At 46.9% G+C, this 285,290-nt stretch overlaps 7 protein-coding genes, 1 long non-coding RNA gene, 2 other non-coding genes and 1 pseudogene across 12 annotated transcripts; 9 read left to right on the top strand and 2 right to left on the bottom strand.

Annotated features, from left to right (window-relative positions):
- Nucleotides 1–30,208: 30,208 nt before the first annotated feature.
- CCR8 (C-C motif chemokine receptor 8) lies at nt 30,209–31,279 on the top strand. Its single transcript, XM_016196211.2, has one exon. It carries the CDS (start codon nt 30,218–30,220, stop codon nt 31,277–31,279), a length of 1,062 nt encoding a protein of 353 aa, XP_016051697.2. The 5' UTR covers nt 30,209–30,217.
- A 3,489-nt stretch (nt 31,280–34,768) lies between these two features.
- On the top strand, nt 34,769–43,476 carry SLC25A38 (solute carrier family 25 member 38). 3 transcript variants are annotated; one of them, XM_016196159.2, is made up of 7 exons: nt 34,772–35,115; nt 38,783–38,904; nt 39,465–39,549; nt 40,017–40,196; nt 40,460–40,628; nt 41,385–41,551; nt 42,982–43,476. In XM_016196159.2, the coding sequence occupies exons 1-7, from the start codon at nt 35,047–35,049 to the stop codon at nt 43,102–43,104; spliced, it is 915 nt and encodes a 304-aa protein (XP_016051645.1). In that variant the 5' UTR covers nt 34,772–35,046; the 3' UTR covers nt 43,105–43,476. The 3 variants fall into 3 exon arrangements, with proteins under 3 accessions (XP_016051647.1, XP_087680719.1, XP_016051645.1); XM_016196161.2 differs by lacking the exon at nt 40,017–40,196 and having other exon boundaries at nt 34,769–35,115; XM_087824593.1 differs by lacking the exon at nt 41,385–41,551 and having other exon boundaries at nt 34,769–35,115.
- LOC148091407 (cytochrome c oxidase subunit 6C pseudogene) lies at nt 37,604–37,953 on the bottom strand (annotated as a pseudogene).
- A 3,469-nt stretch (nt 43,477–46,945) lies between the features above and the next one.
- LOC107524295 (caspase-14-like) lies at nt 46,946–61,239 on the top strand. Its single transcript, XM_087824848.1, has 7 exons — nt 46,946–47,288; nt 48,863–48,915; nt 50,444–50,593; nt 54,005–54,230; nt 54,675–54,791; nt 57,276–57,385; nt 59,239–61,239. The coding sequence occupies exons 1-7, from the start codon at nt 47,012–47,014 to the stop codon at nt 59,338–59,340; spliced, it is 1,035 nt and encodes a 344-aa protein (XP_087680974.1). The 5' UTR covers nt 46,946–47,011; the 3' UTR covers nt 59,341–61,239.
- Nucleotides 61,240–64,453: 3,214 nt separating this feature from the next.
- Nucleotides 64,454–70,448, top strand: RPSA (ribosomal protein SA). Its single transcript, XM_087824847.1, has 7 exons — nt 64,454–64,501; nt 65,339–65,503; nt 66,437–66,555; nt 67,919–68,164; nt 68,902–69,030; nt 69,148–69,313; nt 70,290–70,448. Exons 2-7 carry the CDS (start codon nt 65,371–65,373, stop codon nt 70,382–70,384), a joined length of 888 nt encoding a protein of 295 aa, XP_087680973.1. The 5' UTR covers nt 64,454–64,501; nt 65,339–65,370; the 3' UTR covers nt 70,385–70,448.
- LOC148091406 (small nucleolar RNA SNORA62/SNORA6 family) lies at nt 66,221–66,371 on the top strand. Its single transcript, XR_015715736.1, has one exon. It is a non-coding gene; the product is annotated as a small nucleolar RNA SNORA62/SNORA6 family (small nucleolar RNA).
- On the top strand, nt 68,228–68,380 carry LOC148091405 (small nucleolar RNA SNORA62/SNORA6 family). Its single transcript, XR_015715735.1, has one exon. It is a non-coding gene; the product is annotated as a small nucleolar RNA SNORA62/SNORA6 family (small nucleolar RNA).
- A 7,627-nt stretch (nt 70,449–78,075) lies between the features above and the next one.
- Nucleotides 78,076–99,034, top strand: MOBP (myelin associated oligodendrocyte basic protein). The gene is made up of 6 exons (XM_016196156.2): nt 78,076–78,602; nt 85,076–85,285; nt 85,574–85,843; nt 91,070–91,277; nt 98,372–98,454; nt 98,572–99,034. The coding sequence occupies exons 2-4, from the start codon at nt 85,080–85,082 to the stop codon at nt 91,107–91,109; spliced, it is 516 nt and encodes a 171-aa protein (XP_016051642.1). The 5' UTR covers nt 78,076–78,602; nt 85,076–85,079; the 3' UTR covers nt 91,110–91,277; nt 98,372–98,454; nt 98,572–99,034.
- A 47,321-nt stretch (nt 99,035–146,355) lies between these two features.
- Nucleotides 146,356–266,964, top strand: MYRIP (myosin VIIA and Rab interacting protein). The gene is made up of 17 exons (XM_087824591.1): nt 146,356–146,386; nt 166,952–167,090; nt 194,801–195,022; nt 229,614–229,750; nt 232,851–232,931; nt 233,478–233,575; nt 233,792–233,872; nt 235,810–235,947; nt 242,528–242,681; nt 245,053–245,690; nt 250,487–250,726; nt 253,663–253,857; nt 259,555–259,716; nt 263,173–263,277; nt 263,389–263,449; nt 265,395–265,513; nt 266,932–266,964. Exons 2-17 carry the CDS (start codon nt 166,981–166,983, stop codon nt 266,962–266,964), a joined length of 2,574 nt encoding a protein of 857 aa, XP_087680717.1. The 5' UTR covers nt 146,356–146,386; nt 166,952–166,980.
- A 7,493-nt stretch (nt 266,965–274,457) lies between these two features.
- On the bottom strand, nt 274,458–279,062 carry LOC107524334 (uncharacterized). The gene is made up of 3 exons (XR_001601963.2): nt 277,937–279,062; nt 276,587–276,657; nt 274,458–274,602 (listed from the first exon to the last, which is right to left on the bottom strand). It is a non-coding gene; the product is annotated as an uncharacterized LOC107524334 (long non-coding RNA).
- Nucleotides 279,063–280,496: 1,434 nt separating this feature from the next.
- Nucleotides 280,497–284,204, top strand: EIF1B (eukaryotic translation initiation factor 1B). The gene is made up of 4 exons (XM_087824846.1): nt 280,497–280,659; nt 281,545–281,708; nt 282,119–282,220; nt 282,485–284,204. Exons 1-4 carry the CDS (start codon nt 280,629–280,631, stop codon nt 282,527–282,529), a joined length of 342 nt encoding a protein of 113 aa, XP_087680972.1. The 5' UTR covers nt 280,497–280,628; the 3' UTR covers nt 282,530–284,204.
- Nucleotides 284,205–285,290: the final 1,086 nt, after the last annotated feature.

The raw sequence follows: 285,290 nt of genomic DNA, 5'->3' as shown, positions 1-285,290 counted from the left end.
AGCCAGTGCTCACTGCTCATCACTCCAGAGGCTGCAAGAATAAGTCTCTGGGGCCTCGGGCTCTTACTTGTGATACCACAGACAGAAACTCCAACCTCCTGGCTGTCACTGCCTCCCTCCCCACCTCAACTAAAAGCAAAGCTCACACTTCTTTAACCAAGGGAGTTTCCACACCTCACTGCTTCCTTTTCATGCTGGTTTCACTGAGATGGTGTCTCTACCAGGGCGAGGGCCCATCCAGCCTCTGCTTGTGTCCCGGCCCATCTCTGCATCTGACCTGGACCCTGCCAGGACGAAGCAGGCCAAGGCTCTGACCCGGGACATCTCAGGCTGGGATGGGGATCTCAGCCCCAGGGAAAGTCTACACTCTTTGCTTTAGGCTGCAGTGCCCTTTTCTCAGAAAGGAACCTCTGGCTGTGACCTTAATCAATAACGTTTAAGTTGAACCATATAAAACGGCTGATATGCAACCATTTTTGAACCACACAAATGTCAGTTTCAAATGGTGCAAGCTGACATAGGGGGATACAGAGGAATTGCTACTGGGTGCTGGTGGCTTGTCGTAGATTCGCATCTTCCCAGACATGCAAACAGTGGACTAATCGGCAAACCCTTGTGGTCATAATTAGGGACCCTGGGGCTAGCTATCATCTCCCTCCCTCCCTCCCCAGTGAAAGGAGCTGGCCTGCTGACCTTGAGAGGGAGGTCAATACAAATCATTTTGCAGCTTTTCGTGTGCCTGTGCTAAGTCCTGCAGCCCAGGACCTTCGTGCTTTTGGGTTGGCTTGATTTTGTCAAATCTGCACGAGGTGGGTTTGATTCCCACTCTTGGCACCGTGCCTTACACACAGGGACCACCTACAAATGTCCAGGCAGGTACCCCTTGGTCACTGAGGCAGGAGAGCAGGGAGATGGGCAGGAAGGATGAGGGCTGCAGACTTGAGCTCTCCTGAGATTGCATCCCATGCCTGCCCTCTCTGGCCCAGCGACCTTGGGTGAACTTGGAACCTCTGGGCCTCACATTCCTCACCTGCAACATTGGGTTCATTCTCATGCCTGCCCACAGAGCTGTTTTGAAGCAAGCACCTGGCACAGTGCATTGCATACAGCAGACACTTAATAAGTGCACTAGGTGAGGAAGTAGAAACACCTTGGACCTTTGGAATCATCCAGGCTGCCTGTGGGCTCACGTTTCACCCCCACCCTAGGTGTTGTGGAAATTTGATCTGTAAAGGTTGTTCTCTTTTTTTTTCCTAAAATTAAAAAAAAAAAAATTTTATTTTCAGATTTTTTTGGGGTGGGGCCGGACCGAGGAAGAGGGAGTGAAGCCAGCTTTACTGAGCTTTCACTGAGTTTGCCAGCTCGTTGTTAAACACTCTGCGTATCTATTTAATCCTCTGTGATTCTGAAGGGAAAGGCCTATGTTTAATTCACTGCCCTGTTGAATGGCTCCAGGGACATTTGTGATGAGAGGAAGGGGAAGGCTGGGACAAGAGCCTGGAGAAGGTAGAGATAAACAACTGGCTCCCAGCTCCTCACCTTGCCAGGCACCCTGGCTCAGGGCTGCCACATGCACAGGGATCCTTTATCTAATTGGCACCAAGATGCCAAATAAGCCAGGGGTGGTCCTGGTTGGAAGGGCTCAACATCCACTCAGCAAACACATATGAAGTCGCACAGGCATTGGGCTCAGCATGGCAGGGGGCACATGGGGACATCAGCCAAACACAGCGTCAGCCCTGAGAGTTCAGTTAGACCAAGGCTTCCATGCGGCCAGGGTGCGGGCGGCTGTCGCTTTATCCCCGGCGTGAGCCGAAGCGGCAGCTGAGCTCTGCGTGCCGCCTGGGGCCGCGGGAATGAGTTTTGCAGGGCCTGCTGGGGGGCGCCCCGCCGCCTCCCTGCCCAGCTCTTCTGCTTCCGCTCATCCACTTCCTTTTCTCAAGCCCACTCTTTTTTTTTTTTAAACTTTTTTTTTGGTTTTGGTTATCATTACCCACCGTTTCCAATCAGCTTCCCTTTTCTAGACTTCCTCCCTTATTGGGTGGCCCAAACCATCTTCTTCTGTCCAAAGTCCTGTTCAGTTGCGTCCGTCTTTCTGTGGGTTCAGTCCCCTCGCTGTTTGCTAGCTCCACGCATCTTCTTTTGGGTGTTTTTCGTTTGTTTTTACCCTCCTTCGTCTCCGTTTATGGCTTTTGAGGCTCTTGAGTGAAGGCTGGGTTTGAGGTGCAGTCTAATGTTAAACAAAAATGGTGAAGTTTATGCCTGGCTGGTGTGGCTCAGCGGTTGAGCATCAACCTGGGATCCAGGAGATCGTGGTTCGATTCCCGGTCAGGAGGTGAACCCAGAGGCGTTTCTCTGCGCTCCCTGCACTGCACAAGGCTCTTCCTCTCGGAGGGGAAGCACAGCTGGCTTATTGCAGCCCCTTCTCTAGAACTAGAACTGAAAAGCAGCAGAGCTAGCGCCCTGCGAAGAAGGTGACCCGTGGTGCCAGCCTGAACACTCTACCTGGGTTTTCCCTTCTGGACTCAGAACCTGGTATCTGACCCCCTGCGAATCCATGGGCTGGAAAGGGAGGTGGAGGGGGGGTTATTAATCACCTTTCCAGCCACAACTAGGTGGTCCTTGCTGGCAGGCCTGACCCCCAGAATCTAGCTCTCATCAATGCTGGTGAGGAAATCGGGGTCCTTTTCTCTGGAGAGGAAACGGCTGAAGGCTGAGGGGCTGCCTTATGTTCTGCCTTCAAATGTATGGTGATGCTTTTCAGAGCAGTGGACTTCAGAGGGGCCCACACACCCCTTGGATGCCTGAGAGACCCTGGGCCTCTCCCAGCTCTGCCTCAATTTCTTGATGTGCGAAAGGAAAGCCTCGGAGCAGACTGTCTCGAAGGGCAGGGCCATGCTCAACTCTCAACAAGATCCCAACAGGAGGAAATATCTTTAAAGAGCAACATGAGTCCTGGGTCAGTGAAAGTGTGACTGGGTGACAACAGAGTGGCTGCCCGGCAGCCTGCCCAGGGGACACGAAGCTTCTGGGCTTGTGGACTGCCAGCCAGTGTTCGGATGGGGCTGTGTTTATTTTCTATTTATTTATTTATTTATTTATTTATTTATTTATCCCTACCCGAGGATATTTTTCCTATTGCTTTTCAGAGAGAGTGGGAGAGAGAGAGAGGGAAGAACATTGACGTGAGAGAGACACATCGGTTGGTTGCCTCCGGTACGTGCCCCAACCAGGGCCAGGGATCGAGCCTGCAACCGAGGCACCTGCCCTTGGCCGGAATCAAACCCGGGACCCTTCAGTCCGAGGGCCGACGCTCTAACCACTGAGCCAAAGCAGCCAGGGCCCGATGGGGTTGTGTTCAGAGGCAGGAAGCTAGATCAGTTGATTTCACGTCCTGACAAGTCTTGAACTTCACTTTGTTCTTGATAGGAAGGTTCTCTGTCTGGCCCCCAGCCCACACCCCCAGCTGTTTCGGCCCCTGACTTTTACCAGGTGGAGTCAGAAGAGGCCGGCTTATCCCCAGAGCATTCTGGAAAGTCTGGTTTCGTTTGAGCGTAGGGCTCCAGTAAGGACTCAGAGAGAGCATAAACCAAGAAGGCAGAAAAGGGGTAGGCAGAGTAGTCTCAAATTCCACGCTAAGGAACTATAAGGAGAAATTATAAATGACTTTGAAAAGGCCAAAAAAAAAATTACTGGTGTCTTACCAAGCACCCCCTCTGGGACCACCTCCCCGTTTCATTGTCTGAGCTAATTCACTTCTCTAAGCTCTAACCCCCTGAGAGCAATGCCGTGATTCTTGCTCATGGGACTGGAAATTGTGCCTAGTGAGGTGCATGTGGTAACTGCCTTGCAGATAGAGACCGATTTTGTGTTATCTGCGAGTTCATCTCAGCATTTCTGGAGGTGCCTCGTCACCCAGAGGCTGAGGCTGTGGGCTGTCGTTCTCACTGCTGCGCCGGGTGCCACCGTGTGAGTGCTCCACTCCGTGGGCGCACGCAGGGCGCTCAGCGTGAGGCCACCGTGAACAACGCTGCCATCAGCATTTCTGCCCGGGCATCCACACCTCCAACACGGGTGCAGTTTAAAACACAGACCGAAAGGCAGACCACTACATGAATCCGCACATAGAGGGGAGGGGGCAGCCAAACGCCCTGGGTCCCAGTGGTAACCCACATTGGTTAGGGATGCCCATCTGGGGAGTAAAAGTATAAGAGCAAGTAATGAGCATAAAAGTCAGGGTCGCGGTGGCTTCTGGGAGGCTGGGCATGGGGGTCAGGAAGAGAGCGAGGGAGGCTGCTGGGGCCGGCCCAGTTCTCTCCCACTGCCTGGGGATCAATTTGTAATAATTTGTTAACCTGCACACTGTTCTTTGGGTGTATGTTTCACAATAAACATAGGATTAAGGAAATGGCCCAAAAGGGTCTAGGAAGATATTTGAAGAGGCGTGATATAGCTTTTCTTCCTACCAAGACTCACAATCCAAAAATAGCTGCTCTTTGGCCTGGCTGGCGTGGCTCAGTGGTTGAGCATCGACCTAGGATCCAGGAGATCGCTGTTCGATTCCTGGTCAGGGCACATGCCCTGGTTTCAGGCTTGATCCCCAGCAGGGGGCGCGCAGGAGGCAGCCGATCAATAACTCCCATCATTGATGTTTCTCTCTCTCTCTCCCTCTCCCTTCCTCGCTCTGAAATCAATAAAGATATATTTTAAAAAAAATAACTGACCCAGAGATGAGGTGGTCGAAGCGCCCACTGTGTCCAGAGAGCCATGAGAATTCCAGCCCTTTGTGGTCTGAGCCCCCAAGGCAGGCAGGCGGGCTCAGGATGGGGCTAGAAGTCCCAGGCTTCCCTTGGTGCTCCCGGGCTGACTCAGTGACTCAGAGAGTGCAAGCACTGGGGATCCTGGTCTGTGCTGCTGGGAATCGGAACAAGTCCTTGGAAAATCAGCCAAGACCTGGCCTGTGCCACCTGGCTCATAACTGCGACCTGCTATGGGACAGCAGGCATTCCGCTCCCTGTCCAGCTCGTGCTGGTTCTGAACACTGACCAGGGGGCAAAAGTTTGAGCCGGATGAAAATGGGTAGCTAGGACTCTGTTCCAGGTCAGAGGTGGGGCTGGGGAGGGGACAGCCGAATGTCCCAGATCTCGGGAAGTCTGTTCTTTGAGGCCAGGGTCTCTGACACTGCTCCCCTTCCGAAGCCCCGCCAGAGTGGGATGGGGTGCTTTCTGGAGGGTGGGGGTGAGGGGGAGGAGGGTGGGGAAGGGGACGGAAGGTGGTCCTGTACTGCGTCAGCTCTGGCATGTCCCTTCCTCTCCTGCCCCTCACAACCTCTTTTGAAAGTAGCCAGTGATCTTGAAGCACACAGACTCCCTGCCCCATCTGTGAAGAGGGGAGAGCGACAGTTGTCAAGCGGGGGTGGGGATGGATGTGGGGGGGATGACTGGCATGTGGCTGACACACAGTAGGTGCTTCTTTTCCAAGGGTGTGGGGAAGAGCCAGGCCAGCCTGAGAACTAGGAGGCATCTAACTGTGCCCACTCATAATTTCTTTCCAAAGACCGTTTTCCAACGACGCAAACCTTCTGAGCCTGAGTGTCCTCACAATGGCTATAACGTGCACATCAATACTGAACATCAAACTTGCGCCAGCAATTTGTTAATTAAAATTGTTTTCATCATAAATGTAATAGGCGCTCTTCATAAAATGTAATAGGCGCTCTTCAATCTTCATAAAAATGTAGATGTTACCAAAAGCATGAAAATAAAAGTAAAAAACAAAACTATCTACAATTTAACTTCCCAGATTCAACCTCAGCTAGCTTTTAGCTTTTTAAATCCAATCTTTATGCATATTTTTATATTCATATATTCATGCTAAGTATATTTATATTTAAAATGCAGGTGCTATTTTTATTATAAAAATGTCAAGCTTTCATAAAAGCAGAGAGATCCCCCATAAGCTCATCACTCAGCATCAGCAACGAGCATCTCATGGTTAATATTTCATCTATTGCCCACTTCGTGCCCTGCTGGATTGTTTATAAATAAATCCAGGCATCATAGCATTTCACCCACACACGGTTAAGTGTGCGTCTCCAGACGGATAAAGACGCCTCTAAAAAAAAACACTTTAATACAGTTTCTCACCTTAAAAAGTTAACAATAATTCTACAATATCATTCAGATGCACTTTTTTTTTTTAAATGTCAAATCAAGAGCATTTTCCCAAGCCCTCAGTAATGCTTCCAATCATATTCTATCATGTTAGATAGATCATAAGTGATGTACTCAGTCACTGCCCCCTGCTCCTCAAGCCCCTTGGACATTTGGGCTGGAGCATCCTTAGCTAAATGGTCTCCCTTGTTGGTTTGTAAAGAAAACCAGCATCATTACCCCATCCTGACTTCTGACCACAGTGCCCGCCCCACCTGCCCACAGGGCTGAGGAGTCCTCTGCTCCTACCTGGGCTGGGCTTGGGGAGGAAGCTTCTGGACCTGCCAATCGGACACAGCGTCTCCCGCAGACTGCCAGAGAGCATTTCCCTTCCCTCCCTCTGAGGGTATCTTTATTTGCAAAGTTAGCCAATCATGTCTGGCTTCCTGTGAGGTAGGTTATCTTGAGATGTTGCTGCAGGCAGGCTCAGGACAGACCGAGGAGACCCGGGCCTGGGGCAGACCAAGAGGAGGCTGGGGGGAGTGAGGATCTGAGGTTATTTTTCAGCCAGCCCTGTGGGCAGGTGGGGCGGGCACTGTGGTCAGAAGTCAGAGTGGGGTAATGATGCTGGTTTTCTTTACAAACCAATAAGGGAGACCATTTATCTAAGGATGCTCCAGCCTAAATGTCCAAGGGGCTTGAGGAGCAGGGGGCAGTGACTGAGTACATCACTTATGACCTATCTAACATGATAGAATATGATCTGAAGCATTACTGAGGGCTTGGGAAAATGCCCAAACCCGGGTGGAGGGCAGGGAACCGTGCACCTCTCTTTAATGGCATGCCTTCAGGCAAGAGAGAAAACCCACAAAACATCAGTTTTCCTGTTTGTGAAAGGGAGCCCATTATACTCACCGGACAGCATTGGGGTGCAGATTAAATGAGCTACAGCTTTTCTGCTCACAGTGTGGTCCCAGCGGGGAGCTTATTAGAAACCTCACCCCAGACCTACTGAATCTGACTATGTACCTTGATGATATTCTTCAGAGATTGGGAAAAGCACAGAGTTGGAGAAGGCTTGGCACAGAAAGCACCTAGTGAGTGCCGGGCACCTGGTCGATGCTTAATTATTATGTTTTTCCGCCCCTCCTTCCTTCAAGGCATTTAGAGGCTCCCTATACCCTTCTGTCAAGTTACCCCAAGTTACATACAGGACAGGCGCACTGGCCAGGCTCCTTTACACGTTACCTCACTGCCACCGCTGCTCCAGCTGGACGGGTGTCGGGCTGGGACTCCACTCCTCCAGGGCACATTCCTGCCCCCTGCCCCAGCCAGCTTGCTCCGGGGACAATGCAAATCTAAGGACCAGGACCTCGCTGCCTTCCCATCACTTGCCTGGCTTATGCTCAAGGCAAACTCTTCTGGTCCCTCCCTATGCACGACCTAGCCAGGGTCCGGCCCTGGGAGACCCTCAGTACACGCTGATTAAATGCCGTGATTCCTCCCAAGCCTTCCCTGGGTCCTCCCTGCCAACCTCGCGGCCTGCACCCCAGCATGGCCTTAGCTCTGGCCGCTGCGGTCTCCTGAGGTCGGGGAGTACAGTGCGTTCCCCTCCCTGCCTCCTCCTCAGCCCTGCCATGGCCTGGCCAGGACAAGGCTGCAGGCTGGGACTGCGGCACCACAGGCCCGGTGACCTGCTGGCCTTTGGGGACGCCCGCCACTGGTTTCCTTTCTTTGTCTGTCCCTGGTCTCAGAGTTAGGCCCCCTTTCCCTGCCTTCGATCCAACGCCTACTTCCCGAGCACTCCTTCCTGGGTTCTGGCCAAGACCCTTTCCCTCCCTGGACAATCTCATCTACTCCAGGTCAGTGACCACCTCTGGGATCTGACTCCCTTGTCTCTGTGTCCAGGGGACCTGCATGACCTCCGATGCCCATCTGTGTCCTTCATACCTCTTGTGACTTACCCCATCGACCCTTCTCCACCTCGAAGTTCTTTCTAGAACCCAAACTGCTGACTCAAACCCTCCAAGGGTTCTGCTCACTGGAGCTCAAGTCCCCAGCTTGTGAGCATGGCCTTGGTGTGATCCCACCACCTGGAGCTCCCCACTCTGCTCTAAGCACCCCATCTCCTCCGGTGGACATCTCCCTTCCTACCTCAGCGGGCTGGCGGGGCTGGGGTTCAAGTTTACCCTCCTTAGAAGCTAACAAGTAAGGCTTTCCTGTTCTACAGATGCAGGCAGAAGAGAGGACTTTATGACTCGCGGCCCAGCCAGCAGCCTATTTGTGTCGGTTCCCTTTTCTCCCAAGTCCCACAGGGTGACGTGGGGGCCCAGGCGGATACCTGCACAGGGAGGAGGTTGAGTGATGAGAGGAACTCAGAGCTGGGGGACCGTGGCATTTTATAACAAGCAGTGAACAAGCCCGGTCTTTGGCGCCGAGGGAGACATGACCTCAACCCTCAGGCTGCAAATGCCACCCTGAGCAATGGCCAAGGAAAGAGTGGCTGGGGCTTGGCTTTCTGGGCTCACTCCGCCAGACAGGAGAGCCTTAGCTGCCTTCCCACTCCCGCCACGCCTCCCTGGGCCTCGGTAAAGCAAAGTGGCTCTGGCTCTGCCCTGGGGACCTTTTCTTCCCTGGGCCCCTGTCTGCCCCTCCCCAGTCTTCTGGCTCTGGGTGTTGCCCACTATTCATCCCCTTTTCCCCAGCCCCCCTGGCCTTACCCTTTGTCTGAGCTGTTCCTTACAAAGGGTAGCAGAACACATCGCCCCCCAAATATCCCACTTCGACACACTGATGATTTTGAGCTCGAGGCACTTAAAAAACAGCAAATGCAGGGAGAGGCTTTCTCTGACCTCCTCCTATCTGCCTAAAGGCAGCTCCTCCAAAAGGAATTTGAGTGTCATAAATCTCCCAGGAGTTTCATCATCCAGGAAGATGAGTCTTGTCACAAGAGAGACCAGAAGTCAACACCACACCCAGACAAACTATCAACCTTCCCATCTTCTTCTAAGGGCCCATTCATCTTCCCTAAAAATATTTGACTCTCCCCCTGCCCTTTCCCCATTAAGCTGGTATTTAAGCCTGAATTCTAAGCCACCTCAAGGAGTAACTCATTTCCCCCTGGGCACCTCCCATGTATACAGGAGGTCTCGATGTTAATAACCTTTTGTTTTGCTCTTTTTAATCTGCCTTTTATGATGGGGTCTCAGCCAAGAACTAAGAAGAGAGAAAATATTTCCTCCCCTACAGTTTTTGGCAACTCGGGGAAGCTCTAAGACACCTCACTTGCTCAGAGCCTGTAGATGGGATCCTGGGAACACTGGCAAGAGCCAGGGAAGGGGAAGTTACTTTCCCTCCCTTACATGTGTTTACAAATTCTTCGCCATCCCCAGTTTCTCTTCCCACTGAAGCAGTAACTGCCGATGCGGGCTGGTTTCTGTTGGGTGGAGGGATGAGGGCGTGTTGGTGGAGAGGCTGTGAGGATGGTGGGACCAGCCGGGCACAGACCCACAAGGCAGGGGAAGACTGGGCACTTGGTTTGGGTGCAGCTTTGTGAGAGAGACACGGCAAAGGGTAAGGGTAGGATTAGGCCCTGAATGCCAGGCTAAGATATTCCCACTATGTGCTACAAGGCTGGGCGGGGAGGGGGAGCTCTGGGGGGATGACCACAGAGAACCCTTAGGCCGCATGGCTGTGTGCTCCGGGATGTCTGAGTTCTCAATTCACATGAACTCAGTGACGCTATGACCCCAGAAACATTGTTCTCCTCATTTCACAGGTGAGGGAACAGGCGAGAAGAGGTTCTACAATTTGCTCAAGACCATACAGCTCATATGTGGCAGAGGCAGGATTTGAATTTAGCATTTAGGTCTCGTGGTCTACGCCACACACTCAGTGGGGGCAACATTGCCTCCAAGGGGGATAAAAAGTGGTTCTTGTGCTTTTACATCTAAAGCACAGATAAGCATACAGAACATGAGCAAACAGGCAGCACGGCCATGGTGTTGAAATTTCAGAAGAGGCGATTAAGAACGCAATGTCGAAAAAGACTTACTGACCAAGATGGCAGCAGAGTAGGTAGATGTTACACTGACCTTCTCCCACGACGAAGCTGGAATTACAATTAAAATATAGAAAAATCATCCTGAATAACCAACTGAAGACTAGCCAGAGAGAAGCCTTATAACCAAGTGTGGTAGGTAGGTAGATAGACATGAGCAGAGCAAGGACAATGGGCCACGTACAGAAGGTCACCAGGATGGAAAGCCCTGGGTGCCTAGCAAAGGACAATGTAGGGTGGGACCTCGCCCCGAGGGTGACTTTTACCTCCCTAGAATATCGCTGGTCATTTGGTTTGGACCCCCTGACCTTTCCTCCCTGGAGATAACATCTAGGCCTCAGTTGTATTTCAGCTCTAGGCCCAGAAGAGCAACAAAACCAGCCAAGGCTGACCTCAGGACCAACTGCATTGAATAATGACCCCCTGCCCTGGCGCCGACCAATCAATCAGTGGAGACCCCGACCCTGAAAGGACACACATGGAAAGCTGAATATTCTATTGAGATCTTCTCCTGGGACCTTCCCTAAAATTTCCACCCTTAAAACATTTAGGACAGAGGACCCAGCATGCTAGAGGGGTAGCAAGCCCTAGCCTTTCCTTTCCCCCTTCCATACCCCAGGCGCATTACTATTACCTTCCTCACTCCCAAGATCCAGGGGCCCTTCCTTTGCCTCTATAATTTGTTTCCTAAGCCCATTTCTTCTACAAATTACTTCTTCTAGCTCGGTGATTTTACAAATAAATGTTCTCTTATAGCTTGAGTCTTGACTCTGAATTCTTTCCTGGCCAGAACTCAAGTACCGAGGTTGCTGAACCCAGGTCTAATCTGACCTCACTGGTAGGACACCTGGTGCCATTCCCACCACCCGTAACACAAGGACTTAAAGAGGAGCCCACATTGAGACTGATATAAAGTGCGGAGATGTGAGAGGGCTGGCCAGGCTCCTACAGGCAGCAGCTGAAGTTCCAAAGGGCTATCTCATCTGTAGGGGATTCCCCTGAGAAGTGTGGGGTCTAAACCCCTAGCCAGGCTCCCCAGCCCAGAGCACAGAATTAGGAAAGGCACCCACATACTATCTGGCTGTGAAAAGCAGTGGGGTTTCTGACCATCAGGGAGAGACGGCTAGAAATGCAGGCACCCTCTTAAAGGGCCAACACACAAAATTGCATTTGCAGCCACTCACCTTGGGCTCCAGCAGAGGGAGGGTAGAGAGGACTAGAGCTGCATGAGGAGTCTGTGGTTGGTGGCTCTGGAGAGAGAGCTGAGAGGTCCACAGCCAGGATCTTTGTGCTCAATCATTCCCCCATACGAAGAAGCCATCTTTCTCAGGCAGACCTTTCCCTTCCATCCAGCATTAGCCTGAGGGTAAGCAATAGCTCCACCCATTGGAATCCTTCTTGCACCACCCTGTGGAGTTTACACCCTGCTGAGGACTACAGCTGGAGGCTCATTAGGTGACTGAGAGTAATAGAGAGCCTACAGGCAAAGGCACATCTGTGGGTGTTTTGAATCTTTGCCTGACCGGCTCCTGGGCCTGGGGCTAGTAAAAGCAGACATTGGCACACAGTCAGGTCCTTTCTACATGCACCCAGGACCAGCAGAAGGATCCACAAGCTGTGGATCACTAATAGCTCCAAATAGGTTGCTCAGGACCAGGCACAGACAGCCTCTGACATTGGTTTGCACCCAGTCCCTCCAAAGAGGCCCAGAACCAATACACCCAGTGGCCAGCTTCAGACAACAACAGAGCAGGACCCAATAAGCTTCACAAGCAGCATGTCCACAGGGAGATATTGGCAGGTACCAAATCTGCTGAGGCGAATTCCACTTCATGTGATCAGCACCCACACAGCAGTCTGCACACTGTTTGGGGATTGAAGCTCACTGTCAGCCAGCCTGAGGCTTGGGCATGAACCGGCCAATAGCATCAAGACTCAATTACGATGGGAGGATCCACACAATGCACACAAGGGACATTCTTAGAGTACTCAGTTCTGGTGATCAAGGAGACTATGCCACTGGGTCCCACAGGCCACCCCACCAAGACTGGGAAGCAACCATACAAGAAGAAGAAGAAATAAAAGGCATCCAAATAGGAAAGGAATACATAAAACTGTCATTAGTTGCAGATGACATGATACTGTATGTAGAGAACCCTAAAGATTCCACTCATAAAACTCATAAATGAATTTAGTAAAGTAGCAGGATACAAAATAAATATTCAGAAATTGGTTGCACTTTTATACCCCAATAGTGAACTATCAAAAAGGGAAATGAAGAATACAATCCATTTACAATCCATTTAATTATCAAGAAAAATTAAAGTACCTAGGAATAAATTTATCCAAGGAGGTAAAAGACATGTGCTCAGAAAATTATAAGACATAAAGGAAAGAAATTGAAGAGACACAAATAAATGGAAGCGTATACCGTGTTCATGGATAGGGAGAATTACCACCATTAAAATGTCCATAGTACCCAAAGCAAGCTATAGATTCAACGTAATTCTTATTAAAATACCAATGGCATCTTTGACAGAACTAGAGCAACTAATCCAAAAATTTATATGGAAACACAAAAGATTCAGAGTAGTCTCAGCAATCTTGAGAAAGAAGAACAAAGTTGGAGGTATCATGCTATCTGATATCAAACTATACTACAAAGCCATAGTAATTAAAATAGCATGACTCGGGCATAAAAACAGACTATCAAAATACCAGGGGGAACACTTTGTAAAGTGTATGATTGTCTAACCACTATGCTATATACCTGAAACTAATACAAAATCATATTGAATGCAAGTGGTAATTAAATTTTTTTAAATTAAAAATAAATAATAAAATAAACTCTTCCCTCCCCCCCCAAATATGGTGTGTGTTCCCACTAAGAGAAATTACTAATGGAAAATAGTGGAGCATGAATAAAGTAACCACAAACCTGAATTATAAAAATGTTTCCATTTTAATACTTTGAACTACATTCAAATTATGTAGTTCAATAAATTACTTTTTACTTTGGGTAATTCAAATGAATTTCTGGACTATCTTTATGTTACTTTCTGATGTTCTGGAGAGTCTGCTTTAAGGAAAAAGAAACAATGTCCTCAAAGAAGCTTTTTCTATTGTCACTGTCCAGATGATAATGCTCAGTGCCCAGAGACAATAGCATATCACAGCTCCTAGTCCCTGTCATTGGCCAGCTACTGAAAATAAATTGTCAGTTCAGCCAGCTGCCTGGGGTATGAGTGCACCTACAGGATAACCTTATGTGTGGCACTTGTGACTATGAAGTGACAGATCTCCTCAACTCACATTCCCAACAGGATCGTCTTTATTTCAAACACTGTTATTTATACAATAATTTAAAAAGGGCTTTGTAATGAAGTACAAAGGTGGATGGATGAATCCAGTAGCAGCCTTGCATTTGCACAAGTGCACGGGGCTCACTTGACCCCAAGGAATTAACACCAGGTAATATTATAGGCCCTTATTGTGCTGTGGGGACGGAAGAGGACACTGTTTAATGTAAGACTGTCATTGGACCACACAACAGAGGATGTGGCTGAGGGTCCAGTGCAGACAAATTAGCTCTTGATCAACTTCTTCAGTTGAATGAACTTGAACCAAGACTTTAGACACCTCAGCTACACTTTTGAATCCTTCAGAACCAATCATTTCACCTGACATGACTGACGCTTGTTTCAAAAGTACATTTAAGTCGCAAAGACAGCAAAGGCTGTGAAAGAAACATTTGACCGTCTGATTTCTCGGCGTCCAGAATATCTGAAATTCTCAGTTGTTTGACCGCTTTTGTCATTGAAAACTTGGACAATATGAAATTGTAGCTGTAGCTGCAGGTGAAGACTGGGAAACCTGAGTGAAGGACAGTCATCCTCTTGTAACAGCAATTAAGGTACTTAAATAGGCTTCTCTTTTATAGAAAAAAAAAATAGAACAATCTATATTTTATTCAGAGCCAGCTTCTAATGTACTCAACTCTAAAACAGAATGTCAATATTTCTTTCTGCTTGAGCCAGCTGCTCAGAGAATCTGTGCTGAGTAAATCACAGTCCCATTTCTACCCATGTTTGAAGGCAATGATCTGGGTCCATACGAGGTTGTAGAAGACAGTTATCTGACCGTTCACTGTCCTGCAGACATAGTTGACCAAGTGATAGGTCCTCCAGTGACACATGAGCAAGAAGGGAGTGTTTGGCACCCAGGGAGCAGTGCGAAGTCATTTTACTCAGTCCACACACTTACGGGTGCTGGGAGCAGCAGGAACATCTCAGCTTTGAAGGAGCCACATGCTGACGCCAGGCTTCCTTCAAAGTTTCCAACACTCCATGTGGTAAACAGGCCTTGGGTTATTTCAGCACTGTTGGAGCTTTCCCTTCAGCCAAAATTCGGAATATTCTCGAATCTGAATTGGGCGCAAGGAGGCATATCTTTCCATATTTCCAAAAGCTTAAGGGGAACACTTACTTAAAATGCCCTTTTCAAAAGTGGTTTAGATTAATGATCCAGAGTTTGTAAATCGACAATGTCCAGTCGATTGAACCTGCTTGCAAAAGAAGTTGAAAGGGTCTATTTCCCTGAAGCCAGAATATATCCTGTAGCTTAAGTGTATGTCTGGGTTCCACAAAGGAGCCAACATTTGTTGAAGTTATATATTGAGCAATATGGCCATAATCCCTGAATTGCGACATGTTTTCATATGAAGCATTTAGGATGCGAATTAGGCAGCATATGTCACATTCCAAAGCTCACGTGTGTGTTCATTAGCGTGTTTTTTTAAATGTAGATGAAATCCATCTGTGATTCAAACGCGAAATGTGGGAAGGACAAGCACTGTATGATCTCACTTCTATGTGGAACCTAAAAACGCGGAACTCGGAGGAACAGCAGAATGGTGGCTGTCGGGTGGGAGGGGGAGAAATGGGCAGGTGAGCGGGAAAGTGCGTGCGTGCCTCAGACCGCGGTTTCCCCGCACTCCCCAGGGACGTCAGAAGAGCAGCTGGAGGCCAGCCAGCTGGGAGGGTTGGCGGGTGGGCAAGGAGTCCCCTCCAGGTCAGAAATGCACCTGCCTGGAGCGTCCGCTGCTTCCCTCCAGGTTACCCAGCCTAGAGCAGGTGCCCTCGGGGCAGACTCAGGGTGGGCACCGCGCTGGGTCCTAAAGGGTTTTCTCCAGCCCTGGTTGAGCAGCAGGCAGGCAAAGATGTTCAATGGAAGCCTTGGGGCGCCCCTGTGTGGTGCTCACATGAACTGCTGGCCCAGACGGGCTGAGACGGGCGGGCAGCGAGGTCCAGGCCTTACCAGACGGGCTCTAGTCAGGGGCCCATTTGACCTTCGGGCCATGGGCCTGTGGGCCGGGTGCTCTCAGCTTGTGCTGGAGGAGAGAAAACGGAGCTGAAGTCAGGGTTTAGCCATGAAAAGAATGTTGAAGCTGGGCTCTTAGGCTTCATCCAGTGAGCCTCGAGTTTGTAGGCTTTGGAACTGAGGAGTCACTTTTAGACTTTATAAAAGGCTTCCCAATTTTATTAAACCCTAGGCTTCCAAAATATTATCAAATCAACATTTAATTAGTACAAAATTATTAATGAGACATCACATTGCTTTTTTCATACTCATGTTTTTAAAGTCTGGTAAATATTTTGCACTTACATGACACTGCCATTGAGACTAGCCATGTTTCAAGCGCTTGGTGACCACATGTGGCCAGGGGCCACTATTTTGGACAGGGCAGCTCTAGACTTTGTCCTATTGAAACCTTGGCTCCGAGAGAGACCTGCCCACTTGCACAGGTTTCGGTCACCTGCCAGGGGTGCTCACACCTGAGCATGGTTTCATTAGTTCCTCTCCACAGAGGCGACCACACTTCATCACCACCTTCTTGTGTGTGGAGTGTGTCTAATGCCTGCCTTGCCACCAGACTGAAGCATCTTGAGGGTGGGGACTGCATGCATCCACCGCCATACCCGGGTGCCAACACCATCAATTCCCAGCAGGGATTTGTCGCCGACTGCCTGCACAATGAGGGGAGAGTGGCTGTTTGCTCTGCACCCTCCCCGAGCTAGGCACTTAGTTGCTTTATCAGCACTCCCCATCGCAGCCCCCAGAGGGCCCCACGGTCACACATACGTTATGGAGCATAACACCAGCTTGGGAGGGGAAGCCACTTGCCCAAGGTCACCCAAGTGGTGAGTGCCCAAGTGCCACTAGAAGCCAGGCCTGGTCAGTTCCACCTCTGGCCTTCCACCTCCCCAAGGGCGGCTTTGTGTTCGGTTTCCATCTCAGAGGGACTGTGGTCATCAAGTAAAACTCCGCTCTTTGGGGACAAGAAACAGCTATATTTTATTATAAACGTTTACCGCTGTTTAATTTTTTGCATATATTACTGGGATAAAAATTAAAAATTATAATTTTAAAATCCCCTATATGCCACCTTCCTTCCCCGAGGAAAAGCACATGAATTAACCTTTATGTGTGTCATAGGTCAGGTAACTATTTTTATTTCTGCTCTGACGTTATTGGAAATAAAACTATTTTGATGTTCTCAGTGAACACTCTGACTCATACCTGGAGAGGTGTTAGCGTTTATGACAGTAGAGATTTCTGTCTCTCTCTTGCTCATGTGAAGGACTTTGTAATCCTTGCTTTATTTAACTTCCCACCTCCTGGCAGTTATCAGAGCTGCAGAGAATGCCCATTCTGCACCAGGTAGTGGGCATGGTGTCTTGGTAAGAGTGTTGAGATATGACTTAGTTATAAAATGATTGGTTAGGATGAGGGTTCTGTTGAAAAGGAAACAGCAGGCCCAAGGTGGAGTCTCTTGCCTCCAGCACAGCAAACCAAGACTTAATTTCAACTTCAGCTCCTTCCAGGAAGGGGACCTTGAACCAGTTTTTGTTCATTAACATTCCTGATCTGTAGCAGGCCCCCCAGGATCCCTTGAAACCTAACACTTCCATAGAGTTTTGCTTCTCAGACAGCTGCGTTTGAGCTGATCTTGCCACTTATTAGCTCTGTGACCTTGGACAAGTTCTTTAACTGATTTAAACTTCTGCTTCCTCACTCACAAAATGGAGATAATCATAATGTCTCCATTTTTAGAGTTTTGGTGAGCATTAAACGGGCAATGTATGTAGTATTTACTTGGGTTGGTTAATAAATTAGCTAAGGTCAGTATTATTATTTATAAGGGCAATGTTGATCCTATGCAAATCACCTGTATATGCAGTTAACATATTTGGTATTGAAAATAATATAACACACTAAAAAAAATATTATTTCATTGGGTTGGTATTAGATAGACTGTGGTTCAGATCTGAGCTCAGTTACTTGCCTTCTCTAGGATTCAGGTGGGGAGATTTAGCGAAGTTGAGGTGGCCAGTGCATCCCATTGGGGCTTATGTGCTTGGAGACCTCATATACCTGTGTTTAGGTTGATGAGACAGAATGCACTAGCTGAGATTTTGGGAATCTGATGAATAGAATTTGAAAATCAGTTCTTTTCTCAGGGCCATATAAATAGCACATACAATGCAATAATGTCCATGATCTAGAGTTCCTCTATGTCAATAAGAAAAAGACAACTGGAGAGAGGAAAAAGCACATCGATTTGTTGTTCCATTTTTTAATGCATTCATCGGTTGATTCTTGTATGTGCCCCGACCAGGGATCAAACCCACAGCCTTGGCATATTGGGGAGGACACTCCAGCCAACTGAGCTGCGCAGTCAGGGCTTTGGTTCTTTTAGTGTCTTAAAGAACCTAAAAGCTGGGACCAGTAAAATCAACAGAAATTCATTCTGGCTTTTAAGAACTTTTGAAAACTGTTTTTCAAAAACCCAACAGGGCAGGAACCTAAATCCTGAGACCAAATGTAAAAGTCAGATTTGGTGGTTCTGAGAGGCAATGGGGGATTTCCTGGAGGGGGGCAGGAGTGGCGTGGTCAGAGGTGGCTCCTCTTGTTGGCTTTTACGTCTCACTGATTTCCATCTTCCACATCCTGCAGCGCTTTCTTGTGCCCTTTACCATCCTCGGCTTGCGTGTCTGAAGTCCAGAGCCTCAGATTATCAGCAACAACTAACTGCGTGTGCGTAGAGTCCTTACACCTTTCTTCACTCAGGGCCCCCAGTTCTGCAGCTGCACCATCGAGAGCTCGTTTGTCAGCCTGCAGGCCAGGCCAGGGGAATAGAGAATTTCACGGCGGGACACAGGAAAGTGCCGAGCGAGACCTGGGCCCATGCGGTGCAAGTTCTGGCCTTGCCAAAGCACGAGCAGCTTTGTAAGCCGCTGGGCTGCTCTCTGCAGCCTTCCTGTCCTTTCCTGTGGCCAATTCAGCCACGTACCTGTGGCAGTTCCCTTTCACTTCCCGTGTCGGGTGTGCAACTGAAACCCGTGGACAGAAGCAGCAGTGGGGTGGCTGCCAGAGGGACGAGGGGGCTGCAGGGGGTCCTGATACACAGTCACGGGAAAGATTTCTCTTTGGGAGGTGGGCACGCGGTGCAATATACAGATCTTGTAACAGAAACCCACACCTGCAACCTGTATGATCCTATTAACCGACGTCACCCCAATAAAGTTAATTAAAGAAGAAATAAAGAAAACCTTGGACTCGCCCGTGTGAGCTGCTGGAGTGAGGTGTTTGTCGTTACATCCAGAAGGTCACGAACTGCAGTTAACTCAATTCCCGGGTCACTTTTAGTTTGTCTTCCCCTCCCTTGTTTTCCTCTTTCTGTTCAACGCTGCTGAATCTTCTCCAGAAAGCTCTTCCAGCTCCAACCAATTTTTTCCTTTTAAATCCTCACCTGAGGATATTTTTTCCACTGCTTTTCAGAGAGAGTGGAAGAGAGAGAGAGGGAGAGAGAGGGAGACATTAAGAGAGAGAGAAACATCAACGTGAGCAAGACATACTGGGTGCCTCTGGAGAGGCCCTGACTGGGCCCGGGCATCGAGCCTGCAACCAGGTACGTGCCCTGGACCAGAATCAAACCCGAGACCGTTAGTCCGCAGGCCGGCGCTCTGACTACTGAGCCGCACCGGCTGGGCTGGGCGTGCACACTTAACGTGCACACGTCACTCAGGCTCTTGTCCAAGTGCAGCCAGCCCCACGGCCCGTATGCTTCTGACAGGCTCCTACGTGGGGTCAACGCGCTGGTCCACGGAGCGCATTTCTGGCAGCAAAGATCGGAACAGTGGCCTCGGTCATGAGTGCAAATCGCGCGGGGCACTGGCGAAGAGCTCAGGGTTCCAATTTCATCGGTCTGGAGGGCGACCGTGACACTGGTATTTTGTAAACTCCCCCATCATTCTGTAAGCTGCTAAGCCTGGGAAATGCTGATTTAGAATGCGTGAGAGTCGCAGCTGTCATTTACTGATTTTGGAACTTATTTATGGGACACAAACGTGGTTGAGGCGGTGATGACTGCATGGGGATCACTCTCAGTCTCTCCGCTGGCCACTTCCTAGGCTGGGATGCAAGAAGGCTCCTGGAGGCCGGCTCAGCTGGCCGGGGAATGTCTCTGTCCTGGGTTCAGCCCCAGAGTGGCCCTGAGTCACCTGCTCCACCCCACCACCTGCCCTCGCCGTCACTGGGCTGTGTTCAAAGCTCCCTGTGGGGCTGCCAGGGGTTAACTGGTTTCTAGCCTTTAAAGAAAATCAGAAACTAGCAGCAGAGCCCTCCTCTGGGTTTGGACATCTGTGCCTGCATTTCCTTGCTCTCTTGCAAGACTTCCTGCTTCTGCAGAGAGTCACCCCCCACCACCTTAGCTCTACCAGCTGGTGGGCGCCCCACAAGTCTGCCAGCAACCACAAAACATCCTTGCTTTCTTTTCCTCTCCAGCAGTCTCTCCACCGAGAGCTGTTTTCCTGGCACAGGTGATATTGCTGACGGGCTCAGCTGCCATATCTGCTGGGTGTGGCCATTTCTTCAACATTGAGCAGTGGAGATACAGGGGGTCCCACTCCCAGTTCATCAGACAAGCCCTGGAACACCCCGTCTCCACAATAATAACAATCCATTCCGTTTTTCAGGAGCACCAGATTCTCCCAGGCACCTGCACACGTACTAACTCATCAAGTCACGATGTCCTTGGGGAGGCTTTATGCCCATTTGACATGTGAAGATCCTAAGCCCTTGTCAGCATGATTTCTGCAGACAGCAGTGTCGGCATTGCCTGGGAGACTGTTAGACACGCAGAACTGGGGGCCCAGCCCTGCTGAGGCACGGCCTGCCCTTTAAGAAGATCCCCAGGTGTTTTGTGTGCAGAGTAAAGCATGGGAGCACTGGGCTAAAACTCAGAAAGGTTCGGTGACTTTCCAAGATTTGCACACCCTTAAGGGGAAGAAGTGGTACCAGCCCAGGATATAACATCCAGTTGGACACCGATGCCCCTTCTCTCCCCTCTATCAATCCTCGCCAGAAATGGAGTGAGCTACCTAAAGCTACCCAAAGCCACCAGGGCAGCCAGAATTAACTTCTTCCAGCATCCATTCGAAAGCTGATGGATGTTTTTCTCTCACATCTTCTCCCTCACATTGATGTCTCTCTCTCTCCCTCTCCCTTCCTCTCTCTCTAAAAAAAATTTTTAAAAAGCGTATTTTTAAAATTTATTATTGAAAAGACAACATGTCACCATTAAAGAAAACTTGAAGAGTAATGAGGAATAATCTAATACATGTTTTAATTTCTGCTATTTCATTTTCTAATGTGGTCACATGCACCCATGTCTCATTACAGATAAGCAGAAGCATCCATGCCAACTTAATCTGCTCTTTTCATCTTAAAGATTTTTCAGGGTTTCTACATAGTTTTTGTAATGATTTTTTTTCCTTTCATTATTTATCATTCTTCAGAGACCCATTACCTCCTGGGACTCCTGTGATGAAAGTGCCTTTGATTGCTAAACTCCGTAAGGGAGGAACCATATCATTTCAACTTTTCGTCCCTTCTAAGGACTAGAGCAGGGTGGGAGCATGCTAGTCCTCAGTAAGTGTTTGCGGCCTTGAAAAAAAAACATGTTAAAAAAACAACAACACACATTAGTAGAAGGTAAGTTCTGGAAATAAATGACCATCAAAGTGCGAAGAGATCTAATCAGTCCTTCTTGCACACAGTGTAGAATAAGCTTCCTGAAAATGCAACTAAAAATATAAACACTATGCTATTAACCACACACCGTTCTTCATTTCAGACTTTCAAAAGAATATTGTGATCATGCCTTTGATTACAAGCAGGCAATGCTTCTGCCTTCTCCTGCGAAGAAAATAAAAATTTAGTAATAAGAAAAAAAATCTGTTTTTGTAGCTTTACCTTTTTTCGGTAATCTTTGTGAAGAATTAAATTATATAGAGGAATTTTTTTCTGATAAACTAGATTTATATTACTAACACACATGCTCTTATTAAACTCAAACATTGGTCTACCACTTTTTATTAAATAAATGCTTTTGTACACTAAAAATAATTAGTGGACTTATGGAAAATGTAGAAAACCCCAAAAGATTTCTCCTAGTCTTTTCCACATTATACTGTAGATAGAGAACACTAGAGATTCCACCAGAAACTAATAGAACTCATAAATGAATTCAATAAAGTAGCAGGATACAAAATTAATGTTCAGAAATCGGTTGCATTTTTATACAGAAATAATGAAGCAGCAGAAAGGGAAATTAAGAAAATGATCCATTCACAACTGCATCAAAAAAAGTCCTAGGAATAAATTTAACCAAGGAGGTAAAAGACCTGTAGACAGAAAATTATAAGACATTAAGAAAAGAAATTGAAGATAAAAATAAATAGAAGCACATGCCATGTTCATGGATAGAAAGAATTAACATCATTAAAATGTCCATATACCCAAAGAAATCTATAGATTCAACACAATTTCTATCAAAATACCAATGGCGCATTTCATAGAGCTAGAATAAATAATCCAAAAATTTATATGGAACCACGAAAGATCACAAATAGCTTCAGTAATCTTGAGAAAGATGTATCATGCTACCTGATATTAAACATATTGAAAGGACATAGTAATCAAAACAGCATGGTGCTGGCATAAAAACAGACATATAGATCAATGGAACAGAGTAGGGAGCCCAGAAATAAACCTGTGCCTTTATGGTCAATTAATATTGGACAAAGGAGGCGAAAACAAACAACAGGGTAAAGAGAGTCTATTCAATAAATGGTGCTGGGAAATTTGGACAGATACATGCGAAAAATGAAACTAGATCACCTTAATACACCATATACAAGACAAAAACTCAAAATGAATTAAAGACTTAAATGTAAAGCTCAAAACCATGAAACTCCTAGAAGAAAACATAGGCAGTAAAATCTTGGACATTTCTCTTAGCAATATTTTTTGTGATTTATCTCTTTGGGAAAGGGAAACAAAAGAAAATAAACAAATGGGACTACACCAAACTAAAAAGTTTTTGCGTAGCAAAGGAAACCACCAACACAATAAAAAGGCTACCTGCCGAATGGGAGATGATATTCCCTAGTGATATCTCTGATAAAGGGTTAATATCCAAAATTTATAAAGAACTCAGATAACTTAACAGCAGAAAAACAAACAGCCCAATAAAAAAGTATGGGCTAAGACCTGAATACACACTTCTCCAAGGAAGTAGGACAGAGATTTGGCCAACAGACATATGAAAAGTTGGACAACATTACTAATCCTGAGATAAATGCAAATCAAAACCACAATGAGAGATCACCTCAAACCTGTCTGAATGGCTTATCATCAATCAACAAGCAAGAAGTGCTGCTGAAGATGTGGAAAAAAGAGAATGTAGATTGGTGCAACCACTGTGGAAACACTGTGTAGGGTCGTCAAAATTTTTTAAATAGAATTGCTTTATCACCCAGTGATTTCACTTCCGGAACTATATCTGAACAAACCCGAAACACTAATTCGAAAGAATGTATGCACCCCTGTGTTCACTGTAGCATTATTTACAGTAGCCAAGATATGGAAGCAGCCCAGGTGCCCATCAATAGATGAGTGGATTAAAGAAACTGTGGTACATATATACACAATGGAATATTATTTGGCCATAAAAAAGAAGAAATCTTACCTTTTTCGACAGCATGCATGGACCTAGCAGGTATTGTGCTAAGTGAAATAAATCAGACAGAGCAAGACAAATACCGTATGATTTCACTTATATGTAAAAATCTAAAGAACAAAATAAACAAACCAAAAAAATAGAAACAGACTCATAGATACAGAAAACAGACTGACAGTTGTCAGAAATGAGGGGTCAGGGGGCCAGGTGAGAAAGGTGAAGGGATTAAGCCGTACAAATTGGTAGTTACAGACTAGCCACCGAGATCTAGATTACAGCATAGGGCAATAGTCAGTAATATCGTGATAGCTGTGTATGGGGCCGGGTGGGCACTTGAAGCAGCGGGGGGACCACTCTGTAAAGCGCAGGATTTTCTAACCACTTTGCTCTGCATCTGAAACTAATACATGATAATACTGAGTGTAAAGTGTAATTGGAAAAAAAAAATTAAGAATAGGGGGCTATTCTTAGTCAGAGGACGTGGAGCTGCTTGTGACAGCAAAGGAGGCTCGGGGGCATCTAATGTGGAAGGTTCTGGGAAGTTTGGTACACAACTCGCACTGCAGTGTTTAGTATGGCAATGGATTTCCATTAAGATCTTCCCAAGGCTTGGGAGAGTATCAATGATAGAAGTCGGAAATTATTTTTTTAAAAACACAGTCTAGACTTTCAACAATAAAGATAAATTTAAAAAAATACATTTTTAAACATGCCTGCTCCCGAGGGTATTATCCCTTCCAGAACCCACTGAATTTGCCGGCGCAGCAGAAGGCGGGCTCGGAGCAGCCCCTGACTCGGGGGGCGGCCTTGACTTTGGCGGCGGGGCTCGGTTTCGGCTGCCTTCCCCCGGCCCCGGGATCCTTGCCATCCGTGCAAAGGCAGGGAAGCGGGGCTGCTCGTCAGTCACATCTCAGCCCGCCTGTCTTCAGAATCAGAGCGTAAAAGGCAAAATAAAGGCACCCAAAGGCATCAGGCCCCGACCCTGGAATTTACAAATGGAGCTTCGTTTGGAAAAGGGGGCTTTGCAGATGTGCTTGAGTCATGAATCTTGAGGGGGGGAGATTACCATGGACTATCCAGGTGGACCCTAAATGCAATCGCAGGGGTCCTCATAAGGCAGACGCAGGGGGGAAGCCCCCATAGCACACAGGGGCCGGCGACGCGAAGGTAGAGGCCGAGGCTGGTGTAACGTGACCGAAAGCCTAGGACTGCTGGGGCAGCCACCAGGAACTGGACGAGGCAAGACGGGATTGTCCCTTAGAGGCCCCGGGGGGAGCTCAGCTCTGCTTGATTTCAGCGTCGGGACTCCGGGACTAAGAATACGTGGACTTCCTGTGACTTTAAACCATCAAGGTCCTGGAAATGTTTTACTGCAGCCTCGGGCAACTGCTACCAGGCAAAGGGCAGGTGGGGGCCGGCCCATGAGAGCCTGCAGCCGCAGCAGAGGGCTTGCTTTTCAGGCCTGGCCCTGCAGTCCTGTCCCCACCTGCCTCCTACTTCATTCCACAGTTTATTGAGAAGTTGCAGTGCGCCAGGCGCTGTGCCGAGTATGGAGGAGCAGCAGATAAAAGGATCTCAAGAATCTCACAATAAAGACTCCTAGGGGTGTAAATGGGGCCCAGAATCCCCTCTCCTGACTGGGCTTGTCCAAGTTAAATTTTAGTAAAATCAGGTGGCCCAGTTTCCTGGAAATGGGGGTGGAAGCCAGTCCACTTCTGCTGACTCCCCTCAGCCTCCACTCAGTTACCTGGCACAAAGCACCCCTCCTGGCCCAGGTGCTGTGTGTAATTCTGGACCAACCTGGAAAGTGGGCTTCGGGGTTGCCACCTTAGTCCCTCAGGCTGCTGCTTGGCCTGGCTGGAGATGGCAACGTGGCAAATTCCCCTCTCTGCGGGTGAAACAGGTGTCGTAGTTTCCACCATTGAGACTTGAGTCAGCAAATACAGATCAGCTTTGGGTATCACTGTGAACTATCAAGCTTTGATTATCACAGACAAAACTCTCATCAAAGATCTAGGGTTTTCCCCCACTATGTCAGAGGTTTATCGGGGAAATTGGGGTGTCCCTTTCCCCACTGAGTGCTGGGGGTGGAATCCTTACGATATCGTGAGAAAAAGAATTTTGTGAGACTCTCACGAGAGGATGAGTGATATTTACTTGTGTGGAATTACATCTCTCTGTTTGTAAAATCCCATTTTCTTGAGTCCAGTCATGGGAGAAGTGTAGCTGGGGTTTCAGTCGAGCTAGAAGCAAAGCCAGTGTCCAGAGCTTCCGTTGCCTGTTGCAGCCGGGTCCAGTTCGGCATCAGGCGAGTTGCAGTTCATTAGTCCACTGTGTGGGGGCAAATGTAGGGGAGCCAAAAGAGCGTGCCTCCTGCAACGAAGTCCCAAGACAGCCAAGAGAGAAAATTTATTTGTTTAGGTGATGAAATATCACAAATTTCAAGCCTTTGCAGTGGCCATGCCTGTTCTGGCCAAGGACCTGTTCCCAGGTGTGACTGACAGGCAAGTACCTTCCTGACATGACTCCAACTTTATTGGGCATGTGTCTATCTCCCCTCCATTGGACCCCTGGGGGAGGTAAAGTTGTAGCTTCCCGTTGAGGCTGCCCAAGTGACATGCCTATAATATTGACTTCCCTTTGCTCCTTTCTTGTTGTTAATAACTAGCTAATTACAACCGTATCAAGGGTATGAATGATGTTGCTGAGAAGAGTTATCCAGGTATGAACTCAGGCATCAGCAGATAGATATTTCAAAGAGATGGAATTGTTGGGCAGAAAAGATTGGATTCAGGAGTCATGAAACAAGACTGAGAGGAATACATAGCCACTCTAAATGCCATCTAAAGAAAGAAGTTGAGACCTACGCTCGTGTGGCTCAGTTGGTTCAGTGCAGTCCCATGCACCAAAAGGATCCCGGTTGGATTCTGGTCTGGGCACATGCCCAGGTTGTGCCATCCCCTAACCCTTTCTCCTGAAATAGGGTATGTGGCAAAACAGTTGCAATCAATAAAAGCTACAGCCCTGGCCGGTGTGGCTCGGTTGGTTGGAGCATCTCCATGTACACCAAAAAAGGTTGTGGGTTTGATCCCTGGTCAGGGCGTGTGCAGGAGGCAGTTGATCGATGTTTCTAACATGGATGTTTCTCTCTCTCTCTCTCTAAAAAAAAAAAAAAAAAAAATCAATGAGCATATCCTCCAGTGAGGATTAAAAATAAATAAATAAAATAAAAGCTAGAGGAATGGTCGAGAAGAGAGTAAGGCCACCCCCCCACTGGATTTGTGGCTTAAAACCCGCAGAGACCAGCTCGATCCAACACTGCGACTAATTTCACTGAAGGGTAACCCCTGGCTCATTATGTGCTCCTTGTAACACATTCACATGCTAAATGACACAACTCAAGTTGCCATGATTGGAGATGAAAACCCCATATGACACAAAATGGCTGGGGAAGCTCCTCTGAGAAATCTCCGCCCCTTTCCAGGGAAAATCCTGAATATTCTACCCCCTTATTGAATACCCTATGCATTAAATAAACCTCAATAAAGGAAGCAAGTTCTGCTGAAGGGGGGCTGCCCTGCCTGTGGAGTAGCCTACTCACTGCTTCACTAATAAACTGGCTTTCACTTTAAACTCTCTGCTGCTCACGTTTGAATTCTTTCCTGTGAGGAGCCAAGAACTCACAATGGGTGGGGACCCTTGCCCAGAATGCCTGCATCACTCCCACTGGTAACCACCAGTCTATTTCCTATATCTATTAATCTGTTTCTGTTTTGTTTAGTTTGTTCATTTGTTTTTTGGGGGTTTTTCTTAGATTCCACATATAAGTGAAATCACTCAATATTTGTCTTTATTCTGCCTGATTTATTTCACTTAGCATAATACTCTCTAGATCCATCCCTGTTTGCACAAATGGCCAGATTTCATTTTTTGTGGCTGAGTAATATTCCATTGTATATATACAGCACATCTCCTTATCTATTTATCTGTTGATGGACACTTGGGCTGCTTCCATATCTTGGCTATTGTAAATAGTGCTGCAATGAACATAGGGGTGCATATATCTCTTTGAATTAGTGTTTTCATTTTCTTTCATAAATCCCTGTCAGTGGAATTGCCTGATTGTGTAGTAGCTCTATTTTTAATTTTTTGAAGGACCTCCATACGATTTGCCACAGTGACTGCATTGACACTTGCTATGTTTTGTCTTTTTGGTAATAGCCATTCTGATAGGTGTGAGGTGATATCTCATTGTGGGTTTGACCTGCATTTCCTTAATGATTAGTGATATTAAGCACCTTTTCATGTGACTGTTCGCCCTCTGTATGTCTTCTTTTATAAAATGTCTATTCAAGTCCACTGCCCCCCCCCCCCTTTTCTTAGAGAGAGAGGAAGGGAGAGGGAAAAGGAGAGGAAGAGAAACATCATTGATGAGAGAGTCATTGATCAGCTGCCCCCTGCACCGCAACCTCCTGGGTCCTAGGCCCCGATGCTCAACCACTGAGCCACGCCCAGCTGGGCTTTTTTAACTTTTAAAATACAGGATGCTTCGTAGGCCCAGCCCTATTCAGCCTCTTACCACAGAGGTGCTACTACACATGCACCTGAGTGCAGACTGTGAGAGGAAGAAATTAGCAACGGAAAGAAAGGCTTGAATTAAGGTATGTATGACTGACCTTTCGGGGGAAGAGACCATGAGCCGGCAGGGACACTTTTATGTCCTTCTGAAAGAGGCAAAGGGGAGACTCATACTTCTAAGGTCTGCCACAAGAGGTCATTTTTTAAAATCTTTGCATGTCCCAGAGTATGCAAACCCTGCATGTCTTAGTGGCTTCCCGTGGCTCCGGCTGAGGGAATTGTGTTTTTTAAATATATTTGGCTAACTTGCTTAGAGTTTCAAATTAGAGAAAGGTGGCACAGTGAATAGGGATTTCTGGGTGCCCAGCGATCAAATGCCTCGAAAAATAGTAAGTCTACATTGAAATTGCCTTGAATGTATATGTCAACTTGAGAAAAATTGGCATTTCTTTCTAATGAATTTACTGGAGTTGCATTAGTCAGTAAAAGTATAGTATAGATATCAAGCGTACAGTTCTACAACACATCACCTGCACATGGCATTGAGCGCTCCCCATCCGAAGACTGGTCTTCTTCTGTCATTATTTATCCCGTTTACTCTCCTCCGTCTGCCCCTGTCCCCACCCCCTTTCCCCTGGTAATGATCATACTCTTCTCTGTGCCCATGAGCCTTTTTTTCTTAATTCCTTCTCCTATTTCACCCAGCCTCCCAGCCCCTCTTCCCTCTGGCAGCTGTCAGTCTCTTCTCTTCATCTATGAGCCTGTTTCTATTTTGTTTCTTTATTTTGTTCATTAGATTCCACATCTGAGTGAAACCATACGGTATTTGCCTTTCTCTGGCTGGCTTATTTCACGTAGCATAATACTCTCTCGGCTCTTCTATGCTGTTGCAAAAGGGAAGAGCTCCTTCTTTTTTACGACTGAGTAGTATTCCGTTGTGTGAACGTCCCACAGCTTTTTTGTCCACTCGTCTGCTGATGGGCGCTTGGGCTGCTTCCAAATCTTGGCTATTTGTAAATAGTGCTGCGATGGACGTAGGGGTGCATATAGTCTTTCTAATCAGTGTGTCGGGTTTCTTTGGATATAGTCCCAGAAGAGGAATCACTGGGTCAAGGCAGTTCCATTTTTAACTTTTCGAGGCACCTCCACACCGTTTTCCACAGTGCCTGCGCCAGTCTGCGTTCCCGCCAACAGTGCGCGAGGGCTCCCTTTTCTCCGAGTCCTCGCCAGCACTTGTTGTTTGTGGATTTTTTAATCGTAGCCGTTCTGACAGGGGTGAGGCAACAGCCCATTGTGGTTTTAATTTGCACTTCTCTGATAGTTAAGAGTATTGAGCATCTTTTCATATGTCTATTGGCCATTTGTCGAGTTGCGTTCTTTATAAATTTAGGATATTAACCCCTTTTCGATGTGTCATTGGCAAATGTGCTCTCCCATTCAATGGGTCGTCCTCTCATTTTGCTGATGGTTTCCTTTGCTGTGCAAAACCTTTTTAGTTTGGTGTAGTCCCATTGGTTTATTTTTTATTTTGTTTCCCTTGCCAAGGAGATATATCACAAAAAACTTTGCTATGAGAAAGGTGCAGTGAGAGACAGAGGGGGGGCTTTGGTATGCTCACCCCTTTCTTATACAAACGCCGGTCCAACCGGATCAGGGCCATACCCTCATGACCCCTTTAACCTGAATTACCTCGCTCAGGCACCACATTGGGGATCAGGGCTTCAATATCTGACAGGTGGGGGGTGGACACACTTCAGTCCATAGCATTCTGCCTTCTGGCCCCCCCGAAACTCATGTCCCTCTCACACGCAAAGTGCATTCGCTCCATTTCAGTGCTCTCCACGGCCTTAACTCGTCTAGATAGCATCTATATCGGGTACGTGTGAAACTCGGGCTGTGATTCATTTTGAATTCTTTGTTTTGTTTTTAAATCCTCACCTGGAAATATATTTTTTTCCATTGTTTTTCAGAGAGAGTGGAAGGGGGGGAGAGAGAGAGAGAGAAACATCGATGTGAGAGAGACACATGGATCGGTTGCCTCCCGCACGAACCCCGGCCAGGGCCTGGGATCCAGCCTGCAACCGAGGCCCCTGCCCCTTGGCTGGACTCGAACCTGGGACCCTTCAGTCCGTGGGCCGACATTCTAACCCCCGGGCCAAACCAGCCAGGGCTCACTTTGAATTCTTGGGAGAGGAGTGAGAACATTTAGTCTGTAAGAGGCTTTAGGACTTCAACATATGAATGGGGGTTTGGGGGATACCTTCAGCCTGGGCTTCTTAGTTAAAATATTTTTAAAGCATGACTGTCTCCTAGGTGCCTCGGTGACCAGGTCCTCCTGCCCTGATGGATTATACACCCGAGCCCAACGTGACAACGGCTGACTACTACTACCCTGATATCCTCTCAAGCCCCTGCAACGGGGAAGTTATCCAGAGAGAGAGCAAGTTGCTGCTGGCCATCTTCTACTGCCTCCTGTTTGTACTCGGTCTTCTGGGGAACGGCCTGGTCATCCTGGTCCTTGTCCTCTGCAAGAAGCTGCGGAGCATCACAGACATATACCTTTTGAACCTGGCCCTGTCTGATCTGCTTTTTGTCTTTTCCTTCCCCTTTCAGACTCACTATCAGCTCCACCAGTGGGTGTTTGGCACTGTGATGTGCAAGGTGGTCTCTGGCTTTTATTACATTGGCTTCTTCAGCAGCATGTTCTTTATCACGCTCATGAGCGTGGACAGGTACCTGGCAATCGTCCACGCCGTGTACGCCATGAACGTGAGGACAGCCAGGGTGGGCGCCGCCCTGAGCCTGACAGTGTGGCTGGTCGCGATCATGGCCACCAGCCCACTGCTAGTGTTTTACCAAGTGGCCTCTGAGGACGGCATCCTCCAGTGTTATTCGTCTTACAATCACCAGACCTTAAAGTGGAAGCTCTTCACCCACTTTGAGATGAACATCTTAGGCCTGTTGGTCCCATTCACCATCCTCATGTTCTGCTACGTCAGCATCCTGCACCAGCTGCAGAACTGCCAGAACCAGCACAAGGGCAAGGCCATCAAGTTGGTGCTCATTGTGGTCGTCGCATCTTTGCTCTTCTGGGTCCCGTTCAACGTGGTCCTCTTCCTCACATCCCTGCACAACCTGCACGTCTTGGACGGATGTGTCATAAGCCAGCAGCTGACTTACGCCACCCATGTCACAGAAATCATTTCCTTCACTCACTGCTGTGTGAACCCTGTTATCTACGCTTTCATGGGTGAGAAGTTCAAGAGACACCTCTCAGAAATATTTCAGCAAAGTTGCAGCTACATCTCCCTCTTCTTGGGGAGGTCAGTCCCCAAGGAAGCCAGGGAGAAGCCATTCTCCTATCAGCACTCCTTCCGTACGTCCACCACCGACTACATTCTGTGAGGCCGGGGCCTCAAGGCGGGGGGGCCTTTGCTTTCCCCGCCACCGCTCTTCCCAATGACAGGAATGGTTTATGTTGGACTCCGAGCATCCCTTTACTCCTGGAAATTTGGTTACAGACCTGAGGTATATTTCACATTAAATAATTTCCTTTAAAAAAAAAAAATTCTAAATAATTACCTGCTATTGCAAGTGAATCATCTCAACTTTCAAAGACTTTGTGGAGATAGTATATATGTTACACTATAAAGTATAATGTTTGTTTGGGGTTCTTTTTTTCTAGTTTCCTGAGTGTCTTTATCATATACGAATTTAGATTTTATCAAATGCTTTTTTTCGTATCTCGAGGTGATAATAGATCTTTCTTCCATTATCCTGTTTATCTGGTGAACTACATTGATTGAGTCTTATCTTAAATCAAACTATTTTCCCTGGGGAAAAACGACCTCTTGGTCATGGTCATTTTAATAAGTAATTGTATTCTTTTAGGATTTTTTAAAAATCTGTGTTCACGAGAGATATTGTTCTGAAATTTCCTCTTTTTATGAGGTCCTGGTTAAGTTTGGCCTCCCAAAATGCATTGAAGCATTCCCTTTTCTACAACTGAGTTTTTATAAAAAATTTGGTGTTATTTCTCCCTTAAATGTTTGATGAAATTCATTAGCAAGCCACGGGGGCTTTCTCTGTAGGAAGATTTGAAATTATGCATTCAATTTTTTTGGCAGATAGAGATTATTCAGATTTTCTATTTTTGCCTGTCTCACTTTTAGAAAGCTGTGATTTTTCAGGAATTTCCCCACTTTATCTAACTTGTCAAACATATCATAAAATTCTTCCTAGTGTCCTTTCATGGTCTGTTTTAATGCAGGTGGCTTTGAAGTAATGTTCCTTTTCTTTCCTGATATTGGTCATTTATGGTTTCTCCCTCTTTTTTTTTTTTCTTTTTTTCCTGATCAGCTTTATGGGGTTTATTAATTTTACGAATCTTTTCAAAGAACCAGCTTCTGACTTTGTTGATTTTCTGGTTTTGTCTTTTCATCGATTCCTGCTCTTATCTTTATCTTACCCGCTTTCTTTGGGTTTCATTTGCAGTTTTATTCTAGCTTTTAGAAATGGAATCTTAGATTATTGTCAACAACAAACAAAAAGCTCTTCAACAGGCCTTAGAACGCTGCAGAGCCGGCCTCGTCCACCTCTCCCCACCTGCCCCACTCCTCCCTCCACTGTGCCTTTCCAGCCTCTCTGGCCTTCCTTGAACCAGAGGTTGGTCTCTGTTATTTATTCAGATGGTCCTCCTCTCAATTTTTATGTGTGTGCCTCTATTTCCCCCGGCCTCTAGTTATTTGAGTGTTAGCACTTCCGCTTTTCTTACTCATCTCTTGTAGCTTTATTATATATATATATGCTCTTAATGTGCTCTTAATTTCAGCTATTCTATTTTTTCACACTGGCACAGTGAACCACTTAGTCAACACTTGCTGAGTTGAAATGATGAGGGCTGGAGGGACACGGGGAAGGGGGCAGAGGGACATTCACATTTACTCTGAGCTGGGCACTTAAACCAGCATTTTCCCATGGATCTTTAAAGAGTCTTTCAGATGATTGTTGTTAACCTAAGGGGCCGCCAAACTGGAATTCCAGAGCTTGACATCTCCAAAGCAATGGGAGTTCCACCCCACCTCCTGCATTCTCACATGTGCCCTGTGCTCCTCGGCTGGGCTGCCTCACTGCCTGGCCTGGAGCAGGCTGAGTTCTGGAGGACAGGACTCTGAGTGGCGCCAGCCACCTGGAAGGGGCCACTCTGCTGGGCACCGATGGATGGACCAGCTCTGTGGTTGGTGTGTGCCTTGGGGAGTGGTCTCCTCTGCCTGCTGCCAGGCTGCTGCCTGCCAGGGCTTTTCTCTCTCCAACCCAGCAAAGACCATTTGGAGCAGCCAACACTTGTGAAGCAGGATGTACCTCCGGATCTTGAACGATGCCAGGCCTTCCTGAGGGGACATGGCAACAGATACGTTGGCAAGCTCTCTGAGCATCAAGGAAGTCATCTGTAGGACAAGGATGCTGATGGATGATGGTGACAACACTGCCATCTATCCTGCCTGCTTCACAGAACTGCCTGATGTCCAACCTGTAACCTGTAAACAGCTTTGTATGCATAAAAGGTTAATTTCTGTTACTATCATGAAAATGCACAACATATAGGCTTGTGCTAGCTGTGTGATTTTGGGCAACTTTATTTTTTTCCTACAACTTCATTTATTGTGCTATATTTTCACAGCAGGATGAAGGAAATAAAATGTCTTATTGAAGTTTTATCTGGAAAACACTTTCTCACAAACACTTTCAAATGCTGTTATAATTCTGATTTCAATGTTTTTGCATACAAAATAAAAGCATTTTAAAAAATATATTTTTATTGATTTCAGAGAGGGGAAGTGAGAGAGTGAGAGAGAGAAACATCAATGATGAGAGAGTCATTGGTCACCTACCTCCTGCACGCCCCCCACTGGGGATCGAGCCTGCAACCCGGGCATGTGCCCTGACTGGGAACTCAACTGTGACCACCTGGATCCCAGGTCAACGCTCAACTGCTGAGCCACACTGGCCGGGGCAAAAAGCATTTTGTTTTGAGCAAATGAAGTTTCCGAGGTAAAATGACTGGGTTTGTAGAGCAGGGCTCCAATGGGGGGTAAAAGCAGCAAGGGCAAATTTCGTTTATTGATTTTCTAGCTGTGGAACTTTGGGCAAATTACAGTAAAATGTCCCGTGCTTCAGTTTCCTTGTCGGTAAAATGCACAACTCTGCTCTCCGTGAGAGGGCCGGGCGGGGTTATGAAGCGGTGCTCTGATGCCACCTGCCTGCCACTCATCAGTGGCTGACACTGAGAGGGCCGCCTGCAGGAGAAGAGCTGGCCTTGAGCTCTGTGTGTGTCCCCTTGCGTGTGTCACACGTTCAGAACATGCTTGTCAGGGGAAGGCTGCAGAACTGGCCCAGGCTGAAGGGGACCAGACTAGAGCGACATGCCCACCAACAGAAGTATATGATCCTAAACCGGATTCTGGACACGGGGGAAATGCTATGAAGGACAGTTTGGGTACAGCGAGTAAAATCTGAACTTGAGCTAAATAGGAGACAACCTAAGTGTTAAATTAAGTATTAGAAGACAGAAAACAGAGAGACACTTAGAACAGCGCCTGGGCTATGGCAATACAACAGCTGATGCTGCCTGTCACTGCCCACTAGGAAGCCAGCCCCCTGAGGGCACGGCTCCCTCCGTTTTAGCCGCTGCTGTACCCCCAGAGCCTGGAACAGTCCCCAGGACAGAATTCCCCCAGGTGCTAACCAAGCTCCTCGGGGGGCAGGGAGACGAGGGCCCTGCAGTTCCTGCTGTCCCCACCAGGTGGCACCACGGAGCACACCGCCGGCGCCCCGGCCCCGTGGCCGACCCCGGAAGTTCAATCCCGCCGGTCGGAGCAGTTCCTCCCGCCCGGTACGTTCAGCCGCGCCGGCCGCAGTCCCGGGGTCTGGGCAGAATGTGCCGGGGGGCGGAGCCGCTGTGTCCGCTGAGCGAGTGAAGAGCCGCAGGTGGTTCCCGGGCGCAGGCTCGCGCGGCAGCCCGGGACCGCGGAGGTGTAGACGGTAGAGAGCCCCGGCCTTGGAGCGCGTCGCCCGGCTGCCTCCATCGCGTCACCTCCTCCGACGCCGCGAGGGCCGGGCCAGAGCTCCCGCCGACGGGGCCCCGTGCCCGGGGCACGCACGGGCCTCGCTCCATGATTCAGAAGGCACGCCCGGCGCTGCTGCAGCCTCAAGATGTCGGAGACAGGATGGAGACGCTCATGGTAAACCGCGGGGAGGGGGCGGCAGGGCAGGCGGGGGGCCGGGGCTGCGGCCCTCGCCGACCCTCTCCGGCGCCTCGGGTGCGCGCGGAGTTGGGGGCTTGGCGGGGAAGGAGGAGGGGGGAGAGGGTTGCAGCCCGGCGCTGGGGACCGACGGGCCAAGGTCGCGCTGCCGCGGTCCGTGGCGTCTGGGTGGGGGTGGGCGGCATCGCCGGGGCCTGGGCGGGCGGGAGGCGGGAGGCGCCCGTGAGCCCCGAACCCGGTGCCAGCTCCACGCTTAGAGTTGGACGCCTGCAGTGACAGGTGGGGGACACCCGGGCAGTTATGTGGACCTTCTCGAGGCCCAGTAAGAGCGCTAAGCCCGAGGCGTTGGGAACCATGCGGCGGGGAGAGGGGCCACCTTTGGGTCTCCAGCTCCCTGCGTGCGGGGAATAGGTGCGTGCGCGGAATAGGTGCGTGCGCGGAGCCGGCGCCGCGAGGCCACGCCCCCAGGCGTCCGGATTGGCTGCCGCGGTCGGGCCGCCGAGCCGCTATTGGTGGAGGCGGAGGCGCGGCTGGGCGGGTGCGTCCCGGGGGCTCGGGCGGAGCGGCGTTGGTAGTGGGCGGAGGCGGGGGCGCGGCTTGGCCTTGCCCCGGGCGGTCCCGGGCCCGCAGCCCCTCTCCCTGCGAAGCCTCTTCCGAGCCACTTTCGCTGGGTGCGGGGTGTACATATTTTTGTTTTTGTTGTTGTTGTTTTAATCCTTACATCTTTGAAAAAACGTGTTTACCGATTTCTCTTTCTGGGCCCCCCATCCCTCACCCCGAGATGTATTGGATTTACGATTGAATTGGATTTAGGATTTATTTTTTTTAAAGGGATGTAGAAATGGCTTTGAGACCCGGCCAATAGCTTGAAACCCTGGGACTTAGGACACATTTGTAACCTGTGTGAGCTCTAGTTTCAGTTGTAAAATGGGTTTAAATACCTAGCTCTCAAGAGCGTTGTGAGATTCTTGAGGTGGTGGGTATAGGTGCCTTGCCCAGTGCTGTTCTGGGAGCCCAGTGGAGGGTGGGTTGGCACAGTTAGGGCTGGAGACCACCGAGGAGGCCACTAGGATGGGTCGATGGGGGCAGACTCTGGCGAGGGGCCATCCGCAGGACTTGGCCATGAAGCAGGAGGTAGACTGAGGAGTCACGCGTCTCCCAAATTTCCCGTGGCTGCGCCAGTGCATTGGAGAGGAGGCAAGAGTGTGGGAACCGTTGACTGAGTTTCGCTGTGGAGTGTTGAGTCTGAGATGCCCGTGTGCCAGTGGGAGGTGGAGGAGGCTGGGAATAGCGGCTGTCCCGGGCAGGAGGGGTGGGCGTTGCCCGCCTGTGGGCGAGGTGGGTGTGGGCTGAGAGGCTGCAGCTGGAGGAGATAAGCGAAACGGCACCATCTGCAGGCAGACCCAGGGCAAGGAGACCTAGCCGGGCCGCAGGGAGAGGAGAGAGAACCCAAACCTGAGAAGGGAGGCCGTCAGCTGGCCCAGATGCACCAGAGAGGCCAAGTAAGAGAGCGATAAAGACGGGAAAGGGGTCCTGGGATGCAGCTGGGCCTTGGCCATCACGAGGGCCGCTTGGTGGGGAAGCCAACCTGGATGGCAAGTGATGCTGGGGTCCTGAGGAGTGAAGATCACAGAGGGGTAGGAGAAGGCCTGCCCTTGGGCTGGAAGCTGGGGCAAAGGCAGGGTGCCACTGGAAGAGAGAGGCCGAGTGCAGTAAAGAAGGGCTCACTGGTGCTAGGAAGTCTCCAGGAGTCCGAGAAAAACAACACTTGTGGGGATATGTGTTAGCAGAAGGAGAAGGACACCTCTCCTTGGGTAGGGGCTTTGTGCACCGACCCACACCTGTGGAAGTACACATTTTGCTCAGTTTCACTTGCTGTCTTACCAATTCTACCACCCTTTGATACTTTTACAAGCTACCTGAACATGGTTATAAGAGCTGGTATTTATTACCTGAACCTATCTAGTCCTTTCCCCAGCAGAAATTCCAGTTATAACGAGACTTGCTCTTTTGGTGGAATGTAGAAAGCTTTCTTCTCTGGGAAACAAATATCACAGGTTACAATCATTTTGGTTACATGACATGTATAAAGGCAACTTTATATTCATCTTAATAGTGTTTTAGAACCAGAGTATGTCCTTTATTTTAAATTAATGAGGGGAGTTCGGCTGGTGTGGCTCAATGGATTGAGCACCATCCCATACACAAAGAAGTCACCAGTTCGATTCCAGGTCAGGGCATAGGTGGGCTCTATCCCCATTGGAGGCGTGCAGGAGGCAGCTAATTGATGTTTCTCTCATCCAATGTTTCTATCTCTCTCTCTCCCTCTCTAAAAATAAATATATATTTTTTAAAAAGGAGGAGAGAGGTCTTTTTGAGTAGAACTTGCCAAGTGTCTGCCTTTGGAGAAGACTTTCTTCCTTGATTGGAATCCCGCCCCCCCACAATATTTCTTAATTGTTCTTTCATCAAGAGAAGCTATTCCTTAGCTGGAATGTGCATGTTTCAAAGTTCAGGAACACAGGTCAGTGACAAACTTCCATGGAACACAGCCCAAAGGAATCCTTGACATTCCAAAGTCACTTTACACCCTGAAAGATGTCAGCTTTCCTCATCTCCTCAGAGTCTTTCATGGAATCATAATTCCTATAGAAATCTGCACATATGCCTTCTTTCTTGGTGCAGCCACAGCAAACTTACAGAAAACTGCAACACCAGGGATACAAAGATTGCTCCAACAATATGAAATCGCAGATGGTTGGCCAGAAGGCCACTCATCTGAGGTTTTCTCAAAGCTCTGGAAGGTATGGTAGTCATATTTGCCTTAACACCAGCATCCTTCCTGATGGAGAAACAAATGGATGATCCCTGGGTGGATTTTTTAAAGTGCCTTTCACACCATGTGTGATCAGATCCAGGCTGGATTAGTAGTGTTAAAGCTAGATGGGCATGCTGTGAGGGCTCTGGAGCTTGCCTGGGGGAGAACATTAATTTTTGATGGAGTCCTGCCCTTCTGAGTGGTGCCTCTGAATTCACCGGTGTGAGTGCCTGTCCTGGCTTACAGGAGAGCCAGCAAAACAGGAAAGGCCACTGGTCCACAGCACCTTCTGCAAGCTGCTTAGGCCTCAGAGAGATGGGTGGGTGTATGAGAGGGGGAAAGTTTTAAATTAAGGAAATTCATAGGTTTCACAGGAAGTTGCCCATGTCTTACATCGTGGTGCAGCTTAAGGTTTCATTTCCTTTGTCTTGTTCCTATAAATATCTACTGGTCCTATCACCAAGGGAGCCTGGAAACCAGCCATTCAGAGTCCAAATACTGTGTTCAGTTGGTTTTGCTTTTGTGACTATAAGGAGATGGGCAATAACTTTTATTGTGGCCTAGAGAGGCGTGGTTGGTGGCATAATTCACAGGTGAAATAGACGTGTTGCTCAGTAGGAACAAAGTTATAATCAATACCGAGACCAGAGAGCTCCCCCTGAAGTGCATTGTGCTCTCAGAGACCTTGCAGCCCTGTTCACTCCAGCTGTGCTTTTCCCTCCTCCAAAGTCTGAAGCTTATACAGGGCACTGCCAGGTGAGCTTCTAGACGATCTTTCACCGGTGAGGCCTGTGGCGGTGCTGCTCACCGCGTTCTCTTGTCCTGCAGCTGCACCCGGTGATCAAGGCTTTCCTGTGTGGCTCCATCAGTGGCACCTGCTCTACCCTTCTTTTCCAGCCCCTGGATCTCCTCAAAACACGCCTGCAGACTCTGCAGCCCTCAGCCCATGGGTAAGGCCTGCTGCCCCCATTTCCTTGAGGAGCTGGTCTCAGCAACTTCTCTCCCACATAGGAGGTTCTGTATGGTGGTGTCAGCCTCCATTCTGTTCGCTGCTCACCAGGACACAGGCCAGGCCCAACTTTCCTGGGTTTACATTAGTTAGTGTAATTAATGTAATTTAATGTTAATTGGATGGGGTCCTTCCCTGAGCAGCTTCCTGGGATCTCCCTCGGTGACATTTGCATTTTTTGTGCTAGTCCATAATGTCATACCTGTGCTGCGAGTATTGTCTTTTTTGTGTTCCCCATGCTGGGTTCGGCACTGTGGGAAATATACAAAACATATGTAAAATGGAAGGCTATAAAACAGGTTATCCCATTGCTTGTAGTATAAATGGACAGATAAACATGTAAGTGTCAAACCATGACACATAAGAACTCCATTGCGATGCACATTGTGAATTCTTAAGTGTTCCGGGAAGAGTCCACACGGAGTCTTTGAGCGGGCAGTTTCCTTATGAGGACGCCGGCTGAGTGACTTCCCTCCCTGCCTCCCTGTTGTCTGCCCTCAGGTCCAGACGCGTGGGGATGCTGGCTCTGCTCCTGCAGGTGGTCCGCACTGAGAGTCTTTTGGGCCTGTGGAAAGGGATGTCCCCTGTAAGCTGCCCTTTGGCTCTTCTCTTGCACCCTCTCCTGTAACTAGCCATTTCTCATCTACCCCAGTATCCCCTCAGCAAACGTGAGCGTAGGAAGTGGCGGGAGGGCCTGTGTGGTCTTGCTGCCTGTCTCATGCTGTTGCTGACTCCTGGGGGGGGGATAGCTGGACACTAACGCGGCCTGACTTGTTAGTGCATCTTACACCTTGCTCCCCTTCGCAGGTGGCGGGATAGCTCTCAGGCACACCCTCCACCCTTGTGCAGAGTTCCCCAAAGGGATTAGGTTGCCCACGGGAGTGACTGATTGGATCACACCCCCTGCTGGCCGCCTTCCTGTCCCCTGTTGGTGTTCCCCCCCAACTACTTGCATGCAAATGCTGGGTCCTTTGGGAAAACCCAGCTAAGACAATATCTTATAATGCGGGTCTTTGATTTCTCTCCTCCAACTCTGCACCCCCTTCGCCGCAGTCCATTGTGAGGTGTGTCCCTGGCGTTGGCATCTACTTTGGCACTCTGTACTCTCTGAAGCAGTACTTCCTGCGAGGCCATCCTCCCACTGCCATGGAGTCGGTCATGCTGGGGGTGGGCTCTCGTTCAGTTGCAGGGGTCTGCATGTTGCCCATCACTGTGATCAAGACACGGTACGAGGTGAGTTTGACTACTCTAGGCCCTCGGGGTGGGTAAACAGAGGCGTTGGGCTCTTGAATCAAGTGGCCACTGATGTCACCTCCCAATTTATAATCTAACATAAAGGCTGATGTGGCCAGAGTACCCATTTGTGTGTGCAGGCCAAGCCACGTGTGAACCACAGCCCAGTGCCCTGGTAACGCCACCCACCCTGAAGTTGGCTTGCTTCACTGCTCAAACCCAGGGTGGCCCTGCGAACCCCTGGTTCTGTGCTTCCTTTGCAGAGTGGAAGGTATGGCTATGAGAGCATCTACGCAGCCCTGAGGAGCATCTATCGCAGTGAAGGGCACCGGGGCCTCTTCAGTGGCCTGACAGCGACACTCCTTCGTGATGCTCCCTTTTCTGGAATCTACCTAATGTTTTACAACCAGACCAAAACCATCGTGCCCCATGGTATGGATGAAGAAAGGTGTGGTGGGGAAGAGATCTCCCGAGACGCATTCTCAGCACTTCTCTGTGACTATTTGTTTCTCTTAGCAGCCCCAGATCCTTAGCAGAGTTTTAGGAACCGACCTGGGCATTGTGGTGGGTAAGGGCCGGGCATTGGGCTGCAGTGGGCATCACAGACATGGCCCGTCTTTTAAGTGTAGCCTTTGGAAAGGGATGTACTGTGATTCTTGAGTGGGGGGCGGGGGAGGGTGAAATTAAGCACTTTTACATAGGTCCTGCAGGAATACTTCCTAAATTTGCCTGATTCTAAGATTGCAGGAGGACCACATAAGTGACAGTGTGTCCCCAGTGTCTTACATCAGGAAGTTCATGACATCAGTCTGACTCATTGTAGGTGATGTTAACTTTATCATGTGGATATGAAAACTCAATTTCTGTTTTCTTTTGTAATTTGTAAGTATCTCTGTGGGGAGATACTTTGAATCTACGTAAACCCATATAAAACTTCCTGTTCCTTTCATCCATATGTTTCAGCATCAGTCATTGGTTCTTGCTTGAATCAATTATCTGATGGTTATAAAAAGGTGAAATTTTCAGTCCATTATTCCATCTACATTTATTAATTATACCTTTAAAATTTTAAGCTCTTAACTCTTCCCCTTCTGGCTTTGGGGAAGAACTAGTAGGCAACTTGGCATTGATATCTGTCTGATGAGTGAGATTCAATTATAACTGAGCGTTACCTGCATCCTGTTTCAGACCAGTTGGACGCAGCCCTCGTCCCTGTTGTACATTTCAGCTGTGGGATATTTGCTGGTATTCTGGCCTCACTGGTGACGCAGCCCGCAGATGTTATCAAAACCCATATGCAGCTCTCCCCAATGAAATTTCGGTGGATTGGCCAGGCTGTGACAGTCATCTTCAAGGTAAGGCAACAGAATAAATATTTATTCTTACTGTGGTAAGGCTCTCCCTCTAAGTAGTGGTAGCTCTTAGCCTTTACACCAGGGATGGGGAAACTTTTTTCTGCCAAGGGCCATTTGGATATTTATAACATCATTCGCAGGCCATACAAAATTATCAACTTAAAAATTAGCTGTGAAAAAAGCTCCTAGATTTAATGAATTTCATGTCCCTCCTGTGGTTGCCTTAGCAGGGCTAGACAAAGTGATTTCACGGGCTGGATGTTGCCTACCCCTGCTTTACACAATAGAATCACCTGGGAGCTTTAAAAAATCCCCATTCCTAGGTCACAACCCAGGTATAAGCATTTTAAGTTCCCGAGTGGTTCCATTGTGTTCCCAAGTTTGAGAACCACTGCTGAAAAGCAGCGGTTGGGTTTTTTGGGGTGGGAGACCTACAATAGGACAACCTGTAGTATTTGTTAGGCATATAGATTGTTGGGTTCTACCCCGGATCTGTTGAATTGGGCCATCTGGGGGACCCAAGGATCTGATCAAGGATGCAAGACAAAGAAAAAACCCACAAACACATTGGTTTCTAGCAGTTTGCTCTCATACAAAGGGTGTTACTGAAGATAAACACAGTAGATGTAAAGTGCACTGAGGGACTACTTAAAAGCCACTGAGTTGGCCCTTGGGAAACGTGCTGTTATCACCCAACAGTTACTCTTGTTCACAGTAAATTTGCCACCTATATCTTTAGATTTTCCCGTACTTCTCAATTTTTCTTGCAGTAGCAGAAACATGTAAGCATATGCATCAAGTACTGTTCCACTGAGATATAAGCGGATATTTATGAATCTCATCATGTCCTCGCACTGCTTAGGTTGCTTGCTTTCTTTTCTGTACCTAAAATCATAAAGTTTGAAACATTCTTCAGTATATGTGAAAATGGCAGGTATGAACAATCAGAATGAACCAATCAATCTAGATTATGAGGGAGGAAAAAGAGGTGTTTTGTCTTTAATTCTTATATAGGGTCACCAAGAATATACAGTGAATTACCAAAAAAAAAAAAAAAGGAAGAAAAAAATTCCTCCCTAGGCAGAGAAATTGCCAAAAAGGCACCTTTTCCTTTAACCTGGAGCAAGGGCCCTAAGCTGGGCCAGCAGACCTTGGTCTGGATTTCAGCTGCCACTTGGGGCCTGGTGCGTCTGTGCTCTGCACAAGCTGTCCACCTGTACAGCTGAGAAATAAATCCCCCTGCATAGAGCAGCTTAGAAAGATCCAGTTTAGCAACTGTGCAAAATTGTTTTTAAAGTTTATAGTCTTGGACCCATTAGTCATAGTTTTGACATTATTTATAAATGTCTAAAAACTAAGACTCAAAAATGGAGTAGCACGGTATATAATTATATTGCTACTTAGAGTTTTGACATTTGTTTCCCTCCTAGGACTATGGGCTGCGTGGCTTCTTCCAAGGCGGTGTCCCCCGGGCCCTCCGCAGGACGCTGATGGCTGCCATGGCATGGACAGTCTATGAAGAGATGATGGCCAGGATGGGCCTGAAGTCCTGACCCAGAGGGGCACTGGGAAAAGATGGGATCTGTTGCCCTGCCTGGTTTCAGCCCAGGGCTGCTGCATCTCACTATCCCGGAGTGAGGTGAAGTCCCATCTAGAAAGCCAGGCAGATATGTCACCTTGGTACCCAGTTCAAGTAGAGAATAGATGGGCCTGACTCTGCCTTCAGAATCTCCCTAAAGAGGAGTCACTGAGACATACAGCATGTTGGGGAGTTAGGAGAAGGGTTTGCACACCCTGCCAGGCTACTTGAAAGTATTTCCCAGGAGAGAGCTCTGTCGGGGGTCTCTGCTCCAGCCACCCACCTACACCATGGTGCCTCTTTGGGTCTGTTCTTGGGCAAGGAATCCAAAGCCACAGAAATTGTGGGCTGCAGTGGCTGAGGAGCTCCAGCGGGGGGGGGGAGGCGGTTAGGGAGGCTGGTTCTGCAGAAAGAGGAGTCACTGTCACCAGGCCAAAGTCTACGGCTGCGGAAGAAAAGGTGTCATGACTGTATTGGTTCCTCGTCAACCTCGCAGAGGCTCTGCAGAATGGGGGACAGTGACTTCCTAGCCTCTAAGTGTCTAAAGTTTTGTGGGTTTTTTTTTTAAATCTTGGCCCAGCACTGTTTCAACTCTGAGTTCTGGCATTTTTCTGCAGCTAAAGTTCAGATAAATAAAATGAAGCACTTTGTCATTGAAAACTGGAAAGCCTAAATAGTGCCATCACTCTGTTTTAAGACCTAAAACTTTTAAACAACTTTATGTTACTTGTCATTAATTTCATATATACAAGTCAGTGATTTTTAGCAACTTTACTGAATGGTACAACCATCGCCATAAACCAGTTTTAGACACATTTATCTGGCCCTAAGACCTCATTTACAATTAATACATGTTCCAAACCCCAGCCCCAGGCAGCCACTGATCTGCTTTGTCTGTAAATTTGCCTTTTCCCTATACCTCATAATGGAGCCATACAGTATGTAGGCTCTTGTGTCTGGCTTCTTTCACTTTGCAGAATGTGTTTGAGGTTCATTCACCTGTGATGTGGCATATTCAACACTCCTTTTTTTTTTTATGGCAGAATACTATTGAATGGTATGCCTCTACCCTGTGTTATTTATCCATTCATCGGTGGACTAATATTTGAATTGTTTCCACTTTGGGGCTTGTGAATGATGCCACTATGAACATTCATGTACACTTGTTAGTGTAGACATGCATTTTCACTTCTCCTGCATATACAGGGGTGGGCAAAAATAGATTTACATAATGCAAATAAAAAAATACAAGAATAAATTCTCCCGTACTCACAACCATAAACCCACTTTGGCCTTTTCTATCACTTTCAAGCTTAGGAAAGGGCCATTACTAAGCAGCAGGAAGGGGAAGTTTGGTTTCCTGGTTACTAACATGGCCTGATCCAGGTGGCCCAGGTTGAAAGCCTGGCTCTCCGCCTACTAGACACACCTGAAATTGTGTAAGAGATGGGGATGGTGATATTTCCTAACCCAGCGTGGAGGTGAGGGTTGCGTGAGCAATGTGTATTCGTTTCCTAGGGCCCCCCCAACAAATTAGCACAAACTGGGTGGCTTCTAACAACAGAAATGTATTCTCTCACAGTTCTCCATCCTACAGCCTGAAAGCACGGTGTCAGCAGGGCCATTCTCGGAAGGCTCTAGTTCCTTGTCTCCTCCAGCTTCTGGTGGCTACTGACAATTCTTAGCACTCATCACTCCAGTATCTGCCTCTGTGTCTGTCCAAATTTGTCTTCTCTTAAGGACACCAGTCATTGGGTTGGGCCCACCTACTCCAGAGTGACCCCATCTTAACTTGATTGTATCCGCAAAGGCCCTCTTTCCAAATAAGGTCACATAAGAACTGGGGGTTAGGACTCCAACATATCTTTTTTGGGGACACAAGTCAATGCATAACACATTAAGTTCAATGATTTATAAGTTTAAGTTTATACTTTAGGTTTTAGGTTAAAATGCACTATTCAAAAAAAATTTTTTTTACATGGGGAGGAGTATAGGAGAGAACATAGTGGCACCCAGGCCCCAGTGCTTGGTGTCATGTGAGGCCTTGTGCTGGGGAAAGCAGGGGGCACTTAGGACTGGGGATGGTGTGCTGTGACAGGAATGAAGGAAGGCAGGTTAACACAAATGCTGGACAGAGTGGCTGCCTCCTAAGAACTCAGACTCTGCCAGGGCAGTCAGGTCTTTTCTCAGGGCCTCTTCAGTCTCCTTTGATTCTCCTCTTGAGCCTTTGGAGCCTAAAGTCAATGAGGCCCAGATGTGTGGGCTTCATCCCAGTGCAGATTTGCCCACCTTATACTTGGCTGGTGAATTTCAGTCACCAGAGACCACATTCCATGCTCGTTATTTGTTGTTCTTGGGCCAAATAATCAGAAGATTGGAGAAATAGTCTAATTTTCTCTAAACCTGGGGTAAAGCTGAAATTTGCCTTTGTGAACCTTGATTCCAGAGGAGGTGACTTGGGTCTGCATATCCCAGGCCCCAAGAATTTCGTTTTTTCCTGTCCAGTCTCCCAAAAGTATTAAACTTGAGAAAGGAAATGGCTGGTAAGCTTTAGAAGACTCTGTAAACATTGCTTACTGTCCCTCCTCCCCCCTTTAAAAAAAAAAATTCTTCTTTGGCTGCCTCAGACTTAAATTGTTTAGAGGTGGGGCTTTGTGGGAGGAAACAGTTATCTGGAAACTAGAGAGAGAAGGCCTGGTAAGGAAGAGCCAAAAGACTACAGATGCAAACTTTCAAGCTGCTGTTATACTCGGTTTCCGAAATTATGTTGTGAAATATTCCAAACAATCACAAGAGTGGAGCCAGTGGTACATTGGCCTTTCTCTCACATCAGCCAGATGGGACAATATCAGGATTTTGCCACTCTTGCTGTCATTCATTCCACTCTTCCCCCACTTTTTTCCTTTTTGAAGCTTTTAAAAGCAGATCCTAGACATCACACCTTTCCTTTCCACACTTCAATGTGCTTCCCAAGAAACTATGGACATTTTTCTTATATCACTGCAATGTTGTTATCCCACCTGGAAAAAGTTAAACTTTTTTGCGTATCATTCAATATGCAGCCTATATTCACGTTTCTTTGCCTCAAAAATGTTTACAGTTGGTTTATTTGAAGCAGGATTCAAATAAGGTCCCGAGATTCTTTCACCAGCTGTTCAAAAGGGTAAGTAATTTGGAGGAAAACCATGATCAGAGTCAGTTCCTGGGGCCTAACCAAGCCAGGGAACCAGGCAATAATGACTGGGGGTTGGGAAGCCGAGGTCTGCTCACCAAGGCAATGCCCCTGCCACACCCCCAGGCTCAGTGGTGTGCCCGTGTAACTTCTTGCTGACATCACATTCTCAAATCTCAGCTTGGTCACCATGCTGTCTCCCAAAAAAGTTGGTTCAGTCCAACAGCCTCTGGGTGTTATTTCAGCTTCCGAGTTGTGGCTCCTTGGGAACCACTGGCTTAGGTGGCTGATGAATACTCTGGAGGAACCCTGGCTGTCCATTGAAATCATCTGGAGAGCTTGGTGATCCTAACGCGCAGCCCAAGGCAGAGAACCGAGGAGCGCTGCAGGGCCCGACTCACCGGGCAGGTCCCCCAGCCGGAGCTCCAAGGGTTAACTATGCTGGTCGGGGTGGCCGGGCGCGGGGCGGCGCGGGGCGGGGCGGGGCGGGGCGGGGCGGGCGGCCTCGGCCCCGCTCTGCATTCTGGCGGAAACGCCTCCTTTTTTCAAAACAAAGACCAGAGGCGTGAGCGGCGCGCGGGGCCGAGTCCCGCTCGGATTGGTCCGGCCTCCGGGCTTCGGGGGGGTTGGGCTCCGAGGTTGGGGAGCTTGGCGGGTGGCGGTCTCTGCGGTCCAGCGGCCCCCGGCCCGTCCGGAGAGCAGGCCGGCCATGGAGGAGCTGCAGAGCCGCTTTCAGGAGACCCTGGACTGGCTGTCCCCGCTGGAGCTGCGTAATTTCCGCGCCCTGCTCAGGAGGGTGGACGAGGAGCCCCGCGTGAGCCCGCTGCAGCTGGAGCTGGAGGGCGGCAGCACCTCGGGGCTGGCGCGGCTCCTGGCCAAGCACTACCAGCCCCGGGCCGCGCCGCGCGTGCTCATCAAGGTGCTGCAGCAGCTGCCCCGCGTCGACCTGGTGCGGCGCTGGCAGGGCGACCCCGCCGACGGCCAGGGTGAGCGCGCGGGCGGCCCGCGGGGATTCCCCGGCTGGGCCACTGGCTGGGGGGGGGGTCCTGGCCGCGCGCGCGCCTTGGCCCCGCCGCCCGGGGATTCCCGGGCCTGTCCCGAGGGGCGGCTCCGCGCCCGGAAGAGCGGCGGGAAGGGGGTGCGGATCGGAGCCCGGAGGGCGCGTGCATTGAGGCACCGGTTGAACTTGCGGCGGGAGGTGGGAGGCCGGGGATGCGCGGGCCGGATGGTCCCCATTTGCAGGCTGTGCCTCCGAGTGTCCGGGGGAAGAGCAGCCGCTTTGGGGTGGGCTCCGATCACGTCGGTTGCGCAGGCCCCAGGTGCATGTTTCACAGGTGGCTGTGCCGTGGGGGGTGTTTAGATGGTACGATGAGCCAGCAGGCCAGAGCTGGAGTCCCTTCTGCCGTGTCCCCAGCGGGTGTTCGGGGGAGGGGTCCTCTGCGCCCTGCACGCCGTTGGCCCATTTGCCATAAAGCTGGACGACGTGGTTTTAGGATCAAGAAACGCAGTAGGTGCCCAGCCGGGCGTGGCGCAGTGGCGGAGCGTCGACCTAGGATCCAGGAGATCTGGGTTCGATTCCGGTCAGGGCACATGCCCGGGTTGCGGGCTCCATCCCCAGTCGGGGGTGCGCAGGAGCCACCCGATCAGTGACTCTCATCATTGATGTTTGTCTCCCTCTCCCCCTCTCCTTTCCTCTCTCTGAAGTCAATAAAGACATTAAAAAAAGAAAAAAGAAATGCAGTGGGTAACAGGTTGAGGGAGGTTAGCTCCCCCCCAAGTGTATGTGTATAGTCTATGAATGAATGGAGAGAGAGGAGACAGCACTTATATTGGAGGCTTTGAGGTGGACACAAAAGTGTACTGCGGTGGCCTGTCCCCTCAGCCTGCTTACGATCTGGCTGAGTTCCAGGTATGTGGCTGTTGCTGATTTTTGTAGGTTGGCCTGGATGCGAGCTAACTGCCCACAGACAAGGCCCCCTGACTGTTGGTTCTCCCCTTCTTTCCTGCACCTGCACCGCACTTACTGTTCCTCCCAGTTAGCTGTTTACCAATCACTCGTTAATCGCCCCTTTAGACTGTGAGTCACCTGCTGTTGGCAAAGTGTTGTGTTTTCTTTCTTTCTGACAATCATCCAAACTACAGCGTCATGGCTACTACACACTAGCCAGTCCATATTTGAATTGAATGCTGAGATATTATGTTAAATAAAAAATAAAGTCGGGCCTAGTTCCTTTACATTATCTTCTCATTGATGCCCTGGTCTCCTTACTCAAGCAGTGCGTGTGCGTGATGTCACTTGGTCGTCCTTTACTCGCTGGCTTGGGTCTTTCTGCCCTGAACCTGACTGGGTCTAAGGAAGTTCTGTTTTAGGTTTCCAGCCTCATCACTTGGGGGTGGGGGTGTTCCTCATCCAAGGATCCTGTTCTAAAATGAGATGAAGGCCTGCTGGACTCAAAAACATAAGAGGCAATTTTAAGTCGGGGAAGGGGAGGGGGGAGCTTGATTAAAAAGAAATATATATCGCTCTTTTTCTCTTCTCTCCCCATGAAAATTCATTCAGTGATTCCAAGAGAAATTCTGAAGAGAAGCTGTGACTGTGTGGATGGTGACTTGGTAAGTATGTTGATTCTTACTCCTGACTGCACATAGGTTAGTGAAGTTAGTATTTAGCCGCCGCCCGAACATTTTGGGTGCTGTTCCTGTTGGGTTAGATATGAGGTCAGATTTCACTTTCTGTTCTAACGGTAAAAGCTAAACATTAGCCAGTTCAAACCACAGTGCACGCATTAACCTAAATAGGCACCGTTACTCTCTCCATTTTACAAGTCAAAGAAGGTGAACCACTGCAGATAAAACTGTTTGCGTGGCCTTAGGGTTTTTTGTTGGTGGTGTTGTTTAAGTTTTATTGTGGATATTTTAAACGTATGCTAAGGTAGAGAGACTGGGAGTGGGGGGGTGGAGAGTGAGGGGGTGGGGAGGTGCACCCTCCAAACCTCAGCCCAGCAGACTTATTCTGCTTCAATAATTAGCAACATAATGGCCAGGCTTGTTTTTATTTTAAGGCAAATCCAGATATCTTATCACTTCATCTACTTATGCTTTATTTTAATATGTATCTCTGAGAAAGACTTTTTTCAAAACAGAACGATTATACCCTTATTTTACCTAAAAACAAACTCCTTAAGCTTGGCAAAGATGCAGTCAGCATTCAGATTTACTCGACTGGATCCTGTCTTTTACAGTTGGTTGGTTTGAATCAGAACTCTGGTCTGCAGAACTGCATTTGACTGGTTTGTCTGTTAAGACTCTTGATTTACCGTACTTTAAAATTTTTTTTAATGAAATATCTTTTTAAAAAAATATTTTTTATTGATTTTTTTTTTTTTTTTTTTTTAGAGAGAGAGAGGAGAGGGGGAGAGAGAGAAATGTTCACGCCCCCTCCTGGGAATGGAGCCCACAACCTGGGCATGTGCCCTGACTGGAAATAGAACCCTCAACCTCTCTCCTGAGCCACACTGGCCAGGGCAATACATCCTTCTTTGACCTTTTTCTAGGAGTGTATTTGCTGAAGAAACCAGATTATTTGTCCTGTAAAATGTCCTATATTCTGGATTTTGCTGACTGCAACCCTGTGTTGTCATTTACCACTTTCCTCTATCTGCCCTATTTCCTTAAACTGGTAGTTAAGGTTGTATACAGGCGTTTTCTGAGATTGGCCTATAGGTCCAGGTCTGAGAAAGGTATTTGAAAGAATTCTAAATCAAGCCATGCCTCCCCCAAGAACTGCTAATAGAGGCCGTCAGCGTTGTGGGCCTGATCTGAGCTCACCATTAATCCCAGAAGCAACTCATTGTTTCATATACATTTGACCCTGAACAACGTGGGTCGGAACTGCGTGGGTCCGCTGATTCAGGGGGTTTTCAGTTGACCATCGCAGTTCCAACCCGCGTTGTTTGGGGGGAGAGATGGCCACTGGGAACCCAGCTACGCAGGTGGCTGACTAGTTACAGGTGGACTTTGCACTGCGCACAGGGTGGGTGCCCCTGACCCACGTTGTTCGAGGGTCAGCTGGACACGGAGCCTTTGGCTTTCCGAGTGTGGTTTGGCCTAAATACCGTTTCTCGTCTTTGCTGGAAAACAGGACCGCTACGACCTGAGCGGCAGGAGGAAGGCTTTCGTCATGTGCGTCAAGGAGGACAGGCCTGGGGCCGACAAGGACATCCTGTTCATGAATTGGTGGCTGGGCCAGTGCCGTTTCGAATGTACTTTGTGCACCGACCCTGACAGAATGGTAACAAATCAAAAACAAAAATGAAAACTCATGGCGCAGATTTTATAACCTTCCTTTTCTTAGGAAAAAAATTGGGTTTTAGTACCTGACAAGACCCAGGACCTGCTGAGCAGTGACCTGTATCTCCTGATTGAAATTGTTGATACTTTTGTGATAGGACGTGTGTGATACCCCAGCGCCCCTCCCAGTCAAGCAGGACCTCTTGGGTTTTAGTCCTAGCTGGGGCTGAGGGGACTCAGGAAGGTGTCCCAGGCATAGTCTACAAGGAGGCCCAAGGATGAGCTGTGAGTCCAGAGTGGGCAGGGTCCAGGGCATCTGGGAGAAGGGCAGACCAAGGAGACCCTCTGAGAGTCAGCAGGAGGTGAGGCTGGAGGGATCCTAGCAACACTGGAGCCCATGGGCTATGAAAAGTCCTTGTGGGACTTGGAACCATGTGAGGGGTGGGGAGAGGGGTCATTGAGAGTCCTGGGTAGAACTGCATTGTGACTTAACTAGATGACACAGAAAAGATAAGATTGATGAGCAGTGGGGGCTGAGTGGGAACTCCATTTTTTTTAAAAAAGATTTTTTTATTGATTTCAGAGAGAGGAAGGGAGAGGGAGAGGGAGATAGAAGCATCAATGATGAGAGAGTCATTGATCGGCTGCCTCCTGCACGCCCCCCGACTAGGGATGGAGCCCGCAACCCGGGCCTGTGCCCTGACCGGGAATCGAACCTCGGTCTCCTGTATCATAGGTTGATGCTCAACCCCTGAGCCATGCCGGCTGGGCGGTTAACTCCATTTTGATCTCTCTGGCCCTAGCGCGGTCGTGCCTAGATCTGCCCATATTTTGGGTCAAAGACTTAGGAAAGCCCTTCAAGACCCCGGGAGTCACCGCTAATGAACATCTGGGAACAGCACAGCGGGAGGGCTGTGAAGGCAGTGTGGGTGCCAGAGCTGGAATCCTGTCTCTTACTAGTTGTGTTACCATAAATGTGGTTCTCAGCTGAAGGTGATTTTGTCCCCCAGAGGACATTTGGCAATATCTGGAGACATGTTTGGTTGTCACAACGGGAGGTGCTAATGGGGCCCAGGATGCTGCTAAACATCCCACGATGCCCAGGACACTCCCCAACAGCAAAGAATTTTCTGTCCCCTGATGTCAATAATAAATAGTTTTAGACACCTTGCCTTAAATTAATTGACTACTTTCTTATCTGTACAGCGGGGGTGGGAGATGATAGTAAATTATCTTGTTAGGGTGGTTGTGAGGATGAGATGAGCTGCTATGTGTGAAAGTTCTCAGAATAGTACCTGGTTTATGGTTAAGTGCTCAGTTTCGATTTTATTATTATTTCAAAGCTAAAAACAGACTCTTTCATTTTCCCTAAGGATTGTACCAGAGTCTCTGCCACATTACATGGTTTTTAACCAGGTTCCTTCCATTCAGACGGCAGATGCTGCTAATGTTCTTTTGGTTTATTGTCTCAAAGGTCGGGAAGTAGACTCTTTCTCTACATCCTGTCAACATTCATTTATAAATGTTTAATAATCTTACTGGTAAAAGTATTTCCCTGTTTTAAATTTCACTTTCCAGGCCATCAGTTTGGTTGAGTATCTTTTGGCCATTTTTTCCCCTCCTGTAAATGATCTGTTTGTATCCTTTGGCCTTTTTCCTACTGGAATTTCTTTTTCTTATTCTGTAGTTATTTTCCTGAACATTATTCATCTACAAAATATAGTGCAAATGTTTTTCTCCTACCCTGTTACTTGCCTTTTGACTTTTTGTCGTCTTAAGCCATACTAGGCTTTTAACGTTTGTGAGTAAACTGGTCAGTCTTTCTGTTGGTTGGCTCTTGGTTTTCATGTCTTGATCAAACCATGTGTCTTCCCAATTTAAAAATATTTAAATCATTTTTCTGTGACTTTTAAAAAAAATTATCTTTATTGTTGAAAGTATTACAATTACAGATGTCTGTGCCTTTTTTTTTTTAAATAGTTTAAGGTTTACCTTCTCTCTGTAATTTTATTTTTGTAACAGTGTGGTGTAGGAGGTCTAACTTTATTTCCAAATGGATAGTCAGTCATGTCAACATTTACTGATTGATACATCCTTCCCTCACATATTTGAAATTCCACCTTTATCATGAACTAAATTCCTATGTATAGTAATTGAATTGATTTCTGGATTCTAAAATATTTCATTCATATATTTGTTTATAGTTATGCCAGTATGCCACTATTTTTTTCACCATGATTTAAAAAAAATACCAAGCCTGCAACCAGGGCATGTGCCCCAAATAAAACTGGCAACCTTTTGGTGCATGGGATGATGCCCAGCCAACTGAGCCACTGGCCAGGGCTTTTCACCATGATTTTGCAGTACATTTTGATGTCTGCGATAGGACCTATTCCCACTCACTGTTTTTTTTCTTCCTCTGAATGTTCTTGGTGTTCTTGAGAATGATCTGTTCTCTATGACCTTGAGAATCATCTGGTTAAGTTCTCCAGATAACCTTTGGGATTTTGATTGACTTGACATTGAATTGAGATTAACTTGGGGTGAATTAGCAAGTTAATGGTATTGCATCACCTCAGCCAGAAGCATGGGCACGTCATGGTTTGTTTATGTTGCCTCTTCTCTGAAGTTTTTTTAAGCTTTCCTTCACTTAGGTACAGCACATTCCTTGTTGGGATTTGTTGTGACCGTGAATGGGATCCCCTTTTCCATGATGTGGCTTAAATGATTATTGCTGGGTAATTGGGGAAATATAGACTCTGTAAATTAATCTTGTACCCATCTAGTCAACTTGATGATCTCTGATTCTAATTGTTTTTTAGTTGATTTATTTTATATTTCTAGATAGTCATATTGTCTGTAAATGATGAGTTTTGGCTCTTTGTTTCCAATACTTAGACTTCATTTAATTTTCACTTCATTGAGATGGGTAGGGTCTTTATTACAACATGTATGAAAGTAAGGATGTGGAATGGGTATTGATGACATCTGCTGATAGACTCTGTCTGGCAGGTGTATATTATTGGCTGCACTCCTCCATTCCCTTCCATTTCTACCTTATTGTATTAACTTTATAAAATAATTTTTATATATTAAAATAAGTTAAGAATTAAAAACATTAACCCTTTGGGGAGCTATAATTCTTTTGTATTTTGGGGTAGACAATCAGGAATGTCCTAATTTTTTCAAACAAGAACTGTAGCACAAGAAGAAATCAGACGAATTCTGAGAGCAACAAAAAGGGAGAAACAAGAAACGAATATTTGCCTCATGCTAACTCAGTTAGAGATGTAGGTATTTTCATACCTATCATCTCGTTGGATCACCTCATAGTAAAAAGGGGCCACCTCTAGCGTTTCTGATTTGTTTTCCCACCTTTGCTACTTTTTTACTACATTACCCTATTTTACAGGAGTTACTTGAAAAACTAACATCATTCCGTGATGGATTAAATGAAGTTAAAGATGAAATTAGCTGTTGCCTCATCACTCTCATGTCCCATGGAGAAAACGGCTTTATTAAAATAAAAGGCGATCACAGAGTCAGCCTGGAAGACGTTTTTGAAATGTTTAATAATAAAAATTGTCCGGCACTTCATGAGAAACCAAAGATCTTTATAATCCAGGCCTGCAGGGGAGGTAAGTGGACACTCCTTTGCAGTGGTCATGTTGCAGGGAATTCTCATGATAGAGAAAAGGGAAAGAAATACGTTTAAAAATATATGTGTGTAAATAGGACATTTTAGATGAGGGCCCTTAGATGTAACTTCAGTCGTGTAGTATACTAGGGACTTTGAGCTGGGAGGAAGGGCTGGATGAAAATCTTACCTGCGCTGAGAAATGGTCCAAGTCACTGCCTTTATGAGGTAGATCAGGGAGCCTCAAATCCTGAGAGGGGTGTGCAGTTTCCCAGTGACGTTCCACCATCCAGGGGTTCCAGGTGGCTTATGGGACTGGCATCGACGTAGCTTTTTGTGGGTATTTCTCTCTCTTGGAGATACAAGCTTGTGGTGGCGTTTATTAAGGGTTACTGGTGTCAGCGATGCATTATTGTACTTCGTCTCTTCATTGCTCAAAAATCAGAGAGAAGAGATAATGGTGTTGAAACGGATGATGAACCCATGGACCTGGATGACATATCGGACAGGAAGAGGCTGCCCACGTTCAGTGATTATTTCATCATCTATCCTACCCAGCCCGGTAAGACTGAAACTAGGTGATCGTGAGATATAATTGGCGTAATAAATATCAAAAAATTAGGTGCTGCTATTAGTAACATATTATGCTAATAATATCGTTATTACTACTAATACTGTTAATAATAAGTTAAAGTTTAAAAGAATCTTATATGCTGAAGGGGTGGACTTGACGGAAATGTAGAGAAGATAGAAGTAAGTAGTCAGAGACATTTATTTAGCTGTTTTTATCTTGACCTTCAAAAAGGATTAAGGTAGTTTGCAAATATATATATAATTCAAGATAAAATGCTAGTGAGGAAATGGAAGCGAAGGAAATAAGGGCAGTAAGCTAAAATGAAACATACTGTACCGGAGACACTAAAAATGTCCCCGTTCAAGTTAGATGTAAGATTCCACTCCTTGGTTATTTACCCAGAAAAGATGAAAGCATATGCTCTCATGGTCATTTGCACACGAATGTTCGTGGCAGCTTTATTTGAAATAGTAAAAATCTCTAAATGACCCAAATGACCATCAACAGATGAATGGATAAGCAAATCATAGTGTATCACACATCAAACACTACTCAGCATTAAAAAGAAATGAGCTCCTGGTCCACGCTACAGCACAGATGAAGCTCAAAATAATTACGCTAACGAGGAAACCAGATAAAGTGCACACTGTAGGATTCCATGTTGATGAAATTGTAGAAGATGCAAACCAGTCTATACCTAGTGACAGGCAAATGAGTGGTGTTGGGGCGTGGGGATAGAGTGGGAGAGGCTTGATTACAGAAGGACACGAGTACACGGGTGGGGGGATTGGTATGTTCTTTATTGTGGTTTCACGGAAGTTTATATATGTCAAAACCTATTAAATTGTATACTTAAAATATGTACCCATGATTGTCAATTATCAATTACACTTTAATGAAGCTGTAAGATTTTTTCAAAGTGAGGTGCACGACAGGCATGCCCACTGTGACCACGACTGTCTAACGTGGCTGGGTGATCCTGGCTAGTGCAGTAAGGTAAGAAAAGGAGCTACGAGGGTCAGGGTTCTGGACATCAGTAGTTTTGAACACAGCACAAGAATAAAGTAGAACAGCCCTGGCCGGTTTGGCTCAGTGGTTAGAATGTCAGCCCTCGGACTGAAGGATCCCAGGTTCGATCCTGGCCAAGGGCACGTACTTGGGTTCCAGGCTCCATCCCCAGCCCTGGTCCTCACGCGAGCAGGAGGTGACCATTCAATGTTTTTCTCTCTTTTCCCCCTTGAAAAACAATGGGAAAAATATCCTCAGGTGAGGATTAAAAAAATAATAGTAAAAAATAAGAATTTTTAGACAGTCTAATGGGTGTATAATAGTATCACCATGTGGTTTTAATTTGCATTTCCTGGAAGAATAATGATGATTATTTATGTGCCAATTGATTATTCATGTACAGTGGTAGGCAAAAATAGGTTTACAGTTTTGAGTATGTGAAAGTTTATTCTTGTAATAAACTTTTAATTATTGTATTTTTCATACAAACAACTGTAAACCTACTTTTGCCCCCCCGTATCTTTTGTTTCCCAGTGTCATTCTATAAGTCAAAGCTTTACATTTTGATTAAGTCCAATTTACCAGTTTCTTTATTTTATGGTTTATGCTGCTTGTGTTCTAAGAAACCTTTGCCTGCCCTGAGGTTGCAAAGATGTTCTGTTTTTTTTTTTCATTTGCAACCCAGATTTACTATGAGAAGGTGCAATTTTGATATTCCCATTTTGTTTCGATATTGAACAGACGTGTTTTATGTTTTTTAATCTAATAATAAAATAGTTTCAGTAAATTTTTGAGGACCCCAAAATCAATTCCATATGGATATATTTAGGGGTACTTAGCTTAAAATGCTATAGCAGCCCGGCCGGGCGTGGCTCAGCGGTTGAGCATTAATCTAGGATCCAGGAGATCGCAGTTCGATTCCTGGTCAGGGCACAGGCCCGGGTTGCGGGCTCTATCCCCAATGAGGGGCATGCAGGAGGCAGCCAACCAATGACTCTCTCATCGATGTTTTTCTCTCTCTTCCCCTCTCCCTGAAATCAATAAAGATTTATTTAAAAAAAAATGCTGTAGCAAAAAGTCAGCAATAAAAAAACCCAAAGAGGCATAAAATGAAGCAAATGGCAAAATGCTGATGATACCCGTGAATCTGAGGGATGATTGTGTGGGGGCTGTTAAACTTGGCTTTCTGCTTCTGTGCATATTTGAAAGCTGTTTGTAAAGAACACCCTGTTGGGAGGCTTTGAGCTGCTGGTCACGAGTGTGCTGGGAGGCCCAGGTGTGCGCCGGGAGGCCCAGGTGTGCGCCGGGAGGCCAGGTGTGCACAGGATCTCTTATGGCCCCAGGCACGCCGCCCCTCGGATGCGAGGCCTTTGCCTTTTCAGTTCAGGTTTAGCTGGGGGCACGAGGTCAGCTGGCTCGAGTGGAGGAGGAAACTGGGTGAACTGTTCTTGTTTTAACTTGTAGATCACGTTGCTTTACGGCACCCCTCTACTGGCTCTGTGATGATCGAAGCAATGACTGACATTTTTAAAAAGTACGGAAATAAGTGGCACATCGCTGACTTTTTCACCCAAGTAAGTAAATTCCAAGGGACCACGTGCTCATGACAAGACTGACCTTCGCCGCCATGCACACAAGATCGATACTGAAAAGTTGCTCGGAATCAGTGGGCTGGTTGGGAGTATAGAGGACCGGGGCAGCATTGTTCAGAAGACATGGCTGAGCCAGGTGCCAAGGAAAACTGATAGTGACCCTTTCTGTTCATTGGTAGTATGAGTGAGCGGGCTCTTAGGTGAGCTTTGCAGTGCTCGCCTGCTCTGAAGTCCTGCCCTTGCAGTCGGCTTTGGCCTGACTCAGCTCCCCTAGGAGAAGGGAGGACCTAAGGGCTTCTTTAAAGACCAACACTGGCGCCCGGCCAGCGTGGCTCAGCGGTTGAGCGTTGACCAATGATCCAGGAGATCGTGGTTCGATCCCCGGTCAGGGCACATGCCCGGGTTGCGGGCTCCATCCCCAGTAGGGGGCGTGCAGGAGGCAGCCGATCAGTGACTCTCATCATTAATTCTTTCTTTCTCCCTCTCCCTGTCCCTGAAATCAATAAAGACATATTTTAAAAAGAAAGAAAAAGAATTGTAGCAGATTTGCACACGAACCATAGTTTGGAGAATGGCCGGATTATATCATCAGGTTTGAAGAGTGATTTTCTTAATCTGGGATTTTTATACTCAAAGAGAGTTAATTAGCAAACCTTGTAAATGAGCACCGTGATAACAATACGAACACTGATTGCGTGGCTCACTGTGCCAGTTCCTGTCTGCTGTGCTTTACAGATATTAATCCACTTAAATCTCCAGCAGCCCTCAGGCAGGCACCATGACTGGCTTCCTCTCTCCCAGATGGAGAGCCAGTAAGTGGCAGAGTTGGCACTCCAGCCCAGGCAGACTTCATGCCCTAATCACAGTCCTCGCCTCCCCAAGGGATGGCAACTATTTTTTTTTTTTTTAAACTGTCTTTTTAAAAAAAATTTTACTGATTGATTTTAGAGAGAGAGAGGAATGGAGGGGGGGGGAGAGAGAAATGTCTATTTGTTGCTCCACTTATTTATCATTCACTAGTTGATTCCTTTATGTGCCCTGACTGGGGATCGAACCTGCAACCTTGGCATATTGGGACATGATGCTCTAACCAACTGAGCTACTCGGCCAGGGCAAAAAACTATTGTTGGTACTTTACATGTGATCCTTAAAAGCTTTCAAAACTTTATTTTAATAATTTTTTACCTCATTAAGGTAAGCTTGTGGGGGAAATGTTAAAAAGACAGGGACTACAGATAATTTTGACTCCAGCCATGTTCCCAAATATCTCTTATTGCTCAATTTCTCTCTTTGAGAGTTCCTCAGGAATGTGATAATACAGACAGATTTAACCAACTGTATATAGCTTAAAGCTGACTGAAAAACTGTTTTGCTGAGTAATGTGTAAGTCTTTATTGAACACCCTTCATTTTTAAAGCTCTTGCTAAGTAGACGCTGGTGAGAAGATGTCTAGAAATCAGCATGGGGTGGCCTTTGCAGGTGACAGGTGTGCTCACAGCCACCCCTGGAGTTGCACAGCTGCTGGATGCTTTGGACATGGTGTACTCCCATGTTCGCATTTTACCACGACTGCCAGGGCTCACAAAGGGTTGCTGCCTGGCCTGATATTCCCGGCGGCAGCTCCAGAGTGAACCCAGGGCCGTGGACTCTTCAGTCCAGCTCTCTTGCCATCTCCCAGTGCTGCGCTCCGAGCACTTGTTGGGACATCTCCTTGCAGTGATGTGTGTGTTGTGTTCCTGGAGGTCGGAATTCTGCCACCTCCTGTGGGGTTTCCCGAAAGGCTTTCTGCGCAGGGCTTTGCAGGCTTGTGGACAGTCTGTGCTTTTCTCTTGCAGGTTAATAACAAGGTGGTGCACACGGACTATTTTCGACGTGGGGAACCGATAAAAGTATCGCTTGTAATGGAATCTACTCTGACTAGATCCGTGTACTTTTGACAGCAGGAGGATTTGGAAATAAGGACTGCTTTGTACTAGACTTTGTGAAGAACTGTGAGGCTTTGTAGCATAGTACAAATGGCTATCACTTTGCATTATTTCTGCCACTAGTTGTGTTTCTCCAATTTGTTTTGTACATGTGTATGGTTTTTCTAAGATTTAACTCTGCATATTTGGAACTTGTAAACAATTTGACTATTTTTACTGATTCCCCCACCCCCCCCAGAACTGTTATCAAAACATGGAAGTCCAGCTCGATGTGTGTACTGTTCTATCAGGTGCTTCTCTTGCAGATCTGATCACCCCACCCCCATCCTCTCCACTGTTTGGTGCTGGTGTTAAGTCTCATCTTCTTGGCTTAGAAGGCTTAGTGTTCAAGAACTGCCTTTGTGTGGTCTTCCTGTGATTCACCTATTTCCCCATATTGTTGTCTGCAGCCTGATTGATCTCCTTCTGGACTCCCTAAGCCATCCTCAAGTCGTACCTGGGTATCTTTGCTTGTCCTTTGTGCCCATGATGCCTTCACATTTTCACCCCCTCTCCCCCCATCTTCCAGCTTCTTCCTTGCTGCCTCTGTGCTTTTGAACTGCTGGTTTCTGCCTGGAACACTCTGTTCCACCCCATGTAGGTAAGTCCCTTCCTTCCTTCAGAGTTTGGTTCAAGCATCACTTGCACAGGAAAGCTTTCCGTAGCCCCTCATGCTAGGTCAGCCCTCTTTCGGTGCTCAGAGACCTGCTGCTTTTCTTCTGTAGCACTTAACACTACTGTACTTACGTGACTGTGTAGTGGCCTCTTAGTCTCTCTCCGTTCAGCTATAAGCTCCGAGAGGCCGAGGCCACGTGTCTTATTTGTAACTGTATTCCAGCTTCCGTCCATGCCCTAAGACGGAGAAGCCCTGAGATAAATGTTTAGTGAATGACTGATCCTGTCTTTTCATTATTTTATCCATTCCTCAGACCTCACCTTATTGCCTCTGTGCCTGTCTAGCCACGTGCTAGTCATCCCCCCCATGTGGGTGTCCCATGACCACTTTTATTGATAAGCTGGAATTTAGCCTGTTTCCCCTAAACCTCCCATAAACCCACCCCATTGTTAATAATCCTGTGACCCCTCACTGCCTGCAGAATATACTCCAGATCTCCTTAGGATATTCCGAATCCTTCTCTGTCAGGCCCTACCTGTGCACCGCCGTTTGTCCTGGGTTTGGCCACTCCAGGTGATCTGCTGGTCCCTCAGTCATCCCCTCCCAGAATTGGGCTTGTGGGTTAATGATGGCTGACTTGACACTCTCAGATGTTTTATATCGTAGTTCACTCTCTCCTTTCTGCCTGAGACGCCCTTTGTTCTGTGTGCTTCCTCTATACTATGCAGCCTTCAGGGTGCAACGTGGGTCCCAACCCACTATAAGGAAAACCTGAATGTGGACCAGTGTTTTTAGAGTAACAACCTGTGGACTGAGCATGAGTTTTCATTGTAATTATGTTCTCACTTCCTATGGACTCTGTTTGAACGTCGGTTTTCCCACCTGTAGAAAAGGAGATGACTCAGCACTCATCCCAGTGGACCTCAGTGAACTTGGACTTCTTAGGGAACTTCATGAACGTCCTGCAGAGGTGACTGTTTGCTAACCCTCGAGGTTCAAGGTGGCAGTTGCATAAGACTGTTGGGCCTGCGTGAGAACGCAGGCGTGTGGTGAGAATGCTGTGAAGATTGACTGAAGCAATTCAGGATTTCCAGGCCTATCTCCATTTCAGGGATAATCGTGTCCTTTTTGTTTAATGTGATTTCTTAAGTATATATACATGTGATTTAATTTTTAAACGTTTTGACTTTTGATATTTGATATGTAACTGATTTTTTGTATAAAACATTAAAATGTCTCTTTGGTTCCTAAAAGAACATCAGGTGGGTCTTTGCATTCACTTGCATCTACAGGATTTCCAGGCACCGGGGCTCCTTCCAGGGAGGTGGCAGCAGCCGAATTATCAACAGCTCTTATTTCCTGGGAGAGGTTAAGTGACTTGTTCATGGTCACAGTTAGCATGTGGTGCAGCTGCGATTCTAAAGCATGACATACAAGAGACAGCCTGCAAAGTGATCGATAAAAGTATGGATAGAATGCTTTTGGTGGACAGAAGGGACCATACCATTTAACTGAGGGAATGAGAGCTTTGGAACAAAGGAGGGAAAAGTGATTTTGGAACATTGCTCAGGCCACTACAGGAAAGGTTCATGGAGAGGCCTGTAGGACAGCTGGATATCAGGCAAACCGGTGTCAAGGAGCAAGGAGGAGTCTGGTTAGAAAGGGAGGTGGGAAGATGCCCAAGATAAATTTGATGCCTGGGGCCAGTTAGGAGCCCCATTATCTCAGCTTCAAATCCAAACAGGACTTTCTTAGCCACCCAATGCTATGTGTAGTCCAAAGAACTACAGTCCCTAGTACAATTTTATATTTGGAAAAAAAAAAAAATTAAGCCCAGTTTTTATTTATTTAGTTTCTAAATATAAACTCCAGAAACCAAATTTTGAAGAGGAAGGCTCTGAGTTTTGTTCATCAGAAATGGACATTAAAAAAAAAAAGATGGAGACAGTTGTGCAGAGGCTGTGAGATGGGAGGAGAACATGCGCTGGGAGCCACAGCCATTCTCTGACAAGTGCCTCTTAGGCCAGGGCTCCTCGCTGGGACCTCCTATCACCACAGTACCGTTTCCAGCTTTGACTTCTTTCCTTGCCAAGAATTTTCACAGTGCAGATTAGTTGTCAATGACAAAGTTGTTTTGGGGGGAAAAAAGATCTTAGCATCTTGTGGAGAAACAAACACCTAAACATATTTTACAGTACAGCGTCCTGGCAGTTACAGTAACGGAAGGCTTTCTTCAGACCAAGGTGCGCAGGGAAGGGAGCTGCTGAGATGGTTTGGGAGTGCCCCAGAAGGCCCTCCCCAGCTGTCCTGCAGTGACAGAACTGTCCTTAAACACCAGCCATTCAGTTTTCATATAACTTTTTTTTTTTTTAATCCTCGCCTGAGGACATTTTTCCCCCCACTGAATTTTTTTTGGGTGGGGGGGAGAAACATCGACATGAGAGAGACAGATCCATTGGTTGCCTCCTGCCCTTGATTGGGAATCAAACCCGCCACCCATGGGCAGATGATCTAACCACTAAGCCAAACCGGTGAGGGTGTCAAATAGCTATTAAGTCTCCCTTTTGTGAGAGCCCAAATGTCTCCAGATGTTTTTTAGCAGTTTCTAAAGCCATACCCCTAAGTTTACTTTTCTTCTATGTCAGCTTTGTTTCAGAGCAGTGGTGTTTTGTCTCAATTTAAGAATAACCTGTGTTCCTCATATAATATTTCAGAAATACTGAAAACAGAGTGACAAACCCACCCATATCTGTACTTGTATATCAGTGGTTCTCACCCTGGCTGCATATTAAAATGATCTCAGGAGCTATTTTTTAAAATCGGATTTTCTTGGTTTGGGGTTGGGTATGTTGAAAGCTCTGCAAGTGATTCTGAGCGCAGTTAGGGTTGAAACCTACTGTATATGTAATTATTAATGATCTGGCTATTTAAAATCACCTTTTAGTGTATAGGGTTTCAATCTTTTTAAAAAGAATCGCCCTCATCCTCTTAATTCTCTTTTGTACCATAGAACTTTATTTTTTTAATGGTTGTACAGTTTTGTATTGACAGAATAAATATTTATAAACCTACTGATGGATATTACAATATTTTATACCAAGAAAAAAAATTCTCATGCATCTGTGTAGTCTTGTCCTTTTAATTTTTTTCAGGAAAACTTCCCGTAAGTGAACTTTTTGTTAGATGGGCCAGGTACAGAAACTAGGGTACAGAAACTCACCAGGGCAGGAGGCCCTGCATGCCTAGCAAGGGGAAAACCTGGGAAAACAAGAACCTTGTCCCCAGGGTGACCTACCCTCCCCCAGCAGATCGCTGGTCACGTGCTTTAGACCTCTCTGGACTTTTCCTCCCTAAAGATAACAACTAGGCCTCAGTTGTTTTTCAGCTCCAGGCCCAGAAAAGCTGCAAAACCAGACAAGTGGCTCTGTGGCAGCCTCAGCACCTACATTGACTAATGACCAGGGACCAATCAGTGGAGCCCCTGACAGCACACACCCGGAAAGCTGATGACTATTCTACTGAGACACTCCCCCGACACTTCCCCGAAGATATCCACCTGCAAGAAAGGTAAATACACTCAGGACAAAGGACCCAGAGCTAGCTCCCCATTAGGGGAGCAAGCCAGCGCCATCTCCTCCCTTCTTTCCTCCGAGGGGACCCCCACACACTGGCAACCAGGGGCGCAATGGGCAGGAGCACCTCCTCCCGGGCTTACCCCTGAACGTGCCTCCAAGGTCCCGGGAGCAGCCCTGCCTGGGCTCTCCGGGTCCTTCTTCCACGCACCTGCCTTATCTCACCAGCCCAAGTGTATTTCTGCTGCCACACGGACCCAGCACCTTGGCCTCGGCGCCGTGCAGCCCTCCCCCTGGACATCCCCCCCCCCCCCCCCCCCCCGCCATCCCCTTTCCTCAAACAAACGCACTTTTCCTTAATCCGCCCTCTGTTCAGCCTGCCCGCGCACCACCGACCTCAGCCTTTCGCTTTTAGAATCTTAACTGCACTGCTAAACTGTCCTCCAAAAAACTGAAAATAACGTCCGCAGCTGCTGTGCCTCAAACACGGCGACTTGTGGGTTCCACACTCCGAGCCCCCACGTAGGGACACTGCAGCTTAGGTGGGGGACGCGCTCGAGTTCACGTCCGGACAAACGCCTGGGGAAGAGCTCGAGTCCTGGCTGGGTCGCTGCAGCCTCGCGTCGGGACCCGGGTTACAGCACGAGCCCCGAGAGGCGGGCCCCGCGGCTTCCGGGGGGGTGGGGGTGGGGGGGGTGCCCCAAGTTGTTCTCCGCACCGCTGGGACCAGGGCGCCCCCTACCGTCCGCTCCGCGAGTCCGCGCCTGCGCCGTCAGCCAGCCTCCCGGAAGGAGAAGGCCCGCCCCCAACGCTCCCCTCGGGCTCCGCCCTTCTTCCGCCCGGCTTTTGTTGTCATTGGCTGGCGGCGGAGTATATAAGTACGTCATTTCCGCCTGCCAGGCCTTTCCGCGCTACCCAGAGAGGGGTCCATACGGCGTTGTTCTCGGTGAGTCGTCCCTGTTGTCCCCTGCGTCCCCCGGGGCCACCTGAACCACTTTCCCGCGCACACGAGGGGTGCGAGGGCCCGGGAAGAGCTCCTGCGGGTAAAGCGGGCCTGGCTGGGCTCGGCGCGCTGCGCGCCCGCCCGCGGCCCGCACGTGGCCGGGCTGGGCCCGCGGGCTCCCACAATGCCCCTGGCGCGCTCGGCTCCGAGTGGCGCTGGAGCCCGGCCTCGGGGCTGCGCGCGGGCTCGGGAGCGGGGGCGGGGCGCCGCGCTGCGTGTCTCGGGGACCCCGACGCGTAGGCCGTGAACCCGGAGGCCCAGGCGCCGCCTCACAGCTGCCACCTGGGCCCGTCGGTGTTTTTCCTTTTGGTGTTAAGGTTCCTGGCAGGGCTTAGAGGAAAAGTAGCTGTTGTCGCGGGAGAAGTTAATTAAAACGTGCCCCCCTACAATCTGTTTGAATATAAACCCGTTCGCATCGCTTACCTTCGCTCAACCTGTGTTCTCGAACATGGCTGCTCTTCCCACGTGTGGGGGTTATCTCGGCTCATCTAATAACTTGAACTCCTGGGTACCTTGGGAAGTGTTAAGTCTTAAGTCACTGTTTTTACTTCAGTTACCTGGTGGTTTGCCCACCTCCACACCACTCAGCAAGATTTGCTGCAGTGGTGAGTGTAACAGAGCCTGCTCAGTTGTGTCTCATCCCACCGACCAGGCGCAGTCTACAGGGTGTGCTAGGTTGCAGTTCAGTGCGCGGCTGCTCCACTCGAGAGTGATGAGAATGTTCCTGCTCCCCTGCACCGTGGGAATGAAAGGACTGGGTTGTTAACTCTTGTTTTGCAGGTTCCCACGTAACTTAAAGGGAGACTTTCACAATGTCCGGAGCCCTCGATGTCCTGCAGATGAAGGAGGAGGATGTCCTCAAGTTCCTTGCAGCGGGAACCCACTTGGGTGGCACCAACCTCGACTTCCAGATGGAACAGTACATCTACAAAAGGAAGAGTGACGGTCAGTCATTGCCTTAGCTGCCTTTGGTTTGTTGTTTTGTGGTTTTGGGGTTTTTTTTGCCTTTCTCGTTTAAAGGGCAGGTTGTGACCCCGCTCTTCTGATGGGTAGTGCTGGGTGAAGTAATTTCTGAGTCTGTCTTGGAGGGCTCTCTATTAAGTAATAAGTAAAACCAGCTCCTAGATTGGAAACAGACTTTAAAACAAAGTGTTTCGGTGGTTGTAAGGAAGGGTTCCTGGGCTCCCATGGGAGAATAGGGCACATGCTAGGCTATGGGACTTGAGCTGGGCCATGAAGGGGGAGGTGTGAGATAAGATGAGGAAGCCCGTTTAGCCGAGTTCCCCCTCCAGTAGTGCCTTGTATTTCATAGGTGCTGATACAGGTTTGTTTAGCTGAATTCTGAGGAAAGCAGAGCAAGAGATGGAGAAGCAGTGTGGCTTGGGAGGTATTAGAAGAGGGAACATAGGTTGTGGTGAGTGTGGAAGGCATTGTGGTGGGTAAAGCAGTTATTCAGCTTGGAGATGGAGCCACTGAGGGATTTCGGCCTGGGAGTGGCATGCTGTGAAGGAGTTTTAGGTTGAATTTGCTGTCAAGGCAGGTAAGAGGAAAGAGTGGTGAGAGGCCAGGAAGTGGGCAACAATTTTCAGGAGTCTGAATGGGGGCCTGATGGAAGGTTAGTGCAGGGAGAGAGAAGATGGCACCTTGGCCTACTGAATCAAGGCTGCACACTATTAAAGCTCAGGGTGGAGGCCAGTCTTGGCCAATGAACTTTTGAGTGTCGGAAGTGTGCTATATTAATGGCAGGGATTTCGCTGACACCAGTAGAGCTTGCCTCTGTGACTGGGGTTTGATAGTACTCTCTGCCACACACGACTGTTCAGAAGAATATCCATTTGCAAAGCTAGGTCAGGTGCTTAACGCCTTCGCTGTCCCTAGGCATCTACATCATAAATCTGAAGAGAACCTGGGAGAAGCTTCTGCTGGCAGCTCGTGCCATTGTTGCCATTGAAAACCCTGCTGATGTCAGTGTCATATCATCCAGGAATACTGGCCAGGTTTGTGGGACAATATGCTTGGTTTTCGTTATGAAAAATAAAACTTGTAGATATTTTGGGTTGTATAGAAGAATATGGGAATAACCCAGGATTTCACTGTACAGAAATGTTGAGTTGTCAGTATTCAGCGTTTTCAGCATATATACCACTTGACACCTGATGATATGTTGACCTTCATTTTCCATGTCATGTATTTTCTTGTACCACTAAATATTGAGAAATGACCACATTAAAATGACTTGCCACATTTTACGGTAAAGTACTGGATCAAACAACTTTGATAGCTGCAAAGTTTTTCAGAAAGATTTCTAAGTATGGAACTAGCCCTTGTCCAAGTTTCATAAGCAAGAGTAAGAACTTTTACGAACTTAAATAAAAAATGCCCCCCTCACCCCCCATGGCCAGTGAGATAAAATTTGTCTTTTTTGCCCTGTTTCTCTTTTGGAAAGTCTTTGTTCTTTTTCTGTTGAGAAAGCTCAGATTGCGTAAGAATTTATTTATAAGAGTTCCAACAAGGATTTTATTCACTCCATTTCTAATTTTTAAAAAATGTTTGACTTGGATTTGAACAGCTTTTAAAGTCATGTGGATAGAATCCGTTTGTATTTCATTGATTAGATTGCCAGTAAAATTAGTTCCTATTAACTTAACTGTGTGTTTTGTGGAGTTAGGGGAGTGGTTATCCCCCAGAGGCTGGCTTGGGACTGGACCCCTCCAGTTGGGTGCATGGTAGAAGACAGACACTGCTGTAGAACGAACTTGGGGACCACTCTTGCTTCCCTCAGCAAAAATTTCTAAGCATCTGCATTGATCTAGGCTGTGTTGCTAGGTGCTTGGGATATAGCAGGAAAACAGCCAGTCTGCCTTCTGGAAGGGAAACAGGAAATAATAAGCCCTGTGGAAGAAAAGGGTGAGGGAGGGGAGCTGTGAGTTAACTTGACCAGAGCTGAAGTGCTTACTGATTACCAGGCACTGTTGTGTATATTAACTTAATTGTATAACCCTGTGAGGAACTTGGAGGCACATGAGTAAGCTGCCTGTCGTGCACAAAGTGGCCCATGTGGGTACTAGGAATTGGGAGGCTGTGGCTCTGTCCTCCAGGAGCAAGGAAGCCAGAGGGAAGTGGGGGCAGGGGTATGAGTGGCATGTTTCTTTGGCTCTAGTTTTGTATTTGTCAGGTAACATGGAGGACAAGAATTACTGGAATTTGCTGCGCTCATTTTTGAGGAAGGGGTACGTGAGGGTTCTGGCTGTTGATACTCTACTTCATGTGGTTAAAGAACTGGTTGTCACACATTTGCCCTCAGAGAGTTCTTGTGACTTGTCTCAAGAGCACTGCTAACTCTTAATGTTCATTCTTCAGCGAGCTGTGCTGAAGTTTGCTGCTGCCACTGGAGCCACTCCTATTGCCGGTCGCTTCACTCCTGGAACCTTCACCAACCAGATCCAGGCCGCCTTCCGGGAGCCGAGACTCCTGGTGGTCACTGATCCCCGGGCTGACCACCAGCCTCTTACAGAGGCATCTTATGTGAACCTGCCCACCATCGCTCTGTGCAACACAGACTCTCCTCTGCGCTACGTGGACATTGCCATCCCTTGCAACAACAAGGTAACTGCTTTTCCATCTAACCTAGTTCTTAAGAATGAGTGCTCCAGAAACGCTGGGCATTCCTCTGCACATTGTTAGAGCTTGGAGTTGAGGCCACCAGTGGCCGATGGACTCACAAGTGTAGGTAGTGTGCTACACGAGGGGCAAGTTTTTCGCTAACACCACAAGGGTCTCTGGCCCAATGAGTGGAGTTTGATAGTAATTCTTGCTACAAGTGTGAGTGAGTGTATGAGAGCTTTAAGGAAAGATGAAAACATTTGAAAAATGGTCTGTTTTCTTCTGCTTTTCTCCATATTTCTTGGTTTACTTGGGCCTCTCAGGTATTACTTGGCCTTTCTGTTTTCAGACCAACTTGATGAATCCTGCTGTACGATCCTAAAAGGTGGGTTGTGTATGGTTCAGGTTGGTCCGGTTTGTCACTGGTCGCAAAACCCTGAACCACCTAGAGGTATTTTTTTAAATAACGAATGTCTAGGCAGTAATCTTGGGGTGTTTAATTTTGTTGCCTCCGGTGGGGGCTTAACAGTAGTACTTTCTAAAATCTCAACCAATCAAGGTTGAGACCCATTGATTTACTAAACAATCTTCCTTGTTATAAACACTTTTATACTAAGGCATGTCTGTTCCCTTAGTACCAAGGACCTAGATGATGTGGGTGCAGGTTACGTGGAATGGGGAGGTACGTGCTGTTTGGAGTTGACCAAGTTTCGCTTTCTAATATCCTGGCACTCTTGCAGGGGGCTCACTCAGTGGGTCTGATGTGGTGGATGCTGGCCCGAGAAGTACTACGCATGCGTGGCACCATCTCCCGTGAACACCCATGGGAGGTCATGCCTGATCTTTACTTCTACAGGGATCCTGAAGAGGTAAGCTTCCTCCATGAAGGCTTATGGTCACAAGCAAATTGGACACCTTGGTCTGTGCTTCTTGCAAGTAAACTTTATCAGTCCTTATGAACTTTTTTTTTTTTTTTTTTTAATCAGATTGAAAAGGAAGAGCAGGCCGCTGCTGAAAAGGCTGTGACCAAAGAGGAATTTCAGGGTGAATGGACTGCTCCAGCTCCTGAGTTCACTGCTGCTCAGCCTGAGGTCGCAGACTGGTCCGAAGGCGTGCAGGTGCCTTCTGTGCCCATTCAGCAGTTTCCTACTGGTATGTGCAGTAAGTCCTCAGTATAATGGACTAATTCGGGCAAGGGCGTGTCTGTTAAAGCCAAACGCCTATGATATAATAAAGTAGGTTTTCCAAATGCGTATGTTAAAAAATTGACAAGTTAGTTCACGTGTTTTTACTTAGGTAGACAAGTTTGTGTAATTAAAATTAGGTATGTATAAAAAGTTTAACTTCACAGAAGTTTTCTGTATGTATTACAGTAAATTTAAATTTATACTGAGTAGGTCTAGTAAATGTGTGCGTTCACCAGTCACTGCAGGTAAACATGCACACGGCTGGGGCGTGGCTTAGCACGTGGGAACAGCTACTGAAAGTCATGACCCACATGTGTGATCACAATGTGATCATGTGCTAATCATTCTCAAACACTGTTTATGAGCAGTGACTCTTGGATTTAAATATGTAGACTATAGTTATACATGTGCAATATTTATATGTTGGCAATAGTTTTTCCCAACAAATGGCCTGTCTGCTAAAATTTGTTAAAATAACAGTATGAATTAATAACAACCCCCCCCCCCCCCCCCCCCCCCCCGTTAATTGTAAGCAAGTCTTGGTTAAAAGCATTTTAAAATTAACAGGGTGTTAATTTTCACATGACATATGGACTGGAAATTTTGTCCATTAAATATTAAATCCAAAGTCCGTTAAATCAAGGTCTGCAGAGTTGAGGGTTTACTCTATTATGATACAAGTGCGTCAGGCTGGTGGTTTGGAACGTCTGCTTTTAATAAAACTTGAATGATCTCCATGGCCACATTAAAAGGTTCGTCCTAATATATTGTATCTCTGCTAATAACTTGAGAGGTTGAATTCAGGTGCATTTGGATTAATCTGGCCTTGGTGTCCTTGAAATGTGTGTCTGATAGAATGCAAGGCAGATTGCTGGTGGCAGGGAGGTGACAAAAATACTATGGGAACAGAGCTGATGGCTTTTCTGGTGTTTTCTTAACAGAAGACTGGAGTGCTCAGCCTGCCACTGAAGACTGGTCTGCAGCCCCCACTGCTCAGGCCACCGAATGGGTAGGAACAACCACTGAGTGGTCCTAAGCTGTTCTTCCACAAACTTAACAGAATGGAAATAAGGTTGATGGAAAATAAACAATTTCTAAAATTTGTGTCCATTTATTTCAGTTTTTGTATTCCAGATCTAGATGCCTGGGATTACTTTAGGTGTCCTGACAAGTGGTTTGCTTTTCACTTGGGAGTTTTCCTGAGCTTCCTTTTTGTGGAAGGATCATATGTGTTCCAAAAATGGTTATGAATAGCTGCACATAAGTCTTAACCCTAGAAATATTTTTCCAAGGTCCTGATGCTCTTGACTTACACTGATATCTGTATTGGTAAATTCTGTAGAACCTTGAGTTTAAAATTAATTGGTTTTCATTGACAGCCTTCCTATTTGCCAGTTCTGTGGCTAATGTATGAGTAACATCTGGCATTGAAGACCCATGTTGGGCATCTATTTCCTGTCACCTGGTCAGCATGTGTAGTTCCTCGGAGGGTTATACAAGTGTGTAAAAATTCCATGGAATATTACATAGTGCTCTCCATATTTGCCTTTTTCTGTGCATGTCAATTGTATTAAAAATGTGGCTCTACTGATGTCACAGTACCACTCAGCCAGGTGAAAACCATTGCCTTGAATGGGAATGGAGCAATTAAGTAGGGTAGATCCAGGTGTTGAGGAGCTTTGATGATTTACATAGATTCATTGTACCCTTGGGAAATTTACAAAATGTCCCTGTGACTACATTCTCAGGGCCCTTCCAGTGGTGCAGAGGCAGTGAGGGGATCCCACAGCTCAAGCATCATTAACTTTGTAGAAAGTCTGCCACTGGCTGTGTAGGAGCAAGTTTGGAGCATCTGCCATGTCCATCAAAGCTCCAAAGTGCTTGGAGCTCAAACCCATGACGCAAGTGGTCAGCAGCACCTTTGGTGATTCTGGGATCAGGATGGCTGAAAACGGATAGGTGGAGTGAAGGGAGGCTGGGTGTAAGGAGTGAGGGTTGCAAAGCTCATTCATCAGCATGTTTCGGGCTAGAGGAGGCTGTTCAGGGAACAAGGAATAGGAAAGGTCCTGTCACAGACTAACTCCTGCCTGCAACAGCTGAACCCTCCCGGACTACCCAGCCCCACCCGGTGCTATACCTCAAATCCCCAGCCCTGTGTCTCAGTGCCCGATATCTCCTACCTAGAAACCTTGCATTCCTCTTGTGCTTGCTCCCTGGCATTGCCACAGTAGTACCAAACAGGCTTTTATCCCCCATAGAACCTAATTTTAGGGATAAGATGTCTGACAAGGTTATTGCGCACTACAGCTGAAACCAGGTGGTCCTAGACAGAATTTCTTCTTACCTGGCTGGGCTTAACTTGCTCAGGGCATTACTCTCTTCACAGCCTCCATGAGAATTAGATCCTGCTCATGTCAACAGCTAACAGATTCTGCCACAACTCAGGACCACAAGCTGGCCCATACCTGAGGTGATCCCACTCTGGGACCCAGTTGGTAGCTCATGGCTGCAGAGCCAGTGCCCTCAAGCTCACACAGATGAGCCAGCCCCAGCCTAGTAGCCTGGTGCCTACCTGAAGGCAGGTGCAGAAGCACTGCCACATCTAGGATAGATCAGTCTCCAGGCGTTTACCCTGCAACCTGCCACGGGCAACTTCCCTCACTGGTTTTAGCAGCGAGGGTGATTCCCTCTCCCTCCCTCCCTCTGCACTGGACTTGATTTGGCCCGATGAGCCACCTTTCCCCACCACCTCTTTATTTCTGTCCACTTGGAAAAAGTTTTCTAGGAAATAGAAACTTACTCAGTGCCCTTGTCTTGGAAACTCAACTTGCTGTTTTTAAACAATGTGTTAATATAAGAAACGTTCAAACCTGTGGAGAACTTTGATGCGTTTATTTGAGCCAAACTGACAACTGCTGGGAAGCAAAACCCAATGGATTGAGCACTGGCAGGTGTGGCACGGTTCTTATGTGATTAAGTCCACTAGTTAGGATCTTTCCCCGAGGGTTTTGTTTGTTCTCACTATCCTTTTCTTTTTAATTTATCTCTAGTGTTGAAAGGCTTACAGATTTGCCCTGGGTTTCGCATGCAAGAGTATGGACTGTATACTAGAAGGCCAGTCTCTCATTTGAAAGCACGCTTGAGTGCGTTGGCTAGTAAGGCCCCTCAGTAGGATGGTGGTGGTTGTATCCTTGAACTTGTGTTTGCTTTACAAGTTTCTGCAACGAAGCAGCCCTTCACCTTTAGAGAGGAGGAACATACAAAGCCTGAATCCGAAGCTCATGGAGTCGGAAAGCAGCCCAAATAAGGAAGAGGTCTTTATTTAAAAGTTGCCGGGTGTTTGTTTTTTTAGAAAGAGACTCCATAATACATCTGAGTAGTGCATCACTTTTTTCCTGAGTCTCAGTTCCCCGGGGGACCACGTGTCCGCCACCTCAGTGAGCAGCATGAACATACTCTTAAAACTGCAGAATTCTAATGCTTGGGAATTCACACAACAGCATAAACGTTTTAAAATGAGGGATAGGAGAAACTTTTTACATACTACCCACCCCCAAACATTTCTAAATGGAGCAGCTCCTTGTTTTTTTCCTAAAATTCACTGAATATGCAGAAAAAGTAAGGTGAATTTGAAAGGTAAGAAAATCCTGTGACCATTTGTATTTTTGCAATAACAAACTTACCAGCTCCATTCTTCCCTGTGATGCCAATTTTAATTATTAAACATCAATAATTATTAATGAATTAATGTCAACTATAGAATTATTGTTAAATTGTTAGGTGTGAAAATAGCATTGTGGTCACTATTACATACAGTATGTAGTATAATTTGCATATGAAATAATATAGCTGAGATGATTTTTTGAAATTTTCAGAGGAAGGGAAAGAGAAACATCCATGTGACAGCGAAACATCAATCGGTTGCCTCCTGCATGCCCTCTACCAGGGATCCAGCCTGATCAGCAAGAATCCTGTCAAGTGGGTTTAGCCAGAAATCCATCCTTACCCCTGATACTTCCTGAGCAATTTTCCATTCACTGACTCCCTCAGCCTGCGTCTGGGCTGTAAATCCCCACTTGTCCATATTGGATTTGGAATTGAGTCAGTGTTATATTGAAGTCTCTTCTCTCTATTGCAATAGCTCCTGAATAAAATCTGTTCTTAACACTTTAATTCCTGTTCAGCTCTGGTTTTCTTTTAACAGCATACTGATCCATTCTTGTTCTGAGCCTCTTTTTTGCTGGAATCCTTGCGTCTTGCTTCCCTGTGTCCCCCCTTTCCTTCCCTGATAGTAGTATTACAAAGGGTAAAATCCCTGAATTGGGCCCAGAATGTTGAACAGGAGAAGCATGTCACCTGCAGAGTGAATTTTAACACAGCTGGTTGGATAAAATCCAGTCCCTTACATAAGGAACATAACATACATTATTCTACAGGTCACCACCGGCCAGAACACAGTTGTGACGGCACAGGCATAGCGGGGGGAGAGAGCGGAGAGGCTGGGTGTGGAGCTTGGGGACAGAGAGGCCTTGTCCTAGCCGCTGGCAGCTCGGTGTATTCCTCTGTTTACCAAACTTGGGGACTGTACGATCAAGGTCAAAGTTCGGAGGAGACAGACTTGCTGAGAAAGTGAGGACTGAAGGAAAAACGAAGAACCATTTAGGTTTGTTTCAGAAATAGCTTTCATCTTTCAAATCATTAATATGTAGTTGTACCTATATAAAATGAAATGTAGCAGGAGCACTGGGTTGTAGGACCCATGAAATTTAATGCAGGTCCAGAGTTATAAGGCTCAATGGTGTGACCCCCAAATTCTAGGGAAATGATAAAAGGCATGTCTAGGACTGGAGCCAGCATTGTCATGTTAATTGAATGAGATTCATGATTTACAGAAACCATCTACCATAAGGGATAGTTTTTCAAAGTTTTCATGAACTTGAATATAGATGGTAATTGCCATAGAATTGTCCAGATCTAATCTCAGTTGTACCTAGACCGAGGTGCTCTTGCTAAACTGCGTGAGGGCACGTGTGCGTGGAGGCTGGTCTTGGGCGTGTGCGTGTGTGAGCATGTGTATGGAGCGTGAGGGAGGATGGGTCTTTGCGTGGAGTATGGAAAGGATCCCAAAGGCAGCAATTGGTCGGTGTGACTCCAACTCTGTTCTTGGCCTGTGGGTTTGGCTTGTGGCATGTGGCGCAGTATGGTGGGGTGGGGTGGGGTGGGGTGGGGTGGGGTGGGGTGGGGTGGGGTGGGGTGGTTGCGGCGGGTGCCGCACCGGCAGAACCGTGTGTGGTTTGCTGGGGTGTGGTTGGCCCGGCATGTGGTTTGATGTAGGGTAGAGGTGGTGTGGAGAGAGCCTTGGTAAGGGGGTTGTTGGGGTGTTAATTATGTGGGATGTGAGGTGGGAAACTGGAATGTATGAAGGTGGGGACGCAGTGTAGATACGGTTTGTGCCTGTGGGTGAGTGTGTATGTGTGTGTGTAATGTGGTTGTAACTTAGCTTTTGTTTAGATTCTCTTTTGCCCTTTGTTTCTGTCTTTGTTTTTTTCTTTCTTTGGCCTTTGTTTTGTCTTTGTTTCACGCTTTGTTTAAACTTTCTTTGGCTTTTGTTTGGCCTTTCTTTAGCCTTTTGTTCAAACTTTGTGTGGCCTTTTTGTCATCTTTGTGTAGCTTTTGTTTTTAAGTGAATCTTGGCTGAGAACCCATTACACCCACCTTGTGTAATGAAAACCCGGGATATATAATCTCTCCCTATATATTCTGCGTGCATTGAGTAGCCTCAACCTCCCCAGGCCTGGTACAGACGTGGACCTGTTTCACACAACTGCCACTTGAAGGTAAGGGGGTTGCGCTGGTTTTCATCTTCACGTTGTACTTCATCTCTCATGAGTGGCAAGTGTACACTTTCATATGGTTCATTTCATTATATCCCAGGGGAGATCTGCTGTGACAGCCACCAAAATCGGTAGGACAGAAAAGAATGGAGAAAACAAGAATGGAGGACACCAGGGTTATTCTGATGTTCGCAGAGGGTCCTTCTGGAATGTTCTGGCAAATGTCTGGAAGTTGTCTGAGCCTGGGAAAGGGCTCGGAACCCTAACTCGTATTCCAGTCGAAAGCCCCTGGTTCCTGGAGCTAGGTCAACAGCTCTATTGGCTTCTTTTTCTCTCTCTCCTTTTAGTATCATGATTTGAAAATGAGTTTTTCTTATTTAGGAACACCACCTTCCTTCCTCTAGCTGGGTTTATGTGTGGGGGACACTAATGTAACAACAAAGCCGCAATCTTGGAAGAATTTTTGCTTTCTAGAAACCTTAAATGGAAAGACATTCATGCTTTGTCTTGAACAGAATTTCAGAAATCACAGATTTATTTTTTTATTTTTAGTTTTGTGGTTGATAGAAAAAGGAAAGAAGATTATGTGTCGGGGGAATAAAGTCATGAACTTGGCTAAAGTTCTAGGAAGAACACGGGGAAAATAATTTTTAATGCTTTGTGAGTGAATCTGTGAGGCAGAAAACACTATTGTCAGATGTGCAGCTATGCTATTTTATGTTTATTTAGAAGAGCAGGAGAACGCCCTGGTGAGTGGATTTTAAAAATTATTTCATATTTACAGAAAAATCGCAGATAGTGCAAGAATTCCAGATGTGTCGATTCCTTACACACTGACACCTGACTACATTTGCTTTAGCACCCTTTCTCTCTTGGTTTCCTGAGCCGTTTGAAATTAAATTACAGACTTGATCAAAATCAGATAAGTAACATGGAGAACGTGTTATTATCTAATCTATAGACAACTGGATTTCACCAGTTATCCCAGAAATCAATCCAGGATCATGCACCCGTCCCCTTTGGTGGTCATGTCCTTTAGTCTCTGCTACTTTGAACAGCACCCAGGACAGTCTCTTTCATGCCTTGACATGTTTTTGAGGAGTTATTTTGTTAAATGCCCCTCAGTTGGGGTTTGGTCTGATGTTTTCTCATGATTTGGTCCAGATTATGCAGTTTTGAAAGGACTGTGCTTGCATTTTTGATCATACATATCCAAACTCACACTTGAATCTGATTGTCCAAACTTTTAATTCAGGGTGTTGTTTATCTAATGGTAACCAGGATTTTAAATGAGTACCTAACATCTTAGAAGAAAATACAAAAGTTAAAAGCCCAGGGCTCTTTGCTGATAATTCCCAAATAGTCACCAAAAGTGTGTAAATACTGTCCTTTATTTATAAACGGTAATTACAATGGCATATACATGAACTTGATAGGTGTATGGTGAGGTATTTAATCTAGACTCTGTGTGTGTTGGATTCATGTCTTCCACTCTATGGATATGAGTATTTGTGTCATAAATGTGGTTATTTCTTTCTAAGCAAAACCATCTCCTGAAAACAGACATGGTTCCATAAGGAGCTGTCCTGAGCAGCCACTGCAGGCTTGCTGGTCACCTGTAGCAAGTTGACAGCGTGCCTGGTAGAAGGAACTTTCATTTTGTTTGCTTGTAAATGGGAAAACTTCTGTTTGGAGGTGGCTGGCAGTTTTATTATTACTCTTAAAATGGATTCTTTAGATATGCAAATAAAAAGCATCTTTTCTTTTTCTCTCAGAGGAAACTCTGAAGTCATCATAAATCTAAATGACTTTGTTATATGACCTTTGTAGTTAAGTGAATGTATCATGTCTTTAACAGGACTGTTCCCTGGATGAGGTAGATAAATAATTCCTTTCCTAAATATAAAATTAGAACTTCGGGGTTCTGCACATGGTGCTATTTAATGTTGAGGAACTGAACTTTTGAGAAAATGTAGCATTAGCTGTTATGATCACCTTACCTGGTTCATAGAAGTCACCTGGAGTTTGAGAAAGTGTTTTCTACTTGAAGGATTATGTGTTCCTGTGATGAGCCATCCTGGGGTGGAAAACAAGGGCCTTCTCTCATTCGAAAGAATTGGGGGTCAGGACATGGAAGGCTTGGCAGGCCAGGAGGGTTTTGTGAATGGGAGTTGAGTTGCTTCCACAACCTGAAGTCCGCTAACCTAGGATTAGGTTGCACGGCATGGACTCCAGGAGTGACCTCTCGTATGGGCTGTGAAGGCCACTCTGGATTCTGGTGCTTCTGTTATAATGCACTAGGTAAAACCTGGTGTTAGCTATGCTCTGGGTGGTTAAGGGACCGATATGTTTAAAATGTACCTAGGATTTTGATTTTGTAGGTATGGTGAGGCCAGCAGATCAGGAGACTGCCATTGAAAAGATAGTTTGTTGCCATGGCTGGTGTGGCTCAGTTTGTTGGGCACCGTCCTGTGCACCTGTGCACTGAAAGTTTGCCTGTTGGATTCCGGGTCAGGGCACATGCCCAGGTTGTGGGCTCAATCCTTGGTAGGGGGCATGCTGGGGGCAGCTGATCCATGTTTCCCTTTCACATTGATGCTTCTCTGAACTCTCTCTCCCTCTTCCCTCCTCCCCCTCTCTTTAAAAAATGTTAAGAAGCAAATACAGTTTGTTGCTCACAGTTCCCAAGAGGAGAGGGCATGCCAGATCATGCAGGGTCAGATGGAGAAGCACTAGAGTCCGCCAGGAGCCAGAGGAGCTAGGAAGGCATGGGCAAGAGACTTGATTGTGTCGCTGTGCAGGGACTGATGAGCCAGGCAGGATAAGCAGGGTAGGCAGGTTCGGGATGGGTGAGTTTAAACAAGTTCAGGCTCTGGGATGTAGGGCTGTCCTAAGTCACCTGATACTTGGCTCTGGAATGATTAGGATAGAGGAACATTGGCTCAATCTGTGAGAGCTTGATAAAAAAGGTAGTTGGTGCATTTAGGCTCTGGATTGGTTGGTTTGCATTTAAAAGGCACACGGGAGTCATTTGCCATTTCTAGGAATTAATTAGCCTTGGGAGGGGCAGTCTCTCCAGGATCAGCAAGACCCCAGATGTTAAGAGCATCAAGAATACAGGAAATTAAAAAATACTGTTAATCTATAGTCAGTGTCCACATGTGGAATGAATGAGCATAGGGAAAGGAGAGCAGCATTTTCTCTGGAGCAATAGCATTTAAAAGTCAGGACATCTGATATAAACCGTGAGAGTGAAGCTCTGTGTAGAACACACTTGAATTAACTACAACCTATATAACCAAAACATTAACCAGAACACATTCTGCTGCTTCACTTTTAGGGGGAATAAAGAAGCAAATGCTACCAAGACAAGCTCATAACAGAGACCTTATCACCAGATGTGTACGGATGAAAGTACAGGTACAAACGAACCTCTCATACTCTTTGGGACCTGCATCTAGATGATTGTACAGTGGTTACTAGCTAAGAAATTTCCGCAGAATGCAGAATCGACAAAAGACTGAGCAATCGACTTTTAATAAGAGTTAAACAGTTTTTAAAAGCATTGCAGGTGCTCCATAGTATTCTAGGTTTGGGGAGTAGAAATTTGGAAAAACAAACAAAAGCATGTCTGTGCATCAGAGACACTATGACCTAAGTCACCATTTGTCCATCTTTGTCAAACCCATGTAGTAGACACTGCCTCATCCATCCATTGTCACACTGTGGAACTTGCCGATACTTGACACTACCTCCTCTCTAATTCGAGTGGTGCAAGCATCTAGGGTCTCATTCATGACCTTCCTTTCGTTCATCTTGCTTTGTTAAGCAGCCCACTACAACTCTGGAAACCATTTATGCCTCTAGCTTCCACAGCTCTCCTCCCCTTCATCATCCAACAGGGAAGTCTACAAATATAACTGCCATTGGGTGACTCAGATGGTGGCCTTGGATACAAAATTTATGAAAAGGGTAGTCAACAATCCAGTGCTTATTTTAGCTTTTCTTGGGCCTGGTCTCTTCATCTCCCTGAGACTGATGCCCTTGTAGAACCAAGGCAGTGTAGCAGGTCCCACCTTCCCAGCTGCCATGGAACCATAAGCCAGCCCATCAGGTAATGTAGGTTCTCTCCCTAAGCCCCCTGCTAAGACCGTAGCCACCTGACACTTGGGTGTTTCTGTAAGCAAATGCAGACCTGGAAGACTGGTCGCCTTCTCCTTTATCCAGGGAAAAATTACGAGAGAGGATTTGTTGTACTCACATATGTACATTCAAAATCCCATCATTTTCATAGAGAAGAAGAAACAATTCTTATTTTCTAAATCACAAACATTAAGAAAGGCAAATAATTATAAAACTAAGCACACCTTGAAAAAATAATATTTTCTACAGAGAGACCACTTTATGTTAAAACCTTAATGCTTAAAATAACTGTGCTGGGAATCCGACAAAAGCCACCTGAGTCCTACATAACACCCCAGGGAACAGAAGCACCTGGGGATTTTAAGGACACTCAATTCAATCATGGTGGAGGGCACAGCAGAACCCTGGGGCTTCAGACAGAAGCCCTTCTCTCAAAGAGTTCAAGCTGGGGTCCCAGACATACAGCCCCGCTTTTGCAGCATGGTGGGTCCAGACGTCCTATTGGGCTTCCTTTCAGTTCTGGTAGCTTATAGGGGCTCATAGTTCTAAGTTTTTGGTTTTGTTTTATTTATTTTTGTATTGGTTAGGAATGGTGGTAACGATGGACTCCTTGGGGTGTCTGATTTGAGTGGAGTGTTGCAGGAGTCTTTGGCCACTAGAGGTTTACCCCCAGATGTTCGCGCCTGTGTGAAATGCTGGCGCACCGCCTGGCGCTCCGGACCGGGCCTCGGCGGGTGGGCAGGACGGGGAGCTTGCTGTGCCCTGCGGAAGGAAGCGCTGCCGGTGCAAAAGCAACGGCGGGAAGGACGCGGCCGACGCGCGGCGACACATGGCGACGCACACCAACATGCCGGCACATACCAACATGCTGGCACACACCAACATGCTGACACACCCACACACACACGGCGACACATAGCGACACACACCAACATGCTGACACACTGCGACACACAACACACTGCGACACACACCAACACATGGCGACACACACCAACACACGGCGACACTCTGACACACTAACACATGGTGACACACCAACACACGGCGACATGCCGACACACAGAGTGGGGCAAAACAGCTTTATATGGTGAGTTCACAAAACAGACCTTATCCTTACGCCCTTATTCATTAATTGCATTATGTCCCGTGCGCACCTGCAGCCGGCCCGCGCCCTGGCAGAGGGGAGCTGCTGCCCGCAGGAGGGGACGGACAGTAAGCGATGAGAGTGCGCAGTGGAGTTCTCAGGGACGAGATAGGTATTATCGGATGCACCCACGCGGCCTCTGTTTCTCTTCTGTTCATTTCCTCCGTGTTTTTCATTCAGAAGTATGTTTTTGAGAGGATTCCGGTCCACGTGGAGAGAGCTGGTTGATTCTTTTAAACCGCCGCACGGAATCCCACTGTGTGAGTTTACCCCGTTGTCCTTCCTCTAAGGACACCCGTGTGCTTCGTGACCTCTGATTGTTTCCAGGGCGCTGCAGCCCGCGCCGCAGCCGCCCCCCGCAGGTGCACGGGGCCTCTAGGACGTGTCCTCTAGGACATGTCCTCTAGGACGTGTCCTCGGGCCCCGGCTGCCCCCCTGCAGGTGCGCGGGGCCTCTAGGACGTGTCCTCTAGGACGTGTCCTCGGGCCCCGGCTGCCCCCCTGCAGGTGCGCGGGGCCCCTAGGACGTGTCCTCTAGGACGTGTCCTCGGGCCCCGGCTGCCCCCCTGCAGGTGCGCGGGGCCCCTAGGACGTGTCCTCTAGGACGTGTCCTCGGGCCCCGGCTGCCCCCCTGCAGGTGCGCGGGGTCTCTAGGACGTGTCCTCTAGGACGTGTCCTCGGGCGCGCACTCCTGCCCCGCACGCCCGCAGCCTGACTGCGCGCTGCGGGCTTGCTCCAGGCCTCCTGTTAGAGCCCCCGGCGTGCGTGACCCGTCCCGTTTGCCGCGCCGCATCCTCAGCTCATTTCACGCCCGGCTGTCTAACTGTCGCCAAGCTGCTGTTCCTGCGGGATGATTACCCGACTTTTCATTTGTGTCTTTCTGATTGATGAGTTTGAATGGGTTTTCACATGCTTATGGGTCGTCCACAGCTCCCTCTTCTGTAGGCTTCCTGTTCACACCATTTGCCTAATTTTCTGTCGGGTTGTCTCTTTCTTACTGGTTTGTGGGAGTTCTCGGAAGCTTCTGGATAGTCATTCTTTCATGTTCCATGTGTCGTATTCTCCCAGTGTTGCTAACTTTTTTGACCATGCTTATGGTTCTTTGGATGTACAGTAGTTTTTAATTTTGAGGTAGGCAATGATATCATCTGGAAAGGTAATTGTAGCAACATCATTTGTAGACAAATCCACCTCCTCCCCACTGGTTTGTACTAACATCCCTATCGTGTGTCCAGTTCTCTTGTATAGTTGGGTTTGTTTCTTCTTCAGGAATCCTGCCCCAGCCCCTCAGAAATCTAAATGTATGCCACCGTCACACTCTCTCCCAGCGCCCAGGAGCCTAATCACACTTCAGCTGGCATGATCTGTCAGAGTCCCCTTCACTGTACCCTAAGCTCCGTGAGTTCAGGCACCTTCTCTGTCTCGCTCACCACTGGCACATAGTAGGTATTTGAATGAATGGCTGAGTGTTACTGTTTTATTTGGCTGTATTTACCTTCCATCTTTTTCTGTGTATATCTTTTGCGTATGTCACCTGGGGTCCACTCCTCTATCAGTGGGGTCCACTGTGGTCACAAACCGTCTTAATAGCTCCCACCAGCAGTTCAGAGAGTCCTCGCCAGTCTGAAAATTAGCCCTGAGATTGATTGCTGGAAGTCTCCAGGATATCAGCTTCTCATCCACTCAAGGCAGGGTCTGAGTGTGTGTCTCTCTCCCGCCCGGGCCACCCTGGCTCCTGTCCCAGACCCCTGCTGAGAGGGCTCCCCCTGGAGGGGTCTGAGGGGACCTGGGGAAGCTGTGAGCCCTCTTATTGGCCTGTCCCTCCGACTCTCAGCTGGCTGAGCTGGGGTGGCTGGCTACCTGGGATGATGCCGTACAAGAGACAGTCCAGCTTCCTGCTGCCTTCACTTGATATCACAGAAATATTTTCTTATGTTAGTACAATCTCTTCATAAGCACCTTTTAAAATGGCTGCCTAATGTTCAGTCGTTCTTCGCATAGCTGCCTAATATTTCCATGATTCATTAAGTATAAGAACATGAGTAATGAAATAAAATCAAAGCCTTACTGCTTACATTGTATTTTTATAAAAAGGCTAGGATTCCCTTGCCCATAGTCTTGCCTTTAATCAGCTAGTCTGGTTTTAGGAAATGAATAGAATTATGAATGCTTCCCTTTTTCTGTTCTGGCAATTTCCTGAAAGACCATCCCTCGATTCTGGGAAATATGCAAAATTAAGTTTGAGATTTTCCTATCACTTACCCCACCTGCCCCTCTATCCCTACCAGCAAGTAAAATTCCATTTACTATTTTCATCTGTATTCACGCATTATTACTGAAACTATATTTTATTTCTGTCTCCTCTCATAGGAGGAAAGGTTAACAGATTTTATTGCTCTCAAGGGCTTTGATTTTCAGAGAATAAATATTACATTGTGAGATGGAGACAAGGTCTTACAGAAATTCATCCAAAATTTATAAATATTTTAAGTACTTGAAGCTAATTCTTCATGTTTCGAAATAATAGTGTTTTAAAAGCTAGACATTTTACCTTGTTCTCAAAACCATCCTGCTCTATGAAAATTACAATTTCCGGTTGCTTCCATCTTTTCCTTACAATTGTGTGTGTGTGTGAGGGGTGGCAGGTCGTACGGACACACTTCAACAGGAATAGTGGGGACAGATGGCAAGCCCTTGGGGAAGCCTGCCCACATCCAGTGTGGCCCACGAGTGAGCGCACAGCTTTGGTTGAGGAGCTGCCTAGGCCAGTGGTCCCAAGAAAGGGCCCTTGATTGCCCACATATAGTGCATGGCACGCGTGGGAACCCAGGTTCCCTGGAAAGGACGTGGAGGAGCTGAGAGGTCAGCTGGGTCGGAATAGGAGGCTGCTGAGTAGGGACCAGTGGCTTTGGCGGGGTCACCTGGTCGGCAGTAACATGCATCATTCATGCCAGGGTGAGACCACACGAGGCTCCCCGTGGCAGAGTCCAGCAGGAGAGGACACGACCCAGACCAGCCACCGCTTCCCTCCACGCTGTGAGGACCTTCAGGTTCCGTATACACTTGTCCACTTTGAGAAGGAACTGGAAGAGGTGAAGAAGAGCCCTGCTAGAGAACTGGACTCTCACTGCTTGTTAGGAAGAGAGTTTACGCCAGAAGTGATCACACATCCACTTTCTCTGCCCAGAATGCATTAGAAGTCAGTATAACAAAAATAACTTCATATACTTGGAAATTTTACAACAGATTTTTAAAAAGAACTGATGTGTCAGGGAAGAACTCATCCATATTTAAAATGAAGTGAAAATGATTTATGCTAATACTGTGCCATGCAGCTAAAGCTATACTTAATGGATAAGTTACAGCCATAGATGTGTATGTGAGAAGCATTTGACTCAGGAACAGAGAAACAACAGAACAAGAACATAAATGTAAGGAAAACTGAAGAAAAGAAATAATAAATGCAGGCAGAAATGAACCAACTAGGGGAAATGAGCAAAGACAAGTAAGAGAACCAAGGGCTTATTTTTGAAAAGGTTATAAAGTAGATGACTTCTGGGCAAGATTAATCAAGAAAAATGAGAGATGTAAATAAACTATAAAGGGGGCAGTAATTAAAAATTTATTACAGATTTAAAACTATAAGAGAATAGTAGAAATAACATGTCTATATCTATAAAACTTTAAAAATAATGATTTTCCAGGTATAAAAATATAAACAGTTCGTAAAGTATGATCTTTCTTTTTATTAAGTATATATTTATATGTAAAGCTCAAAAATGTGCAAATATTTTACAGGCGGTTAACTATGGGATAAGAACTTAGGAATTTTTATTACTTCCATTCATCCAAAATTGTTTATTTTCATAAGTGAACGTACATTTTAAAACCTGCTAAGGCCAGGTGGGGGACCCCTCTCTGAGCTTACATTCTAGTCCCCCTGTGAGCTTGCTTGCTAGGTAGTCTCCAAACGCCATTCTCTCCCTTTCCTTCTTCAGCGAGCTCTTTCCTCGACTTTCAGTCTTTTTCACCCTCAGACATAGGCCCATGAACATCTATGCAGACTTATCCCTTCACTGGGCCCATCTCCAGTCCCCCAAAGTCCAGCCTGGGCCCAGCACCTGGCCCCCTGCTCCCGGGAGGAGGGCACAGATAGTGTTGGCCCTGGTCAACGGGGTCATGCAGACGGCTTCAAATCCTCTGCCTGCCTCTTGGAGACTATGAACTTGGCCCTGTTTCTTGGCTTGTCTCCTCCTTAGCTGGTTGATAATGCCACATGTTATAAAACGAGGTGAAGCATATGGGGCAACCGCCATGCGCTAGGTGCTCAGTAATGTTTGGCTTTGTAATGTCTTTTTCTATCTTAAACGGATCACTGAACATAAGGGGAAAAGGCGTTTTTTCCCTATTTCCGGAAAACATTAAAAAATACACAGAAATCAGCCAACCCCTAATTTAGTTGTTTTCCGTAGCTGGGCAGGGACGGGCTGTTGCGGGGTTTCGTTCTGCGAGAGCGGGGCCGCGGGGCAGTGCGTCCCGCGAGCAGAAAGCCTCACCTGACTTGCCGTTTGTGTCTCCCGCCGCCCCGCCCGGGCGGTTTCCAGCGAGATGAGCCAGAGAGCGAGTAAGGAGGGTCCCCGGCTCTCCAAGAACCAGAAGTTTTCCGAGCACTTCGTCATACGTTGCTGCCCGCCGTTCACCTTCCTCAACTCCAAGCGCGAGACGGTGGATCGGAAGTACAGCATCTGCAAGAGTGGCTGCTTCTACCAGAAGAAGGAAGAGGACTGGATCTGCTGCGCCTGCCAGAGGACCAGGTGAGGGCCGCGCCCGGCTGGGTGCTGGCCGGCGTCTCCGCTCCGAGCACCCCCGCCCCACTTTCTGCTCGCCTGTGTGGTGCTGGGCTTGGGGCTCAGCAAGCTGCTCGCTCCCAGTCCCCGCACAGTCGGCTCCCTGCTAGGTTCTGCCACTGGAAGGTGCTAGAGCGAGACTGGACGGGGGGAGGGGGAGCAGGGCCTGCCTCCCTGTCTCCAGCTCCTGCCAGCATCCCTTAAGCAGTGAGGAGAGCCATGGCTGCAGCCTCCAGCTTCTTTTGGCCCTCTCAGAACCAGACGCCGTCCAACGTCCCCTCAGAGGCCCAAGCTCCAGCCAGCTGCACCCCCCGCGGTGGTCAGAGCACCAGCCAAGCCACGGTCCCCTCCGAGGCCCGAGCCACGGTCCCCTCCGAGGTCAGAGCGTCAGCCACGACCCCGCCCAGAGGCCCGACCACCACCAGCCAAGCAGCGCCCCCCTCAGAAGTCCAAGCAGCAGCCGCGCAGCAGCCCCCACAGAGGGCCGGGCACCAGCCGTGGGGGGTCCCCCATCAAAGCTTCTAGGTTCTGGTAACACCATCTCTTCCCTATTCCCCCAGCCCTAAGGTTAGTAGCTGCTTCCTGTGTTTGCTAACATCTGGGTTATCTAAGGGCCCTCTTTCAGCCTCGCCAAACTCGTGTCGTCAATCCGCTGCATTAAATCCCCTCTGTTTGAAATACCTAGTGTGGCTTCTGCTTTCCTCATACATGCCATTGGCACAGTACTTGAGATGGCAGTTTCCGTGGTTTCCTTTGTCTAGTAGGACCGAAAGTGGTTGATTTATCAATTCAGAGCATCGGCTGTAGTAACAGATAATAAATGAGGATCTCGGTTCCTAGGCCTTGGAGAAAAGAGGAGTGGTCATTTTAGGGAATATCTGTGTCTGTAAAAGCAGAGGCTCAGCCATTTTGTCCATCCACCCTCCCAACACACTTCATCTAGTGTTAGTCTCACTCATTCGATCATCTAACAAACTCGACTGCACACCTAAAGAGTGCCAGACACTGTGCCTGCCATAGGAAGGAGCATGGCAGTGAACAAGCCAGTATTTTTTTTTCTCTTTTCAATAGATCTTTATTGATTTTGGAGAGAGGAAGGGAGTGGGAAAGAGAGAGAGAAACATCGATGAGAGAGTCATTGATCTGCTGCCTCCTGCACGCCCCCAACTGGGGATCAAGCCCTAACCTGGGACTGTGCTCTGACGGGGAATCGAACCTCAATCTCCTGGATCCTAGGTCGATGCTCAACTGCTGAGTCACGCCAGCTGGGCAACAAGCCAGTACTTTTTTTGGTCATTCACTAGGACCAAACGAGAATATCTGGTCACAGTATAGGGTGTAAATGTCCTCATAGTGTCGCAGTCAGTATGTATTTGGGCTCTGGGACCTGGAGCAGGGCTCTGCTTCACCGAGGCCTCACAGAGGTGGTTAGGCTGAGATGAGTAGAGAATAAAAGGCGGGGGACCCATGTAGAGAGGAAAGGTGAGCCAGAGAGGCACATTTCGTTCCCCTCATCTTAGGCAGGTCAAGTTTTTAAAAAAATAGTTTTTATTTTTTAAAGCTATTTTTGGTTCCCAGCAAAATTGAGCAGAAGCCACAGAGACGTCCCATATACTCCCTGCCCACACACATGGCAGGCCAACTTTTAGTACTTTTCATATTTGGAAATGAGCCTGTTTTATAAGTTAATAGTGGGTGCTAATTGTATTGGAGAATCTCATACCGACTCAGATACCCAGCACCTGCAGAGCACAGCACCATGTGTGCATGTCACGTGGTATTTACAGAGTTAGTGTGCAGAAGAGTCAGCTGGGGGGCATGTCACAGATTCCTTGGGTCACTGGTGAGGTCTGGGGAATCTGCATTTTCAACAAGCAGTCTCCCCTCCCCGTATAGCGACATCGGTGGTACACAGACCACACTTTGAGAAACTGACCTTACATCTTCCATAAATCAGTGATCCGCATTCTGTGATGTGTGGTAAGGAAATGTGGAAGTGACACATGGTTCTAAAAGCGAAAGCATTAAAGGGTTTCCTGGGCTGAGCTGCTTTTGGCTCTTCTGTGCCCCACTTTTGAGAGCTGGGGATCTGTGGTTTCCTGAAAACCACTGTGGCTCTGAGTGACTGATGTGGGGCCAGTCACACATACTTGGGCAATGCTGTGTGTCTTCCTTTGATTCATTTTTTTGCAGCGTATCTTGTACCAAATTGAACCTGGCACACCAGAAGCCTGGAGGACCAATTTATTTCTACATGTATGTTCAATCTATTGATCAGGGCCATGTGTATGGTACTGAGCGAGGCTCTGGGAGATGATTCTCAGATGGTATTTATGAGGGGCCCCCTCCCTTGGTGATGCTGCTGTTCCCTCCAGGAACAACCCTGAGCTCAGTGGTCCCACCTGCCCGATCCCTCTCCTCCACTCCCTTGTCTCCAACAGATGTGATAAAGTCAAAGTCAAGGAAAGATAACTGATTGTTAGAAGGTAAAGGTTCTAAGGTGGTTTCAAGTTGTCCACAGCCTTTTGTCTTTAGGAGACAGAGAAGTCTCTGGCCTTGAGTCTGAAACTGAAGCAAGCCAGGTGTGTTTTATTGACCACCCACTGCCCTGGGCTAGGCATGGCGGCATGTGGCTTCGAGGGTTTCGGAAACAACCAGCTGAATGACTGCATGCCGGCTGCATTGGTAACAGAGTAAAGACACTTTCCCTTGTAACTGTAGAAGAAGATTCATATTTGTATATTGTTTTTGGAGTTATCTGGACTGCCCAAGAATAATGCAATATAAACACATACTTGACAAGCTAGGATCTACTTCCGAAGCACCCTGACCCATGAGCAATTACTATAAAGGGGCTGCTTTTGTGAATTTTGGTGAAACCTTGAATCTCGCTCTCAATAAATCATAAATTCCTTCCCATTCAGGAGCAGGCCTCTGCACACCACGGTGATCCCTAGAGCACAGCACCTGCGCAGAGGCCTGGGTTAGTCAGAGAGGCCTCCAGTCCTACGAGCTGTATGTGTTTTCCCAGCCTGACAGCTCCTCCCCGGTCGAATGTCCTTAACCTAGACCACATGGTTATCTAGTCTCTCTCTAATAGCCTTAATCCCATTGTCTCCCATCTTCCTGTTATCCTCATCTCACAAATCCCTGATCCTTCATCAAGCTGATGACTCACCTGCACTACTGCAGTTTCCCAACTGCTGAGGCCATGGATGCTGAGCATGGTTAGGAAAAAGCCTTACAGCCTTAAGGGCCGGAGCCACCACAAAGGGATGAGCCTCAGCCCCTCTCCAGACTAGCCTGCCCCACCAGCCCTCCCATGTTTATCAGGATATACGCCTGTCTTTAAATCCTTCCCCTCCACCTCAGAGGACAAAGCATGTTTTTATGAGCAGGTCACCACACCTGTGATCTTCCTTCCTCCACTCCTGTCTCCTCCAAGGTCTTGCATGTACATGTGTGTGTAATACACACCACCCCTCCTCACACACACATGCACAAACATATCCCACATATGTCAGATATATTAAGATACAATTTGCATGAAGTAAAATTCAGCCTTTTCAGCAAATAGCTCTATGCACACAACCACCCCCACAATCATGACAGAATATTTTCATCTCCCTCAAATTTCTCTCATACTTCTCCTTTGCAGTCAGCCCCCAAGCTCCTGAAAACCACTGATCTTTTCCTGTCCCTATAGTTTTGTCTTATCCAGAATGTTGTATGAATAGAACCATGTAGTATGGATCCTTTTGAGTCTGGTTTCTTTCACTTAGCATAATGCATTCGAGATTGCACGAATAAGTAGTTTTTTCAGTTTTATTGCTGAGTAGTATTCCTTTGCATGGATGTACCTATCACAATTTTCCATTCACCAGCTGAAGGAGATTTAGGGTTTTTCCAGTTTGGGGTGATGATGAATAAACATTTATATGAGCATAAGTGTTCTTTTCTCTTAAGTAAATAACAAGGACTGGTATGACTAGGACATAAGGCAGTTGTATATTTAAACATAAGAAAATGCTAAATTGTTTCCCAAGTGGTTGTATCATTTTGTACTCTGACCAGCAATGTGTGACGCTATGCATTCTTGTCAACACTTGGTATTGTCAGCTTTTACAATTTTATCCATTCTAATAGGTGTGTAATAATATCTCATGTAGTTTTACTTTTGCATTTTTCTAATGACTAATGATGTTGAAAATTTGTTTTTAATATATCTTTATTGATTTCAGAGAGAGGAAAGGAGACGGAGAGAGAGAGAGAAACATCAATGATGAGTCATTGATCGGCTGCCTCCTGCATGCCCCCTGCTGGGGATCGAGGCCACAACCCAGACATGTGCCCTGACTGGGAATCGAACCGTGATCTACTGGATCCTAGGTCGATGCTCAACCCCTGAGCCACACCGGCAGGGCTGTTGAGAATCTTTTAATGAGCTTGTATATCTCCACCAAAGACATTTATTGGTGAAGTGTGTGCTCAATTTTTTGCCCATTTAAAAAAGTGGGTTATTTTCTTTTTATTGTATTTTGAGAGTTTATAAAATGTATCTGGCTACAAATACCTGTTTTGCAGAGACTGTCTCCCAGCCTGTGACTTGCTTCCTCATTTTCCTTAGTGCCTTACGTTGAACCAGTTTCAAATTTTGACAAAGTCCAATTTATAGTTTTTTATGGGTTATGCTTTTTGTAGTGCATGTAAGAATTCTTTGCCTAATCCAAGGTCGCAAAGATTTTCTCTGTGTTTTCTCTTAGAAATTTTAAAATTTAGGTTTTACATTTACATTATTATCCATTTTGAGTTAATTTTTTCTAAATGGTGTGAGGCATGAGCTGAGGTTCATTTTTTTATACTCATTTTCAATTGTATCAGCACCATTTGTTGAAAAGATTCTCCATTGAATTAGTTTTGCAATTTTGTCAAAGATCTGTTAAACATAACATGTGAGTTTATTTCTGGACTTTCTATTTTGTTTTGTTAATTTATACATTTTTCCTTTCAACAACACAACACTTAATTACTGTAGCCTTAAAGTAAGTATTAAAATCAATTAGTGGGAATTATCTGACATTGTCCTTCATTTTTGAAATTGTTTTTGGCTATTCAAGTTTCTCTATTTTCCACACACATTTTAGTGTCAGTTTATTGATTTCTACAATATATCCTGGTAGGAATTGGAATGAGATTGTGTCTAAATAAGTTGCAGTTGATATAATGTGGAGAAAAGCTTGCACGCAATGCTTGTCTGGGGCCACATGTTCATAATATCTTTCCTGGGTGTTTATTTCCTTCCTGAATATAGTCTGCTCCCCATTAATATGGGAACATGTCAGCATAGTCACGATTTTATAATGTGAGTGCATATGCTCTATATGAATATGTGTGTACACTCACATCTTTATGTTTATGGGCAGTGTGACTAGTTGTTTTCTTAAGAGTGGGGTGGTACTTTGATTTCTTTTGTTTTTCTGTGTTTAAAAATTATCTGCTGTGATTAAATAGAAAAGCAATAATTATTGCACATAAAAATAGAAGGACTTTGAAAGAATATCTTTTCTAGGTTCAGGCCAGGAAAAAAATATTATATTATTTTGGCCAGATACTACCAGAATTGAGACATTACGGAGAGGGAATCTAAGGACTTTCCAGAAGACGAGCATCCTCCAGGGTGGTCTACAAACTCAGTCAGTCACTGAGAGCACTTACCAGTGTCCTGGGTTTGTGTCTCCCTTTGTGAACCAGACTGAGAAGGAGAAGCAAGCCCGCCCCCAGGAAGAAGTAGCCAAAGAGGAGCTTCAGGTGGACGCATGGCCTCAGCTCCTGGACTCGCTGCTTCCTGACCCACGTGCCCTTGGGCCAGCTCTCTGGTTTCGAGTGTGATGCAGAGGCGGACACCTGCTGATGCCCGACGTCTCCATGGCAGGGGGGCCACCGGGCAGCCTGCCTGGAGGTGAGAGGGACATCTCTGTGTTATGCTCAAGTTGGTGGGTCCCAGCAGCGCCCCGCGGGCTCCAGAGCTCAGGACATGGCGCTCTTTTGGCCTCATCTGCAGCCCTTTCTCCCCCAGGATGTGCGCAGGGCCCCAGGGTCTTTGGATCAGGATGGCTCAAGTGCCAGTGTCCTCCAACCTCTATTCCTTTCCGTACATGGCATCCTGTTTAGATCCTTGACCTCTTCTTTGTAACGAGTTCCCTGTGCTAGCCCACAGTCAGAGGCACAGTTGGCTCTGGGGAAGATCCATGTTCTTTTCTGAGTAAGATAATAGGCTCTCAAATAATCCAAAGGTGCAAAGATATCCCCAGGGAGGGTCAGAGTTGTCTAAATCCACATGTCAGATGTGGCCAAAGTACTGTGTCAGAAGCTAGGAGAAAAGGCATGAACAAGCAGCCCCCTGTGCCTCAACTCCCCAGGCCCCTGTCTCCAGCCTCACACAGGGGTTGGTAAATGTCATCTGATCCCAGCCTGAGTGAGAGCAAATCCTCTAAAGCACTGCTTTTGAGCTTGTCCAACCCATTTGGATGGTCTCAACCCTGGAACTCATTGCTCTGCAAATTGTGTAGCTTTGGGCAGGTTACAGGCCTCAATCCTGGAAACAGGGCTGCTAAAATGGGCCGTCCACGAAGCGGGAGGCATTGCGTCCCCACCTCCTCACTCACTCAGCGGGCAGATGGCCCTGGGCGCTTTCGCAGGACCAGAGATGTGCTCAGAGAGTTGCTGCTGCCAGGCCACAGTGCCCAGTGCCTGGGAGGACTGAGGCCTGGCCCCTCCAAGCTCTCCCTGGCCGGACTCCACATTTTCCTCTGATACCATATTGGGATCAGGAAGAAGAGGAGGAACGTGGCCTTGGGAGAGGAGAGCTAAGTGGGTGGGAGGGGTGAGCTGGGGGAGGTTGAGCAGTCCAAGACCCCTCTCTCTGTAGGATGCCACTTGAGGGTGTGGGGCCTGATTCCAATCATAATGGAGTGGGACTGGGGACTGACTTCCCATCTCTGCTCTGTTTTACTCCCACTACCTGTAGCCCTAGGCTCTTGGGAAGGACTTTGGGCTCAGTATCACTGCCATAGGAACTAACACCCCCCCACACACACTCTACCCTGGTTCCACCTGCACACATACCCATGCAGCAGGGAGGGAGTTTGCTCACAGGTTAAATGGAGGACCCCCAAGTCATCTTGCGGATTGGTGTGTGTGTGTTAGGTTAGGGAACTTGACTTTGGGATAACATCTTTGGGCTCTTATTTTTCCTCCCACACACAAATACTGGAGAGTCCCTCCAAGCCCACATTGGATCCATGCCCCCTGAGGACCCTGACCACTTAAGCTGATCACCAGAAAAAACTGAAGTCTAATTAATACACTCCCTTCTGGGCCTGTCCTTGACTTAGGGTTCCATTGCATGCCACGCAGTAGCCTTTTAGGAGCCCCTCTTGGGCCACTTTCCTTACTCAGCTCAGAGTTGGGGGATGGAAGGAGAGGGTGGGAGTGGATCGATCTTTCTTTAGGTTCCAGCAGGGTTCGTTCCAGACGCCATCCCAGTTTATTTGAAGCTCAAGCTTGGCTGATTTGTTTTTTGGCTGACTTGTTTGTCGGGATTGAAGGGTAAAAGATGCAAGCAGTAGATGCTTCCCTTCACCCGCCCCACCTCCTCCAACAATTTCCTACTTAGGGCTGGAGGGGATGTGGAGCAGGCCCCAGACCATAAGGGTTAAAGGCTCATGGTTCTTCCCGGCTTGATTCGCTCTGCTTGGAACTCAGAAGCCCTTTCCCCACCCAGCAAGACCACACTTTCTTGCCTTCTTTCTGATGTCTCCTTTTGTACTTGTAAACAAAATATTGTCATGTCTACTCAGTGCTTGTGCCCACCTTGGGGCTCTGTTGTTCATTCTGCCTGCGATGCTCTGGCCTAAGGTCTTTGCACTGGTGCCTTCAGCTCAGATATCATCTCAGAGTGGTTGCCATGGTTACTCTCGAGCCTATCACTCTAGTTTGTTTGTCTTCACAGCACTTACCACCCTCTGGAATTATCTTGTTGATTTTTTCACTTGTTTATTGCTTGGCTCCCTTCCCCTCCAGGATTGCCAACACCTATTTACTGCTGCATGCTCAGTTCCCAGCACTAGTAAGAACTCAATAAATTCTCGTTGACTGAATGGATGTTTGTTTGTTGTTTTTAATAGGAACATTTAAAAAAAAAAAATTTAGAGATTTTTGAGGAGTCAAAGGTGTCTATTGTATTTAGTAATAAGGAGCTTTTGGTGACTTTGTAGGGCACCCTCTGCTTGGAGCAAACGGAAAGTAAGGAACAGGAGTTCGTGAAGGTAGATGCAAGCCCCTCAGCTAGGCTTGACCATGAAGGGAAGCGGAGGGTAGGGCAAGAGCTTGGAGCTTCCCACGAACTCAGGGGACACTAAGCCTGGTGAGTGCTGCTGGGAAGAAGGCCCTGGGGGGGCCCTGAGGAGGAGGAGGTTAATTGATGGAGTCCAGACTGAGGATGTGGAAGGGGGAGTCTGGGGCACAGGTGAGGGGATTAGGCATGGATTGCGGGGGGTCCCTTTTCATTGGAAAAAAATGGAAAAAGCAAGGGAGAGTAACTCAGGTGGGTTTGCAGTCAGTGGCAGGAGCTTGAGTCAGTTTCCACCTGTGGCTTTGATTTTCTCCTGGAGGGGGAGGGGAAGTGGCCTGCTCACGGGGGGGGGGGGGGGGGGGGGGCTGGTGTTGGGGTCAGAGGTGAGAGCGGTGGAGAGGGTGAGGAAGTTGCTTCATCCCAGGTCTTTGAAATCTTTTTTTTTTTTTAAATATATCTTTACTGATTTCAGAGAGAGAGATAGAAACATCAATGATGAGAGAGTCATTGATCAGCTGCCTCCTGCACACCCCCTACTGGGGATCGAGCCTGCAACCCCGGGCATGTGCCCTGACCGGGAATCCAACCAAGATCTCCTGGATCCTAGGTCGATGCTCAACCACTGAGCCATGTTGGCCAGGCTGAAATCTTAAAAAGCTATCCCCGGATGAATTTAATCAATTAGCTAATTCATTTACAGTTCAAGGCAATATTTTGCCCCTAAGCCCTTGCCTACAACTTCATAGTTAGATGCAGATCCCCAATCTAACTTGAAGCCCATATGGTCTCAGATGGAAGACTATCTAGTTGAACAAAGAAAGTCGGAGTCTAATCTCCCCGAGGATAAAGCTTTCACCATGGGAAGCACAACATTCCTGACAGCTCCCAGTGAGCAGGGCTGTGCTGAGACACTGAGCTCTAAGTGTCATCTGGGCTGCTGTTCTCACAATCGGAAAAATGTGGAAACTCACGCCTGGAAGGGTCCTCGGAGGGCTTCTTGCCCGACTCCATAGCACATGTCTCAGTCCCATTAATAACACCATTAACAGGTACTTATTACCTCTGCTTAAATGAAATGAAGTGTTCTTAATGGACAAAGATGATCGTCAACCCAACAGAAGGGTGTATGGTTGTGATTGGGACAGAGTTTTCATACTCTTCTTATTTGTATGACAGGTACACACTGGCAGGAATATTGGGTAAGAATAGTGATAAAAATAGCTGCTTTTTAAATTAAGCATAAATTATGTGTACGTCCTATACCATAGAGTGTTTTGCATTTGCAAATGGGAGAGGTTGTTCATGGCCCTCATGGCCATGGAAACCATGACCTTGACCTTGCTGCCATAATGCTGCAACCTAGAAATTTGCAATCTGAGCTGGTGGAGCCCTGGAACTTTAGTGTGTGGCCACACCTCCACATCATCTAAGGCAGTTTTGGGGTCTATGTTGATTTCTAATTTTATATAGATAAACGGTTCCACCGGGGTAAAAAAATCTGACCATCTCCACTTTCATGACTGAAAGCAAATACTTATGTTAGTGATTTTCTGAATGATTTATTGAATTGGAGAGCATACTATTTGGCATTACCTCACAGGTCTGGGTGTAGTTGACTGGTACTCCAGTGACTACTTATTTCCTCTTAGAAAACAGTTCACCTACCGTAAAGTTGAGTGCTTTGACTTTTGATTAACTGGCTACATTTATCCAAAGTATGGCTGAGCAAAAAAGCATAGATTAACAAACATTCCTGATAATTATATTTCTACTTTTACTTTTAAACAAATTTATGTAGAAGTATTACACTCAACATGGTACTAAAAATCCATTTCTATTGTACATACTACATTAACTATATAAACTGCATTAATAATGCATAAAATAGGTTTGAGGAAAGTGGAGAAAATGGGCGACTACAGCTTAAGTGGTATCCTTCATAGCAAATCAAATATCTAGTAGATTTGAATCATTTCGCTCAAAAAAGATCTCAACAATGAAACTAAGTTCTAAAAAAGTTAAATCTAATTACAAAAGTAACATTCACATTGGATTTTGAAGCACATAAACTGTCCGCACAGTTTCTTATAACTTGAGGCCGGAAGCCTGTGGGACCCAAGGTTGGCACCTGGAGAGGCTGGTGGCCTTCTCTCTAGACCCCAAACACTGGAAGTAATTTGTAGAGAGAAAGATAGATAATCTCAACTCATTAGGGTCCAGAAAGAAGGTACTGTCTTATGGCAAGAGGGTCTAAGTTTCCAAAGGTTCCTTTAGATAGGAGATGTAAGCTCACCAGGAAGAAAGGGTGAAGGTGCCTGGGTCCGCGTTTGAGAATGTGGCTGATAGCAGTGGGAGTCTTTTCTGGGGTGTTAATGACAGGTATTCATAATAAAATAGGAAGGTGCTTGCATCAGCATTAGCCAAACCAGCCCTTGCTGCAGAAAGTGCAAGCTTTTGGGTCCACTCTTTATTAATGATACCATACAAGGGCCAATATTAGAGGCAGATATTTTTATCAGATACTGAAAAAGTCCCTTGGCCCAGGTAGTGGTCCATGAACAGCCCTATGTTAACCTCCAGACAAATCTATTTGATTAATGATGAAATGGAGATATCCCTCTTGTGTCTGCCATCAAGGAGGGTTGGGTAGTCTGTCATCAGAGGGTATGGGACCCAATAATTAATTTTCATTAATTAAATCATGTTTACATGCAGATTAGAGGGTAAGGTTTTTCCTGACACCTCATATGTCTCTGTACCCCTGTGCAAGCCCACTCACAACTAATTCACTTCTGGGCATGCCTCTTCCATAGCAAAGAAATGTGAAATGTACCGTGGGGAGTACAGTGTCCCTGCACTCACCAGAGTGTCCTGTGGGAGCCAATCTGGCTTCCAGAACCCCTTATTGTTGAGAGTTATTTAGTAGACCTTCCTGGATTTGGGTTTATGTCTGAGATCTCTGGAGTACAACAAACTTTGGGCTTGCTACCTGCAATTTCTGTCTCAGGAAGGCAGCATCTCTTCTCTATAGGAAGAAGTCTTGGTGCATCAAAAGGAAAAAAGCCTGGTGTCCTGGGCTTTGTTTGTTTTCAGCATGGTGATCCAACAGAGTTTTACATAATCAGTTTTCACTATAATCCACCCTTCGTGAGCATCCCTCCTGCAGCCAACAGCTTCTGTTCTTTCTCTTCTGCCTTGTAAGCTTTCTGAGTCAGGCGCTTGAACAGTCTTAGTTTTCTACTGATGGAGATCGTTAAGAATCTCTGCTGCCAGCTGCAAGATTTTGCATTTATTTTCAACCAGAGTTTGGTTGCAAATAGGAGAAAAAGGAATCGTTTTCCAAACTTTTTCCCCCAGCTGAAGTCTTGCTGACACCTCATTATTGGGGTTGGAATGTTACTGACGCTGTCTTCAACTCTTGGTAATGTGGATTTCACTACCATCTAACTTCCCTGACATTTCATCTTCTTACTATGGTAATCTGCCAACTAACATTTTATTTTTAAAATAATCCTGTCCATTTCTTTCCTGAGGTTTTTCTCCTCTGATGCAAAGATCAAGATCAAGTCATTTTCAGCTGCATAATGTATTTATTCAGAATGTCAACTCTATTATTTTTCTAAGCCACAGCTTCTGAGACGTGAGATCCTTTCTGATTTGCTCACTAATCTCAGTAGGTAGTGCTGGGAGGGCAGGAACAGAAGGAAACCATAGCCTTCTCTTCACTCCAGGCTCCTGTGTGCCCTCCAACTGCCACCCTTCTTTCAGCTCCTTCCATCTCTTTCCCTCACTCACCTGTGTTTTTACAACTTAAATTCACAAAAGATCTTGGTTTTCAGATTTGTGGCAGAGCTTCTATCAAACTTTCTACACTTTTATTGCTTTGGGCTTCATACCTTCTTCCCTGCCTTCTCCAGATCTTGTTCCAGGTGCTAACAGATTCTGCCCAAACCAACACCACTTGGACTCATTTAGGTTCTCACTGTCAGGTGACTATGAATGGCCCCTGATAGGGCTGCTGACCCACAGCCAGGTGCATTCTGACCCCAGGTCTCTCCGATCCTGGTTTTCTTCACTTCCCCCAGTGGCCTGGTGCCAAGGTGCCATTATGCCCTGCAGGCGTGTTCAGCTGCATTAGGATGGTTGTATCATTGTGGAACCTACCTCCTGAACTTGTTTTCACCTACATTTTTAATTTTCTGTTACTTGCATTGCCTCAAATCTCCAAAGTTCTTAGTCAAATTCTCGAACCCAGTGTCTCGTGATACCTTCTGTTTTGTCTGGTGTAAGTTTCCTTGTGGAGAGCTCTTGGGGTCCTAATAATAGAATAACTGGAGTTCAAAGGAAGAGCTGGTAGCATTGATCACCAAAGTTTTTCTTTCTTCCTTGAAAAGCTTCCTCTCTGGACTCTCAGGTGTAAGGGGCCAAAACAAAGAAAATGCATATTCAAAGCATGGAGATGAAAGGGCTGAGAGTGTCCAGAGCTCTTTCTTTGTTTATGTACCTACTCTTGCCAATCATGTGACCAGAAGGCACGAAGTCCTAGGATTTGCCCAGCTTCAGATGCTCACCTGCCCCTTTTGTCAAGGGACAGTATCTATATCTGAAGAAGGTGGGGAGCCCAGTGGAGAATTTGCAGGTAAAGGCACTGAGAAGATGATATAGAATTCTAGTTTGACTGGTTTTATTACCCCCAACAGCATTTTGAAGATGTCACCCCATTGTTTCCTGACCTCTTTAATTGCCAGTGAGAAATCTGCCTTCATTCTACTTGCCTTCCATTGTAAGTAAATTGTATTTTCCCTTTGGTTGTTTAAAATTTTTTTTCTTTGGCTTTGCTATTCTAAAATGTAACTATGATGTTACTAAGTATGGACTTACCTTTATTTATTTTGCTTAGGACTCAAGTTTCTTCAATATGAAGATATATATCTTTCTTCAGGGATGTGCAAAAAAAGATATTGTACAACCACTATAATGGCAAAAGTTAAAAATTTTCAAGTGTTGGCAAGGATGTGGGAAAAATTATCATAAGCTACCAATGAGGATTTATAAATGACTGCAACACCTTTCGGGTAAAGTCTGTGGATACTAGCAAAGCAGGATATTGTATAACCTATGATCAAGCAAATATGATTTTAAACACCCATCCTAGGGAAAACGTGCATTTATAGAAAAAGGAGATACATATAAATGTGTTCAATGAAGTATGGTTTGCCATTGGGAAAAAAGAGAGAGAGAGGAAGAAATTAATCAAAATGTCCACCAATAAGAGAATGAGTGAATCAATAATAGTATAAATAAATAAAATCCTAAACAGTAGTTAAAACAAGTGAATCAGATATGCCCATACCAAATAGATAATTTGGAAAACAAAATGAAAAGTATAAAAGCAAGTAGTAGATGGTAAGTGCAATGTGAAGCCCTATGCAAAAATTTGAACAACCCACAATACTATAATTTCCAAATAAGTGGAAACCATAAGATCTCACACTTTCTGTACAATGCAGTACAATTTAAAAAATGACAACAAAGTAAAGGGTTATCCAAGAAATATCTATCCTCTTGGAAATCAAAAAGAGGATTTGAAATAATTCCTGGTTTGTAGAAATAATAGAAATTAAAAGCTATGTAGAAATGGTCAACAATATTAGCCAGACACAAATGTTTTTGGAGAGAGAAGTGGGTGACTAATGATAAACCCAGGGTCTCTCCAAGGTTCCAAGTCTTAGAAAACAAACACATCTGTCCTGAGTCAATTTTAGATCTGGATTATATTGTAACTCCTGCGGGTTTCTGACATGGGGAAAAGGGGGAATAATTAGAATACTCCCTCCCTCCCAACCTTCCTTTAGTAATAAGTAGAAAAACACAGTAGAAGATAATAGAATGTTGTAGAATGTGGAGGGATGTTAGGTAGAGCAAAAGGGGGCATCCAGAGCAGTCTTCTGCTGGGAGCCGGGGCAGCCAAGCACTGGCAGATGCCTGAAGCTCTACCAAGGCATGGCTCGGTGCCCTTGAGTGAGCACAGCCAGGTCCAGCCAAGTTTAAGGGGCAAGAATATGGGGGCAATGCCAGAGGAAGTCCTGTTCAAGGTGTGGGACTGGGGTAAGAAGTGACAGAGTAGGAAGGAAGCGTAGTAGACTCACATGAGATAAAGCTCAGAACCCCCACCACCCTGGAGAGAGGAATCATGCCAAGTTCTGTCTCAAGGCAGCTGGAGGGTGAAGCCTGAGTGTTTGGCTTCCTCATTCAGGGAGAGACCATCATTCTCTGTGGAAGTAGCAATAAAAAGGCAGGGGAATTCAACTCCACAGAGCCTTCAGGTAGAAATGGTTCTCCTGCCTAAATTAAGGTGCTAAATGAACAACAAAATGAGAACCTCTATTATGAACATTTTCCAATAATGAGTTATCTGAGGCCATTACATTCCTGGGTTAACACCAGGGGTGCCATGACAGACCACTAGAAAGAAGAAATTAGTGGGACAGCCCCACTTAGACCCAATAGGAAACTTAATATTTCTTCAGTCCATTTTAGATTTTGGCAAAGCCAGACCCCATACCCAGGCTTGCTAGGTTCTGTCCTCCATAGCATCTAGAAGGTGCACAGTCACTACAAAATTGGGGAGGAGAGAGCATAGTATATAATAATTCCTGTTAAAAAATTGGATGTCAGCACACAAATGTTAATAACTAGAAATTACTGAATTCTCTCTGTCTGTTGTGGAAATAAAACCCTCTGGAAACTGGTAGATAACTAAATGTAATGTGCCTTGGATATTATAACGAAAATGTACTACAATCTAATTGTATTTTTTTTCTTTTAAGGGTTAGTTCTGGGGAGCATTATACAGTGACTATTGCAGAAATTATATCAAGCTCCAAAAGCTATTCTTTGTAGACTTCTTGAGTGGGCACTCTCAACCATAATGTTTGGCATATTACTCTGATAATTCTGGATGTTATGTTCTGACATTTTGACTCGTTTTTGGGAAAACTGAGGTGTGTGCCCAGAGTTGTTCTGTAAATGTTTAACAACTGGCTCTCTGGGTGACGAGTCCTGATTTATAGTGTTTGCCAATTTCCATGGTGTAAATACTTCCACTGTGGCTGACAGCAAGCTCTGAATGTGATGTCACTGAATGCAGAATTGGGAAGAGATGTTCATAGTCGATTCTTTTTGAGTTAGCATAGGTCACTCTATGGGCCACTGTGAAACTACAGTTTTCCATTAAAAGTTCTGTTCCATAAATAAAAAAAGTTCTGTTCCAAAGGCACCAGTGAAAGAAAAAATATGAAAGGAAAATAAAATAAATTCAAACCGGAGTGTTCAAATGGAGAAAACTGACAGATTTTTTTGAAACTTTGAGAAGTGGTATGTCATACTACCTTCAGATTTAAAGATTTCTTGGCTTGAATTTCATTAATAAAACTTGTCAAATTAATTATTGGAAATTCATAGGGTGGGATAATATATATAATATTGGAAAACTGAATAAAAGCTTTGTTTGTTGTTATGGAATCATCTCCGAGGCATGTAAATGAAGAAAGCAAGTTCCAGAGAAACTAAAAAGACATAGAAGCCTAGGTCAAGGAGCAAGTCCAGGTTTATATTCGCAGTGACCCCTGCTCATTTGCAGATGAAGAGAAATGGTAAGACTAGTAAATGTGGATCATTTTCACTCTCTTCCCAAAGATAAAGCTAACACTTTTCTGAGAGCCGAATAATTGGATTTCCATTTAGGAACTTCTGGGAAAGAAGTTTAAAAAGAAGTTTAAAGAAGTTAAATAAATCACTTTGAAGAAACATTCACCTGGAATTCCAATATGAACTTGTTTGTGTGAGATGGTAATCTTTGTCTCTTGTGTACCATAGAAAGCACCAAATGAGGGAGAAATCTATTAAATATCATTTAAACAAAACTAAAGACAGATCTAAGTTTCAAAAAATTGGGGCTCAGAAGCTGCTTAGCGGAAGTGAATAAAAATGTGGCCCTATCACAGTGGATTTAGAAAATATACTTCCTGCAGATAAAGACACACGGGGAAGTGACAGACACATCTCTTGCACATATCAGGAGCTGAAGGATCTGGGTGGATGGGATGGAGATTGAATGGAAAGTAGATGGGGGTGGGGGAGGAAGGGCAATGAGAATGCACTATGAATAGCAAGCAGTGGCAGATCTCAGAAAACATCTCCTCAAACCATTAAAACTCCCAAAGCAAAAAAACACCCACCTTCTGCAAACAGACAGGAAAATAAAATTAACTCATCGCTGAGACAAATAAAAAGTAGCTGATCCAGCATCAGTGGGAAGATATAATTAAAAAAGCAAAACTTGGCCCTGGCCGGTGTGACTCGGTGGTAGAGTGTCGGCCCCCCCACTGAAGGGTCGTGAGTTCAACTCCCAGTCAAGGGCAGGGACCTGGGTGGCAGGTTCCATCCCCCCCCAGGTTGGGGCGTGTGAGGGGGGTAACCAATTGTCTTTCTCACATCGATGTCTCGCTCTCTCTCCCCCCCTTCCTCCCTCCATAAGAATATCATGGATTTCTATAAGCTATAGACTGAAAATGGGCTACAAGTGATCTAGTTGCAAAGGCAAATAATGACTCATTAAACAACAATAGAAAAGTCCCCAGTTCTAAAAGAACAGGGTGTTTCATTTCCCCGAGAATTTGCTGTCCGAATAAACAGCCATCAGAGGGAGCTCTGGCTGCAGCTTGGACACAGCTATGCTGCAGGAATTGATCATGTGAACTGGGAACTCCAAGTTCCTCTCTCAAACTAAACTCAAAAAATAAGTATCCTTGAAGATCACCGTTTGGTATTTCTGAACTAGTGAGACCAGACTTGCTTCACGGGGCGTAGGAGCGGTGCCGACAGAGACGAAGCTGGGGCCAGGGAGAGGCGCTGGGTTCGAGCTCCAGCCACGTCCTGAGCGCAGCCGCCGCGTGCCCGCCGCTCAGGGCCGCCCTCGCGCCCAGCCTGGCTCTTCTGGACGGTGGGGAAGGTGACAGATCAGCGTGTATCACACGTGGGTGTCTGTGGATGGGAGAATTCTAGAATTTAAATATTTTTCTTTTTTCTAAAAGACCACCTCCCTGAAAGTGTGTTCTCGAAAGCGGATGGTCTTAAAAGGGTTGTTTTAACCGTGTCCTCAGTCGTGTGGGTGAGACGCACACCCGTCAGCCTCTGCCGTGCAGTTTCTGAGCGGTGCTGACCATGACGCGGGTGCTGAGCGGCCCCATCCTCACACGACAGCCTGAACTTTAAACGCGAGGCTAAGCCCCTCTGGATGACTGTAGGTGGTGGCGTCAAAATGGCAAAATGGTAGTTGGCTCATCACTACCATTGCACTCGGGCTGTGAAGACACAGTCTCTTCAGATAACATGCATTCGAGAGCGCTGTCATAGGAGGAGGCTTTGTAGAGCCGTAAGTCATTTTGCAAACTGAGGTTCTGATTTGACGCCCTAAAAATCATCGCCAAGCAGGAGTGTACTTGCTGCTTCCATTCCACTTCTTTCACTTCATAGGCTAACGAGAAGCGAGCAGAGCAGTGTTGCGTAACCAGTGCGTCACACCAGTGACGCTGGTGAATTAGCCACATGCAATAGCGTGCGGTGCTGCAAAGGGAGAAAAGACATAGGAGAACAGAGCCCTCACTCAACACCCCTGTGATAGACAAGCGGAAGCCAAAGACCTCGGACCCCAGGCAGAAGTATACTCACGGAAAGTCAATGCCTCGTGCAGATCTCGTTTCTGTGCTATCAACCCAAAATGGTTTGGTCGCAGTAGCTGTGAAGATTTTCAGTTCATTCTCATTATTTGGACTGCACAGCTTGATTGATTGGTTCCTTATAATAACGGGTCATTGTCAAATGAAAAAATAGCAATGACTCAGCGTGCTCGAAAAGAAAACTAAAGTAGACCAACAAATAAAAAAACCCTAAACAACATCCGAATCAATTTTTCTATTATTAAGCCAACATAAATGTTTTCGTTTAGCAAAACAGCACCATCCATTACATTAAGCATGTTAATTTGAATGAAATCAGTTTTGCAGTTTTGCTCCTGGACTAGGATCCAGAAACTGTGTTGTGTCAAAAGGAGAGTGTGAATCAGGTCTTTACTTCCATATGTTTACATATCAAGTCTCCTTGTTGCCCGTCAAGAGTCCATGAGGCATCGCCTGGCTGGTGTGGCTCAGTGGTTGAGCACCGACCCATGAACCTAGAGATCACTGGTTCGATTCCCAGTCAGGGCACATGCCGGGTTCAGGCTCGATCCCCAGCAGAGGGTGTGCAGGAGGCAGCCGATCGACGTTTCTCATTTATTGATGTTTCTGCCCCTCTGTCCCTCTCCCTTCCTCTCTCTCTAAAAAATCAATAAAAACATATATTTTTAGAAACAGAGTCCATGAGGCATGGTCCCCGGGAGCCTGCTCTCTGGTCTTAGCACTCTTCCTGCTACTGCAAGTCCTAGACCCAGACTAGAGGAAGGAAAAGAGGAAGCCCCGGGCTCGGCAGGAAAGCGCTGCCCAGCGGCCCATCCGTTCACCGATCCCCGGGAATGGGCGGTGTCACGCTAAGTGGGCGTTCTGGTGTCCCCTGCTGGAGCACTGGGCTCCAGGGATGACAGCCGGAGGTGTTTGCTGGCAGCCAGAGCGCTGAGCTCCTTTTGCGAGCTTGGCCCTAATTCAACCAAGTCTTGACTCACAGAAAGATGCCGAGAGGAAGATACTGAGGAAGGCGTTCAGCAAACCGTGCAACTGAAGAAGAGTCGTGCGTACCACATTCCTAACTGTGTTAACGGTTTGGGCCTAAAAAGGGAGACACGTCCAGGGGCCACCTTTTGCTGGGACTTCCCATGGGCCGTGTCATTTACATTTTAGGAGAAGGGAACTTGCTTTCACTTTTCACTCCCCCTGCTGAGAACTCTGATAGGGAACTTTTGAGAAGAGAGGCAGCCAGTCTTGTCAAGAGGGTTTCTGTTTGTCGCAGAGCATCTCGACTCTACTTCTCACGGAAAGAAGCTGAGATTGGGTCTTCCCAGCCCTCACCAAGAACTGCGGCAAGATGGAGCAGGGGCGGCTGGGTAGTGACATAGAAAAGTAAGAGGAACCCAAGAAGAGGCTTTGGGCGCCCGCCTGCGACAAGCACTGGATGGACTCGACGTGGCCCAGAGAGAACAGCGGAGATCGCTGACTCCATCGTCTGGACTTTAGGGTATCCCTGGGAGGCTGAAGCTCTTTGGGACGCATACGTGGGTGTTTCCCAAGTCTGTCTGCTGAGCCCAGCTTTCTTTTCCGACTCCCAGACCTAATATTTAACGAGTGTCTTTCATCTGCTGTCTCACAGGGACATCAAACTCAAAGCGACCCAACCTGAACTTCCCATGTCCCCTACTCAAGCTGCTCCTCTTGCAGGGCCCCTACCTCTGTGTTTGGTACCATCACCTACCCCTTTGCTCGAGTCAGAAAATGGGACTTACCCTTGATTTTTATCACCTCTCTTACCAACATCCCCCTCGTGTATCCAGAATATTTTGTTCTGTTACTTCGACTTCCCAAATATCAGTAGAATCAGTGTATTTCTCTTCATTCCTGCTGCCATGACCTCAGGGCATCTTCCGTCTTGCCTGAATTATAGAAATCACATCCTTTGGAGTCTTCCTGCCTTCAGATTTGCCCCGGGCGCCTAGAGAGTGTCTGGCATGCAGCAGGCTGGGTGAGTAAGCCAGTGACTATACGTAGATGAGTGAGTGTGCGACTCAGCCCTGTCCAGAGGAGCCTCGTCTGTCTGACTTTTCCCTTCCTCTCTCCCCCTGCTCTCCTCCCCATCTCCCACCATCCTGGTCCAAGGATGCAGGAAATGACTCTAGGGCTTTTCCCTTTGAACTCGAGACTGGAATAATTTCCTTAATAGGTGCAGCACCAATGGCTTCCAACGCACTTGCGTATCAGTGAGGTCAGCTGAGCCTCACATTCCCCCAGATGGACACCTTTGAGAGCTTCCTTTCGGCGGCCGAGTCTCTTTTTTGCAGACTTGGGGAAGCTACGTAACTTTCCCAGGCTTGCCGAGGTGGTCAGGGGCAAAGGCAGGGCGCAGGCAGGAGAATGTGGGCTCCGAAGTCCACAAGGCGCAGTTTGGCTCAGTTCGGCCTCGTGCCCAGGGGAACAGGCTTGGTGCCCTGGCTCCGGGGAATGCTCGCCCCTCAGAGAGGAGCTCCGGCTCCAGCACGCTGAGGGCCAGGCGGCCTCTGCTCAGAGGCCCCACACCTCACGCTCAGCCTGGGGGCCTGGGGAAGGGGAGAGGGAAGGGGAGCCGGGAACTTGAGGGGTGAGGCTCCCCCCAGCCTCACCCTGTCCACGATAATCACCAATAACAGAGGGGTGCCCGTCCGGGATGCTGCTGGGGATGCTGGGGACACGAAGCACTTGTCTGCTCTGTCCTTAGTTTGCTTTCTGGAACCCAAACTGCTAGAAATGTAGAAATGCGGTTGATGCAATTTCCTCGGTGGGGGCAGAACATCCGGAATGATGAGCAGTCGCGGAGGCGGGAGGAATTGCTACGGTCGGCGGTGCTGCCAGGCCCGGGCTGCCGCGGGAGGGGGGCGAGTGAGGAGAGCCCAGTGCGTCCCGCGAGGCTGGGGACAGGCCCGCAGCGTCCCCATGCGACCACGTGCAGTGCCGACGGGGCAGGGAGGCTTCTCTCAGGTGACTCTCAGGCGGTGCTCGGCCCGTGCCAGGCGCTGGGCAGGGCGCTGACGCAGCACCGCTCCGCTCCCAGCCGCTTAGCCCAGCCAGGCAGCCGAGACACGGACGCAAAGAGCACGAGGCAAAGTACAGAGTCGGATGCTTCACAGGGGAGATTTTGACAAGGTCCTGGGGCATCTTTGACCTGTCATCTCATTTAACTCGACCTTACAGACCACTTTGGGAAATCGTTTGATACCTTTAAAAAAAAAAAAGTCTTTATTGATTTCAGAGAGAGGAAGGGAGAGGGGGAGAGAGAAACATCAATGATGAGAGAATATCATCGACTGGCTGCCTCCTGCACGCCCCTCACCAGGGATCAAACTGTGATCTCCTGGGTCATAGGCTGATGCTCAACCACTGAGCCACCCCGGCTGGGCTTGTTTAATACCTTTTACAGTTGAGGAAACTGAGACACACGTGTCCACAGTTGTACCGCATGATAATAGTAAAACCAGAATCCTAGGCTCTCCCGCACCACCGAGGCTCTTTCCCCCCCAGAGGAGCTTGAAACCCATTAAATGCTGTGCCACTTGCAGTAAGTATTGGCATCCAGTCCCATATGAATCTCATTAACATTATAAACACCATGCATCTATTTTAAGGTGCTTCAAGGTAACAGTCTGTCCACATGCATTATTTTCTCTTAGGTACTTCAATCATTCATAAGATCTAGTCGATACCTATTTCATTAGAAATGGATTAGTGAGCATATTAAAATCATTACTACCTGTGGTTACCACCCTTAAGAATCCTTGATTCTTGACCCTTTTAGTAACAATTTCAAAACTCCTAACATAATGTCAATTAAATCAAATTGTTAAAAGTGGTTTCTGTGGTGTTACAATAGCCCTAGGTTGCAAACGTATTTTTATTATTCATAAGCCCTTTGCATGCTACTATATATTGGCAATAAAAGGTACTTATAAATATATCATTAACCCAGCCTTGAAATCCAGGATTACCAGTCAATTGACACTGCATAAATTCATGAAGCAATATTACCCTCTAACTCAGAGATGAAGCGACTTGAAATCTACTGACAGATACACACAAATACTCTTGCACTGATTTTAACATCTCCCACGGGAGAAAACACTACAAGAATAGGAAAGAAACCTATAGATTTTTCTTTTATCTACCTTCAGACAAGCATAAAAAGTATTCCCAACAGCCAAAGGATGTAATTTAGTTCAGTCCTACTTGGCTTCTCACTTGTGCTTCTGTCAGGCAACAATGAGAAGAGAGCACAGTCAATGCCTACAGCCTAAAACATTTCAATGCAATGCTGCGATGTTTCCCTACCAACCTGTCGAAAAAAGACAAAATCTTTCTGCAAAGTAACAAATTATTTATGGGAATCAGAAAGATATGTGACTTTGGTCAATATTTCTGGATGATAAAATGTCATTATTTAATAAATGCATGGACACAGTGAGAAAATCGAAGGAAAAGCATATATGAAATTAAAGTTCAGTTGAACATTAAGATTCCCTGAAACTAATATTTTTCTTTTACTCTGTGATATTGTAATACATTTTAAAATTAGGCTTTAAATTAATTTTTTACTTCATGTTATTGCTGATAATCTTTCTTGTTTTAAAATCTACTTTGTCTGAAATCAATAAAATTACTCCAGCTTTCTTTTGTAAGTACAAAAAAGGTATATCTTTCTTCACCCTTTTACTTTTAATCTATTTATGTCAAACATAATGTCATTTTTATATTTAAAGTGGGGTTTCTTATAGAGAGCATATAGTTGAGTTTCGCTTTTTTATTCAGTGTGATAATCTCTGTCTTTCAACTGGCATATTTAGACCAATCCTTGAAGTGAATGGAAATGAAAATACAACATCAAACTTTGTGAGAAATAGCTAATGCAGTGCTTAGAGGAAAATGTATAGCATGAAAAATCTTATAATAGAAAAGAAGAAGAGTCTGAAAGCAGCAATCGAATATTCTACCTGAAGGAATTAGGAGACAAAGAGCAAAATGAAATCAAGTAAAAAGAATGAGAAAAATAATAAAGATAAAAGCTCAAATCAATAACATTGGAAACAGGTAAACAATAAAAAAAAAACACACAGAAAAATCGATGAAACCAAAAGCTGGTTCTTTGAAAAGATCAATAAAATTGATAAACCTCTAGGAAAACCGAAGATTTCATTAAAGATCCCACAGTCATAAAAATAATGGAAAGGAAATATTATGAAAAACTTCATGCACATAAATTTGACAACCTAGATGAAAATGAACCCTTACTCAAAGGCTACGAATTGTCAAAACTCAACCAAGAGGAGGAAACAATTTCCGATTCATTCTATGAGGTGCAGCATTACTCTGGAACCAAAACCGAAAAAATAGTATAAGAAAAACATCTATAGACCAATATTTCTCATGATCATAGATGCAAAAATTCTTAATAAAACATCAACAAATCAGGTTGGGCTTTCCAGCCTGAGCCAATAGGAACTCATCCCTAGGTGTTACCCTCATCTCACCTGCACTTTCCTCTCTCTCCAGTCTGTCCAGGCTGCTGCTGTGGGGAGGTGAGAGGAAGAGAGTAACGGAGAAAGGGGGGTGGGGAAGGTTAAAGGAGAGCCAAGGCATGGACCCCGGGGCAGTGGGCGCTCGGTCTGAAGTGAAGAGATAAACAGAATACTTGTGACCTCCCTTCATCTTTGCTCCATATGTTCATTAAATCTGACAAGACAACCATGACGAAGTGGAAATTTCTGAGCATCTGGTTCTTGTACTGAGCTTGCACTGCAGATGGTGTGTCTCATGTATTAAACTCGAACAGCCACAGAGCCTTTGACGTTGAAGGTCTGCAGAGCTACGTGAAATCCTTTGCGTTCGTGATCGTTGTTAGCCTTTGTAGATAAACAGGTGGCTGAAATACAAGTTGCCTATGGTTTTCTTCTTGGTTGGGGGCAATTCTGTTCTGCACAGCTTGATGGTTCTTATTATTACTGTATCTTATCTAATAAGATTCCATCAATTGTAAGTCAGACCATTATTTTATGGGCAACTAAAAGTGGAAACAAAAACAAAAACATTGCCAATCCCGGTAGCACACAGTCTGAACAATGTTCCTGCTCACTGCATGGATTGGGGGCGCCAGCTTCTCAGTTCTTTGAAACGCCTTTCATCTGTGCTGAGGGATTTGGCAGTTTCTCCTGCCTTCAGCTGCGTTGTGTTGGTGGGTGACAAGCCATTCCTGTGAATGTATTTCAGTAACAAATGTAGATAACTCCTTCCACCTGTGCGTTTCTAAAGCACTTGGTTATCACTGTGAAAGAAATATGAGATTGCAATCACTCCTTCAACAACAAATATTTGCTTCATTAATATAAAACACATACTCCCCTCTTCCATGCTCATACCTTTCTGCAAACACAATGACTTTGCTGTTTAATTGCCAAATCACAGTGAAATATTTCTGAAGGTATTTTCAGTGGTGAGCTCAACATCTGAAGCTCTGACAGAGCATATAACTCAGCTGAAGTGACAATACTGTGAGCAGCAGTGGCTGAGTTTGCTTATGAAACTGCAGGGGTTCTAGCTGGTGCAGTGATTGTGAGATACATCCTGATTTCACAAATGGTGGACCACAAAGAAAAACAGGTATGTTTTAGAATAAAATACAGTTGACCCTTAAACCATGAAAGGGTGAGGGGCTCAGATCCCCTGTGCAGTGGAAAATTTGCATATAATTTATGACTTTCCCAAAATTTAACTACTGTTGATTGAAGTGTTTAGATCAGTTCAGAAAACTCTCTCTTATATCCCCTCTCTTGGGGATTTACAATGGATAAAAATTTATTAAAATTTTTGCTGAATCCTATAACAGGTGGTCCACGTGAGCCACGATTCCCCACGTGGACGTGGCCACAGAGCTTATTTTCAGTGACGCCCACTGACGCGCAGAGAAGCACGCTCTGGGAAACTGATCCGGACCTTTCCACTCTGAAAGGGCTGTCACAGTGGCACTTCGGTGAAAGATGACAGCCACAGCAAGAGCCCTGGGAGGACAGGAGGGAGCAGCGTGTGTCCGCACGAGAGAGCAGAAGAGCAGCTGGGACGGGGCGGGCTGGCAGGTAAGCGGAGGGAGGAGGGAGGAGGGAGGAGGGAGGGGCAGCCGCAGCCTCGAACCCCAGGCCAAGGGGCTGGGCTCAGGAGTGGCGGCGTCTGCTCGCAGTGGGCCTCCTGAGAGCCTGCCCGTGACCCTCGGTGAGCACACCAGCGTCCCTTCGCTGTCTCCATTTCCCAGACAGGAGACTATCACAGGAGGGTCGTGTTGTTTCCAGCCTTTGCTTAGACCAGTGGTTCTCGAACTTCAGCAGGCGTCTGAATAACCCACAGAGCTGGCTAAACACAGGCTGCTGGGCTCTGCTCGGTGTTTCTGATTCAGGGGGACTCAGGGGCCCGGGACTCTGCATTTCTGACAAGTGTAAGGCGATGCTGAGGGTCTGGGGCCCACCCCCCCAGGATTACTTTTCTCTTCTGCCCACCAACAGTTCCTGCTTCGTGGACACACAGGGGGCACAGATGATGAAGTATTTCAAAGCAGGACTTGAGAAGCGGACGGCCCCAGCCAGCTCCCTTACTCATCAGGGCCTCCTCAGTTTCCCCACCGAAACGGTAAGTGACTCTGTGCGTGGGCCAGGTCGGGGCTTGCAAACTCAAACTCTAGAAGTGTCAGGTGGCCAGTGAAGACTAGTGAAGCATCTCGAGAGCCCACGCTGAGACCCAGCTCACGTCGGCTGGTGCCAAGCAAAGGTGTGGGGCTGCTGGCGCCGAGTAGGCCTCATTGCCGCCTTCTATAGGCAGAGAAACAGCCTCAGTGAGGGCAGACGAGTTCAAGGTAATCGATCAGTTAAGTGAAAGAGCCCAGGTTCCGATGTAAAGGTTTTAATTCTAAAATCTAAGTTCGTTCCCTTACGCAATGTTGTTTCTGAACACGTCTCACCTCCGGTCGTGGCACGGGCATTTATGAAGGGGGTGTGAGCTGGGGAGGAGTGAGAGACATGCAGAGCCCTCCCAGAGATCTGGACAATTTATAGTTGCGATTTTTTTTCTAATTGCTACTCTGAGGCAGAGCCACAGGCACAGGGCAAACTCAGACGAAGGATGGCCAGTTTGCTAAATGGTCTCAGTTATGCGCCACCAGGTGTCATCCCCCTGCTCTCTGTCACCATCTTTTCACGTAGGTTTCTTGCCTAGGAGCTCATCAAGCCTTAATTGGAAACAGAAATGCAGCCTCTTGTCTGAGTCACAGGGTAACAACAGACCGAGATAAATGAGCGCCAGGCCCAGGGGCTTGGGCTGCTGCTAACGAAGCGAGCGAAGGCTGCGAATTGCCCGCTGATGGAGAGCCGGTCCCTGCGACCGCCGCAGACCGGGGCTGGGCCGCCGCTTCTATATTTGCGCCAGCTGTGCGCTCCCAAGGCTCTATTTCAGATCCCTCATCCATTCTTTTCAAAATTTGACGTCACAATAACCGTCCCACCAAATATCTGCCATGTCACGTCGTGCAGAGTAGAAGGAAGCGGCAGAGCTGCAGCCCCCGCGCGGAGGGTGACGAAGCAGGCGCTGATGCCCCCGGGTCGGCCCCTTCCCCCCCTCCCCTCTCTTTCTGGCAGCCACTCCCGTCTGGCTGCCGCCCTCTCTCCGCCTTTTCTTGACTCCTGACAGTGTCATGATCAGCTTCCTTATACATATGGAAAACCTCACAAAAACAGTCAACTGGAAGGTGCTCGGGTATCTTCTTTTCAGATTCTGAGTGGGACAGGAAATTCCCAGTGAGCACCGGTCCCACTGAAACGGGAAACGGGCCACTGACCGTAAGACCAGCACCGAAGACTCCTGGCAACTTCAATTAGTCAGCGAAGACTAAAACTGTCACCACCCTGCACCACCCATACACCCATTGTCCTTGCCAAATGAGCAAGAGACCCATACGTGGCTTAGGGGTTGAATCACAGCCAGACACCGTGGTGATATTCGTAGGAGAAGCTCCTTTGGAGCCCAGGGCAGGCCACCCCAAAATGTCCCGCAAGAGCACATTGATTACTCTGAGTTAAAGTTAGCTGACAAGCAGCAGGTGCGAGAAGGGCATGTTGACCCTCCCGTCTCCTTGACTATAGGAAATAAACCTCCCCTGTGAAAGGTGCCCTCCTTGCTCCAGGGGGCGCCTCACAGAAACCCCTTTATTGCTCACGCTAAGAAATCCACAGCCAAAAATCTTACATAAACAAACCTCCCTACTCCTTTACTAGACTTTGTTTAGATACCTCACCAAGGAGCACCCAAACCTAAGTGTCTCTGTCCTGTCAATTCTTCACAAATTTATTGTTTCTTTGTTTAAAAAGTAGAAAAATCTGGCTGGTTCATCATTTCTGAGAACCTCATTTACAATCTCCCGCATACATGCATTATATTGGCTTTTCTTCTGTAAATCTGGTCTTGCGTCAGTTTTATTATCTGTCCAGCCATAGAAACTCAAGGAAAGTAGAGGAGGGACCTACGCCTCCCCAGCACTGCAAAACCACTAACCAGCTCAGGGAAGCAGGAAAACCTCTTAGGCGACTTTCGCTGAGCGACATGCTAAGACCTAACGAGCGTGTGCTATGAAATCCGGCTGACCTGGACTTAGACTGAATTTTGCTTCTTACTACCTGTGTGAAGATGGACAAGTTACTTAACCTCCCTGAGCATGGATTTGCTTAAACGTAAACAGACATATTTGCATCTGTATTTGTGCATAAAAAGCCTAGTATATTTCCCCAGGCGGGGAAAATGCTGAACAAACCCGACGCCAGGTGAATGCTTGAGAGCTGGGAGCTGCTGCTGGCGCCCCCGTGTAGGATGAGAGTGGTAAGAACGCTTCCAAGGAAGGTGATTCAGAAGTGGGGGAAAGGCGAATGTAGAAGCACTAGATCTTTTCTAGAAATTTGCTTCCTTAAACATTTCTGCTCCTCCCAAGGCCGGGGCCAGACACCCTCCGAGGCCTTACCCAGCCTCCTTGGAACGCCCTTTCCCGCACCGCTCAGCAGCCACCATTCCGCGTTAAACAGCCGCACTGATTTTCCTTCCCTTTACCAGCAGAATCCTCCAGGCCCTGCTGAGAGCCAGGGCGCTCTGCTGCTTGCAGGGGCTCCCCCGACGCCCTGTGCTGCAGGCCCGGGGCTGGGGGGGAAGCAGTGGGAGGTGCTGCGGGCCCTGGGCGGGTTACCTGCCCGTTCCTGCCCATGTGGGCAAAGAGTCCTGCGAGTCAGGGAAGCTGCCCTGACCTGGAGTCGGGGCTTGAGGAGGTGTGTGCGCTGTTTTCTTCCTTTGATGGTAAATAAAGGGACTCAGACGGAATTCCAGAGCTCTGGCTCCCTCGTCTTTTCCCTTCAGATGTGCCTTGTGTTTCACGCACTCTCTCTGACAGCTGCCACCAGGCCTTGTGAGATTGTGAGGTTCTGAAGCCCTGCCAGTCCACACCCAGCGGGCCTCGCTACTGAAATATCAACTCTGATTTCAGTTCATTTCCAAGGAAATAAATCCTGAAGCCAGAGGGAAGAAGCAGCTTCCGCTTGAACTCTGTCCCATGAAGGTTTAGACAATTTCCTTGGGACAACATAGAGCACGGCCTCCTGAGAAGAGCGTGGATTCATGGTCATGTGACACAAGTTCAAATCCCGGCCCTGACACTCGCCAGCAAGTATCACCTTGAGCAAGGGCCTGAACAGCTCTGAATATTGGTTTTCTTACTTGTAAAACAGAATGACAACACTTCCTTCCCTGTTCTTTAAAAAATGAGCTAATATAAAAATGTCTAAAAGATGGTGGATCGTGCCAACATCTCTATCACGTGCCTTCGAAATGGGAGACCATTTCACTGTGAGACCAGTGGGCGTAGGATGTGTTCTCACCATCTCAGCTTACCCCTGGCATGCCAGCTACATGGTAGACACCAAAGAAATACTGAATGAATAAGTGATACATGAATTTGGGGCCCAACCAATTGCGAGCTTTTAAAACGCAGACACAAAATCTTGCCTCACTGTGTTCATGTATTAAACTTGCAAACTGTTTTATGATAGATTATCAATGCTTGAAATTCAAAAGAGAAGGGTTTGTTCATAAACAATTCAAGCTTCGGATATTGATTACTTTATAAAAACGTGAAACTATTAGATATTCCTTTTCTGCGTCATTCCTCTTCGTGTGTCAGAGATTAAAATCACATTTAATAGCTTTTTGTTTTGTTCACACCATCCAGCCACATTTTCAGTTCAATAATTTACCCACTATCGAAGTCATTACATCTCACTTGAAAAATTCTGTTTCACTCAGAGGGCACGTTGGTCTATTTTACGCCCTTCAACATCACCGATAGAATAATTTCTGATTTTCTATTTTTCTTCTTAATGTGACCTTTCCCGGTAATGAATAAAAATGTGTTCATCAACTAATCGCAGTGAATTTTCTTTCTGAAAATGAATCCATGACTCTACGAAGAGACCTCCTCATTGTATTAACAAAGGGACAAGGCTGAGTCACCAGTGGCTTATGATTCATTGACTTACAAGGACAGTGAGTCAGTTGGGCCCTGACTGGAGATTGTCAGTATGTCAAGGGAGCCAGGTAGAGCTCTGCTTCTCCAGTTGCCAGTAGGAAACAAGGGAGCAGGCCTATCAAGGGGATCAGAGAAAGGAGGCTCTGTTGGTTAAGGAGGTAGCTGAACTTCCAGAGAGCAGCCAGTGAAGGCAAGAGGGCTTCCCCCGGAAAGACCAAAGGGCTGAGGCGGAGGCACGTGGAATTTTACAGAGACACAAAAGCCACGAATCAGTCACATGTGGCCTAGTCGGTGAAGTCTGGAAATCAAAGCAGCTCTCGCCCTGGGAAAAGATTGCAGTGGTATGGTAAGACAGACCTTTTCAACACGGCGCTTAGTAAACACGGAAATACCCATTCCGAAGGGACTGGAAGTCGAGAAACACAACTGAGTTCAAGAAACTTAGAGGGACAAGAAACATTTGGCAAGCACCTGCTAGGTGGGGTTCCGCATGTATCATTCTATTTGATCTTCAGCCCTCTCGAGGACTATGGTGAAGCGCGTGTTGGGCAGGATGCGATGCCACCCTGCTCAATGATGGTGCTCAGGAAAGTGCCATCTTACCTTTAACAAGGGACCCACTTCTGAGTAGGAAGGAACTGGAACTCTGCTGTCTTCCATACACAGCTAGTGGGAGTGAAAATGGGTACAGCTTTCTTGGAGCAAATTCCAGCAATATTTTGCAAATTTGCCTTTGGTGGTTACACAATGTGGTTACGCACAAAAAAACAAAAATACAGCAACAAGGATGTTCTTTATGATGCTCATCACATAGAAAACATAGAGATGACTTGGTTTTATATAATAAGAGATTAGGTAAACAAAGCCCAGGAAGTATAATGAATATAATGAAATACTATGCAATCATTTAAAAGGGTTGGTGATACAAAACAAAAATTAATGATGTGGTGAAAGAATGATTGGAACACACTGTCACATGAGAAAAGGGACAAGAGAGTGGACAGTATGCAGCAAAGGGCCCGCGGCACCTCCGCTGCTTCCTCCCCAGCCCCGGGCCTGCAGCGCAGGGTCGGGGGAGCCCCTGGAAGCAGCAGAGCCGCCTGGCTCAGCAGGGCCTGAAGGATTCTGCTGGTAAAGGGAAGGAAAATCAATGCGGCTGTTTAATCGGAATGGTGCTGCTGGAAAGGGCGTTCCAAGGAGGAGGGTAAGGCCTTAGGGAAGGAGCGGGGACAGCTGCAGTGACGTGCCTGAGCTTCGACTTCCCTCCTCGGCCCATCTCCCGGTGGCCGGGCCTGAAGCTTCCCTGCTCTCACGTCTCGCCCAGAAATAGTAGCAGCTGCCCTTTCTCGGGTCCCAGCCTATCCCCGGGGCTCGCCCTCATGGTGATATTAACCCCCCCGAAAGAGAAAGATTTTTTCCATCAGTAACACAACTCCTAGGTTATTTCAAAGTTTTGTCCCTGCATTTTTGGAAAAGACTTCTAGAAATGGAATCGCGGTGACAGATAATAATAGAATAGCCAAGCAGGGTTGATAAAGCAGTGCCAGTGTGGCCTCTGCAATGCCACACACCAAGCCATCTCCAGGGGCGGCCTGGGGGCACCTGTCCACGCGTGTGTCCTCGCTCTGATCCCGTCGGGTCAGGTCCTATCAGGAAGAAGTGCTAAGCCAAGACCAAAAGTGTCGTCTTCCGTCCTTCCCAAATATATAAAAACATAGAAAATACTTATAAGAGTTTGGGGGAAAAATGAGTGATTATATATTTAGAGCACAAATACTACATTTAAAAATTCTCACATGTTAGGGAAGGCAAGATAGGAAAAAATTAACCCAAATGTCGAGAGTAGTCACTTATAACTGTGTGGAAAGAACCATGGATTCCCCACCCCACCCCCATTTTTCTATTTTTAAAGTTATATTTAATACATATTATTTTTCTATAAAGAAAATATATTACATTTATGGGAAGGGATAATGGGGGTCAGAATAATCCTTTCCAAATGCAAAAATTTGCTCAGAGTGTAGTAAGTATATTGGTTTGTTTTGTAAACAAGCCATTATTTGTGGCTTTAATTTACTTTTCTGAAAAATGAGCGAAATCTGTTTGGTGTTTTCTGCTATTCTCACCTTGAAGGCAAAAAAACAAGTAGCAGCGAGTTCAGAGTGGGTGGAAAAGGGGAGATTCTGAAACAGGAGCATTGATTTTCATGTCTGGGCTTTAATTCATTTTCTCAATCAAATACTGCCTGCAGTTTCCCCTTTCCCTTCCTGGTGAAAACAGTAAATCTCTCCTATTTCTAAGCAACACGCTTACATGAGCCACACTCTCTCACTCATCAAATCTATGACAATATGCGCAATAAAAGAAGCTGCACCGGCCCAGCTCAGTTTCCATAGCTCTAGCCAGCAGAAAGCTATGTGGTGGCCAGGCCTACGAAGTGGCCCTTCTGTGTCCTCACAGAGGCCTCGGTGATACCTCCAAGTCCCGGGGGAGAAATTCCAACGTTCCCTGTCAAACCTCACAGGGCCACAGTGACGCTGCTGTGCCTGTGGGACGACAGGAGGGTTTCAGCTGCGCAGGAAACAAGGGCGTCATCCTAAGTATTTTGAAAGATCTTTTCTTGACTTTGGGTGGTGAACACACAATGTAATATACAGGTGATGTGTTATAGAATTGTACGCTTGAAACCTGTAGAATTTTATTAACCAATCTCGCTCCAATACATTTAATAAAATTTAAAAAACAGATCATTTTCTTTGAGTCAGTATGTGTCCTGTGCCCCAGCGAGGGAGAGACCTCAGGGCGAGTCTGACATCACCAGTCAGGAGGTGGCAGGGCTATCAGTCAGCTAGACCTGAGGCTGCCTCTGGCTTCTACCTCAAATTGATGGTAACAAATAGTTTTTAAATTTCTTTGAGCCCCAATATCCTCATACATAGCAAGGGGGAGAATAAGGCCTATCTTTGAAAATTATGAGATGCCTGGTATATAATAAGCACTTAATAAGATGTTGTTTCTTTTCCATAGCAGTTCAGGATGTTTTGTGAAAAATCATAAAAGAGACTAGCCGATTGTTCTAGAGAGAACAACAGGTGTGTGTGTGTGTGTGTGTGTGTGTGTGTGTGCGCGCGCGCGCGCGCGCGTGCGTGTACCCATGTGCACGCACGTGTGTTAGGAGGAACGGTCAGAAAGAATTGTGTGTGATGGTTTGGATGTATAATGAGAGGTGGAGACTGAAACCTGCAAGACCTAGAGAGGCTTCTAGATTCCTGGTGGACAAGTTCTGCGGAAAGAGAAACAATTAGCCCATTTTAAAAGGCCCACCGAACCTAATTATAGGCTTATGGTATATTCTAGTTGAAAGACATTTTCCAATTGATTGTGTCCAATTTTCCAAGCAGAAAACAAAACAAATTATGGGAAGGTTCAGAGAAGGGAAGGGACTTTCATAAGGTGGCAGGACATGGAAAGGCAGGACTCCCCTTGCCTCCGAGCGGCTGCTGAGCCTTCTTGGAAAGGCCTGTGTAGACAGGCCCTGTGCCAGACGCCGGGCTAGGTGCTGAGAGAATAAAGTGGCCAACTTAGAACTACATATCTATCACAAGCATCTTTTAAAAACAAAGATGAAATACATACTTTTTAGATCAACAAAAGCTGAGGGAATCGAGCGCCAGCAGATCTGCACTAAAGGAAGTCCTTCAGGCTGAAGGGGAAAATGAAATATTAGAAACTTGAATTAGACAAAGAAACAAAGATTTCTAGAAACGGTAAATATGTGGGAAAACAGAAGATTTTTCTCATTCATATTTAAAAGGCAAACTGATATAATGTATTGTGGGACGTATACCTTATGTAGAAAGAAAATGGGTGACTGATGAGATAAACTGAAACATTTTGTCTTAAGAGTCTTAGATCAGATCTGAGGAATTATAATCTCAAAGCAAGGTGGAGTGTGAGCGGGTACAGCTCAGCAAACACCAGCCATAAGAAAGAGAGAGTCTCGATGTTAATTTAAAGCTCACTTCAGCACAAGAGGGACCTTTCCATTTAAAAAGGCTCAACAATCCTCAATCATTATGCACCTATTAACAGCAATTCAAAATACAAGAAGCAAACACTGACAGAACTAAGGAAGGAAATAGATGAATCCATAATTACAGTTGGTGACTTTATGACTCCTACCTAGTCATTGTTAGAACACATTATAATAAGTAATACCTAGAGGATTTGCAACACTATGAAATAATTTAACCCATTTGATATTTAGAGAAAAATTCACCCAACAACTGAAGAATACATAGTCCTTGAAGCGCACAGGGACGGTGGATGGTCCACCAAGACACACCATATGCCGAGACCAAGAGAAGTTGCAATAAATTTAAAGGGACTGAGTCATACAGAATATGTTTTCCAACCGTGATGAAATTAAATAAAATATTAACAATAAAATGATACCTGGGAAACATCCAGGTGTTTAGAAATTAAACAACTTACTTCTATATGATCCACAGGTCAAAGGAAAAAAATATGAAAGGAAATTGCAAAAGATTTAAACTAATGACAATTAAAACCTGATTGACAAAGGAAGGATGGCATCAAACAAGTTTCAAAAGTGCACAGAAGCCAATTATACCACGGCTTCCAGCCGTGTTGACAGGTAGGGATTTTTAAGTGTAATCGGCCGTGAGCAGTCATATAATCTAAGGATTTCCCCAAGAGTTTGCTTAATACATACCAAGGTCTGCCCACTGAACTCGAGAAATTAAATGACATCCCGATGTAGCTGGGTTTAAAGGGAAACTAGGATCACTTTATCTTTGGGAATGCTATTCCAGGGAAATAATTGAAATTAAAATATATATGTATAAATATACAGACAGTCCCTGACTTAAGATGGGTCAGCTTACAATTTTTCTACTTTACAAAGATGCAGAAGCAGTATGTAGCCAGCGGAAACCGCGATTCCGATTTTGAACGCTGATGATGTTCTGAGTGATGCCCCCACGAGGCTGGGCCGCGGCAATGAGCCGCAGGTCCCACCAGGCCCGCGGCCGCGTGGCCGACAGCCGCCCCTGAGTGCCCTGCGCTGCCAGCGCTTTGGGACACTGTGCCCTGAGCACGTTTAAGGCAGGAGACGCTAAGCCGTGATGCTCAGCAGGTTAGGTGTATTACGTGAATTTTCGACTTAGGATATTTTCAATTTACGATGGGTTTATCGGGATGTAATCCCATAGCAAATTGAGGAATATAAATATATATATATATGTATATATGTGTGTGTATATATATATAATGTTGTTTCTGTGTAGTTGTTGCAGGGTGAGGGATGGCAGAAAAAGAATAAATATCTTAAGATAAACAAATGGGTTTCTACTGTCTTTATCCTTTTGGGGGTTTTGCCTGCATTAGACAGAAGTTTCAAAATAATTTGGCAGCGTTGGAATAAATTTGGCCAACATAGGCCACCAGAATCAGAACGAACTTGGCCAACATATGCCACCAGTTGAAGCCAGACTCCCCGATCATTTTAAGGCTGTACGAGGCTGGCTGGAGAAAAGGGTGGCGGGGCTGAGTTACTAACCTCTCCGGGGCTCCCTTTGCCCCGGGTGTCGTCTCCTGACTTCTCTTCGGCTCCGAGTCCCTGTGCGTGACAGCTGGAGTAAATAGGAAGTCCTTCCCGCCTCTCAGGCCTGCTGTCCAAACTCCCCTTGGGCTCCCGGGCCCGGGTCCTCGCTGCTGGCTGATCTCTCCGGGCTTTGCACAACCGTCCTTCACACCGGAGGCCTCCGACCTCGTTTGGCTCGCTTCGCCGAGCAGGCCTCCCCGCCGGGGTCCGGAGGGAAGAGCATGCGGGGGAGCAAGGCCTGAAGCCTGACCTCACACTTCAGAGAGTGTCATAAATGAGTTTTTCTTCTCAGTGGCCAAAGCACAAAGGCACAGAGGGACAGGTTTGTTTGAAGCTTGTAATTCAGACATCCATCTTGGTGAATCTGTGCTCTGAATTTTCTCAGAAACCACAGAATAAACTAAACTTCTTCGGAAGCCCCCCAATTTTTTCCAACAGCGCAAGCTAGGTCAGAAACGGAGGTTCCAAGATGCAGCCTCCCTAGAGCGACCTGCTCCCCTCAGTGCCCTGACTCATCCTGTAAGAATATTTTTAAGCTCTTAAAAAAAATCTCTCCTTTCTCTTCCTACATGTCAGCGAGGGCTCTGAGCTCTGAAACACTTGGAACAAATGTGGGTGGCGAGCTGGAGATCACAGTACAGTTGAAAAGTACAGGTGGTTTTTTTATTTCCCACTCCAGGGTCCCATCGCCGATGTTCAGTCAGCACAGTCCTGCTCCTGCTTGTGAATCAGGGCGCAACTTTAGTTCTACGGCAATTACAGTTCTGCTTGAAAACTTCCCCAAATCGCCATCAACCTTCGCAGCAAGTCCGCGAGGTACGTGTAACTTCTCCTAACCTAAGATTCCCCGGGCGGATGACTTATCCCCACGTCTCAGGTGAGAAGCAGGCCCGTAGAAGGGCCAGGGTTTCACTGCAAAACAAGTTCTATGAAATTAAAAGATGCGGGACAAAGGAAGACAAACGTTTCCTAGACAGTATGAGAGGGGGAAAATGCAGTCTTGGTTGTTAAATGCCAGACTGCAAAGGTTTCTTTCCATTTGCCAAAAAGGAAACTACAAAAAAGGAGACTATGTCTTTATATTCTCAGTGGGAAGAAATACCTTCCTGTCAATAACATAAAAAATACAGGACTTCCAGTTATAAAATTAATGTCGTGAGAATGTAATGGACAGCATGGTGACTATAGTTAATAATATCGTATTGTGTATTTGAAAGTTGCCACAAGAGTAGATTTTCAAAGTTCTCATTACGAGAAAAAGTTTCTGTAGCTATGTACGGAGATGAGTGGTATGTAGGCTTATTGCGATCATTTCGCAGGATATACAAATACCGAATCATTCATTACGTTGTGCACATGAAACTAATCCAGTGTTGTCGATTATATCTCAATTTTTAAAAAAGGAATAAAAATCATTATTTAAAAAGTGAAGGAAAACACGAGGTGAAATGTTTGTCACATTTCTAAGTTAAACGGAGTTTCTTCCCCTCATCTGACCTTTTGGTACAACGATTATAAAAAGCATTACACCTTTAAGTCAATAGGTTCTTTTTCTCTGCCCTCCTTCCAGGTCCCTCACTCCCTTTAATTACCTTTGTTTTTAAACCGGCTCGTCTGATACTTATGCGTATTTGTTTTAAAGGGACTTGGGAAGGTCTCTCCAGACGCAGTGGGGAGGGGCTCTGAATTCTTGGGCTGCACAGGAGGTGCCCTCAGAATACTTAGAATGCAGTCGTTTGTGCCCCATTCTATAGACTTTCAGTCGTCCAGGAAAACTGGCCTCTGTAGCAGAGAAAAAAGCCGTGTTTACTCACGTCCGCAAAACCACTGGGAGGACTGTCAGTGGATCAAATGCTCTTGTTTCTGAGTATAAAGATTTTTGTTTGAACTGAGTGAGCCAATGATTCCTCTTCATCAGTGACTAGCCAACCATTTTAAAGACGGTGGGATATTGTAAATATTTAATGCAGGAGCAAGCAAGGCGATCAGGGCCCACTGAAACCCGCCTTGCTCAGGATAGAGGAGGCGGTTAGGTTTCTCCAAGAGCCACTCCTCAAATATTTAGAATGAACATGCCTTTTGTTCTCGTTTGTTCCCAAAGAGGCCTCCTCACCTGCCAAATGAGGAGGTTGGGGAAGGTTTTCTTTGACAAATCATTTATCTGCCTCAGGCCAGCATAGGGACCAGTGGGCCAGAATTCACAGGCACAGTCCCAGAGACCCGGTGGGAGGGTCAGACCTCCCCGGGAGAGATGCCAAGCCTGGCCCACAGTTGGGTGTAAAGGCCAGCGTTGCATTTGCTTCCAAACTAGTTGTTAAGGAGTTAAGACTTTAGTCTAGCAGAGACATATGATAATGGCAGAGCAGGGACAGTGTGGGCCAAAGTCAAAGAACTCCACCTACGTAGGCACATATTTTGTGTCTTTTTCTCTTTGCCAACACTCTCATGCCACGCCTCTGTGGGGGACAGGGGGCCTTTTCTGAGGCTTTGCACCAAACTACAGTGAGTGCAGTGTGCTTCCTACCGCCTGCTGCCTCCCTCCACGGCCTCTCCTAGCCCCCCCCCCCCCCCCCCCCCCCCCCCCCCCCCCCCCCCCCGCAAGCATCAGCGCTTTCCTCCTTGGCCTGAACGAATTACAGAGGAGGCTAAGTCTCCTGGCTGGGATGGTTCAAGATTCAGTATTTGTAACAGAGAAGCAACCACAGGGGCGGAATGTGTTGGCTTCCAGGCATTCTACGTCCCAAGACTATATTACTCACTAACTCCTGTCGCTAATTTTTATGCAGTTAAAATTGGACAACCACCCTGATCCTGAGAAAGGTTATGGGTGGAAGGTAACATAGGAGGATGTCTTGGGAAGGGTGAGGGGATAGTGTTGGCATGTGTGAGCCAGGGATGGCAGTCTGGATGCCTCTTAAGTACTGAGAAAGTTAACAAGCAGCTTTTGGTGGTTCCTCCGGCACTTTCCTATCCCTCATTCCCCTCAACCTTAGTTCTGCATCGACGTACTCTCGGCTGGCCGCAAAGCAGGCCTGTTACTGGCCCCTGTCACCCTCTTTCCCCTAGACGCAGAGCTGCTGAGAGGAGCAGTGATGACATCTGCGAGAACACCTGCCCATTTGCTTCCAGGTGCAGCCTGGGTGGCCTCCTTTGAGCGGAGGCTGACTACTTGTGGCCTCCTAATTATCCCCCGCACCTGCCTGTCGCTGTCCCGGAGTCCCGGGGGCCTCCTCCAGGCCCCACAGGTTCCCTGCCCATCTGGCAGCCTGTCCATCCTCTCTCTCGACAGTGGGGCTCAGCTGTGGCCAGAGCACAGAGGTCAGGGCTCCAGGTGGCCTTCGCCTCCTCGGCAATTGTGACAGAAATGGGGGATGATGTCTTGAGCGTGCTTCCGCCCGGCTTTGCTAATGTTTACTGAGGCTCCCCACCTAGACGCTGAGGCCTTTTCCCTGGGAAGAAGAAAGGGGGGACAGCGAAGGGAGCTGATGGACTCCTCAGGACGGGGCTGCGCGGCTCCCGCCGGGCCACCGAGAGCTCAGGGCGGGCTTGGTGGCTGTGGGGCACGGGCGCCTCGACCTCTGCTCCAGGGCTTTCTCCTGCCTCAACTTCGTATCGCCTTCTTTTAAGCTGAAGTGGGGCAGTCCTTGGGCAGCCTTTGGGGACATATTCTGCATAGCCTTCTACTCGGGTGTCTGTCCCCTCAGGGGAGAAGAAAGCATGTGATAACCATTTAGGAACAGGGCCAGGCTCTTTGAGCAGATTCGATTATTCCCAAGACCTGAGACCCAAGGAGAAGCTTCTCCAATCCCTAATAGAATTCATGAAAGACTGACAGACGTAGGCCAAGGGGAAGGGAGGTAATAAACCGAGGGGGCTTAGCCTCTTGGTCACACGGGATAACGCCCAACCAATTGAGCCACGTCGGCCAGGGCTACCATCCTCCGTTTTCAAATCTTGTTTGTCACTGCAACAAACTAAACAGGATCATTTTGTTTTGTGGCCAAAAGATGGCTTCTCTGCTCTCCTTTCACGTAGCCCGAAGGCCTGTTATAAGCTACAGGCCAGAAACTAGGGCTCCTGAAAGTAACAACAAAGGACAGCCTCGGAGCACTGGTCGAAAGGATGGTTCCAGATCCTCTAATTATTGATACGGCAACGTGCTCGCGGCTGCAGGTTCCCCAGGGAAGCGAACCTGCCACTGTGAGGGGAGACCTGTCAGGCTGTATCAGGGGTGTCAGCTGGAACTTCCAAGTCTCTTGCGACCCAGAAGTCAACGACTTTATGGAAGAAGGCAAGCAATCCAAGGTTTGAAAAACAAGAATTGCTTATGTGGATAGAATGAAAGGAGGAGGGAAATGTTATTGTATCTGCCAACATTCTCTCTGATGCTCTATTTTTGAAGAGTATAAGAGAAGCTTTTTTTCCTGTACCCTCAGGACATCTCTAACCCTCAGCTTGGCTGGCTACAGTTGTGCAAACTGAAATAAAACACTGTTTGAATGGTGCCGTATTCCAATGGACCCCTCAGAAATCATGAAAGACATCCTAAGGGAAATCTTAATGAGCTAATGGATCACAGAGGAATCTGAGGACAGTGGTGGCCCTAGTACCTGAAAAGCAGATGTATTATTATAAAAACCAAGAATGTGCTTGGTTATAATAATAGGACCTGCCTTATAGAAATCTTGTGAGGATTAAACTACTAATCAGTGACTACAGGGCCTGGTTGAGGTAATTGCTCAGTAAATATCTTAAGATTATTGTCACAAACGTAATTGCATTTGTGCATAATTGCATTTGGTATGTCCACAATTGTACAACGGCATCTGTGAGGTAGGACTGTAAACATGAGGAGACAGTCGGCAGGCCTGAGTAAGAAGGGCTGTTTCTCCCAGAAGCAGGCATGACTGCCGGCTGTAGCTTAGTTACTTGTTGCTGCTGGACCACAAGCGGAAAGGCACCTTCTGCACTCACGCGAGGCACGGCAACACAACTGTACAAGGTGGCATTTGGGTAAATATCTAAAGGTGATAAAGTGGCAAGCTTTGCGGATATTTTGGAGAGGAGCATCCCAGGCAGAGCGAACAGCATGAGGAAAGACTTCAGACAGAAACATGTCTGGTAAGACTGAGGAGTGGCCAGGAGACCAGTATGTAAAGGGACTTAAGTGACTCCACCAAACCCCCCCCCAAAAAAAAAACCTGTTAGAACGAATAAATTTACATGCTTTACTAGAATGCTAATAAAATTATTGTAGCCTGAAATAAGAAGCACTGTTTTAAAAGCGAAGATGGATTGGAGTGTTAGGGACTCAAGCAGCTCTGCCACCTGTTTCATCCATCATCATCACCATGGGTCGCTACCACATGTCATCAAGTGGCTTGGAATAAAAACAGTTTGGCAACAATTTCCAGTAAATTTACTTCTCTGTACTTTTCCCGACCATTTTCTCATCAAAGCTCATGCAATGGAAAATGGCTAATATAATCTAATTTTTTAGTGCTCTCCTACTGTGTGCTTGACTCAGTGATAACAATCAGCAAAGGGAAGCCAAGAGGTGTGTGCAATACAGATTTTCTCCTCAGTTACTAAAAAGAGGATTATACGTTTGTATCCACTCGGTATCTTGTAATAGTTTGCCATTTGCAGGAGCATCCGAAAGCTGGGCTAGCAAGGCTGGAACCCGCAGTCCGCCTTTGCACTGGCAGCTTAGCCGCACGCCCGAAGCATCCATTTTTCAGTTGCTAGACAACTACTGTGTCTAGCTACAGTGTGACAATGAAAAGAAAATTAATAATGTTGACCATTTTGCCCCAAGCCTAATGGTTTGTTTAATTCATCGGTTACCAGGCACAGCAAATACTATTCTGATGTCCTAAGACATTTAGAATGGGGACAGCAATCTCTAATGGATTCAGAACCCGAGAGTTAATGGGACTCTCTCCGAGAGCAGCCCGAACTACAATAACAGAATTATAACTAAAACATGAAGACATATAACCATATGGCGAGTAATTTGGCGACAGTGATTTATAGTTTAAGATCGGAATGGCTCCAGGAAATCTCAACATCAGGTTGTCCTAGCTAAAATGCGCAGGAGGGCCTTTCTCTCTTCCTGACGAAGTCGGGCATGAGCACTCCCAGCGTCCAAGGCATCCTCCCGACCAACAAAAAGCAGAAGGGCAGGGAACTGGTTGGGGTCCCCTTCTGCCTTCTTGAGGAATCAGGAAGGGGCTGTTGGCCTGGGACCAATGGAAGAAAAACCGTAAAAAGCTTGCATAGTGCCAGGATCCATGGAACTGGAAAAATTAGCAACTGTGGCAAAGAATGAGACAGACACAGGGAGAAAAGACGGTGACAAAAGCCATCTGATCACAGGGAGGAGGAAACTGAGTGAGATGGTAGAATCCTGTGCCCACGGGCACGTAAGGAGCTGAATGGAGCCCCAGGTGGGGGAATGTGTTTTACAAACTTTCGTCACCCATAAATTCCCAGGGGCTTTTTTTCAAGCTACATGCTTAATATGTGTGTGTATAAAATAACATGTGATATATATAATATATAAATTATATAAAATGTGGTATTTTCTGTTATTTACATGGTGCTTGTCCAATGTTTCAAATAACCTTTGAACTGTTGGGAAAGGGGGTGTGGTAGCTGGTAATAGTCTGTAAAAATTATTAACTGTTTTCTCTCTCATTCCCTCCTTTTTTAGAGTAACATCAAATTTATTCTTTTTTAAAATATAGTACAATTCTGCCCACACACCCCAAGTCCCCAAGTCTCCCCTCTCTCCCTAAGGCAGATCCATTCCCTAAGTGGAAGTTTAGAAATAGCCATTGTTGTAACTGCTGTATGTACCATTGAGTTATATAACTTCCCACAAATGAAACAGAAATATTCAGAGTTCTCCTTAATGGGGGAGAGCAAGGCATGCATCAGGCTGCTGTAGTCGATGTCGGAGTTGGCTATCCCGGATCCCCTTCGCGGAGCCACTGAGCCCAGCCCCCAGCTGCTGCTCATGGCTCTCAGCTGTCCCCTTCTCTGGAAAAGAATTGTTTTTGGCCAAGGGGACCTCGCTCTGGAAATGCCTGGGAGACTGTGTCCACTCCCACCCCCATGCCGGATTGATATGTGGTCAAACTACTGAGTTGTTGAAACTAGAGAACTCTGAGCAGGAGGATTCTTGTTTCTTTCCCAGAGGCCGTCCTTCACAGCTTCACTGAACGGCCCACCTGGGGTCATTCTGCCCGGAGGAGCGAAGCGTAACGTCCACACCAGCTCCCACCTCTACTACAAGAGAAGGTGAGCAGCTGGCTGAGCGGGAGGCATAGACTCTAAACGCTAAAAACCAAAACCACAACTAAAAAATGGCAAGAAAAGTCATTTCTGGGGGGACTCAATAACTGGCAGCAAGAACTTTGAAGACAGCGTGAAGGACACAGTGCTCCAGAGGAAGAGCAGGGATGGAGGTTAATACTTAAGAATGCATTTGGAACAACTGTAGAGGCAGAGCTAAAATTAGCTGCAATTGGTAAGAAGAAACCTCGCATAAAAACAAGTCATAAAAAGTAACAATAGCGATTGTTGGGCGAGCACCTGCCAAGTGTGAGGCTTGGTGCCAGTTCTTTACATTTATTCACCATAATCGCGGCAACAAATCTCTTAAGGCTGGAATGAGACCAACACCCAGCTCTTTCCATAATTCCATATTGCCCCCTTTTCCATCACAAGCTCACATAGGAATGAGTAGTGTGGACCAGGCAGAAAAAGAGACGTAGAACCCTTAATATCATCTCCTCCTCAGCACACAGCACCGTGCCTGGCATGTAGCAGTCGCTCAATAAATATTTGTGGAATAAACTTGTGGAAGAATGGAAATTTATGTGCCAAAGTTTTAATAATGGTTACCTTTGGGTGGTGGGGCCAGGTGCTGCATTTTTCTTTGTTTTTCCCCAAGCTTTCTGCATTACATTTGTACTTTCATGAACTGGAAAATTATGAGCATATGTAATGTTTAACTATTTTGAAAATTATGATCAATTTAGTTCCTAAGTTAAGAGGGGTTTTTGTGTACGTAAGAGCTCATTTATTTTCCCCATCTATCACTTTAGGCTTTAATTTATTATTGCAAGTAAGTCCAAGGTTGCATAAAAGCCTCTTTAATAGGCTTTAAGCACCAAGGACAGCGCCGCAGAAGGCTGTTATGACCATGGCTCTCAATCCCAAACTGAGGGCTGCAGCAGCTTCCCCCTGGGGAAGGGGCCCCTTTTCTCCTGCTCTCTGAAAAGCGAACTTCTGCTTTCACCCATGGTCATGCAGATGTCTTTTGAAAAAAGAGAGAAAATCCTAAACATGTTCCTTAAGTCAACGGCCTGTGCTTCATGACAGCCAGCAGTGGACAAAGGCAATCCCAGCAAGTGCAATGGCCATCAGATCCAAAAATTAGGACACTAAGAACTATACTTAGATTAAAATATGCCTGGGTGCTGGGGCTCGGTTTCTGGAGTTATCCCCTAAAATTCTGTCCTTAGGGGGGACAAATGAAAATGCTCTGGAATGTCACTTTCCTTTCTCCAGTGAACCGCTTTCTGACAAGCAATTGGTCCTCTGACAGGGGACCTTGACCCACAAACTGAACTGCAGTCCCATTTTATAGATGAAGAAACTGAGGTTCACAGAACTTGAACAAGCTGTCCAGGAACATGTCTAGTTGAAAGCAAGACTGAAACAAGAGACAGGGCTTCCTAATCATCCTCTGCAATCAATGTCTGAGCTACTCACTGCAGAGGAGAGTGTCCTGGCTCTTCTGGACCCTCCACAGTCCTGAAGTTACTCCCCCCTCCCCTCTTATTCAGGCCCTCTGCAGCCACACCATCACCACCTGCTTCCTAGGAGAACTCAGCGTCTGGCTCACCTTGCCTTGTAGCCCTTTCCCATCCTCAGCTTACATTGCTCCGGCCCCCAGCCTGTATCCCAAGGGTCACTATTCCACCAGCTCCATGGACAGGCCCAGCCCTCTGAATGCCCCTTTCCTCTGACCCGTCTGTGTAAGTGGCCCCTTGTTCTGATGCTGCTCCTTGCAGGATGGATGCTTTCTTTCAGCTGTAATCTAATAAAGCTCAAATTAGGTTCTGGCCAAGCAGCCTAGGTCAGGAGCTTAGAAACAAAGCAGCTACCTACACTTCCTGCTTACCTGTTCCCAGCCCAGCTTTTCTGACAAAACAGCATTTTATTTTATATTTTTTGCCCAGTCTGTAGTTGTGGGGTCCTGTCCTCTTACCCTATCCATGAGATCCTGCCTCTGTAATCTACCAGCTTCCCCATTTCCGCTGAGCTTGAGGCCCTCACTTGCTGGGCTTCCTAAAGAAGGGTTCCTGCCTCTTAACTCCACCCTGCCGGTGTTGATCATGTATTAGGTCAATCCATATTATCCATATATTTTACCTATAAAAATGTTGATTTCATTGGGTTTAACTAAATACAGAAAAGTCTTCCATGAGCGCCAAGACACCAGATATTGTTGAATTGTAACTGGGTGAACTTTGAAAGGAAGGTTCTCTTCCAGGTCGTGTACTTTCATTTTTAGGGGACATGACCTCTCTAGTCACATGCATGCTATGTAGTCATACATCCTCAGGTATACATGTGACCGTGTGTGTATATAAACACATATGTCTTGGTATCTCTTTCTTATTTTTACTGACCACCCTTTAACATGGGAACATATTGTTTGTCATGAAAAACAAAGCCGAGGCCCTCGGTCCTGCACCCTCAGCAGACACAGAGGGCTCCTGCTTACAGCTGTGTCCTCAGTGGGCAGATCCTAGCAGGGACCACAATCTTCAGCTGCTCTGAAATGGGCATGGCAATGTCATTCCACCATATGCTTGGTTTCCTGCCAAGAGAGCAGCCGAGCTCCAGAAGAGAGGAGCCAGCACATCTGTCTGCTTGGGAGGAAATTTGGCTCAGTCACCGCAGAAGGTCTCAAAGTGGAGCTGGGACAATTTGCATTTAGACATCCTCATTTGCATTTTCCTTACTAACAGCTATTTAGAGAAGAGCTTTGGAGATGCTGGCTGATGATCATGGGAACTGGGTCTGCTTCTATCCACAGACCTGCGGGCAGAAGGGCTTTTAGCAAAGTTATCACTTAAATACTTAAGGGAAAATACTTAAAAAGCAGGTACTCCATCTCTCTTTTGTGTTAGTAACATTTTATCTTCTCAGGACTGTTTGGTAGAGCAAATATTAGATTCCTCCACATGTCTGGGAGATCTTAGACAAAGCATTCAGCCTTTCTAAATCCCAGTTTCCTCATCTGTAAATGGAATAAGAATATATTTCTCATAGGATTGTTGTGAGGACAATGTGAGGCAATGCTTACATTTTGGTGGGGCAGGCAGGCAGAAAGCAATGATGGAGCTAGTAAGCGTCTGGTTGTTTTGTGATGAGTGACGAAGAAGGAAATATTCAGGGCACCGTGAGAGTGACGGATGGAGAGCTGGGTCGGTCGGGGAACCAGGGGCAGCTGCCTGTCTTGGGGCGGGTGTATGGAAGAGTGACGTCAATGTTGCACCTCGTTAGGAAAAGGCAAAGTGAGCATCTTGAGATTATGACTAAAGTTTAGGTTGGAATGCATGGCTTTGGGTCAAAGAAGCGGGTGAGTGGCTGGATCTACACATGCTTTCTCACTCTCTTAGTATTTCTACATGTGCTTGATTAAGCAAGATAAAAGGACTGACTGAATTAGAAGTAGGCTCTTACTTCTGGTGTGGGGTTCTCAACAGTGGCACTCTTGATATTTTGGGTGGGATAATTCTTTGTTGTGGGGTCTTGTCCTGTGCATTGTAAAATGTTTAGCAGCATCCCTGGCTTCTACTCACCCCCTCGTCACGAGATCCAAAAACGTCTCCAGACATTGCCAAATGTCCCCTGGTGGGCAAAATCATCACTGAGAATCACTGTTCTGGTGAGTTCATCTTAGAATCACATAGCATTTGAAGTAAACCAGTAACAAATAGCTCCCCATCTTTGAGGACAGAGGATAATATATAAAAACAAACAAGTGAAGACAAAAACAAAGTCATCCCGAGCCTTGGTCGGAGTCTGGGCGGGTCACCTGGCATGACCAGTTCTGCCCAAGGCCTGATTGCTGTCAACTTCGTAAGCTGGAACTGGGTTGCCCAGAGGCGCCATCCCTAAGTGGGTCTAGAGAGGGCGGGTCAGAGAAGAACCTGCACAACATCTGGGAGGAGGTGGAGCACAGCTGTCACTCTCAGAAGGACAGCAGGGTCTGCTAGGGAGATGGACAGAGGCACGGCCCCCTTCAGCTTGTCTTTCTCTTCCACTCTTCGTCCAGTTCTTCCCAGCAGCCGGTCCTGCTGAGCACCAGCAAGCCCAGCTCACCACCAGAAGCATGACCATGGCACGCGGAGCGGGTGCCCGCACAGAGATAACAGCTTCCTCTCCATGACGGCCCTGCTTTCCTGCTGGGGTAACCGGACATGCTGGGCTTCTCAGAGATCCCTGCAAGCTCTCACTTGTCCACCTGACTTGGGCTCCAGGAGGTCTAATTAGGGCTATTTCTCGAACCTCGTGGTCCCTCTTCCAGAACTTCACTTCCCCAGCTCCTCCTGCAACTGGAAAATGTCCAATTTCTATAATAAGTCCAGCCTCTTGTTCCATAACATCACAGTATTTTAGTGATTGAACTTCGATGATATCTCTCTATCCCTTAGCCTTCCTCGGAACAAGAACTACAGCAGCCACTGCTGTCTAAGCCATTGTCATCACATCTGTCCCAAGGGAGGAAGCTCAGGGCCTGAATCATCACCCAGAACGGAGGCTGAGAGAAGCGAGGCAAGCAACCACTTCCTTCCTAATTCAATGGGCGCTAATACATTTATCTCAACTATGCCTGTTCCAAGAGCTCAGTTGGCGTTCTCTGCCCTGGAAGACTGTAGGCTAGAAGAAAGTTAGCTCTTTGTAGATTGAAAGAGTCAGGCTTTCCCATGAGCAGTCCCAGGTTTAGGATTTAAACTGTAGTGATACGTTCAGCAGAGTTGGGCCCACCACATCCCGGCTGAAAGTGGTGACCACAGTGCGACCTTGGGATGCCCTGGGCCTTAGTCCAGGTTCCCCAGAAGCAGACCCAGAGACAAAGAGAGATTCGAGGCAAATTGTTCATTTAACAGGTGATGCGAGGAGACACTGACAGAGGCAGGGCAGGGCAGGCAGCCAATAAAGGGTTTGCTATCAAGCTAGTGACCGCATGGGTGACTGGCGCTCGGTTCCATTGGAGAGCTCTGGACTGCAGTTATTTCCCTTGGGGTTGGTGACTCTAGGGAAGGAAGGGGGTCATGTTAATCCTTGATGTACACTCTGGCCTGCTCTGCACGCAGGCAGAAGACCCCAGCCGCCACAGGTACAGATGCTGGCAGCAGGACATCTGGGTTGGGGACCACAATTCTGTATTTCTAACAAGTCCCCAAGTGACACTGATGCTGCTGGTCTGGGGGCCTCAGTTTAGGACAACTTTGAGGATGGTATTCTAGTCATCCCCACTTTACACACCAATCAGCCGAGGCTTGGTGATGACCAAGCCAGAGCTTGCCCTCAGCTCTGTGATCCGTGCCCTTGAAATCTATGCTCTGTTCGGCTCACCTTGTGCAGAAGTGATCAGGCCTGACTTTGCCACTGCTTTACTGAAAAGCAGCTACAGCTGAATTCTGACATTGTGCAAAAGTCTGCCGGTGGGCTGCACCGAGCCGGTTCCCAGTGCTTGCCTGCTAGCAAGAAGGAAGACACGCTGGAGATTACAAGACAATTTAGCTTCATTAATCAAGATAACATGAATTGCTCCAATCTTCTTAATGAAGGACTGCTAATGCATACAAAAACACTTCATCCAACACCATTTCCAAGTGCCTCCTCCAGGGCCTGTGCTTAGAGACTGAAAGCTCTTCAGGAGAGATGTTCTCTCTTGAAGAGGCTCAGCTCTCTGTCCTGCCCACCTAGGCAGCTGGGATGTCCCCTAGAAGCACAGCCCTGGTTCCCGGTAAGCCCTGGGGCAAGCCTTGCTCAGGTGCTCCAATGACAGAGGGCCTTGGCTTACGTGGAACTCAGGGATTCCGATCCTTTGTAAATGTCAGAAGCTAAAGCCAAAGAACACCATGAGCAAATTCATTACAAATTCAATTTCTCCCAGCATTCCTATTTTTTTAATTGCTACAGAAGAGAATTTCAAGACCTTAAGAACCCAACTGATTGTACTTTCAATTTTAATTTTCTACTTAACTTACTAACACAGGCTAAGAGCTTCGAGGTTCTTGGAGGAGGCCAGCCTTCTGTGCATGTTCGCTCACTTCCATGCCCTTCCTCCATTCAGGCTTTCTCCTTGGAAAAGTGCTCCTTTCCTTCAGAAGAGGGGTATGGAGCGGAGACGTGCCATGGTAAGGTTATTTCCTGCCTCCACTCTCCCTTCCATCTTCCCCTGATCCATGATCTTTTTTTCTCTCCCTCTCTCTCTCTTTTTTTTTCCCCCCCTTCTGGAGAGCCATTCAACCAACAAGCTGATAGGAAACAAACAAACAAAAAAGTCTTGTATAGATTCTCTAAAATCAGTCTGAGATGAATTGTACAAATTATTGGGGGGGGGGGGTGCTTTCAGTTCCCCTGAGAGTAAGGAAATGAAGCAGGACAGGGAAAGGACCTGGGCAACTTCCACCAATTAGGATATTGGAAAGGCACAGGCAAAAATATTACTATAGGTAGATGATATAATTTTATATCCGAGAATATCAGAATCCGTTGTATTTTACAATTCAATGGCGATTTTTTTTTTTTTCTTGAAAGCTTTTTTTCCTAGTCTAGATTTTCCTTGATTTTAACTTTACATTTACTGTTGCTTTATGTTGTTATCTGAGGGTCTTTGGGGCTGAGCAGTGACCACAGCAGTGAGCTCTCAGCTAAAGAGCTGCCCGGCAAGAAAGCCGCTCACCGTGCTGAGGGGTGGGCGCCCCCAGGTCTGGACTTGTCTGAGCCACTCTCCTCTTTCAAACTGCTTCTGTGAATGATGCACACTGGAGATGAATTTGCGTATTAGTAAAATACAGTGTTGATACATGTGTCCTTTCCTGTAAATAGGGCCAAAATATACTTTCCCCCGAAGCGTCAAAAGGAACAAGACGCAAAGCCTGTGTGACAGCCACAGTGGCTGTGACGCTGGTGTCACGTCAACCCTCTAACACGTGAAACTGGAAAGAGCTTGAGGGCAAATGCGTTTCAGCCGGGAGGCCTGAAGTAGCAATAAGCAGAAGGCGTGTGGGACGGCGGGGAAGCAAATAATCTTGCAGGGTATTTTCAACTCTCAGAAAAATCCATTTGCAAGGAAACTTTGCCGCAACTGGAAGTATCGGAGTGACTCCACACGCTCGTTAGACATCACCGACCTGTCGGGACGGAGCGAGGGTGCTTGCTGGGAAGCAGTGCTATCTCCAGAGCACAAAAATGTCAGCAGCCTTTTTGCCTGTTAACGCCGACACTGAGAATTACAAACCAAACAGAAAAGATTGTAAGAAAAATAGGAAGGGTCAAGGTGCAAGTGTATTTTCGTCATCCTTCCACCTATTGGCTTTGTGAGCTTGAGAGGCTACTTAACTTCTCTGAGCTCATGCTTTTGCATTTTATAATAGAATTATCACCAATAATGTAGGGACAGAATATTGTTAAAGTGAGAAATGCAAAGGAAGCAGAGAGTATTTACATATAATATGCTACTTTTGTGTAAGAGAAATAATGAAGTAGGACACTATACATGTATCTGTTTATTTTTGCAAAAGGAAACACAGGAAGGATAAACCAAAAACTAATGAGATACCTAAAGGAGATGGGTGGTTATGGGGTAGAAGGGTTGGGGGACGCAAACATGACCCCTTATGATTCTCTGCTATCCACCTAGGATCTCTCTTCATCCAGAGTTTTCTTAACCCTTAGGTCATCAGAACAATCTAACAATATCTTGAGGACATAATGAACCAAACATCCAATACAAGAAAAGCCCCCCGATCATAGGAGGCCGTCCCTCTACACGCACAGCTGCTAATGCACCGAGAGTGACCACGCACAGAGCGCAGCTCCTGGGTAGCTTAGTCCCGAGCGTCGTGGAGGCTCAGAGGGCCGCTCGTTTGGCAGCCCTACCAGGAGTAGACTCGGGGGGCTCTGAGAGGACGGGGTGTTGAGGTGGAGCCGCGAAGGAAGCCTTCACGCGCTGAGACCGCGGGAGGTCTTGGCGCCGCTGGTGCTTGCGGCCTAACTCGAGAGCCCCAGGAGAAGGTCCCAGGGAGGGTGGACTGAGAATGGCGCACCGCCCTTCCGCTCGCTCTTCCATCTTCCGCAGTAGCTCGGGTTCCAAGCCCGGTGCCTAACAAAATCACCCGTGTGTGTGCCAGAGGAGTACGTGACCTGCTGGACCAAGAACTGCCTGTTTTATTAGATCTCCACGCTCACATCCTCCTGGGCAAAGACGACAAGACCCGCCACGGCTCCATGCTGCTTCTGTCCTAACCCTGACGAGCAAGGAGAGGACATTTCCTGCTAGTGTCAGCTGCCAGGAGACCCGAGAGGGACTGTGCCTCCTGCTGCCTTGTCTGTCCAAAGAGAAGTGGAACTAGAAAGTCTCTTCTACAAATGGGAGTGCTTTAAACTATGTCTGAAAGGAGCGCAGACACCGTGGGGTCGCTCTACAGGAGGCAGATTAGCAGGGACGCTTGTCCAGACTCTCTGAGAGGATTAGCACTTAGAAAATAATCTTATTATAGTTGGCATCAGCAGACAAAGGAACTCAATGGCAACATTATTTAAAGGTAAATTGGAGCTGATTTGCAGATCCAAGGCTGACTTTTCTTCTCTCCCGTGAATCAACTTGCCACCAATTCGTTGAACAGAATGCCCTCTTTCCCCAGGGTCCTCGATCTCACTAGATGGCAACTTCATTCCCATAATTCTGTCTTTTCCTTACACCCCCTTTCCACTCCATCAGCAAGCCTGATCACTCTGCTTCCAAAACATATCCAAAATATTGCCACTGCTCTGCTGCAGCTCTGACCAGGCCACCACCAGCCCACTTGGACTGCTATATAGCCCCCTGACAGGTCTCCTGTCTATTTGTTTATTGCCCATCTCCTCACTAAAATGGAATTTCCCTAAAATGTAATTTCCACAGATAGTATGAAATTTGTCTGTCTTAAAAAAAATTACCGTATGCCCAGCACCTAGACCAGTGCCTGGGGAGAGCAGACATTCAAAAAATACTTATTGAACATATGAACTAAAGTATTGCAAATTATTAACTTTGTTTAATAACAACCCAAATTGTCCCTATAATTATGCCACTGTCACTGACTTGCATTCTTAAGTGTTTTCTTAACTAAAATTACAGCTGAGAACTGAGCCCCCCGGGTATCACAGCAGGACAGTGTCATGCCCTTGAATATGGTCCATTGTATGTGCAACACAGGAGAAAAGTTGCTCTGGACAGAGAGCAATCGCTCTAAAACACAACTTCTAGCCTCACTGTGCAGGTATTTTCTTCTGGAGGCATTTGGTGACAAGGCAGGGAGCATGGCTTCGAGAAGCTGACCACTGACCTCCTTTGGAAGGAGCTGGGACAATGCCGCTGCGCACACTCGGTGAGGAATCACCGCTGACACCTTCTCTGCAGCAGAGTGAAGACATGGGCCTCGAGCGGGGCTTTGCATCAGATGATGCTCTTCAACCTCGGAGGGTGCGGTCCCTTCTACAATGACACTGGTTGTTAACCCTGACTGCATTTTCCAGTCACATGTGAGCTTTTAAGAAATAGCAGGTACAGCCATGCCCTCCAGAGATTCTGATTTGTTTTAGGTGAGTCCAGGAGTTGGTATTTTTTTAAATATGTTTTAAGTATACTTATTTAAACAATAATTTATAATATTGGGGCTCACAAATAAGTAAGCAAAATTTTTAAAAGAAAAACACTTCAGTTATCATGTGATAACCCATCACAAATCCTTTGCAGTGAAAGTTTTTTTGAGACGGATTAAAGGGAAGGCACAAGTAGTTCAATGGAAAGCCTTGTGCATTTGTTCTGGGTCATTTCAGCATGTGATAGATAAACTCAGTGAAAAATGTGTTCTTTCCGGGATTTTCCCACCAAACAAGAAATAAGCATAAAAGGCTGACTCTTAAATGTTAAGGCTGTTACCCACTGACTCAATGTCTCCTTGTTCTCCGACTGGCGGTAGGGCAATGGGGAGGGGGTTGGGAGGGTGGCAGGATCCTGGCTGCACATTAACAGGACCATTAAAAAATAAATAAATAAAAATATTTATAGTGATAAAAAAAAAGCTTGTGTGAGTTTTGTTCTGGTTTGTTTTGCTTTGCCTGTTGCTTTTTTTTAAAATGAACTAGGCAAGGTGCTTAAAGGAAATATCATTTTTAAAATGTGATCTAAAATTTTCTTGGAAATAAAGTCTGGGTTTATTGCGATGGTTTGTTAAGTAGTGAATATATACGTGGTAATAATTAAAATAAAATTTGGAAACCTGCCTAATTGGATTGAAATTCTTTTTTGTGTCTATAATTTGATGATTATAATGTGACCTTGATTGAAAGTTAATCCAAAATTAACTCACAACACAATTGGTTAATTTAATTCAATAGGGCTGAGTTTAAAGAATGTGTAGTAACAATAACGAACATAAACTAAGGAGGAGAGTGAACATCCGAGAAGCTTGATAGTGAAGGGTAAGTAGGATGGGAGATACCAGTTACACTGGCCTTTGTGTTCGCTAAAGGGGTAGACAGTTAATGAAATATTTGAGTAGCAAAGATAAGAGGCAAAGATGCTTTATAAAATGCTGCTGATGAAACTCTTCTTTTAAAAGGGCAGCTGCTCAACTTGGTTGATGTCTATTAAAGACCAAATTAGCCTGTTTTTTAAAAACAGAAGCCCTGCGGAGTGATTCTTTTTCGAGGCTCACATCCTCTTTGTCTAGCAGGATGTGTAGTATGAATGTAAATGAACTTTTCAGGCTTAGTTATGAAGTGATCCTTGGAGCATCACTGAGCCTTTCGGTCCTCTGGTAGCTGGATGTCCTGGGGTCTGTGCCCCGTGCCCCATGCCCCATCCAGTCATCCCTGCCACTAGGGCCTCTGGGGGCCAGGGCCCCTACCTATTCTTAGCTAAGGCTCTGCTCTAAACCCTTCCCTGTTTCCTAACCCTGGTGAGTGGGGCTATACTTCTAGGACCCCTACTTTCATCCTTCTGGACAAAGACTTACAGCAGGAATAGCTCCACAGGCACCGCCATGACTAGCCAGCAAAAAAAAATCTAGAGCGATACAATTTTCTATCACTACTTGTGACAATGAGTTGAGACTGGTCTGTATTTCATCTAGAGTGGAGATGGTATTGCTAATAACTTCTTCCAGAATTAATAATAAATTTCTTACAGTACTTTCTGCTTGTAAGACTCCCACTGTTGGGAATGCTCTGATTATTCACATAAACAACTAGTAATTTCCCCAGCTGGAGCGCCTGAGAACTTGCGTCTTAGTTGGGATTACCTAAGTTGGTGATTTCCAGAGTCGGGGTTCCTGTGTACAGATAAATCTTAGAATACTGTTCTTCAAGTGAGGAGGTATTAGACTCAGGCAAACAAGACCAGCCATCCTGGCTGCAAAAGAAGTAGTGTCGAGGAGGGGGCACATGGAGATTCAGGAAAAAAGGAATGGTTGACCAGCAGAGGTCAGAAGAAAGGCCTTCCGTGAGCCTCCTCACGTATCTGGATCTCTATTAGTCTCTTCCAGGTGGCAAGGAATTGGCCCACCACTCCTTGAAGGTTGTTGAATTCAAAGGTAGAACCAGCTACAAGTGGCTCTTTTCCTGGGAGAGAAGGTCACTACCAAATGCATATGTTGATTTACTTAAGGTCATTTGTCTTTGTAGATGCAAATGCCATCAGCTGCAATTCCCCATGATGTTGTTTGGTAAGACTGGAATTGGCCAGAAGTGTTTTTTGTGTGTGTGTTTTTTTTTTTATCATGATGATCTGATGCTGGGTGGCATATACAGCGGAGTGGCTACTGTTTGGGATAATCCAAGAATGGTGTTAGAAAGTATGTTCTGACCTAATGATTATAATAAAGAGGAAAGAGAAAAAGCGCCACTATGGGTGGACAATAACCAGGGGTCTTGGGGAGAGGAATGGTTTTAAGCAAGCAGATGAACAAAATAGGAATGAGTCTGGGAAAACAGTACCACGTCCTGGGCAGCAGCTGTCTGCTATCCTAAGTTATCTGCACGTCCCAAAGATCTTGGGTCAGCTGTCCACTTGCAAAGAGTCACTGCCACTAGCGGGTCTCCGAGAATCCTATGTTTGGGGTCTCTTATTGGGGCAGCCTGACAACTGTGTGGAAGCCTGAATTCCTGCTTCAGTTGTGAAACATGAACCCAAGGATTAACTCCCTGGCGTTTCACCCCTCTATCTGCTGTTCACAGTGCCTGATAAGCTCCCTTCCAACAAAGTTCAAGAGCAGCTTTTCTCTGATGTCTTGTCCGCTAGATGAAATCTCCTGGTTTGAGATCAGGAGGAGGCGGAGGCTGTTTAAGAAGATGTCGTGGGAAGGCAGCCTTGACCCGTTGATGATAGAATTGAGTCCACGAGTCCCTTGCAGTATTTTGCCATCTCCGCACGTGGCAGGGCAGAATATCAGAGGTGAGGGCCCTAAACGCACGGGTCTTCCAGTTACCAGATGGCAGGGGGATAACCGTGTGCCCCTGAGGGAGTGGCCTGGATGGCCGTAATCTCCTGTAGATTCATCTTTCCTCTGTGTGCGTGATTGAATTGTGGTTTAACCAAATTTTATTGGAATTGTTTCAGGTGTAGCTTTTAGTGGACTAAATTTGGGGTGTCTCAGGGGCTCAACTCTCTGGCCCCCTCTGTATTCGGGGTCTGCCACAAATGCTATATTCTTTCCATCTTCTCACCATCCTCCCCAGGGGACCACGATAGATTCAGTCCTGGATCTTTGGGAGTACGAAATAGTGTTTTATTAGCTGCTCACATTTATTCCAAATGACTCTCTTGCTCTCCTGGGAGAGAGTGCATCTTCTTTTTTCCTTCCTAGAGCAGGAGGTTCCTCTACATTATATTCCCTTTCTTCCCCACCTTAAGATCTCTATCTTCCAGTGGGATCCACTTTTCTGTCTCCTGGAGCCATAAATAAGCCTCTCGTCTGTGTCTTAAAGGTAGTGGTGATCATGGTGGAGGGGGGCTGCTAGGAGGAGGAATATCCTCAGAGAACTGGTAATACCATTGCCACCAGTGTAGAGATTCCTCCCCTCTCAGAGGAACTTTAAAATATAGGAAAATTCAGGCCACCTGATGGAACAAACACCAGTGTGGACACAGCATGCATGGAAGCTTCTGAACACCTTTGAATTGTAAATGTTGGTGGATGAGCATTTTCTCCAGCATCTTCCTTCATTCAATGTTTGCCCAGCACTTCCTTTGTGCCAGGCTCTGTCCAAGCCTCTTGGAGATACCAGTGAACAAAACAAAATCTCTGCTCTCCTGCAGGTTTCATTCCAGGGTAGGGGTAGGGATGGGGTGGGGGGTGGAGAGAAAAACAATTAGCACTGAGCAGAATAAGACAGTTAATAGTTGTCACCACAAGTGCTGTGGAAGAAAGAAAATGCCCAGCAGGGCAAGGAGGGTCAGGCTCCGAGGAAAAAGGGCAGGTTCATGTGTCTCCTTGTCTTTGGTGATGCCTGACTTCGCCATTTCAGCAGTAACCTTCTTGCTAAGCCTCAGTGAATTAGATCAGAACAATTAAACATTCCCTGGGGCTTTGAGGATTGTTATGAAGGAGATGCACACTCACACACAGGGCTGTGGCTTAGTTTCCAAGGATTATTGCTAATTTTATTAATCTTCAGCACAGCTGCAGGCTGAGTCAGCTGCCACGCATCTCAACTGGTTCCGGATTCAGAAAAGCAGTGTATCTGATTTGGCTCTAGAGGTTATAAACGAATCTGGGCTTTACTGTAGGGACATGATTTTCAGTTTAAAAAAAAACAACCTGGAAAAGGAGAGAGTCACAAATCAAGAGGCTGTAAGTCAGTAATCACATATACTTCTGTAAAATAATATTGTTATTATCAGCATCTCTCACCAGCATCGGGATCCCTCATTGGATGCCCTCGTCAGTGAAGGATGAGATTCTATTATTGTCTACTTTGCCCTTCCAAGATAGAATCAACTTTTTAAAAGCCAATATTTAGTATGGAACAAAGAGCTGTCTGATAAAATATTAATTGTTCTAAAGGATATCTCGGAGAAAAATACTGTATTTACCAGAAACAATAAGCTCTTTTCTCTGCATTTCTATTTTTATGTGGGCCAGCATGATCTGTTTCGCCACCTCAAGATACACATGTGGTCACGCGTCTTTTGTTTTTTAAATTCATCACTGCGGAAGAGTAGAAAAATCCAGAATTTCCATTTTGAAGCTTCCCGCCCACCTTGAGTTGTCCAAAAACATGAGCAGGCTCGTAGCCCAACAGGGTGCATCCTGTGTCCTCACAGCAGGCAGTGTGGGTGCGCCGTGGCCCTCTGCCTTCTGCTGTCTGACGGTGGGGCTGCTGAGGCCTGGTTCTGTGTGGCTTCATTTGTACCAGCTTTCACGTGCATGCAAGTTTTCATTTCTCTAGAATAAGTGCCTAAGGTGAAATTGCTGGGTTGTATGGTAGGTCCGATTTTAGTTTTAAAAGAAAGAGCCAAATTATTTTCCAGAGTGATTTCACCATTTCACGTTCCCGCCAGTAATGGGTTTTTTTTTATAGAACAAATGTGAGTTTTTTATTTTGATAAGGTCCCACTTATCAATTAACTTTTCCTTTTGCTCACTTACTTTTCATTCATCAAATAATTATTGTATGTCTACAATTTATAAAGATAATGTTCTAGGCACCTGTAGGAATCAAAGATGTGACATGGTGCCAGTTTCAAGGCACTGCCAGTCTAGGTGGGATATTGGAGATGTACCCAAATAACAATGTTACATAACAGGGGCTAAGTGCCATGGAAGAGGAAGATATATATATATATATATATATATATTTTTTTTTTTTTCTTCAGAAAATCAGGTATTATATTTTGGTTGATAGGGAAGTAGTAGGTGAAGGTTTCACCACTTCTATGCCAGAGAATGCCACAAAATGGCATAGAAACTTTCATTATAAACTCATTTGCCAGGTTAAAATTATAATTTTTAGATAATCAACATATTAAATCTCATTCTGTGCAAACTAATTCCATATACATTGTATCGGTTAATAATAATCTTGCAGGGCCCTAGCTGGTTTTGCTCAGTGGTTAGAGCATCAGCCTGGGGACTGAAGGGTCTCAGGTTTGATTCTGGTCAAGGGCACATACCTCGATTGCAGGCTTGGTCTCCGGCCCTGACCTGGCATATGCAGGGAGGCAACCAAGTGATGTGTCTCTCTCACATCGATGTTTCTCTCTCTCCCTCTCACCCTCTTTCTCTTTCTCTCTCCCCCTTCCACTTTTAATGAAAAAAAAAAAAAAAAATCCTCGGGTTAGAATTAGAAAAAAAAAACACACAAAAAACCCACACAATCCTTCAGGGAAATGGAGAGGATTGCACCATATATTTTACTTAGGGACTCTCCGAGTCAATGAAGTTAAGTGGCTTGTCCAAGGTCACACACACAGGAAGCGGGAAGGTGAGACCAGCACTCGGATCTTGTGATTAATGCTCTTTTACTTCTCACCAGAATCCTCCTGAAACAATGTCCTGTCAGTACAAACTCATCAATCTTTTGGGTAAGAAATGGACTGTCTGATTCACATTTTAAAAGAATACATGATACATTTCCTTGGTGCACAAAAGTCAACGGGCTCTTCTTGATAAAGGGGTGGAAATGCAGTGCAATTTTGCTGGATGACAGCTCAGGATGGAGTAATCAAAGAGGTAGCATTTTAGGTCATCTTCTTGCCGCCTCATTGTTACCCAAGTCATCTCCCACTGCCAAACCTTTCATGGGAAATGATTTTTAGAAAATCAATAATAGCTCTGGTGAAGGATTAAGGTGCATCTGCGTCTGACCTGAAAGACTACACAAATTGAGAACCGGGGCTCTTTCTCATTCGTAACGTCTCTAGGTTTCCATCTGTACTTTCTTCCTCTATTACTTGTGACCTTGCCCAAATCATTGTGCTATTCTGTATTTATTTGTCTTTCTTTTAAAATGTTTATAACCTAGGCAAGATGTTAGGACCTTGAAAAGAGGTGAATTTATGTACTAGGTCCGTTTTACAAACACCTGCCTGATGTCAAACAACCTTTGAACCCACCCAGCCCTCATTCAGGCAGACACTGGTGGGCCACACGTGGAGAGCAATCCTTTCACACTCTACGCACAAACCTTTACCCTGATGGCCTGGGATCCAGCTGCAGAAGCACAGGTCCTCACAACATCTGGACAGAAAGGAATCCAAGTGTTTACATGCGGCTTCCTGTTGACCAGCAGGAGGCGCCTGGAAAGTGCTCATGAACTCCCTGCAAACGTGGGGGCCAGCGGACTTATTCCCACTGCTGAGTTCATCTCAGGGGCCTTGTGCACCCACAAACAATCAGAATGCCCCAGGCCTGCCATCAGAATACCCAAGTCCTAGACAGCTCAAGGGGTAGAGTGCGCCTAGAGGTCTCCTGGGCGCCCTGGGAAAGAGAAAACTCTCCTCATTGTTGGATCCTGACCACTGAGGAGAAGATCAGCTTGGAGCTGCCAGTTGTCATCATTTGAAGTAAGTCAGCTTAACGATGAAGCCCAAGGAGGAAAGCAGAGGAGGGAGAGAGAAGGGAGGGCGGGGTGGAGGGGGGAGGCTGAGACTCTAGTTCTACTTGGGACCTCACTTGAACCCCCGAATCCACATGTGCCTGAAGTTAGCCCTACCGTTTTGTATAACAAAAGGTCAAAGTAAGAACATCAGACAAATACAGTTTCTCTAGGAGACTACACAGACCGGGATAGTCGTGGTTGCCTCCAGGGAGAGGCATTGGGAGGCTGGGAGACAAGGGTGGGGACTGGGTACCCATTTGCACTTTTTGAATTTCTTACCACGCCGCTGATGCCAATCAGGCATAGATAAACAAAGCTTAAACTGAAGAAATAAAATAGAAACAAAACACAAACTTTCTTCCGCTTTAACCAGTTTGTAGATTATAAAATCCCTTGAAGAGAGGAAGCCAGATCTTTGGAGAAATCAACTTCTTTCTCTCCCCAGTGCTCTTCTTAGAGAAGGTTTTTTGTTGGTTTGTGGGTGTTTTTTCTGCTGCGCACCGATCCACAAACGGGCAAACCATCCTTTTCCGCTGCGCGCATTGACACGGAGAGGGCAGCCGCAGCCCACCGTCCTGGCGGACGCCAGGGCTTTAGGAATGCCCAGTGTAGCCCCGCAAGCGTTTCATTCGGGTGGAGAGACCTCCATCCTGCACCAACACTGACAGTGTTTTCACCGCCGAGGACTCGGAGCGGAGGCCGCCCGTCTTAGGGAGATTCCGGGCCTTGTGCCTGCTGGATGCAAACGCGCCGTGAAGTCCGGGCCTGGAGCCGGACCTCTCATCTCCCAGCCGCTCTTCCAGGACCTGGAGCTGCGGTCCAGGCCACCCGCCGCCATCCTGGGGCGCCCTCCCGCCAGCGCGGGCTCACTAACCCGGCGGAGCGCCTTCGGGGGGCGCCTGGGGCGCGCAGTGGCCCCGGGACAGCTCCCCGAGCCCAGCGCGAACCCCGTCCGTGTGTGGAGCGCATGAGTGTCGCCGGCACAGTAAATTCTAGCGAGTGAAAGGAATCCAGACCAGGGGCGGGTGACCCCGGTGACTCTGTATACCCAGGGGCTGACCGTGAGCGAGGGCGAGCTCTCCGGGAGGCTCGGGCGGGAGGGCGCCCACGCTCCGGCCGCAGGGAGAGCCAGGCCAGCCCGGGACCCGGTGACCCGTCGCTCGTCGGTCAGGCAAGGCCGGGCCCCGGTGCTCAGAGGCAGGGGACGGGAAAAGCCTTACTTCAAAGCTGGGGACGACCTGAGGTCGCGCTTGGGGGGCTCCGGGGCCGCGGGCCGCGCTCCGCACCGCACCGCGAGGGAGCGCCCAGGAGGGGACGCGGATCCCAGGCCCGGGCGCGCGCAGCCCCGGCCCCGCCTCCTCCGGGGGCGCCCCGCCCTCCCGGCGCGTGCCGCCCGCGCGCCCGGGGAGCTCGGGAGGCCCCCGCGGGCTGGCCACCCCTGCCCCGCGCAGGCGTCGGCGCGCGCCGCCCCGCTCGCCCGCGCCCCGCACGCGCCCCCGCCCCGGGCGCCTCTGATTGGCCCGCAGCTGGGCCAGCGGGTGTCAGGGGCGGCTGCGGCCGGGCGGGCTCCGGGTGCCTGCGGCGCGGGCGCCTCCCTCGCAGCCGCCGCCGCCGCGCTCCCGCCGCCAGCCCGCTCCCGGACTCCCGCTGCGGCTGCGGTTCGGCGGCCGAGCCCCGCGGCTCGCAGCTCGGATCTGTGGCGCCGACCCGCCCGCGCCCCCGCCGCCCAGCTCGCAGCCTCCGAATCCACGCGCCGCGCTGCGGCAGGTGCCCCGGGTACCCTGAGGCGCGGTGGCCTGAGCGCGGCCACCATCGGCGACCCGGGTCACGGATCCGCTCCGGCCGGCTTCCCCGAGTGAGTACCGTCCCCTCCCTCCCCTCCCGCGGCTTTGCGCCGCTGCCCCTCTCTCGTTGCGGCAACTTCGGGGTGGGCGTGTGGCGGTGCCCCTCAGGTGCGTGTCCTCGCACCCCGTGCGGGTCCCGAGCCAGGGTCCCCGCGAGGCCGGCGCGCCCCTGCGGAGGGGCGGACTTGCCGGGCGTCGCCGCAGAGCGCGAGCCTCGCCTCCCCCGCGGCCCGGCCGGCGCTCCCTCCGCGCGCCCCGGCGTTTCCGAGCCCGCGGGCCGCGCGGCTCTCGGGCTGCGGCTCCCCGCGCTCCCACCTCGCCGCGGGCGCACGGGCGCGGCGCCTCTGACCCGCGGGAAGCGTCCGAGCCGGCCCGCGCGGCTGGCTTGGCTCTTTCGGACTCTTAGTTTCTGTAAAATGGGCTAATCCGGGGACTCGCTCAAGGTCACGGGAGGTGCGCGGAGTGAGAACCTGACTCGACTGCGTCTGGTCGGGTCCCTGGGCCGCCTGGAGAGGGGCGCGCTGTTGCAGGGAGGGGGGCGCTCACCTCGGCTCCATCCCAGCCTCTCCCTCTTACTGCCTTCCCCCAACTCCGCCTTGTTGGGAGAGGTCGGCGGCTGATCCCAAGGGACCCCGCGGGGACCCCCCGGGGTGGGCGCGCGGAGGAGCGGCTGGGCGGTGGGAACCCCCGACCTGCGGCGTTTGCAGCATCCCCGCCATTCCCGGTAGGTTCGCCGCCGTCTCGGCAGGGTTGGGAGAATCTGCCAGGTGCCCGCTCCGTGTCCGTCTCCCAAAGGAGCCCTGCCCCGGGAGGCGCGGGGGGTGAGAGGCCCGCCCGCGCGCAGCCGCTGGGCCCGGGGCTCCCGAGGAGCCGCGGCCGCGCCCTGGGGTGGCTTCCCCGACGCTCCCACCGGCTTTTAGGAAACGCCGGAGTGGGGCTTCCCGGCCGCCGGCGCGCCCTGCCCTCGATGCGGATGTTCCGCACTTTCCCAGGGGAGGCGGACCCCGTCCCAGGGCGCGGAACAGTTTCACATGGGAATCTTTTTCTCCAGATCCTTTGAGGCAGCTCCTGGGGGGCTGTGAGCGGCCCTCAGAGCCTTGGGGCTCGGGGAGAGGGTCGCCCCCCCTCCCTTGAGGTCATCACCCCGTTTCTCCACCGAGTCGTGCCCCCCGCCCCACCTCAGTGATGAGATGACGACTTCCAGAGTTATGGGGAGTCTGACAAACATCGTTGAGCCTCAACTTTTTAATCTATAAAATGGAACAACTCCTGCCTTGTAGTGTTTTCCCAAGGCAGTTGGTGTTCAGCGGATGTGGTAGCTGTAGAAGTGGAAGGAAGATGAGATTGCCCAGGAGGAACCGCACTGTGGGCAGACATGGAGGCAGTTGAAAATTTTTTACAGCAGCCTCCAGGACCCGATTCACAGATCTGAAAGTCCTTCCTTCTAGAGGAATTGGGTTGGGTAGACTGAAATTACGACTTCCATCTTCCTGCTGTTCCTCTCCTGGCCATGGCAATTTAAGCTAACTGGCCCACACCGTGTCCTGTCTCCTTTCGCCTTGCCCAGGGGCACAGAAAGAGGTTCCCTGTGGCCTTGGCCTTCAGTGCCATGGATTCACACAGGCTGAGACACCTCATCGAGAACTGAGCACCCCCCCCCCTTTAGCCTCCCTGGTTATTATTGTGTTTGCACAGACTTTTGTCTCAAAGGCCAGTTGAGGACGGAAGACTGGCCAGGCCTTGGTGAGTGTGTTCTAACATATCCAAATGTGTGTTCGATGGATTTTCACGAACTGAACACACCTGTGGAACCAGTGCCCAGATTAAGACCTAGACTATTCCCAGTCTCCCCGTTACCCCTGCAGGCACTCTATCCCAAGGGTAATCACCACCCTGCTTCGTTTTGACAGGAGAGTTTTATTTTTATGACTGTTATTATTTATGTTATCATAGTTTCAAAGCGAAAATAAAACTGCTCGATGATTTTCTACCTTCTGTTTTAAATGTAGACAAACCAAAAGCAGTTATACCTAAGCCGGTCCAGAAAGCGAGAGGAAGAATTTGGCCTTGAGATCTGGGTGGTCGCTGAACTGGGTTTCCCCCCAACACGCTGATCATTGGGCCCTGGGTGGTGTAACCAGCTGGACCCCAGATGTCACAGTGCCGACACTGATAAATGGAGGCTGACTTATTCATAGAGTTCATTTAAGTAACGCACATCTCAAATAGCGTGATAATAAAATGTGAATGAAGAAAATGTATGAGTGAATTCTCACTTGAAACATAAAAATGGGAATAATTTGAATTCCCCTCAGTTAAAAATCGGTGAAAAATCACAGAATTTCAAGGCTGTGATTTAGGAGCTGTCTGTGCTGTGGCCACGTGGTGGCGCCCCGTCGGCGGGAGAACTGGAATGCCCACCGCCCTTCCCCAAGCCCTCCCACAGGAACCTCAGGAGTAAAATCCAACCCTTCAGGGTCTCCAAAAGTGATTTCCAAACTCTGTGGTTTCCCCCCGTGTCTGGCCTGCAGGCCTCCCCCACGGTGCCTGCTAAGTCCATGGATAGAACGCTCTCCCAGCATTTTAGGGGGGTGGCCTGTGGGCTGGGGCAGCTGGAGCTGACGCTATTGCCTTCTCTTTAGTCCTACGGAGCTGCGGTATGTCCTTGGAACGTTAACGAGGGCTCAGCTGAGAAGCTGGCTTAGGTGCGTTATGACCCTTTTGGTTTAATTTCGCGCCAGAGTTCCCCAAAGGTGTGCGAGAAGGGGCTCTCTTTCCTGGGACTGGTGGCTCTTTTCACAGAGCACTGTCCGTGGTGAACTTGGAAGAATAAATAGGCCTGGGCGCAGCTAAACTGTTGCTGGAAGAAATGCCCTATGCCTTCCACAGCGTGGGGTCCAAGTCACCAGGGGGAACCCTCAGGGGGGTGGGGATGCCATATCCAGCTGTGGACACCTCCTCCCGTGCATCACCTTCTCCCGCCAGGATGACTGAGACGCTGTTTACATGACTGTATTCGCGTGATGGCTGCCACGCCTGTTTGCTAAGAGTGTTCGGTAGAACTAGGTACATACATACTCATTTGATCTTCACAATAGGAGGAGGGTGGCCTTCCCATTTTATAGATGAAGGAACTGGGCCTTGAAAATCAGGCACTCTTCCTAAGTTTGCACACTGTGTGACCCGGAGCGAGCATGGAGCCAGGCCTCTCCGACAGCTTCCCTGGCTGAATCGTACCCTTCTGCAGGGTGCAAGGGGTCTTGCATATTTCCTCTGTTCTCCCCGGCACCTAGCATAGTACTTTGCATTTAGTAGCTACTTAGTCTAAGTCCGGGATTGACATAAATTGGAAATTCTCTCCTGAGCAAGAGGGAAATTCAGACACTGAGGGATGACAATTTGGGGTTGAGTCCATACAACCTATAACATTGGGACTGAGTGTATGCCCGTCCTATGTAGTTTTTTGTGTTTAAAATTTTATGTAAATGGAGGCCTGTCATTTATTTTTGTGGTTTTCTCTTTTTCACCCAGTATTGCTTTTTGACATGTGTTGATGACGTATGTTGATAATTATAGATGTGATTTTTCTTTGATATTGCAGAGTTTAAATATTCTCTGTTGATGGTCGAAAAGATGGTTTTTGCCTTTCGCTGTTGTAAACAGTATTGCAGGGGATATCCTTGATAAGCTCTTGTAGAAACGTACAGGAGGAGTATGCCAAGGTGGTATTCCCCCAGAAGCTGAGTATCTGGTTCGTAGGATGCTCTTGCATCGACATCTGTCTGTCACTTCAACCCTACTAGGTTTTGCAAATTGCCCTCTAGGTAGTTGTGGCACTTAGCACTCCCACTAGCACTCTGTTGGAGTTCCTTGGATCCCTGTATCCTCGTATTGTGTGCCTGCTACTAATCAGATGCTCTAATTTTCGTTAAGCTGATAAGCATAGAATGAATTTCACTGCTCTTTTACTTTCTGTTTCTTTTAAAGGTCTTAAAAAATATATATACCTTGGTTTTCAAGTTTTTTCCTTTCCTGTGCATTACCATTTTTTTTAGTAGGTCAAACTTTTAGATCTTTAAACTCATCTGAAATCTATATGTCTGTGTAGTGTGAGGCAGGGATCGCATTGTTTTCCATATTAAAAACTATCTCAATATCGTTTAATAAATCCTTAACTATTTCTTATTTATTTTGTTGCTATTTCTGTGCTATACCAACTTCGGTTATATTTTTGGATCCGTCTCTTCACTCTGTTCTTTTCTCTTCTTTTTGTGTGATTCCTGAGCTAATGCCATTTTTATTTAATCATTAAAGCTTTATAATAAATCTCCCCCTCTTAGCCTTTTTCTTCAGAATTGCCTTGGCTGTTCTTGACCATCTAGGCTTTGGCATGAATTTTAGGATCTAGCCTAAATATCCCTTTGCCGTGAAAAATGCGGTTATCAAAATTTGGTAAAATATAAAATAAAATTATTTTCTTGTTTCTTTTTCCCCCCCAAATATAGAGCTAATCAAACCTCTTAATTTCCCATTCTTTACTGTGAAATTATGGTCCCCGTTTTACTTGGAATTCACTTTAAGTGACTCTATGCTGGCACCAGATGCCCTTGAATAGTAAGGGCCGCATGAATATGATTTTTAAGCACAAATAAGATCATTTTTTAATTCAAAATTATATGAACAGTATTAGTGTCAATAATTATTCTTCCCTGTCATTGTTTTGTTTTGTTTTTAAATCCTCACCCAAGGATATGTTTTTATTGATTTGTTTTTTTTAGAGAGAGAAAGAGAGAGAGAGTGAAATATGGATGTGAGAGAGAAACATCAATCAGTCACCTCTCGTAGGCACCCCGACTGGGGATGGAACCTGAAACCTAGGTATGTGCCCTGACTTGGAATCCAACCCACAACCTTTTTTCTGATGTATGAGACAACGCTCCAACCAACTGAGCCACCTGCCCGGGGCTCTGTCATTGTTTTTTACCCTATTAATATTGCATTTCATCTCTGTACCATAATTTATTCAACAAAATCGTTCTTTTACAACATTAAGCGGGTACTTTTTATTGTGACGTCATCTTTGTATACATCTTTATTTTCTTAGGATGAATTACTTTGTCAAAATTTGTTTACTTTCAAGAAATTTTCAATCCGTACCTGCCAAATACTCCTTCAGGAGAGTTTGTAAATGTATTTTGCTGCTGGTCGTGCCTGAGTGTGCCAGATCCCCGGGCCTTGCCAACGATCAGTATAATTATTCATCAGCGTTGCCAGTTTCATAGGCAGAGGGAAAAACCCAGAATCTTGTTTTTTCACTTGGCTTTTTTTTTTTTTCTAGTAAGGCAGAAACATAGCTTCATCTTTACTGGCTCACGGCGGACTTCACTATAGCATTTTCCAAGAAACTTACGGCATCACTTGGTGTTTTTGAGAGAACTGTCAGATTGTTTTATATAGTTATGTTCGGATGTTAACTGTTAAATATCATTCCATTATATGAAAATACCATATTTCATTCATCTGCTCCTCTGTGATGGATACTTGATGGCTTCTGCATTTTTTAGCTATTATATAGATATGTGTAGTAAACATCTTTGAACTATATTTAAGCACATGCAGAAGAAATTCTTGAGGATATATGCCCAGAAGTGGAATTGCAGGGTCATAGTTTGTGTAAACGTACAATGTGACCACTTGGTGCCAAATCACTTCCCAAGGTGTCTATGCTCTCTAATTGCCTGAGCAGTGTATACGTATAGTCTCTGTACATTAAGGAAACCATAATGCCAGAGAAGGGGAACAAAGGTGTTAAAGTAAAAAGTATAATGTGTGTATGTTTGTGTATATGTACATACCCGAAAGTTCACTTAGAAAGCTCAGAGGGTTTTGACCTTTCCTTTTAGAATCTTGCATCATGTGATTATATGTAAGTATATACATCAGAAACATCATATAAATATTGACTTAGCTTAGGAGAATTGGTAAGAGCTTAAGTAAAAGGTCAGCTATCTTGTGCCTGTAATCAGGGCAGCCTGCAGGAGGAGGTGAGCACCTGTTTTGTAGCTTTTTGTGATTCACAGTGTGATGCCGCCGGTGCGACGGATACCCGATCTGCAGCGGAGATGCCCAGATCCATTCTGTGGGCAGAACTGAATCTCACTGGGCAGACACTTGGGCGAAGAACATAAGACACACGAAGAAGGGCGGGTGCCTGGAAGAGGCGCCCACGGCCCCAGGATCTAATGTGGCTCTTTGCCAAAGTCCCCAAAGTTCTGACACTGACTGGTGGCTCAGATAACTATGTCATCATACATGGGTCTCCCTGTTGGGTATGAAAGGTAACCACCGCTGAGGGTGCGGGGTTGTCTCGGTGGGGGAGCCTAGACACCACTGGAGGAAAGAAAACACTGTAACTTAAGCCTCTTTACTTTAAGTTTTTCCTGAAGGTTCCCCAGTCTGCACAAGCAGTTGCCTCCAGTCCCCGACCCCGTCCTGACCGCTTCTTGAAAACCCGTGTCTCAAGCCTCATGTCACTTTATCTGTGTAGCTCCATCCTCAGGAAGCAGGGCAGGGGCTGTCTTTGTGTCTTTGTGTCTCTGTGTCTCTGTGTATATGAATCTGGTTTCTTAGTTCTGCTTCTTTTGAAAAGCAATGTATTGATCATTAGGGACTTTGAGTTCCTAGAATGACAATGTAACCAGAGTATTTGAGATTGGTCTTTTTCTCTTACGGCTAATTAGGAGAAAAATTTAAAATGCTGTTTTCACTCATCGTTGTTTAAAGTCTTTTAGAAATTCTCCGGTCAGTTTTCTGGCCCCGTGGTCCCAGGGGATGGCAGGTGCTCTCCCAGGACTGCGGACCCCTTGCCGTCGGTGCCCGCGCCTGAGATCCCCCAGCCGGCCCGGCGCGCTCCCAGCTCTGAACCCTCCCTCCCGCCTGAATCCAAGCTCTCAGGTGCCTGATGCTTGCTCTTCCCACTCCCACCGGCCTCACTTTCTGCCTCAGTTTCCCTGCCCTCAGACTGCTGCTGGCGGTGGATGGCGATAGAACGCTGAATCTCCCCTTCTATACGTGATCCAAAAGGGACAAGGCAAATGGGAACCAAAACACCATTTTTGACAAATCTGGGAGTTGGTTCAAATTCCTTCCCAAAAAAGGTGGAAGGGCTGTGGGCAGAATCAAGGTCAAGGGGAGGGTTCGTGGGAGGAGGCTCGGCGTGTTCAATCCAGGCCTTTCTCTGGGTGGCAAGGGCTCTCGGTGGGGCACAAAACCTCTCTCTAGCTGCTCTTTGTCTTCTGTTTGACGTGTCCATGTTGGAGTGACCACAGCTGAGTCTTTGATTCTCTTTGCCATTTATTTATATTTCCTCCCTACAGACATCATCTTATTTCATGGTTTTAAATCCCACCTATCCAGTGATCCCCAAATATCTCTCCCTAGGCTGGACCCGTCTCCCTCACCCCTCGAGAAACCACTCGACATCTTCTCCTACATGTGCAATAATTATCTCCCCCCAAACCTGCTCCACCTGCCTTTTTCTCGTTTTAGGTGCTCAGATCCCAATCAATATAATCAATATGAAAATTATTAACGTGTTATTTTATCTTCTATTTATATGAATCTTTGAAACGCGGTGTATATTTTTCAATCATGGCACATCTCGATTTGGGTGCTATACTTTAATCAGAATTACTTGATTTGTACTTAGATTTGAAATATACAGTTCAAAAGTACATCCAACACGCCCAAGTTGTTCTAAGTAAATTTAAATGTTTTGCAAGAGCTGAATTAAATATCACTTAATGGGAAAAGTTAGCGTTCTTTTGCATAGCAGCTGTGCACGCTTTGGGTCAGAAGGAAGTTGAGAATTTTCTCTGGAAGACTCTCATTTCTGCGGAGTTGGGAGAGGGAGAAATGCTGGAGTGCAGGAAAGAATAAGCAGATCTAGCCCCACCCATGTGGCTCAGTTGGTTGAGTGTCGTCCCCAAGCCCCTTGGCCAAGCACCAAGAGGTCCCCCGGTAGCGTCCTGGTCAGGGCACGTGCCCGGGTTGGGGGCTCGATCCCCAGTAGGGAGCGTGCAGGAGGCAGCCAATTGATGTTTCTCATCAATGTTTCTGTCTCCTCCTTTCCCTTCCTCTCTCTCTCTAGAAATCAATAAAAAACATATTAAAAAAAAAAAAGCAGATCCCCGAGCATGCTCTCTCACTGCCCCTGAATCCCCACCCTCTCGCCCGTGTTCATTTCTCTGTATCGTTGGTGTGCGGCTTTGTGTTTTTGCTTGTGTTTTGGAAATAGTTTCAGAGCCGCTCTGAATAGAGAAGAATCCTGGGTTACCACCCAGAACACAGCTGTACCCTTCATTTTCTTCAAGTGACTCCTCTCTGGCTTCATGGAAGAACTCCTCCAGTCATGGCCTTCCTGCGGGAGCCGATGTCCTGGCCGTGTTTCCGCTCTTCCTCTTAGAAACATGTGAGAAATACGCTTAATTGCGAGACGCAGGCCCAGAGGCTGAGATCTTATGTTTTTCCCCTTTTAGGCTTATTATTCTAAAGGTCTTGGAGAAAAGCTCTTGAGACTTGGGAGGACTGGCATTCAGTACTTAATACTCACATCAGATAAATCCGATACGATGAAAGAATTTGAAGAAAATGCCATCAGTGTGTCGCACGGGCATGGAGCACACAGAGCTCATTCCTCAGGGAGGGGCTTACTGAAAATCTAGCTAGCAGCAAAAACAGGGTTTAAAAAAATACTTTATAAAATTATTCTGGTTAAAACAGTGCCCCTGGCTAGTCTGCACAAATAAGACAGGTCAACAGTAGGCATGTTGTCGTCTGTGTCAGTTTTGCTCATTCAGGTGGCTTCACTGGGTAGCTGTTGCCCTTCAACGGATGCATGAAAATGTGTCTCAGGGGCCTTACTGTTCTTCACCAGAGACCCAGTCATTTTATTTCTGGGAATCTAGCCCAAGGGAAAAATCGTTAGTGTGGAAAACCCTGTGTGCACAAAGGTGTTCACCATAGTTCTCTATGAAATAGTATGAAATTGGAATCGACCCAGATGTGCAGCCTGACCAGCAGGTCAGTAAGTACATCCACTTGGTAGAATATAATGTAGCCATGAGGAGTGATACTTAAAAGTGATCTAACATACACATAGACTGGAAATAAAGTGCCCAGTGAAGAAAAGCTGCTACTGCAGCCCTGGCCGGTGTGGCCCAGCTGGGCGGGCACTGTCCCATGCACCAAAAGGTTGCTAGTTTGATTCCTGGTAGGGGGCGTGCAGGAGGCAGCCGATCGATGTTCGGCTCGCACATCAATGCTTCTCTCTCTGTCTCTCTCCCTTCCTCTCTCTCTTTAAAAAAAATCAATAAAAATATTTTTTAAGAAGATGCTACATCTGTGTATCATAGGACAAAAACAACACTTCACCTACAAAGGGTGGGGGAAATGGACTGAAATGAACCAGTGTGTTAGCACTGGTTGTGTTTGTTTGATGGTGTCAGGTGATTAATTTTCTTTTATGGCCTTGTCATATATTTTTTTTGGGGGGGGGTACTAAAAACCACACAAAAACTCTAAAGGAAAACATCAGAAGAATGCGAAGGGGCAGAGACCTGTGAGAGGCTCCCCATGACGAGCACCGGGGCGGGTTGTTCCCCTTTGACAACTGTTTTTGCAGAATTGAGAATCCAAGAGAAGGAGATGGCAAAGAGGTGGCACAGGAAAAGTGCCCCAGCCAGGCCAGGTAGGGGTACATGTTGTTGGGAGGTTGCCCCAGCCCTCTCTGTGGTAACTCAGAGCAGGGCTGTGTGCTTTATTTCGGGGTTCTCCTTTGTCTGGTGTATCTCTGGGTACAAGTGGGCACTCAAGTTGTGTTTGTCAACTTTAGGGTCAATGGGCACAGGCTATGGCAAATTCCACTGACCACGTATTACCTTTGGACTTTAAGGGGGGAAAAATGAAGAAAAATTTGGTTTTCATTTCTATGCAGTTTGAATTAAATATCCATGGGCATTACTACTCAACACCAAACTGCCTCACCAGCCTTCTGCAGTTCCTCTCAAATTCCCGAACCACTTAAAAAAAAAAAAATAAAGCTACAGCAGTTTTGGTTAGCTTATGCTTAAGAGTTCTGTAAGGTTGTCTATAGAATTCAGTGGCACACCTGTAACTGTCCTGGAAGCAGCTGACGTTAATTACAGTATGTGTCTCTGCACCTCCCGCCAATGGGAAATGCATTGCTGAACACCCCCCTCGCCCCCCGTGGATCAGGCTGCCCTTAAAGATCATTAAACCATTTCCCTCCTGCCATGGTCCTGAATTGGAGATTTCTTTTTTATTGCCCAGGATGCTCCACTCTCCTCTTTGTTATCTATTCAATAGCATATTACCTAGGATCATATCTCTATAATGTTGTTGCTTATATATTTTTGAGCATAAGCACAGTTGCAAGGCCTAGCTGAGCACAATATCTCATTGTAAGCTTTTCTATTTGAAACTGTTTTGCTTTTGAAAATGTATACTCCAGTCTAGTTCAGACATTTATTTCAACTCGCACTCTATTGAGACCTCAAAAAAAAAGAAAGAAACCTATTTACTGCACTCAGGCCTTGGATCATTGAAGAAACCTCAGCATGAGAAAGGGCTGGCTGCTCCTTGATAGATAAGGTCCGGACACCAACCCGGCCCCCTGGAGCCAGAGGCCACCTTAGGAAGGAGAAGGGAGAGGGAAGGAGCGGCCCCATTGGGGACTTGAACTCTGAACTGCCTGGACATTTTCCAGGAGGAAAGAGTTTTAATCAGAGAGTAAATAGGCGGGGTTGAGTTCATTTTTCTCTGCTTGTTTCTCCGCTTAGGGCTCTCACGTGGACGACACAGTGGCTCCCACTTCCCTGTCTCTGTCCCTGTCCACCTCACCGTCTTACCCACAGCTACCTGCTGTGCCCCCAGTTGCTCACCTGTTTAGGGCCCTGCCGTGGCTCCCAGGGCCCTCAGGTGAAGCCCAAGCTCTTTAACGTGGTTTTATAGCCTCCCTCCGCAACCCTGCAGCAGACATACTGAGCGATGCGCACGTCCCTGAGGGATGCCTCTGTTTGCAGTCTTCCCTCAGCCCGGACCCCTGGCCCACCTTGCCTCTCCTTAGGGCCCTGGCCTGGGCACCACCAACTCCTGGGAACCTCCCCGTCTCTCCTCGGGGCAGCGGCTCACAGCCCATTCTGCAGGTAGCCCTAAGCATGCTGTGCCTGACTGTCCCTGATGGCAAGCTGTCCCAGCCTCTACCCAGGGAAGGGGTGTGTGCAGAACCCTCTGAGGTTTGCGTACTGAAAACCCAGGCTCTGCAGCTGTTATTTGCTTCTACTGCAATTGTGGCGTTTACATATACATCAAGGCTCCTAAATGAGTACCTGATCATGAGTGGCTCTCTTTGGAAGGTAAACATTCTCCTTTTCTCATCTACGATACGTTGTCTTAACCCCTTTATTTTGAGGACAAATAGAACAGTAAATTTTAGCCCACCGTGTTTGATCACAATTTCAGAAGCAATGAAGTCTGAATTCGTGTTTTAATGCATGTATTTTTGTAGTCCTGTGATCTCCCCTCTAATTATGTGGTCTAGTTCCAAATACAGCCAGCTGCCAACTCTTATCTGGATGCACTTTTATTACAGAGAGAAGAGATGTACCAGACTTTTATATAGTAGAGGGAGCAAAAAGCATCATTATCTGGGTGAAACTGAAGAGGAAATTCGCAGTAGGCTGAAGAATTGTGTATTTTTATCGAGTGTTCATTAGGCTGTTCTCTGTGCAGGGGATCAAAGTGACATCACCCAAAGGATGGGAAGCAGATAGGGAGGCAGCCCAGGGCTTCCGCTGTGTCCAGAGCCTCAGAAAACAAAAGTAGGGGGTGGGAGGCATGATTCTAACTCAAGAGGGCAGAGAAATGCAGTATCAAATGCAGATACTGGGCTTTTGTTTCCTGTAAATACAGTCATTGCAGAGAAAGTTAGAAAATGTAATCAAGGTTCATAAAGCAGGTCATTTATTGGCCAATAATGTGTAGTATGTGTATGTATGTATTTGTCAGAGTTCTCCAGAAAAACAGAGCCAATAGGATATGTGTATAAATACATATGTAGGCATAAAATAAAGATATTTATTGTAAGGAATTGGCTCACATGGTTATGTAGGCTGACACATCCCAAGCTCTGAAGCTAGAGAACCAGGAGAGCCAATGGTGTAGGTCCAGTCCAAAGGCCAGCAAGCTTGAGACCCAGGAAGAGCTGATATTTAATTTGAGTCCAGAGGCAGGAAAAAGCCAATGTCCCAATTTGAACACATCAGACAGAAAGAATTCTCTCTTACTTGGGGGAGGGTCAGTCTTTTTGTTCTATTCAGGCCTTCAACTCATTGCATGAGGCCCACCCGCATTAAGGAGAGCAATCTGATTTATTCAGTCTACCAACTCATATGTTAATCTCATCCATTGATTTTTTTCCTTTGGGCGGGGGGGGGGGGGGGGGGGGGGGGAGGAGAAACTCTGATGTGAAAGAGACACACCCACCGGTTGCCTCCCGAACAAGCCCGACCTGCAACGCAGGTACATGCCCTTGACCGGAAATTGAACTGAGACCCCCTTGGTCCCCAAGCTGACGCTCTAACCACGAGCCAAACCAGCCAGGGTTCCTTTGAAGTCTTTTTCATCAACTTGTTATCTCCAGCTAGTAATTCTTCTGGGTGCCCCTTCTGGGCCCCTTGCTGTTCTTTGCACTAACTTGTTGAACCCTGTGCACTTCCCAGACTGGCACGGCTCACTCTCTGTGAGATCGCATTTGCTGACTTGCGAGTCTCTCCTACTAAGTTATGATGCCCATGGAAAACAGCGATTGATGTTTTTTCCTTTTATATCTGAACATGTTTCATTTACTTCCAGATGTCTGTAGAACAAATGAGTATTTATGGACTCTGTAACAAGGAAAATTCCTCATTTGTAGGGTGTGTGGAGTTTACCACGTTGCATTTAAGGTTCTTGCTTGGCACTTAGAACAGTAATTCTTTCTGGTTGAACCTTTCTTTGCAGCCTCCACCTATCAGGCTTGCACTTGAAGGATGGGAGTTATTTATGTTCTTGAAATGTGCTGAGCATCCTGCAGTTCCTGATGCTGGTTTGACAAGGCTGCTGGCTCTGAGTTCAGGGGACCTGACCTTTTCAAACCAAGCTATATCTTCTGCTAAAAGCTCGATACCACTTACTGGGAGGTAAAGATTTGTTTATTGGGACATTTGGCAGAAGGCAATCTGCTTTACATTCCTCAGTGTAGCCCACCAAGTAGATATGATATGAAATGGACATTTGCTTTTGGAAATAAAGATTATATTTTTATAATTATAAGATACGGTTTAGATGATGCTTGAGTCTTTTGGGTTGATTGAAATGAATGATGCTACTTGGAGAGTAGCAGCATGAGATGTGCCAAAGCAGAGGGGTGGGGAGTAGAAAACGGGGGCACCTAGACCGGTCAGGGAAGCTTTTCTAGAGTAGAGGTGGATCCTGAACTGAGGGAGCTGCGTCGGTGACACGACTAGAAGGGAGACCTGAAGCACACAGTGCTCAGGGGGACTGCAGGTGGTTTGGCATGCCTGGCATATAGCCATGCCCAGGGTAAGCATAGGGGCACTGCTAGAGAGCTAGCCCCTGTCACTCAGATAGGAAGGACTTAGGATCTCAAGCCAGGAAGTTTTGTCTTTTCCTGTTCCTAGAAAACCTCTTTAGCAAAGTGCAGTTCTTCCATATATCTTTACTTTGTCCCGAAAGAGGGAGGGAGGGGACACGTGGTGCAGACTGAGTAATGTGCAGGGATGTGGACGCCAGGAGGGGCTCAGTCAGGTTGCATCTGGCATCATAATTACCTTCTAAGTTAACAGCTGACATGGCACAGGACCTTCACCTGATGCAGACGGACTGTTTGCATTCAGCCAGAGCTAAGCCCGGGCTTCATGTTGGATGTTTCCTCCTGGCTTTAGGATTGCTGTCAGGTTAGCAAAGATTTTTGTTGTTGTTATAGTTTTTAATTTTCTATCCATTTTCAGGAATACTTATTTAAAAGGGTATCTTAATCAGTATTCTTGTCCTTTTGCCAGATCCTATAAATGAAGGAAGCCAAAGGAAACTAAAACAAACTTGAATGCAAATTCTAAGTAGTTGAAAAAAAGCGATGTTTCTCATCCGCCTTACCCCTAGTTAGCTTGCATTTTCTCCATTGAAAATTCCAAGTGTAAGCAGCCTTTATTTATGAGCTTAATTTCAGCAGACATTTTATCAGCTCCTTTGAGCAACAGCAAATGTGATAACGGGAGTTTCTTTGGGTCTCAGCAGAAGCGGACACGATAATTGGGTGATATACTGACGGATAGGTCTTTTAATGGGAAATGAACCGTGTCCTATCTTCAGGTTTTCTGATCTTGATTCCTGCCACAGAAATGATGATGTTGATATTCTAGCTGAGGGTTTCGTTCTGTCCAGTCTCCTTTCTTGTGTGGTGCGCTGTCAGACCTGCTGGAGATTTACTGGGATTTAATGGCACATGCCCCGGAGACCTTCCAGTGCTCTGAAGCTACATCCTGCTCTGGAAGCCAGTGAAGGTTAATCTAATCTAAGAAGCTGATGACTTTGGGGCAGGCAGAATGTAGCTGAGAAGCCCCACGGAGGAAGATTCTAGGGCCTATGCTTGAATATGTGCCAATCACGTTAGATCTTTTGGGTTAGCGAAGGATTAAAATTGTTTGCAGGTTGGAATATCAGTCACTTAAAATGTAAATAGATGTGGGTTTGTGATTCAAATTCAAACTTGAAAGCAGCGTGGACTTCGCGCTATCCTTTAAAAATTGTTTCATACCCATGGAGGGGAAGGTTTGATCCCTGCGATTGCTTCTTATGATGACCCTCTGAGCAACAAGGTAGGATGGAAGACAGGTTGGGAACATAGATTCGGGAGCCAAGGACCCTTTGTTAGCGAGGTAAAGAAACAAAAAGCAAAATGGAAGATTTATGGCAGAGATGAAAGGGCATTTGGCGGCCTTCTCAGGCAGTGTTGCAGCAGGCCACCAAGATCAACAAGCTGAACGTTCGTGTCATTCCCAGGAGAGCGACTCTAACATCTAGTATCGGCCCAGTCAGTGGTGCAGCCACAGCTGCTCTGGGCCATTCCTGTGAAACACCCTTGAAGGGGAAGGAATGAAGGTCAGCGAGCACCACTTGCTGTAAAGTGAAAGCATATTTCATATGTTGTTTTTTTTCCTTCCCAGGCCAAGGGCTCCCCACCCCAGCCGCATACCAAGTGCCTTTACTGGGAGAGCCCTAATGTTTAGATTCCTTTGTAGGGATAAGCAATTTCTCTTCAGTTCTAGTCAAGATCTAGCCATGGTCAAAGAGGGAAGCCCCTTTATCACTTTTAGGACTTTGGATGTTCCTAGTTAATCTTTTTGCTTTTCTCTCTACATCAAGCATCATCATCATCATCATCATCTCTCTCTCTCTCTCTCTCTCACACACACACACACACACACACACACACTTACTGTGGATTTATAAATATCCCATCCAATCTTTTGTCCTTGAACCTTCTGTCCTAGGTACCTTTTCCAGAAAGTTGCTTGTGTAGACATTGACCTTTCAGGACGCACCTTCACGTATGTATTTAATATCCTCGGAATTCTGGTTTTTTTCATTTGCAAGATTTGTGCTAACCAGTTTCCTGAAAGACTGTCCCTATGCTTCCTCATGTTAGTGACGCCAGCCAGGAACAGTGTGGACAGTCCTACCTTTGTTTTGGTTTTCGGAACTTTAAAGTTGTACGCATTTGGTTTCTTTATTTAAGTCAACCACCTTCTAAAGCTCATCTAACTCTGTCGCTTCTTATGATAATTACTTTAAAACAGAGCTAAAGCAGCTCAGTAATCATATTAGAGTAGCTGCTAGAGTTTGTCATCTTGGACTTACCGCAGTAGTTCCCAGAGGGTCATTTTTTGGATGTGAACAGGTAGCTGTTATTCAAAGAACGAGGCATCTGTAGACAAACACTTTTGGGAAATACAGGGTTCAGCGAAATCAAACTGGTCCTTCAGTGACAGACTCTTCAAAGGCTCCGATACGCTTATATGCATAGTGCATCCCCAAGAGAGCAATACAGTTTGGAGCATTTCTCAAATTCATTTAATCGCAGAGCTCCCCTTTCTCCGACTGCTTATGGGAACAGTAACCTGAGAAACACACATTGGAGAAATAGTGATATAATTAAATCTTGAAGTTGTATTAATTTTCTCATTACTGATTTTTAAAACGCATCCTCTCTGCAACCATCTTAGTTGGGTGTAAACCGGAGCAACCCCGAGGCAGGAGCACTGAACCGGGGTCTGTCTGGAAAATCCCCTCCTCTCCTGGGCTTGTCTTTCAACAAAAGCATCGCACCCAGGTGACCTCTGGCTCACGGACACCGAGGCTCCGCCAGACCCAGGTGACCTCTGGCTCACGGACACCGAGGCTCCGCCAGCTCTAAGATGCTGTTTCTCTTGCACAAGGAACCTGATTGTGTTTATTGTAGAAAAAGGAAGAAGCTGTCACCGTTTCCCAAAAAGAGGTTTCCTCTTTCCCCTGACTTGTCCGTGTCGAGCACTGTATTTGTTTCTCCACAACTATCTCTCTCTCTGCTTCCGATTACCCTTCTTGGATTTGATGCGACCAGGGCCGCTCACCGGGCATCTCAGGGTCTCATCCAGAATTCTCCAAAGCCACACGCCAGTGAAGTAAAGTGAAGGGAACAGACATGCCACCTTCTGGGAAACTCCAAAGTGCCATTATCCATCCCTTCCATGGGGTGTTTTAAAGGAAGGAGCCAGCCTGCATTTTCACTGTGTCTTCTCATCTGTTTCTTCAGAGACAAGAAGCTTCCTTCTGACTTACTCCTGGGGACCAGCAGGTGCCCGAGGTTCTCTCCCCCCCCCCCCCATTACTTGGGCAAAGTGGACTAAAGAAATGCTTTTGACAGACAGCATTACTGGCTTGGAAAAAAATTGTAATAGTTGACATTTTTGTTGTGATTTGTTGGTTAAATCTTGAGATTAGTTCGCATCATACAGTCATGAGGTTTTTAATTACTTAGCGAAAGACTTTTGAGGACTGAGACTGTTCTGTTCCCTGTGATTGGTGCCATTATTTGGAGACTAAAAGGGCAGATCGCCCCCATCTGAACAGCAGCCAAAGCATGGGATCCCCTGTTCTTAGCTGCCACACGCTAGAAAGAGCCAGGCGTGGACCTCTGGACCTCAACTGTGAGAATCTGGGGCCCAGAGTCTCCCTGTGCAGCTCGCAGAAGGCGTGTGCGTGGAGCGAAGGTGTGGCCTCGGGGCCAGGTCAGGATGCAGTCAGACTCTAGCTGTCATTTGTCATTTGTCTTAGTCAGAAATGTAACTATGAGCCCTCGTTTTCTCATATGTAAGTGGTGGTGATGGTAGTGATTGCCTATAGGATTTTGTGGGAGTTAAGAATGTTAAGTGTTATATATATATATATATATGAACAGCTAAAACATTTGGAGCATAGTAGTTCAATCAATAATGGTGAATCAAAATCATCATCATCATTTTATTACAATTCTCAGATATTCCTTGAACGACGTTTCGTATTTTTGCTTTAATCTTGTTTCCTCTATGGTGCGTGATGTCAAATATTTGCTTTAATTATAATGAAATTAGATGATTTTTATTTAGTGTTAGGTTCGTTTTACTTTATATGCTTATGAAAGATACCTTATAGACCAAAGTGCATGTAACTTGAAACTTTTTTTGTTTTTGTTTTGTTTTTTGTTAATCCTTAACTAAGGCTATGTTTCCCATTATTTTTAAAGAGTAGAAGGGGGAGAGGGGAGAGAGGAAGAGAGAAACATCGACGTGAGAGACACGTTGGTTGTCTCCCACCTGCAACCCAGGTACGTGCCCTTGACCAGGAATCAAACCGAGACCCTTCAGCGCCCGGGCCGACGCTCTAACCATTGGCAACACCGGCCGGGGCGTAACTTGAAACTTTTAATGATGATGATGGTGATAATAATAATAATTATTATAATAAAACAGCAGCAGCAGTACCACTGCCTCTCTGATGAGACAGAACTTCACTGGTAGCTCTGAAGCCCATACACGATTATCCCCAATCAAACCCTCTCTCCTCTCAGAGGACCCATTTTGCTCTCTGCAGTCGTACCGCCTTTTTTCGTAAAAATGTATATTCTTTGGCTTTGTACGCTTTCGAGCTTCCTATGGAAGGAATCATACCGCACGCCTACTGTACGTGTCGGCCCGTGTGGCCTGCTCCTCTGCCTCAACATTATGTTTTAAAGACTCACCCGTGATGGCGCATAAGCCGACAGTGTGTTGTTCTTTTTCACTGCACTAGACTATTCCATCTTATGAAACAAATAACACCGTGTGCTCATCCTTCCTCCTGTTTATGGATGTCTGAGGTCATTTCTAGGTTTTATTTATGATGTTTTCATGTATTTGGTGCTATTTTGAATGTGACCGCTATCAATATTCTTGTGTTAGGTTGAACTATGTAAAGCAGGCATTTTTGCAGGTGAAAATAGTACACACTCAGAAATTTCATACGATTCAACCCAATTGGTGCATATCTGCAAGATTGTATCTGAGGAATGCACCTAGGTGTGGCAGAAACGCTAGTTCATAGGGGACATGCATCTTTAGCTTTGAAAATGGCACCTCCTTGTGTTATGAAGACATTGTACCAATTTATACCCACTGTATGAAAGTTGCCGTTGTCCCACCTCCTGTCAGCGCTGGATGAAGACTCTTTCTTTTGGTGGGTGTGAAATGTGGTTTTAATTTGCAGTTGTGTAACTACCAATGAAATTAAGCATCTTTTCCTAAGGAAACATTGGCCATTTTTGTTTCCTCTGTACAAAAAATGTGAAAAGTGGACCTGGGTAATAGGTAGAGCCTGGATAGCTTTGAGGAACATGCTGGAAAAAGCCTAGATATCCTTGAAGGACCTATGGACGTTAAAAGTGATTATGCTGAGGGCTCAGGAAGAAAAGGAGAGCTATAGAGAAAGGGTCTATCATCTTAGAGAAAACATCTGTCATCATGCACAGAACGCTGGTGAAAATATGAATGTGAAAGCTGGGCCTGCTGAGATCTCAGACAGAAATGAGGAACATGTTACTGGAATTGGGAGGAAAGGCAGTCCTCGCATAAAGTGGCAAAGAACTTGGCTGAATTGTGGTCTAGTGTTTCGTGGAAGGGAGAACCTGTGAGATGAAATTGAATATTTCACTAAGGGGATTTCTAAGTGAAGTGTTGAAGGCATGGTCTGGCTTCTCCTTGCTGCCTCCAGTAAAATGTGAGAGCAAAGAGATAAATCGAAAGAGGAATTGTTAAGCAAAAGCAGCCAGAACATGAAGATTTGGAGAATTCTCAGTCTGTCCATAGTGCAAAAATGAGAAAGCCTGTCTGGAGAGAACCTCAGGGGTGTGGCTGGACAGCCACTTGCTAAAGAGATGACACGTGTCACCCAGGGATCCAATCAACCGTTTCTGCAGAAACCAGGAGTAGAGATTTAGTCATCCAGGAAAGATCTGCAGATGGCCCTCTTGTCTGGTGGTTTGGCCCCCTGCGAACTGCTTTTTCTGCACCTATTGAACCGATTATATGATTTTGCCCTTTTATCCTGTTAAGGTGCTGAATTACACTGATGGATTTTTGAACGCTGAGCCAACCTTGCATCACTTAACCAAAGCCCACTTGGTCAGGCTGTATCATAATGCTTTTGAAGTCTTGCTGGACTGGTTCCACTGCTGTTTTGCCGAGGACGGTTGCATTGCTGTTTACGCCTTCAGTTCTGGGCGATTTGCTAGGATTACTTATTTGATTTCATCCCTAGGTGCAGCCATTCATTAAAAATGATTTTTAGAAATATAGTTTCCCGTAATTATCAGCTATGCACTGCTGGGAAGTGTTTCTTTGAAATACTATCGTTTCTACTGCTGAAAATGGCTAAGTAAGATTATTTTAGTATATTTTTTTTCCCTTTTGCAAAAGAGAGTTTATCGACTTCTAGTTAATATTTTATAGTCGTGACGAAAAGCTCGAGGCTATACAGTGTATATAGGATATTTTTAAAGTATTATATTTATTTCATTTTGCAATTACATATAGTACTTAGGATGTAAAACTTCAAACCATAGAAATTTAGGAATTTTGGATATTGCCTTTCGGTGTTTCATGGAAACCCACACTGGGTCTCACGTATCTTCATTTTGTTGAAGAGCATGACGTATTTATTCCTAATTAAGTTAGGACGAGGGAAGTGGCAGACGGGACGGCTTTCTTTCTTTCTCCCTGCGCCTTGCTGAAGTCACCTGTAAGTGTCCGCTGAGCAGGCGAGCACAGCCCCCTATTGCCTATGGAAACACTGCGTTTCATTTTGTTTAATCACAAAACTGGTTGACTTTCTCCGTCGACGGCTTTTCTTTGCCCTCAATCTGTGGCCTCTCCTTGGTCTCTCAGGTCTCGCCTCGCCTGTCTGGCTCTAAATCATGGGGAGGAAGCTGGACCTGTCGGGCCTGACGGATGATGAAACGGAGCACGTCCTCCAGGTGGTTCAGCGAGACTTCAGCCTTCGGAAGAAAGAGGAGGAGCGGCTGAGGTGAGGTGCTCCCGCGGCCCCCCGGGCGGCGCCCCTTAAGTGCATCAGGGAAAGCAGGTTGCCCCAGAATGTTCCCCGCTGCGGGCTCCGAGTTCGGAAGTCTTTATGTCACGCGAACACACACTCACCTGCGTTCAAGAAGTCCGCCCTTCCCTTTGTGGGAAGGGGTCCCAGCCTCATGCCGGGCATCACAGTGTCAGTTAGTGTGACTGTCACACTGCCAGGCAAGGCTTCCTTGGGGCTGCCCGCCTGTCAGTTATGAGCTGCAGGGTGCGTGCAGTTTGTGATGACAATGGCTGCTTTGAGCTGGCTCCTGGCTTTAGTTTCCCTGTTGGCAGGTACTATTAAAACACACCCAGTGTTACGTGAGCAATTCTCAGGAGAGTGGCGCTCAGACCTACACAGCCTTCGTTAGAGCGGCCCCTCCCAGGGGCAGGAGAAGAGCTCTGGAAGGGACGGTGCTGAGGACAGGGAGCAGAAGGTCAGGTAGCAGAAGACACCTGCGGAAAGATCTTCAGACTTATTCTAGAATCATGGTTTATATCCCGTGATTTTATGCTTCAGGCACGTTTACAAAAGTGGTTTTTAAAATGACTGTTAATTGCACAGTAGTCTGGTGTTCAAATTGCGTCTCAGAGACATTTAATGAGATAGCCACAGACTTTTAAATCCCTCATTTGCCATATGCCTGCAAGAAGCTAGTTAGCGTCTGGATAACTCCCAAAGATTTGCTGATGTTCTAATGGACTTGGTCTGAGGGGGGGAGCAGAGGTTAGATTTGATGAACTTGGTTCCCGTAACTGTGACTGGCCATTAATTGTCAGGGTTTGCTGAACGGACAGTGTACTTATGCCTGCCAAGGACCGCTGGGCCCGGGCGAGGCCGGGGCCAGGGGAAGGAAGGGAGGGCCGGGGCCGGGGCCAGGGCCGGGGCATGAGACGGTGGCAGAGAGCTTCCTGCCGGGTGTTTTCCTGAGAGCCTTGGCTGCTACAGTCCTCAGCTGTAGCGTGTACACTTCTTTCCCCTGTTAAGGAACAAGATGTACTTGGAGACCCATTTCTGGTGCTATAATGGTTTCAATTCCTCACTTGCTGACACTGCCTGAGGGGGGCAATCTTCCATCCCCCAAGAGTCAAGTCTCATTGCTGTAAGGAAATAAACAAGACCTGCCAGGGGGTGTGAAAGAGCCACCGTAGGCAAGCAAATTCTCTCTCAAGGCCAGAAATAATTTGCGTGTCTAGCCTGTTCTACGGAAACTCCTTCGAGGATTAATCAAAGAGGAAAGAACACATTTCCTTTTAAACAAATTACAGTTGTATTATAAGAACTTAATTTTTCAATAAGTTTCTTTTTCAAAAAGTAAGATGCCTTTGTCCTCAGTGTTCTTTGGCCAATTAAATTGATCTAATATGAATTAACAAACATTCCTGGCTATATCCTTCTGGAAAGCTGGAAACCGGACTGCCTTGTCTTTACTCAGTTGGGATAAACATGCCCTATGGCTTCTGAAATAACTGTGTGTGCGCAGGGCGCACCTGGCCAGCATCTCTGCGCTGGCCCCCTGGGGCTCTGGAGATGCCACACTGACACCGTGGCATTAACCTACCCAGTTAATGCATCCGCTGTCTCAGAGGGGAGATGCTGCAAGGCTGGCGTTCCTTCCTCTGCCCTGGAGAGCAGGTCAGCCAGCCAGTCACCTGGCCGGACCTTGCAATAGCAGAGCCCAGAGCAGTGTGTTTTGTGGAGGAGTGGAGGCTCTGACACAGCTCCATTTGCAAGACACTTTGTGATGGCCGGGGGGGAGGGGGGGGCAGTAGGAGTCAGAACTGGGAGATACAGGGGGAGAACCTGGACACTTATGGAGGGCCAGTGTGGGGCCCTCTGAAGTGGGGAGGAGTGTGGGGTACAGAGTACCAATCTCAAAGCTAGAGGGGACCTCACAAGATTTTTTTAAAGTCTCCTTTCTCTCTCTTTTTTTTTAAATATATCTTTATTGATTTCAGAGAGAGGAAAGGAGAGGGAGAGAGAGAGACAGAAACATCAGTGATGAGAGAGTCATTGATCAAGCCCACAACCCAGGCATGTGCCCCGACCGGGAATCGAACCCCGATCGCCTGGATCCTAGGTCAACGCTCAACCGCTGAGCCACGCCCGGCCGGGCTCTTCTTTAATTTTGTTTGGAGCCGGTCCTTTTCTCTCCGAGGTTCTTAGGCATCTGAAGGATCCAGCCAAAGTCTTAGTTACCTAATTGTGTACTGATCTTTGCCATAGTGTTGTCCTCTCTGTCGTGGGAAGGTGGTCTCGGGATAACGCGCTGGTATTGGCTTTAATGTACAATTTAGGCAGGAGAACACAGTGTGCCGTGCCATGTTCACCACGGAGGTTACGTGCGTCTCAGGACAGAATCGACCCTTTGATGTTTCTCTGAAGTCAATGGTTGATCAAGTATGTCATGGCCTTTGAAATAATACGTGACTTTAGAATCACCTATTTATAATTTTTTAAGAAATGTTTTTATTGATTTTTTTAGAGAGAGAGAGAAAGGGAGAGGGAGAGAGAGAGAAACATCGATGAGAGAGAACCATTGATCGGCTGCCTCCTGCGCACCCCCTACTGGGTACTGAGCTTACAACCCCGGCATGTGCCCTGACCGGGAATCAAACCAGTGACCTCTGGGTGCATGGTACCGTGCTCAACCAACTGAGCCACCAGGGCATATTTATAATTTTTATACTGTCTCTGGCACCATAAAATTGTAAGTTATCACCTATTTGCCTGTGGGGCTCTGCCTTTACAAATGGCCAGGAGAGTTTGATGCTGCAGATGAGCTCTGATGTAGAGAAAAGGGACTCATGGTAATTCTCTCCATTTGTAAACCTGTAGCTACTCATTTGCAGATTCTGGATACATTCTCCCCATTATCCCATATTCTTTTGTAAAAATTTTCTACTAGGTTGCCTTTGTGGTTCAAAGCTCCTGATCTTGTTTATTTTTCCATTGCCAATGCCAGAGGTTCAACCCTGCTGGGCCCTGATAAAACTTCTGTGGCGCAAATTCTTGGCATGACCTCCGTGTCTCAGACCTCTGGCAGAGGAAGGCATTTCTTGGCATGAGGCATGCACAGAACTCAGGACTTGAAAGAAAATAAAGAGGAAAGTTTCTGCAGTCATCATAAAAGCAGCTTTCTCCAACCACAGTAATTCAGGCACGTACAGAACCATTTAGCCAGAACTGACCTGAAGCAGTGTGATGAACACACGTGGACAGTGTGGAAATCAGTCTCACTTTTTCCTTGCCCTGCTGTTGGAATGACACCTTCCTTGTTCCCATGAAACTCCCCAGGTTTTGGAAACAGGTCCCTGCCTTAGTGGTCAGAAGCCAACAGACCCTCCTCCTGGTCCAGCCTCCGAGCTGATACCTTCATGCAGAGATTCATCAACAGCCTCTCTGGTTCTCGGGGTGACTCATAACAAGCTCCTTCTCCCACATGGGAGATTCTTGCTCCAGCTTAGAGATTCCTTTTGAGGAAGCCATACTGAGGCCTTGAACCCCCAGGAAAGCTGGGCTCCTACTGTGCCCCGACTCCCAGCCCTCAGCAGTTCTGTCCCTTGTGGGCTCCCGTTCTGTATTAGCTATTAGCATGTGTGGGTCCAGGACACCTTCAGTGGCTGATTCTTGTCCCCATGCCAGAGTGCCCAGCACCTGTGTGTCTAGCTGGATTTAGGGTTCCAACTTGCAGTGACCTGCCTAGTAGGTTGGCAGGATCTTTGGTTCCTACCACCTCTGGAACTAGCCCTGGAATAGCATATCTACTTCTCCTCTACTCAGCCAGCCTCTGTGGACCCCCCTGTCAAAAATTTTACTTTATATTTTATTTTATTATTTTTTTAATGTCTTTATTGATTTCAGAGAGAGGAAGGGAGAGGGAAAGAGAGAGACAGAAATATCAATGATGAGAGAGTCATCATTGATCGACTGCCTCGTGCACGCCCCCAACTGGGGATTGAGCCCGCAACCCGGGCATGTGCCCTGACTGAGAATCAAACCCAGATCTCCTGGATCAAAGGTCAATGCTCAACTGCTGAGCCATGCTGGCTGGGGCCCCCTGTCAGATATTTTAACAAAATCTCATACATCAGCCATTCAGTCGTCGAACCAATTCAAAAATGTAATTTCTGGACCTAGGGAAGCTGCAGGCTGCCCCCAAATCTCACACTGGCTTCAGATGTCAAATTTGAAATCCCACAAATAAATTTCCTAATGAGCCACAAAATCAGCCCACTCTGGGCTCATCTCTTTGGCTTCTCTGGCCAGCCTCTGAGGGAAGAGCCCAGTTCCGTCAACGGGGAAGAAGAAAAGCTGCCAGCTCACTGCAGAGCCTCCAGCAGGGCCCCAGCCAGGGCGGATACCATGCCGGCCCGGCCCTGTCCTTCCTGCAGCGCTCATGGCATATGGAGCTGCACCGGGAGATGGGCAAGGAGGAGTTAAAACGACAAAGCCAGCCCGGCTGGCTTGGCTCAGCGGTTGAGCGTCGACCTAGATCCAGGCGATCGGGGTTCGATTCCCGGCCAGGGCACATGCCCGGGTTGCAGGCTCGATCCCCAGTTGGGGGCATGCAGGAGGCAGCCGATCAATGACTCTCTCATCATGGATGTTTCTCTCTTTCTCCCTCTCCTTTCCTCTCTCTGAAATCAATAAAGATATATTTAAAACAACAACAACAATAAAGCAATGTATGAAATGTTATGGTTCCTGAAATTGCATCTAAAACCACCCACGTGTACCTGAACATGTGCCTGGAAAGTAGAAAGGAAAAGCAAAAGGTCCCGGGGGTCCCTTTCCCCCACATCCTCGCCAACGCACGGTATTCGTTGACTTCTTGATAGTAGTTTTTCTGACTGGTGGGAAGTTGTATCTCACTGTGGCTTGATTTGCATTTCCCTGATGATTAGTGATGTTAAGCGTCTTCCCATATGCCGGAGGGGAGGGGAGTGGAAGCTGGCTGAAAAAGAGAGCAAGCGGATATAGTCAATAGTATTGTGACAACCTTCTGCGGTGACAGATGATTACTAGAATTAGTGGGGCCGTCACATTGTAAGGTATAAAAATGTCGAGTCACTATATTATACACCTGAAGCTAATATAACTAATATAATACTTTATACAAACTATACTTCAATTTGAAAAGAAAAAGTCTATGGTGATTTCTTGGGCTGTAGGAGACGCACTACCCAGCTGGTTTCCAGAGGGTAGCGACAGCCACCCACCCAGCGTTTGCTCGCCGGGGACATTTGATACCTGCTCCTTCTGAAGCTTGCAGGCAGCATCCAGGTGAACACGCCCTGTGTTGAGTTCTTTATGGCAAGTGCTGCTGGCAGGGGCTCTGTTTGTCATCAATTAAGCAAATAGACCTGAGTTCCACGTACAGCGTAACAATGTTAGCAGCCCAGTGGACTTAGTACCTCTCTGTGCGTTCAGAATAGGAAATGTGAATTAAGCATAGGTCAGAGTAAGAAGAGAGAGCCACGTCACTGGATTTTTTTTAAAAAACATTTTTAAAGTTACAGTTGACATACAATATTATATTAGTTTCAGGTATATAACCCAGTGATCACCGATCATTGTGTGTCAGGCATGGAAGGCAGAAAGGACCACCACTAACCAGAAACAATAAGCTCTTGACATGCTGACTATTAGAATAGAAATTTTGTTATATGAACCCTACTGAAACCTTTGTGTTTTACCTGTCTCCTAGGAATTAGGGGTGATCATTTAGGCCTGACTGCAGATTTGCAGATTTTCTAGATGCAGGAATGAGCAAATTTCCCCTTGCATTTGAGATATATTGATTTAATCATCAAAGATAAATGATTTTTTGAAAAATAAATGAAATACTAGTTTGCTCTGGAACAGCTCTGTGAACATGATGAAGTGCTCATATGAGCACACTTTTGGTTCTGAGGACTTTGACTCTTGCGTTCTCTAGACTCGCCCAGGGCACCATGACTGCGACCATGTCTAGGCATGTGAAGCTATCTTAATGCTCTATGAATTTTCTCTAGAAAATTTGGATGAGCGCTATCTCATTAAACTTTTGGGCATTAGTTGTTCTGATGGCTCACCCTAACTTATGACAACATTCTCATTTGTTTTACATTTTTATAAACCCTACCCTTTAGTGTAATATTAAAGCTTGATGGTGGCCCCATCCAGTGAGGAAAAACAAGTGGCAGACACCTCACCCTTGTTCCAGGTCCTTTTTGCCAAGCAGAGGTCCTGTTTTCAGAGCTGGTCCTTAGGCTGGAAGTGAGAGTCCCTTCTGCGCTGGGAGAAAGCTCTCAGCTGACGGCAGCGGACCCGGGGTGGCCTGGGGGCAGCATGGCTCTTCACGTTGCAGGGCCCTGCCTAGTGCTTGGGGTTCAACAACTCTTCTTTTGTTAAGTTATCCGGTAGAAGACCACTGCCCTATGAGATCGGTACATTCCCCTGGAATTACCTCTTAATTAACTTTTCTGGTGCTTAATCATCATAAGCCTTATTTAATATCTAGGCAGTGTAGGAAAGTGCCAAAGGGATTTCTTGTATTAGCAATAAGATAAAGTCCGTTTGAGCCTATTTAATCAATTCTCATTAACATTGACTTATAGCACCAAGAGTTTACTAGCTGTCTGCTGCTATGTGGCAGGTTAGCATTTAGATGGGCTTCGCAGAGACACTCAGGTTTAACGGACTCTAGACTCTGATCGTTTCAGTATGTCCTGAATTTGTGAAGCTTTGTAGCAAATGTGTGTGTTTTGTGTTTTAGGGAAAAGACAGAGGAACCAGGATTGGTTAGGGCGTAAGCCAAGGGCCCATCTGACTATTCCCACTCCCATCCCAAACAGTCCCGCAAAACCAGACGAAAAAGAAATTGGGGACAGGGATTTGAAAGTACCATGTAGTGGGCTTTGGAACTATTAAAAAGTATGCTGTAGTAGGCTCATACATTACTGGGTGGGAGTATAAATTATTTCCTTTATGGAGAGCAGTGTGTCTATAACTATGAAAATTGCAAATGTGTGTAGCCTATAACCTGGCAATTTCCTTATCTCTAAGAGTTATCCTACCAATATCCTTCACTCATTTGAAATGAAATGTGTTTGAGGTTATAACTGTAGCAGTGTTTAAAATGCACAGCAATAAGTTGTTGGGAAAATAAACTGTAGCCCATCTGGACAATGGAATGCTATGCTGTTATGAAAAGGAATGAAGAAGCATTCTACACTGCTGTGCAAAGATCTCCAAGATGCGCCACGTAAAAAAAATACAATGGGATGTCCGGACAATTTTATTAAAAAGGGACACAAATTAAGTGTGTGTGTGTGTACGCGCGTGCGCACACATGTGTGTAGAGAGGGGAGGGCGAGGGGGGGGAAGGCAGAAAGAGTCTTTATATGTGTGAACTCTCTCTGGATGGATACATGTGAAACCCATAACTTTGACTGCGGGGAGGGGAACTAAGTAGCCAAAGGACAGGATGAAGGGGGAGACCTTTCATTGTAAACCTTCTGTACTTTCTAAATTTTGAACCATGCCATTATAAAACCTAATCAAATCATTTGTAAATGGAGCCGAAAAAAACATTCATAAGTGTCTTAATTGCTTGTGTGTTATTGTTGGATAAATACTGAGGGTTCGGCTAAAGGTTATTTCCTTTCCCCTGGACTTTAAAATAAATGCGATTGTACATACGCTTGGGAGATGTATTGTTTGCGAGTGTCTCCTTTTTCTCTTAAACAGGGAGAGAAATACTCATTTTTATATGGATTGTCCATCACCATGCGCCCCTGAACTTGTAACACATTTAAGTAGACTTTGTTAACATTTTACTGGAACTTAATTCTTTTCATTTTAGGAGGTATTTTTGTTAGCTTTATAAAGTCTTGATGGAAGAGTCTTCAAGGTGGTTTGGTCAAGCCCCATTTTACCTCTGAGGAAAGGCAGCTCGGAGAAATTCAGGGATGCAAGTGAGGCCCACGGCTCGTCACAAAAATATAAACAGAAGAAGCTCGCCCCTGAATGCTGTGCAGCTACACACTCACTGCTTGGAAAATGTTGTTCAAGGCAGTGCTCTGTGGCAGGCAGCCAGGCCTGTAGCAGGAAGAGTCTTTCATTTCAATTTTTTCATCACTAGACAAGTAAGCATAGATATAATTAAACTAACAATTCAAACTCCAGGGGGAAAAAGAGTAACAAACTCAGTGTAATAAGAAAAAGGGATGAATAAAAATAAAAGCAGAAATGAATGATTTGTAAGACAGGAGGAAAGAGTAGGACTGGCAAATTAAAATGAAATCCAGCTTGCTTGTTTCCTGAAAAAAATAAATAAAATGCCCCCCAAATATTTCTGGCAAGACTATTCAAAGAAAGAAAGAGAAAAGAGCTATAGACCATCAGGAGTGAGAAGGGGAATGTAATCCTAGGTGCAAAGGAGATCAAATTTACAAGAGAAAACTCATCGAAACCCTCGGGTCTCAGTGTGACCCATGGACCAGCAGCAGTTTCAACCCGGGAGCTTACTGGAAATTGACACTCTCAGGCCCCACCCCAGACCTACTGGATTAGAATCTGTGTTTTTACAAGATCCCCAGGTGATTCACATGCACATTAAAATTTGGATGACATTGCTATAAATCAGTGATTCTCAACCTTGGTGACACACAATAATCACTTTCAGAACTACAAAAAAAATACTCCCAGAGATTCTGATTTCACTGGCCTAGGCATCAGGATTTTTCAGACTTGCCCAGGTGACACTAATGTGAAGCCAGAGCTGAGAATCACTGCTCTAAATTATTCTATGCTAATAAGTGTTAAAAATCTCGATATAATGGATGACCTTCCAGAAAAAATATAAATTGGGGGGGGGGGTAAAATTAACTAAAAATGTGATACATCATCTGAATACTTCACCAGTCTTCCAATAACATAAATATATGTCAAATGACAACCTCCCAAAAGGCAAGGGATTTCTATAGCCTGGTAGACAAAAGGCCATGCCAAGGGTGCTTTCAATATAGGGCATCTAATAAAGCTTAGACCCTCTGGGTAAGGATGTATTAGAAGCCTCTCCCCCACCAAATTGCAAAGAATATAATTTGCCAACAATCTTGGATCTTAGGGGAAAGTGAAAAAAGATCCTTCTCTGGTCTCCCCTAAGAATTTCTAACCATAAGGTAGCCACCCTTGTATTTGCTGCCCAAGTTTTAATCACCTATGTGGCATCCACACCCACAAAGGTGAATATTTAAAGGGGCCCCAAGCTGGTAGTGCTCCCAAGGGCCTAAAAGAAGCCAATACAAATTCTTTCTGGAAGGAAACTACCTTCATTCTAGGATTTAACAAATTTCTGCAGAGAAAGTTTTTAATATGAGCAATAAATAGTTTAAAATCACTAATCACTTAAGGAAACAAAGCGATGTAAGCCAGGGGAAACAGACTGGGTTTGTAAAACATATAGACACAGGAACTAACAGTACAAGGTATAAAATAATACTTTGAAATCAGGCAAATATCAAAACATGAATGAATGAATGAACAAAAATTTAAAGATGAAAAGAACTCATTAGGATGAAATACATAATGATTTATATTAAAACCCTAACCAATGTATTACATAGCAAATTAAACACAACTGAAGAGAGAATTAGTACAATGTAAGATGAATTTTTTAAGTCTAGAGTGCAATAGAGAGAAACAGATGAAAATAAGAAAGAGAGGTTAAGAGTCAAAGAGAAGATGGAATGAGGAGGACTCACCAGAGTTCCAGAAGGCGAAAGAGAGAAAGAATAGGACAGAGACAATATCTGAAGAGATATTGGCTAGAAATTTTCAACAGTTGAAAGACTCCAATCAAGATTTTCATGAAGCACACAATTTCCAACCAGGATAAATAAATCTACATCTGGACTCATCTTAGTGAAGCGGTAGAGCACCAAAGACAAACAGAAGATCTCAAAAGCAGCCAGAGGTAAGAGAGATACTTCCAAAGAGTAACAACCAGACTGACATTTGATTGTCAACAGCGGGGGAATAATATCTTAAATGTGCTGAGAGCGATTTCAGAGTAAAATTGATAGGCTTTGGTGATGGATTGAACATGGGAGCTTGGAGGAAACGTTTCAAGAGTATCTGTCAAGTTTCTGGAATACACAAGATACCTTCACTGAGATAAGGAATACTTAAAGAGAGCCAGGTTTGAGGGAGAAGTTCATGCATTTGCTTTGGACAAGTTGAATTTGAGATGCTTTGAGACATCCAAAAGAAGATGAGATTCCTTTTCCATCCTGTTTTCTGCCTCACAGATTTCTATCTTATCTAAAAACATTACAAGGAACTTGGTCAGATGTCTTGCTGAAATTGACTTACAATACAGGGGTGGGTAAAGGTAGGTTTATAGTTGTGAGTATGCAAAACAGAGTTTATTCCTGTATTATTATTTATTATTTATTTGTATTGCAACTGTAAACTTACTTTTGCCCACCCCTCAATGTTTAGGAACCTCAATTTCTTCATCTCTATCATGGCAACAACAGAATATAACTCCCAGAGGTGTTGTGAGGACTAAAAGATATGTTATATCTGAAAACCCTTTGCTATATAAAACCCACACATTTTAGTTAGTGATTCCTGACTCCTCAGAATCAGCTTTTTTCCCAAGTGCTTATTAGCCATCTGTTTCATTAACTGCCTGTCTAGAATATTATCAGGCACTGATTTCAAGTATATTTAAACAGAACCTACCTTTCTCTCTCTTTTGAAACATGGAATACCATTGATCTGAATCAGAGCTCTTGGTGCCTAGCCTCAGAGACTATTGACAGTGGTTTGTATTCACATTTCCAAGTTCTTTCTGGGCTTTGGGATGTGATTTGGCTCAGGTGGGCAACCTGAAATCAGCATCAGGCCACCTGTGTGCTCTTTTGTTTTAACTAATTTTATCTCTTGTCTTGGGTTCCAGGTTCTTATTTTAACTGGAAAAATAGTCTCTTAGGTGGAGAAGATGGAAGAAAAAAATATGTTGAAGAGTTCTGAATTTCCCACTAGCATCTGTTAACTAGCATTATACCATCTGCCCCTAGCATCACTTTGTTTCTTAATTCTATTGCCCCGGAAAATAATTTCAGACACGATTTATTTTTGTCTTAGCTCATCCTGAGCTTTTCTGTAAATATTCTTACCGATCTCTGCCATTTATTTTATTTTTTAAAATGTTTTTATTTATTTCAGAGGGAGGAAGGGAGAGGGAGATAGGAACATCAATAATGAGAGAGAGTGTTATTGATCGGCTGCCTCCTGCACACCCTCTACTGGGGATCGAGCCCGCAACCCGGGCATGTGCCCTGACCTGGAATCAAACTGTAATCCCCTGGATCATAGGTCGATGCTCAACCACTGAGCTACACCGTCTGGGCTCTGCCATTTATTTTTTATGTTCTTTTCTCTTTAGTATGTATTTTTCAAAAATGTGAGTTCTTCCATCTTTAGTTTGTGCTTTTGAAAGCATGACCTTAAAAGTATGGCCTTAGTGGAGCACAGCATGTTGCACATGGTTGGTGTTCCGTGTTTGTGTGAATTAATGAATGGATAAATCAGATAATTTTCCACAGCCACATTGATTACTTAAGATTTCTTCCCTTTGCTTTCTTATCAAGAACATTCAATTCTATTAACAATTTTCGTTTGTAGATTCTATTCTTTTTTGGGTTGTGTTCCATCATGGGCTTGAACTTTTGATAATACATATATTTTTCACGTGTTTTAGAAAAATACACTTTTTTTGAGGTCCTTTTCTGCATTTGATTATGCCCAGCTTTCCATTTCTTCACTGTTCTATATTCCAAGATGACATGATCACTTTCAGGTTGCTAATGAGGGAATCAAGACAGAGGCAGACGTTGCCTTAAACGGGAACTTGCATAAGCCACTGTAGTCAGTGCTGGTTTTACAGGAAGCAAGTTGTCCACTGGATCTTCCTTCTGAAAAGCATTGCCTTGCCCCTTGTGAAGGCTACACTGTGCAGGCAGGAACCTCAGGGTGAGGAGAAGTGTCACTCTGATCATTGCTGTGCTTTTAATGTCACGCTAAATGGAACAGCACTGTGCAATCTCTCAACCACAGCAGTTTCCTCTTCTCATTCAAACCTAAGCATACAAACGTTTCCCTAACTACTGTTTGAATCCAAAATGTTTATCTGGCAGGCCTGCTCAAGTTGAATTCTGGAAGGAAATCTAGCTTTGAGAAAACATCTTAGAACATCGTGTCCGGAGTTGCAACCAAGGACCTTGTTTCTCACACCTTTTATTTTCCAGGCAATTTTTCTTGATTTTTTTTTTTTTTTTGCTGAAGAGGTTAGACTGGTGCTTGTCAGTGGAGACGAATGGTAGCAGGAGATGCAGAGAGCCCAGGGACCCACACACATTTCCCTGATGATATTAACTTTATTCATTTATACCCCAGTCTTACTTCAGAAAGGTTTTGAAGTGAGTTGTAACTAATTCAACTTGAAGAGTCAGGCAAAGGGAAATAGTGGAGAAACAAGAAGAGCTGACCGACATGAATGACTCGGGAGTGAATCGTTGGGGATTCCTGTCACTCAGCGCCCATTTTCCTCCAGTGTTTTGGGAGTCCACTCAGGAAAGGAAAGTGTTGAATCTGGACGGTTGGCCTAGGTGGGTGAGGCACTGGATTTTTAGAACAAGATCAGCCATGACACTCTGGATCAATGTAATTCACCACATTAACAAAACAAAGGCTAAAAATCACATGATCTTATCAACAGAAGCAAAAAAAGCATTTTGATAAGATACAACATCGTTTATGATTAAAACGCTCAATAAAATAGGTGTAGAAGGAAAGTACCTCAATCTAGTAAAGGCCATATGCGACAGCCCCCCCGGCCAATACTAATAAAGGCCATATATGACACACTACCGGTGCAAAACTGAAAGCTTTTCCTCTAAAATCAGAAACAAGGCAAGGATGTCCACTCTCCCTACTCCTATCTGACATAGTTCTGGAAGTCCTAGCCAGATGCTCAGTGTTTATTGCTTATTTTACCAATAATCTGTATATTTATATTTTGTAGGAGAAATCTACATCTTCGACAATGAGTTATTTTAGGTTTCTAGAGAATAAGGCTAAGAATAGCTCTGTAAGGTTAATATGTCTCGTTAGTTGCGTGCCAGTCTTTATTTTAAAACTCGGTATTCACATGACGTACTGTCTTCTGTTTCCTGCGTCCTAGCTGGAGCAGCGCATGGTGCGGAGCAATTCTTGTTCTTTCCGGCTTTCTCCGTAGCTGCACATTTAAACTGCTTTCTCGTGTCTGTGACTCGCATTTCACCCGAGAGTACCACCCGGTGCGCTCCAAGTGGCAAAATATTTCCACCCTTCTCTAGCTTGCTTCCCCTGATTAATTTTCAGCTCTTAATTACTGTTAAGAGCAATGTGGGTTCTATTCTGTTCGTTTCACTTCAGAAAAACCCTTTTTTCAAAACTGCTTGCAAAGTATTTCCAGCAGTATGAAGAGTTTGTTGGTGGTGAAATGGTAACACAGCAGGTAAGAACTTCCTGACTCCTTTAAGGCTCGGACTGTCTATCCTCAGGGCACATCACAGTGAATAGCGCAGGTAGTTGTTTATTTATTTTTCATTAAGTTTATTGGGGTGACATTGGTTAATAGGATTATATAGGTTTCAAGTGTACAGTTCTGTGATGCATCATCTGTATGTTGCATTGTGTGCCCGCCACCCAAAGTCAGATCTTCCGTCACCATGTATTTAATCCCTTACCCTTTCCTACCCCCCACCCCCTTCCCTCTGTAACCATCATACTATTGTCTGTGTCTGTGAGTTTTTGCTCGGTTTTCTCGTTTGTTCCTTTGTTGTTTTCAGTTTTTTATCCCATATATGGGTGAAATCATGTGGTTCTTAACTTCGTCGGACTTGTCTCGCTTAGCGCAATATTCTCAGGCTCCATCCCTGTTGTTGCAAGTGGCAGGATTTCATCTTTTCCTTGTGGCTGAGTGGTGTTCCGTTGCAGATACATACCACGCACGTCATCTTTGTCCAGTCCTCTATCGAAGGGCACTTCGGTCGTTCCGTACCTTGGCCACTGTGAGTAATGCCACAGAAATGCAGGGACGCATTTAGACCTCAGCAGGAAACAGTGTACTCAAAGTAGGGTAATTCCAGGAGGGGCTAACAAATAGGCCCCTTTATAAAGATGTGGACTCTAGGGAAACCCCAAATGATATGTAGCCCCCTATAGTCATAATCATCGCCGGTTGCGGGGGTTGGGGAAGGGGAGGTCACTGAAAGTCTGAAGGCAAAGCCTGGGATAGAGGGATGCTGCTGTGGTCCCTCCAGGTCCGTCGTCTGGTGGGCGCAGTGAGAGTGGATCTGGAGGGACAAACAGGAGGTGGTAAGCCCTCCATTCATGCTATAAACAGCTCCAAGTATGTGAACTCAAACAAGCCGTGTAACTTCTCTGAGCCTCAGCTTTCTCATTTTAAAATGGAGTAGTCATAGTTACCTGGCTAGGTTAGCTTAAGGGCAGATAGTATAGATAACTTACTTTTAACAATAGGTGGCATTTACTATGATAGCTGCTGCTGTTGTTATTATAATTGTCACCACCATTGCTATATTAGCTAACTCCTAACACAGACATGAGGTTCACATGCCAGTAAAGAGGGAAGACATTCAAGAAGCATTTTAAACTGTTTCTGAATAACCATGCCAGCTTAAAAGATATATTTATATTTACACTTTTAACCTAAATTCTGATCATAAATAAGGCCAAACTCCCAACTCCTCTAGGTGCTCCTAGCGACCATACATTTTCACATTTCCCTACCTCCTTGCCACAGAGAAATAAGAAAACTAGTAAGCTCCCCCAATTTGAATGCCATGTCCCTCCTACTTACCTCATGACGGAAAATGTAAGGAACAGAGAAAATGGCCAAAAGATTTAGGATCAGCAGAGAGAAACTGAGACTAATGCGCATTGCCTGACTTCGCTCTTAACTACAGTTTGATGTGATTGTATAACAACTGTGAGTATGAGGCAGGTAATAGCACTGTGATGTAATAAATGTGCCCACACCTGTCATTTCTCTCCTCTATAGTTTTTAGGATTATAAAGGAGAATTTACAGATAAAATAGTCTATAGAAAAGAATGTATGAAGATAGTACCTACTACTACTGCTTTATTTATAAGTATGATTCAGATTGTAAGTCAAATAGAAAGTCCAATGGAGACATCTCTAGAATTCATCTCGGAAAGGATTCAAAGGGGTTCTGTTGTCTTTGCGAGAAAGAAATCTGTGCCTTCAGGGTCCTGGGGACACTAGCCCAAAAGCATGCTGATTTTGAAAGACATCCTTATGACAAGCGCCCTGTGCCGGCTGCATGGATGAGCCTCCTGGCTGCAAATAAAACCGGGTCAGAGGCTTTGCTGCAGTTTATCATTTTACACCTATGAATAATGCAGGAGCCATCTGTTGACCATGAAGCCAGTTAAGGAATTCTAACAAATATAACTGTCAGTTATATTTTTGCAGCAGCAGCACTGGCATTTGCAACCCTCCCCAGCAATCAAATGCCCGCAAAAACATAACTGTCAGTTATAGGCCTTTGCTGTTTCTCAGCATTAATCACCTCACAGCACAGTATCAGGTATCTTCACTTCTAGGACTGTTAGCAACAAAATGTTGGCAACAAGTTAAACTTCAATTACTCCTCATAATATTGTACATTCATTCGAGCAAGACTCGGTGATTCACAAAGACAATTTGGGATAAATAGGGATATTCACCCTGGAATTTTCTCTTTCGGTGGCAGTAATTATTAACAACACTGGTTTCGTCTCCGAGGTAGTAATTTTTGGCAGTTTAGTTCTTATTGAGAATGTACTGGAGACGTGATTATTCTTAGTGCCGCTCTCTTTCCCAGCGTGTAATTATTCACGTATTAGCTTCTTTTTCATTGGGCGAAAAAGCACCGTATCCGCAGAGGGGCGTGCTTTTGAAGTATCGCTGACACAAAAGGACTTTAATGTGGGGTTAAACTGATAGGATTCAGAGTTGCTTTCAAAAGTCATAAATGGTGGCATTTAGGACTTAAGGCAATAAATAGATTTTTAAAAGTATCAAATTCCTTTGGTTAATCTCTTCCTGCCAAAGACCGTAAATGCACATATGCGTAACCCATGGACACGGACATAGTGTGGTGAAGGCCTGGGGAGGGGGCTGGAGCAGGGTGGAGGGGGGCAATGGGGGAGAAAAGGGGACGTCTGTAATACTTTCAACAATAAAGATACATTTTAAAAAATGCAAAAAAATAAATAAATAGGAGATTACCAAGGTGGGGAAAAAATAAAAAGTGTCTAATTCCAATCAGATTTTGATATTTTTGGTTCGTACATTCTCTCTCCTCATTTTTCAACATAGAGAAATGTTCTGTGTTTGCCCAGGAATTCATTCACCCCATCAGTATCTGCGGAGTGCCTATTGTATGTGTCCTAGGGCCTGGGCAGGGTAGATGTCTTTAGGGACCCCCAAAGTGACCTCTATTTGTTAATTAAAAGGCTCTCCAGCCCTCATCTCAGCAGGACCCCTTAGAGATGAGTTCACTGTGTAGTTACCATTCGTCCTCCAGGAGTGGTTCTAGAGCCAGGTTTGGTACCATGTTGCCACTGATGAAGGCTGGTACTGATTGATGCCCTTGAATGGAGACCTGGGGTAGCAAACAATGCATCTGTGAGATTATCAATATCTATCACAGACTTCAAGTATAAAAAAAATTCAGACAAGCTGTATTTTGTGCACTGGTATACATCAGACCTGTGCGATACTGGAGGTTTTATTTTGCCTGGGTAAGGTACTGGTATAAAGTCACTCAGTTGGAGACATTAAGGTTAGCAGTGATTGATAAGCACTGCAAATATTGGGGCATCTGCCCTGTGGAGCTTGGCTGATGTCTCCCACAGAAGTCTGTTCTATCTGCCCATCATTAGGTGGCCTTGGGGCTGTGCAAAGTGAGTTTACAGCCTCTCCCTGATTAAACGCATCTTGTCCCTCTTACATTGTAAAAATACCTGTGGGCGCTATGTTCTACCTCGGATTATGATTTCTCAATGCCATGTGTGTGTTGACATAAACAGTCTTCCTAGAAATTTGGCACAAGCCTGGCCACATGCTGATTGGGAGCAGGACTTCTTAGAGCTCACCAAGAAATCATTTCCAACTAGAGCCTTGATCAGGTCACTGAATTTGAGTTTAATGCTCTAATCTTTTTTTATTACTAAATTTATTGGGGGTGACATTGGTTAATAAAAGTATACAAGTTTCAAGCGTACATTTCTATGATAGGTGATCCGCATTGCGTGCCCACCACCCAAAGTCAAATCATGTTCAGTCACCATACCTTGGATCCCCTTTACTTTCATTATGCGCCCCCACTTCCCTTCCCTCTGGTAACCACTGTGCTGAGCGTAAGTGAGATATAAAACTGAGAGCACCAAATGAGTAAACAAACAAACAAAACCTTAATGCTCTAATCTTTAAGTGGATATGGATTATGGAAAGCTCCATAATCTTGTCAAAGACATTTGTTTGAAAGGAAAGTGCTTTACAACGTATCTTTGTGCTTTATTGAACTCTGCATTGTTTTTTTATTTCATTTATCAGGGCAACACTGGTTAATAAAACCATACAGGCTTCAAGTGCGCATCTCAATAAAACATCATCTGCACACTGCGCCGTGCGCCCACCTCCCAAAGTCAAGTCTCTCTTCATTCCCATTCCTCCCTCCTTTGCCCATTTCCGAATCTCCCCGCACCCCCCTCCCCTCTGACAGCTGTCAGTCTATTCTATGTATCTATGCTTCTGTGTCTATTTTGTTTGTTAAATTATTTTGTTGATTAGATTCCACATATATTGTTTTTTCAGCATTATCAGAATCCTCGTGCATGTCGCCTAGATCCCCAGCCTCTCTATGTCCTAGGCTGTAGTGTTTTCCCGCTTTCAAAATAACGTTTGGTACAGAGTTTGCTTATTACCTCGCTTTTGGAAAATGGCATAAAATAGGAAAGTACACAGAGGGAGGAGGCCCCTGTGGGTTCATTGCACACGAGTGCTGACCACTGAATGAAAACAAACTCGCTAACTATGGCATGCTGGAGCCTGAAGATTTTCAGGTGCTAGCGTTTTGTGGAGCACGCAACCCAGATTTTTAATGAGTTTGTCCCTCTTGGGATTTGCAGTGTTATTAAAACGGAGCAGCTTGCTTGCCAGATATGCGCAGGTGGACAACCTTTCGTCCATCCGGCCGGAGGATTTCACGGTTGACTTTTAAATGGCAAGTAAATTGGCAATTGATTAGATTTTCAAATGAGCACAGCCACCACAAAAGTACTTTGTCCCCTTTAATTAGGACCCACATGATACTTTTGCCATGAAAATTAACATCAGCGGTGAAAAGATTTTTACAAGATCTGTTTAAAGTATTCAGGGAATGTGGGCTCCGTGGTTGGTGCCGAGGAAACAGGGGAGCCGGAGGTTCGCACTCTGGTGGGGAGGCAGGAATTAGCCAAAGGACCCTGGAAGGAAGCGGAAGATGACAGCTGTGCCACCGGTTATGAGGGACAAGGCTCATGATGCTGCATGGGACGGGTTTTCTAGAAGCAGAGCCTGAGGCCGGGAATCAGGTGCCGGTGGTTCGCCGGGGAGCGCTTGCTCTTAGGAGAAGGGGTGAGCGAGTGCAGTGAGGCTGAGGCGGGAAGGGTGGGGGTCTCTGTGGACTCAGCTTCAGTCTGTCCCAAGGGGAGCTCTGGATCCTGAGTTGCACCAGAGTGTCCCACCTGAAGGCAGGGCCTGGCCTTCTGTGGTCTCCCCAACCCTGCCCTAGTCTGACCTGGGCAGGGGGGTGGGCATGGCCCTGGGGAGGGGGCTTCTGTAAGTTCAAGAACAACTTCCCAGGGAAGGAGGGAAGGCTTGAGAGAACGGGTGCATGGAGCCCCGAGGGCCCTGGGTGCAGCACCGACCGTGTCCGCTACAGAGCAGCTAATAAATACAACGTTCTGCTTCGTCCCCACCCTCACGGCCCCCCATGTGACTCAGGAAAAGAGCCAGCTTTCCGAGAGGGACCGCAAGGCCTGTGGGGCCCGGGGCGCACTCTGACCTTATCTCTTGGATGTCTTTGGGTGTGTGCTCCCTTGTTCCGTGTGATACATAGTGTTACTCTAGTTCACTTGTCCTGGCTGGACTTTCAGTTATCTTTTCTATTTAAACAGCAGTGGATATTTTGGACGTTATTTCGTGTTTCATCCGCATGCATTGAGGCACCAGTTTTGTCTTACGTGCTTATTGCGAAGGTCTATAACACTCCAGAATTTGGCTTTAAATTAAAACTTGACATATGGCACGGCTTTTCTGGCTCTAGAGAAATTGTCTTTCCTTCACCAAACATGATCAGAATTACTGTCTCCATTTGAAATTGGCTCATGGTTGAAGATAGAAAAAAAGAGTCTTTGAGATCAAAATCTTTTATTTTATTTTTTAAATTAATTTCACACGAAAGGGCAGGAAGGGCAGGAAGGCTTCCTTATCTGGGCCGTCTCCTGACCTGTCACATCTGCCCTTCCTGCCACGTGTAGGTTTGTCTCTTAGATCCTTGCTGGCTGGGCTCTTTACACAACTGTTTTCAATATTAATACTTCTCCGTTATTTGGTGTCTGTTACTTTTTTCCTCCTTGCATTCTTCACCTTTCTGAGCTGTATTTTAGCTCTCAGTCTCCATTATATAGCAAATCAAGGGAGGTTATTGAAATCTGGTTTTTATATCCAAAGGATATGCTGCCTCCGACCTTAATCTCTATTCCTGTGGCTGGGGTCTCGGTGCAGAGAGACCCTCTGGTGGTAACACTGTGACCCTTTCTCTGAGATGTTCTGAGTCATTTTCTTTGTCAGCCCAGCCGCTAGATCTGAAACACTGCCAGGTTCCCAGAGAGACGATTTTATCTGACAAGTTTCTTCCAGTTGCCGGAACGTATCTTCCTTACAAGTCATGCATCTAAGGACCAACTTCACGTTGGAGGTTAGAACACAACAGCAAATGTATACGGAGGGCCCCACTGTGTGCTAGCCAGGGGCCAGGGTTGGGGGGGACTTTGGGCACACCGGGGGGACTCGGGAAAACTATGCGGGTTGAATGACACTGAACCGGTTGGGTTGGACAATGCAAAGATAAACAAAACCTGGTTTCGAAAAACATGCACACACCTGATTATAATATATATCATTATATACCGTAACATGCCTCAGTTTCCTCATCGGTAAACTGGGGTCAAGCTCTGTCTTCCGAGAGTGTTAAATGAAATGATGCATGTCAACAGAACGGCAGACCTAGTGTTGGAGTGATATTTAGCACGGGGAGGAAGCGATCGATTCTGCAGAGAGGGGTGGGTGGGTAAGTTCATCCAGCAACACCTATCAGACCTGGGGCCTGAGCGTTAAACAAGAGTTCATGGGTCTGCCGTCCACTCATGGTCTGTGTTGGCAGCAATACCCACATCTGTTCGTGGCACCATTACGTTTATGTGGGATGAGAGACTGGACTCCCCTAGACGGGTTTGATCCCCTACTATTGCTGAACGTTTTTGTTAATGGAATTGCCAGTTTCATCGCCAAAGGAAATTACCAAAGGAACCACTTACAACTGCAGTTAAACATTATTTACAAATACTCAATGGCTGTGATTGTGGGAAACAATAATTGCTAAGCATTGTGTTTCAGAGCCTGCCAAGTCTCGGGAATGACACAAAATATTTTCGTAACAAATTTAGTCATTTCAACATTATAACAATTATATAGGAAAACCTAACCAGTAAATATTATTACTCTAAAAAATATTTTTAAAGGAGGGGTGTCTTTTTAGTATCTGCTTTATATTCACTTTTTTTCCCCTTGTTGTTGCTTGAATCATGATCCTAAATACTAAGCCTTGTTTCCCCTGAAAATGGAATCTGGTTTCTGAGGCAAAAATATATTCTTGTGCGTCAGCAAAGACTCCTCCCGCATTGTTTGCCCAGCAGTGTCGAACTCATAGATAAAGAGATACGTCAACTTCATTTTCCATAAGTTGGAGTTGTCTAGAATAATATGGAAAAGCATCTGTTGGGATGATGGATGGGTACTAAGAGTTTAACCAAAGTTTAGAAATGTTTCAAACCTAAGGCAATCACAGAAACGTATTTCTTTAGAAATCTTTTTGAAATTTTACTTTTGACAAGGCTTAATCCATAACCAAATACCATTGCTAAATATAAACCTGAAATACAGGTTTCTGCTGTTTGAAAAGGGGGCCTGGATCGCAGTTTAGCCTTTCCGTGATCCAGGTGTTTTTAACCCCCGCCAGTACGGTGCCGTACGTGGGGCACTGAGTTAGACATCGTCAGGAAAATGGGACATAGTACTGCAAGAGAAGAAAATCGAAAACAAAATAAAGGGTAGCATTAGTTTCCTGGGTCAAAACTGTCTCCTTAGGATGTCAGGCGTATGTGTGTATATTTATACCTCTTTGCTGTATAACATAACTTTTAACCCTAAAATTTGAGTAATAGGAGTCACTGATTGTAAATATTCTGTAGCACAGATTATTCGGCGGCTTCGATTGTTGTGCTCGGCTGTTTGCCCTGTTGATTTTAGCTCCTGGAGGTCCCCTGCTGCGCTGCACCACCCTCCTGCGTGACCCGTTCCACTTACTATTCAACAATAGGCGACAGCCCGAGCCTGGGCCCCGAGGGAGGGCTGGGCTCCCGGTGGTGAGTCACCCACGCAAGGCCCTGCCCTCCTGGGGCTCCAGTGGAGGAGCCAACTCACAAGTAAACAAACGAATGGATGTGTAACGTCATTAATTACGCCTTGTGATAAGGGCCGGGACAGAAAGAACTGAAGCCCTAGGACACACATGAGTAGGGATGCGTTCTGTACAAAGCATTTGAAAATATGAACCTTGATGTCACTTGATGACCTCATATAAACACCACAGGAGAAATTTAATGTAGAATTAGGTTCCAGGAAATGTTCCTGTTGTGAGAAAATGGTGAACTCCCTTTTTTGTGAAACTGAAAATTCTATAATTTACCTTTTTTGCTGTGATTTTCAGGAAGCTTGGAGAGAACTTTGATGCCCAATGAAGGCATTCACGTATGTTTAATGGTGTATTTGTGCAGCAGATGAACTAAACACCCCAGCCCCTGCACCCCCACACCAAGGATGTGCTTGTAAAACAGCAGGTGGTTCTGGGGCAGCCCAGGGCCAGCCCGGACAGACCACGGAAAATACTTTTCCAGGCCAGAGCACACACATTTGAAGGGGCATGTGTATAAAAGGACATTTTTCAGCACGTTGAGCCACGTCCCTCACACCTCCACTTCTACACAAAACTCCCAATAAAATCGACATTGCTCTCGAGCATCTGGTAGGAACTGGATTTGTGTTTTGGGGATGCGTCCACATGTTGAGGCCTGAACTTGGACAAGATGCACAGTAGTGGGTGCTTCAGTGTCCTGCCCAGGTCCCCTTTAGCCGTCCAGGGCATCCATAGCCCAGTGTCCCCAAGTCTTGGCTGCCGATGGCTCCCAGCTGCTCCCGGCTCAGGAGGATTTTTCTCCCTAGTGATTACGTCCTGTTTGGATCAGGGGCGGAGTGGCTTCGCATGGACAGGACTGACTAATACAGGGGTACAAAGGCTATCTTTTCCCAGAGTGGGAGCCACCCCACCGTACAACCCATGCTGCAGAGCTCCCTGCAGGATCCGAACCCACCTCCGCTCGCCTCTGTCCTCTGTCCTGTTCTGTTCCTTTTCCTTCCCTTATTTCAAGAGCACTCCTACAATCAATCACGTGCACGAGATTCCCTGTTCGTTGGGCTCTGCTCTCTCTGTTGCTCACTTGTTCCCAGCTACCTCTCCTCCAACTGTTTTCTCCAGCACAACAGGCTTTCTTATCTGTAAAGTGAAGAAAGACTTAAACACAGGCATGTTGAGATGTTAGGCCGCACCTCAGGACTAAAGAAATGTTGACGCGCTGAAACCTCCCGGAAAGATTTCAGAGTGTCTTGTCATTCATTCTGATTGTGCTGGTCATGGTGGCCCAGCAGATGACACGCTGTCTGCTACGCGATCATCTTTTTTGCCGCATTTCTAAGTGCAGGGCTGCCCTCTAGTGGACTCCGAATAAATGTTAATTGAGGGTAATAGGCTCTGAAGCAGAACCCTTGCAGCTACACAGTAAACGGTGTGAAGATCAGTCTGTCTAACCTTCCATCTCAATAAGCTTCCAGCAGCCTCTAGTATCACTGGCAGCTGTACTTTCCAGTGGGGGAAACCTGAGTGCCCGAGAAGAAAATCTCTCCATATGGGATGATGCCGTTGTCTCTTGTTTTATGGAACTTTCTCCAGAAATTTCTTTGCCATTTAAGAGACTGATGGGCTCTGCCCATGAACACATCCCTCTCTCCTTGTGAGTGTGTAGACAACCACTTTCAAAATTTTCACCAGATGTTTGTATCAGCTTTGTTACTGTTTACTTAATATTTTTCTTTTAAACATCTCACTCAAAAATATTAAATAGCATTTTGACTAACTAAGCATTTACATCCATGAAATATCAGGCTAAATATGTTTGTTAAATTTTTTCCTAATACGTATTCAAACAAAAAACATAGCTGTTAATATAAAATATGTTTAGTCCTGTACCACCCACATTCGTCTGGTCCACCAGCAGTGGTCCACATGCCACACTGTGGGAAACTCTACCAAAGGAATGCATGAAAATTAAAACTGACGTGCAGAAGCTTCCAGTGTTTTCCAGGTATTCAGACCCAGGGTAGGAGAAAGGAGAAGGTAACCTGCTGTGTTTCTAATCTCATAGCATCGTTAGGAAAAATGAACAAGGGTGTATGTATAATTTTTGCCTGTAAAACCTCTCAGGAGACCAGCATCACAGTTGTGGGCTGCCCAGGGCTGTCTGTGGGGACGACCAGCCACACTGGGAAGTCTTTCGTGGAGAATGGAGGAGGGTGAATGGACTTAGGCTGAGCTTTCCAGAAGAGAGATCCTGTAGGAAAACCTCCAAGAAGGAAGAACATGGCATTTCCAAAGCACAGCAGGAAATGGAACAGGCTGTGTGGTTCAAGCATCATAAGAGGAGGGGGTGAGTTTGGAGGCAAACAGGCCATGTGGGCTCCTGTTACATCTTGAAAAAACACACTGGAATCTGTGAAAGCATGTTGAGCAGGTGGGGGGCCCAGTCAGATTTTCCTGCTCTAAAGGTCTTTCTTGCTGTAGCTTAGAGCAGAGATTGGAGACGAAGAAGAAGGGTCCTCAGTTTAGAAAGAAGCTGTTGCCCTGGTCTCAGGAAGAGATGAGGCCAGGTCGGACTGGGTTGGAGGGGTGGTAAGGCAAAGATGGAGACAAGTAAATGAATGCCAGATATTTTATATTTGGAAGATACAATGTATAGAACATGAATTGACTATGATGTGTAAGGGGAGACAAGACCAAGAAAACGTCCCGTGTTTGGCTGTAGCAGTTAGGGGAATGGAGAGTCCACTCACTGAGCCCAGGAAGCTCAGGGAAGGAGATGTTTGCAGGACCTGATCAAAATTGCTGTTTGCAGTCCTGTGCATCAGGAAACAGAACTCATGAAGCTCAAGGGATTCTGTACAATGAGTTGGCAGAGCTTTTGCTCCCCAATGACTTTCCTTCCTGGATGTTTTAGTCCATTTAATTTAGTGTCTCTGACATATCAATAGGAGCTGGTCAATTGCTGAGGCTGTTCTTGTGTAGTTTACAGATGTCAGAGCCCCCGATGACTTAGCTCTTGTCTTGCTCTAAATCTGAGGGACCGGATACTGACATCTTCATGCCTTAAGACAAAACCCTGTCCTGTTTCCCTGTAAACGTTTTGTTCAGCAAAGTGTATGCATATAATATTTTACCTCATAGAATTATTGGCTGACCTGATGTCATCCCCTCTTTTAATACTGGAGCCGGCCTTCCTCTGTTACCCAGTGCGCAAGCCACAGATCAGTGTTGGAGACGGCTGTGCAGAGCAGCCAGCCCAGGGCACCCAAAAGCTAAAACTGCAAACGCTTCATGAATTGTCATGGAAAGATGTTTATGATATGTTGTTGTTAAGTGAAAAGTGAGGTTATAATACCATATGTAGATTTCCAATTCTAATAGGAGGCTGGGATGAGCTGGTGTGACCCTTCTTTGTACTAAAAATACATGAAAATACTAATAAAGTATAAGGTTTACTATAAGGAAGAGAAAATACTTGCAAATCATAAAACTGAAAAGGGATTTGTATCTGGATACATAAAGAACCCTTCCAACACAACAATAAAATGACAAATAATCTACTTTTAAAATGGGCAAAAGATTTGAATAGATTTTTCTTCAAAGAAGGTGTACAAATGGCCAATAAGTTTATGAAAAGATGCTCAGCATTATTTGTCATTAGGGAAATTCAAATCAACACCACAATTAGACACCACTTCGTACTCGCTGGGGTGGCTATAATAGAAAAGGGAGACAATAGCAAGTGTTGGTGAGGCGGTGGAGAAATTGGAGCCCTCATATATTGCCATCGGGGGTGTTAAAATGATGCAGCCATTTGGAAAACAGCCTGTCAGTCTCTTAAAAATCAAAACATAGCCCAGCTGGCGTGGCTCAGCAGTTGAGCATCGACCTAGGATCCAGGAGATCGTGGTTCAATTCCCAGCCGGGTTGCGGGCGCGATCCCCAGTCGGGGGTGTGCAGGAAGCAGCCTATCAGTGACTCTCTCATCATTGATGTTTCTCTCTCTTTCCCTGTCCCTTCCTCTCTCTTAAATCAATAAAGATATATTTTTTTAAAATTTAAACATAGCATTACCATACAACCCAGTGATTTTACTCCTGGAATTGAAAAGATATATCCACCCAAAAAACATATACATGAGTGTTTATAGTAGCATTATTTATAATAGCCAAAACGTAGAAACAACCCAGATGTCCATCAGTTGATGAGTGGGCAAATGAAATATGGTATATCCGTAAAGGGAATATTATTTGGCAATAAAAAGGAATGAATTCTGATTCATGCTACAGCATGGATGAACCTTGGACACATGCAAAGAAAGAAGCCAGACCCAACAGGCCACATGGGGTACGAGTCCATTTATAGATCATGTTCAGAATAGGCAAAGTCATAGAGCCAGAAAGGAGATGGGTGCTTGGCAGGGACTGAGGGGGGCCGGCAATGAGGAGTGACTGCATGAGTGTGGGCTTCCTTTTTGGCTTGATGAAAATGTTCTGGAATCAGACGCTGATGATGCTTAACACAACTTTGCGAATATACTAAAATCCACTGAACTGTATAATTTAAAGGATAAATTTTATGGCCTATGGATTATATCTCAATTTTTTTTTAAGTAAGAGGGGGAAGTAAGAAAAGGAAATTCCCAGGTGGTAGAAGCGAAGAGGGAATTGAAAACCAGAGCGATTCTGCCCAGCCACATGGAAAACACAGGGGCTGTGGGCTCTGCGGCCTGCGGCGTTCACTTGGGCAAGGGGGCAGGAGACGTGGCCCAGAGTCTTCGGAGGAGAAGCAGCTGAAAAAATGAGATATGTGCATAAAGTTCAGGGGGAAAACGCTTGGGCTCAAATAAGCAATATTTAGAAAGAAAAGGGGACATAATTACAAATAATGAGGGAAAAAGCCATAAGAGAAACCTGTGAACCACTTTATGCCAACACGCTTGAAAATCTAAACAAAAATAGACAATTTTCTAGGCTTCAAAATTAAAACAGTATATATAATATCATCGCACTTTAAAATACGAGGGTGAGGGGGATGTATACATTAATAGCTGAGAGTAGCAGAACACAGGTGATCCTAACGTTTTTATTTTTGGCTTACCCGCGTCTGGCAAACTGACTCCCGTGCCTCATGTGTCAGGCAAGGGTGACTCCTGCCTGCCCACCCCTGCTTACCATTTAGGTCGTGGATTTGGGGACTTCTCCTCTGGTCAGCGGGCCCGAAGAGGGGGCCGTCTTTTATCCAGTGACTCTGAATCGCCGCCGCTCGGGGTTTGCCCGTCACCCAGAGGCTCTTTATCCACTCGCACTGATCTGAAAGCTTTTAAAATCCCTGGGCGCTTCCACTTCTAGAGATGTTAACCGGGGCCAGCGCTGCATCGATCGTATTCCCAGCAGGGCCGTTGTGAGGGTTAATGTTTTAACACAGCCACGTAATAATAACACGATCTCCTGCTCCTTTTAAAAAGGTGCTAATTAAGTCACAGGTTTTTTTGTTTTTTTTTGAGGATGTGCTTCGTTTTATAATCATACTGTGCATCTCAGCCCTAGCGTCTGAAATGTACCTAGGAAGGTTTTCGGGCTTTCTCATAGAGAATGGGCCCGACATTAATGCACCTTTGGGGTTCCCCTCTGGCTAGCGTGTCAGGCCACCGATCTCCGTGAGTTTTATTGCTGCACAGGAAGATCCCGCCTGTGGCTCGGCTTGTGCACGGGCTGGGGGCTGGGGGGTGGGGGGGATGCTCTGGGGAGAGAGCCCCCTGACCTGGTCTGCTCTTTCCTTCTCCGCCCCGGTCGCAGCGAGATGAAGCAGAAGCTGGACGACGAAGGCAGCAGGTGCAGCATCCTGTCCAAGCACCAGAAGTTCGTGGAGCACTGCTGCATGCGCTGCTGCTCGCCCTTCACCTTCCTGGTCAACAGCAAGCGCCGCTGCGGGGACTGCGCCTTCAACGTCTGCAAGAGCTGCTGCTCCTACCAGAAGCGCGAGAGGGCCTGGGTCTGCTGCGTCTGCCAGCAAGCCAGGTGAGCGGCCCGCGCCACCCGCCGGTCCCCCGCGCTTAGTGGGTCTGGCGTAGGTGGAGCGCACCCAGCGTGGCTGAGATCAGAAGGAGGTGGCCGAGGAGAAGCCGGGCATTTTGCTGTTTTCATCTTGAATGATGTCTCACGGGCGCATCTCAGGAGTCTTGGGGTGGTTATTGTCTGAAATCAAAAGAGATGGAAAAGTCGAGCTCATTTCTGGGTGGTTTTTTTTTTTTTCTTTTCATATTATTTAAGTTCATCATAAGAACCTGTCCAGGAAAGAAATCCATGGTCCATGGGGCAGATTTTTTGCTGCTTGAGATGGATAGAGAGGTATGTGTGGGTCAGAGCACCTCGGGCGTATGGCTCGTGGCCTGGCCAGTCTTGCATTTTGCAGGCGATCTCAGAAGAGTCTATTTTATGTGAGTAGTAACAAGCTGTATAAACCTTCAGCATTACACAGGAGACACAGCCAACGTCGTCATGTGAAGCATTTAAGGTCTATTTTGACTTGAATCGAGTACAGAAAATTTCAGATAAATAACAACTTTAAAAACCTGCCCAGTTTCTTGAAACGAAAAAAAACCACACCACAAAACAAAACAATAACAACAGTTTATAACAGGTTGTTTAGACTTAGAAATACAGGTTTTATGTAGCAAAAGCCGGTGTCATGCTGGGGGCGGCGTTGTGGGGCTCTCTGTCCGGCTGTCCGCTCGGTCTGTCCGCTTCTCTGCGGCCCATGGCGATCTGAAATTCACCTCTTGGTTTAGAAGCGGTTTACTTTAGGTGTTGGTCTTCGGGTGGATGTTCTCTCAGCTTATTTGTATTCAAGCAATTGGCTTTACAACACGTATATGTCAGATCCCACGAAGGCGCCATCGCGCGTGTGCCCGTGAAATCTCGGTGGGTAGCCGCTCTGTGAAGCTGCAGAGCTGACCGCTCTCGTGAGGCCGCGTCAGACCCACATGTCCCTCCTCACTGCCCATGATGTGCTTTTCCTTTCCCGTGAGAATCAATCCCCTTCTGGCTGCGTTGGCTTCATTTCTAGCTGTTTATCCAGTGGCTATCATATGCATGGTTTTTTGAGATACTATGGAGCCATGAATAATTACAATAATAAATATGTTTGCTTCCCCCTCCCTCCAAAAAAAAATTGAGCTAGGAGTTGAGGGTAGACATTCATGAGAAAATATTAACAAATTGCATCAGAAGTAAATAACTGTTTCAAGCACCCTGGCCTGTCTCCGGTGTAGTTCTAAATGAGTGACTTGCGTTAGAAATGTAGGGTTCCTCAGGGAGGGCCCAGATGGCCTAGTCGCTGTAAAAATGGTGGTATCTCTCCCTGCAGCTTTCTTTTCTTTCATCTCAATGAAAAGGAGCCCACACGTCTTAGTGTTCTGTTTGGCGACTTATTAGAGTAAAGCATTCTTGTTTCAAATGAAAATGCCCTTCTCACGGTCATTGCTGTCATTATGATCCGATGGTTAGCTCTTCATTAGTTCTTTTGCATTAAAATGGGTTTCTGTTGTTAGTGTTGGCTTAAAATGTTTAACTTTGGGAGATTAACCAACAGGTGAATTCATATGGAATGAATGGTGGGTTACTTATTTTGGAAGCGATGTAGCCAGTGGGATACTCCTGAGGCATTCCCTTTGTCATTTTTTAATTATACACAAATTTATGTTCTTGACAACGTATTATACATAGTCACTCAAACATTATCAATAAGGGCATACAGTGGTTGCATTTTAAGGTCTTCTGTAGGAAATGAAACTTTCAGAGTGAGCCCAGCCCATACATATCAACCATGATCATGTCGGGCCAAATTGATTCAAGAACAGTGTTTCTACTTTCCTTGGGAACAGATTGGCTTCCCAGTTCTTTGCTTTATTATAAAAATTGTTATCTCTGATTTTTGTCATTTTGTCCTATTACCTTTAACACAGGCCAGTTTGGGAGATTGTTTTCAGGGAATGAGAGAGGAGAAAAAAAATTATGCTTGGAACTGAAATCAAAACACATCTCCTCATTATGCCGGTGGCATTTGCTTTGGTTTTCCTGAGACAACTTAAGGCTTTATTTCTTTCCACTTGGAGTTGAAATCTTGGCTATCTGATCACTTATCTCTTGGCATTCACACAGCCCACAGGATTCATAAATTAGCACACTGCCCTTTTGGCATAAACTCCACAGCGTGTTCCAGAGATACCCAGTGGGTGTGCAATATCCCTAAAAAATATAACGTTTAAAAATGATCACTATAGAATAAGGACATTTACAGGTTAACAAATATATAGGGAAATACTGAACCTCACCAGAATGCAAGGGAATAGAGTTTGTGCTTCACGGCGCTATTTTTTTCCCCATTAGTGATTTTTTCCCCATCATTTTACTCTGTTGACAAGGGTGGACTGGAAAAGGGACTGTCACTGCTGGTGCAGTCTAAATGGGCATCACCTTTACCAACATGTACCAAGAGCCTGTAGCATGTCCCTTTTAGTCTATAATTTCATTTTGGGAAACTTATGTCTAAAGAAGAAATGGATTCTTTGTTTAAATGTCCTACAGAAATGAGGTGTACTGAATTATTTGTAATGTAAAAAAGAGACATAGTCAAAATGCCCAACAACAGAACAGTAGAAGTAAAGTAGGGCACATTCAACTTGACAGGATATGATGAGACGTTTAGAATGAGGTGTGTATTGGATTAACATGGGTGAACTTTTACATTAAAATGTTAGATTTAGCCCAGCCAGCGTGGCTCAGCGGTTGAGCATCGACCTAGGATCCAGGCGATTGCTGTTCGATTCCTGGTCAGGGCACGTGCCTGGGTTGCAGGCTCGATCCTCAGCAGGGGGCATGCAGGAGGCAGCCGATCAATGAGGACTCTCTTATCATTGATGTTTCTCTTTCTCTCTCCCTCTCCCTTCCTCTCTCTGATATCAATAAAGATATATTTTTAAAAAATAGTTAGATTTAAAACTGCAATGCAAAATGCACATGTTATAATCACTATGTAATCAAGAAAATATAGGAAAAGAGCTGAAAGGAAATAACAATCAGTGCTGTTTACAGTCATTGTTCTTTGGGAGCTAGGCTTGTGGATAATACTTTTCTTACGTCTCTATTTTCCATTTTGTTTTTCACATTTTGCACATGTGCTTTTATAACCTGGTATTAAAAAGAAAAAGACATCTAGAACTTGCTCCTTTCCTCCGCATTCTAAAGTCCCCTCCTGCATCACCCAGTGTTGCTGTCCCCCAGCAGCCCCCCTGCTTGACACCAGAGTTAAAACCACCCAGTTTCCATGAGGGGAAATGGAGTCATTGAGGGGACTTGCACTTTGAAGAGACAGGGAATGGGCAATTTCCATTATAGATCTGTCTATAACAGATCTCCATAGAGACTGTGACCGCAGTACTCAGTGTGACCACTGTCAGAGTGACCTGGATCAAGAGGCAGACGGGGATTCTTCAAAACCGAAATTGCCCCCAGTGAGAGCTGAGCATCTATTTTCTGTTCACCAATTCTTCACTATCAATAGATTAAATAACAAATGAGTGTATCAGGAGTTCCTGCTATGAACATGGAATTGAATTTGCCTTTTCAGGCAAGTTATTTCATCTAATCCTTATTAAAACTCTGCAAGGGGCAAGAGATTAGCTCCATTTTTGAGCCAGGCAAGTCTGAAACACCGATCGACTATGTGGCTAGCCAAGGTCACCTTGTCAGTCCCAAGTTCAGGAGTTGCCTTATAATCAGGCTCCCCAGGAATCAGCCTGGGGGGCCTCTGGGCCTCTGACCTTCAGCTGCCCCACAGGCCTCCTCACTCAGCCACCTATCTCGACCCTGTTTTCAGGTCTGTAGAGCAGTGGACAGCCTGTGTTCCTAAACGGGCTCAAAAGGATAGTGGAGATGTCTTTTCCGTTTGAAAATACTGTGTATCCACAGGCAGTTCACTGTCCACTTGCATTCCCTGTGCAGCCACAGCAGTGAGGGCAGACTGAGACACAGGAGAGACCATCCGGGAGGGAGGGCAGGGTATGGTGGCTTCACAGGCCATGCCACCATGTCACCCATTGACACTCCCCTCCCCTCGGCACTCTGGGCTCCTCACAGTCCATCCAATGAGAGGCCTTTTAGCTCTAACATTTATCCTGTCTGGACCACGGGGATGAGCGGTGCTGTATCGATGGAAAGACTGAATCCCTATAATTCTGAATTTTTAGGGAAACTATAGACTTATTATTGCTTCTTAGAAGCATGAATTAAATCTTTGAGACATTTAGGTAAACCGTTGGCCTCTTGACACATCTTTTACTAGGGTCACAAGAAAAAGAATGCTTTCCTTGGACATACAAAGTTGAGCAGGCTCCTGATTAAATCCGCAGTGTTCACTCGGCAGTCAGAGCTGGAAGACCGAACACTCAGACCAAGTGGTGGAGAGGCAGGTGCCCACCCTGATAGGGGACGAAGGAGGGGCTGCTGGGATTTCTTCCACACTTTCTAACCTCCCACTTAAATGCGGTCCTGAAATTGGCAGGCCTACCCAATAATTAAGTGTACCCTGCAAGAGAGAGTTCAAGAGTTTCCAGTTCTCTAAAATCCCCGGCGTGTAGCAGACAGAAAGGGCTTGGGCTACAGCATTAGTTAAAGGAGTGCCGCAGAGCGAAGAGTGGCCTCTGGGAAGGAAAGGGGCGAGGGGAACGTGAGCGAGGCCTGCGGGAGGGTCAGGCGCAGCACGAACTCGCCCGGGTGCCCTCCCGGCTGGGAAATGACTCCTCTGTAGCCCAGGTGATCTCTGCGTATTTACTTTCAACCAGATTGAAGCAGGACCTACATGGCCACTAAGAATAATGTTGGATCGCCCTGGCCAGGGTGGCCCAGATGGCTGGGCGTTGTCCCGTGTGCCAAGAGGTTGCTGGTTCGATTCCTGGTCAGGACACATGCCTGGGTTGCGGGCTCAAACCCAGTAGAGGTGCTTGCAGGAGGCAGCCGATGGATGCTGTGCTCTCACATCGATGTTTCTCTCTCTCCCTCTCCCTTTCTCTCTCTCTAAAAATCAATAAAAAAATCTTAAAAAATAATAATAACATTGGATCATAGATTGCTATATGATTTTTGGCATAAGACTCAGGTGGAGTTCAAAGTCGAAGGATATTGCTATTAAAACGGCTTCTATTCCCATCATAGGAACAAATTTCCTCAGGGCTTACTTTTTTTTTTTTTTAAAGGGATAAAACTAGTGCTGGACACTAACTCATTCAAGTAATAATATTCCTCTGTGCAGAAAAGAAACTAATAAAAAAGCCATTTCATTGTAAGATATATTTTCAATAAATGTATATGTTCTCTTAAACTGTTTATCAGAATTTTAATATATTTCTGTTTTTGATCAATTGTGTTTCAGTCAAAATGGATAACCCAAGGCAAGATAAATATTTTGACACTTTGAACTTCGTGGCTCAAGAAATTATTAAATTCAATTTATTACACATATTTCTGTGACAAAGAATGATAACATCGTGATAACTTTATGACATTAAAATAAAATTCTGCAAGGGAAGTAGAATAGGAAAGAAATATCTGTTTAAGGAGAAAACTGGAAAATGTTAATTTTTTCAACTGTTAATGGAGTCAGCAAACCAAATCTGGCCCATCCCCTGTTTTATAAAAAGTTTTATTGGCAGCACACAGCCGTGTCCGTGGGTTTGTACATTGTCTATGGCTGCATTCAACCCCAAACAGGTCTCTGAATAACTATAACAGAGACCTCGTAGCCCACACACTCGAAAATAGCTACTATCTGGCCATTTACAGAAAAAGTTTGCCAACCCCCTGCTTAGACCAGTCAGGGCCCACCACCTGGATTTCAGCACACTTCCATCCTGGGTACCCTGGGACACTTAAGATGTTAACTAGAGGTGATGGCAACCACGAATGTCGGCCACGATGCACAGCACAGAATATCTGCAGATTTTAATAGCTGCCGAGACATCACACAGGCTAGTGGCAGCTTTCCATTAGTTGACTGCAGACTTGTGGACCAAAAAATCCCACTGAGAGAGCCGTGCTTTCTGACCTTGAAATAATGAGCGAGCTTAAAAAAAGAATGGATTCTTTAGCATCATTTTCTTTTAACAGGGACCAGTCTAAAGATGCCATCATCATCAAAATGCCAATTTTTTTTTAACCAGTTTAGACTGGTATTTACATTTTTATACCCAGTCTTTATGCCATTAGGTATCTCCCAGCATCACCTTTTTAGCATATAATTAACCTAGTACATACCCATCAACTGCATCAGTGCTTGATATGTTTCAATGACATTAAGATGAAAATAGCTCCTGAAAATATAAGCAGCTTCTGGGCTAGATGTGCCACAAATAGCTTTAAGGCTTCAGGGAAAGAAATAAAGAGGAGGACTTTTTATCTTTTGGGCAAATACTGAAATAAAGGAAGCTGTTAAATAGGAAACAAACTGCTGTCAGAGAGCATGGTTTTCATTTAGCCCCTAATTGATGCAATGTTCCTATTAAAGAGAAAATCAATAGAAAATGGACCCAGCAGTCAAACAGCTTTTCATCGTTTGAGAGAGGGAAAAAAAGCCAAAAATGTAAAAAAGCACCTGAGCCTCAGATGTTCGATGACTTTCTGGGGGCGGAACAAGCTCACGCCTTTGCCTCCCATTATCAGCCACAGTCTCCCACAGACAAGAAGCCTCACAACAGACAATCCCCATTAGACTAATGCTTCTCCCCTCCACTGTTCCCAACCGTCTCTGCTTCTGGTTCTTTTCTTAAGGAAATCTCTAGAAGTAGGATTCTTGGCTCCGAAGCTGTGCGTGGATCTCTGACTCTCCTTAAAGAGCCCGTGTTTTTTCTCACGGAATCGTGCACAACTTACTCCGCCACGAGCGGTAAACACCGAGTTCAGCACAGGCCCCGATGTCAGGTTCTCTCGTTTTTAAAAGCTTTTCTGCTTTGCTGAGAATACAGCTGCCTTGCGGTAGGAGAGAGAGAGAGAGATCGGTGATTTTTGAATGTTTTCCTCCGGCTTCTTGGAAAGAGTCTATTAAACCTCTCCAGATGCCTGGGGATGTAGTGGCAGATTGGTGACGCTGAAGCCAGGGCCGCTGCTGAGGACGTATGGTATCAAGTCTTCCTCCCTGCAAGTTTATTTAGCCTTGAAAGCCAAACAGCGGCTCTGCACTAAATGCCATATTCATTAACCCTTTCACCGCCTTGGGGAGATATGAAGTGGAATCAGCACATATTGATCAAGGGCATTCAAGTTACTCATACGACAAAGGGTCAGAGCCCCCCAGTCTTTGCCCCCTTGGGTGGCAGTGACTCACTGAGGCCAGGGGTAAACAAAAGGAAAAAATACATCATATCTGGCTTTAGTTCCAAACCCTTTGCTGGATTTTTCATTAATGTTTCAGCGCGTGGGGTGACACTTGCACGTGCAGTGGGCCGCTGAGACTTGTACCGCCCGCGGAAGGTGGCGTGTTTGCCACCGCCGGACGCTGTCAGGAAGCCGGCAGGTGCATGAAGCCTTGGCAGATGCCCCGTTTGCAAACACTGCATTTGCTGTCACCAGCTGCAAAACCCGGGCACAGTCCATTTTCACCCACCCCCTTGTTATATTAAAACAAAGCAAAGCTGAGAAGCAAAGCCTGGCTTGTCCATTATATCTAAATTTATAGTAATTTAGTCCTGCCTTTCTAAATAAAGTGAGCATATTGGTGGTTGATACTCACAGGGCAAATGACTAAAGAGGACAAGTGGGTTGCATAACACTGCTCCTTTTTGGAAGAGCCAAAGGTTGTCACTCATTTTAGGGGTGCACCTGGATACCTCTTCTTCCCCCATATTCTGGCAGTGGCTGCACAGAGGCCAGACACACCACCCACGTTGTATCCTTACTGCCGTTACATGTGTTTCGTTTGCTCATTCCATCAAAGAAAAAATTCATAACCCATTTTATGAATCCAGGCCAAATCTCACAAGATATATATATATATTTTTTACTTTTAAAAATTGCGGTAAAATATACATAACATAAAACTTACCATTTTAACTATTATAAATATATAGTTCTGTGGCATTAAGTGCACTCATGTTGTGTCACCATCACCATCCATCTCTAGAACTTCATCATCCCAAACTGAAACTCTTTACCCATTACATAGAAAAAGAAATAAAACATCTAAAAATTAAGTAGATAAGGCAAAGCCCTCATTATTTCAGGTGATGTAATTGTGAAACTTGGGGGTGGGACTCCTGAAGCCCAATCACAATCATTAAGAGTAGGTAAATGACTACCATGCTCAGATACAAAACCCAAAAGCTTCCTTACACAGAAACAGTTAAAAATATCATGAAAAAGAACATTCCATCTGTAACAGCAAAAACAGCAAAAAAGGATAAGACACCTCAAAATAACTTAACAGGAAATCCATAGACTCCATTTGTGTGTGTTTGGGGGGTGGGGGGGAGTTAACGTTGTAAAGAGCTCAGTTGTCAAAATCAGTCTGTAAGTTTAATTTGATCCCAATGAAATTTTCAACAGGCTGTTTCTTAAAGCTCTATGAGCTAAATGTAAAAGTTCATATGGAAAAATAATACAAGAGGAACTCTGAAACCTCAGGCTAAAAATAGAAGAAAATTACACAGCATTTTTATCCTAGACATTGAACATGCAATAAGCGTAACAGCTCCGTTGGGGCACTGAATAGATGAGCTGTGTGGAACAGAGAGCTAAGACGAAGGCCCCGGGAGAGGACTGAGACAGATGAGTTCAGTTTGTGAAGCCTATGGCATTCCCATTCAGTGGAGAAAGGTTCAATAATAGTATTTGGTTTAACTAGCTGGCCAGCTTGGGCGGGGAGAGGAGGCTGTATCCTTTAGTGGTTTCTTACATCAAAATAAATTCTAGATCAGTCAAATATATATATATATTTTAAATATATCTTTATTGATTTTAGAGTGAGGAAAGGAGAGGGAGAGAGAGAGACAGAAACATCAGTGATGAGAGAGTCATTGATCGAGCCTGCAACCCAGGCATGTGCCCTGACCGGGAATCGAACCCCGATTGCCTGGATCCTACGTTGACGCTCAACCGCTGAGCCACGCCCGGCCGGGCTAGATCAGTCAAATATTTAAATATTAGAACTGAACCTTGTGAGAAGTTGATAACATAAGAAAATATAATCTCAGAGGGAGTCGAGCCCTAAACCCCAAAATTCTAACATAAAATATATCTTAAGTTTGACCACATAGAAATTAGAAAATTTTGTATGATTAAAATTACTGTTGACAGCCAACTATCAAAAAATAACACACTGGGGGCGGGGGGGGACTATCTGCAACATAAATGCAAAGGGCTAATGTCCTCAAATTATAAAATTAATACAAAACAAAAAAGGTACTGAAATAGAAAAAAAGACATGCAAACAGGCAGTTTACAGAAAAAGAAATAGCTATGACTCATGGCAAAAGAATTCATTTCAGTTATAATTGAAACAATGGAAATCATAATGGAAAGTAATTTTTTACCTATCAAATTAGCAAAACATATTAAAGTTTAACAATATCCAGGACTGGTATATATACGAGAAACAGGCATTTTATTACCCAAGTAGTGGGAGTATAATCCAGTACAAACTTTTAGAGGGCAGTTTACACATACTTTCTGATTCAAAAAATGCACTCAACAATTTACCCAAAAAAAGGCAAAGATATAAATATGGAGATAGCATCTCATCAACTGATCCAGTGATGCAATACTACAGCCACCGTGAGGGTGGTTGTATTAATATTGAGGTCTCTTTTCCACGGCATGTCACAGTTTACCATGCACAGTTGTTTGACTTTCTCATTTCACTTAAAGGTGAAACAAAACCATGAGCCTTTTGTATAGTGATTTTTGTGCCACATTTTCAAATGCATTTTTGAAATTTAAATGGTGCATATCCCAAAACACTGCTGAATCCAGGACCCTCTTCTTCCTCTTGAAGTTTCTATATGGACAAGCCTCCCAGAGGCACCTGGCTGCTGGTAGGAAAGAGTCCGGCGGTCTCCTCTCCCTTCCTCGCCCCCAGGCCTTCCAGATTTGCCTTTGTGACATTGCTGCTTGTGCTTCGGCAGGCAGGCTGTTCTGCCAAGAATTGGCTGTGCTCTGGAGAAAAGAGCCCTATTTTAAGAGATACTACAGACCTTCAGTTCTGCTGAAGGAGACGGAGGCGGTGGTGCTAGGACTTCCACCTGTCAAAACAGGATTTGGAGTTGCTTTGGAAAGCAGGCGCTCAGAGACCTCAGGCCCCTCCTCCCTCCATCACTTCTTGGTTCTTCAGTTTTACTTAATTCCCACACCACTTGGAACTCTTTAACCCCAGGATGAGGGCAAACAACGTGAAAGGATCTGAGGAGAAGGGGCTAGATTTTCTAATTTAGTGGTGAATACCCATAAAGAGTAGATAGAAGCTATCAGGAGAACTCGCTCAAGTGATATTTGTCAGTAGAGATAAAGGGATTTAAAACGTTGTATCTAGAATTCAATTACGCATAAGATCACATAACTTGCCACAAAAGCCTTCTGGGACAATTTTGAGTGTAAAAGGGAATGTCCTTAATTACACTAGAACCTGAAATAAACTAGAACTATTTTGAGCAAACTAGACTACACGATGTCCCTAATTGGATGTCTCCCCTTGCATTCACAGAAAGCCTTTCTTGGTGGGTATTTCTACCTTTTCAGTGGCCAGTGGTTCTATAACCCTGGATCAGGGGAGCCCTACACAATTGTACTGAGTCAGGGAAATTCAGCTCCATCAGGGCACAGTTGCCACAAAACCCACCTGAAGAGTCCTTTTGGTAGCTCACACCCCTGTCACAGACAGCCCAGATCCTGACCTTCAAGCACTCAGCTTTCAGATCACACACTTGTGCGAACACAGTTAGGACTCATTCTGATTGTATGTAAGATAGAGCAGCAGGTGCCCGAGCACAATGCATCTGCTAGACACACTCTCCTTTTGCGGGATTCTAGAGCCTTGCATCCCAAGAGCCTTTGCAAACCAACACAGGATTCTGCATGCATGTGTGCTGGCCAACCTGAGGAGTGGATTCATCTTAGTTAGGCTTTTCTTTCTTCATACTTATTGAATCTAGTTATGGTCCTTCTAATGTCTGAGGTGTTAAGCTGGTCTGATTCTTTTATCTGTTGTTTCCTTTGACTCTCCTTCAAGATTATTCAGATTTAGCAGATATACTCAGCCTTAGTTTTTTTCTTTTATTTTTTTTGACCAATAGAGGTAATGAGAATTCAGGTTAAAAGTCCAAGAAAGGTTTGTAGTTATAACTTGAGGTGATAAGTTTTCAGAGGCGATTTTTAACGCATCATTTTCAAATAATGTTTATTCCATTCATCACCAAATGTTCTTTTTGCTGCCCCATTCTACATGATGGGTTTATTCTAGGTGATTCTTATATTAAAAGTATAACCTGATGGGATCCAAGCCTTATATGAAGGGTCTCTTTTTAGATTTCTCCACATTGGTGGGAGCCCTAAAGTTTGTTTCTTATGCTTTGCACCTAGCAGAGCTGTCAAAAGAGAAGCTTCAGGTTATCTGGATTCAGCTGAAACCTTCTGGGCAAAAGGCACCTTCATGTTTGCTTACTTCTTTGAATTCTCAGTTTGCAAAGTGTTTAGCTTTGAATATTTCTCATTTTCTTTAGTTGTTTTCAGGGGATTGTAATTTAGCGTATATAATCCACCATACTGCTGGAAATGGAAGTCAGCCTATAAATATTTAGGTTATGATGGGACCAAAAGTCAGCGATACTCTATTGGAAAACTCTCTCAGACCGAGCCTGGCATTTCTGAGCCTCACAGTTGCTGAAGCCATAGCAAGAGCCAGTGGCTGGAATCAGTGGCTCCCTGCCAGTCCGAGAAACCTGCATTTAACCAATCTCAGCAGCTTTGAGTTCTCTCAAAATATCAGACACCTGTCTCTTGTGTGTGTTTTTTATTAATGGCTTAGTCAATTTATATTTAATTACCCAAAATGACAAACGTCAAGCTTATTTATATTCTGGGCCAGAAATCAACAATTCATCTCTCTAGCATTTAGTGCTCTGTGTGCTTTTCCCATGATCATTAGGCTTCATAGGGTTTGGGAACAGTATAATTCTAATTAGAGCATAGTTACCAGCTTATTTAAAGTATAAATCTTACTGCCAACTACAGTGGCTGAGGGAAAACAAAAACAATGAATTTTCACCCTGCATGTTAATTACATGGCTCTTCTCAGTGTGGCCACCTCATCAGAAAGGAAATGACATAAACATAGGTAATAGATGCATTCTTCATCTTGACTCTCGATAGATCAACTCCATTTCTTTAACAGATAAATTTGGAGAATTGGTTCCATAACTCATTCTATAATAAAATACTTAATAAGTTAAAAATCCAATTAAAATTATCTGCCCATAACATAGTCCAAAATAATACTGGATCATTTTGGGCGAGTAACCCCATTTGAAGAAGCCGAGCATTACCTTATATGTAATAGACATTTAACAGACCTTTGAGTTTTAGAACTCAAAGACTAGAAAACAAAATCTCTTGGTAGCTTATTTGGGAGCAGAGAGGGATTTAGTCATTCATTCAACACCTATTTAATGAGTGGCCACTATGTCGTGGTCCTGTGGTCCAGGGATTCAGAAATGAACAGAACCAGATACAGCCTCTGCGTTCATGGAGCGCGTGGCCTAGAAAGGGAGTCAATAAATTACTGTGTGATTGTCATCGGGGTAAGTACCAAAAAGGAAAGATACAGTGCTGTGAGCAGGTCCTCATTTAGACCATGGAGACCAGGAATGTGAAATTTCGGTTCCCCTTGAAGGATGGCAAGAGCTGGTCAGACAGAGGCTGATGAATGGATGGTGTCGGAGGCAGGAAGAGGAGGAGCACATTCCAGGGAAGACCTGATGCGCCCAGGATGGCTTGCTTCCTCTTTTCTCTTCCTTTTTCATGTTTCTCTTCTCTTCATTTCCATTTCCATCCTCAACAATAAACTATAGTAGTGGTACTACAGGCAAATGGAAGATGAGTATTGAATTATCAGAAGAGCTCCTGCACTGGGGCTCCTTAGAGAGTCGACCTCAATGAGACCTTGGCAGTCTGCAGCAAAGAGAGGTACCATCTCCTGCAGGGAACTTCACAAAGGGCTACCCCCAGCAGGCCTGCTTTAGAGATATAGGTTCTAGAGCCTCTGACCAGAGTCTGTTCTTTTCCTCTCATCTCTTCCTGCTCTTTCCTGGTTATGACTCCATTTGGCTCCTTGGAAGTGCCCACACCCTGGTTTTCTGGGTTACCACCTTAACAGTTCTAACTATGACTTTGTTTCTTCGTTAGTTACACACTCAAGTTCAACTAAGCACCCTTCCTCCTGCCAGCACAGGACGCAAGCCTAAACACTGACCTTTCCAGGCCCTGTGGGCAATACTCAGACAATCTTAGCAGACCTCCTTTTGCAGGTAAAGAAACTTAAGTGACTTCTCCAGTGTATCACCTCAGGCCTGAGTGTTTTTTCTAAAAGAAAGTCAACCATATTTAATCTGGGTATCAAAATATTTCAGCACCATTCCTGGCTCATCCTCTGAGAAGCATGGTCCCAATTATGGAGTTAGAGGACAGTAGTAAGGTACCATGGGGAGGACAAGATGAAGGTGACAGATTTGTTTTTGTACATGTGCTCAAAGTGCCTTTGAAATGGCATGTCAAATGGGGAGCTGGCCATATTTTGGGGTGCATGAGTAGAGGAACACACCAAAGAGGAATTGAAAAGTAAGGGGAGAAGAGGGCCTCGATGAGCCTTGTGGTTAAAAATTCAAGTTCCCTCAAAAGGGCTCGCAGAACATCAAGTTAAGAAGTGCAAAGAAGGGTTGCTACCCCAGTATAAGAGGGGACTAGTCAGCTGACAGTCCCCATTTCACTTTATAAAAACTTTGGAAAATGTAAATCCATAGAAAGACCCTAGAGAAATAAGGCCTAATTTGGATAAGGCAGCATTCAGCATGAATTCAGTTCATTTCAGCCAGAACAAATGTAGAAGATGATGCTGTGTTTATTCTTGGAACTATAAACAGACAGCTTTTAACATCAAGATCCAAAGCTACTGCAGAATGCTTTTCAATTTCTTGGATTCTCATTTGGGAGCAGGAACAAGTGGCCTAAAGAAGGCAACCTTTAATTCAGCATCACCTGCTGGGAGGGCCAACACATTGGCCATGGAAGTGGGCTTCTGCGGCCTGGGCTGGGTAAGCTCTGCTGCCATCGGGGTTCCTGGGAATCCTGCCAGAGGTGTGAATTGTTCTCAGAATCATCATAAAGGCACTAGAATATGATGCTGTCTGTATTCAAAGGCAGCTTTAGCAGGGGAGTATTTAGGAATTTGTTGATAAAGAAAGAATTGAGGAGGCTTGTAGTTTACAACAGTAGGAGTGAGGATGTGAGATAATTAAGAAAAGAAGATTTAATTTATTCTAAAGAATTGTGCCAGGGACCCCAGCTCCCCAGTCAAGCAGCTTCCAGACACTCCTCAGAATGAAGCGGCACCAAGACATCTGCCTTTTCCAAGGTTGTGTGTCTCCTAGGGGATTTGTGCAAGCTGAAAAGTGAGAGTCTTGCTCCAGCTTCTAAAATGACATCCCTCAAGAGACCCGTGGAAGTGGCCTCGTAAACTCAGGAAGTGTAACAAATTCCAAATAAACTAAATAACTTTAAAAAGTCTTCGTGGCAGCTGTGCCTGTCAGAATCAATCGTAAAGCACTACATTTTTTCATTGCTTCTAATCAGTTTAGCTTATGTGTCTAACTTTGGGGAAAATAATAGACCATTGAGTAGGTAGGCTGTCTTGGACACTATGTCTGAACAAAAAGAAGTGATTTTCTTCTCACCTTGTATCAATTTCCTATGTATTAAATTTTGTCCTTTATGTTTAAAAAAATCCCTCTGGGGAACCAAAATTTGTTGTACATTCTCATAAATATAATGTTTGTGTGCTTTGTTTATTTAGTATTTATGCCAACTTGCAAAAGAGAAAAGGGAAGGCATGATTTAAGTACGGATTTGAAAGAGGGAGGGAGTGCAGCAGAGAAGGGGTAAAGCAGGATGCAGGGTCATGAAAGAGCATGTATTTTTCTGGGGCAACAGAATCGGTGTGGCTGAGGCATGGGGTACATTGTAGTTGTGGTTGGCAAAGTAGTTGGTGGATGATGTTGGGAATTTAGGAATGGGTAGAGCAATAGAGTTTGAAATGATGCAAAGTGTGGGGAGGTGTGAGGGTGTGTTTCTGTATATGTGTTTATTAGAGAGGTGAGAATCATCCCCTCTCACCTGGCGTCCAAGGATTCATCAAGGACTGAAACTGCTTGGAGAACACTTTAAGAACTTACTCAGACCACTTTGTATTAAGATAGCAAGATTCCTCCTTCCCTGTGCCCCTATGGCTAAAAATAAAAGAAGCCTAATTTCTTATGGCAAAAAGTAAACAAAACAGAACAAAACTAGCTGGGACTTCCAGCTACATTGTAGAACTGGGGCAAGAGGAGTCTCCATTGCCTTTGTAAGACTGTGTATGTTCAGAAAAGGTATGCACACAGATGCCCATAGCAGCTTTTTGGTAATACCCCCAAAAGTCTATCAACAGGAGAATGAGTATATAAATTGTGGTATATTCATACAATGAAATACTATACAGCAATGAAAAAGGGGGAACCCCAGATACACCCAAAAATATGGATGAACAGATGTGCTGTTGAGCCAAAGAAGTCAGACGTAGATAGGCACATAGTGTATGATTCCATTAATGGAGAGCTCCAAAAATATTCAAACTGATCTATGATGAGAGAAATAAAAATAATGATTGCCCTTGGGGGGAGGAAGGATTACTGACTGGAAGGGGACAGAGAGAGCCTCCTGGAATGATTAAAGTGTTCTATACCTTGATTAGGCGGTAGTCTTACAGGTGTACTCATAGTATGTAAAAATTCATTGCATGTGACACTTATGATTAGTATACTTTATTATATGCAAGATATACTGTCATAAAATAAATTATTAAGAAATCTATGGGATATTTACCCTGGATCTCTCACTTAATAGCTATGTGGCTACTGGCCAGTTGCTGAGCATCTCTGAGCATTATTTTCCTCATCTGAAAAATGGGAATGAGTGATATTTGGCTCATAAGATTGCTGAAGGATTAGCAAAAGATAAACTGTGCCCACCGTTGTGTCAGTCACATGGTTAGGAAAATGCCAATGACAAGGACTTTTGTTTCTTTTGCTATAATAGTCTACAGCCCAGAGCCCCTGGCTCTGATGGCTCTAGCACTGGTGGCACAGCTGGGAAGCCATGCTGAGTCCCTGCAGGTGTGCCAGAGGATAGCATTTCCTGTGACAAGGACATCGTTTCTAATTGCACTATTTAAAGGATTCCAGCTACACTCTTTATTGCAGTAGAGGATTTTCTAAGCATGAGTGAAGACAATTAGAAACTGCTAGATAATGCTTGTAGGTGGTACACAAGGGAAATTAAGACAAAATAAATTCGCTGGCTGATTTTGGGGGTGGGAGGGTGGGAAAGGACTTTCTCTGAGAATAAGGCCAGGATATGTCCTTGTAATCCCAGAAAATAAACACACAACTTGGAAAACCAAATACATTCAGATTCATACCAAGACATATAATAATTAAAAACTAAAGAAAAAGAAAAAAAAAATCTTGAAAGCACCCAGAGAAAAACAATGCTTTTTCTCTAAGAGACAATCAATTCAGGTGACAGCAGATTTCTCATCTGAAACAATGGAGGCCAGAAGGAAGTGGCACCACATTTTTCAAGGGCTAAAAGGAAAGAACTGTCAACTGTAAATTCTATACCTGGGGAAATGGTCCTTCAGGAATGAAGGGGAAATCAAGAGCTTCTCAGAAGAAGAAAAACTGGAAGAAGTTGTAGTTGGGAGACATATGTTTGAAGACTGGCTAAAGGAAGTTCTTCCAACAGAAATGAAACAATAAGAGAAGGAATTTTGGAGCATCGGGAAGAAACAGGAAGCAATGGAAAGAACAGAAATGTGAGTGCTCACCTAGACTATTCTTATAAATCATACATGATGATGGAAACAAATATTAGAACACCATCTGACACTCAAGACAATGATATTTAAAAGTGGAAAAGGAAAGCGACCTAAATGAAATTAAGGTTTCCACATATGGCTTGAAGTGGGAAAATGTGAATACCAGGAGACTGTGATGAGGAATATATGTGTGTTATAATGCCCAGAGCAGCCACTATGAAAACTATACAGAGATACACTCACTGAAGATAGGAAAGCCTCAACCATAACCACACAGAGTTCATATTGGAGCTGGGAAAGTACCCAGAGACCATGCAAAGACCCTGAGGTGTGAGCCGTGGAACCAGAGTGCATCACTATGGGCATATTCTATAAGCATGGGGAGGCTTCCTGGGGCTGGGAGGGAGTACAGGGCCCTGCCCTATAGGGCCTTCTCAGCCCTGTTAAGGAGTTTATGTTTATCTTGGTAACAAAGGACAGCCATCCAATGCAGAGGTATGACACATTCAGGTTCATGTTTTAGGAGGGTGGCTCTGAGTGCTGTGTGGAGAAGGCTGCAGCTGGAGGTGGGAAGACAAGACAATGCCTCTGCAGTCATCCTCTGTGTCAGGGATGGGGTGCTGTATTGGGTGACCATGAGAATGGAAAGACAGATAGATGTGGGAGGGATCTAGGCCTATGGACAGTGTGGGGAGGGGGTCATGTGATGCTGCAGTTTCAGCTCTGCGCCTGTATGGATGCTGGTAACATTCCCAGGGAGACAGCATAGGGGGGCAGCACTCACAGAGAGGGTGATGTGTGAGTGTGAGGGCCAGTGGTCCCCCCAGTGTGACCAGTAGAGAGAGGACTAGACAGGGAGTACAGAACAAATGTAGCCATCAGCATCTTAATGCCCGAATCCAAAACTGGACTCTACGTCATTAAGAAGAATACAGCCATTGCCTATCTGGCACTTAAACTTAAGAAACTTTTTTGCTTGCATTGTTTTGTCCTAGCCTCTCAGCCATCCATGAAGTATGTGGAGCCAATATCCCAATTTTGTAGCTGAAGGAATTGATGCTTGCAGAGGTTATCATATCATCTTTTCCATTTATAGCCCTCGAAAGCCATCTTTGAGCTCAGTAGCTTTCCATGCCGGTTCTTAAGATGCCAAGATGCTCTCTTGGGCAGGAGACAGGGGTGTATTCACACAGAAGGAAAATTTTGGTCCTAGATGTAGTAGGAGTATGCCAAAATGCTAGAGGACTTGTCTGTGGCTCCAAAAAAAAAAAAAAAAATTAACTGCAACAAGAGCCCCCCAAAATTAATTCCAACAAGAGCCAAGAAAAACAAACAAAACTCCAAACCAAAAGAGGACATGAGACTTAACAGAATTTTTCCTAGGTTCCCAGGAATGTAATCATCATCATAAAGCTTTTATGTATTAGTTCTGAGGCAAATGCCTTTGTTGGATGTTTCTGGGCTCCCTGAGTGGTAATGGCCTTGGCAATGGATTGTTTATGCAGAATTGTATTTGCTTCCCTATAAAACCGTATTCTATAGATTTCTATTTTCTTGTCTAAAATTATATACAGGGTTTTTAGGCCAAGGTGTGTGTGGATGTGCAAGAGCCCATGAATTTATTTCAATGGGACAAGGTCAAGGAAAGTCACTTCCTATGCTGTGTGCACCTCTAATAATAACATAAAAGTCTTTCTCTCCATCCTTTTATTTCTGACCTTGGGACAATCTCTCCCAAGAGCTTATTAACAGGTACCTCATATGGTGCTACTGGATGCTGAGAAACACTCCATGAATACTTGCTGCATTCAGACTTTCATCAAGAAAAGTCAACATATCCAGTTTTGTTTGTAGTCAGACTTTTTTTTTTGCTTGGTAAGCTTTGATACCTTGTACAAAATCCCTGACCTTTCTGGACTCCCCTATGAGGATGACAGTGCTCAGGGACCCCTGTGACACATTCCTCAGAGCTCCCAATGGCTGACCAGCAAGGAGCTGGATCGATGCTCTGCTGAAATCTGCAGATGTTGTGAAGGGCGGTGAGTGCATTCAGATGGCCCCATGCACTTGAACTTAGAGGGCCATGTAACTCCCCAAGACAGCTGGGGAAAGAGGAAGGGAAGGGAAAGCTGAGGAGTTTGCCCTCCATTATGACACGTACCCACTGGTGTGAGGCTAAAGTCTGCCGAGAGAGCCCTCTCTCTTTGTTGACCTGCTGAAGGGTGGCTTCCAGTCTCCAAGTCAACTCTAAGTATTACAAGATAGAGTTTCCCTTTTAAGAAAAGAAAACCTACCTTAGCTGACCAGCTTCATTCATTTTTAACTCATTGTCTGTCAAACCTGCTGCTTCATGCAGTTCTCTGCCCAGAGCCATTTTAGTAATAAAAGGCCACAAGGGGACACCTTCTGTGGCACATACCTGTGCGTTTCTCTCCTTGATGACAGTGTCCCACTTCCACTTGGGGTGTCCCTGGCTGGATCTCAGAAGGACATACAGCATTGAGTTGCATTCTGGTGTGGTGGGGCTATGGAGCCTTCACTAGGCGCCACATAAAGGCTCTGGCCTCAGCCACTCAGGCTGTGGGGCGTTCAGTCATGGTTTCTCAGGTGTGGGCTTCAGGAGACCATGTGTGTGCCTCTAGGTAAGCTGGTGTACGTGGCTCCTGCCACATGGATCCTGGCAGTCCTTGGCAGGAGGCAGGCCTGTGCACATCGGAGAGCTGATCCGGCCAGGGTTTCCTCGGTGTTCACCTCTCCTTTGCAGCCTGGAGCCTTCATCCAGGTCTTGGTTAGGCCCTCTAGCCTGGTCTCCTGGGGATCTCCCCAATTGAAGGGGGTCAGCCACTAATGGAGAGGCCGGGGTGGCGGAGGGTCTGGCTGGTAGGATGAGACCACAGAGTTTGGGCTTCCTGATCCAAATGCTTCATTCTTCTGGTGCCAGACACTCTTTTTTTTAAATGAAAGAATATGGTATTTCTCTGTAACAGTAGTTTTAATGGCCATTAAACCAAGGACAAAGCAGACCTTTCCATGTTTTCTTTTCCCATTTAAAATTTTATTTTTAATTATAGTTTACATTATTATTTTGTATTAGTTTTAGGTGTATAGCAGAGTGGTTAGACAATCATATACTTTACAAAGTGCGCCCTCCCTCATAATTCCAGTACCCACCTAGCACCATACGTAGTTATTACAATATTATTGACTCTGTTCCCTATGCTGTACTTTACATCCTCATGACTATTAATTACGTAAAGACCTCTCCGTGTTTTTATTTATTTATTTATTTATTTATATAAGGTTTTTTTTGTTTTTTTAAAATATATTGATTTCAGAGAGAGGAAGAGAACAGGAGAGAGAGAGAGTAACATCAATGATGAGAGAGTCATTGATCGGCTGCCTCCTGCACGGCCCCTGACTGGGGAACGAGCTCGCAACCCGGGCATGTGCCCTGACCGGGAATCGAACCACGGTCTCTGGGTTATAGGTCGATGCTCAACAGCTAAGCCACGCAGACCAGGCTCCATGTTCAATTTAAATCACTAGGCACACATAAGAGCAGACAACTGCTAAGTATACGCTTAGTGAGCTTGTATTTTATCTGAAATAGCAGACAAGAATGGTTTAATGAGATTAGCATCGTGGCATGGGGCATTTTGCTTGTCACTTCTAATTCTCACATTTAATAGCACACATGATCTACAGTTAGGCTGCACGGTTCTTGTCTGAGCTGCATCAAGGGCCGGGTAGAGTAGGGAGAATTCAGACAAGAAAAAGGAACTGTTTGGACTGTCTCCTCCTCTTCCAGAACCTCGCAGAGGAAACATTTCATGCCATCATTGCCCAGGGAAGATTGTTTCAATGGGTCTGTGTCAGTTCTGACCACAGGGGTGGCCATCCCAGGCCAGAATGTCTGTGTGATTTCAGGCCAAGAGCTGCATCAAGGAGTGTCTGGACCAGCCCCAGGTGAGTGCTGTGAGAGCAGCCGGGGGAGTGGGTCTCAGCCCAGCAGATCTGCCCAGAGCCCCCCACGTCAGAGCAGTGGGCTGAGAGCACAGGCAAGGATGACGCACTGGGCAAAGGCATCGACATCTCTGAAATGATGGAAACTTTCTTTGCCAGGCAAAATGACAACTGTAAGAAAATCTGGGCACTCTGAGATACAGCAGCTGTGCCGCTTGGCAGAGCCCCTGGTCTACTGTTTGGGTGAAGCAACACACTCCACCCATCGTCCTGGCTCCTTGCTGTGTGCATCAGTGCTCCTGGTATCAACAGCCCTGCCAGCATCCAGAAAAAAGGCTCATCTGTTGCCATGGAGGCTTTCAACTTCTTCAGAGGCTGGGCCTTGAATCACGGATCCCACTACCAACGAACAGAAAGCTTATGGAAATGAGAAATTGCTTTTCTGTATAATAGCTAACGTTGCTGAGAGCTTATTCGGTACTGAAGCACTGTTCTAAGCACTCAGTTACCCTCCCAGCAACTCCATAAAGCAGCTGATAGATGCACCCATTTGACAGATGCAGAAACTAAGGAAAGAGGGGTCGAGGAACTTGCCCAAGGTCTCATGAGCAGGAAGTAGAGTCAGGATTCACTCAGGGGAGGCTGGCTCTATAGTTGACACTCTTACCCTCTGCATATGATGCTCTCAAGAACTCAGAAATCTGAAGACTTTCTAAAGGATGGGCTCTGGGGTTCTTAGTTGAATCCTGGTCAGTGGTTTCAATTTTGGCGAGAACAACAAAAAAGCCCCCTCTCAAAGCAATTTATTCCAGGCTTTCCTCATGAGGTATTTTTGGCTATAGACTAGATGTACTATTCAAAGCCTGGAAGTCCACCATAGTGGATGATGCTAAAATAAAATAAAAAGCATCCCACCACCACCACCTCCACACTTGGTGTCTTTGGCCAGGCTCCTGCTCCGGAGGTGGGATTCTAAGAAATGTGCACAATTTCCAGCCCTGAGGAAAGTGTCCCGCAGGGCAGCCAAGAGCTCAGGCCTCCTGAGTTTCTCAGGAGGCAGAAACCTGCAGAGGCTGGGATCACCACAGAACCCATCGGGAGGTCCCTTCTGCTCAAACAGCTTGGACACCAGAAAGGGGATTTGTGGTCCTCTATTGACAACAGGGACAAAAGAGCAATGTGGACCTTGATGAAGATGAGCTCAGTGACGCAACGAGAACGGAAATGTTGCTGGAGGAATCCGGCTGGAAGAGCATTAGAGAATCTAGCATTTTCCATCTGCTCTCATCTGTCAAACCTTGGAAGCCTCCACTGGAGTTTATTATACTCTCCCTTGTAAGCCAGGCTCACTAGCACCCTCACCACCAAGCGACAAGCCTGAGTAGATTGGCAGGTCAGATGACTCACGTTGGGCCCCGTCAGAGATCACTCCACGATTTCAGCTTGTTTTTCCAGTCAACCAACGACAGCAGCCTTTTTTTGGAGATTCACCTTTGAACAGAAGTACACTAAGTTCTTGTTTGATGTGCAGAATGTAAATCTGTTCCGTTTTGGTAAGGAGCGGCCACTGACTTTTGCATGAAAATAAACAGGTGAGGCAGGTGCCTTTTCAGAGTTTGTGTTTCTATCCTGTATGAGTGAACAGAACCCACTTCTAATGCAGAACGTTCCAGCAAAGCGTAGACAGAATTGTGCGCCCATGCATTTGTCCGGCAGAAAGGGACCCACCGGCAGAGGGTGCGGTTGGTTGGCAGTGGGCAGAAAAGAACCGGGTTCTTCCTTTCCTCCTTAACGCCTTCGGTTTATCTGAGGACCTTTTCTCAGTAAGTGCTGTCTCTATAAACAGCCGTCTCTATAAACGCTGAGAGCGCAGGGTCCCCAGTGACATTATCCGTGCTTCTGAGTCACGCACAAGCACTCAGGGGCCAGAGCTGGTGTGGTGACTTGCAGAATATTCTACCTACTGCTTCACAGAAAAGGGGACAGCACGCTCTCCAAAATCACGCCTAGATCCTTTAGAAAGAAGTTCCCCAACTCTTCCCTAGCAAGTGCTCTGCTCCCTTCGTGCATGCGTGTGTGTGTGCGTGCATGTGTTTCTATGTGTGTTTTGTGTGTGTGAGTGTGTGTTTGAGCAGGAATTGCGAGCCCAGACTTCTTATTTTATTCAGCCCCAGGATTAAATCTTATCTGAAAAATCAACACTGGTCTTGGACAGGGAACAGATTGGCCCAACTGAGAACTGGCACTTGGGGTGGCTCTGGGCAGCTAGGCAGCTGTTTCCTGTAGAACTTTCTGGGCTGGTGGCTGCCTGGATTCGTCCTGTCTACATAGAAGGGAGGGAGACTCATGACAGAACAGGAGGGACGTCACAGGGGACACATTTCAAGCAAGTGCCTGGGGTCACATGTAAACGTTCTGTGACTTCTCCTTCGTGATTTTTGTGGTCAGAGAAAAACATTATCCATGGCTATTAGTCACAGGGCTTTGCAGATGAGATGGTGCTAATGCTGGAGCACTCAAATATGCAAAATACTGTGACTTGAAGCGCTACAAACATGGTTTGTTCTGATCCTTTCCGCAAGGTGGGGGTGGGAGTGATGCCCATTGAACAAATGAGGATACTGAGGCTGTAGAAACAAAATAAATTGCCTGTGGTCACAGCTAAGGAGTGTCATGCCCATTCATCACGCCGCAGCTACGTTGGTGCACAAAGGAGTCAGTATGAATGGGGTAAAACATGCACACGTCCTCCTGTGCTCCCCAGGGGAGAGTGCCCGCTGACCCTGCCCAGGGACCCCGGGGGTTCTCTTTTACTCCTTCCTTCCCCCTGTCCTAGCTCTTGCTGCCATGCAAGCCTGTCTGTGTTAAGAACATTTAGCAGCCCTGCCAGCGTGGCCCAGCAGTTGAGCATCGAACTATGGTCGGGGAGATCGAGGTTCGATTCCCAGTCTGGGCACATGCCCAGGTTGCAGGTTCGATTCCCAACAGGGTGTGCAGGAGGCAGCCCATCAATGACTCTCCCATCATTGATGTTTTTCTCTCTCTCTCCCTTTCCCTTCCTCTCTCTGAAATCAATAAAGACATATTTTTTAAAAAAAGAACATTTAGCAAAGCAGACCCAATAGCCTGACTGATGAGAAACCACGTCCTGGGTGTTTCTATATCACAGGATCTTAAATTTGCAAAGCAAGAAAGTAAAAAAAAAAATTAAAAAAAAAAAAAAAATGAATAAAAGTAAAAATTCATGACATTTCCTCCACCAAGTTTCATTAAATTGGGCAGCCTTAAATGAGTTTGGAGCCTCTCCCTCCGCAGCGCGCACGTGTTGGCGGCTTTTTCTCAGCTTGGCTGCCTGAGATTTCACAGCTCTGTCACCTCCCTTCTGAAGCCGGTAATAGCAGCAGACGAAGGCACTGCGCCGCGCCTGCATTCGGGGGCAGCTCTCTGCCGGGAGCCCTGTCTTCCTGAGAGGATTCGTGGTTCGTGCTCTGTCTCCGGGTTTTTCTGGCCATGGGGGCATGGAGTGAAGATTTGGGGACCCCCATGATCTGTGTCCTGGCATTTAATTCTGCCTCAAGACACTTGAACTCTAGATTTGGGTAGAAGAACTTGGCAGAAAGAAACCCACTGCTTCCGGTAATTTTAATAATTAAGCCATGTTGACTTGTCCTTTATTTCACAGCTTCGTGTTATTGATTATTTACTACAGTCCTTTCCTGTAGGTTGCCTGGTTGTTGTCATTAATGTTTTCTATAGAACTAGGTCATTTTGGTCCTATTTGATGTGTGTACGTTTTCAGCATTTTACATGTGAGTGTCTGTGCAAACATTAAGAAATGAATTTTAAAGGACATGTTGTACTACTGGTTTTATTTAAAACATAGAAAAAAGCATTTCTTCTCTCTTTATGGGCTGCACTGAAAGAGCAGTAAGAATTTTGTTCTGCTGCTGATAAAACAGCCCCGATGTGGCGAGTGCTGCAGGTGTGGCTGCCTCCTCTGCAGACTTAACCGCCTCCGAGTCTGCGGCTGGACTCCTGACTTTATTCCAGCCGGGAGCAGGACAGTCACGTCTGAATCTAAGTTTTATTAAATTGGGCAGCTTTATTCCAGGCTAACTCTACACTCAGGTTTTTATGGGCAGCAGTCAAGGGGACGTGTGATCCCGGGGATTTCATTGTTTAAGCTCAGATTCTTACAGAGCAGCCTCAGAATGCTAACAGTGCCTGCCACCCAGAAGGGACAATAGGAGACTACTCAGGGTCCTTAAGCTAAGAGCTAAATCCTTGGATTTTTATTTAATTTTATGGTCATCAAAGTCATAAATGTACCTACTTAAAATGTCAACTAGTTCTCTTGATTGATTACACCAAATAAAAAAAACTAGTCCCTTGCCCCACCCCCACCCTAGTCCTGCTTCCTAAACATGACCATCTTCAACTTGTAGCTTTCTTTTAGAATTTATCTCTATACTTCTAAATAGCTTGGCCTTTTTAGAGTTTACCTCTTTATCCCTTAATATGAAAAGATTTTATTCTGTTAGTCATCCCAACTCCCAACACATGCAAGTCTTTACAAAGGGCAGAGATTGAGGAGGGAAAGGAGCATTTTGCAAGTCAGAGGATCCTGGGAGCCAAAGGTCGAACACGTACACTATGGGCGGAAATAGCGCCTGAGCAGAGATAGGTGTAGTGGCCCCTTGACTGAGCAGGAAGGCCTTGGGCGCTTGGAGGGCAATGTCAGTGGGCTGTGCATGGGACTGTTAGGAGGGGTGGGAGTGAAGACAATAGCACTGGTTGTAAGCCGCAGACTCCTGGCTGCTAAGGAGAGAGGAGTAATAACTCTATTTCCTAGTTTCTGCACTGGATGTTTTGACATCTGGGGCCTGCTGACCCTGGAGAAACTGCTAATTCCTAAAGATAGTGAACAAGTCACCTGTGAGTGCACTTTTCAAATGCAGACCAACCATTCCGGAGCCCATACCCTACCACCCCGTCTATGAGGCTCTCACACTAAGGGCCACTATTCCCCTGCCCTAACCACCTCAGAGCCAGGTATCAGACAACTAGGGACAGCCCCTGTGCCCCAGAGCCCACAGAAATTACTCAAACTAGCTGGTCCTCAACTCCCACCCTCACTCCTTCCTATGGAAACCCAATAAAGGCTCTTACCACACTTTCTTTTTACTCCCTCTGCCTCCTGACCGACCCTGGTGCTTCCTCTTGTGGCCCTGCATGGTGTGGAAGGGACAGGGGAGGCAAGAAAGAAAGGGAGGGTGGAGGGAGGAAGGAAACACAGTTTAGAAAAGGCTTAATCTCATCTATATAGCTGAGAGAATGTGGGGAACAGAACCTGGCTCTAGCCCAAATAACGGTGTGATTCTGAGAAAGCTTTGTGACCTCTCTGTGCTTGGGTGTCTTCATGTAAAATGGGGAACCATCTCTTAAATATTTTAAATTAACAGTCAGAAAAAGAGAGGGGATATTGACTTCATTGACCGGCTACATAGCCTTTGTTTTCACAAAATAATACCTGTTTCATAGTTTTGTTTTGAGGACTAGAAGGACCTCGCTCAATGGCTTTCAGTTAAGTGGCAGATATTGTTAATTACATAGCAGCCCCAACAGCTCCAAGCAAAATATTTTAATACGAAAAAACAGTGACTTTTTAAAATAATATCTTAGCCACTCACTTAACGTATAGCAAAGTCCTTGCCTTTTAATTTTGTCAGCAATATATTGTGTGTAAATTACGGCTATCGTCCAGAATTAGTTCATATTAACAGCAATCCAGTCATCTTCTCGTTCCAACAACCAGCTTGAACTTTAATTTAAAGGGAAATCACCTCACTGTAGAGCACGATGTTACCATTAATGAAACGGATGAATCAACCAGAAGTGTAGGAATTGGGCGCATTTCTTAATACGGGTGTGAAGATGTTATCAGAGCAGAACGGGCACACATCAGCGCACCAGGACGTGAGAGGCGAGGCGATACCGGGCGCCTCTGCATGGCGCTGGAAATTTGCTTGCAGAGAGTTGCGATCATTTGTATTCTGAGGATGAGGGAAGTGAGATGCAGAGAGATACGCGGACGTCTTCAAGGCCACACAGTGAGTGATGAGGTTGGGGAGAGAATCCATAAGTGCTGACTGTTCTCCGCTGTCTTGGCCGCCAGATCGTACCAATCAGCACAGCGAGGGGGCGAGATTTCCCTCCTGGGCCTGCGGAGCGCCGACTGCAAACTTCTGCAGCTAGAGCAAGAAGCACAGCTCTTCGAATGAACTCGGTTATACCGTCTTACTCCCTTCAAGTTGATTCTGACAGATAAAAGAAGGACATTCCGAGCAGCTTTACAAATAAGAAGGCAAAAGAAGAGCCATAGGCAGATAACATTTATTCCTGCCTCCAAGCAGCCAGACAGAACTGCCTTGAAACTGCAGTCCTGCCTCTCACTAGCCGTGTGACCTTGGGCTTCCTGAGCCTCACCGGGCCCCAGTTTCCTCATCTGTCTCCCTCCAGCTGCTCCGTAGATTAGAGAAATTGTGCATAGAAGGCCCCGGAGCCGCTGTGGGTCGGTCTGTCCCACGGACCTCCCCTCACTTCTCCTCCAGGCTTTCCTTCCTTCTTGCTGTTTAGCAACTCCAGCTTCTCACCCTTCGCAGGATGCTTCACATTAATGGCAGTTGTCACGTATCAACTGAGCATGACACTTTCAGCCTCCTAGTCATGTCTGTCTGCAAATTCCCAGTGACACGCTCAGAGGTCCCAGCATGAAGGCTGTTCTTTCTCATTCAGATGCTCTTGACTTGTCAAAACTGATTGCTCTGTCTCGGTGCTCAGGGGCCTTGGGCGCTGTCAGGACCGAAGGAGTCTTGTTTTCCAACCACTTGACTGTCCTTCTGTTGTTTTTCCCACAGCTTTGAATCTCCCTGTGCTCTGTGACGTGCCAAATCCATCCTTGAACTCAGTGGTGCCCGAGGTGTGGTCTTCGGACCCGCAGCGCTTTGTTGTAGATTGTTTGGAGGCACCTCGCTGGGTGTGATGATTCGAGTTTGCAAGAACAGTATTTTTGCCACTTTATTTTTTTGCAACTAACGCACCTGAATTTTGGAGTAGCTTTTAAATTATTCCATTCCTCTCAAAGCTTTTTATCACCCAGCCCACTTCTATTTCCTCAGAAAGTCAGCTAGTCTAGCTCTTGTCCTACCTACGTACATTGCGATCGACATTTAAAATAAAATAAAGAATCACGAGGACTCAGAAAACATCTAGCTTTTTTGTTAGGCCAGTGTTTATCAAGCTTTTTAAAAAATATTTTTTAATTGAGTTTTTTTAGAGAGAAAGGAAGGAAGAGGGAGAAACAACGATGTGAGAGTGAAACATCAATCTGTTGCCTCCTGCACGCCCCCTACAGGCGATCGAGCCCACAACCCGGGCATGTGCCCCACGCGGGAATCAAACTGGCAACCTTGCAGCGCACAGGAAGACCCAGCCAACTTAGCCACACCGGCCAGCGCCTTATCAAGCTTTGATGAACATAGTAATCACTTGGAAATCAGCGGGTCTCAGGGTGAAGGTGGAGGGCTGGGATTGTGCATGTCCCTCAGCTTCCAGAAGGTGCCCGCACTGCTGGTCCGAGGACCACAGGGGAAGTAGCGAGATCTGCAGCATCTCCCGGAGGCTCACCCAGTGAAATCAGCCTGCACAGAGCCCTGCCGTGCTGGGCCGATGGCTTAGAGAAGCCTGGCTTTGAGCAGCCAGGATCTGAGCAGCTCTTATGTAGGCAGTTCCTTCCTCCTCACAACTGTATTGTTTTAGTCCAATGAACCACCATCAGTCTGGCATTCCTGGGCGAAGCTTTCATGCGACGGGAATTTTAGTGCTGTTCTTGTGTTGAGTTATGTGATTCCAGTCTGTCTTCTACCGAGAATGCATGGTGTTTACAAATGTATTTGTGTCATAGAAAAAAATTAGAAAACTGCTTACACAAGTCCCTTGAACTGATTGGTATTCGCGGTGTGGTAAGTCGGATTTTTTAGGGGAGAAATACAGTGATTTTAGAGTTTCTTATGATTCCTTGATTCATGGAGCTTTCTATCTGCTTAAACTTTGAAGCAAATGCCCTTGTTTGCAATGAGTACATGAACAGGGTTTCTGGAAGGAAAACAGCCTGACCGGACATTCAAGGAACTGACCCAAGAAAGAGATTTGCAGTCTGTTCCCAGGTCTGCTTCTAGTTCGGTCAGCAATAGAGCAGCAAACTACTTCTTTGCATTTTCCTTGCAAATTAGAGATAATAATTTATACCCATAATACACCCATTATTGGGTTTAATACCACCTGTGGACCAAGGACTCCCTAATCCCTATAGCCCATCCAGATGCCTGTCTGTCTAAGCCCTGGACTAATATATACAGATGTCCACCAGGTATTGCTACCCGGGGATGCTGTGGACACCCCAAATTCAGGTGTCCTCACTGAACTATTGCCATTGTCCCTCTAAACCTGTTCCTCTGTTCCTTCCTCTGGTCTCCTTGTCAACACCAGGAGGCACCATGCCCTGTAAAACCGTGAGCTCCTAGAAGCGGCAATTGGGTTTACTCACCTTTATAACCCCAGCACCTTGCACTGGACTCAGCAAAATTCTCTAAAACATCTGCCTGAATGGAACCAAACTCCGGAAGGATGGGTGGAAATCGTGTCTGAGAATTGTGAAGGATGGCAACCCGTCCCCCTCCCCACGAAGACGGAGAATACAGCTTCTATGTCTGTTATTCCTACTGCCAGGGTGGAGTGAACTCCTGTGAACTAAAATTCGTGTGAGCAGAGCTAGGTACCTTTTACATTTTTATGTTTATATTCTGCCTCGCCTGGCACCTGGATGTATCTATACATTTAGTTGATTTCTTTTCTGACCATGCTTCTCCGTGCCCGTCTCCCGCCCCCTTGGGTGCCGTCCTACTTTATACCAGCACCGTGATAGGTGCTTTGGGACACTGTCTTTAATTTCATAACCTGCGCCACTGGCTTTGTAGACACCATTTTAAATGATGAGGCTGAGGTTCAGAGAAGGTCATTCCTGGCTTTCTGGGCATCACACACAGCGAGGAGGGGGGGGTGCCGACCTGCCTTCCCGTGGCTACAGCCTTCCTGATACACTTTAGGGGAAAACTTCATAAAGATGCAGAAATAAGAGTTCTCTCCATGCAGAAAAGAAGCTCAGGTGGAAGAGGCTGCCCCTAAGGATGACACAATGAATCCGAAACGTGTCTTTATCATCTTTTAGGACAGTGATATTGAACGCTGATGGAATCATTGGCATTCTCCAAACGCCCGCCCTGAGCTGAGAATTAGTGAGGGCGTCGTGATGCTGGGTAATGAGACGAAGATGACAGAGGGGGAAATGCTGTCGATTCTCTGTAGCTGCAGAAAAGGAGCTTCACCTTCTGTTTTGGTTGGAATTTAGCCACCGAAGAGAACTTTACCCCAAAGCGTGTTCCCGGTTGCCATCCTAGACTTGCCCAGATGAATGTTCTTTCCTGCCCCGCTTTGCAAACGGAGCAGCTTCGCCCTTGTAGATGGGTGGCGAGAGCCCGGCCCGCTCGGGCTGACGCTGCTGTTCCTAGCCCCCCTGCATCCTGGCCCTCCTGAAACGGGGTGTCCTCGGCCTTTGAAGAGCTTCGCCTGGCAGTGCTGTCGGGCGAGGGCCTTGTCTGGCTCTGCCCCTGCATCCCCAGCAGGGTGCCTGCCACGTACTCAGTGGCTATGAAGGAGTCAGTGAGCGACCCAATGAGGAAGCCCGGGAGCAGATGCAGGGCCCCCCCCCCCCCCGCCTTCCCCTCCAGCAGGACCCCGACTCGGGGTCTTTCCTTCTCATCTCCGCCTGCCTGAGGCCTGTCTTAGGTGGGAGCTGGGGGCAGGGGGCAGGGGAGCTCTGCAGCTCACTGAGCCAGTCTGCACCCCAGGTTCTGGCGTCCTCACTGTCCTCCCTCCACACCGCTGCCCGTGAACCGTCTGCATGCTCTGAGTGTCTTCGGAGCCGTGAATATTAAAAGGAGGGAAATAAAAGCAGCAATAGCACATGAGAGCAGTCGTGGCTGAGCCTTCCCCGGGGCTTCCAGTAAAGCTCTCCACATTATCTCGAAGTTAAAACATAATCTAAAACACATCCCTGCTTAGGGAAAGCTTTCCGCTCTCCGGGCTGGGCTGTGGCTTTGCCGGTCACTCGCCCAGGATTCAGTGCCATCCTCCCACCTCCCTGCAGCCCCAGCACAGGGACCTGAGCAGGCTGAGGCATTCATTCTATTTCAGAGGGAACTACAGTGCTTCTGAATGCCGTGAAGTCTTGGTCTGACCAGGGAACAGAGAACTCATCCTATGATGCACTTGAATATTAGGGCTTGATTGCAGATAGTAGAAACTCAAAAAGGTTTAAACAAAACAGGGAATGATGTATTGGCTCATGCATGAAGTCCAAGGGTTGACCTCAGGCTTGAGTAGATCCAGATGTTCAAAGTATATCAATAGGATTCTATCCCTTCCTGCCGTCAAGTCTGCTTCTGTTCAGAAAACCACAAATACCCCCCAAGAAGCCCCAGGCTTTCATTCTGCAATGGAGCTGGCCCAGCAGAAAGGGGGCATCTCCTCTCAACAGCAAGAGCAGCAAAAGCCCCCACTTCTGCCCTGATTGGCAGGCCTTTGTCATGCGACCCACGGCCCAGGGCTGGGGGGGGGGGGGGGCAGTCTTTCCAAAACAAAGTAGGCTCAGTTGGGGAGGAGGGAACAGTGTCCCAAAAGGGAAAGAAATGTCCTTTTGTCAAAAGAATGAGGGGTGCAGTAACAACCATCCCCCACCAGTGCCACTGTGGACACGCTCAGCTGCAGAGCTGAGCCCCCCAGCAGGTCCTTCCTGGAGGTCAGCTGCTCAGAGAGCAGGCGGTGTGTGGGTCAGGCAGCCCGGAGACCATCTCTCTCCTAGACTTGCAGTTCTTTTGTGCTCTTAAAGCTATGGAATAAATCACAAGCCCAGAGGTTATGATTGCCAAAGACAAAGTCTTCTGTGTATGTGTTTTTTTCTTTTATGCTGTATTATTCGAAATTCTGAAAACAGCTTTATGGGTTGTTTTTTAATGGCAGATGCTTATTGTAATAAAATGCTATAGGAAAACACACTGAAGACAGCCCTCTTCTCTTCATGTGTGCTGGTTGAGCTCCCATATCTGATCCCTCTGTCACCTGTTCTTTGGGCAAGACACTCGACTTCACATTTCTATTTATCATCAATAAAAATGGGGCTCATCCTTGTAGAGCCATTATAGGAAATTACTGAGCCCTTATGCTGAGCCAGATACCTCATTGCTTGTGTTATTTAATCTTCAAACAGCTTTGTAAGGTGGTCAGTCATCGACCCCATTTTATAGATGAAGATGTTGAGACTTAGAGAGATGAATTAATTTGGTTGAGATCACACAGGTGGTAGGAAATGCCAGGGCCCCGGCCAGCCCCAACCTGCCCAGCACCCACGTGCTCCCTCACTGCGTTATATTTTGTGAGAATTAAATCATGATTCGAGGAAAGCTTTTGGCACAGCGCCTTAGAGCAAGCACTCAAATAATCATGTTTATTTTTATTAAGATACTGGTGGATTTTATATACATAAACACATTGGAAAGAGGAAATATAATAAACAACTTAAAAAGTAATTGTTAATTAACACATTAATGTATTTATTATCTGATGGATCACTGAATATGAGGTACAAAGAAACACTTATAAAAATCTGGGGAGACCCTGGCCGGGTGGCTCAGTTGGTTGGAGCATCGTCATGTACACCAAAAGGCAAAAGTTTGCATGTTCGATTCCCGGTCAGGGCACATACCTAGCTTGTGGGTTCCATCCCCAGTCGAGGTGCGTATGGGAGGCAACCGATCAATGTTTCTGTCTCTCTGTCTAATAAAAAAACAGGTCCTCAGGTGAGGGTTTAAAAACAAAAATCTGGGGAGAGAAATTGAGAGTTAGAAGATAGGAGCTGTGTCAGCATGGTGGTGGTATTTTAGGTGGTCAGGGAATGCCTCTCAAAGGAGTTGACTTTTGTGCAGGGAGCTCCAATCTGTAAGCCAGGCAGACAACTGGCAGGTTTGGCTTTGGGGCACATGGATAGGATCTGGTGGGCAGGAATGTGGGGGCTCCCCCAGTGCTAAAAAAGGGAAGGATTCATTGCAAGGTGGTAACCCCTGCATTGAAGTCCTAGTCTTCCCCCAGTAGATTGTTCAGTATTTTAGAAAACTGCCATACATTTTTAACCTAGGGCAAAGCATCCTTGGACCAGTCGTCCATTTGTTTGTGAATGGGGGCCAAGAGGCCTCACTGTTGTCTGCATAACCGTTCACTTGGCTTTCTGAATTCTATCTCACAGTCCAGGCCTGCTCGCGGCACCAGCCAGCTCCACACTGGGCCTCTCAGCCTGAGTCCCAGCTCTTCTGTCTGACTCGCAGGACACCGTTCTCTCTGTCACTTTCGGTTTTCCAGAAACCCATCCGGATCTCCGGCCCTGCTCTCATGCTCATTCATTTTCATAGGTTCCTGTCCCACTGGGTATCTTCTCACATGCCCCTGGCCCTGGGGAGGAAGGTCAGCTACGTGTGTTTCTTCTCCATTGAATTAACAGCATTCTATTAGTTTTGCTTTGCTGAATTTTTCTGAAATGAGTGTACATGATTACATTCATAATTAGAAAAATAACAACAGAAGCTCTTCTTAAAGCAAGAAGGGATTAGAAATATGTTCTCGTCAGCCAGAGGAGAAAAGAACCATGTCAGGGTTTTGTACCAACCATTACAGATCTGACCAGAACGCTGCTTTCCCACAGTGCTTCAGGCTGGACAGATAGGAGGCTGGAGAATTTTGCCATCAAGACTTTATCTCACTTGTGCTTTTTATTTTTCCAAGATGAATTAGGGATGTTGTGAATGCAGTAAGAGTATCTAACACAAAGCTATTAAGCAGATGTATCAGTCCGTGGCTTCCAATGGCAAGCGTGTATGAGCCTACATGGACTCAGGTGCATGGTTCTTTTGCTGGTCTTATCTAGGGTCACTCATGCATCTCCAGTCAGCTGGCAGTGGATGGCCTGTCTCACCTGCCTGGGGGTTGGCCCAGTACCAGCTGGGGCAATAGGGGTGACTGGACCAAGTGTCTTTCATCATCCCAGAGGCTAGCTTGGGCTTGCTCACATGGTGATGGGTTGAAGGACTTCCAAGAGCAGCAAGGAAGGAAGCTGCAAGGCTCAGGACTCATACAGCGTCACTTCTGCCACTCCATGGTCTATGCAAGTCAGCCAGCCCAGGTTCAAGGAGTAAAGAAATGAACACACATCTTGATGGAAGGAGCTACGGAGCATTGTGGCAACCTTTGCAATCCACCTTACAACAATCCTATTTTGTGATTCAAATTTTCCCTTTTATAATTCTTTGTCTTCTCCAGGCTTCTGAGAACCCAGTCCCTGGAATGGTTCTATAATAATGTGAAGAGCCGTTTCAAGCGCTTCGGCAGCGCCAAGGTCCTGAAAAACCTGTACAGGAAACACCGGCTGGAGAGCGGGGCGAGCTTCGACATCGTAGGTACGTACGCGGGCTGCCTCTTGCTCTGCGCGTCCTTGGGGGGCTGGTGGGCTAGAAGAAGGCCTTGCTCGGAGGCCCCGCATGCTGAGGCTCCCCACCTGGGACAGAGGAAGCTCCTTAAATATCCGGCTCTAGTGAGGAGCAGAAATAGGGCAGAACTCAAAGTTTCTGTTAAGTTTTGAGTCTTTTGGTTCCAGCATCCCCACTGGGCTGGATATATTAGGAGCTGAGAGGACCAAGGTATTTCTGAAAATTGGGGACATTTTAATTCTGGATTCTTAGAAATTAAAGATCTTGACCATGTTTCCCTAGAGATGAAAACATTGGGAAGTCATCTCGGGTTGGCAGTGTAGACTAGGTCTGCCCTCGAGGGTACGCCCTCCACTTCCGTCCTTCCTGCTCTGGAATTCTCTTCAGACCAGGCCCCAAGTGGGAGGCAGGAGAGGGGGAGAGTGATGTCAGAGGAAGCCTGCCCATGCTGCTTGATGCAGTTAAAACAGCCCATGCACAGAAATAGAACCAGGAATTATATGCTGTAGTTCTGGTGGACCAGCCAGCAGAAAGAAACTGTCAGAGTATGAAAAGCACATCTTCCAAAGAAGGCTGTTTTTTCCTGTCTAGAGGGAGATTTTTTCCCATCACTTTGCTGACACAGGTAAATGCTTTTTATCCATGAGAAAGGCGGGGTGCGAGGGTAGGGAGGTGTCCTCCATCTCATTTGGAGCTTGTTCACCGTCATGGTTTTGTATTCTCTATCAAGTCTTCGGTTGTGTCTTATCTAAAAATATGCCAGCCGCCGAAGACAAGGGAGAAAATAGAGTGGAAGCATTAAACGCGGCGAGTCGTTAGCGCCTTTTGTGGTAGTTGTTAGGGCCTCTGTCTTTCAAACTGCTCCGCGAGCCTATGGCTAAGAGAGCAGCCCTGACGGTTGCCAAACATTATTTTATCTTCTCTTTATGGGTTTTTCTAAAAAATAAAAAAAAATTTCCTCTAGAAATGGAGGCAGAAAAGAAAGCTGAAAAGTAATGATGTTCACAGTAGTTTTCAATCCAAAAATATTTCTTAAGAAAGTTCCAGAATACAGTTGGCTCACTCATTCGCACTCCATCCTTTCTTTCCCCTCGTGTGCGCTCTCCGGCCTGCTTTATGGAGCCCTTTACATGCCCCCAGACTCCAATCTCCACAGCTTAATGCAAGGGGAGGGGAGAAACAAACCCACGTGGGGACTCCCTTAGCACAGAACACAAATCCGACTTCTTTGCCTTCCTCCCAACGGCCCTCTGGTGGAGCAGGCCGACAAGAATCCTGAGTTGGCCAGCTCGGGGCTTTAAAATCCACCAGTGTCATTTTCAAAGGAGAATTGTTTGCTGGGAATAGCTGTCTGCCACAGTTTAAGCAGAGGTAGGTCCCAGGTCCTCTGTGGCCACCACTTCTTTCCCCTGGGTCCTCAGTCACAGCACTTACCACGTTGCATCCGGTGATGGTTGACTAAGCTGCTCTCCTGATCAACCTAGGAACCCCGATTGCCTGGTTCCTAGGTTGACACTCAACCACTGAGCCATGATCAGCCAGCCAGCATTAGTAGTTTTAATATGATTGATATCTCCACTTTAATTAAGATTTCCTTTTTTTAAAAAAAATATATCTTTGTTGATTTCAGAGGGAGGAGAGGAGAGGGAGAGAGAGAGACAGAAACATCAATGATGAGAGAGTCATTGATCGAGCCCACAACCCGGGCATGTGCCCTGACTGGGAATCGAACCCCGATCGCCTGGATCCTAGGTCAACGCTCAACCGCTGGGCCATGCCCAGCCGGGCAAGATTTCCTTTTTAAAAAAAATCCTCACCCAAGGTTTTTCCACTGATTTTTAGAGAGAGCAGAAGGGAGGGAAGAAGGGGGGAGAGAGAGAGAGAGAAACATCATCGTGAGAGAGACACATCAGTTAGTTGCCTCCCGCACACGCCCCAACCGGAGGCAGGGATTGAACCTGCAACCCAGGTACATGCCCTTGACCAGAAATTGAACCCATGACTCTCCAGTGCACAGGCCAATATTCTAACCACTGAGCATGCCGGCCAGGGCAAGATTTCCTTTTGATGAATATGAAGACAAGCAGACAGGAGACACTGTGTGAGGTGGCACTCAAGCCCATACAGCCATGATCATCAAACCATGAAGTTTATTCTGCACGCCACCCAAAAAATTCAGTTCTACTTTAAGTGCTTACGGGGCCTCTGGGTTATGTTACATGACCAGGGAGCCATTACCATTATCTTCTACCTACTACCCGACACCCTTGTATGGTTGTCGCCTGCCATCCTCAATCCTGACTACACATTAGAATTCCCTAGGGAGCTTTAAAAAAAAAAATCCCAGTGCCTAGATCACCTCCCAGGCCCAGTCAATTCCGAATCTTTGGAGGTGGGCCCGGTACAGATACTGCTTAAAGCTCTCTGGGCTATCTTAAGGCACAGCCAACTTCACTGTAATTTGTTCAGGAGAATTCTGAATAAATGGTTCCGACTTCAGTTCATCGAAGGGTACTTATCTTCAGGATTTTGATTGTCAGGACATAATACGCAGCATCTAAAGTGAGCAAGGCCCGTGCTGAGCTCCAGGACTCACAGTGCAGCTGTTCGGGTCAGTGCCGTGAACAGCAGCTCAAGACCCGACATGCAGGGTCCCCCCGTCCCCCATCACTAGGGGAGAGCTCCCATTGGTCCCCTTTTCCTAGGAAGGAGACCGAGTGTCAGAGAGATGAGGGAGCTTGCTCAAGGTCACCTGACTAATAATTCGCAGGTCCAGGAATTGACCTCACATCTCTCTGAATTGCATCTACTTTTCTGTCTTTGACTCCACGTTGCCTCCAAAGAAGGTACTGGAAGACAGGTGGGGTGGTGGCAGTGCTACACCAGGAATCATCAGTGTGAGAAGAAAGATGCAGTTGGTCCGAAAGCGCAGCGTTGCTGTATAACCGGGCGACTCCCTGACCTCCGGTCCGCAGGGCTGACTTCCAGTAAGCAGGGGTGGTCTGCCCACCCAGTGCACCTGTGCCTGCTAATGACCTTCGATAATCATTTTCTCCACCCCCCCCCCCAGGAGGAAGCTTTTTTGAGGCCAACCTGGACAACGAAGGCAGTGTTTCAGGCAGTGATTCAACATTTTATAGGCAGTCGGAAGGTAAGGCCGCTTAAGAAGCGACAGCTAATGAGAGGTTGGAGGAGTAGAAGCACCTTCAGATACTGTCAGGGTCTCCAGTTGCCTTGTAACCATGCGATACAGCCATGTGTTGCTGTGGGGGGTCTCCACGGGCCTTCCTGTTGTGGCCATTGGTATGAATCTATCATCAGAATAGATGAGTTCATCCAAGGTGTGGCTGGAGAAGTGCATTCTCTACCCAACCACTAGATACTTGATCACCAACTAGTGAGTGCTGTGGAGTTGGGATATAAAAACCAGCACACGTGTGCAATTCTTATTAAAATAGTCTTACAAAGAATGCATCACTTACTAGCTTCTACTTTTTTATACCAATATGATGGTTCTCTTAGAGCAGAGGTTAAGAGCAAAAACAGAGTTCTAGCTTCAGATAAAGCCGCCTCCAACTCTTCAGCTCCCTCTCCAGAGAGCTAAGCGGAAGGGCTGAGCACAACTGCTTGCCGCGGAGCCATCATTTTACTTGTCATTCCCTTTAAGAAGGTGGCCTCTCTTCTGTTTCTTTTCTAGGACACAGCATGATGGACACTTTGGCTGTTGCCCTGCGGGTGGCCGAAGAGGCCATTGAGGAGGCGATTTCCAAAGCAGAAGCCTATGGGGACAGCCTGGTAGGGAATCCCTTCTCCTCTCGGGGGAGGTGTGGGCCGGGGTCCTGGCCACCAGGAAAAAGTGCAGGTTATCAGGAAACCGACATCACAATAGCCATCCTTGACTGGAGCAGTGCCCAGCCTGCCCTGCATTTGCCATCAGGACTCCCAAGAAAGTGGTCGCCGAGTCCCCCAAACCTGCCCAGCACCAGGCCATTCTCTGCCCTCTCTCCGCAGGACAAGCAAAATGAGGCCATCTACTTGCGGGACCACAAGGAGGAGCTGACGGAGGAACTCGCCACAACTATCTTGCAGAAGGTAGGTGGCCCTGGCATCTGACGACGGCATTTCACCACCCTGGCCCGGAGCAGGGCCTCCAGCGAGCTGCAGAGCCACCACTGGCACCGTTGTCTTGGGCACCATCTCTGTAACTTGTCACTTGCCTTCTGTGCTCTGGAGGCTAGTGTAGAGGGATTGCACTGCAAAACCTAAGACCAGGGATGGAGTGTGGTTGCCTTTAGGGGTTGAGCTAATGGGTGGGAAACCGGGAAGTCAGCCCTGAGCAGGTTACTCACTGGCTTCCTATTTCCTGGGCTTTGTGTGTGTGTGCACGTGTGGGTGTCTTCTTCTCACACTTCTCAGATAGTCTTTTGCTGGAGAACCTTGCAGTCCCCCCTGCTACCTACATACCCTAGACTGTCCCTTACCTGGTGTATCAGTAATGACTACTTAGAAACCAACCACCCCTAAACTCTGTGGCTCTAAACAGGATTATTTCTATGTTTCACAGCCAGTTCTCCAACCCCTACAATTCAGTTCCGTTCTGACAGTAGTCAGAGGTAGCCCAGATCCCCACACGTGAAGGGCTCAGTCCCACAAGACCGCCCACTTCGGATGCCGGTGCAAGTCTCAGGAATCCCCAAGTCACCCACTTTTGTCCAGCTTACTGCAAATTCAGGGATCCCCATGACCCCCCTCAAGTTGGATAATTTGCTAGAACAACTCACAGAACTCAGGAAAGTACTATACTTGCAATTGCCTCTTTATTGTAAAAGATACAAATGAGCAGCCAGGTGAAGAAATGGTAGGACCACACTGTCTGTGGAACAGATGCACGAACCTCCACGCCCGCCACCCTCCCACACATCAATGTATGGACCAGCCAGGAAGTTCCCTCCCCAAGCCTCAGTGTTTCAGAGTTTTTAGTAGAGGTTTCATTAAGTAGGCATAATTGCTTAAATCACTGACCCCCCTGAATGAACTCAGTCTTTAGCCCCCGTCTCCTCCCCAGAGGTTGGGGCAAAGCTTAAAGTTCCTTGGTTTACGTGGTTGGGTTTTAATAATTTTACAATTACAGTTGACGTACAATATTATATTAGTTCCAGGTGTACAACCTAGTGATTAGACATTCACATAACTTATGAAGTGGTCACCCCGATAAGTTTAATACCCACCTGGCACCACACAGTTATTACAATATTACTGACTGTATTCCCTATGCTGTGCTTTACATCGCTGAGACTATTTGTAACTAACAATCTACACTTTTAATCCCATCATCTTTTACACCCCACACCCCCGCCCATCCATCCTGGCAACCATCCATCTGTTCTCTATATCTATGAATACGTTTCTGTTTGGTGTGTTCCTTTATTTTGTTTTTTAGATTCCACATGTAAGTGCAATCCTATGGTATTTGTCTTTCTCTGTCTGATTGGGTTTTTTTTTAACTACCAGCCTCCATTTATCTAGCGGCCCTGGCCGTGAGTCACTCATTAGCATAACAAAGACACTCCTATCACTCAAAATAGTCCAAGGATTTTTGAAGCTCTGTACCAGGAATCAGTCTAACAGCAAATGCATTTTTTATTGTACCACAATTTCTATCTCGCCCGCGCACCTGTACTGGCTCCGTCTAAAGCAGTGGGTTGGGGTCAGGCCTGTGCAGTATGTTCATTCTGGGGCCCTGCTGAGCCACACCAGCTGCTCATGGCCATGACAGAGCACAAGGGAGCAAGAGGAAGCCAGTGACGTCTGTTAAGGCCTAGGCTCGGGCCTGACTCCCTGTCACCCACTCCCTCCTCACACGCCGTTGGCCAGGGCCAGGCACACAGTCCGCACGGAGCCAGATGTGGGAAATACGCATGACCCTTTTACATGGCTGGGAGAAAAACCTCAAGGATGGTCCCAGTTGCTGCACCGAGCATCTGAGACCTCTAGTAACTCGCCCCCTTTGTCACCCATCTCCTCCCCAGATCATAAGAAAACAGAAGAGCAAAAGCGAGCAGCAGATGGAGGAGGAGTGGTCGCAGCCCCAGAGCTGCACTGCGAAAGCGGCTGACAAGGGGACCCCAGCCTCCCCAGGAGGCCACCACATTTCCAGCTCCCTCTGGGTGAGTCTCCAAGCAGTGACACAGGTGTCCTGCCCGCTCTCCTCGAGGAATGGGGACAGCACACTTCACCATCCGCCGTTCGCTCTTGCGCCCAGCATGCAGCTAAAGGCCCCTAAGCGGCGGTGGGCAGGGGGAGAGACTGAGAAAGCGTGTGCGAGAGTGGGGGGCGGGGAGGGGGGAAGAGGAAGGAAGAAAAACCGCGAACGGACTGTTGAAGGGTACAGGTGTGGGTTTTTACAGAGATCGGTTTAGGAAAAATTAAGCCAAAGGCGGAATCACAAAGCGCAGTGGCCTTCCTGTGACCTGGGGGTCTGGGCCTGATCGTGTCACTCAGCCTGTGACATCCTGGGTGGTTTGTGTAAGCAGCCCCAGCAGAGGACATGCAGAGCGCGGGGGAGGCCAAGGCCGAGCCTGTGGAGCTGGGCCTTCCGTGTGGAGACTCAGCGAGTTCTTATGCAAACCCCGTGAACTGAGGTTCAGGGTCATCATAGAAAACTCGAGTCATAACCGCGGTAATAGAAGGATTACCGGAGATCTGTAGGGCTAGCCCATGCCCTTCCTTTGATGAACTTTACACGCACAGGTGTGTGCACATCATTTCATTAGATCCACTTGAGCACATCCTGCATTGTCCCCGTTTTACAGAGGAGTAAACTGAGGCCAAGCCAGTCTGGGCCACTGGCAGTAAGTGGAAGAGCCAGGACTAGAACCCAGGGCTCCTGCACACTGCTGTCTCCTGTTCCATTGGGAAGCTCTGGCTATGAAATGCCTGCGTTCCCACCACATGTTCACCGGGCCTCCTTGTCATACGTGCGGCTAAACCTGGAAATGGTACTCCTGCCACTCTGTGTGTCCTTAGAGATGAGGGACAGCGGGCTGTGGCACTGTGAGTCACGGCAGCGGGCATGGCAGTGACCACAGGTGCAGGTTCCCCTTTCCGCGTGGACAGCGGAGGCCTCTATCCACACTCCTCGGCCACGGCTGCCTAATGCTGCTTAAGGTAGACAGCAGTGACTCCTCCCTGGGGACATTGCACTTGGTCCCTTGTTCCCGGGAAAGCATCTAGGCCCCTTGGGACCCAGCTGCGGCTGGCCCTGGGCTGTCTTCACTGAGAGAGCTGTTTAGAGGCGGAAGGCAGCACCGCACAAGGTTCCTGCTCTGGTTCTAAAACAAATACCTCTCAGGGTTTTCTGTTCCCGTCGGGAAGTCTGTCTTGCCAGACACCTGCCTCCCACACAGCAGTCTTCCCTTTGGCTTCCACGCCAAGGTAGACAGAGCTGACTCATCTCTTCTCTCCTGGGCAAAGAGCAGAATATGATTTATTTCCAGAGTCTGGGATAGAGTAAGGCCCGGCGGAAGCCCTCGCTGACTCTGAGGTACCTTCTGAATCTCCCTGCGAGGTACGGCCACTTCCCCAGGATGAGCCCACCCTTTTGGTGGGAGAGAGAACCTTGAGTGTGTAGTTAGAAAAAACAGCCCATAAAGGACATTGGTGCACCCCCTTGGGGAAGCGCTCCTTCCAGCATAAATACCTTGGCCTAGATTGTGTGGCCTGGCAGGGGGTGGGCACCTCACCACAGGGACAAGATCATTGGTTGGTTCCTGTCACTAGTCACTACAACGTTCATCCTAACTGGGATGTTTCATCAAGGAGACCCCTCCTGTGCCCTCCTGTGTGTTCTCGCCGCGATTCGAGGCCCAGAAACAGCATATTTCTATCAGCAGTAACAGTTAGGAGACGTGAACACTTTGCGTTTTTGCATCCACACTGTGCTCATGGGACCTGCCCCACACAGGGCAGCCTGAATCTGGGAATAAAGACAAACCCAGCATCCGGCTGGGTCCCCGGCGGTTTGCCCCTCTGGGCAGCCCGATCGTCAGTGGTCACAGGCCTAACTTCCCTTGGCCAGGACCCCTAACCCTTCCCCTCTAGCCAGCACCATTGCAGGGCCAGCCTGGGGCCCGGAGGTGGGGGGAAACTGGGACACATCCAGTCGACAAGGGTCGGCTTCCTCAGGCGCTCCATGCAGTGGGCCTGGGCACACTGCCCACTCATGTGAGCTAAGCCGATGCTTTCCCCCAGGCCCCCGGCCCATACCAGGCCCTAGTCCCTGTGATAAAAGAGCCTGTGCTGGGACCACATCCAGGAATTGGGACCTGAGGGGGACTGACCCTGGTCAAGGCCACCACATTGCACAACTCCAGGAGCCCCATGCACCTAGAATGCAATGTGAGTGCCACCTCCAGGGGCTGTGCAGCGTGATGGCCACAGCTCCAGCAGCCGACGAGGCCCAAGTGGGAGGGGACAGGAACAACTGCTGCTTAAGGAGCAGGCGCTCTGTTTGCCCATCACAAGATGGGGGTGCAGGTATCATTGGACCCATTTTATAGATAAGGAGACTGAGGCTAAAGCTTTAACATAGCTTACCTAAGGTCACCCATGTGCTGATTGGTGGGGCCAGGCATTGAATCCCTTTTCCTGCTCTGAAGCCCTTGGTCTGGGCTCTTCTTTAAGGCTCAGGGAGTAACTGGCCGAGTCCCTGAACACTGCAGGCTCCTTGGGCTTAACTGCAAAACCCAAACTTAATTCATCCCCAGTCAGCCCGGATTTCTCATCTGTTTTCTTGAAAGGAAGTTCCGCGTGATGGTCCTCTTTTTAATTTCCTCCGTTATTGTGTGGTTCTCTGCCGGGAGGAGGTCAGCACAATGCGCCTTTCAAAGCCTCAAGATCCAATATCCTAAAAGGCACTGGCGCAGGGGCTATAATTCACCCAGTGCCTATCTCTTTGGGCGCGTATACGGCGATCCTATTGATTTCATGATGATGGTGGCAGGGGCCAGGCATCCTGAGGGTGTGCCCATGACTGAGCCTCGCCTCTGGCTGGCTCTCCCTCTCTGTCTCTGCTCCACCCTTTTCTGTTTCCCTCCGCTTTTCCCTGCCGTCTCTGTGATTTCCTCCCTCACATTTGCTCTCTCCTTTGACCGACTGCAGTATAGACCTGAAGTAATTTTGGTTATTGTTATAATCACTGGGTTGAATTTAATGGCTACGCCTGACCCTGCGAATACAAAGCGAAGCTGTGTCCCGGTGGTTCACTCGTCTGACCGCTGTTATCGATCCCTTTGTCCCTGAACCCCGATGCTGAAAACATTCTGTCCCTGTTTGATGTTGGGAGCGCCTTACAGCGAAGACTATTTTGAAGCTGTGAATGGTGCCCTGGGGAGCCTGCCCTTTCGGCCATGATGACGATTGCAGCCATCACAGCCACACCACGCCATTCCAGGGACACAGGCAGACCACGCTGCTGCCCACGTGGGATGCAGTGACTGCGAAGGAAGGCGCAGCTGCCCCTCAACAACACGGCTGGAACTGCGGGGTCCGCGTCTACGTGAACTTCTTTTTTTCAACATATACTGTAAATGTATTTTCTCTTATAATTTTTTAAAATATTTTTAAATTTATTTCAGAGAGAGGAAAGGAGAGGGAGATAGATAGAAACATCAATGATGAGAGAGTCATTGATCAGCTGCCTCTTGCATGCCCCCGACTGGGGATCAAGCCCACAACCCGGGCATGTGCCCTGACTGACCGGGAATCGAACCCCGATCGCCTGGCTCCTAGGTTGACGCTCAATCGCTGAGCCACGCCCAGCCGGGCTCTTATGATTTTCTTAATAACATTTTCTTTCCTCTAGCTGACTTTATTATAAGAAAACAGTAAATAATGCATATAATACAAAACATGTGTTAATCAACTGTATATAGTATGGGTAAGGCTTCCGGTGAAATCTAGGCTATTAGTAGTTAAGGTTTGAGGGAGTCTAAATTTACACGAGGATTTTTGATTGCATGGGGATCAGCATCCCTAATGCCCATGTTGTTCAAGCGTCACCTGTATTCCTGAGGTAACTGATGATCACACGTGTGTCTTACCCAGAGCTGCAGGGCCGGTGGGTTCAGTGGCAGGTCCTCCTGGGCAGAGCGTGGTAGCCAGGGGGGCTTTGTTCCAGGCTTTTGGCAAAGGCTCAGGCACAGCTCCCAGAAGGCGTGGAAGAGCAGACAGACCTGCGCTCAACCCCTGCCTCTGCCCCCGACCACCACCCGTCTGCCTTGAGAAAGTGCTTGAGCCCCGCCTCTGCTTGCTCCTGCACAGCCCGTCAGACCGAATGGGAGAACGGATAAGGCGCCTGGCTCAGTGACAGACCTTCATAAATGCTGTCCTTTTAGCTAATGCTTAGTGAGTGCCGGGCCTGACACTGATCCCTCCACATGAGGAAACTGAGGCTTAGCATAGCCGAAGTTCCCCCCAAGATCCCCCATAGCAAGAGGAGCCGGCATTGACCTAACACCACTCCTTAGTCAGTGCCTGCAGAGTTGAGAGTCTGGGCCTGTTTGAAAGCTCAGGTTCTCAAGTCCCTCATGGCAAGACTCTGCCTGCATGCCATGCCGATATTCCTGGACTTGTGGGCTCCACCGACGGTTCCCAGCCCTCCTCGCATAGATGTGCAGACACCGTCGCTCAGGCCAGCCCTTCCTGACATCACCAGCCCTGCTTCTTCCGTGAACCTTAGGGTGGATTAGAGGAAGGGAGGAAAAGCAGAGTCTGCGGGTGGGAAAGAAAGGGTGGACACAAAGGGCCCAGCCACGGTTCTTCCTTGAGCAAATAAATTACTCAAGCAATCCCATCACTTCCCAGGAGCCACAGAGGTTGTACTGACTGGTGAATGAAGCGGTGTGGTGCCATCTACTGCTCCATGCGTTCGTTGCGATAAATCTGTGCTGAAACCAGGCCTGAATGGGGACTTTTCCACCCTGGCTGGAGACTGTGGGCCAGCGGTGTCCTGAGACCTGCTGCAGACAGTTATTTGGGGCCTTTTGTGATGATCGGGGTATAGTTGTTTTCTAGTGTGAAACAATGGCTTGCCTGAAATAGATTATAAAAGGCTCAGGAAGAACACATATCCCATCTTCCCTGTTGGGACCAAACAGGGACTTTTCATTTTTTGGCCTTGGCTTTTGTACTTTGGGGAGCATTTTTGTCCCATAAATATGGACCCCTGCCACCTTCTACAGACACACATGTACATGCCTCACATAGAATTTGAGCCACTACAAAATGAAACATTAAATATTATTCCCCCCCTTTTTTAACATGACTCCATGATTTACAGTGAGGAGCCTGGAGATATAAAAGAAGACCAGGAAACAGAAAGTAGCTCCTGTGAGGCTGCAGTAGCTCTGCACCTGGCGACCGGCTACCAGCTCCTCAGGGCCAGACCCGAGTCCCACAAATTCAGTCACTAACGTGGGACTGAGGACCACACCCCGAAAGGACTGTCCCTGCCTTCAGGGAGCTCGCAGTCTGTGGAGAGTCAACAGCTGTATGGCGTCAGATGGGTACTAGGTTTATCAGTGATCACTTCGTAAGTTATATAAATGTCTGATCACAGTGTTGTGCGCCTGAACCTAATATAATTGTATGCCAACTGTAATTGGAAAATAAAATTATTTTAAGGAAAGTAATTCAGTCACTTGGCCAAGGTTTTCTAGCAAAGGCAGTGTTGGGGCCCAGGTCCAGCTGGCTCCTGAGTCCAGCTCCAACCACCCCAGGGCCCTGCCCACAGGTCCCCAGAGGCGCTCTCCTTTGGCCTCCTAGCACCTCCCTTTGTCTTCTTCGCACCTGTGGTGGGAGAGGAAGAAAATTACCAAGATGAGCAGGTTTCTCCCTGGGAGAGAGGGTGTAGGGCTGTTGCAGGTGGAGACTAAGCGCTCAGGGGGCCTGAGTTAGAGATCAGTCCTTGGTTTCATGTTGCAGTCCCAGACCACCACCCCCAGCGGCTTTGCCCTTTCCCTGCCCTTTCCCTCCTCGATTTATCAATATAAAAAGAGAAAATAAAATCACCAATAAAAGCTAATTCCTTCATTAAATGACAAAGGAAAAAATTGGTCTCTGTTGGATGAAATTCCTCATATATAACATTTGAGCTTCAAATTCTCTATCGATAATATTTGCAACATATAGATGATGCCATTTAAACCTGTTTCCTGTCAGTCATTGGCAGCCCCATTTCTCCCACCTCTCCTCGGGTTAGAGTTTATTTCCCTTTCTTAAATTCGGGTGCTGGATTAGACTATGTTGTGATTGTTCTGGGCTTGTGGACTGACCATGCTTGGCTCACTTGTCTATTGTAGCATTTATGCTGTGCTTGCTGTTTGCACTGCTGAAACGCAGGTTTGGGGTCTTTGAGGAAAAGCTGCGTTCACTCGTATCACACAGAGTTGGCCCTGAGAAACCCTGGCTCGGGGGTGGCTGGAGAAGGAGCCCAGTGGGAGCTGGCCCTGTCTGGTTCCGTGGCGTCTCTGATGCTTCCTAGGAGGCCTGGCCGGCTTGCAATGGAACAGAAACAGGACCCATTTCTAGCGTTATATGGCCTAATGTACTGAAGTGAAGCTTTTAAGCCTGAACTCGAGAAACGCCCCCAACCATTACCTCTTCTCCACGCTGCACAGTGTCTGCCTCAGAGCTGAGGGCATTTCCCTGTGCCCGCACCCCATGATTCACCCCCCTTCCTTCCCGCAGCAGCCCCAGTCTGCGTTCTCACCCTCCAGAGAAGATGCGCCGAAGACCCCTTTGCTGGAGGCGGCACCGAGACCACCGCGGGGCCCGAGCCAGCAGCCCAGGGAGGAGTCGGCCTGGCCCGGCTGGCATAGAGCAGACAGTCCAGACCAGACAAGTGAGTATTTTAAGCAGCTTCTGGTTGGTCCGTGGGTTTCAACAGTGCTGTTTGAAGGCTTCTGGCTGTCGTGTGGCAGATAAAAACCTTGAGGGACAGTGAGGGAAAGTGACTTGTCGAAGACTTCACAGCAGATGGGAGCAACCAGGTCCTCACATGCAAACACCGTGGCTCCAATCTATAGGCTTTTTCAAGCTGATAGTGCCTCCCTACCATACAAGCAAACAAACAATAGTGACAAAAACAGCATTTCAAAATTCAGACTTTCAAACTGCTACACTTAAAGAATACTACAAAACCTTCTAAGAGACCCTTCATTTCTCAAAACAGTTCCCCACTGAATTACGAGCCCTGCAGATAAATTCTCAGAGGGTTTTGCTTCTCAAAACCTGATGTGTGCATAATTTACTGTAAAATAAGATGCCCACGTGCAATTTATCAGTTGTGTATGTAAGCATAAGACTTAGTTCAACAACATCACACACACACAGATTTCACACTCTATCCAAACATCCGTGCATCCCTCGGGACAAAGATCGAAAATGAAAATAAAGAAATTAAGCACTTGTGTAGAAAACTGCTGCTTTCCCGAGGAATGCTGGGCCCTTGACATGCTGAAATGTCCAGGCCAAGCCCAGCGGTCCTGACAGATGTCTGATATGTTTAGCAGGAAGCAGATCGCTCCCCGGGGCATGGCTCCGTCTCTGCAGAGCAGAGGAGGCCCGGAGGTGGAGGTCATCGTGGAAGGTTAATGTCCACAGGGCTATTTCCAGCAGCTCTGTTTATGCCTCAGGGGAAGGGTTGGTTCTGGAGCCTGTCAGTCCGCAGTTCTGATGATGCAGCTCAACAGCCAAGGTTTTCACAGGGTCATGTGTTCACGGAGACACCTGTGCTCTTGCTGAGGTACAAGTTGGCCAACTTCTAGCCTCCCCAGAGAAACATGGCACCTGGGATTGTAAAAGGCAGGAGAAGAGAGGAGCCGGAGGCAATGGGCTGAGTCCCACCCCATCGTGGAGTGAGTGTGGGAGGCGGGTCCCGGTCAGTCCTAGAGCTGGGCAGGGAGTGGCACTCTCAGGGGACTTCCGCCGGCTCCCTCCCACAGCCCCCCGGGGAGGCTGCAGGCAGCAGGGCTCGTTGAGCCGAGCGTCAGGAGCCCAGTCTTGGCCCTGCAGCCTCTGGGTGCCTGTGCTCATTAGGAGGAGTTTTTGCAAGCCCGGGGTGGGTTCCAGAACTGGCCAGGGGCTGGGGGTGCGGCAGCGAAGACGCACCCCGCCATCAAGGAGCTCACAGTCAGACAACCCAGAAAATAAACTAGAACGCAGTGTGAAAATATGAAATCGTTTCGGCAAAGCTCAAAGAGCAGAGCAGGCAGCTCCTCAGGGGAAGGAGACCAGAGGTGCAGCCACGAGGAAACGGGGTCCGAGCATCCCGAAGGGTCCCGGGCACGGGAGCTTCTCTCCTCCTGGCGCATGGATGTGCTCACCCACCCAGAAGCTCCCCGAACCCCATCCTTCGGGTGTTTTTATGCGGGCATAACCAGTGGCTAATTCATTTTCCAGCCCCTCTCTCCTGTCTGAGGAGCAGGGGATGGGGCTGAAAGTTTTGAGTCTCTGATCGTGGCTTGTTTTTCTCGTGACCAGCCCTCAGCCTGGCACCACCACCAGCTTCCTCATTAGAACAAAAGACAACCCTGTCTCCCAAAAAAATCCCAAGGAATTTAAGAGTCCTGTGTCAGGAACTGGGGTCAAAGACCAAACGCTAGGAGGAAGCAGGGACAGAGACTGGTGTGTGTGTGTGTGTGTGTGTGTGTGTGTGTGCGCGCGCGCGCGCGCGCTCTTATACATCTATATCTTATGTCACACCCCATCTCACGGCTGTTGTGAGTGAGGCCTGTAAAAGTGCCAAGGACAAGGTGTGTTAACCTGTGAGGTGGGCCAGGGCGGGTGATGGAGTCGTCTCCCATCCAGTGAGGGAAAAATGGGGATCTGAGAGACAAAACCATGGCCCAAAGTCAAACAGCCAGAGCCTGAGGCTGCCAAGAGCAGCTGTCTCCACTCCCCTTCTACATCCAAGCCAGCCCTGGGCAGGAGCGGGGCCCCTCTCAGGAGACGGAGGTGACCCAGGTGGGCGTTCAGTAGGAGTGAGATCTCCGAGTTTCTCTTCATCTGTGAAGCACTGGGGCCCTGTGAGGCCTCAAGGGATTTCCTGGGGACCTTTAAACCTGCCCCCAATTAGGTGTGCCCTTGTGGACTTCCTAGAGTTGGCTGCTCCCCGAGACCCCAGGGCAGTCCTGGGGACGTGGCAGATGGCAGCCTTGCCTTGCTCTGAGCTGACAACAGCCCTCTCTGGTTTCTCTCCCTCCCACCTGTAGACTTGGCCCCAGTCTTGCAGAGCCCCGATGGGAACTGGGTGGCCCTGAAGGATGGCGCTCTGCCCCCCACCCGCCTGCTGGCCACACCCAAGAGTGGCACCTTCCAGGCCCTGGAGGCTGCCTCCAGCGTGGCATCTGCCTATGATGAGCTGGTCTCCGACAGCGAGGAGGACTTTGACTGGAGTGAGGCCCTGAGCACACTGTGCCCACGGTCCCAGGACCTGCCCAGGAACCCCCAGCTTCAGCCCGCGCAGGCCCGAGGCTTGGACCAAGTCCCCTCCACTGCCTCCTCTGCCTCCCAGCTTTCCCCCCACCTCGAGGCCACATGCTCTGACTCGGAGACCTCCTCCACAGGCTCTTCCCGGGAGGCCGGGCGGCGGGCCAGACTGTCCTGGCTGCAGAGAAAGGCCCCCAGGAACCCCGCAGCTGAAAAGATGCACCTTCAGGGAGAACTGGACGTGAACTTCAATCCCCAGGCAGCCAGCAGGGAGACCTCGGACAGCAGCGAGCCTGAGGAGGCCCCCCACGCTGCAGACCGGCGGGCCAGGAGGTGGCGGAGGGCCCGAGTGGGCTCAGAGGAGCCAAAAAAGGAGCTGTCTTCCCCCAACGCCCATTCCCAGGAGCTGAACACACACCAGGTAATGAAACAGGTGCGTGCAAGTGCGCACACGCGCTCCCCGGAAGGATGTGCCCTCCTCCAAGCACGAGCAGCATAGAGAGTCCTGGGTTAAGAATTCACAGGCCCAGATTCTCATCATAGTTTTTGCTGCTAAGGAGCTGAGTGACCTAGACAGGTCACATCAACTCCCCCTCTCAGAGATGAGAGCTTAGAGGTCAGAGGAGCTTTGCAAAGTCTGGCCCCAGGCTGGCAGCATCCACACCACCGGGGAACTTGTTGGACATGCAGATTCTCAGGCCTCACCCCAGACGTGCTGAATCAAACACTGTGGGGATGGGGCCCAGCCATCTCTGCTGTAACGAGCTCTCCTGATAATGCTACTGTGCATCCAGGAGTGACGGCCACCGATTAGGGCTGAGGGACTAGTGTTTAGAGTCAGCCTTCCTGGTTCATACCCAGCTGTGTGACCTGGGCAAGGCACCCTCTAGGTCTCAGCTTCCTCACCTGTCAAATGGAGATAGTATTAGAACCCACATCTAAGGAAGGTTGGGATGAGTGAACCTGATAATGTTTATAAAGAGCTGAGCTCTGTCCTAGACACAGCACCGGGCTCAGTCAATGTTACTTCAATACGGTCATTTGGGGCACAATTTCCTGACATTCTGTGATTCTTGGTCCGTGTCACACCCCTTCTCAGAATTCTCGGTGGCTCTGCCCACATGGTTTAGTTCATGAACCCCCTTTAGGAGTACAATCAAAGCTCTAGAAATTTTCTTCCTAGAAAATTGCACCTGCGCAAACACACACACACACAATGCAGCCGGTTTCTGGATGTGTCCCTCGAATCCTGCTACTTGACTGAATTCACTCATCAGTTCTAGCGGTTTTCGGTGGAATCTTTAGGGTTCTCTGATAACAGTTTAATTCCATATTCTCCAACTACATGCTGCTCGTCCCCGCTCTATGCCTGTGACCATGCCCTATCCTTGCCCTTGCCTCTCACCTGACTGTGGGGCCCATGCTAGCCTTCCCATAGCCATCTTTTCTAAACTCAAAAGTGACGCCTGTAGCCAGGAGAGGACCTTGTATAAGCGACGGGTGGCAGTACTTGAAGCTGAGAGTGGTGAGGAAGCTGTAGACATCACCACCGCTCACTTGCATCACTGTCCGCTTGACTTTTTACACTCCTGGAGAAGCCACACCCACTTCCTGAGTGTCACCGCATCTTGGTGGTACCCAGCCACCAGGCCCTGCATTCCTAGTTTGGGTTCCACCAGAAGCAGGTCCTGAGTCAAGGATTTGGGTGTAGGTTTATGTGGGAGGAGATCCCAGCAAGCCCACGAGTGAGCCAGGAAAGAAAGGCCGACTAAGGCATGCTGTGGGCACTCAGGGTCCATCCCACTAGGGACTCTCTGAGAAACCACGTGGATCACAGCTCAGAGTTGTCTCACTGGAAGACAGGGAGCGGTTACCACAGTCTCCCATCTCCCATCGGTAAAGAGTGGTCCCACCCAGGTTGGGCATGGGCTCTATCTGTGCACAGCTGGGTTTGCGTGGATGGTGCCTGAGAAATCCCTCAGATGGAGAAGAGACAGAGCCAGGTCTGAGGTAGGAAGCTAAGAGTGGGCCAAAAACGATCCCTCACAGCTGCGGGCCACTCATGTAGATCCAGGGGATACAGGCTGGGGACGTCACCAGCATCTACTGCAATGGCCTTCTATGAATATGTCAGCCAGATCCCTGATCCTGGGACCCCTGAGAAGATAGCTGTAGGCTCAAAGGTCCTCAGGTCACAGAATTTGCTGTCAGTCCCACCTGACCTTCTAATATAGTGCCTAGAAAAGGTCCTTCATTTGGTCCAAGCTTTCATTTTCTCCTCTGTAAAACAAGATCATTACAAATTGGCCTCCTGGGATTGTTGTGACGACAGAGTAGAAATATAAAGTTCTGTGCAACAGTGAGTCATTGCTATCTAGCTCAAGTGCAGACCGCTTTCCAGAGACTCTGAGTAACTTCCCTCAGGGATATTCTTGAGGGCCGTCTGCACCCTTGCAGGTGTAAAATGCCATATATGCACCGTAAGTAGGTGCATGAAGCTTTCTACTTATTCTGAAGTGGCTTGAGAGTTATCTTCGGGTGTTAGTCTTTGCAAGACATCAATAAAGAGAAAGCAAGGACCAGGAGAAAGATGCTGGGACCAGCGTTGTGTCCACCCCCGGCAGTGTCCTCTCCTCTCCACTAGGTGGCGATGGCGTTGCACTTCCAGGGACTTCAAAACCCTTCTATTTAGTTTACTAGAGCAGTTCTCAAAAGAAAAAATATGTTTATCTCTTTAACTGCATACTTTTAAATTTATAAATTTCAAAACACAAATATAGTCCCCTTTGACCACAACCCTAAATCCCGGTTATCTCCTCCCAAATGACTACAGTTGTATTCGTGCACTTATACACATATAGTGCATTTAGAAATATAGTTCTGGAAATGTATGAGTTTTAGCAAAACCAGCATCTTTCCCTCAATATTCTTCTGCCCCTTTCTCTTAACACTAAGTTATAGAGATGTCAGCACGCACAGAACTACACATAGTACCTGCAAAAGATTGCATTGCGTAGTCCCCAGGAGTGTGGGAATGGGAGTCGGCCATCCAGGGTGCAAGCAATGAGGGTGCATTGCCTGTAGAGACTTTTAAACAAAAATAAATCCAACAAAAGTAAGTCTCTTTATTATCACTCTGCACCATGCAGGGGAAATGCTGAGCAATGCTAGTGATGGAGGACTGTCCCCCGCTGGGGCAGGCTGCTCCCAGTGTCCACCCAGCCCCTGGGCTCTCCACTGCCTGTTGGAGGGCAGGGTCGACAATCAGTGGCTCCCATTATGATGGATATTTAAGACTTTTCGGTGGTTGATGTTAGAAACAACACTGCAGAGAATGTCGCTGTGCAAGTCTCTTTATACAAGTACAGGATATAGAATTGTTGCTTTGAGATGCATATGGATCTTTAATTTTAATGAGTACTTGCCAAATTAAGCTCCCCAAACCTCATAGCAATTTACACAGCCAAAGCACTCCAAAATATAGAAGTGTGTTTTCTCCTATTGCCCACAAAACAGTGCTGTCAGTCTGTTAAACTGTCACCAACTTAAGTGAGGGAGAAAATACATTTCTTTTTAGTTAACATTTTCATAGTTACTACTGAAGTTGAGCATTTTTTTTTCTATATTTAAAGCTATTTGCATTTTTTCTTCTGTGAAAGACACATTTATCTCCCTCTATTATTTTATTGGACCATTTGCCTTTTTCTTATTGATTTTCCTGAATGAGTTTTATTTTGTAATTGTACTGTAGATTTTATGGGGCTTTTTGTGGTGACACATTAAAAATAGTCTCCCCTTGTTTATCACTTTTGCCTTAACTTCATTTAAGCCTATTTTACAAGCAAACATGTTTGTTACTAATAATTTATCAATTATTTTCCTAATTTTTTAAAATTTTTACCTGGTCTAAGAAAACTTTTTTTAAAGGCATTTTACTGATTTAATTATTTACTTATTTGTAATCCTCACCTGGGGATATGTTTTTATTGATTTGAGAGAGAGAGAGAAACATCAATCGTTTGCCTCCTGTATGCACCCCAACTAGTGATCGAACCCAAAATCTAGGTACAGCATGTGCCCTGACCAGGAACCGAACCCACAACCTTTTAGTGTTTGGGACGACACTCAACCAACTGAGCCACCCAGGCAGGGCTGTCACACGTCTTTTCAGCAGAGCAGGACGTCCAGAGTCTGGCTGCGCAATGTGTGTGATGAAGCCCTTCCTGCTGAGTGACTGATTCAATGAAAGTACCATAGGTTTTGTCCTTGTGAATTGTTTACTCACGGACTCTTGAGCTTAAGATAACTCACCCAGGACGCTATGGCCTGGAGACTCTGTCTGAGATTTTACGTATTCGATCCGCTTTGCCATCTCCGTCAGAGTCTGGGGAGCGGTGCTCCTCTTTGAATTCCTCTGATGAGTCACCTAATAATTGCGAAGTGCTGGTCTCTGTCAGTTTGTTCTCTGTGCCATTATGAAATTTTGAATTGTCAACTGTACGCAATGGGCTAAAAACAGACTCAAAATGGCGATGACTTATCTCGCTGTTGAATCTTTCTTCGGGGCAAGTCTGTTTTTCTGCATTATCATCTCAGTCCCTTAGCATAATTGGGCACAACTGATGAGTAATAAAGAAAAACATTCCCCAGGGTGACCCGGCAGCAAAATATTTCACAAGCTAGGACAGCTGAGATCACAAAGATCCCGCCATCGAAGGGCCCAATGAACCCATCCGGTAAACGCAAAACAGGATGGGGTTTATTTTATTGAAAATATAAGGAAGTTTTCTCTTCATTCTTTGGAAACACTTCACAAAATAATAAAAGCCATGAGATACCTCGCCTTGTAAACAGATTAAACAACTCGACGAGGAAACTCCAGAACCAAAGTTGGATTTAACAGACCCTGATGGTACGCTGGGGGTTAGCTTAACGCTCCACACGCTGAGACCGAGAGCGAGTGAGAGTCAGTAAGCGTTTTGTGAATGAAACGCTGGCGGATCCAGCGCGGTTCCGAGTGTAGACGCTCCCCTGCCCGCGCCCTCTAGCAAGGCGCTGAGATGCGCGTGTCTGAGAAAATCCAAGTAAAGAGTCAACGGCCACCTGCGGGGAAAGCAGGCCCGCAGAGGGCTGCCCCCCCCCCCCCCAGGTTCCTGGGGATGGGCCACGGGACTGTAGCAGAGGCGTCCTCAGCTCACGATTTGGGCTTTCATTCAGGTGTCGGGTGACACATCGGAGACCGACCTGGACAGTGAGGCCGGGTCCCCTCGGGCCCGCGCAGGCGCCACCGAGGAGAAGGCGAGGAGCCGGTGGTTCGAGTTTGCCGCAGGGATGCGCGAGAAGGAGGCTTCCTCGGGGGACGACCCGGAGTCCGAGCCCAAGACAGAGTCCGAGAACCAGAAGGAAAGCCTGTCCTCTGAAGACAACAGCCAGGGCGTCCAGGAGGAGCTGAAGAAGGTGAGGGCCGCGGGGCCACCTGCGACAGCCCGGCCTCTGCGGCGGGGCCCGGGAACAGCTCTGCGTTCGCAGAGATGTGCGGGGTTTATTACACATGCTCATTTGTTAGGTGTGTGCTCCAGTTTCTTTCCACAACTCGGAGCCACCCTCTCTCATCAAATCCCTCTTCGGGGACACGCATCTGTTGGTGGGGGACATATTTTGACGGGGTGTAGAGGCATTGCCGGGGCGCCTTATGTCTCATGAGAACCGAAACATATTTGCATCGAGTTTTTCTAGCAGATTTCTCTCAGCCATTTAGGACATAGGGAGTTCTTTTCTTACCTTTAAAAAGGAAAGAAATACGTGAAATCGGGGCATTTGGACACATGTCCCTGCTTGCTCTGGAAGTTTGCTAGAAACCTTACCTGGAGCTGAGACAGCATCTGTGACCTGGGGCAGCAAAGTGATGGGCAGACGGGCGTCTGGGTCACACTTAGAGCAGAATTCCCCGGAGGCCACATTCCGTTGCTCTGATCCCCGCTCGGTCCCCAGTGGGCTCAGCCAGGCTCAGAGCAGGAGCCTGTGGCTCGGTGGGTCTCAGCTACGTGGTGTGGCTTGGGCACTGGTGTGGCTCGATCGCTGCCATTTTCACTGCAGTGTCTGTGGGGCCCTTGGCCGCAGATGTCTTTGGCCAACCTTCCTGGTCTGCAGCAGCCCCTTGTTCGTCCTCTGGGTTTCTCCACACTTTCCCCTCTCCCTTATGAGGTACCGTGACACTGTCCCATCTGATCCCTGTTGTAATTAATATCTGGAGTGACGGCAGCTCCTGGAACGGAAAGCTCTCCCCGGCTCCGAGCTGGTTTGTGCCATTCAGCTCGCGTCTCCGGGGCTGTGAGCGGCCGAGCAGAAAGGATCCTTAGCTTTTCATTTCTCCTCCACGCAGGGCTCCCTGCCAGCACCCTGCACCTCCACCAGCGTTTTATCTGAACAAAACCCTGTCCGGTGCTGCACGCAGCTCCATGTACCACGTCGACAGTGCGTTCTGCCTTTAACTCTGGGCAGGGGACAGGGCATTTACATAACAAGGCCGTGTCGGCCAGGCCCTGTAAGATCTGCTCACCTCTCTTACTGGGCCGGTGAGTCCACGAAGGAACAGGGAGGCTGGGTGCCCTGCTCCTGTCACTCAGCTGACAAAACCCCAGCGACCTTTCCTCCCAGCCCCACCCCCACATCCGAGCAAACAGCCCACTCCCGGGCAGCAGACCAGAAGCACGCGAGTCCCCCCAAGTACTTGTGGGCTCCAGATTGTGTTTCCCATTAGAGAGCAAAACCGGGACACCCACCACACAGATGGATCTTGTCCAGTTTCCATGGAGTTATTTTTCAGTCACTTCCCCTTTCACCAGACACAGGCCTTCCGGCGAAGCTGTGGTGCTCCGTACAGACCAACCACATGGGACTCCTCACTCAACTCAGTGGCAAATGCAGATGCCTTTATGGGCCAGGAAAGTATGTCATGTCATCAAGCGGCTAGGGCGGGGCTCAAGGCGTGCCAGGAGGGCAGGGCCTCTATCCAATGTCCACTGCTTATCCCAGCATCTAGGACAGAGCCTGTGCACCGAGGGGGGGCCCCCAATCAAATATGTAGAGTGAATGGTGGGGACTGCAGACAAGCTGGAAGCACAGATCTCACAGATGGCTCCCTCATCCAAAAGGCATGCCTCTGGGCCATGTCTGGCTGTCAACTCCTAGGCTTGAATAAACAAGGTTATTTACGGATGGGTTGGAACAATGACGCCCAAGCGACATTGATGTCCAGCTTATTGCTTTGATATTATACGTTCAGCTGGGCTCAGGATGCAGATCACTCTTTTGGTTCAAGCGCCGTTTAGGTCCTTTCTGTTCATAACCTTGGCTTGTTAATGACCCTGGACACGTGGGAGATGGGCATAAACGTTCACACTTCCCCTTCCATCATGCTGTGGTCTCACTTTTTTCCCCTGAACCTCTTAGTCATATGTCTTGCTTTTCAAAAGATATACAAGGGCAAGGGAGGCTGGGAAATGGCGTATTTTTCTGTTCGGCCTCTATGGTGGAAGAAGGCAAGGGAAAGCGGGCCAGAGGATAGGTGAGGTGTGTGGGGGTTACCTCACGGTGGCTGCCAAGACCCTGCAGAGAAGCTCTTCTCCAATACTCTCATTGTACAGATGACCAAACCGAGTTCCAGAAATGGGATGTAACTCGGGCAAGGTCCTAAAACCAGATGAAGTTAGGGCCGGATCTACAGCCTAGGTCTCCTAACTCCCAGTCCAGAAAGCTGCCCACTGGGCCACCCCATGTTTGTAATTTGGCTGAGTCTGTGACGGAAGCTCTGTTAAGGAATTAGAATATCATCCATAAAATGAGGGGATGGACGTCCGGCCAGGCGTGGCTCAGCGGTTGAGCGTCGACCTAGGATCCAGGCGATCGGGGTTCGATTCCCGATCAGGGCATGTGCCCGGGTTGCGGGCTGCAGCCAATCAGTGGCTCTCTCATCATTGATGTTTCTATCTCTCTCTCCCTCCCCTTCCCTCTCTCTGAAATCAATAAAGATATATTTAAAAAAAAAAAAATTTAAAAATAAATGAAAAAATGAAAAATGAGGGGATGGATATAAAACTCTCAGCAGTGGGCAGAGGACATGGTAGCTTCCACTTGAGGTTTCCTTCCTCCCTCCCTAAGAATCTGAGATAATCCAGTGTGATAATCCAGAAGCGAGGCCAAGTCAAACCAGGCCTCCTCCGAGTTCCCCCCTGCTGTGTAGATTGTTCAGCTTCCCGGCCCTTTGGCACATGGGTGTCTGTGTGTGTTGTAATGGAAGCAATGTCACGAGTGCCACGCTAATGCAGAATTCCCATGTGATCGTTAATGTGCTGTTCTTGTCTTCTGTCTCCTTCTGTTATTGGACCAAACAGAAGTATTCTGCTGTTTCTCTCTGCAACATCTCCACAGAAGTCCTGAAAGTCATCAATGCCACAGAGGAGTTGATCGCAGAGTCGACAGGGCCCGGGGAGTTCCCGCCTGTCCCTCCTGACAGAGAGAAGGGGACATTTCCTCTTGGGACAGACCAAGTGAGACTGGATGAGCAGCTGACCTCCCTGGAAGAAAACGTAAGATGGTGTGGATGTGCCTTGTCTAGGGCAAGCCGATAAAGTTATAGGTCATGACAAAGAGGGCAGGGACACACACACACACAGCAGCAGCAGAGCAAATGCATTCTCAGCAAGGGTCTGGGGCTGGAGTCCCAAGAAGTGGCTCCTGAGAGCAGGATTTCCGTGCAAGCGATTCACCAGGGAAGTGCTCCCAGGGTCGGCTCGTAACGGGGTGGGGAAAAGAAAAGGAGAGGGAAGAAGCCACACAAAGGCGTGATCTTGGACAAACATAGCTCCCACCTGCTCCTGCAGGGAACGCTGGGGCATAAGTTACATCTCAAAGTTGTCTGGCCTGACGCAAAGGAGCTGGCCCTTCCTCCAGCCAGCAGGCTGTCTGTCTGTCTGCTTGCAGGCAAGGTGTCTACAGCAGCCCAGAGGCGCCTTCTGTGTAGAGCTGAGCTGTTGGAAACAAAAGCACACTGAAGCTTTTGTTTCTCACCTGGGGGTGAGGGGCCTGGGCGGGACTGTGCAGAGGCTCTAAAAGGATGTGTGAGGGCCCGGGTAGGGCATGGCCAGCACCACCGCAGGGGATGAGCGTGGTTCCCACAGAATTTAGGTCACTGCAGCTGGTCCAGCCTGCTTCGCAGCTAAGTCTGCTGGTGATAGAGTTTTCTGTCCTTCCGACCTGTGAGGACAGAAAGAATGTGATAGATTCTTACCTGTAAATAACCACAATCATTGCTGAGTATTTCAATAAAAATCCAATGAGAATTTTCCAGCAATGCAGACTAGGGGTGACCAGAGATTTGGACATGAGCTACTCAGGCCGGAGTCACCCTCACCAGCGGGCATAGTCCTGCCCACAAAACGGGTATCAGATCAAGTCAGCTGATTCCATCTTTGCAGACCCAGCGGAATGAACCCAGGTTTGGGGGCACTCTAATGAATGCTGCTCTTAGAGGAAATTTTTGGCTAACCATTGAAACAACAAATCAAAAATAACTCAAAGTTTTACTAAAAAAGCAAATGTTTGTTTCACTTTAAAAACTGAAGACCTCCCTTTGGATTCCCGTAAAACCGAAGCATGTGTCTGTCGGAGCACTTGCCTCACTCTGCTGTCCTTCTGGTCACCCATCCGTCTGCCCTTCGATTGGCACCACTGACATTTGGGGTTGGACGATTCTTTGTTGGAAGGGGCTGTCCTGCACGTCGTAGGATATTTAGCAGCATCCTGGTCTCTCTCCATGAGATGCCAGGAGCAGCACCCTCTTAGCTGTGACAGGAAAAGTCTCCAGACATTGTCAAATGTTGGACGGCTGATGTGGGGAGGTAGGGGGCACAGTCACCCCCAGGTTGGGAGCCAGATACATAAATTCCTACGGCACGGGGCCTGCTGTCTGTATCTGTAGCCCTAGCCCTTGGCCACAGCCCGACACACAGGAGGGACCTGAAGAATGCTTATCTGACGTATGATCACAGCAGATGGATGGAGTCCTTTGGTAAAGAAACGATTTACGTCTAATGTGCAGGGTCTCTGTTCCTTCGCTGGGTCTATAATTTAGTTCTTTCAGTGCCGACCGTCCTAAAATGAACCCCAACCCTAGACGCACTGAATTGAAAAGTTTAAAATAAAGATGCGGTCCACCAGGAAAGGGATTTTTTTTTTTTTTACAAAGTATAGTATCAAAAAAACACACAAACTTACAAAGCGCAAAATATCGGGATATAGAGGATAACGGTTGGTCCCCGAGGCGCACTTAAAGGCGGCGGCCTTCCTCGAGGGAGCACGGCCCGGTGAAGGGTGTCCCTGTGGAGTCTCGTTTCATAAGAGCTTTTCGGGCGTTACCTTTCTTCCCTTGGGTTTCTTGACACTTTCAGTGTGAAACACGTCCACTCACCCCGACTCAGGATGTCACCCATCCCAGCAGGGACACATGCGGAAAGGCCAGGGTTTGTCATTTACTGCTCCCCTGTCCCCCTCTAAGCTGCCTCTCCCGCCCCCAAAGAGTTAACTGCCTCCTTCCCTCCCCCATCCGGCTCTAAGTTTCACCTCAGAAGCGACTCCATCCGTCTCTGATCCTTTGCATCTGATGGGGTTTGAGTCAGAGGAGGGGTGGCTCTTCTTTATCTCTTCAGTTCCCCAGATCACAGGGCCAGGGCCGGCTGCTGCTGCGCCGGCTCCAGATGGGCTTCACTGGGGCGCGGGAGAGGGGCAGGGCTGGCTCTCCAGCCGGGCCCTGGCGCGGCCGATTTCATTAAACGCAGCCTTTTGTGTCTCTTCTAAAGAGCGCCCCTCGCGCCTCCGCCGCTTTCCCCTTTGTGTCGGGGACCGGGGGACAGTCGGAAATAGAAACGGCGACCCATTCTCGCCTTCTGAACGTCGGCTACCGCGGAGCAGGACTCCGAGATGAAAGAGATCGTCGGCTTGAGGATGTCGCGCCTTTCAAAATACTTCTGAGGGCGTCCGAGCTGCTTCAGATAAAAATGTCACATTCAGATGTCCCGTCTCCTGTTTTCATCAACTGCCTCGTTAATCCATTTAATTAGAGGAAGGCATGGGGATTTCCGAATCGCCTTGGTCTCTCGGCGTTGACCCCTCTCGCCTGCTGCTGGAGCCAGCCCTGGGAAATCAGCTTTTTCTCCCCAAAAGGCAGGAGGAAGCTCGGGCCAGCCCCGGGCTCGCTGCGCACACAAAGGGGCCTCGGCTTCGCGGGCGGGGTGCCTGGGCCTCGGTCCTCCTGTCGGGGCCTGGCTGGGAGAGGGGGGTTCCGGGGAAGGGCGAGTAGCTGAGGCGTGGGCAAGGTTAAGGGGTGCTGTAGCACCCGAGAGCAGCAGGAGGAGGTGCTTCCTGAAACACCTGTTCTCATCCCTTGAGCCATTTGGGGAAAGACTCGTTGAACCAGGAGCCGGTCAGTGGGGCCACTAGAGCGTGGAGAAGACAGACAGCCCGGACCTGGCAGCCATAGCTCTCCCCCAAAATGGGCCTTTACTAAGCAAGCAACCCCAGGTTCATGTTTTTCAGTGGGTTATTTTTTTAAGGTTAGAATGACATTGTCATTCTACAGCATGTCAAGTTTTGTTTCCTCGGCCCGTCAGCAGAGCCAGCGTCACGTCGACCTATAACCACAGTAACTCTAGTCCCTTGGCGTCAAAGTTGGAAATGTAAAAGTTGTAACATCCCAGCCAAGATGAAGAACCACAGCGTCACAGGGCAGAGTGGACGAAGGCATGGGGTCCGGCATGGGGGCCCGAGCTCAAAACCAGGCTCCACCACTTCATAGCTGTGAAACCTGGAGAAGTCCCTGAACCCCTAGGACACACGGTCTCATCTCTAGTACCATGACCAGACTAGTACCTCCCTCAAGGGTTGCCCTGAGCATTAAATAAGTCACCTAAAGCCCTTGGTTCAGTGCCTGGCTCAATAAATACGTGTCATTGTCACCATCATCATCACCATCCTTGTCACCCTCCAGTCCTTCAGGCGCCACCTCCTCGGCTGTGAGTGTCGGTACAGCCGGCTTCTGTGCCAAACTTCAGGACCTCTCCTGGTGCCAGGAGAGCAGGGACGCAGAGTAAGAGATGAACCTTGTGGCCCGGCTGAGAGCTTGGGGCGCTTTCATATTGCTTTGTTGTGGCAGAGAAGACAGCGAGCATGTGGATGACCATGTGGACAACACAACCAAGTTCTGTTCCATTGACCTGGCTGCGGGCGTGCTGACGCTGAGTCCTGCGTGTTTCTGGAATAATGAAGGTTCTGAGACCAAAGTCACGTCCGCCTGTGTTTCACCATTGCCACACTCAGATTATACATTTTATTTAAACAATGATTTCCCATTCTGTTCGTTGTGCAAAACTGTCCGTTTATATTTTAAATTACCTTATCTAAGTAAACTTGCCTTTTTCCGGCGCCGCTAAAGTGTCACATCCAAACTCGCACACTCAGAGCTGCCCTGCCATCGCTCTCTTCTTCCCTGGGAAGTTCTTCAGCTTTGAAACTGTGAAGGGACAGATGTTTAATTTCTCCGCTCGGCTTCGAACTACGCGCTTCCTTCATAGGACACAGTTGTGTGTCTTGTTGTGAAGACAAAGACCAATGGCTCTATTAAACTGCGAGGACCACTTAGAAACAAGGTCTCTAATACTTCACGTGATAAAGAGACAGAACAAAGGGCAAACTCAACTCTGGCCCTTGCCAGCGGGCATTGGATGCACGGCCCTTCCCTGACACCCGGCCCGCCCTGCGGAGCCCCCAGCCGGCCCACTGTGCTGCTCCCGGGCAGCCGGGCTCGCGCTTCAGACCTACACCCGCCTGTGCTCCACGTGGAGATGTCTTGTAAAGCTGCCAGTTTCAATGCAGATGCGTGAGTCATGCCAAAGAATTGGCAGAGGGGGGGCATCTCAGGGCCTCCCCCCATTCAGCCCCGCTTGTGGGCATAAGCGCCTGGCTTGCCCAACTCAGTTGTGCTTTTAACTCAAGTTACAGGAACTGTTCGAGGACTGGCCGTGCTTTCCATTCAGATCAACTCTAAACGGCTGTGATGACGTGTCCGGAGCTCTGTCTGTGTCAGTGAAGCCTCCCGAGCCTCTCTTCCAGGAATTCTCTCTTTAGGCACATCTGGTTCTGTGCTCTCGGTGGTTTCACCCCATTACCAGTCAGGCCGAAGAAGCGTCTGTCTCATTCAGCTCACCTGGCCTCCCCCGTCTGAATTATTCCAACAAGTTTACTTTCTGTTTGCCCATTTTTATGGAATCACCTTATAAACTCATACGTCAAAATATTTTTTCCAGCCAGGCTGGGCGTGGCTCAGCGGAGGAGCACCGACCTAGGATCCAGGAGATCCAGGTTTGATTCCCGGTCAGGGCATGTGCCCGGGTTGCGGGCTCGATCTCCAGTCGGGGGCGTTCAGGAAGCAGCCAATCAATGACTCTCTCATCATTGATGTTTCTGTCTCTCCCCTTCTTCCTTCCTCCCTCTGAAATCAATAAAGATATATTTTAAAAAGAATAATAATAATTCTTTAAAAAAAATTTTTTTTTTCCTTTAAATTTTTCCTCAAATTATTCCCTTTATCTGGTTTTTCTCTTTAATCTTCAGTAGCTCACCAAAAAAACAAACCTCTTAATTAACAGGTAAATGGATTCGACATGCTTTTCTTAACAGCATACTATTTTCTCAGAAATAAAGTCTTTTCCTACTATAATTTCAGGTTCATTTCATTCCCTTAGCCTGTTGCAAGAAAGCAGAAGGTAATTAATCAAAGATAAATCATTCAAAATGTGTGATTGTTTAAAATTAATTTCACCTGTTTTGTGTTGTCTGAATTTTCCTCAATTACAAAATGCCAACCAAAAATTTTATTTGAAAAGTCACACCAAGAGTTTTTCCTTTTTCCTTCTGTCTTGATAGTATGATTGTTATAGTCACTGGACAAATTCACAGTTTATGTGGCTGGTGTCATGTATTTTGTACTATTTTATCACATTTACAGATTGCTTTTTCTCGCGGGAAAGTGCAGGGAGGGAGTTTGACAGTGAGGGGGTGGCAAGAGCTCAGGCCGTTTCAGTGCGTAGTGTTTATATGGGGGCCGTCCCCTGTCCTTTCCCCCAATGCTGGGTCTAGTTCTCTCTCACCCCCTGAACTGCCGGGGTCCCCTGAAGAGGCCCCGCCAGTCCTGGGTCTGCAGGCCGGAGCTCAAGGCTGTGCCTCCTCTACAGGTGTACCTGGCGGCTGGCACCGTGTACGGACTCGAAGGGCAGCTGAATGAGCTGGAGGATGCTGCCCGCTGCATCCACAGTGGCACCGATGAGACCCAGCTGGCAGATCTGGAGGACCAGGTGGCCACAGCTGCAGCCCAGGTCCACCATGCTGAGCTCCAGGTAAGAGCTCTCCTCTCTGCCCAGATGGGAGACCACCAGGCAAAAGGAGAGGGGGCCCCAGCTTCCACAAGAACCACTTCGAAGCCTTTGCGTCTGTCAGGTCCTGCATGTCCAGCTCACCTGGCGTGGATATGAGCCTTCAGGGCGGATTCCACCAAATCCCCCTTTCTAAAAGTGCAGCTTTCCGGCCCAGCCAGCATGGTTCAGTGGTTGAGTGTCGACCTGCGGACCAGGAGCTCACAGTTTGATTCCCTGTCAGGGCACATGGGGGCTCCATCCCCAGCAGGGGGCGTGCAGGAGGCAGCACATCAGTGACTCCTCATTGCTGTTTCTAGCTCTCTTTCCTGCTCCCTTCCTCTCTCTGAAATCAATAATAACATATTAAAATAAAGTGCAGCCTTCCGTTCCCCAAACTACAGCCTTGATAACATATCAGACTTCTCTTTAAACCCTATGTCACTTTTCTCTTTGACAAATCTCTGACCTACAGGCAGGTCTCCTTGCTTATAGGTTCCCATCCCACCCCAAGACCACCCGTCCCTAACTGCTCTCATACTCTCGGCTATTTCTCTAATTAATGCCTGTCCTCCCCGCTACGGACTAAAAGCTCCGTGAGGACCGGACTGCAGCTCTCCGGCCTTAACACAGTAACTCTAGTGCCTCGCACAATACCTGACACAGGTTTGCCACTCAGTATAAACGGGAAATAAAAGTGGGATGGATAAATGAAAATTGGAAGTGTAGATTTCTCAGACCAATATTTTGCATGACACAGACTGCTGTTTCAGAACTGATCACTGTATTATCTGTAACTTTGGGACGATGTCTGTTGGCAGTTTTCATGGCTGTTCCCTTGGCCTCTGACTCTGGATGAGAACTGACCATGGACTAAGCCACTGATTATCAAACGGGGGTCCATGGACATCTACTCGGGGACCCATGAGAAATGCTGGTGTCTGCAGCATACGCTCAGAGCCCTGGCTCACTGATGTGTCTACAGACCCTTCTTCGTAAACCCCCAGTTTGGGGTCTATAGACACACCTCTGGCTAGAGCTGACAATATTGGGTGATCATTCTTTTTAAAATACATACTTTTATTTTAAAGGGTCAAATATCATTACACATGCTTAATAATGCAGCGGCCCCAATTAACTCTCCACTCTGCAGATGGGTTCAATGCAGTGTGCTAGGGATGGGCTCGTCACAGATGGCCCTGTTGACAATTTATTGTCAGCAAGATTGGCTGAGGAGCAGTTCTCCTCAAATAAAAATCACTTCCCATAAATGCCACAAATTTAATCATTTCAGAGTCAAAGTTACATAAAGATATAAAGGAAAATCAAAGCATTTATTTTCTGGGTGGTACATTTTGCAGCAAACACTTCTTGAATAGTTTAGTGGGAAAAAATATTATTTATGGGTGTTTGGGAAGGTTTTATTGTAATAATTAGTTATTCCTGCTTCCAAATTTTCCTAGGCTTAGATTATTGGAGCCACAGATTATTATTTTATGGCAGAAAATCCTGGAGTCCACAATGTCTATTTTTCAATATTTGTGCCTATTAATTTATTATTCATTTTTAAATTTTACAATGATGTTATTAATAGCCAATGTTATAGAGTAAGCCTTACTCGGTGCCAGGAGCTGTACTGAGGATGCTGCCCACTGCGTTAGATGTTGTGGGCATTCCTGGGGACAGTCTGTTTTAACTCTTAGTGTCGGGAAAAGTGATTCTTCCCAGACTTGATCTTTATCTCATGGACATGGACCCCTACACTCACCTCTTTGCTTTGGCTCCCAGGAAACTCAGAGCTGAATTGGTCATCCTCTTCTGATAAGCGTAAGGGTCACTGGGCATGCAGCCTTAGGAATAAAGTAGAATATAACTAGATGGATGGATGGATGGATGGATGGATGGATGGATGGATGGATGGATGGATGATGGATAGATGATGGATGGTTGGATGATGGATGGATGATGGGTGATGGATGGATGGATGGATGGATGGATGGATGGATGGATGGATGGTAGATGGATGGATGATGGATGGATGGATGGGTGGATGGATGGATGGATAGATGGATGGATGGTAGATGGATGGATGATGGATAGGTGATGGATGGTTAGATGATGGATGGATGGATGGATGGATGGATGGATGGATGGATGGATGGATGGTGGATGGATGATGGATGGTTAGATGATGGGTGGATGATGGATGATGGATGGATGGATGGATGGATGGATGGATGGATGGATGGTGGATGGATGGATGATGGATGGTTAGATGATGGATGGATGGATGATGGCTGGATGATGGATGATGGATGGATGCCTGGATGGCTGATGGATGGATGGATAGATGATAGACAAAACATATGCCAAAATCAGCCCTGAATAGTCTTCTTTCCTCCCTTTGTCCTTTGCCCAATGGACTAAAACCTGAAAAATTAACCCCTTCTTATTGCAGAACATGGTGGTCAGCAAGTCAGGAGGCCAGCAGTTTGCTCTCCCATTGGGCTGTCTCCTAGGGCCCTCTGAGTAAGGCCCTTTATCAAAATTGCTCCCAGAAAAGATTGTGGGCATCTAATCCACATCAGTTGCAAATGACTAATAAAAGTTTAGCCTACATCCTTTCTCAGAGGCTTGCGCAGTTTATTGGACTATAAACCAAAGGAATGCAGCTCTCAGTGTGAAATGTGAGGAGTCAGACAGGAAGGCTTCTGGGAGCCAGGAGCCAAGGCTTCTGGGGCCCCGTCTGGTGGCCGGCTGCTGGGCAGCGATTCTTGCATTCTTCCACCAGCTGCCACAGGCTTGGCCTTCACCTGCTGCCTCCCCTTTTTCTGACCAAGGCAGCCACTCCTCGGAGGTAGGGGAAGCATCTCCCACACTTGCTGACATTTTCAGCCCTTCTCTATGCACTTCTTATAGCACGTACCCCAGTAGGCTTTGTCCAAAGAAGGCCTCAGGAGATGACAGCAGATTTAGAGTTTGTCTTGAGAGGCACAAAACAGTTGAGGGATGGGGGAGGCAATGGAGGCCTCGAGGTGGAGCGCACACATTGGCTGCTGGGCCTACGTTCAGGTTACTTGTTTTGTGCCCAGCACCACTCAGTGTGTGCCATGTCAGCAGGACAATGCTGATCCCCACCTCCTCCCTCCATTCTGCCAGTCCTCTCCTGCCCCTTCCAGTGTCCCCCATGCCAGCCTTGGCAAGTCCTCTGAGAATGTGGCATTGTGGCAAGAGCAGAAACACTGGCATCGATTCCAACCCGGGCATGTACCTTGACCAGGAATCAAACTGGCAACCTCTCGGTGCATGAGATGTTGCCCAACGGAGCCACGCCAGCCAGGGCAAAGTAGATTTGTTCTTTATGGATTTCTAACACTTTTAACAAAGATTCTCCCCGCCTGTGCTTTCTCCCTACTGATTCCGTCTCTCTGCTACATTCAGATTTCGGACATCGAGAGCCGGATTTCAGCCCTGACCATTGCAGGACTGAACATAGCGCCCTGTGTGCGCCTCATGAGGAAACGAGATCAGAAGCAAAGGAACCAGGTGCGTTTGTCCCTCACTCCTGCTCTGGGAATTTTGCACAGCCTGGAAAATCTAGAAGATAAAATCTGGGGGCTTTGAGAAGGTGTATTGAGTGCTGTGTTCTCTTTGTAGGTACAAACTATAGACACATCGAGACAACAGAGGCGGAAGCTGCCCGCCCCACCAGTGAAAGGTACGCTGACGTTAAAACCGCACCGCTACTCCCGGTAACTCGGAATGCGAGTTTGAGGACCACACCCAATGGGGGTTCTCACCAGGAGTGGCCTCCTGGAGAGTCTGTCTCGACTTGGATCCCCCAAAAGGCAGACCCTGAGGGAAAGATGTGAGTGCAGGTAGTTTACTTGGGAGGTGATTCCCATCAGCACAGGTACGGGAGGAGAGAAATGAGCCAGCGAAGAAAGTTGGGCCCACACAAGGTACTAAATACTGCAGGGCGCGTCTGGGAGACAGTGTTGCCTGCGCCTCAGGGTTTCCTGCCCAAAGAGTAGGAAGATGAGGCATTTCAACCCCCCCCATCACTGGCCGAGGGGCACTCCCGAGGGCGTTAGCTCCCTGGCAGTCCCGACCTGCCCATGCGCGGGCGGCGGGCAGCGGGCGGCGGGCGGCGGAGCTTGCCGCGGGATGCCGCGAGGGGCGCAGGAACAGCCACTGTCAGGGAGATGTGGCGGGGCCCCAGAAGCATCTGACCTGGAAGGGGCGCCAGCGATGCCAGTTCTGTCACCCTTACCCTGGACGTGTTCAACAGTTTCTCGGGATTCAGGGCCACACAATGATGATGCCAAACTAGAAATTTGAATCTACAGATTAGCAGAGCAGGAGGTCAGAAGATACATGTTTAAATCTTGGTCCCACCATTCACTGTTCGACAGACAGCTGTTGAAGGTCTGCTTTATATCCCACAAAAACGTATACAATTAAAATTTATTATAGATCCATGATACTTTATGTGAAACCCTTAGGTCAACATGTTTCAGAATTTTTTAGACATTAGGGGAGAGGGGGTTGCAGGGCTGGGTGGAAAAAGGTGAAGGAATTAAGCAGTACAAATTGGAAGCTACGGAATAGTCACAGAGATGTAGAGTACAGCATAGGGAACATGGTCAGAAATATTGAGATAGATAAATATGGGGCCAGGTGGGTACTTGAAACATCGAGGGAACACTCTGTAAAGTACATGATTTTCTAACCACTATGCTGTACATCTGGAACTAATACAGAATAATATTGCGCGTAAAGTGTAATTGAAAAACAAAAAAGAAAGGTGATATGGTGTTTGTCCTGTGTATTTTATTTTATTTTTAAATTTTTTTTATTGTTCCAAATATTACAGATGTCCCCTTTTCTCCCCATTGATCCCCTCCACCCTGCACCCACCCCCTCCCCAGCCCCTCGCCACACCACTGTCTGTGTCCGTGGGTTATGCGTACATGCACGTAAGTTCTTTGGTTAATCCCTCCCCGCCCACCCCCACCTTCCCTCTGAGATCCGTCAGTCTGATCCCTGCTTCCATGTCGCTGAATCTATTTAGTTCATCAGTTCATTAAGTTCTTTAGATTCCACATGTAGGTGAGCTCATGTGGTGTTGGTCTCCCTCTGCCTGGCTTATTTCGCTTTAGCATATTACTCTCCAGGTCCCTCCGTGCTGTCCCCAAGGGTGTGTACTGTGTACTTGAGAACAGCCCCCATGGGTCTGGGCAGCACTGATAAACACAGCATCCTCCTTGCAGGACAGACGAGAAGGTTCACAGTCGGTGGGCGGGACAAGGGCTTTAAGTGGCCGCACGTCAGTTCAAGTCACATCTCGCCATCAGACGGTTTTGGCTCCAAAGTTATAAATATGTGCAATTCTTAGAGCCTTTTATATATCCGAATGGCAAATAAGAATTTATGAACTACTTCGGATTACCCACAAGCTGCCTTTTCCCAGGAAGCCAGTTAATGATGCCTTCTCTGGTTCGTTATTAAAAATAAACACAAAATAAAGGCTCAGTCAGACCCTGGACCAGAACGAGATCCCACGTCTGGGACAAACCCCCGGGTAAGCTGGACACCTGGTGTCTCTTCCGTAACAACCGTCCAGCCTCTAGTGACTCTTATTCTCGTTTGTTTCTTTTTAGCGGAGAAAACGGAGGCCTCTCTGGTGACTGCCACTAAAACATTCAACCGCAACTTCATTCTCCAGGGCTCCTCCACAAACAGGACTCGGGACAGGAAAAGCACCACCAAGGGCTTGATGGTAAATGTCACCTCTGTCCCGATGCCCATCACCTTCCCTGCAGACGGCACCTCCGTTCTGTAGCCCTTCTGTCTGTGGCTTCCCTGGCGGAGCCCCCAGGTGCACCCTTTCTGCATGGCCTCGTGTCTGGTGGTGGGTGGTGGGGACCTAAGAGAGGTGACAAGCACCCGGCCTGGTATGGCCGACCTCTTGATATCTGGATACATCCTCTCAACTGCGTCTCCGCCTCTGTGGAGAAACCAATTTTGATATAAAAGAAATAAAGATGCAGACAGAAGAGTGCAGGGGCGGGCTGAGGCGGAGGAGTTTTATGCTGTGTTTCAGCCACACCCGGTCTCCCGTAAATCCCCTGTGGTCCTGAGAAAAGTCAGCAGCTGCCCCTCAGGGAGGCAAAGAAACAAGGACAGATGTAACCTGCCGCCTTTTATGCCTCGCCCGTCACTGCCTTCCCCGCGGTCCCTCGTTGCCCCCATCTCCTGAGCACAAAGCTCCGGGCAGTGGCACAGTGCGGCCTACCGCATGCCTTCGGCCCGTGTGGCCTGCGGCCCGTCGCCCTTCCTTCCCTGGCCAGCATTACCCCTGACCTTTCAGAGCCCAGTTATGTCGCTCTGGCCGGCCCTTCAAAGAGCCAAAAGAGTCATTGTTATGCTAACAGAGCAGACGGCTCTGTTATAACAGGGAGGGAGCCTGTTATAAATCGGGTAGTTAAAAAGGAATTAGCGCTCACGGGCTGGGAGGCAGGCCGGGGGCTGCCGGGGGCTGCGGGGCAGGGACAGGAGGTAACCGCTCAGTGGGTGGGAGGCTTTGCTCTACAGCAACGGGAACCTTCTGAAGCCACAGAGGCGGTGGCTTCACCGCTGCGAACACCCTAAGTGCCACTGGGCTGTCCACTCTCAGATGTTCATTTTATGTTATGTGCATTTCACCTTCATACATTATTTTTAAGAGTAAATTACCTTTAAATAACCGAGAGGGGTTAAAAGTGAAAATATGGACAATTTTACTAAAGAAACGCAGACAAAAAAGAAGACACAGCTGTTACTTTCAGACGCAGTAGGAGTCAGGACACGAAGCGTTCGGGAGGAGAGGGAGGGCGCGTTCCTTCTGGTGACGGGAAGTGGGCAGCTCCCGAGCCTCCCTTGCTCTGGCACGCGGTAGAGCAAGACAGCTGGTGACTTCAGGCTTCCCTTAGTTACGATACTTACCTGGCTTTACGCTTCACGAAGGATTCACGTCCTTTCCAATAAATTTCAGGTGGCTTAAGATGCACATGTAAAAAAATGCATCACTTTTTAAATATTGTGAACGATTTAACGGGTCGATGAGCATGAACACCTTTTATGACATGAAAGGCAGAGCTGCTTTCACCGCCTCCCGCACTTCTGCCACCTGCTGACAGTGTGCTCGTTCCCGCTCAGGAGCCCACTCGGGAGCCCGCCGTGATGTATTAGCGCCACGGAGCTCCACTGCCAGTGACCCACTGCCTCCGGCCGTACACAGTGCCTTGACCCAACAGCCATCGGAGACTACATGGATCTTCACCCGAGGAGGGGCCTGGGGAGCCGCAGTGCACAGGGCTGTCCCGATACCTCACCCAGAGAGCGGGCCAGGCTTCGGCACCGCGGTCTCCCTGCTCTCTGCCTTAGGCTCCCAGGAGAAGCCAAGACAGAAAACCACGATGCCGGCTTCCAACAGCAGAGCTCCACGTCCCGCGATGCATCGTGTCCCTGTTTGCTTTGCTACTGTCTCGTCTCTGTGACCCTTCTTCTTCGATCCCTTTGATTTGACTAGAATTCCGTATCAACGACTTGTCCAAAGAAAACCGGCTGGGGCGGGGGAGGGGGGGAGGGGAGGGAGAGGGGTATGATCATTTAACTCATCAGCAGCTCTTATTAATCTCTCACAAGCATCCCTGCCTTGCGGATGCCACGGGAGAAGGTGAGAATGCCCTGTAGTGAGCACTAGGCCCGTCCACACTGGAGAGAGCTCGGCCACGGAGGACGCGGGTCTCCCTTCGCCGCCTCCTTCCAGCCGAGCCCCAGCCCAGCGCACCACCCCTCCTTCCCGCTGCTTTGCCCTCACAAGCCCCAGGATGGAAAACCCTTGGCTCGTCCATGCCGTGCCCAGGTCCCCCTGGACCAGTGGCTCATTGAGAACTTAGTTCTTCCTTGGACATCCTGAGACTTTCCCCGCTCTGGAGCGCAGAGGGGCTTGAGAAACCGCACGGGCTAACTTTAGGGCACTGTCCAGACCCGCGGCGTGGGTCAGCGATGACCGCATCTCGGGGGCCCTAGCCAACGCATCATCGCAGAGCACAGCCACAGGAGGACATGGCCTCCAAAACTTACTTCCCAATGCATATTCAGCAAAAATAGGAAAATGACCTTAGAGGCAAAGATAGTTCAGGAATAGCCAAAACCGTGCCGGATGGACTGTGAATTTAATGGACACAAGAGCTGACGCTAACTCCACGTGTCTGGTCTCAAATGCATGACTACATAGACCGCGTTTATAAAAGCAAATGGAATTGGCATTCCACTCGATTGATAACTTTTCTAATATGCCCTGAGTCCGAGGATGAAGGCAAAGACGGGAGGCAGGGGAACAGTAAGGCTGATGTTTATAATCATTCTCGTTTTAGTCCTTAGAGCAGCCCTATTCGGTAGGAATCCCCATTTCTCAGACTTGGAAACTGAGGGCCAGGGAGGTTGATGTGCCATCACGGCTGCAGGCTAAGTATAGCTGGAAGGCCTCGCCAGAGCCTCCCTGGGTCTGTGTTCCTCGCTGCCGGGTGCGGCCCCAGCCCGACCTGCTGCCCACGTGTTGTGATGCGTTCCTGATGGGGGTCTAACCATCTTCCAGTAATTCTTCTTGCTGACGCTGCGTGTCTCCAGCAGAAACGATGCCTTTGAAATAAAGTACATCTTTGGTCTTTTGCTCTGCTGGTGTGATTCAAACGAAACAAATGCAAATTTGAAAAACACAACAACAAAAAAGGTCTGAGTTCTGAATAGAACCTTTTCTTTAAGGGCATGAAAAGCAAGTATTGTTGTGTTACGGTGTTAAAATATTCAGTTTTCCTTGACAAAAAAAAATGTGTACTATGAGCCTTGCAAAAAACAAGACACAAAGCAAGAAAAGCAGCAAGCAGCCTGCTCTGTGGCATTTGAATTTTTATAAAGGTTTCCTTGTGCCAAAAAAGTGCAAAGATTTAATTTACTATTGAAAACCATAAGCATATGTTATAGTTCCAGAAGAATTATTTTGTCATCAAGTGATTTTGATCTTCCGTGTCAATATTTATATTTAGATTAATTTTTATAAATGAAAATATTTTAATGGTTTGAGAAAATGAAGCCGATAGGACCATACCTTTGATGATTCCGGAAAGTTACGCTCGCCTTCCTGTCACATGCACATGGCTGAGAATTACTGTCTAGAGAAATGAAGAAGTAAAAGTCATTTCTGAAAACAGTGTTTGTAGGTGTGTGATGTTTTGTTTGTTTGTGTTTGCTTTTGGTTGGGAAAGGCTGGGCGCCAGCCTGGTTAGGGTCTGGTAAAACCTGCTGCAGACTGCCCACTTGCACTGTATCCTCACATTTGGAAGAGCTCAGAGGCCTCTCTGGAGCCTCTTTCAATAGGGCACTTATCCCAATGGTGAGGGAGGAGCCCTCACAACCTACCACCTCCCAAAGGCCCCACCTCCCAATATCGTCACCTTAGGGATTAGGTTTCAACATAGGACTTATAGAGGGACACGGACCTTTAGACCATAGCATTCTCCGGCCCTTGGTTTGGACTTGGCCAAGTGACTTGCTTTGACTAATGAGATGTTAGCAGAAGAGATCCATAGGGGCTTGAAATATGTTGATGGAGTTGGGTTTGTCTGCTCACGTTTTGCCATTCACTATGAGAACATGCCACAGGGAGCCCGCTGGTCCATGGAACAGACCCAGACCCAAGATGCAGCTTGCAGCCAAGCTCCGGAAGCCCAGCCGAGATCAGCAGAGCTACGTCAGCCAGCCTGTAGACGTATGAGCAAGAATAAATCACTGCTTTTTTAAACCACCAAATTGGGGGGATGGTTTGTTATGCAGCAATAGCTAACTGATACACTACCTGAAAAGTTAGTTTTATCGCCTTAGTTTAACCCATATGCCAGAGATAAAATGAAGATGAATATCAAAAGTAAACCCACATGTCAGTATCAAGGATGTATATAAACAAACATTGAGCTACTTATTTTTGATGTTTCACAATTTATATATGAAACTTCGGTTACATTTTTAGGAGGATATCTATCTATCTCAATGTGTGCTTGGGTTGATCTTTCACAAAGGGTCTTCTATTCATTGAAGTTTTTTTTTTTTTAAATATATCTTTATTGATTTCAGAGAAAGGAAGGGAGAGGCAGAGGGAGACAGAAACATCAGTGATGAGAGAGTCATTGACAGGCTGCCTCCTGCACTCCCCCCACTGGGGATCAAGCCTGCAACCCGGGCATGTGCCCTGACCGGGAATCAAACTGCGATCTCCTGGATAATAGGTCGATGCTCAACCACTGAGCCACGCTGGCCAAACCGTTAAAGTTTTTGATAAAAACTTCATAAAGCACAGGAGACATTTGGTATAGCCCTTTAAAAATAACTTCTCGCATGACAGCCGCTCTATTTTCTCCCAGAAGTATTTCCCATACAAAATTTGCATTTAACAGAACAGTTGGTTGCGTGAGCCTTCTGTCTCTGCAACTGAGTTATAATTATGATAAAGTGCAGGTAAATAGAGTTGCATTTTAAAGAGCTTTCTAAGAGCTGGGAAACTTTAATATCTACTTCAAACATTGGAAACCTCAAAGAAGTTCAGATGGATCCAGTTTGGTGGAACCAAGTCCTAAAATATAGGAAAATATGTTTTGTATCAAAGCTGTCACGCTTGATAAAGATGAAAGCCTTAAGGCCGTGCCTCTCCAACTTTAATGGGCAAATTCTGATCCGCCGGCAGGGCTGGATGGGGCCCACGATGCCGCATTTCTGACAAGCTCCCCGGTGATGCCGATTCACTGAGCAGCAAGGTTCAGCAGGCTCCCTCCGAGAGTCCCCTGCAGGAGCGAGGCCCAGTTACCACAGTGCGCACCTGCTCACCCGCGCCTCTTTTGTGACTTTTCCTCCCTTCATTGTCTCAAGTCCCCCTCCCTCAGCATCTGGCGGAACTACAGCCTGGAGACAGACCACCACGGCCACCCCAGGTGAACCAACTTGCTTTAAGCACTTGCTCAGCTCCAGGCTCTTTCCTCAAGGGGCTTCCAGGTGAGTGCGGGAGAAGACAGGCAGCATGGGGACAGCTTAGCTGGGGCTGTCCCCAGAGCAGGCTGATGGCCTTGAGACCGTGAGAGTCGCCTTCTTCTCTGTGCACCCCGTATGCCTAATGACAAGGAGCAGCGCTGGCCCGGAGCCACGACGTGCTCCACGCAGGTGTTAGGTGGCGAGGTGACAGGATGAAAGATGCCATTGCTGCCCTCATTCGCTGCGCAACACGGTAATTACTTAATTGAAAAGGAAAGGGCTCCTTGCAGGCCGCGGTGGTGTTTCCTCTTGCAACTGAGTCTTCCACGTGCCCTTTCCTGTTCCCTGTAATGACGATCATTTGCACTCTCAAGCCTGTCCTGTCTGATTTATTCTTTCCCTTTGTCACCCATTTCATGGCAAACCCACTGGGAAGTCAGAAAAAGATGTTCACGTTTGAGGAAAGCCAGTCTTTGAAAGGGAAAGGCCAGACAAGTCTCCGCCCCGTCCACACAGCCCAGGTGTAATGAAGGCACCGACAAGGACCGGTTATGTGAATGCACATTTCCACCCATTTGCGATTCAGCCTCTGTGGAACCACCTTGCTGATGAGCAGGTTGGAATCCTCAGTCCGGCAGAATTGAGGGTCTCCTGTCCTTAAATTACACCGCTATTGTCCTTTCTGTGTCCAGTAGCAACTCTTCCTGGGGACCCTGGGCTGCTGAAACGCTGGCTGTGAGGTGCAACAGCTCTGATGTCACTCGGCCAGATGTCAGCTTGATGCTCGTTGGCTGGTGAGCTGTCAGATGACAAAGAGTAAGTCACCCCTTCTTGATTTGAGGCAGCTAGGATTGTGCTCTCCTGGCCTCTGTTCTGTCTTTGATTGCGTGGGGAAAGCAGCTCACTGTGGGCCGCGGACCATTAAAGCTAGAGCCTTTCTCAGCTCTGCATCTTCCCACGTTATATTCATTCTCCCGGAATGCCCCCCTCTGACGTTGAAAATCCCTACCCACCCTTTAGTAAGGCTCAACTCAACTGTCACCTCCTTTCTGATGGTCCCTGACCCCTCCCCAGCCCAGGAGAATCCTAGTGTAACCCAGATCATTGGAGGTGGGAGTCGGCTCCATGCCACTCAAAATCTAGCTTCAAATCTACTCTGGTTCAAACCCCTAATTCTATTTCCTGTGAAGCTTAAAGCCTTCCCCCAAAAGCCCGTGAATTTGTGCTTATGGAGTTTAAAGGTTTCTGGTGTTTGCTTCCCTGTTGTAGCCTCTATTCTGCACGGCATCGACCCAGACAGGAAATTAAAGCCCTTCACCATTTTCACTTAAAATAAGAAAGAATGACTACCCACCTAGTAGACCTCACTGCAGGGCGGAGGGGCAGCAGGAGCTGGTGGAGGTGGGTGGGGGCGTGAGGGGCAGACACACAGCCTGTCAGCTGGTTAGTATCAGAAAAGCCAACATAGACATTCCAGCTTCTCCAAGTTCTCTTTCCAACCAACAGGGGGCTCCAGTGCCTTGGCCCCACTGGCAACTCAGGCCACAGGTGTCCCACATTCTGGCCCACTTACCCAGACAGTGCTCCGCCTGGCAGAGCGCTAGCCCTCTCTGTTAAGGTGTCACTTTCTACCTAGGTACAGGTGTCATTTGTATACAGAGGGTTTTGATGTTCCCCCAGCACCATCCCGTGAATCACAGGCATCACTGATGTACACAGCTGGGTCGATGTGGTGCGTTTTGTCTTTAATCCATGATTAATGGAAAGACACGGAAAAGTTCAGGAGGGAAGTGACCTAATCAGTCATTAGTTTTTTAATCACTTTGATATTTTAGTGTAAGGAACCCACTGCAGCAGGGCGGAAATCCGTACTGAACACCTCTAATCCCCACCCCTGGCTCATCCTGCCGCCTTCCGCATGGTTCCCCCGCTCCTTTAGAGGGCCTCTGCGGGCCTCTGCGTTCCTTTATTTTGCCTGAATGATTCGCTTGGGGTTTGCGAAATCTGTTCCTCCTGTGAAAGTCTTTGTATTTCCTTGGATCTTGAGAATCTATATTATACCTCGAGGCTCTTAGCCATGCGGGAGGATCAGAATCCCCTGGGTGCTTTTTAAGAACACAGGCCAGCCCCATTCCCCTTCCAAACCCCTAATAGTTCACGCAGGCCTGTTCCCTAACCACCTTCCCACCCGGGCCCAAGGCAATAGTGAGGCTGCAGGTAGGTGCTCCTGAGTTGGAGGCACACGAGCCAAGCAGAGAGTGGGGAGGAGGGAGGAAGAGGGCGAACGGCCCCAGGTTTCTCACCAGGGCTGCTGGGCCAATGGCAGCTCCATTAGCTGAAACAGTGGAATCAATACGGGTAACAGGAGCACTTTCTTTTGCTCTGAGTTTGCTCAAATTTTTGAACTGATTTTGCAGTTTCCTCATGTTTTAATTAGGTGCCCTGGAAGACACCTAACATGATCATTCTGAGTAACTATGAGGCCGCTGGAGGGCTGGTCGTACATTTCCAGCGTTATTTGCAACTTAGCACCCCAGCTGTACAGCAGGGTGCCCAAGCTTCTAGCTGACAATTGGTGTTTTTAAAACATCCTCGCTCATGCACGAAGACACATCTCATTCCATCTGTTTCTTCTGCTAATGGTCAGTGATGTTCCCACAGGCTAATTACAGCAATTAACGTAGAAAATAATGTTTACTCTGAAAAGCCAGATTTGGTTTTGTGACTGGGTAGTTTTGATAAAAACACAACTGTTTCTAAGAGGGTGAAGGTCTTTACTTACCGTCTTTTTTTAAAGCCACATGAAATCCCTTTTTGCAGTTACCATGAAAAATGCTATTGAGGATATTGTCTGTTATATTGCCTGGGGTCCTTTATTTTTAATTTTGGAATTATACGCCAAGAAGCAATGACACTGCCCTCCAAACTCGGTGCTGTTACTGACAGCTCTACAAGCTCTCATGTTCTGATTGTTATTATTATTATTAAAGAGGCCTAATTATCAAAGGGAACTAAGGTAAGCTGAACTACAGAGATTTTTTCTTTTATTTAATGTTTTATCACTGTGCTGTACACCTGAAACACTAATGTAATACTGTATGCCAACTATAATTGAAAATGTTTTTTAAATCTGTTTTCTCACCTTCTCCTTGTCTACCCTTTTCTCAAAGTTGCTTTTGATGCAGAATAACTTCCTATCTTTTTGTTTCTTTAGCTCAACAGGAAATTCTAATGTGTTTCCATTTTGCAGATAGCTTATTGCAACCAGTGTAGTCCAAATAAAAATGAGCTGAGACCCTCTCTGATCTCATGAATGTGTGAAAACAGCTGTCCCCTCTATTTCAGCTCTGTCCCCTCATGTAGACACCAGGATGCCCCTGAGTGCAACTGTGAAGATGCCAGGTTGCAAGGCCCTTGAGAGCTCTGAGAGGAAAACAGGGATAAGCACCCACTTTCCGGGGCAGCGGTGCGGTCCGGGCGGGGCCTGTCCCAGCCGCGCGCTTCAGCGCCCATCCCCGGGAGCGGGGCAGCGGCTGGGAACGGACTCAGGCGGCACGGGCTCTGAGAGGAGAGACAGCGCAGGAAATCACCGCTGTAGGGTGAGGAAAGGAGCGCCGGGGAAGGGCAGTGCGGAGTGCGGAGTGCGGCGCCGCTGCCCACCGGAGGGGTCGGCCCAGGGTTCAGATGAGGCTGGCTGAGGACCAGGGCAGGGCACTGAGCCCCGAGTGGCCCACGGTGCGCACTCAGTCCGTGCGCGCTGCTGCTACGCTGCCGCAGGAATGTTGTTTGCTTAGATGAGACGCAGTCCTGTCAAAAAAAGAAACAGAACCTTGGGTGAGGTGGTTTTACCAACATTGTAAATCCATTAAGTACAGACAATGCCTACAATAAAGTGAGATTAACGTTGTGAAAATGTAGAGCATGTGGCCTAAGAAACTGACAAACCGTGGAGAGGCCGGTATGGATTAAACAGGGCTTGATGGGGCCGCGGTGCCATAGGGCTGCCCCTCGCTCGGTGTGGCTGTCCCCGAGCCCTGCGCAGCCTGTAAGGCAGGGCTCGCATGGTTGGCCTGGGATTACACATTGCGGGTGGACTATGACATGGGTGTACTGAATCTATAAAATAGCTGGTGGCTCAGTTCAAAGAGGAACAGAATCAATAAAGTAGCTTTTATATTAAAGTGAGCTAAGAAAAGAATTCAGGGAAGCTATTATTACATTGACAATATCAGCAAAAAATCTGAGACTTGGAAAGGTCACCGTTCTACCCTTGCAATAAGAAGCAACTCTCCTGTATCAATCACCCCACTTCTAGAAATCCTGAGATCAGGTAACACGCAGCTTTAACTCCCACACTGTGACCCTTGGCCCTTCCCTTACTGGGGAAAGGGGGACGGAGGGGGCGGTATCCTTGGAGCATAAAATCAGGTGATAGGTTAAAATCAATTTTTTCCATCTTATTGAGATGACCGTAGAGCTTATGTCCTTTCATATGTCAGTGTATTGGGGAAGGGGGGGATCAGTCTCTTCACAATGAGGCAGAGAATCGTGTCTTTAACTAGAAGTTAAGCCTCAATGAAATGATACTATGGCTTCCCAAAGGTATACAATTAGTATCCTCCTTCCAAGAGCTTTTTTGAAGTTAGCTGACTCATGACTTTTGATTCCTTTCTTTCCCATGCTGTCAAGGGGGCTCATCTCCTCCATCTGAGAGATGCTAGGTCTCCACCTCCTCAAGTATCACCAAGTCTCCGTTCCTCTTCTCAGTGTCCCAAGGACTCTCCGACCTTGCCAACTAAAGGCAACTCCCTGGTGTGGTCTTGGTTATATTTATGTTGTAAAGACCTGTTATTTTGATGCGTTAAGGACTTGGGGTGTGGAGGGTTCCTCAGCCCCTGGCTGGTGAACAATTCTATTCCTGCAAAATGGCAAATCCTGTATTGAAATCCTTATATATTAAGTTCTGAATCTTTTACTAGTTATAACATACTTATATTGATTTTTCCTGGCACTTCTGGGTTAATATTCATTTTTATATAATGCTGACTGGACTACAGTGTATGACAGTCCCAATTTCTCCACATCCTCATTAACACTATCTCTCGATGGTAGCCGTCAAAAATGGGATCTCATTGTGGTTTTGATCTGCATTTCCCCGATAGCTAATGAAGTGAGCCATCTTCTCATGTGCTTATTTAGCCATTCGTATATCTTCTTTGGAGAAGTAGCTATTCAAATCCTTTTCCACTTTTAAATTATGTTTTATTATTGAGTTATGAGTTATGTATTCTGGATACCACTCTCTTATCAGATATATGATTTGCAAAATTTCTCCCATTCCGTGGGTTGTTTCACTTTCTTGATGGTACCCTTTCAAGTACAAATGTTCTGAAGATGCCTTTATTCTGCCTTCCTTCTTGCATATTATTTTGCATAAATATAGAATTTTGTGTTCAATATCTTGCATGTTATTTTGTCTAAATACAGTATAGGACTTCAGGTTGAGAATCTCAGGATTTTGAAGATGTCCCCTGATCTTCAAGACTTCAGTGGTGCCAGTGTTTAAGCATGGCTTCCTCCATCAGTTGACTTCCATCTGGTTATTTCCTTCAGGAAGGAAATATCTGACCCATTGATGGCACGCCCTTTGTTGTCCAGTGCTGAATTTATTCCCAAAAATATATCTTTTCTGACATTATTAGGGGCCTTTTGGTGGTGAAGATGCTGAGTGAGCCATCAATTACTGTTCCCTTCTCCTAAAAGATATTTAACCCTTTATTATCACTCTTACCTTTAATGAACTGTCACTCAAGTTCTCATGGTACTTAAGTAGGTTTCCAGGGACATGATTTTACTTTTGACCTATGTGAATAGAGATGATAATGAGTTTTGCTGTAACAGAATTGTTATGTTCAATGATAAGTAAAATAAGCCCTTAGTATCACGTATGTAATGTTCAAGCATTTCATTTATGTCATACATTGCTAATATAACAAGTAATCATGATAAGCTGAGATTTTTGCTGACTTTTTCTAATTGACCTGAACACTACAGAGTGTCCAAAAGGTCTAGAAATATAACGTATCTATTGTACTTTTTCAGAATAGATAGACTGGACCTATTGCTTTACATTTACAGGTATTTTACCTGGAAAGTGTTCTGGAGATTGAAAAATATCATTAGAGTATATTATTTGAAAATGTAGTCAACCTTTATAAAATGTGTTCACCCTCATGTTTCTTGACTTTTCAGGCCCCCAAAAAATTACTGTTTGTCCAACTCTGTGAATCTCACTGAGGCAGTAAAAAGACCCTAGAGCCTCTTCCCACTGGGGGGGCAACCTATGGAAGGGTAAGGACCCAAGGCCCTAACCTGACAGCACGTCCTCATGACTAGCAGATGTAAGAAACAGGTGCATAAAACCCACCATTGTCTTCATGGCAGAGAGACTGCTGGGATGCTGCCCAATACATCACAGTGTCCCCTTTATGAGGGCCCTAGAAAAATACCTCCTGTGGTTCAGGGCCAGGCAGAGTCATTCCTCCTGCACAACTGGTATGTTCTCACCCTGTAGACGTTGGATTTTCTAGTTCATTTCTCTATCTTTCAACCATTAGAACAGTAAGAGCCAGTTTAGAGGTCAATCTCTAGCTTTGAGGGCTTTTATTTATTTTTAAATCTTCCCTGATTCCTTTAGTCAATACTACCACTGTATGCTAGCGATCTAACCTCCCTTCTGAAATGAGGTGGAATATCATCTCCTTAAACTAGACTGGTACCATTCAGAACTAAAAATGCTAGGTTTTAAGTACTTTATTCCTTTTATAACTTTACATATAGGTCAAATCCTTTCACTCTAAACCAGTGCTGTTTGATAGAAATAGCATGTGGGCCATGTGTAATTTTAAATATTCTAGTAGCCACATTTTTAAAAGTAAAAAGAAACAGGTGACATTGAGGCGGTTTAAGTCTTGCGAAGGTCAGTGTGTACTTTATAGTTGGAGGACATCTCAATGTAGACCAGATACCTGTAAGTACTCTAGTGGTTCCTGTACTGGACACTGCAGGTCTAAAGGCAAAGGCTATGAATGACCAGCGAGCCAGGAGAGTTTTTAAGATAATAATCACAATGGTGTCTAACCTGTATTCATAATTGGAGTTGGATGAAGATTTCTAAGCTGCTGGGGGTTTCTGATATAAACACTAGGTCTAAGAAAGTTCTGACAGAGGTAATGACCATGAAAACCCTAAGATTTCTGGACTTTTTAAACTTCTTTTTCTTCACTGGCCCACTGTTGGCTCCTTCTCAGAAACGATGTAATATCAAATGGTTTTGGACAGCTAGAAAGAAAGAAAACAAAGATGTATTTTGTTTATTTTGCACTTCATCTAGAATAGTATTAAAAATTACTCTAAAGCATGCTTCCAGGAGTATAAGACCAAAGAACAGAAACCACTGTAGCTGTAATCAACAAAACAACAATTTTTTAAAAAATTTTTCTTGTTTTGGAACCAGCTCTAAAACTTCACACCTTAGTTTGGATAATAAATGTGTTAATCATTTAAATCAGGACTAGGGGACAAAAAGTGTAGTTGGATTCCTGAGAGTTAGGAATTTTATTTTTTCAGCAAATTATTTGACCTACAAAAGCCCCCATTTCTACATCTGTTAAACAAGAGTAATAATTACATCATAGAATGGCTATGAAGATTAATAATACTGTAAATAAACCCTACAACAGGCAAACAGTAAGCACTAAATGGTACCTATCACCATTGTTAATTACAAAAGATTATTAAATCCAGATACTCTTAACCAGGGGTCTGCAGATCCTTGGCCCAGGGATAAATTGTAGGGGGGCAGAAGGAGAATTCCTAAAAGTGGAGAGGAAAAGGGATTACACTTAAATTTTCACTAACTTCTAAGCAAAGTGTAGCATTTCCTTTATTAGGATGCTGGTGACATAACAGTAGTATTAGAAGGGCCTGTGACTTTGTCCCAATAGAAGTCACAGATATTTTCCTATTTCTGATGTTTCAGACACCTCAAAACATCTATCACCTTTTAAAATTCTAGTAGTTGCTAGACCTGCTGCTAGATCTTATTAATGCAACCTAATACTATGTTATCAATGTACTGGGTTTTTTCATTTTCTTTTTGTGTTTTGTATCTTTATTGTAAATAAAGATAGGTGTTTACATATCTTTATTGTATGTAAATACAATATATGTATTTACATATGTAAATACATGTTTTATATGTAAATATATCTTTATTGACTTCAGAGAGAGGAAGGGAGAGGGGGAGAGAGAAACATCAATGAGAAAGTCATTGATCGGCTGCCTCCTGCACGCCCCCTGCTGGGCATCGAGCCTGCAGCCGGGCACGTGCCCTGACCGGGAATCGAACCTGGGTCTCCTGGATCCTAGGTCGAGGCTCAACCGCTGAGCCGTGCCCACCGGGCAATGTAGTGTTTTTAATTTCACCTAAATTGGTTTCCTTTGTAACCCTCCATGTTTTATTTCATGCACTCCAAGCATATTCTGAGAAGGGGTCCAGAGGCTTCTCAAGACTGCCATGGCACCAAAAAAAAAAGAGAGATAGAGAGAATAGTTAAGAATCCCTAAGTGTTAGACTGTCTCTTCGCTTCCAGAAGGCCGGCCGAGGGAGCCCTGCTAGGGTGCGCCCGGCCCCAAAGTCTCCGGTTTGCTTCGCCGCGCGCAGCTCGATCCAGCCTCTGGCGCCTGGCTCCCCATCGGTTACCCTTCGGGCGGCGCTCACCCTCGGCTTCTCTCCCGCCGCAGGTTCTGTGTTCGAGCGACAGGCGGGTGTTCTGGCTGTTCGTGGACACGCACCGGCCCCGCGGACGCCAGGCCTCCGGCGAAGGTGGGCGGTTGGTCTGCAGCGGGGGCCAGGCGGCGCCGTCAGAGCCCCCTGGGAACTCGCCACATTTGCAGATTCTCGGGCCGCGCCCAGACCTCCTGGCCCAGAAACTCTGGGTCCCTCCGTCCGAGCTTCGTCAGGCCCCCACCCCGCCCCCGGGAGCTGCCGGGGGCATTTTGAAAACCACCGCGCGAGGGGACTGGAAGGCGGCCCCGCCGGCGAGGGGACCAGGCGGGGCCTCACGGGGCTCCGGCGACGCGGGCGTTGGGGAGGCTGGAATTTGGGTGCGGGAGGTGCTAGAGGCGGCCGTCGAGTCTAAAGCCGGGGCTAGGGGGCTTCTGCTCCTGCGCCCCAACTTTACCTACATTACCCCGGCCTCTAGGGTGACTGATGGAGACCACCCCCCAGCACTGACCCTCGGCGCCACCTCTGTGCGGTGAGAGAATGAGAGTGAAGGGCGAGCCCGCGCGCGAGCGGGGAGCGTGGCCCACACCCCTGGCTCCTGCGGGGCAGCTCCGCACCCACCTGGACCGTTCCGCGTCCAGCCGCCAGGCCCTGCACCGCGAACTCCCTGCTGGGAATTGCTGTCCCGGAAGCCCACCCGCCCCGGGCTCTCCGAGTGCGGTCGCCTCTCGAAAACTACAAGTCCCAGGATTCCCGGCGCGGGCGAGCACGTGGGCGGGGCGGCGGGCTCGGCTAAATACTCTCCATCGGCCATTTTGTAGGAGAAGCCGCAGCGCCGCCTCTTCTCTCGCGTCCTCGCAGCCGTCGCCGCCGCCTCTTCCTCCGCCTCCTCTTGGCTTCCGCCGCCGCCGCTCCAGCCGCATCCCAGCCCCGGGGCGAAGCATTTCTTTCTTTCCGTTTTCTCGCCACTCCAGCCTCCTGACACGGTGATCCGGGCGGGCCCCGCAGGAATTTTATCCCCTCACCGGCCTCACATTAGTATCGCATGTCCACTATCCAGAACCTCCAATCTTTCGGTAAGGTCTGCTCGCCGCCGCCCCCTCCGGGCCCCCGCGCCCTCGGCCGCCCCTTCCCCCGCCCGCTCACTGCCCCCCCCGCACCCTGAGAGGGGCTTTGTCTCGGCGCCCAGAAAATGGCGACGGGCCCCCTGGCGACCCTCCCCGAGGACGGCGGACCCCAGCCCGGCTGCAGCCCCGCTCCTGCCCCCTGGCATCTCTGCGGCGCGCCGCCGGCCCCTGCTCCTCGGCCCGCCCGCTGCTCGTGGGGCGCCGCGGGCCGGGGCCCGGTCGCGGCCGGAGCTGCTCCTCAGCAGGTGTTGGGGGCGTTTAGGAGAAGGTGCGGGGACAGGCCTCCGTGTGCCCCGGGGTCCCGTTTTCTCTGCTGGCGTAGGAATTTGTAGAATTACGCCTCGATGCACACACACACACACACGTGTGAACGTGGATGTGCCTTTTTGCCGTTACTTTCCGCACGGCGCCTTGACGGCGAAATGACCGGGGTGAGGGTGTTTGAATGTTTCTGTTGTCATCAGAATGGAATCGGGATGACGCACGTCTTTATAAGACTGAGGCTTTAAAACGTCCTGTGGCGGAGGACCGTGTTCCACGGTAACGGTAGCCGCCTGCAACAGCGGTCTTCTGGTCCGGTATCCACGGACCTACCTGCCCGTTTAAATTGTTCTCTTTTTGTGCGACTGTCTTGGAGGTTTTACTGGTGCCCCACCCCCCATTCCCCACCCCTCCCCATCCCCCTTCCCCCCATCTCCCATCCCCCATCCCCACCCGCAAAAAGAGCAGAGGCGCTGGAACCTTCCCTGCGGGCCGCCTGGACTGGAGTGTACCGTGTATCTGGAAATCGCTCCCTAGATAATGATTTCTGCTTTTTTTTGGATCCCTTTGCAGACCCCTTTGCTGATGCAACTAAGGGCGACGACTTACTCCCGGCAGGGACTGAGGATTACATCCATATAAGAATCCAGCAGCGCAACGGCAGGAAGACGCTGACTACTGTTCAGGGCATTGCAGATGATTATGACAAAAAGAAACTTGTGAAGGCTTTCAAAAAGGTAAGGGAGCTGGAGGGGAGAGGTCAAGCTAGGGTTGGGGTGCACACCCTGAATTGGATTGTGGGCCCTGCGGTATCCGTGTGGGTGAAAATGATGGGGCCCAGGAAAGCTGTGTTGGTTCTCTCAGCTAGCTCTCAGTATTTATGTCTGGTCTCCCATCTTAAAATAGGATTTATGTGGCCGTCAAACCATACTCGAAGTAATTTAGTTATCGATGGTCCCGGTGACATCTTTGCCTACGTGTGACCTGCTGGTTCATTTCAGATTAAGTTGGGAGTAGTGGGGATTGCAGGAGACAAACTAGTTTCTTAAACGTAATCATACTAGGTGGGTAATTTTAGTCTTAGAGTTGAAAATAAAAGCTCACTGTAGTTGGCTCAGTTGTGTTGACCATTGATGCACTTCTCCAGAAATTTGCCTGTAATGGCACTGTGATCGAACATCCCGAATACGGAGAGGTTATTCAGCTTCAAGGTGACCAAAGGAAAAACATTTGCCAGTTTCTCTTGGAGGTGAGTGACGGGGGGCTTTACACGCAGCCTTGAGATTGCTCTGCCATAGGATGGCCTGATCATTCCTGCATCTACACGCGGTGTTTCTGTTAGGTCATGGTACTCAAATGTGAGTCGAACTGTTTGTCATTAACAGTTGATGCCACCAAAACAATGTTGCGACAAGCTATTAACAATGATTTTTAATGGCTACTCCATGTTTTCTTAGGGGTGGATTTATATATTCCTTAGAGTGATTCTGCTAAATTAAGTTTTATTTTGCAGGTTGGCATTGTCAAGGAGGAACAGCTTAAGGTTCATGGATTCTAAAGTGAACCTAAGTACGTGGAGAATTTCTTGAATAATTTTATTCTCTCAATCCAGTTTGGCTGCCTTGTGAAATGGTTCTCTGCAGTACACGGACTTTTCGTTTATTTAATCATTCAAACTTCCATTCACATCTGCATGATAACAGAAAACATGGGGTATGTAGGCTAGTGACACATAAGAAAATTGCAGTAAGATGGTAACGAAACCCCGTATTCATCTTAACATGTTTCCAATGGAAAATATTTTGTTTTGAGTGTTTATTTGTTTATTGTTCAGTTTATTACTTTTCACTTGATTAAATGTTTTTTGTTGTATTAAACCATGTATGTTGCAGCTTAACAATAAAAAAGTCTATGAATTCTTCTGTGAGCAGTTAGGCTCTCAAGTCTAAGCAACCAAGATGCACATGTATTTTGTCTTTCATAATTGGCGTTCTCATTCTGTAAGTATTCTTTCTAATTAGCTTCAGCTTCTGTTAAACCCAAAGTTAGAAGATAACATTTGTTACATGTAGCTTGTGTTCTTCATTTACTGACTTAAAAATAAGAATAGAAACAAGTGTAAATTCAGCCAGGGCAAAGAATCTGCCAGAATATAGCGTTACATTTTTAAAAATAATGTGAAGTAGCTCTGGCCAGGTGGCTCAGTTGGTTGGAGCGTCATCCTGTGCACCAAAAGGCTGTGGGTTCGATGCCTGATCAGGGTACATACCTAGGTTGTGGATTTGGTCCTCAGTCAGGGCGCATACAGGAGGCAACCAGTCGATGTTTCTCTCTCTCTCTCCCCCCCCCTTTCCTCTCGAAATCAGTAAAAACATATCCTTGGTTGAAGATATAAAAAAATAATAAGTGAAGTGTAATTTAAATTTAAGTATTAGCATGTAGAATTCTTTCATATGTTTTTTATTGGTTATGTTATTGCACTGCCAACATAAGTATCCCTAAGTGCCAGATAATATAGTGGACTTGTGACATAAATTTAGTCATAGACACTGCCCTGCAAGTGTGGGCGATAGTGATATACCACCTTACAGCTGGAAGACATTGAGGTTCAGGTTAATTTCCCTTGAGTGCCAGAAAGTGACAGCACTGGGATGCCATCCCAGGGCTTACATCCAGAAAAGCTATGTTTTTTCACTGCACCATGGTTTTGGTGTTTCACCAGAGGAAATGAAAGCCAGGGGTTGGGGTGGTGTGAGAGATAATATGAGTTGAAGTTCTTCATTATGAGATTTTTGCAGCTCATCTTTAGCTTCAAACTTCTGCTTTTTGTTGAGTAGTAATTATTTGTTCAGTTATACCAACCATGTCATTAAAACCACTTAGCAAAGACAAAGAAATGCATCCATGACTAGCCAGTGTGGCTCTGTGGTCAGAGCGTTGGCCCCAGCACTGAAGGGTCGCAGGTTTCATTCCCAGTCAAGGGCACCTGGGTTGCAGTTTTGATCCTCAGCCCCAGTCGGCATGTGCAGGAGGCAGCCGGTCAATGTTTCTCTCTTGCATGGATGTTTCTTTCCCTCTCTCTCCCCCTCCCTCCCTCCCACTCTAAAAATCAGTGGAAAGAATGTCCTCAGGTGAGGATTAACAACATGTACCCACACATGCACACTTTCTAGCTTGATGCAGTGGAGGGACATTGTGTAAAGAATGCCTACCACTCGGGTCACTGCATTCTGTGCCAGCTGAACCCTTGCCCCTGTTTTGACGATTCTGCTCTGGGGGGAGGGGCGTCGGTGGGAATCAGACACTTAATAGGCTTTGTTACTTCTACCCTACCCCATCCTACCTCCAATCGAGAGACTGGGACTATTAATCGAGTACACCAAAGTAGAGTGCTGGATTTGGTCAGCTCCTTTCTGGAAAACATTGGTTTGACTAAAAAGATCAAGAGGCTGGGGAGAATTTCCAACTTGCTGAGAAATTTGCACTTTACCTGTGACAGCCTGTAATGATTCCATCTCTAGTTGAGAGGTGCTGTGGAAATAGTTTATGAAAATGATACAACGAAACAGTGTGTTGCCCCTTCATCTACTCAATTTCCTGGTAAGATGAGTATTGAACAAAGTGGGGAGAGTGACAAGGGAAGCCTCGTAGATGGGAAAATCATCTTGCACCCATAGGTAAGCTCTCGGTCTTCACTTCGTGTGTCAGGCCACTCCCAATGGATGGGATCAAAAACCTTGCCCAAGACTGGGTTTTGTGAGGAGCACCCCTCCTGATCCTTCAGCCTGGGAGCCCAGACACCTGACTGGACTTGTCACCTGTAGGGCAGTCCTGATCCTTAGAGCAAGAACTGATCATGTATTCTTTCCTTTCTTGACTTTGAGCAATGCGATGAAAATAAAGGACAGAATTAAGAATACAGATTTCTGCACTTTTACTGAAACAAGTCAAAGGATAGAGTTGGAATATTGTCCTTGTGTGGGAAAGCTGACTGGGAGCCTCACAGGTACCTGAGCTCGGGAGCAGGGCTGCCCTTGTCCGCTCCAGGGACGGGCTAGGCAGCATTGCGCAGCAGGAGGGAAAACACGTAACCAATGCAGCAAAGATAACGACGCAAATCCGGTACCTGCCTGTGCCTCCCAGGTGGGAAGATTTTGAGCTCCGATTTCTTTAGTGATCTGTATTTTCAGGGCACAAAATGAAAAATACCAAGTGGAGGACAAGAAGACTTGTCTCTCAACTTCTAGACTTGGCAGAAGTCTTGGCAGAGCCATGAGGAAATTGATGTTTGAGGCACAGCCCGGTATACAGTGCTACTA

Source organism: Miniopterus natalensis, chromosome 15, assembly GCF_054644295.1.
Source record: "Miniopterus natalensis isolate mMinNat1 chromosome 15, mMinNat1.hap1, whole genome shotgun sequence".
Lineage (NCBI taxonomy): Eukaryota > Metazoa > Chordata > Mammalia > Chiroptera > Miniopteridae > Miniopterus > Miniopterus natalensis.
Note: the sequence above shows the minus strand (reverse complement) of the source record. Positions and strands in the feature narration are given on the sequence as shown.

Excerpts from the sequence above, each read along its gene's own strand:
- CCR8 (XM_016196211.2), top strand. The coding sequence starts at position 30,218 with ATGGATTATACACCCGAGCCCAACGTGACAACGGCTGACTACTACTAC.
- SLC25A38 (XM_016196159.2), top strand. The coding sequence starts at position 35,047 with ATGATTCAGAAGGCACGCCCGGCGCTGCTGCAGCCTCAAGATGTCGGA. Across the intron at positions 38,905-39,464 it reads CTGCAGCCCTCAGCCCATGG|GTCCAGACGCGTGGGGATGC; the intron begins GTAAGGCCTGCT and ends GTCTGCCCTCAG. Across the intron at positions 39,550-40,016 it reads TGTGGAAAGGGATGTCCCCT|TCCATTGTGAGGTGTGTCCC; the intron begins GTAAGCTGCCCT and ends CCTTCGCCGCAG.
- LOC107524295 (XM_087824848.1), top strand. The coding sequence starts at position 47,012 with ATGGAGGAGCTGCAGAGCCGCTTTCAGGAGACCCTGGACTGGCTGTCC. Across the intron at positions 54,231-54,674 it reads AATCCAGGCCTGCAGGGGAG|AGAGAAGAGATAATGGTGTT; the intron begins GTAAGTGGACAC and ends CTCAAAAATCAG. Across the intron at positions 54,792-57,275 it reads CATCTATCCTACCCAGCCCG|ATCACGTTGCTTTACGGCAC; the intron begins GTAAGACTGAAA and ends TTTAACTTGTAG.
- RPSA (XM_087824847.1), top strand. The coding sequence starts at position 65,371 with ATGTCCGGAGCCCTCGATGTCCTGCAGATGAAGGAGGAGGATGTCCTC. Across the intron at positions 66,556-67,918 it reads CATCCAGGAATACTGGCCAG|CGAGCTGTGCTGAAGTTTGC; the intron begins GTTTGTGGGACA and ends TTCATTCTTCAG. Across the intron at positions 69,031-69,147 it reads TCTACAGGGATCCTGAAGAG|ATTGAAAAGGAAGAGCAGGC; the intron begins GTAAGCTTCCTC and ends TTTTTTAATCAG.
- MOBP (XM_016196156.2), top strand. The coding sequence starts at position 85,080 with ATGAGCCAGAGAGCGAGTAAGGAGGGTCCCCGGCTCTCCAAGAACCAG. Across the intron at positions 85,286-85,573 it reads TGCGCCTGCCAGAGGACCAG|AACCAGACGCCGTCCAACGT; the intron begins GTGAGGGCCGCG and ends TGGCCCTCTCAG. Across the intron at positions 85,844-91,069 it reads TCCCCCATCAAAGCTTCTAG|ACTGAGAAGGAGAAGCAAGC; the intron begins GTTCTGGTAACA and ends TTTGTGAACCAG.
- MYRIP (XM_087824591.1), top strand. The coding sequence starts at position 166,981 with ATGGGGAGGAAGCTGGACCTGTCGGGCCTGACGGATGATGAAACGGAG. Across the intron at positions 229,751-232,850 it reads GGCGAGCTTCGACATCGTAG|GAGGAAGCTTTTTTGAGGCC; the intron begins GTACGTACGCGG and ends CCCCCCCCCCAG. Across the intron at positions 263,450-265,394 it reads GCCCGCCCCACCAGTGAAAG|CGGAGAAAACGGAGGCCTCT; the intron begins GTACGCTGACGT and ends GTTTCTTTTTAG.
- EIF1B (XM_087824846.1), top strand. The coding sequence starts at position 280,629 with ATGTCCACTATCCAGAACCTCCAATCTTTCG. Across the intron at positions 280,660-281,544 it reads CCAGAACCTCCAATCTTTCG|ACCCCTTTGCTGATGCAACT; the intron begins GTAAGGTCTGCT and ends ATCCCTTTGCAG. Across the intron at positions 282,221-282,484 it reads TTTGCCAGTTTCTCTTGGAG|GTTGGCATTGTCAAGGAGGA; the intron begins GTGAGTGACGGG and ends TTTATTTTGCAG.